Below are 227133 nucleotides of genomic sequence, written 5' to 3'. Positions count from 1 at the left end.
TCACCCGGGCAGAGAGTTCATGAGTGTCCGGTGCACTTCTCTGGAGGAAGGCACTGGTCCCACTGACCAGGGCAGGGATCTCCTGGAGGCAATCCTCCTTCCGTGGGATCCTGGTTTGGCTTTGGTGTGCGCTGGCAGAAGAGAGATTTGCTTTAAAGCTCAGCCATGTTTAGGTTTACAGAACTTGTATTGCTTCTAGATGCTAGCATTGTAAATCAGGGAAGACATTTTGCGCCCAAGAGAACACAATCAACCTCATACATACCGCTATTTATTAAAGGGACACGGTGTAAACGGTCAGGTTCATTAGGAGAAACAAAAAAACCAAAGTGAATTTGATAAGATTTTAGTGCATCGTTTTCATAGTGATGTTGATTTTAAGTACAATCCAGACATTTCATAATGAAAAATAAAACAGAGACCGATCTACAACATCCCTTTAGAACAGAAAGTGTTTGGTCCATAATACAGGACGACATCCCTTGCCTTCCACATACTGCCTGTTCAGGCAAATCACTGTGTGGCACCAAAACCTTCAAGATTCCCTTGTTTAAACCGCTGCCCCCACCCCCTCAAAGATTGAAGAGAACAAGCGAGCGGGCAGATGTGAAAGGCAGCTTCCTTTCGCTCTTGGCATTCGTTTGTCAGGAGGCAGGTTGGTGGCCAGCTGCTGGGGAGCAAAGGGAACCAGCACAGTTCGGCAGATAGAGGTAATTGCAGGCAAAAGACAGCTGGTTTATTTCCACAGGGCAGAGAGACAGTCATGGTTTAAGCAGAGTGACTGTACGCGCGTTCAATGAGATGAGAGGTTTGTAGGTGGCTAAACCCTGTCCAATGCCCTGAATATCACCGAGCAAGAAGAACTTTCATGCAACCACTCTCCAAGCCACACCCACACACACACACACATTACTACCCTAGGGTAGGCTGTGCAAATAGGCGACCATAGGCCAAGCCAACACACAGGGTAAAATGCACCCAAAGGTAACCACGGACAACCCATGCACACAGGTGACCAAAGGGTAAAATGACCACAGGGTAAAATGCACCCAGAGGTAACCACGGACAAACCATGCACACAGGTGACCACGGGGTAAAATGCACCCAGAGGTAACCACGTACAACCCATGCACACAGGTGACCACAGGGTAAAATGCACCAAGGGGTAACCACGGACAAACCATGCACATGACCACAGGGTAACACACACAACCCCGAGGAAAACCTAGACAACACATACACACAGGTGACCACAGGGTAAAATGTACCCAGAGGTAAACCCAGACGAACCATGCACACAGGCTACCCTCGGGCAGGCTGTGCAAATAGGTGACCATAGGCCAAGCCAAATACATTGGTACCCCAAGGGAAGAGCTCCTCTAATGTACACATCCCTACCCCCCCACCCCCCCCCACCCGGGCAGACAACCATGGGGAAAACATGAACACAGGAAATCGTGGGGAAAGCCCCACGGAAAGCCACAAACAGGGACGCACAGGGGACACAATACACACCTCTAAACACAAACAGCTATGGGCGCAGGGAAACACATGCACAAAGGTGACCAGAGTAAAATGCACCCAGAGGTAACCACGGACAAACCATACACACAGGTGACCACAGGGTAAAATGCACCCAGAGGTAACCACGGACAAACTATGCCCACAGGTGACCACAGGGTAAAATGCACCCAGAGGTACCCACATACAACCCATGCACACAGGTTACCACAGGGTAAAACACACCAAGGGGTAACCACGGACAAACCATGCACACATGACCACAGGGTAACACACACCCAGAGGTAAAACCCATGCACACAGGTGACCACAGGGTAAAACACCCAGAGGTAAAACCCATGCACACAGGTGACCACAGGGTAAAACACACCAAGGGGTAACCACGGACAAACCATGCACACATGACCACAGGGTAACACACACCCAGAGGTAAAACCCATGCACACAGGTGACCACAGGGTAAAACACCCAGAGGTAAAACCCATGCACACAGGTGACCACAGGGTAAAACACCCAGAGGTAACCACGGACAAACCATGCACTCTAGCATACAAAGGTGATCCCAGCTCTCACACATTCAAAAAACGTCCTTGGCTTCTAGCGCGTTGTGGTTCAACAGTTGTGGCAGTCCAGGAAGCAATAGATTGCAGTTGGTATTGCCCAGTGGGGCCATTTTGCGTCAGGCTGGGCATCATTTGCCTCAAAATAATTTGCCCACAGTACATGGCAAATATACTAACAAAAAAAAGCAATTGTCAGGTTATTGAGGTTAGAACAGAGTTGCACACGCCCTGATGGGGAAAGGAACTCTAAAGAACTGGTTGGACACTCCCATCATAGAGGATAAGCCTTGTGCAAATAAATGATAATGGCTCCAGTACATTTTTCCAGGTAATCTACCGTGCATAGGGGCAGGAGGGAACGTCACTGCAAGTAAATATTCATGCAGCGTTAACTTCGGTGGGTCCAGTTAAGTGTTCCAGTCCCAAATGTATAATCATGGCTGCATATGTCCTTCCATGTGGCAGCCAGAAAAAAGTGGGTGCACGTTAGGTTTTCCAGGCTTGGTCCACCAAAGGAAGGTTCTCTAGTGCCACCTACGCATCCCCCTGCACAAAGAGGAATACTTCAGGGCTGAACCCAGGATTCTCTACGCACGGGTCTACATCCTCCATTGTCCATCCGTTTGGTCCCCGAAGCAGCACCCAAATACAAATGTGTCAGATGCAGTAAGGAGGGCCGGTCCACCCTGCCGTAACCTGCTCCCACAGGGCTCAGTCTCTGGCTGCGCGGTGGCTGGCAGGCTCTTCCCGTCCCGTTGGTGCTCAGCAGCACTTCTTCACCGGTGGCTTTTTTTTGGGTTTGTTAATCTTCACCACTTCGTTGGGCTGGCTCAAGCGGGCCAGGTTGTCCTTCTTGGCCTTCAGCACCATGAAGGTGATGGCGTTGAACATCTGAAAGAGAGATCAGAGGGTATAAGCACAAGGGGCAGTCACAGATCTCTTAATGCTTGCAGTCATGTTTATCCCACACTGCCTCAAGCACCCGCAGTGTGGGCTTCTCCCTCACTGTGGGCATCTCCCAAGCAGGGCCTGGCACTGCCCACAGCATGAGCTTCCTCAAAGCCTTGACACCCATCATCTTAAATAAAGCTTCCGACATTGTTTTTCAATAACCAGCAGTGCGACCATCCTTCCCATTGACACAGTGGAAGCTTCTAACCCAACGCGCCCCGCAGTAATTCCACGTAGTGCCTTCTCGGGCTTGCAACGTAACGTTTTACCAGCGGTCTCAGCGAGACCTTAACTGAAAAGCAGCCCGGGTAGGCACGTGTGTGGGAGAAAGTTCTGATCTGGTTAGTAATCTTTCTAGTTCCACCAGAAAAACATGAAGGCTAAGGTTGGTAGTTCTGCCACCATTTTCAGATGCGAAAATCCTGGGGTTCTTCAGAATCATGAGGGTTTGAGATATAATTCTGTCTCTTGTATGCAAGGGACCTTTGGCGCAGCCTTGGGCTGCAGCAGGCCTCACTGTTGCCCTAGTTTTGCTGAGAAGATGGGCTGTTTGCTTCTGTGAATGGAGAGGGAGACGGAGGATGGCATTAGCAGGTATTGGTGTGGCTTCATGTGTGCACCCAAGTGAATGAATGCGCCCCAGACCCACTGGACACGGTAGCGCAGGGCCAGTTCATACGAATTCTTATTGGACCACTGAGCAGGCCCATCCACTACCCTCCCCCTGATGAGCAACAGGAGTGGCAGGAACACGCCAGCCATCTGAAGAGGCTGCAGGACCCATCCCTAATTTATAGGAACAAGAACCAGGCCATGATCTGCAGTGATCTCACTTTCGTAGAAGATATCACTTTAGAGAGTAGACCATCTAAGAAGGCCTGGAGGAGAGCACGGGGCTTCTGAATGTAGCAAGAATGTTGGGTGTTTGTGATACCCCCGCCCCCCACCCCAGCTCCTTTTGCAAGAAGGCAAGTGCACCATCAGAGTGAACCTTGACCCTCTAGGCTACAATAAGCCACAATGCTCCCTACAACGCGCTCAGCAGGGCCAGAGCAGCTTAACAAGTGCTGCCCTATTCCCCCCCCCCCCGCCCCTTCCCCCGCTTGAGCTCCCTGTTCAGACAAGCTCCAGGGCCCAATCAGGAGGGGTTGAAAAATGCAGTTTCAAATCAGACATTTGGACCAGCATCACACTAATATCTGAAAAACATTTATTGAAGCAATATTTCTGTAGTTTGTATCAGTTTAGTATTTACATCCTGCGCATAGCCGCCATGTAGCGGAGGACTTCACTTGGTTACTTGATGGTCGGACCAGGGCGTCTTCAGTAACAAGATCCCAGTATATGACAGATGTACAAACCCTCCTCAATCCCACCCCCCCGCCCCACCCCCGAACACCCCTCAAAGATTCAAGCAGAGTTCTAATGGTTTCGTTTTCCACCCTAATTTTAGTTTGACATTATGAATTGTGCAGTAGAGAAATACACCTACGAAAAAGTGTAATCTGTAAAATCAGTTCTGTAGCAATCACGTGAGGCATCAACGTTTGTACTTAATCACCTGTTTCAATACTGCAAGAATCTACCGGCTGGCTGGGTGGGGGAGGGGCGGCACAAGTGAAACTAAAACTCGTGCAACTCCCAATAATACTGTTCCAGTGGCAGAGTTTTGCCTTTGCAGCTTGTTATATGGGTTTGATTCACATGGGGAGGGCGGTGGGGTGTCACAGCCCAGCGAGCAGCATGTCCCCATGGAGGAGTTGCGGGCTTGTTTGGGGGGCGGGGGGAGAGGGGGTATTAACGTCTACTTGTGAATGGAGCGTCTAGGCAGTAATTTTTTTGTTAACATACGCCATACAGTAGCCAACAGCACCTTGGCCAAGAAAGCCATTTTAGCTCTAGTTGTTTTGAGTGACATTTATTTTACTTGCCAGATTGCAGCAGCCTGGGGTGCATTGTGTAACGCACCTGGAAACGTCTGCCTTATTTGCTATGCTGTTCCCTTGATGTGGGGTATTACTGACATTTGTAGTACATATTGTCTTGCAGGCGATGGTGTCAATTGGGTTTGCATATTGCGTACAGCACTCCATCATTGGGTGGGCGGGGCAGGGAGCCGAGATGAATTGTGATATTCATAAAGGGCCTACTAACCCAGGGCTGCAGTTCAAAGGTGCAACACGTGTTCTTACTGCTCGAGCGTAGACGTGCTCGTGTTATCCACAAAGGATGGGTGAGGGGTCAAGTGAACCCACAAGTGCCCGCACCCACTTGTACCCGGCCAAACAGTCTTGCTGCATGTCTACTATAGTACTACTGCTTTGGCTGTCACGTGTGAAATCTCGCGACCCCACCCATGCTGCCTTTGTGCTTGGATTGCATTCCCTTTGCCCTGTCTCCCAGGCTTCCTGTTCAGTGCAATACTTTGTCCGTTTGTTTTACAGGGTGGATGTGACACTCTGGCCCCTTGTGCCGGTCGGGCCTCACTGCCCATGAGGTCCCCTGCACCAATAGGAGCCTGTGCTGTGGTGGACACCCCAGCACCAGCAGCAGGTCATGGCTTGTGCGTCACGTGCACCACAACGAGGGCCTGTTGGAGAAGAGGGAGGCATGAGCTTGTTCTGTGCTGGGGGCTCCAGGACCACTTGTGCTGTCATATGCTAGTGTTGCACTGCGTCAATCACTCGTTAGGAGGAGGAGGAGGATGGAGTGAGGGCATGGAATGAGAGCCCCCCTCAGCTGCTTGGATAGCACTGGCGCTATTGTGATGTTGTGGGGAAAGCTTGCGATTGATTCTTAGCTTGGCAACATTCGTTTCTTCATCTCTTTCAAATGGACAGGGTCTTATTTCACCAGTAAGCCTGTAGAACTGGATAACCCATTGTCATCGCTGCAGTGGTGCATGCTGTCCTGCCCGCAACGTGCAATCCCTCCCTCTCTTTGTCTGGAGTCAGGGGGTATAGTAGCGACTCCTGGATTTAAAGAGGGTCTTCGGAGATAGGATATAAATTCGCTTCTGGAGGGCCCTCCACAAAACGAGGTACCCGAGGGGACTGCTCTTTTCAGTTTCTTTTCTAGGTACAGAATCCAGAAGTCGACGGCTCCCAAAACAACTCTTTCTTCAACACAGAAACCACCCTAGTATAGGTGGGGAATAATAAATTGATCAAATTGGATTAAATGTCTCCCAACAGAAAGCCTGCATTCACGGATAACGCCTCAGTTTGTATCTTGCCGCGGGCACGGCTCTATATATTCACACACTGCCACAGGCAAGCAGCTGGTTACTGGTGTAGGGTTCTTTCTTCAGAGGGAGGCTGTACACTGCGCATTCCCTTTATGGGGGTCCTCCCTCGGTAGTAAACATGTGTGCCCTTTTAACAGGCTACCTCTGACATGAAGCCGCCATTTCAAGAGTGCAGGATGGCTGACGGGTAGGTAAAGCTTCCCACTAAGGCCGCTTGCTTCTTTACCCTCATTCTAGGATCACTGCATCGACCGAGCAGCCCAAAACAAAAAAACTGGGGGGCCCCATTAAGCACCAAAACTGTATCTTTCCTCCGACTTCAAAGGCACTGCAATCTTGCGCTGCTTTGAGGCCAGCAACATGAACATTGCGCCTTTGCTTTTAGGCTTGCAGGATGTTTAAGCCTTAGAGGAAGTGTGTGCATTTAGGAATGTGTACCTTGGATGGGCCCCGCGTGTGGCAAGGTCTTAGGAATGGGGAAGTTACTCGCCTGGGCCATCTGTAAGATTGTCTCTGGAATGTTCCAGAACTTTTTGGGGTCCTAATAGAATGATGTTCTTAGTTTCAGACCCCTCACTTTAGTCTGTAGCCTTAACACGGCGCCACAGCAGGAGCCATCCCCATTTTCTTTGTTAGAGGAACTGGGCCATCTGGGGATGGACACAAGGGATGGCTTGACCCCCCCCCCCCCCAAGACTAGCAACCACTGCAGAATCCATGTTACTCAATGCCAATGCACAGTCGGCTCAACTTGGAACATAACCCGAGCAGGGTTCATCCACGGTTCATCCATAGCCGCTGGACTGTTGAAAATGCATACACACATGAAAATCCACAACATTTTAACAAATGGTCTTATTACCAGACAACCAATTAAATTCTCCTTCAATAAAACCTTCAAATCGGTGTGGTGTTGCTCAAGTGTCTGGACTAGCTTTTTTAGACTGATTCCAAAGGGAAAAAAACAACAAAAAATCTGAAGAGGGGCATCGTGGGTTTCCAGTTATAATTCAATCGCAAGCACGTCTCAATACAGATGCCTACATTGTGAAGGCTTACACATTTAAGGTTCCAAACAACCACTAGAGGGCAGGATAATGCAAAGAATGCGACGATCAGAAATAAGACTGCTAGACATGAGGTTGCGATTCACCTGCTGCAAGCTAGTGTTCGAGACTCCCAGTAGCCAGTCACCCTCGGTCATGATGGTGTCCTTAAGCGCTGGGTGCCCCCTCACCCTAGGACTTTAGAAGGCTAGCAGTTTTCTCTTTCCACTCTAATGTGGAAAAGTAGGTTCACCATGCGCACCTGCTACTAACATGTATTACAGAGCACCAACCCAGAGGTGGTGGGAGAACACCTGGGCTTTGAGAATACCAAAAGGGAGACCAGACCTCCTCCCAATGGGATTCTAAGACATAGGGTGCCCCCCACCTCATACAGGTTAACTTGCCTTCCTCAACGCGACAGTTCTAGATCAGTAAATAGCCTCAACACCTCCTTCCACGTTGAAGGACACAGAATGCTAGCTGCACGCCCTAAACTCCTCGTGCTAAGTGAGTAGACGCTTGTTTCAACCCTCCCGGGTCCTTATTAAAGCAATCATAAATAGCAAAGTATCATACTTGAGGAGTGGAGACTTCTCGATTTGGTCTTTTGGAACGGATGGTCGGTTATCTGGTAGGAAGGCTAATGAATGTAGCTACTGCAAGGTCCTTCCATGAGGACAATCACCAGGATTACAAAATGGCCTCCTGTTACAATATATTTTCCATGTATGGCAGGATGGCCCCCCCGAGTCTACAGCAGCCGAGTCAGGTCCGTCCCGGTATCCATGCAGTGTGCCATGGCATGACAGTGCACACCACACGTGTGTCTACTCACCCAGCGCATGCGAGATGGGGCCCTATTTTACAGAATTGTCGAAACTTTACTTGGGACAGAAGGGCACAACCCCACTTGAACCCCCAGACACGCAGCAGCGTACCTTCAAATACTTTTGATCCGTGCAGCCATCCCCCTCATTCTAGTGCTCTAATTTTATAGTTTTGTTCCTCATGTTAGATGTTGTAAAACTTAAATTCCCCCTCCTCTTACAATCAAAATGTGTACTAAAAACAAATGTCCCTCCCTCACAGTATCCACGTTTTGTGTTCTAGAATTCTAGGTCCCCCTCCCCTCCCCGCCCCCCCTACACCCTACTCCACATGTTTGTGATCCGGAAAGTTCTATGCCAACCCCTCCTCCCCCCTTTCAGCTATGGGTTGGCATTCCAGACTCTCACCTCTTCCACATTGGTGTTCTCCTTGGCACTGGTCTCGAACAGCCGCACCCCCATCTGGTCACTAAATCGTTTGGCATCTGAGCTTTCCACTTGCTTGCGAGAAGGGTCCTCGTTCTTGTTGCCCACTGCAGAGAGGAAAAGGAAGAACAAGGGGGGGCGTGAGAAACAGAGGCCTGTGACAAGGTGTTCTGCAAGTAGCAGTGGCCCGAGTAGGAAACGCCAATGATTAATGGGTTAGGGCATTATCTGGAATTAACGCATGAACTTTTGAGAGATGATTTTGCTTCATGCATTTTTGTGGGTGTACTTTAGGTTCGGTTATGCAGCATTTGTACTGCGCCCTTCACCACCACGGAGCAAAAGCCGTGCCCGAACATTGGCTGTATTCTGACCCCCGCCTGGGCGTCATCAGATCCTGAACTTTCAGAAGAGCGAAAACAGAGTTCCAGATGGAACAGATAATCCGATAGACTGGGAGAATGAGGGGACTAATAGGAAGAATGTACAGGGTTGAGGGTGGAGGTATATGTTTGTAGATTATATGGGTGCGTCTGGTAACTGAAGGTCACTATATATATAAAAGTTGCTATATGGTGCCCTGTTACTCTTAAACATTCAGAAGAGCTGGGGTCTAGCATAGCACCGCTCTACTTCACTGCACTACCACAGAAGGCAACAGCCCATTCCCAAAGTCCGCAATAGGTCTAAAGTGTCTGGAATGGAACAGATCAGTGACGAGATTGTGTGGCTTTGTGCTGTAGTGTGCCAAGTGCCCCTCGGAGTGCCCACATATGGACGATTGCATTGAAATACGTGCTACTGAAGAGATGTGAAGATCATTTAAGCATATGGAAAGTTAGGAAAAGTGTAAAAAGCAGGTTGTGCATGGGGTTACTCTAGATAACTTGTGTGCGCTGCTTTTTTCGTGGATGCCATGATGGGCACGGCCGAGAGTTCAGACTTAGTGCAGGTGTTTGAGGCCTTTGAGGGATCTGGGCAGGCCCACCCTGGGCTGGTGCAGGGGAGTAAGGGCTAGGTCGAAAGGAAGAAGCCAGAGGCAGCATGGAATGGAGAGTAGGAACGTAACTGAACTCTGGGAAACACGGGGTATCGGGAGAATCCCTCGGTCTCCGAGAACTGGACCTTAAAAAGAGCAGGAAGATAAGCAGACAAGGTCCCTTAGGAAAGCGTGGCATGTGTTAGGCAAATAGCAGTAACGGCTGGTCCTGATAAGGGATGGAAACGTAAAACTATCCGGCTTAACTTGAGGGAAGCAGACGTTGGCCAACTGTGCAGGTAGTAAATCCCACTAGGCTACAGAGCACCTGCAAGAAAGATTTATACTGGACAGCTCCAAGACTGGAAATGCAAGAAAGGATTTGGCTGCAGTAGCACTTATTGGCACAGACTGCGATCCCTTCTTCCTTCAAGGGGTTGTCCAGTTTATAACCAGAAGCCAAAACCGAATTCTGGGGGTAATAACATCAAACTATTCAGAACTCGAGAGGTATAATCCTCCTCTTCCACCCAAAATAAAAAAGGGGGCGGGGGAGGGGGGGGAGTAAGTGGCCTCGCCAAGTACAGCCAGTACTGGCAAATTAACTCTAAACCGTCATGTTCCAAAAGGAAAACATCTGGAACAAAATCACGAAGTAAAATGGCAGCCATGTTTTAATTTCACAGACAAAAAGGTCATACACAAAGAGACCAACATTGTAGCCATCTTGTAAGTGACAAAGAAGGGCCAGCATGCACAAAAACAGTATGTAGCCATATGGAAATAAACAAAAGACTTCCCAGAAGGCACATCGCGCTGCGGCGAATAGTGCTTGCGCATGAGCTTAATCAACAATGTGCCACAGTACACATTCCCAGCCCAGAGATGGAATTGTTACTACGTGCGTTACCTTACCAACAGCGGCGTCGCTAGGTGGGCTGGGGGTCCGGCCCCTCCCTGCGAAACCCTGTGCCCCACATTGTGCCCCCCCACCTAAAACGAGCAGTGACCATGTTCTCCCCCTACTTTTGTCTGTGCCCCCCCTTACTTTGGTCTTTGGCCCCCTCTGTGCCCCTCTTAATTTGATACCTGGCGACACCACTGCTTACCAAGCAATAACTGGACCCATTTGTAATCGGCCAAATGAACAAGGCACGCGATGTTTTGACTTTAAACCGGTATGCCGATATTAAGCCAAGTAACCATGCGTGAATTATCCAGAATGGAATCCCACCACCGGATTACGTTTGTTCAAAGCCACATGCTCCGATTGTCCACGGGGGTTGCATGGCTGCATCATGGTGTGCCCGCAGGAATTCAGACACTGGTTCCCTCTCAAGTAAAGGGCGTCCGACTAGGCCTCCTCAACCAGTGCCATACTGTGAGTGATGGCAGCGCAGCACCAACGTCAGTTTGCTCTCTACAGAATCTCCAAAGCACATGTTGCCCAATAGACTGTACCAGTGTCTGTTCCCACCATTTTTGGTTGTTGCTGTGACTGGAGACAGTGTTATCGGCCACGAAGACATCATCCAATGCCACGGGGAATAATAGTCATCAGTGCTGGACCAGCGTATCTCGGATAGCAACAGGGACTTGACAGTTCTATACTGTAACTGGGCCTAAAGGCAGATTCGTGGCACATGTCTGCTGAATCCTGAATGTTGCCTAGCAAACGTAGACACGGACCGGAAGTCATTTTAGAGGCGGGGGTAGGGGGGGTGACCGCCAGGGATGGCTCTTCTCAACCCATGTGGATCCCAGGGCACAAGGAGTAAAAGTATGGTAGGGCTCATGAACATATAACAACTGAAATATGCACATTTCGTTGGAATGACCTTGCCTAGTCAACAAGCGCACAAAACAGGGCACATTAGCATAACCTCCACATCTCTCCTCCTCGTTCCAGTACTTACTTCTGGCACAGTGGCCTTCAGCGGTGTTGCTAGGTCTGAAAAAGATCCGGGGCTACACTAATGTCGAAATTGTCGGATTCGGGGCTAGCTTGTCTTTTGGTTGTAGCTCCCGACTTTCTATCTGGGACTACAACCAACAGATCCAGGGCTATACCCCCCCCCCCCTGCCCCCAACCCCCGCACCCCAGCAACGCCTCAGCCGGCCTTCATGACAAATTCTTCTCTTAGCATTCTTTTTTCAACCACACCCTCTCCTTCCCCCTGGATTATAAACTCATCCTTTCCCCAGAATGCCTCACTTTTTCCTGCCTTCAAGCAGCTGCTCTTGGTGTGCTGCTGGGAAGTGTGTGCTGCTTACCTCCTCGCTCTGCTGCAAAGGCAATGGTTTCGGCTCCCCTAACACCAAGGAGGTGAGGTCTCCTGGGTTCCCCGTTTGGTGCGAGGTCCCAGCGGAGCACAAGAAAGTACAGTGGCCCTCCTCAGGGCGAGGAGAAGTATATGGTCCTGTTTCTTTTCTGTATACTCCAGTAATTGAATTGAATGAACGCCAGCAATTAAGTGGCATACAGAATCACACGCGGATTAAGAGGATGGTCGCTGAAGTAAAGCAGCACCATCCCGGCACAGATTGGCACAAACACTACAATTCTGAAATATAAATTGGACGATTACCTCCAGTGAAGCTTCTTAAATTATTGATTTCCCCAATGAGATGCAGCTGCAAAGAGGCGTGGTGGAGGAACACGCTTAGCACAGGGGAAAAAAACAGGGGAAGACGAATAAAAAGGCAAAATGAGCTACAACAATGTTGGCCATTTTCTCTTTGGAACACACCGAGCAAGAACATGCTTGCCAATGCCCATTTAAAAAAGCAAAAAAGGCTTCCTACAAGTCACAGCATTAGCACGGGTGGCATGCAAAAGAACAATGCAAAAGAACAATGAGGGGGGACATGGTCTCGTCATCCTCTCCCCCACCCCCCCCCCCCCCCCCCGATCACTATGTGAAAAAAAGGATACATTCTCTAACCCGTATAAAGACTGGAGAAGGTTTTTGAGGCAGGCGCGAAGAGCGGAATCCAGGAGAAAGAAAAGCAGCAGAAGAGCTTCCTCTCGCAAGTTTCATTCCCCCTCTACTTCTTCAGACATAGAAGAGGAGAGTGGCAACGAAGATACAAGGGAATCATCTGGAAAAGGTGTTCCCTCAGGTGGCAGACTTTTATGGATTTCTAGCAAGAGGCAACCCCATCTATGTCACAGTAGGAGAAGCGTCCCCCGCCAAAGCAGTTTAAGTGCTCATCAAAAGTAGGGCTTCCTCGATTAAATGAAATAAAGGAAGACATTTTGAATGAATGGGCAGAAGCTAATAGAATGAATGTCCTGAGGTTTATTTACACAACTGCATCCTTTGCAGGCAGGAAGAGGAGACCTCGCTTACGCAGACCCTCTGCATAGATGACATTCTTCCAAGCCTTGTGCGGGTGGTCATGAACGCCAGAAGATGCAAGGGTTAAAGGCACAGTGGACAAAAAGGCTGATTCTGCATGGGTGGCTAGCGGGGACCTGACCACGTCCACCTACCGCGGCATTGGCAAAAATGCACACATGCATTCTACATCTCTCATAACTTTCCCCTACCTGGACTTGTGTGCTCCCAACCTACAGCGTGTTGGGACCATGCCAATGGTGAAAGGCACTATAGCAATTACACAATGGAGGCATATGTGGGTGTCCATCTGTCCCATAGGCGTAAGAGGCAGATGCAGCATTAGGAGGCTTTTTTCAGTTGGAAAAAGCCATTTAAGAAGGGACAGAAACTGCCCCGCCTTGATGAGCCTACAGTCGCACGTGGAGCTTCTTTCAGATTTGGCCTACGATGGGATGAAATCATCGCCGTGACCATGGGGGCTGTGTCGGCAAGATGAAGACACCTATGCCTGCGTGACTGGCACAGGGGTAAGGAAGGGCGGAGGCTCGAAGATTCCATTTGAGGGGCTAGGATATATGGCAAGGCCTTGGAAAATGGAGTACACGGGGCCTTCAAAGCGGATTAACCTGCAGATAAGCCGAGAAGATGTGGAACATGAAATTAATCAGTAAGGACCCAGGGGAAAACTATATCCGTCGAGAGAAAGAACCGCTTCCCAGCATCAAAGATTCAGAAATTAGACGCTGCTCCATCAGGGGAAGGAAGGCCCACTGCTGACTAGTCAGAAACCTTGATGCCAAGCAGGCAGGGGCTCGGCTCCTGTGGTCCCCAAAAGAATGGAGAGATTTGGCATTAGACAAATGGGTGAACAGTAGAAATAATTTTGGATATAGAATCCAGTTATCAGCACCGCGGTGCTCGTCTAGAGCAGCCACTGAGAGACGAGGAGCTGCCTCCTACTGGCCAATGGGGTGCGCCTGCATAACGCAGCACCATGCCACGACAGTGTGGTGCTGCCAGCAGTAGTCTTATATTGTGGAGAAAGTAGCCAAAAACAAGTCAGCATATTAAACCCATGCCTTACTCAGGGCGCTATGCATGAAAGTAAGGAAACAAACGCTGCCTACTTGTCCAGAGGCCTATATGGAATGGGGGAAATGACATTGACGATTGGAGCATTGTAGACCACTGCAAAACATTAGAACGGTAATAATTTTACGGTATTGTACATCCTCAGACAAACCGGCCTGCCGCCTGCTCCAAAGGCAATACCAGCTCTCTGTCCTAACCAAGAAGAGAGCTTATATCCAAGCCCGCGTCTCTGTGGCATCTAACAACTTGGCTGAACGCATTAAAATCTGCAAGGAACTGGCCAATCCTGCCGCAGTCTCTACCTCTCCTTTCCCTTCCCAGGCCCACTGCACGGCACTGGCTTCTCACTTCATCTCTAAAACCCAGGAAATCCTGTCCTCACGCTCCTCTTATCCCCTCCGTCCCTCTACTCCTACTCCTTGCTCTTCCTACGCCCCTTCTGCAGCCACTTCTCCTCCCTCCTTCTCGGTCTTTCCCCTGTTCTCCACAGACAAGGTTTCTAGACAAGTCTGATCTATGAAAGTCTCGTCAAAACAGGTTCACCCCTGTTCCTTCAAAACCACCAAGGACCACATCGACTCACTGGCCCCTGCCCTGGCTGATTTCTGCAATCACTCCTTCTTCCCATCACCCCTGAAGCACCCCTGAAGTAGACCCTCTTCTTAAGAAACCCTCTGCCGATCCCTCCTGCCCAGCTAACCATTGCCCAATCTCCATCACTCCTTTCCTGAGCAAGCTCCTGGAGAAATTGGCCATCTCCCAGCTTAATCTCCATGCTGAATCTTTTGGTTGTCTTCATGACCATCATTCTGGCGTCAGAGCTGCCAGAAGCACAAACTGCTCTCCTGAACATCCGTGAAGACCTGCTCTCCAACCTTGATGCGAACACCCCTTGCGTCCTCATCCTGCTTGATCTCTCTTCTGCCTTTTACACTGTCAACCATGACATCCTGCTCAACCGTTTCCACGATAACCTGGTTATGACTGGTCAGGCTCTGGCGTGGCTGGCGTCTTTCCTCTCGGATCGACCCTCCCAGGTCCAACTTGGGTCCTTCCTCTCTGCCATTTGTTTCTCTACCTTTGGTGTCCCCCAGGGGTCTAACCTCGCTCCCTGGCTGTTCAACCAATTACTGGCACTCCTTGTCCACCGCATTGCCACTCTCTGCCCCAACTTTCAGTGCTATGCGGATGACACCCAGCTCATTTTCAGGTTACCCTCGCCCCCCTCCACTCCTTCCCTCATCTCTGACCGTCTGTCTGCTATCCAGGAGTGGTGTGCCACCAATGACCTCTGCCTTAATGCCAGTAAGACTGAGATTCTCATCGGCACACCCGCTCCCTCCTTTCCTGTAGCTCTCTGGCCGGCCTCACTTGGCCCTCTTCCTGCTCCCACCTGCAAAGCTAAAAACCTTGGGGTCATCTTCGACTCCACACTCTCCTTCTCCCCTCACATCTCTGACGTTTCTAAGAAGTCACACTACCAGCTGCACCTTCCTCAGAGGTATTCTTCCTTTCCTCTTCTTCCCCCAGAAGCTCACTGTCTCCAGAGCTCTGGTTCTCTCTAGGCTGGACTAAATCTCTTCCTAAATCTGCCTGCTTCTACTCTCCGCCCTCTGCAACTTATCCAGAACAGGACTGCGAGACTTTTCCTTGGCCTCAAGCCCTGGGATCGTATCTCTCCAGGACTTAAATCTCTGCACTGGCTCCCAGTGGCTGCAAGGATTAAGTTCAAAACCCTCTGCATCGTCCACAAGGCCTTCTGGGGCCTGGGGCGGCAATACCGTCAAATCTCTCTCCCGAAATATCTTCCTTCTCAAGCTCTCTACTCATCCGCCTCCAACTCCCTCAGGGTCAGGCGCTTCTCCAAGCAACGAGTTGGTGGTAGATCTCTTTCTTCGGCTGGTGCCTCCCTCTGGAACAGCCTCCCTTCCTCCCTTAAACTTGAGGAGAACCATCTCTACAGAAGCAGCTCAAACACTTTCTCTTTGCTTCTACTTTTTCCCCTCCTCTGCTGAACTCCTGGCTGCAACCGGAACTGCACTGGCTACTTGGACACCTTCTGATCTCGGGCCCAGGTCCCTCCCCCACCAGCGTCACACACCTGCACTGCCCACCTGGCAACCCCCACACTAGGGGACTGTTTCTGTATCTCTACAGTCCCCCTACCAGCCTGACACCTGATGTCTGCACTTACCCATGCACTTGCCACATGCTGGCCATTAATTTACTTATTGTTTATTTATTCCCATGTAATGCACTGTCCCTGCCCCTTCCCACACACTTGCGCGATCTGAATGACACCTGGCCTAGTAGGATCATTGTCTGTCCTCCCTTTGTTCCCTTCCCTTGCCTCGTCGCGCCTTGAAACACTTGTGTATAGGCGGGTTATAAATGCCATATCATAGCTAAAGCACACGTTTGCACATGGGCATCTGAGCAAAAACGTGATATTTATTATGCAAAGAATTAAAGCATTAGTGGGTTCAAAAATGTAAATTGTGAATGCAATGTGTACTATTGGACAGTTCGGAAAAATGCGAGTGCATTTTTCATAACTGTCCATTACTGAGTATTTTATTTATTAAGTATAGTCTAGCCTGTGAAGGCTTTTATATATACAGTAAGGAGAATTAGACACACAAGAATCCAGCAAGTATAAAAGATTAAAACTATAATATATATACAAGGAAGCAATCAATTCCAATATCTCTTCTATAAAACTCCACCTTTTAGTCAATTGAAAGATTAAAAAAAAAAAAAACATTTCCGCTGAAAGAAATGTTTCCACAAACAGTGAATAGTGGCATTCTCTCATCTGAAAACCCTTCAACTTGATGCCTTCTAGTTTCAGCTAGGCTGTCATATGCAAGTAAAATATGTTTAGCAGTTTCCAGTGTATTCCCCCCACATAGTCTGCACGTCCGCCCCTCCCCCCGCAATACCTCTAGTGAATTAACAGCGTCAAATGTAATCCTCATATTTATGGACAATCCATTTATGAAGACCCTCCAATAAGTAGAGTGGGGGCTTGCTGTAGCCTTGGCATTGTGCCATGTATTCATAGCTTAAGGACTTGCAGGCTAAGTTAGTCATGTTTTGTTCAATGTCCACAGGATTTTTTTTTTTTGTAATCGCCTTAAATGGGGTAAGAGAACCCAACAGGGTCAATGGAGAGCCACATGCACACCGGGTGGGATTAGCTTGCTGAAGTAAGCAAACCGGTACGGCTAAGATAGAAGGCCTTTTCAACTTGAATAAATCAGAAGCCGTAATGTATGCAGAGTAGAGTTCACTGATGTCCAACACAAGCTGAGCTTTCTTAATTTCATTGAGCTAGTGATAGACCAAACTCCAGGTACATACGCTGAATCAGTACGTGCTTGGGGGAGTTTGAAGAGTTTTGAGACGATTACTTTCCAATTTCATAATCTTAGTTTCAAGTCTACTACCCCAAACGTCAGCGCCATATAGGAATAGTAGCGGTATGTTTGCCTTGTAAACATTTTTAATAGAGTTAAGAGGATCTCCTCCACGATTCCTAGCAAAGCATTCAATGACCCCTAAATGCTGGCAAACGTTTGCTTCCAGTTCATCTAAATGAGGCTACAAAGATCATCAAAGGTGACCCACAAATAGTCCCACATGGCTGCACAATCTCCATAGGTTCCGAGCCAATATTCCATGCAAGCCCGTTTTTAGACTTTGATTTGTTTGGGCTAAATACCAGAACCCTAGTTTTGATCACATTGATGTTGAATCGGTTTTGAAGAGAATAGGAGCCCAGTTTAGCTGCAAGCTTTGCAACCTTTCTGGAGAACTAGGAGAACTATCCAAAATGGCTGCACCACCCGCGTAGCCAAGATATGAATCGCACCCACCAAGTGCCTCTGGGAGGTCTGCTAAGAAAAGATGAAATGGGGGCCAGACTGCACTCCTGCATAAGGCCAATAAAAGGTGTAGAAACAATGACGCTAGTGTTGGAGTATAATGGAATAATGATGTATGCCGACGATATACTGCTGGAAAAAACTCCACAAGGCCTACAAATCAGCATGGACCGATTGTCAACATATATGGCCAATAACAAGCTAAAAATAAACATCGAAAAAATTAAAATAATGGCGATTAGGAAGTCCAAAGCCAAGGAAAGGAGCCCAAAAATAAGAATGAACGGCCAACAACTAAAGGTAGTAGAATCCATTAAATACTTGGGAATTACGATCAACCAAACAAAAGAAGAAGCACCATGGGCCGAGATGCTCCAAAAGAAAACCCTCACGTTTGCAAGACAAGGAGCCATATTACACAAAGTATGGGAAATTTTCATTTGTGCCAATAACATTCTACAAAACCAAAGTTATCCCGACACTAGTATATGGAGCAGAATCCTTGTTAAAGCTGGACCCAGCGACCTGGGCCAAACTGGAGGCAACATTCTGGAGGCAAATATTAAACCTACCTCTGAGCTTTCCAATACCACAAATACGCTTCGAGCTGGAGCTATAATCTATAAACTCGATAGTGTGCTGGAAAAAACTATGCCTATATCGAAAGATAAGGATAGAAGACAAAATCCCTGCAATAGAAATAATGCTAACAACTCTGAACGCAACATCAGTTAATATCCTAAGAAAATGGATGGAAGAGCAGAAGCTATATCGTTCAAGAAGATATATCAGCAGAGATGTTGCTACAGCACCCACAAAACAGAAAAAACTGAGATGGAATGACTGGTGCAAAACAATTGCAGAGAAAAATACCTACAAAGAAAACCTAAACTGTGCTCTTGACACAAGGGCAATAACACAACTACCAGCCTACTTGATGATCTTTCCATATCCAAGAAGAAGATCCTCTTTATGAGGCTGCGTCTGAATCTATTGGCCACCAGAGCAAGATTGGCGATAATCAAGAAACAGGACAAAGGAGACACCCAATGTAGATTCTGTGATCAGAAAGGAATCTTAGAAACCATACACCACATCATCATTGTATGTCCGACTCTATGGGACCAAAGAACACTATGCAGAACCTACCTAACCACCAGTAAAAAAGCCCACTCTCCAGAAGAACGCTGGGCACAAATACTGCTGGGACATGACAAGAAACTGATATTTATCATAAGATCATGAAACAAGCTCCAGCGAGAGGAAGCTCAGATGATCTGTAATCAGAGGACCATGAGAGAACCAACAACTAAGACTTGAAACATAATAGAGTATTAACGAAAGAAAGATATATGAACTGAAGTTTATACGTAAACTATATCATTTTAAAATAAGAAATAAAATAATGGAATAATAATTTTAAGACCAGAAGGGATGCTCAGTTGTAAAACTTACACCAAACGATGCTCCCTTCGAATAGTATCGAGAAGCGAAACTATAATCGATAAAGACGACATTCGTAGTCTGCCCTCTTGACTTCAAAAGCATACGCTTGCACATGGGTATCCGCCAAAAACGTGTGGTATTCACTGTGCAAACAAAGCATTAGTGATTTTATGCATTTAAATTGGGAATACAATGCGTTCTATTGGACAGTTATGAAAAATGCACTTTGCAATTTTCCTTTGTATTACTTATGTGAAATTGCAATTGTGCAGTTCTCAATTTCAGTACCTTTAATCCGGTGCACTGAACACCATTGTTTTTTTCAATTGTAGTTTTTGCTCTGACCTCCTGCATTTTAATGCGAGAGGACCATAGAAACATCTTTTAGAGGCTTATTGCACCGCTGGTGCTAGTCTTTCCATGGGAATTTTCCCTTACAGGAAGGGCAACATTTAAATGGTGTCCTGTCCATAGCTCAGGAATTTAAAAGCACAACAAAACCAAAAGGGACAAAAAGAGGGGAGAAGGCAAGACATTCTTCAAAGAATAGCAACCCCCAGACCCTACTTTCCCAACTGTATAGACCGGCCAGAAGGCCCGGCCACGCGGACGACAGCATCGACCGCAGCCCCAACCGTCGAAGTGTGTTCTTTCATTGTCTTCGGCAGTGGTTCACGAAACAATCGGCGAGGAGGGGACGATAATATAAATATGACCAGAGGTCGGGAAATATAACAATATTGTAATTTGGTAAGCGCTCCACATAAGGCGACCAGCTAGCTGGGCGGAAAAAAAACTATCTGAGGGACCTCGACACGTGAGTGATTTTGGGTACACTACAAGTCACATTAGGGATACACGTAACGTTAGGGATAGAGTTACAGGCACGCCCATGGTGACGTCCCCTTTCCATCCTCGAAAGACAAGTTACAATACTCTGCGGTTACCACTAGATGTCGGCGTATATGCACAGCTAAGCAGATTAACAAGCATCAGAAGTGGAGCTTAGCTGCCAGGTACACTGGTGTGCTACTGGTGACTGCTTTGTAGAGGATACATGAAGTCTTGAACAGTAGACTGGTTTGGAGTGAAACCCAATGTAGTTTGCGTAGGATGGGGCAATTCTGTCACATTTCTGTGCTCTGTAATAAGTCCTGCTGCAGTGTGGGTGCTGCTTTTAGAGGAGCCAAGTGAGCAGCTGTAAGCCCTGTCAGGCGAGCATTTCCCTCATCGATGTGCGAGACCACAAGGGCCTGCACTACTGTCCAGATGTCCGGCAGTGGGATGAAGGGTTTGATTTTTTAATGGGTAAAGATTCTGAGGCATGCTATTTGGGCCTTCATGGCTATGTGTTTCTAGAAGGATAGACTGCGGTCAATGGTGAAGCCGAACAATTTTGCTGAGTCTGAGAGTTGTGAATCAAATCCTTCTAGGCACATATTGAGCCAGTAGTTTTATAGCGGGCAGACCAATGAGGACAAATTGAGTCTTGGGTGGGTTTAGCTTGAGGTAGGCAGTTGACATCCAGGACTGGGTGGTGGCTAGGTAATCGTGGAGACAAATGATGTCCTGCGTGCTGGTTACTCTCGTACAACTATTGTCTGTATTGGCGGATGGCTATATTGGGATGTTTGCGGAGAGTGCCCCAAGGATCCATGTAAAGGTTAAAAAGGATTGGTGAGAGGATGGAGCCTTAGAGGACTCTGCAGAGATCCTGGAGTTGGTTAGAACGCAACAAGTTCATTTGAACAGCCTGGTGTCTGCATGAGAGGTAGGAGGTAAATCAATGCAGGACAGTGCCAGAGAATCCCATCCTGTCAGCAAGGAGGGAAAGAAGGATGCAGTTGTAGACGGTGTTGAATACAGCCAAGATGTCGGGGGAAGCATGAGACACCCTTATCTATGATTTGGAGGACATCATCCACCACATAAATGGTGGCTGTCTCGATGCTACACTTGGGGTGGAACCCTGCTTGATAATCATTTTAGGTGGTGGAGTTCAATTCTGGCGAGTAGTTATGTAGCAACTACTTTTTCCAAGATTAGGCGGTTGAGATCAATTCTGGCGAGCAGTTATGTAGCAACTACTTTTTCCAAGATTTTGCCAATAAAAGGGTGTCTGTAAATTATGCTTCTTTGAGGGAGGCCTTGATGATGCTAAGGAGCACACCGGGCCTGTCAATTGGTTAATGATGGAGGCTGGAATAGGGCTGGGCGATATGGACCAAAAGTCATCTCAATATTTTTGGGATCAATGGTTATATAAGATATATATCTCTATTGTTTATGTGGGTTAAATGATCAGTTGTAAGCAGCCAACAACATGTATGATGTCACAAGCACCTTTATTTATAAGACATTGATCAAAATAACGTTCAAATACAGGGTTCCACTTCCTGTTTGAGAATACCCACAGCTGTGTAAACATCAAAATGTTAATAAAGAAATTCTATTTGATGTTAACGATATGGTCTCATCCTATATCGATTTTGAAAAAATATCGATATATCTCTAAAACTCAAAATATCCGCCAGCCCTAGGCCGGAACCATATTGTCAGAGTAAGAAGTAGGTTTGAGAGAGGCAATCATTTTTAGGAGATCAAGGGGAAAGAGGGGAGAATTTGGTCCAGGGGGGCAGTGTGTGTGCTGGGTTGCAGGGGATGCTAATGCTGTGAGAGGTTGAGTCGATGGTCTCTCAGATTTTGTCTATTTCTTTTCAATAAAACTGGGTTGATTCCATTGCATTCTGCCACCCCCTTCTCCGCTTCCTCCCCCCACAGAGTTGCTGGTACCTCGGGGTCAGGTGAGGGTTTGGTACAATGCTTTACTACTTCAAAAGAGGGCTTTGTCCTGTTAGAGGCTGCCACAATGGTGGGGAAGTTGTACGCAGCTTTAGCCTTGGTAATCAGAATCCTACAGTCTGGGCAGAGAGATTTCAGGTTGTGGGGTCTCCAGAGATCTGGTTTTTCCGCCATCGTTTCTGTAGTGCTCTGATTGAGCGTTTGTTGGAGGCTAGCTCGGGGGTGTACCATGGGGCAGAGGGTTTGGTCTTTGCCTGGCTGGATTTTAGGGGGGCATGTGGGTGTCTGCCAATTTCAAAGCAGAGTTGCTGAATAATTCAAGGAGGCTTGAGGCATTCCCAGTGGTGGGGAAGTCTGCAAAGTTTGCTTCCAGCACATTGACTGGGAAGGGTTTAAATAAGCGGCGTTGAGCGAGGGTCATTTAGTCTGACCTTTGTGAGCCATAGTCTAGTGGGTGACTGATAATGGGAGCACGCATGGTCAGACCTGTGAAGTGTGATAGGGCCTGCACAGCTGATGTAGTGGGATGATATGAAGACTAAGTGTAGGGTGTTGCCTTTGTTGTGCTTGTAGAGCACAATTTGCTTAAGATTCACGGAAGTGGTCTATGCGAAAAGCATGCTTTGAGTGTGGTTGTCAGCCTGTGACTTTAGAATCACCAAGAAAGACAATACGAGAATGTGCTAATTTGGAAGAGGAGAGTACGTTGGATATGTCTACAATGAAAGTCACTCCTGCGACGTGGTCTATGGATGAGGTGGAAGGTGATGATTCCTTGTGCGATAGAGGGAGGCGAGTGATTCAAATGAGCTTGTTCTGGGAGCGGGGACAAAACAGCATGGCCAATCGCTCCTGTGGATGATTGCCACTCTGCCTCCTGCCCTTCCTGGCCTGTCGGCATGTTGGATGCAATAGCATTGGGGTTGGAGCACGTTGAAAAACATGTGGGGAGGATGGGGTAAACCATATTTCAGAGATGAACAGGGCATCAAGGTTGTTGTATGAGAGGATGTAAGGGAGCTCTGCAGCGTGAGCAATGACTGCTCAGCGGGCATTGAACATCATAAGAGGGCATTGTGCATGTGATCCAGTGGGTGTTGGATGGGGGGGGGGGCAAGGGCAATATTGATGAGGTTAGCTAGGGTAACTTGCTGGGGCTGCCCAGGGCACTTGGCCATTCGAACCCTAGTGAGTAAGGATTGGATGTGGAGGGAGGAGACGCACTGCGAGGTCTTTTGGTGAGTAGCAGTAGTGGTGATTAGTTAGTACGTGAAATGCAGTTTAGCGGGCGAGGCCATTGGCCCCATAAGGCACAGATTCACATAGGGTGACCATAAAGCAGGTTGTTAAACCTGGTATGTACTTTCAAACGCTTTTCACACATATAGTACATGCAGAGTTAACTAGTGTGGTTCAAAACGGTGTCAGTTCATACCTTATTTAGCCCACCAACCATTACTAACTGTCCTCACTGTGATGTTCTTTCCCTAGGCCTCGGTGGTGTGCTGCCCGTCTATAGGAGAAATAACCTACTTTAAGCTGCGATACATCTTTGTTAAAAAATCTCTGGAGAATCAGACAATGAGTGCTAGGATTGGGAGTTCTAGCAGGAATGACAATGCATTACTTACCGTAAAAGCATTTCTGATGGTTGTATCTGCTTAGATTCACATGCTGTGCATAGTCCGACATCCAGTGGTCACTGCAGAGTATTGCATTTTGTTTTTCGTAGTCGAAAAGGGGACGCCGACAAGGCGTGTCTGTAACACTATCCCTATAGTGACGTGCGGTGTACCCACAATCCCTCACGCGTCGAGGTCCCTCTGTTTGTATTTTTTCTTCCCTGAGGGAGCCTTCTAGACGTGAGCGAGTACAGAAAAGAGAGATATAAAAAGATGTCTATGTTCCTTCCATCCGAGTGGGGAGGAAGGGTGGGCGCATGTGAATCTAAGCAGATACAACCATCAGAAATGCTTTTACGGTAAGTAATGCATTGTCTTCTGATGTTTGTTCATCTGCTTAGAATCACATGCTGTGCATAGACTAGCGAGCAGTACCCGGAGTTGGAGGTGGGTTGTGAGAAGGAACAGTAGAGAAAAGACGTCTTAATACTGCTTGTCCCACCTGGGAATCAGATCTAGAGAGGGCATCTAGACAGTGGTGTTTTGTAAAGGTGTGTACAGAACTCCAGGTTGCCGCTTTGCAAATGCACTCAAGGGGAACATTTGCAATGAACGCTATGGATGCCCCAGTGCCTCGAGTAGAGTGTGCTCTTGGCTTGAAGGGTAGTTCTCTCTTAGCAAGAGTGTAACAGAGAGTGATGCATTGAACAATCCATCTAGATATAGTGGACTTTGAGACTGCATCTCCTTCTCTTCCTGCTGCCACCGAGACAAAGAACTGATTAGTCTTTCTCAGTGGTCTAGTTCTTTCCATATAAAACATGACAGCTCTGCGCACATCAAGTGTATGCAGGCTTTTTTCTCCCAAATTTGTAGGGTTTTGCAAGAACGTTGGCAGTTCTATTGACTGGTTCACATGGAATTTCGAGATGAATTTCGGTGCAAACCTTGGGTGTGTGCGTAGAACCACCTTATCTTTGTGAACCGTTACAAAGGGGTCTAGAACGGAAAGAGCCTGTAGTTCACTTACTCTCCTAATGGAGGTGATAGCTATTAGGAAGGCGGTTTTAAGAGTGAGGTCTTTAAGAGTTGCCTTGTGCATGGGTTCGAATGGTGAGCCCATGAGCCTGGTAAGTACCACATTTACGTCCCAGCCGGGAGCTGGGTTAGCTATCGGAGGGTGTATTCTCTTTACCCCCTCCATAAAGGCTTTAATAACTGGGACTTTCCACCATGACACTTTATGTTGGGAAGTGGTGTATGCAGAAAGTGCCGCTAGGTGGACTTTAATAGAATTGAATACTAGACCTGAGTCCAGTAAATGGAAATTGTGTGGGAGAGCAGTCAACAGGGTTGATGTTTCTTCCTCTACACCAGATGACAAATCTCTTCCATTTGCTAGAATAACAGTGACGGGTGTTAGGCTTTCTAGCCTCCCTGAGGATGTCCATGCATCTCTGTGGGAGTTGTAAATGTCCAAATTCTATGATCTCAGGAGCCAGGCTGCTAAGTCCATGGTCTGAGGGCATGGATGCAGTGTCCTGCCCTTGTCCTGTGACAGCATGTTGTACGGGCAGGGAAGTTTCACTGGAGGAGATAGAGACATCTCCATCAGGTGAGCGAACCATGGCTGCCGGGCCCACACAGGGGCCACTAGTATCATGGTAACTTGTTCCTGGTGCATCTTGTGCACAATCTTGTTGAGAAGGGGAGTCGGGGGGGGGGGAGCCTAAATAAATTTCCCTGACCATGGAATCGATAGACCGTTCCCCTTGGATTGGTTCCAGGGGTACCTGGAGGCGTAATCTAGGCATTGTGAGTTCTCCAGGGTTGCGAACAGGTCTATTTCTGGGAATCCCCATTGTGTGAAAACGTCGAAGACGATGTCTTCATGTAAACGCCATTCGTACTCGGAGGGTAGAGGGAAGTCTCTGCTTAGTTCGTCTGCTAGCAGATTCAGTTCCCCTGGTACATGTTGTGACAGTAGGAACATGTGTTTGAGAGCCCACTTCCAGATGTTCTGGGACAGCTTGGACAGTCCCGGAGAGTGTGTGCCCCCTTGTTTGTTGAGGTAGTACATGGCTGTGGTGCTGTCTGTGAGGACCATCACTGTCTTCCCTTGTAGGTGTGTCTGGAAGGCTTTTAGTGCCTTGAACACAGCAAGTAGCTCCAGTAGGTTTATGTGCTTGGAAGCTACGCTCGGAGTCCAAACTCTGTGAGCAGTCTGATGGGATAGGTGAGCCCCCCCCAATCCTGTGAGGGATGCGTCTGTGGTTAGAGTGGCTTCCACTGCGGGGGTGGCGAATGGTTTCCATATTACCATGTTTTCCTTCGACCACCACTGTAGCGAGAGAACCAAGGCCTGCAAGACCACCACTAGATCGTCCCATTTTCCGCTGGCCTGACACCACTGGCTGTTGAGCCACTCTTGCATTGGGCGCATGCGCAGGCGCGCGTGGCGTACCAAATAAATACATGACGCCATCATTCCTAGTAATCGCATTGCTTTGCGTACCGTCACCTCTCGACCTGCTACATATTAAAGGATCTGAAACAGCATGTTTTGGACCCCCTCGGAGGGGAAGACGAGGCCGTCCTTTGTTCGAATTCGAGCCCCTAGGAATTGTTTGACTTGGCTGGGGTCTAGGCTGGACTTCTTCTCGTTGATGGAGAAGCCCAGTTGGAACAAAAGGTCTACAGTATTTTGGGTATTTAAGAAGCATGTTTCGTAAGAATCCCCTGTTATGAGCCAATCATCGAGGTAAGGGTATACTGGGATGGACAACCTGCGCAGGTGGGCCGCTGCCACTGCCAGTACCTTTGTGAATACTCTCTGCGCTGATGCTATGCCGAAGGGTAGCACTCTGAACTGCTACTGTTTGCCCTCTATCATGAACCTGAGGTATTTTCTGTGCGCTGGCAACATTAAAATATGAAAGTATGCATCATTCATGTCCAGTGTTGTCATGTAATCTCCTTGTGATAGCAGGGGGATCACTTCCTGTAAGGTCACCATGCAAAACTTTTGAGGTTTGACAAATTTGTTCGCTGGGCGCAGATCTAATACAGGGCGCATGGTTAAGTCCCTTTTCGGTACAAGGAAGTAAACTGAATAAATACCTTCCGTTACCTGAGATAGAGGCACGACCTCTATAGCTCCTTTTTCCAGTAGCTGGTCCACTTCTTGTAGAAGGATGGCGAGGTGTTCTGGTGTCATGCGTCGTCCCCTTGGGGGTCTGTATGTTGGGGAACTGTTGAATTCTATAGAGTAGCCACGGGCTATGGTTGATAGTACCCAGCGGTCTGAAGTTATTCCCTCCCATGCTGGAAGAAAGGATGTTAAACGGCCCCCGACCGGCGATGCATGGGAGGGGACCCGAATCTTCGAGTCATTTGGTGTTGGTGGCTTGGGAACCTCTAGGGGTAGAAGCCCGACCTCTCCCTTTGCCACGGCGTTGTCCTCTCTGGTTGTATGGTCCACTGGTGCCTCGGTTAGAGGACCAGTTGTTTGCAGAGTATTGTTGCTGCTGATTTTGCTGCTGACGATGGCCTCGAAAAAAGCGCCTATTGCCATAACCACGTTTGTTAGGAGGCCTAGAAATCTGGTCTAGGGTTTTGATGGTGTCAAACTCTTTCTTTGCCGTTTCTAGTGCCTCATCAACCGCCTTTCCAAAGAGGTTGGCATCTTCTATAGGCTTGTTGATTAGAGATGCTTGTGTTTCAGGTTTAAACCCCGAATTACGCAGCCAGACATGGCGTTTGAGGAGTATTCCTTGGACTAGGGAACGGCCAGCCGTTTCTGCAGCATCCAGAGTGTGTTTCACAATGCTTTGGTTGACTAGGGTCCCTTCAGTAATCGTGGCCAGAAGGCGTGTATGTAGGTGTTCCGGTACCTCCTCGGCGTCCTTACGTAGCTTGCTCCATTGTGCGTCTGCGTAACTTGCTAGCAAGGAATTGTTTACAATCCTTGCGGAAAAAGCAGCGGAGGCTGTGATCCTCTTCCCCAGGGCATACCATTTTTTGCCCTCCTTATCTGGTGGTGCTTCGCTGGTACAGTGGGCCCCCTGCTCTTTTCCTTGCATTTGTCACCACTAGGGAGTTTGGTACAGAGTGGCCCTTGACGTACAACGGGTCTGAAGGGGAGGGACTGAATAGTTTTTCTATCCTCGGGTTGACCCCTCTGACCAACGCGGGTGTAGATAGTGAAAGGATAATTCGTCTCCTTACTGAGGCGAGGAGGGGAATGGTTTGGCTGACAGGGCGTTTCTCCTTGATTACCTTCTCCACAAAGTCAATGTCAGGAGAAATCTCCCCAGTGTCTATTTCGAAATGTACTGCTGCATTAAATGTAGGTTGATCGTCTATAGGTGACGTGTTCCTATTAGGTGAGTCCTCGGGAGGGGACAGGTTTAGTACATCAGGGTCTGAAAACGCTGATGGGGACTGCCAGGGCTGTGAAGCACCTTCCTCTGGGTCTTCTCCAAAGCCCCTCCCACCTATATCTGGATTTTCTTCAAAACCCTCTTCCTCTAGGTTTTGTTCCTCGTCATTGCCTAAAAATTCATCCTCCTTCTGAAAGTGGGGGTCCTCTTCAGTGAGGTCATATAAATTTACATCCACTTGTGAGGGATTAAACAGCCTAGGGAATTTAGCCCTGGTGTCCATCTGAGGTCCCTCTCTTGCCCTCTTGGGTGGTGGTAGGTTTTGAGTCTCCATAAACCTCTCCATCTTCTCCATACAGAACTGGAGTCTATCCAGGGTCTCATGGGGTACATCTGAGCGGTCTGGGGGGAGGGTGTCTTTGGCCTGAAAACGCTTTGACCTCTCCCATAACGTCGAAGAAAGGTCTCTATCGCCGTATGAAAAGCCTTTTGGTAGGCAGGAGTCCCTTTAGATGAAGGGGGCAGTTCCTTCCTTCCTTCAGGCCTTTTCAGCGTTTCTCTAGCCTTCTGAGCGGTATTCAGCATATCTTTCGCCGTCCGCTTCTGGCTATCGGCGGAAACAATCCTCGCCAGGCTCTCGACGACTAATCTGTCTGGGGAGGGCTCTGGTATTGGCGTTACGGGCGTCACGCTTTCTACGGCGACGGGCACTCTCTGATGGAGCGCTTCGTCTGGCGGTTTGGGGGTACCGCCCTTATCTGGGGGAAGCCCAGTCGCTGGTCGCATCTGCGGTTGCAAGGGGGGCTTAAGACTCTTACGGTCTGAGGACGCCGGTGGAACCTGCGTCTCCGTTGGCGCTGATGGTTTCTTCGTCTTCGACGAAGAAGAGCCGTGGGTTATGTGTTTATGGGAGTGTTTTTTGTGTGCGTCAGTGTCGCTGGGGTGTTCACCCCCATAAGCATGGCATGAGCCGAACTTGTCGGGGGCCAGGGACAGACGAGGAGCGTGAGCGCTCCTTAGAAAGGTCTACGACTTCCGTAACAGATGTTGGGTTATCACATTCCTCGTCACTTTCTGCAATGGCAGCGGCGGGTGAGGAATCGGACCTCGACATGGCGTAGGCCGCCCACCTTTTGACCCTGCGGTCCTTTAAAGTCTTAGGCTTAAGAAGCTGACAAGCCGCGCAGCCGTCTTCCTTGTGGTCGAGGGGCAAGCATCGGTTACACCGTTAATGCTGGTCTTTCCAGGTAAACTTGCTCTTGCAACGCGGGCAAAACCTAAAGGGTGTCCTCTCCATAGCAGAGGAAATATTTCACTGTGATAACAACCCCAAGGGAAAGGGAGGGGAAAAGGAAAGGTATTCTCAGAGAGAAACAAGAAATGTCCCACGACCCCACTCTCCCTACTGTCTTATGGCCGGCAAGGCCAGGCCACGTGTTCGGCAGCACCGAAGGATCTCCTCCGTCTCGTCCCTGCCATCGAAGTTCTTACTCGGCGGAGAAAAGGCTTTGCAGCTACGTCGAGGGAGGGATTTTATGTAAATATATATTAATAAATAATGACCAAAGGTTGAGTAAATGAATTTGCAATGTCTCTCGAGGAGCTCTGCGTAAAGGCGACCAATATCTGGGCGGAAAAAAACAATCTGAGGGATCTCAACGCGTGAGGGATTGTGGGTACACCGCACATCACTATAGGGACAGTGTTACAGACACGCTTTGTCGACGTCCCCTTTTCGACTACGAAAAACAAAATGCAATAATCTGCAGTGACCACTGGATGTCGGACTATGCACAGCATGTGATTCTAAGCAGATTAACAAACATCAGAAAATATATTACTTCAATAATCCTGCTCTTTGAATTCAAATTCTGAATTTTTGTAAGCACAAACAATACACATAACATTAGAACAGGGTGTTTAGTTATTAGTTGGACATCACTTCTTTTACTCTGGTCGACCGGTTTCAGTGGCTATTATCGGTGTTGCACCTTTCTTCAGGACCTACAAATTCATGATTTATTAAGAATACCACGGTTGGTACATCTGACCGAATTCAGGTCATTCCATCATCCTCAGGGCATTTACTATCGAGGGTGGTTTGCTGACACTGCTCGTGTCTACTCAAGCCAGGAGCAGGGTGGCCGCAGCAATTTCGGGATCATTTGTTTCACCTCTGGAAAAGGGGTCTGTTTATAAGTACGGGTGTTGGTCTGTGCCGTGTGCCAGTGCCACAGCCTATGAGGCCTGAACAGGCACAAGCAGGTGAGGTCCTCGTCTTTGCCCGCCCTTTGTGGAGGACTCCGGCAATGAGGACGCTTTAGCCGGACTGATTAAGTGTTGGGCGGAGCAACTAAGTGGCAGGGCCTGGTCACGTGACCAGCAGCCTACTCAATGTGGTCTGCCTGGAGCTGGCTTAGAGTCCTTCGGTATCGCTAATAAGCAGGGTATCTGTCACTCTTTAGTGTACCCCAACACCGATTTCTCTAGGTTGTTCTTACAGCAGAATATCCTGTTTAGTCATGACAAGACCAACCATTGTCCTTCTATAATTTAATTCCATTAATCATACTGTACTAAAAAAAAAAAAAAAAAGTAAAAGCATTGAGCCTCATTTACGGGTGTTCTGTTGAACTTTCGAACATGTCCTCCACCCCACAAACTTATTTTTGAAATGTACCGCTGTGCACAGAGTAACCTGCATGGCTGTTGGGAATGAGGCTGCAGGTCTCGTGTGTACAGAGAGGAGACTGCAGCGGTGGTGGGCTCAGAGTGATGCATAGCAGGGGCATACTGGTACAGGGGGTTAAAAAGTCTGCGTTTGCATAAAGTGGAGCTGTGAGGGGAATCCCATCTGTCAAGTTGGATTAGCCTGCACCATTTTTATTTTTAATGTAAAATGATGCCGTCATTCCATCTCTGAAAACAAGATATGCTAATCTGACCTCACTTCTTGGTGCTCCCTGCTAAATAATTTAGAGCAAAAATGCAACTCTCTAGAGACAGTCAAATGACACCCAGCCGCCCAGCAGTTGGTAACATGCCAGTTACAGAGTGACATACGCATTCCCAGACAACCTACCACCTCCTAAACCCAAAGTTCCGACAGCCAAGGACTGCCCCTTTTTAACATCATTGTGTACTCCTCAGGACAGGTGGCAGTTGATTAATAACACATAGAAGCCATGTCTGGGTATGGCATTGTGGTCTCTGGAAATCCACAATTACACTGGCCAAAACCTCTTGGTGTAATTGTTTCAGCTTGGTTTCAGGGGCGTTTGTCAGGCTTCCTGTGTATTCACTATCTGGGGCAGAGTTTTACCCAAAACACACCATGTGGGTCCAGCCACAGCAAAAACCTAAGTCTTCCCTGTCACCTTCAAGCAACATAGGAATTGTCCCCAGGGGGCAGGGGGATGTGCATCAAACAACAGGCTCTGCCAGGGTGGTAATTAACAGACTCTGATGTAGACAGCCTGGAGAAGAGAGCACAGTTAGATTAGTCTGGAGAGAAGCACCAGTCCACAGAAGGGCCCCACCATCTTGGAAAATCCCAGGGCTCCTAACCCTTACCCACTCCCTCTCCTCACGCCCCCATCCCTACACCACCATCATGCAGACAAAGCACCCAGGATACAACACCAATAGGCAGAAGAAAAACAGCCGCCAGGATTAAACTTGCTGGCTGGACAAGGCCTACAGCAAATGGACCACAGATCCCAGGAACCTGCTCAATGGAAGTGGCAGCCCTTGGCAAAGGCTGTCTAGCAACCTTGTAGCACCAGGACTATTTTCCATGGAGACCCTGACCAGGGTACCCAGCAACCAAAGAACCAAAAAAGTGATTCTTTGTATCTCCAAACCACTTGACACCGGTTTGGGAACCTTCAACACCATCCAAACTGCTGAAGCGTAACTGCCGGAGTCCAAGTTTCAATCGACCCTGAAGCTCCCCTGTCTCCACATCAGAGACCTGCTGAGTGTTCAAGCATCCCCAACTTGACACTCCCTGTCTGGTGTGACAGAGCGTCCGCCACAAATAACCACATGGACACAGTCGGATAGTGCAAGGGTGTTTATTGACTTAACAGCAGACCAAGTGACTGTCGGTGCCAAAATAGGTTTTTAGGGCCCACTGGGTTCTTAAGGAAGTTGGTGTGGGGCCTCCATCACCGTTTCCCACCTGGTTAACCCCTCTCTAGCCCAGGAGTCCTTAGCAGGGATGTTCGTTCTCACCAACAATAACCCATCTGTCTTTGTGTTATGCGCGCAGGTTCTCGGAATGGTGTACGTACTTTTCATGCAACCAGAAAAAACACGGGTATCAGCCAAACTTTGTGTAGTGGTTCACGGGGAGGAATACCTCAAACCTCGGTCTTCCGAGGCGGCTGGAGGTTGCCATGGAAGCTTAGCAATGCGTTGCTAAGGAGACGCAACGTGCGTGCTGGTTCACGGCGGTGATCATGTGATATTGGGTATTTAACCCCACCCCCCTGCTTGCTCAGTGCTTCTGATCAAGCATTTTTTGGCGCTACTTGTTTACTGACCTTGCAGCTTGTTTATCTGGTATCTTGAGCCCTTGCTTCCCTAACCGACCTTGCTTTTGGATATTCCTAGTTTGTTTTGGTGCTTCAGTGATTTACTGGTTTTCGACCCTTGCCTTCTGCCCACGGATATTGTTATTGCCTAATCCTCAGTCTAAGTTTGCTTGTATGGATTTGACCCGGATTGTTTAAAGGATTTCTTTTGAAGTTGTTGACTTCAGTTACTCTTGCTATTTCTTGTTACTTCTTGTACTGTTAAACACAGTATCTGTTACTTCGTGGAACAGCCTCAGCTGCGCCGCGGGACAGCCTTCGCTACAACGTGGGACAGCATCAGCTGCGCCGCGGGACAGCCTGCGCTGCAACGTGGGACAGCCTCAGCTGCGCCGCGGGAGCAACGTGGGAAGGCCTCCGACGTCCAGCGACACAGCCTCCGCTGCTCCGTGGGACAGCGTCCGCTGCATCGCGGGAGTTGTTTCACCATTTGGTAAAACACTTTGACTTTTCATATTCCTTCTAACTCAGACGGAAATTTTCTCTCTCTTTCATCACGAACCTTTACCGTGTGCAATCAACACTGGAATCCCTCTGCTACGGTGGTCTCGGAGGGATATCCAAACATCTTTCAATTAATTGATCCCTTTGTATGTGTATTGTTACCATTCAGAGGGGTACATTGGTGGGAAGAATTCTTCTTCTACACTACGGGGTCAACCAGTGAAGAGGAATTCTGACACTTTGTGCTGGCTTCTCTATTGGTGCTTTCCTTCAGATGATGGCTAACTAACTCCCAAACGATCTTCTAGTCGATCCTTGACCTAACCCGTGTTCTAGGGAGTTAGGGGTGGTGCCTTCTTCCACCTGGTGTCACTCTCTTGTCTCTCATACACTGTTTTACCAAACCCTTTACTACACTGGCTTTAAGACGTTCTCCTAGCTCCGATTTACTGTACCTCCAATCTCTCACTCCAGCTTTCCGCCTCCACTCTTAGTTGTCAACTCCTTTTAGTGATTACTATCGATTCCTCCTGCTACCTCTGTCGTTTCATTTCCTCCTTCCTCCTATTCTTCATCTTTGCCTCGTGTGTGTCCTCTTGTTCTCATCTTTCTCCCTCCACGCCTACCACTAGTCCTGTCCCACTGCCTGTCACTCTTACTAATTTAACTCTACCTCCTCTGTGATGAACACACTCACTCTACCTGTCCTCCCCGTCTTATTCTTCACAGCCGTTGCTACTATCTGTCTCCCCTCTGTCTCCGCTCCAATAGCCTCTGCAGTCCTGTTGCTCTCACCTACTCTGGCCTCTCTGGCATCCTCCTCCACATCTGCTGTCCTCACCAAACCAACCCACACTGCACCGCATACGCAGCAGGCTTCCCTTTAAATACCCCATCCCCTCCCAGAATTGGCTGCTTACCTAGTCCAATAACTTAGCTCCCTTGCTCCGGTTTGCTTGCAGGCCATGCTTTGTCCCAAATCTCCCTATAGTGGTGTATACTGGCCTTTATAAGGCCTACATTTCTTATTTAAAAAAATCCCTGGTGCGTTAGTGGTGGTGTCTCCTCTGTGGTGGCTACTGGTGGTGTCCTGGTTGCCACATCCCGTAGTGGTGTTCTTTTACACTGCATCTTCCAGTGGCCGCTGTTTTGCCACATCATCGCACCCTGCAGTGTACGTTCTGTCCCGCTGCACTGCTCTCTCCTGGGTTCCAACGGTCATCTACGGCAGCCTCATCGCCTCCACACCAGCAGGTAAGGAAGAGTTGGGAGGCGGCCTGCACTCATTCAAGTCCTGCGAAAGGCGAGGGGGATTGGGCCCTCAGCCCTTCCCTGACAGGGGCTGCAGGAGGCCCTGTCACACTAGTTACCTGCTTCTTCAGGCTACAAGCTGTCACCACTGCAGTGCAATGCAATGCAATGTGCTGAACCGATTCACCACCAAAGGCAAATCTTCACATTGGCGCTGCAGAGTCTTGCAGCCCGCCAACTCAAGAATGCCCGTTTCCCAGCACCTTCGACATGCAAATGCCACTGCTGCTGAATCGCGTAGTTAATGCCAAGTCTATGCTACTCCACAACTTGACCTCACCAGCTCTGCACAAAGATCACCCAGATACCTGTTTCAACGCTGAACAGCAATAATTTAAATAAACAAATTTAAAAAAAGGTACAGATGGGGCTCTGTGCCCTCGCCCTGCATTATAAGGCTCAAATTACATTAAAGGCTCACTTCTTAACCTTAAGAAAATACCTTGCTCTTAACACTTGCTGCAGTAAGATAGTGCCCGTCTACACATGGATTCAAACCAAGAGTGTCCCTTCATTCTAAACTCTGCATTCTCTTGCAGGGTGGGCGATTAGTGTTTATTAGTCATGTGCATTATTAGTTTAAAGATATTTTGATAACTGACTGAGCATTCCTTTTATTTTGGTCCCACAATACCATTGCTGTTTGGTCTACTTCTGTGCTATCTCAGACCCCCTCCTGAACACTACAACCTACCCTCGGCCCACGCTACCACTAGAGGTGAAGGAAGTATACCATTCATGTTGTGCATGTTTCACCTTTAAGACAGATCACAGCTGGTTTAGTAGCAGTGTGGGGCCGAGTAGGAGTTTAGAAACAACTACTAATTTCAGAACAGTAGTCATTTTGTCACAGATGGTCAGATGGTTTGTGGGTGTACCAAAGAGTAGGTGATAGCGTGGGGTGGAGGTCTCAAATATTGCAGGTCCTCGCTGAGGGATGAGACTGTGGGTCACGTGTGCTTACTAAAGGTGAAAATCCCAGCGGGCAAGTGTACACATGGAAGAAACTGCAAATATACACGCAGAGACTCACCCAGGATTTTACAAACTGTGTCACAGTTTTGGCCAATCTCATGCAACCAGCGTTGGACGTTGACGAAGGAGCCCGGGTTAGTGACATCATAGACTATGATGACCCCGTGCGTGTTACGATAATACCTGCAGGAGTGAAGACAAAAAACGTGAGGGCGAATGGCAAGAGCCGAATTGAGAGAGCTCAGAGAGACAACACATTAAGCAGTCACAGGTTCATAAATACAATGCAAAGTTTCCAAAGAAGACGATGTTGAACAGAGCTGTAGGTAATTTTAGCTACAAATGTCTTGCTCAACTGGGCCTCATTACGGGTCTGGTGGTAACCCTGCCGGTAATACCGGAGCGTTGCTGCCAGACCCCAAAAGAATTACTGGCACCCGAGTTCCCGATAACACTGGGGTATTACAACCCCGGCAGCCGGGAAGTCTGACTCTATGGGAGTGGGGACCAAGGAAGCACCGGCACCGTTATGAACGGTGCCGGTGCTTCCGTGATGGTCTGCCTACCGTGGCCGCTGTGCCCGGCAGGGTTAGACCTGCCGGGCACAGCAACTCCGGCAAGCAGACCCGTAGTGTGCCTGTCCGGTAACAAGAGTGCTGGTAGGATTATGGGACTGGCCACTGCTGTTGGATCGGTTCCTTAGGCATCTCCGAGCCCTCATGCGATAGGTTACCTTCATAGGAAACCTACTCTCTTTGAAAGATCTAGAATCCCAACTTTTGGGGCTGTAATGCACACAAAAAACCATCCTGCTATACTGGCATCCAGTGTCATTAAAGCCAAACGGTGTCAAAGCTGGGTGGCAACTGCACTAGTAGATAATGCAGCTACTAACCCTGCGCCCCAAAGACTTCAATAAGAGACAGTCTGCAAATACTTGTGAGGGTTTTTTGCAAGTTCTGAATGTTGCTTTTGGGGGCTTCAATGCATTTGCAGGAGGGAAGGGTGGAGTGATGAGGGGGAGCGGGGGGGGGGTGATTAACTAAATAAATAAAAATAATACGATGGAATCAAGCGGTCTGCTTTTGGAATGGTAGTGGTTTAGCTGGTGCCCGGGCGAGGGGGGAGGAATATCAGGTCTCTTAGACATCCTTGCTTCTACACAGAAATGGAAGGGATTTCAGTTCCTGTGACAGGTGGCTTTAGGCTGCTTACTGATATGAAATTGACTTCTCTCTTCTTTCATCATCTGCGCTGCAGGTGGGAGTCACATGATCTGTCCATTGACCAATAAACTCTTTGATAAGCTCACTAAGCACGGCTACTTGCTACGCCTCAGAGCAGGAACCGGTATCTATGATGGACAGGCTAGAGCAGTGGGTGCTGCAGGTTAGGACGTGGTGGACTGGCAAAGATGAAATGTGTGGACCGCTCCTACCCTATCCAAGATTATCATGATGCCCCCATGCAGAGGCAATATTCCTGATCCTCTCCTGCCCGCCGCTTCTCTAGGTGTACACTGCATTACATATCCGTGGATGTGAAGGTGTCAACCTCTCGAGCTCCATGCATCCCTATCACACTGCATTCCCACGAGGAACCTCTTCTAGGCTTCCCAATATAACCCCACATACAGGTGGTTTGATAGCGCAGTGCATCGGGTCTGCACTGCACAGAGGCCTTGTAATCCTGAAGAGTACCACCAACTGGTCTACAAGAGCAGTTCTTTATTGCAAGACATGCAAACACAAACACTAAAGAGAAAAAAAAAGTTAGGATAGTACTCATTGTCGCTTATGCCTAGGCCTCGGTGTCCCATATTTTAATCACGCGGAGAGCTTCCTGCAACGCATATACTTCAGACCACACTCACCCATGCGTCACTCATGTAGCAGAGTGCCCTAAACCTTCCCTTCACCTGCATTCTCCTGCACTGCATCACAGAGGTCACACTGAACCTCTCCTGTCTTTTGACTTTGGACTCCTGTGGATGTGACAGATCTTACCAAAACACAGAAATACACTTGCACACCAGATTGTCAGTAAAATTTAACAAGAATTACCTTTTGACTCGTATTCGATGGAATACTTAAACAAAATTGTAAGGTGCAGGGGAGAAAGACTCAGCCTTGGTACCTAGGCTGAAATATACTAGAGAACAAAGAAATCCAAATTTTGGAAAGCTACGTCCCCTGCACACTTTCCATAAGGCAGTAAGCCTAAAAGATATAATGGCAGGTCTGTCTGGTTTAGGAAAGACTTTTTTTTTAAAACACATTCAGTGTTTCAACTTTAAAGTGACAGTGTTCTGTAATCCAATACATTCAAAAAATGACATTCAATAATTCAGTTCGTTTAGGGGAAAAGATGTCTTCTCCTTTTTATTATTTTCAGGTTGGCCCAACGCGTTTCGAGATTCATATTCTCTTCATCAGGGGCATGAAAAAATTCTCTCACATTGATCTACAAGAAATTAATCAGACATTTGAAAATATATGCCCCTGATGAAGAGAATATGAATCTCGAAACGCGTTGGGCCAACCTGAAAATAATAAAAAGGAGAAGACATCTTTTCCCCCTAAACGAACTGAATTATTGAATGTCATTTTCTGAATGTATTGGATTACAGAACACTGTCACTTTAAAGTTGAAACACTGAATGTGTTTAAAAAAAAAGTCTTTCCTAAACCAGACAGACCTGCCATTATATCTTTTAGGCTTACTGCCTTATGGAAAGTGTGCAGGGGACGTAGCTTTCCAAAATTTGGATTTCTTTGTTCCCGATGTGACAGATCTTACCACTCCCCCACCCGCCCTCCAAGGCCTCCATGTTGCACTTACGTGGAGGTGATGGTCCGGAACCTCTCCTGCCCCGCTGTGTCCCAGATTTGCAGCTTGACTCGTTCCCCGTTAATGACCAGCGTCCGGATTTTGAAGTCCACGCCGATGGTCGTGATGTAGCTCCCTATGGAGAGAGATGGAGTGTGAGTCACCATGGATACCAGAGGTACCTCAGACTTTCAGAATGAGGAGCTAGTCAGGGGGCGGCAGGGCCTTCCAATACATTACATTAAAAATGCCCTAATGCTGTCCTTCAGAAACAGATCCAAGTATTAGAAAACATTAAAATGGCATTTGCTGGGTTACGAATGTCCAGTTATCAATTTCATAATTGTCAATTTCTCCCTTGAAACTGCATTAACAGCAAACAAGTGCTCAAAATCAGTTTTACACTCCCTTTCTTACAAAACCGTGTTTTTTTTCCTGGCCTCATAACCACTGGATGCCAAAATCTTGGCCAATTGTTTAGCAATCGAGAACTGTTGTACAATTTATTATTTACAGGTGTGTTAAGCCCTTAAACTCAAGTTTGATGCGTGGACCCAGGCGCTGCAGATTATACAGCATCCACCTGGAATTTAATCAAAACTTACTCTGTTCATTGCTTAATCCACCTCTTCGATACACTAGAATGAACTTCAAGAAAAAAGGTACTAGTTGGCACAACAGGTCACCAGTTTAATCCACCATGGAAGGCATGTTGAGAGGGACATGGGTTGAATTGCTCCTACACCACAGCTATTTTTTGTTTTCACTCCTTCAATTCACTATATTCTCTTTCAGAAGAATTATGAACATCTATACTTTTCTTATTTTACTTCTGAAAACCTTTACTCCTGAAGACCTTCCTCTTGTTCTAGGTCAATCAGTTCCATATCAAAAAGAAAAGAAAGATGTAGCTTGCTGGGCACCCAGATGGAAACATCTTGTTTTGCCCAACCAGCTGTCGGAGGGGACAGAGCCCAGAGTGGACTGTGTGCAAGATGGATGCAGTGGACAGGTCATGCACGAATGGCCACCCGAGGGGCTTCAGATCTTATTGGGATGGAATGTTATGGTGGCTCAGTTAGGTTTATTTATAACATTTTATTTATTTATATTTATTTTTAGTTCATAAAGAACTTTAACGAAGTTTATATTAAATTCTACAATCAAAATTCAAATTCAATCTCCATAACATTTTTTTAACGCCAAAACCCACAGGTATCATAGCGTTTGTACCAGTGCAAGATAGAACGAAGGGGAAACAATATACGAGTGAGGACACAGTAGCGGAGAGTCATGAGCTAGAAATTCAGGCTGCTTCGGATGGTAGGGTAGCAGGCCCCGTCTGGTGCAGTTAGTCGTATTTATCAAACAGCCAAGTCTTTAATAGTTTCTTGAATGCTGCAAAAGAGGGTCCATTAGTGATGTTCGGCGGCAGGAAGTTCCGGAGAGTAGGGGCAGAGACAGTAAAGCTCACGCCTCCTGCTCTGGCAAGTTTGAATCAGGGAGTGACCAGAGAGATACTGATGGAAGTTCTAAGGAGCCGATTCTGTTGGCTTTTAGAGATGGTGGTGTTGAAGTAGAGAGGGGCTACATTACAGATGCACCGGCGGGCAATGGATAGGGTTTTAAAGTCGATAGAGGCTTTGATGAGCAACTCGCAGGACTCCCGGCGTGCTGCTGGTTGTTGGAATATTGTGCGTTGGACCGTTTTTCCGACCCACAACCATCTATCCCACAGCTATTTAATTGACGTACAGCACAGGGCGGTCACCGATGACTTTGCAGTGCTACTACACCTTTGCCAGAGCGTACAGTTGGTGAGCAGCTCATTGTTTATATGCCAGGGGCTCCGTGTGTTTCATGACGGTCCCCACATTACATTAAGAGCTTGTTGATTTTATAGCACTTTATGCCACAGTAAGGCCACCCGACAGGGCTGAGAGCGAGCAGCGGCTCTTTGAGGAGGCAGGCCAATGATGCAAACATCAACGGACCAAAAGATCTAGCACTCTAGGGACCCGAGTGAACACAAATGGTTGGTAGTGCAGTAGAGATCAGTGGGGGGACCCCAAGGACAATCCCATGTAAGGGTGGACTTCAGTACATGGGGTCCCGATGAGAAAATCTAGAATGGTATCCAGTCAGTCAGTGGAGCCTGATGGGGACCCATAGGGCATTGTAGGTACTGGGTCCTTCCCAGACTGTTGCTGAGCTCTTCTGGGAATATTCTGCATAGTGTACCACTGCTTCCCAACCACTTACCTAAGATGTAGCTGCCTATAACAGTTAGACACCTAACGGTGGGGGGGGGCGATGTTTACTGGGAAATCTTTTCTTAGTACAACACGGACTGGACCAACACAACCAAGGCAGAGAGAAAGATGTAAGGAAAAGTATGAGGAGCGCAAGGGACCAAAATCCCCGAGCCAAACTTCCTGGTGAGCGTCTGAACAACAGACAATAAGCCGTTACTTGGTTTAGGTCCATTCCCTTAAAATAACTGGAACAGAATGCCCTCTGCGTGGTGGGACCTGAAGAGGCCGAGAAGGGGCGACGGGTAAAATGGTCTAGGTCGAAAGTGGAGCAAGTGGGAGAGAAAGAAATTATTTCCTCCAAAAACGACTCCCAGTCAAGGCACCTTTCCTTCAGGTAAATGAAAAGGCCTTCATAGCAGCTGGTAAACATGAAATCTTTTAGCAAAGCCTTTACAAATCCAGTAGGGGTTGCATTAAAAAAATAATAACTTGTCAAAACACTAATTAATTTTCTCCAAAATGGACTCCGGGACTGGGCACTTTGCAAGCAGCGCGAACGACCGGTATATGGGCAGCAGATACAATTGGAAAACAGAAATTCATTAAGAGCTGCCGAAACACAAAAAGCACCAATTTCATGACTGAATTCCAAATGAACACCTCTCCTTCTGCGGAGTAAAGTGCCTATGTGAACGTGGCTTGCCAGTCTTGCCCAACATTGCAGAACCCAACCAAGCAGCACGCTGCAGAACGTGTGCAAGTGGTCGCAAATGAGCAGTGCCCCATTCAGTCAGTCAATCTAGCGATGCTGCGCTTAATAATGTCCGAGGGCATCTGTGGGCCTCTGCTAAACTGAGATTCCCAACTGGAGCCTGGGCGAAAGCACGCAGAGCTTTGCATTTGGTCTACGTATGCAATGCATTCACTGGACCATTGCTGCATGGCGTACAAAGGCTATGCAAAAAGGCATAACTCGTTTTTTGTGTCGTAACTTCTCCTCAGAGTGGCTGTTCTCCGAACATCGAAACTGCGTGCGCAGACTTCTTCCCGCATTGGACAGAGAATCCTTAAAGAAGGAGAAACCAGGATGGGTTTTAAAGATGGCTTTTGCTGTGGGAAATTGCAAAGGCGTCTCGAGCGATCGAGCCACAGAACGCAGGAGTCCCAGCGATCAGACAGACACCTTTCAGCAGCAAATAATGTACAGCACACTCGTCCATTGATTTGCATGGGGGCTGGGAAGCCTAGGGAGAAACAGGTTAACCATTCAACTGCAGAGTCTGAGGGCATTCACCGGTAGCCCCAGTCCTCAATTTGTGGGGGTGTTGGCCAGCGCTCAGCCCTGGCGCTCATTACTGAGTCCCCTGCACTTAAGTCTCAGGTTCGGTTTGATTATGATGAGGCGTTTTGGCAAATGTATTCTTGTAACTGCCAGTCACATAATAAACACCTATAGAATCAGAGCAAAATGCTAATGATCGTGTTTAATAAACATTTAACAAGTAAGAGCACAAGGAACATGGGGATACTGAGCAAAGATACGGTAAACTGCCAGATGTGAGATTCCCCTGGGGCAGTGCTCATGTGCCCCAAGGGAGGGAGCAAGGAATTCTTGTGGGAATCTTGATATATCGGTCCTCCGTATAAGGTTTACAAGAATTTCTTCAATTCGAGCAATACTGTGTCACAATCAATAACGAAAGAGCACTCTTGTTCTAGGATTTCGCCATTGGGTCTTCATTGTTGCTTGAAGGTGGCGACGCGTGTTTCGACCCACAAGGGTCTTTATAACGGCAAGTTACGTGTCAAGGGAGTTCGAAAATAGCCCCACATTTATTTTTTGATTGTAATTTTTTTTAATTTTGTTGAACTATTTATTTTTACAAATTAAGCACTGGCTAGCCCCATCAACTGCTCAGGACGTGGAGCCCACACATCACGGCACCAGTTATACTTAAGGGAGTCGCACATGGCAGCCATTTCAAGTCACGGTTAAACGTCCCTGTTGGGAGCAGTCCTTAGTATTTGTAGATTTGTTTGTTTTATTCCGTCAATGAACGCTTTAACAGTGGGGACTTTGCACATCTAAAGTTTAGGGTGGGAGGGGGTGCATGCTGTGAACACTGGGAATTCAAACTAAAATCAAGGAGAGATCACATCAGCGTAGCCAGACGCGACCTACATTGGTTAAAAATGGAAGACCGTGTACAATTCAAGTCCTTGTGCCTAACCCATAAATGCCTCTATGGAAAAGCACCTGCCTACCTTAAGACCAAACTTACACCCTACAACCCTACCAGAACATTAAGATCTGAAGCCAAGGGATTGATAACAACTCCTAAATTAAAAAAAGAACTAGGGAAGAGCTTTCCCCACTCTTGCGGCAGCACTCTGGAACAAACTTCCTACTAGCCTTAGACTGGAATCAAATCTATTCTCCTTCCGTAAAAAACTTAAAACCTTGCTTTTTAAGTAATTTGAGATATAGCTTTACGACCTCTGATGGACAACCCCTATATGTAATGAATCGTCCTGTATACTGTTTGTCCCCACTATTTGTCCACGTCTCCATGTAAGCGCCTCGATGCTTGCGAGCAGTTCGGCGCTCTACAAATAAACAAATAAATAAAATAATAAATAAAGAAAAATAAAATTCTACCATAAAAGAATTATAACAAAGCCATTTATTTGAAAGGTGTAGTATTTTCTTTGTATCATTGTGCTATGGTTTCAACATATAAACCTTTCACAAATCGGTTTTAAAATATTCAAATAATACAAAATAAAATAAGAAAAAAAATGTACCACGTGTTCATCATCAAAACAGTAAAAAAACAAAATGTCTACAGTTAAGATGCTAAGATTAGCGCACAAAGGAACAGAACAATAACCAACTAAAGCCATCACCAATTTCATTTCAATGACATTTAGAGAAAATCTTCTTATAGATATAACAACATTAACTCTAAACGTGTTCAAAGTTAAGATAAAATCTTTTTCGGTAGGACCACTTCAACTATGAATTAATCCAATCTCTTTTCAAAACCTTAAAACCATGATTATGGATTTAACTTGGTTACCCACAAAACAGCGTTGGAATTGATATCCAGCTCCCAGCCAGGAATTCCTGTATGGCACTCTTCCCCACTCCGTAGCGAGAGTGGGTAGCATAGAGGAATGGGCAACTGCACACTATATGCTTAAGTGTTTCGTTGGCCTCAATATTATTACAGAAGTGAAATTAAGGCTGGGATAGTCCTGCCTGTTGCTTGTGTTAAGCACTTCTCATGAGTAGCAGGTTGATCCTGAACCTCCTAAATTGTGCTCCATAGCTATGATAAGGACATTTCTCTAAATATGTAGGCAATATGCCTCGTTTTTTGCGTTTAGGCTTAGATCCCCGTTGAGATGGGACATACATATGAGGCCACAAGCAGGTACAACTAATGCTACGTTTAATGAGAGAAAGAACCCCTTGGAGCACCGGGGAGTCGCTACAGCACCGCGGACTTCACTTCTTCAAATGCTCTCCCTGTCATTCCCAAAACTTGAAGGGCTCCTGACCGTCACGGGAGAACGCAAACAAGAAACCTATCACAACAATCCTCAATCAGTTTGCATTCCTTAGCTCCATACAGGGGACTGCCCAGTCCATATCCCACAAAGTCTGTTTCACAGTGCCCATGTTCACCTCCAATTGATCAACAGTCCTGTTCACTTCCTCCAAAAGCAACTCACATTTGTGGGCCCAGGACCCCAGATATCTACACTTATTTTTTATGAGTAAAACCTTCAAGTCACAAAATAAGGAATCCGGAGGTGGACACCTTATTTTCATCAGCAGTAAAAGGGCACTGCAGCGCTCTCTGATCTTCAAGGAGGTAAGGTCTAGTTGAAACTTATGGTGGCTCCAGGAAAACCTTTCTGCCAGAGTCCTGCTTCAAGGATATCCAACATCCCCCAATCTAGGTCCAGCTTGGTTTTCATACCATAGATTATACTTGGTATTACCTTGGCTTTAGAATATTCCATGATTGGGACAAGTGAGAACCATATTTACATAGAATTGGCCTCCTTTTTGGTATAAAGCCATCTCTTGTACCACAGAGGGCTAGCATTGGGCACCCTTACTTTTTTTTCTCCAAAAAGCAGTACCCTTAGAAATGTAAAATGGTTGGTTACTTCCAGGGGCTCATTAACATAGCACCATTTAAATCGAGATTTCTTGTTCCCCATGGAGAACATCATCACCTCAGTTTTTCCCTTGTAGGCTTTCAAGTTGTTTAATTTTGCGTAGCCATAAAGTGCGTTAAGCATTCTTTGTAGGCTAATTTGGTTGAGATTGTTTGTAAGTCTGATTTATCAGAAAAGATGCATACCAAAGCATCATTTTAAAAACAATATTTAAGCTGCCTCCTGTGCACAGCCGTTGGGCAACACACGCGCAAACAAAATGTGCAAGGTTTTGTTTTGCAGCCACTCAAAACCATAATTGACGATGCCTAAAATGAACATTTCAAGTCACAGAAAATAATCTGCAACTTTTGTTAAACTGGGGAACTGCTTAATATGAGAAGAGCAATTTCCAGTATAGAAAGAAAAACGGATTTGCATTTTTGCTGCGGTGTGTTCATTTTCTTCTACAAAAAGAGAGTCGGGATTAGAAAACCTACAGATGTTGAGAATATAGACGTGTGGTAGGGGTTTGGTGAAATGTTGCATTTTATAAAATTAAGCACATTAAAAGCTGTAGGTTTGACTGAAACCAACTTTAAATGGAGCCAGCACAGAATTATGACATTTGGGAATCCTTTCAACTCACCAAGACTCCCTGTGCCCCCGCATACAGGATGGGAGGACAAGTTCCCTTCCCAAGATAATAAACTCTTTGAAACTTGCCCACTACAGACAATGATCCTCCTTCAAACAGGTGAAGCAAACCAGACTGTGCAATAAAGTTTAGAATTTAGTTGTATTACTTGCCCCCTGGGTATGTTAGGGGTGTACATTAAAAATATTTAAATTCAGATGAATCTGTGGTCCTGCTCATTTCAAATCTATTAACACCATCTCACAGGCCTTCCTGAATGAAAGAATTTAACACAACAGGACTACAGGTCTGAAAACTTCTCACGAGGAGACACAACACACCATAAAACCACAAATATTCAAACGACAAAGGCTCTTTTCATCAGTCAGGCCCAGAGCCAAAAATACCAAACGAGCCCGGCCGGAGTCAACAAGAGGAGATTTCCATCCCTGACTCCACAGAACATTACCATGTTCCTAGTCATATCTAGGCAGAAAAACTGATTGTAATGCCATATTTTCATGTGATGGAAAAGGCACTTTAATGCACATTGAATTGTTTGTATCGCCTGTATCTCTGGAAACAACTCTCCTAGAGAACTCATTTAGGCATTGAAACATTCAGCTGATCATCATCTATTGGATGGGCAAAAACAATTGTTTTAAAATGAAGTTTTAAAATGCAAATTAGGCAAACGTGCATTTCCTTGCACCTAAACGGGGGCAATTTAATGTTCCAGAATGTGATACATTTGAATGCAAGACACCTCTGAGATGACAGACACCACATTAAATGGGGAGGGAAATTGTATTTAGAAGTTAATTGCATCAGACTGCCTCCTTGAATAATATGCCCAATGACTGTAGGGGTATGTCTACTGTGATGTCACTTTTGGAACACCGTTCAATTCCACACATTGACCAATGTGATTGGGGGTGGGGGTGAGGAGTATACATACCTTAAAAAGATGCAGTTACTGTTCTACATAAGATTCAACACACACTCAGGAGAGAATGGCAGGCTCACTGGCTGATGGAGAGAAACAATTAATAACAGGAAGAAGAAGGAATAGATTGCTCTCCTTTTGGACCCATTGATAGATTATGAGTAGCGACTGCCAGCTCTAGCAGGAGTTAACGCCCCAGGCCTCCTTCAGTGGAAAAAGACAGCAAACAGGCATTTTATGGTCCATTTTTCTAACTGATGCCCAACTGTTCCTTTATGGGGGAAATTGGACCTGTATTTAAGATGGTGCCCACCTGTCTCGGATAAAGGCAAAAGAAATTCAGATGCAAGTATTATCAAAAAGGAAAGTGTACAGTTTGGAATATGCCATGTATTTTTCAATTGATCAAACCTGCTCTTCCTTCTGCTCTTAGGTTGCCTATCCACTGAATACCCCCCCCCCCCCGCAGAAACCATTCTGGCCAAAACAGCATTGTCTTTCCGTCTTTCACGGCCGAGTTTTTCCAGATTGAAGAGTCAATGCATTTCAGAGCATTCCCTCCTAGGGATGTAACGGTATTATGGTATACCGTTAAAGATACCGTGAACCACTTAATTGAACAATAATAACCGTCACATTGTTTATACCGGTATACCGTTAAGTGGGCTTTTCAATCTGATTTGGAAAGGCTGCAGTAAGCAAGTGCTGTACAGTCTTGGTCTTGCATTGTTGGATGTGCCGTCTGCTAAGTAGTTTCAGTTTGAGCAGTTTTTAATGCCATTCCATAAACCACACGTGCCTGACACAAAAGCAATATGTTAGCAATAGGAAGAATAAATACAGTGCCAAGAAGGAAGAGGGTTTTTTTTATGTACATTTTTTTTAAAGCGCTCATACAGCCTGCCGGCATCGAGGCGCTCTTAAAGAAATTGGTTTTGTTTATTTAGTTGCGTAATTGTTTTTGTCTTCGTTGCGTATTTATAACGCACTTAAGCACCCAGAGGTTTCTAAGCGCGGACCCAGGGATCGAACCTGTGTTGCTTCGTGTCGTCTTGCTTCCAAGGCACGCACGTTGCCGCTGAGCTATCCTCCCGGGACTTTGGGTTGGTGGCTTTGGGGTTTATATATTTATAATGGATAATGTCTTCTAAACATATGACAATGGGGGATTTGCCTGGTTCTTTCATTGAATTTACATATAATAAGTCACACTGCGAAATGTAATCATCTCTGTGGGTATTCCCTGCTGCCATACCAAAGGGTAACATGTCTGATTACTGAACACCTTTTGGCCCGGAAGTAAACTAAAGGCTGTAACATAAAGAGAGAGTGTGTATGTGCGTGTGTGTGTGTGTGTGTGTATGCGCACAAGCGTATACTACCATCAGACTCCATTGATCTGTGGCATGCAGATTATCAAGATGGCAACATGTTCATCTTCACCAGTAACCAGTGGGGGGAGCTAAAAGCCTAAAGGACCATGTAAGAAAAGCTATTCAGTTTGCTTTGCCAGTTGCAGCAGGCCCCCGCCCCCTTTCCACATGTGTTTGTGTTTGGTGGAAGCAAGGAGTGGCATTTCAGTGGAAAGTATGTTGAAAAGCCCAATTCTGGCCCTGGGTGCCTGGTTTTGTTTGTGATGATAAACCTGACAATTTATGACCTTTTAGAAAATATTTGTTAAGATTAGTTAACTCCACCTGCTATACCGCGATAACCATGATATACCGTCATTTGGCAAGAAGGTTATTGTACCATCATAAAACTAATACCGTGACACCCCTATTCCCTCCTAGAAGTGCCAGGTGTTTCTTCTGTGAAGTCCTTAAAAATTCAGTGGTTAGTGCTGAGTTCTCAGTCCGTATCGATTTTGTCGACAAAAATCACCTTCAGTGTCAATGGCCCATTCATGCTTGCCTTGCCTTTGTCCATTCATTTGGCTTTGATTTCAATAGCAGCGTCAGGTGTCTTGCTGTAAAATCCAGGTGGTAGGCCTGAAAATATGGGCCACCTAGGCCACCCATGTCCACTGGTAATTGAAGCTTCCATAGCTTCATGCGAGGAGGCTTACCATCCCACAAGAAGTTCTGCATCAAATTATCAATTTCCAACCACACTTTCCTACCAACCGGTAAAGGCAGCATGCTAAGAGCATAAGTAATTTTGGGTGTGGAATTCATCTTTAGCGCATTTACCTTCCTCCCCATGAGGAGGGATTCAGTAGTTTCCACCTTTCTTGGTTTATTTTTAGGTTTGATAGCAGTTCCTTCATGTTTTCTGCCATCACCTTGTCTAGCCTATTGGCCAGCCAGATTCCCAAGTATTTAATTTGCACAGGACACCATCTAAAATCCCAAATTCACAACCTTATCTTTGTCATAATGAATTGAAAGAGACATTGACTCTGACTTGATCAGTTAATTTTATAATCAGATCGTACATGAAATTAGACAATTTGTTCTATCAGAGTTTGCATCAAGCTCTCCAAGTCCCCAAGTAGCACAAGCATGTCATCTGTATACAAACAGAGTAAGTGCGTGACCCCCCGCCATAACTAACTCCTTTTATTCTCTCCTCCTTTCTGATCGCTGCAGCTAGGTAAAATATTCTGAGTGTAATCAAGTCAAATGTAAGGGAACCAGTGAAAGTTAATTGTTGATACAGCCAACCTCCTTCCTCAGCAGTCCCCGTTCAACTGACACGTAACGACAGGGGATGGAACATTCGAAGATACAAATGAAATGGCATGCACAACGGCACTAGACCAAAAGGTAAAGGGCAGGCGAAGGGGAGCAGACAAGCAGAGCGGAACAGGTCAAATTCATTGGATTACCAGATGGTTTGAGTTACTTACCTGTAACTATTGTTCTCCAGCATGGGGTCTAGCATGGATTCACATGCTCACGAATATTCCCCGTCGTCAGGCTGGGAATACTCAGTAAAAGAAAAAACAGTTTCACTTTCACACTGTATTTCTCCTCTAAACCAATCGCTCTCCTCTAGGTCATACGGCCCCGTCCAATGGAAGTCTTCTCCCTAAGTCCCACCTCTGGCAGCTATCTTCAGATTTGATAAGCACGTAAAGTGGCAGTATGACCAAGAAGAGCTGCAGATAGGCCAGCAGGAGGGTTCACATGTGAATCCATGCCAGATCCATGCTGGAGAACAATAGTTACAGGTAAGTAACTTAAACCTACTCCAGCATGGGGTCTGGCATAAATTCACATGCTCATGAATAACAAATACACAGCAGTACACGTTACAGAACCAATGGGAGGTGGCAAGGCTCAACAGAAGCAAGTAACACTTAGCCCTGTAACAGACTCACCTCAAGCAAACAGGCTACGTAGCACTGCCTGGCCGACTCTGGACTCCTCCCTGGAATCCCTATCGGCGCAGTAGAACTTCGTGAAGTTGTGTGGACCTCCACGTTGCAGCCCTGCAGATGTCAAGCAGGGGCACATCAGAAAGGAACGCTGTTGCAGTGATCGCTCTGGTGGAATGGGATTTCGGACGGCCCAGCAGAGGTCAGTTAGCCAGTCGTTGACATTGCATGATGCAGCTGGAGAGCCATCTTGAGATGGAAGCCTTAGGCAAGGCCTTCCCATGATTCACAGGTCCAAAGTTCAAACAATTGAGAAGTCTTCCGAAAACTCTTTGTACGTGCGCAACGACCAGCGAATGCAAGGTCCTCTCCGCCGGCGACAAAGGTTTCGGGAAGAAAAAAAAAGCAACACTAAAGGCTTGCAGAGCTGGAATTCCGACCAGACCTTCAGCATGAAAGTGCGGGTGCGTATGCAGCATCACCCTCGATTTTGGGGATTGCGTGCCCCCTTGCTTCCTGTTGTAGAACATGGTGGTGGTGTTGTTGTCCGTGAAGATCCTTTCGAGATGGTAGGAAAGACTTGAGGGCCCAGAACCCTGCCCATAGCTCCAGGATGTTGATGTGCAGATCCTTTTCCCCCGGAAGCCATAGACCTCTGGCATGTAGATGTCCGGTGTGAGCTCTCCAACCTTCCAGAGAGGCGTTCGTGGTGACCCGTCTCGTGGTATGAGGGGGGCTAGTGGGGGGGGGGTTTGAAATCCCATCCCCTGGCCGATGTGGGAGCGTACCCCCCACTACTCCATCACCTGTCAGAACTCTTCGTTGAGGGGGATCTTGTCCCAAAAGTCCCAGACACTTGTACCCAACGTGCATCCAAGAAATCCTGTAGGTGTTGCATCGGCAACCTGCAGAGACGGACGAGGTAGATGCAGGACGACATCATGCCCAGCAACGACTTGATGGCCCGAACCGTGCCCGGCTTCGCCGACGACAGTCGCTGCACTTTCCCTTGAATGGTTGCTAGCCTCTCTTCTGAGGGGGATGCCAAGCAAGCTCACTGGGTTGAGTCTGGCGCAGAGGAACAGCGCGTTCTGCGATGGCGTTAAGCAGGACTTAGCATAGTTTACAGAGAACCCTAGTTCTGTCAGTAGCCGGAAGGTTCTATATGTTCGTCGGCCAGTTCCCTGGAGTGGGCCTGGATCAGCCAATCATTCCGGTACGGGTATACATGTATGCCCTGCAGACATAGGGGAGCAGCCACTGTGTCCAGGTCTTTTGTTAACTCCTGATGTTTCACCGAACGGTAGGGCCTTGAACCACGAACGGTAGGAACCTCTGATGTTTTCTGTGGATGGGAACATGGAAGTATGCATCCTCTAGGTCCCCTTCCTCCAGTTGGCCTTAAACTTGCTGCAACGTGACCATCCTACATTTTTGGGACTTCAAGTACTTGTTCAGATGGTGTAGGTCCAGGATGGGTCTCCAAACCAAACCAATCCCCCCATCCCCCTGCGTCCTCTTTCTGACCATAAAGTATCGGAATAGACTCCGGAGCCCCAGAGCCGTTGGGGAATGAGCACTATTGCCCCTTTGCGTAAAATAGCGTGCACTTCTTCCAGGAGTTTAGGGATGTGCTGCTCCGGACGGGGAACCAGTGGAATACGAGGGCACCTACGTTGGAACTCCAAAGTGTGTCTCCCTGGGCGAGAGTGCCCAGCACCCATCCGTCAGTGGTGATCATCTTCCACTCGCTGATGAACTTCGTCAGCCGGTTTCCCACCAGGATGCACGAGTGGGGGCCCGACTCAGGCTTGCTTGTGCACCCTGCCCTGTGGGCGACAGTGATGTGGACCTCCGCTACCGTAGGCCTGGAAGCGACGCATGTAGACTTCCTGCATGAAGGATCGGGAGGTTGCCTGTACGACGTGGAGTATCCCATTGATGATCTGCTCGATTTTCGCCTGGAGGAGCGAAAAGACGAGTGATGCTGCTGTAGAGTGCCACAGGAAGATGCAGTCTCTGTGTCCGTTCTTATGGCTTGAAGAGATTCGTCAACCACCTTCCGGAACAGATTTTCGCCGATGAAAGGCATGTCCAGCACCTTTGCATGAGTGTCTTGGCAAAGGTTAGTGTCCTTCAACCATCCCTGCCGATTAAGGCAAACACAGGTTCCCATCTGTCGGAAACCTGTGTCGACAATGTCCACTGCCACCGTAATGGCATGGTCAGACGCCACCTCCCCTTCCTGGAAGAGGGCGATAGCTTCAGGTTTCTTGTCTGGAAGGAATTCCAGGATAGGGCCCAGCTTGTATCAAAGTTCCTGGTCGCATCAGGACAGGATCGCCAGTGCATTAGCTTCTTTGATCGTGGATGCTGCCGTATAGTTGACTCTTTTTACCATGGCATTCATCTTCTTTCCCTCATTGTCCCGGCGGACTGATAATGCGGAGGCCGGGTTGGCTGAACGCTTTCTTGCGGCGGCTGACACTACCGAGTTCAGCAACGGTTGTGACCTCAAGCACTTGGGTGCCGAGTCCGGCACCCTGCATTTCTTCTCCAACCGGCTTCATTTGGTTGGAGACTTGCATGGGTTTTTCATGAGGGCCAGGCCTTCCTCCCAAGTCGTCCAAAAAGTGTACAGGCATGATAATCTTCCTCTTGAACTCCCGTCACGGATATAGTTTCCTGGGGCACTAAATGGAACTGCTCGCCTGGATATCGGCTGGAATGATCCCACCCCGTCTGGTGGAGAGCATCTATGAGGGGCGTCCAGGTGCGGTGATTCGTCATCTTCCGAGCAAAGTCCTCATCTGGGTCGGTTCCCGTAGCCGTGTCCGTACCTGTGCCCATGTGTTTATCTGGGTCCCGACTTAGTGGAGGAGGCTGATGTGGCGGTGTCAGATGACTGCTTATGTGCAGGCTGGACAGGGACCTGTAGGATAACAGGTCCCGGTGTTGGAGGCAGCCTTTGTTGGAGCTCCGTCACCGGGGTGTGGAGAGTTGACAGGATGTCCATGGATATGTCCCCGGGCTGTTGAGGGAATGATGGAGCCCTGCGCTGTCGTTCTCCTCGTGGAGCGTATGGACGGATGCTTGGTCGTCGTCCGTGGTGGAGATGTGCATTGGCTGATCGTAATCCTTGGAGGGCTGCTTTGGGGCCTCATCACCTAGCCCCCCCCCCTTTTTCCCCTCTTGAGGGCCACTACCGGGACGTAAAGCAGTATCTCCCATCCCCCTCCCCTCAGGGGTGCTTGCCGCCTTCACCACTGCCTCGACAGCTGTGTCGCACCTGGAAGGCTGGGATACTCTCTGCACTATAGAGACCACCCTCGTCTGGTTGGTACCATCCGCCATAGCGGTCGCCCCAGAGGATGTCGAGAAATCGGTCGACAGTGTCTTCGGCTCCACCTGGTGAGCCTGCTGGGAGTCCTTCTATTCCTCTGGCCTTTGCTTCTCCGATTTGTCCCGTAACTTGGCTGGGGTGGAAGACTTCCTCTTCGAGTAGGAACCAGATGGCAGGCTGGCTGAGGAGGCAGACGGCGATGGTGTTCGCGGTCTTTCCGACTTGGGACCCGCATCAGCCGTGAACCCGGCGGAATCAGCCTTGCAGTGCTTCGCATTATCTAGAACCCCCACGATGTTGTGTCCTCGAAGGACTTCAACCTCCTCCCGGAAGGAGACTGCTCTTCGGACCGAGCAGTCCTGAATGAGGCTCGGAGCAAGCAAGTGTGGTCGAATAAATGCAGTAAAGCTGGGATGCACCTAGTTAAGCACAACTGCATGCACGATTCTGAGAGATGCTGTATTACACACTCATTGAGAGAGTTTCTCCTGTTTCAGACAATTTCCGGTCACACACTTCGTACTTAATAAAAACTCTCCTGGGTTAAGCCAAAGAGCTTAGGGAACTTCAGGCGTTGTGCAGCCTTCCCTGGCTGGCCCTTAAGTATCCGATGCCGATCCACGTCTGAAAAACACATGCAACACGAGTCAGCCACTGGTTTCGTTATGGATGCTCCTTTTCATTTGGTAGCTTTGGGATGGTAGCAATTCCCTTGCTGTATATTCTTGTGAATACAATTGAAGTTACCACATAGGTCTACATCTCGTACAGACACCGTGGACATGTTCGGCTCCTGGAGATGATATAATAGTAGTGGCTTCCCGCCCCTGGAGAAGGAGCTGTTCTACTATTAATGGGTAAAAATCTGTAAAATGTGATCGCCTTCTCCCCACTATTACACCACAATTTATTTACAGCACTTCCTGATCACCAATAATGGCTGTTTGGTGATCAGGGTTAATCCACCTCTTCCCCTTCCCACTTTCCCCTGTGTGTTCCCTGCATTCTCCTTCACACTGCCAACTCTGGGTTCTTGCACTGGTCAGTTGGCTTGGAGCCACCAGATTATCCAGTTTGTTTATAGGGAGTGCGAGGGTCTAGGAGTACGAGACGGAAACAAGGGTGGCATGTTGATTTTGGCAAAGACTTTTATTAAATCATAAAGTGAGGGGAAGTTGGAGGAAAACCTAGCTACCCTTAACTCTAAAAGGGGTTTCCCTGCCTCAACAAAACTAGCTAAAGAAACTGTGCGTTAGAGTGTCCAAAGTAACGTTCGCTGTCCTGTGTCCAAACCCTAATCTATCCCTCACAAGCTAAACTCAACGTAAAGTGAAAAGGGGAATGTCTCTTGGCTTTCCATCTGCAGCCCAGCTTTGTGGTTGAAACAAACGTTTTTTTTAAAAAAAATTGTACAAAAGAAACGAAAATTACCACAAGAGTCAAGGGCTTGATTCCCTTTTCCCCCCAGAGTTGTATCTTTGATGGTCAGGATAGGTCCTTGCCCTGGTTTGGCAGACCCGACTCTCACGCCCTCCTCCCCACACAAGGAAAAAAGGCCTGGACACGCAGTCTTGTGGGCCCCAGATCCTTTGAGGCATACCCGGCTCCTGGGGTACTTCGAAGAAAAATAATAGCCTGGTTCCCTTTTCCAGACTGTGCTGAGGGTCCCCATCCCTTTTCTGGGCAGACCCCTTTTTTGGTCTAGTCTCCTGCCATGTGGGGTACTCAATGATTTTGTTCTTGCGGTCTTCTTCTGATTTTACTTCTCTCCACAGCCTCGGTTTACAGCAACATTGGTAACTGCAACGTTTCCATGTGGGTCCCAGACCGTATATTCTTGGTATCTCAGTCTCTGGGGAAAGGGGTTTAAACAGGACTCTCCCCAGTCTTCCAACTTGCTGCGTCTCAGGGCCACTGGTGACTTTGGTGCTCTCTGGGATCCCCCAATCTCAGACTTGGCCACCCCAGTACCTGCAAGAGCTTGGCTTTCATCTTCCGGTTGTCGCAGGCTTCCCCTGGGCTTCCTAGGAGCACGCCGGCTCGGTGGAGCTCTCGCTGCTCCCTCCGGTGTCTGGTCACGGCCCTGTAGCTTCCGGCTGAACATGGCTGGTCCATCTTGGCTCAACCGCCTTCTTCTTCCGCATGGTGCTGCTGGTGTCAGCCAGCCGCCAGCCTTCCGCTCCGCTGGCATGTCATGCCGATACTGTCCTCCGCCAGCTGCGTCCTGCAGCAAGCGCTCGTTGTGCTCCTGGTTCCTCAAGGGAGAATCTCCTTCGCTTGCCGAACTCCCGGTCCTTGCCGAGAGATGGAAGATGCCAGTGCTCCGTTCCCTCTCCTACTTTGAATGACAGCTGGCCAATCAGCTGATGTGAAAGTCTAGACTGCATGTCATGGTTATTGGTATTGATCCATTTTGCTCTTTGCCTCTTCTTCGTCTCAGTACTACCACTGGGTACCTGATGGGGATTTCCTTCCCAGGCGTCTCCTCCAGAGTTATACTACAAAAGTACAAAGGGGCAAAGAGATTGGTTCAAATGAAGTTTGGAGGGTCAAAAGGATACTGTGTTTTCCCTAAGTGCTTACTTCTCTCGATTAGGTCCTCCCTCCCCACAAAATCCTCCCGCTGTTAACAGGGGCCTATCGGGTAGCGGCCTCACCACCATTGCCTCATGAGAAAGCGGTTCCCCCCCCCCCCCATCTAAAGCGGTGACGATACCATGGGATTCGTCACAGGAAGGATAATCAAAATCTAGCGACGCCTTCATGCCTCAAGAACCGCTTGAGCACATCCAGAGTTCATGACACAACCACGCGTCTGACAATTCTAGTACCACAGAATCAACATATTAGAAACTGCCCACAAAAAAAAAGGGAGGCTCAGCATCATGGGGCCTTAGTCCCCCTTTTCCTGATCAACTTGTTTCATCCACTACCATTCACTACGCAAATCAAAAAGATACTCCTCAACACTAAACCTATTTTAAATTGTGTTCTCTCAATTTTAGTTGCACTTTGATTATCTTCTCTCCCCCACAGTTCAGAGTTTGGCTTACCCTGGGCGGGAGTATAATGGGCAACTATCCTGACACGCCACAGCACTGCAAAATCAATTGAGTGCTGATGGGTGCAATATAAAAGCTTTGACACACACGCACCCACCCGAGACGGTCATCTCCAAAACACCAAATTAGACACCCTTCTACCCGTCCTTTTATTCAGAGCATCCCCTTGTTGGGATGATTATTCGAGCGTATGCAGCAAGCCGCAATAGCACGGAGGACTACACGCATGATTAGAAGGGTTTCTCTGGTTGTTAAGGCAGTCTGTTGGGAGGGAAGAGGCTACATGGGGTTATGGAAAAAGGCCTAGTCCGTTTTGAGGATTGGGTCTAGTCGGGCGGCCTTGTGCACCACTTTATGGGCAAATTAGGCCCAGGCAAGAGAAGCTGTCAACGCCTAAGGACCGCAACAGAGGAGAACGCTCTGCCTGTACAAATGAGCCAACACTTTCCTACGTGCAGTTCTGACTCAGCACTGTGATTGGCTGCTTGCTACATCATTCAAACCCACCTATGAATTTATGCTGCGAGTGGGAGGGGACTTGTTGTTCAATTGGCAGATGTGTCTGGTGGACCATATAGGGAATTTTGGAACATTGAAGGCCCGCGGGATACTGAAAAGACTTCATAAAAAGAAAATACTTCTTGCTCTTACGTGGCCTCACTGAAGTCTGCCAACAGACGTCTTAAGAGGGAGATCTTGTTGAATTCAAGTAGGGTGGGTGGAGGGTGGTGCAGATGGGAACTGGAGTGGGGCACAGCAATTTGCCTCCTCTAAACCATCCCCCACTTGATTGAGAGTTGAGGTGCCTGGTCTCACCTCAGGTACAGTGGGGGAAGGGTTAACTCGGGGACTGTGGTGTGAAAGACAGCAACATTCGCTTAAATGAATGAGGCACGAGTGGTTTCACAAGTGTGAACATAATAATGTATATTGTAGAATAATGTGGACAGGCAACGCTGTGCAACACCCCCTCATTTGGACTGGGATAGCACGTTTGTAATTGTGCCCTCCTCCCCACCCTCAAAGGCAACGTGTTGAAGTTACTAGCAAGTTCAAGGCATGAGACGACCCATTGAATGCTGTGTGGCTAGTTGCACGAGCCATTGGGGGTAGGGGGCGGGGGGCTCAGCTCCCCACCGTATAATTCCTGCAACATACAGCTAAAGGCTAACGGGCTAAGGAGTGAGAAAATAAACCTGCTGTCTTTTCATGGCCATGTGCCCACCTCATACAAACCCCCTCCCTTTTGGAACAGAGTGGGGGAGGTGTGCATTGTGCAAAGCTCTTGGCGCTGGGCAGGCCTCGAGCCGCACTGCTCCCACCGCAGCCTCTTTCAATGGCCCGCGGGCGCCCAGCCTGCTGGGGACAATCTGCAGCCCAGCAGCAGTCACGAGGGGCCCGCGCTGCGCACCCACCATCCTCAGACCGCATGCCATGCAACTGGCACAACGAGACCGTTGTTTCACATCCTCCGCAGACAAATATGTTTTGTCGCCACACGCCAATCACCCGCCGCCGGGGCTGGCATTCACGGGGCAGCCCACGCAGAGCACGCTCGGGCCTGCAGGGACGTCCTGCACGCAAGCTCCGAGGGAAATAACCCGATGCAACCCCTGCAAGGCGTCCCCCTCTCCCCCTCCCCCTGAACAGAATTTCAGCTGCACCATACACAGCCTGCTTTATAGTGGCCATCCCGTATATGGACTACTTACACACTCCCTACAGACACTGCATGCACATCACAGGTACAGTGCCGCCTGTGCGGCTGGGGAGGGCGCCCAGTGCACCCCAACCTCCCGCTGGTGCCTCCCCCCGCCGTTGCTGTGCACTACACCCCCAACCCTACAGAACACACCGTCTAGGGCACCCTGTGTAGCACACGCCCCACCCTGTGTTGTACTATCCAGGACCTGTAAATGCTGCTACGCAGTACAGAAACCACACGCACAATAAAACGCAACTACATAACCCATACAACCCCTTTGAAATGCAGCCTATATGGCCCCGATTTGCAACCCAACTCGTGCAGCCTCCCGCTGTAAATCACGACTCGTGTACCCCATTTTCAGCGCGCAGCAAGTCACTCGCATGTGAAACACGCAGCACTTTCAACCACCTCGGAGTTCCACACCCGGTGCCCCACAGATCCATCCCATGAAGAGTTCACACAGTTCTGGACTGTCTATACACCGAGACCGTGCACCAGCCAGCCCCTGGGTGCGGGTTACGTGCAGGGGCAGTCGCCAGTCTCTGGGGGCGGGTTAGGGGCAGGGGGAAGTCTGGCTACTACACATTGCAGCAGTTCTGCATTATAAAGGAGGGTTGAAATAGCCCAAAATCCCCCAGTTGACGGCAGACTTTTTTCCCTACGAGTGGTATGACCACTCCCTAGGTTAATCCCGTAGGAACGGTTCTGTGTGTTTTTACCGCAGACACTTTACCACATTTTTAAAACGAGATTTTTCGTGCAAAGTGCAGATGGAGCCCTCTTCCGCTACCCTCACATTTTGACTCGCCCAAACACACCCGCCCCCTGCATTTTTTTGTCAAAAATGTCCATTAAAAAAAGTGCAGTTAAAACATCTGCTGCTTAATTTATGTGGTAGAGAGACTGAGTACCACAGAAACAAGACTGCAGAAAAATGTAAGGCCAAAAACGTTACTCGCTACACTTCCTGCTAGATATTCCTCACACTTCCACTGTCTTGGTCCTGGTTTTCTGCCTCTCGATAGCTCAAGGATTTTGGTTTTCGCAGGTTTTAATGGGATTTATTGTAAATCCGTTTTCTTTGGCATATTTCGAGAAGGCACCCAAGAGCTTCCCAATTCCAACCCTCGAGCAATCGAATAGCAGGAAATCAAGTTTCCTTTATGGAGATCACCGAACCAGACCCTGGAAATGGAGCAGACTTGTTGCTTCAAATAGTTTGTTTGTGTTGCATCAAATAGACATTGAGGTTGACCGTTTATAATGAAGCCTCTTGTGACAGGATATCATCCGGGTTGGATTTTTCCATTTAAGGGGCCCAGCATTGATTCAAAGATTATTTTGCGCCAGGTCACACAGCACCCGATTTAATGGGATGAGAGCAATCAGAGCGGAGAACATTTAGGCATTAGACGTACACACAATTGGCATTGGAGTCATGCTGAGACTATGTAATACAGGTAGATTTTGGAGTTGGCAATTACAGGCACACCTAGATACGGATAGACTACAGTCCCACCTGGGTGCGTGTTCGAGATGGGCTGGTTCGATCTGGTCTGTGATACTGCGCACAGAAAGGGAGCGAACATTTTTCTGTTTACAAGGGGGGAGCAATGGACCAGAAACTGAGCTTCAATCTTCTGCAGAGAAGAGCAAGTCTAAAGCGTGGCCAAATGCATGCGTCGTACCAAATAATAATTGTGTTAATCTTAAAATGGCCACAGAGCCAAACAGGAATTGGACAGTGGGGCAAGTCGCTAGCTGGTTCCCGTGTTACAAACTCCCAGCAACCCCTTTGTATCTGCCCAACATGCAATGGATGCCAGTCAAACTCAAGCACTATGAATCCTTCTGAATCACTGACCACACCTTCAACAAACTACTCATACTTCTTTTCAAGATCCAGCACTACATTCCTGCTAGATGTTAGCCCAGGGGAACCATTCCCAGGACACAAAATGGCAAAAGCCGGGAAACATTACCACCGCGCGACCGCGTGTGGGGTCACAGAGGAAGAGCACAGGCATTTTCATGGCAGTTTAACATCCTTTAGTCTCAGCTTCCCTATAAACATGCACAGGCCCACCATCAGGGTTGAGGATGATTTGAAGGCCCATTCTGCATGGTCACGGGGCCCGGGGGGGGGCGGGGGGGGGGGGCAAGGGTTGTGGGATAGGTCTTCTGCAAGCTTTAGGATTTTAGTGAAATCCCGTCACTTACCCTCATTCACTATTCCTACAATTGTATGGGCTTGGGTTACGCTCTCTCCACATCTGCCTCAGCTATCTTTTCTGACAGATGTGAAACTGGACACTTGCACAACATGCTATTACGTATTAAGGAATAGAAGGAGAGGCAATGAGGTGATGCAGTGAAGTGCAAAGTTGCCAATTCTGGAATCCCATGATCTGGCTCCTAATCTGGGCTTCCCTCTGCAACCAAAACGGTTTGATCGAAGATAAAGCACTTGCTGTAGATAGTCTTTAGTTCCCTTAGCTACCATTTTGTTTTTTCACATACCTATTCAGACACGTGCACCCTCCCCCGGTTCTTGCCTGACATCCTTAAGATGAAAAAGCTATTTTGAAATCCTTAGAATTCAGTAAAACGAATTTCTCTTTTGCTGGTCCACCGAGATATGCCGAACGGACCACGCAGTCTTCGAACCTACGCGCGCGGTCACTAAACGGACAGACTGAATGGGCCATGCTCATTTGCAACCCATCCCACCAAAACACCACAGCTTGTGTCAAGGCTATGAACAGCCCATCCCAACTGGGTCCATAATACATGATTATAAACACTAAACATTTACTCTGCATAGTGCTCTCTGCTAGTATAATCGCGGCTATTACGCAATGTTTTGCTGGAGTTTGCCATGAAAGCTCAATCCAGGCTGCCAGAGTGGTTCAAGGCCATACCGACGGCAGTGACGCGCTTTAAAAAAATGCCACAAAGTTAACATCGTATGTTGTCAGTAAACATCAACAGGCAACTGTGGCCGTCTCCTTCTTGGGTTCCGATAGCCTGGCCGTCTCATCGCTGAAACTTCCAGGGGCAGGGGGCGGGCACACGCAGCGAGTTCACTCACTGGGAAGGGCGCCAGCTACACGGCTGACGTTTGTTGATTTGATTACAACCCATGAGAAGTGAGGCTTCTCTGCGGCCGGACCTGTGCCCGCGGGAACCCTATAAACCGAGGGTTCGCAGGCATGAAATATTCCCACAGTCACGTTTTTCACGAATCTAGTTGCCTGGTTCCAGCATATTGCAAGCACTCATGTAACTAACGGCGCCGTGATGACCAAGGGCGGTTGTGCGCTTTACAAATGCAAATAAATATTCTGAGCACCGACTAGAGGTCTTCACTTTCCACTTCCAAACCCTCACTTTCACAGGACATACCCTGGCAGTCACTCTTGCGTTTTCACTCTCATCCAGGCCATTAGCCCCACTCACATTTTGAATCCAGAACATTCCTGACCATGTGACAATTTTTTTAAGGCCCCCAAAACGCGCCTTTTTCAGCAATTGGAATCACGCCTGTAACACATTTGTATGGAGCCTAAATGCTATGGTCACCAGAGCCATTTTAAGCAATTTTGGGGAAAGGGGCATAGACAACTTTGCCCCCCCCCCCGCCCTTCACCCAAGTCAAAGAAATTCATGGACCCAGAATATCTGGTGCCGTCGCGGCCCCCTCGATGTGACCAGAACCCCTAGCTTGATATGCTGCCTTGCAGCGATCATAATAAGCCTGGGTGCTCCCTTTCAGTCCACTTACCATCTTCATTGTTGCTGTAATCATAATACAAGTCGCTTTTCAAGGTCAAAATTAGCAGTCCATGAGGAGTGCACTTGAGTCCTAGTATAGGGAAAGTGCACCAATTTATCAATAGCCGCTGCGAGGAAGGTATAGAGGCCGTTTTCTATAAATGCAGGAAACGGATTGTAATAAAAGTGGTGCACATATCCCAGAATAGAGCGAACGCTGATTACCATAACCCAGAATAGAGAGAACTGCAGTTGGCATAACCCAGAATAGAGAGAACGGCAGTTAGCATAACCCAGAATAGAGAGAAGGCCAATTAGCATAGCATAACCCAGAGTAGAGAGAAGGCCAATTAGCATAACCCAGAATAGAGAGAACGCCAATTAGCATAACCCAGAATAGAGAAAAGGCCAATTAGCATAACCCAGAATAGAGAAAAGGCCAATTAGCATAGCATAACCCAGAATAGAGAGGCCAATTAGCATAGCATAACCCAGAATAGAGAGAAGGCCAATTAGCATAGCATAACCCAGAGTAGAGAGAAGGCCAATTAGCATAACCCAGAATAGAGAGAAGGCCGATTAGCATAACCCAGAATAGAGAGAACGCCGATTAGCATAACCCAGAATAGAGAGAACGGCAGTTGGCATAACCCAGAATAGAGAGAACGGCAGTTGGCATAACCCAGAATAGAGAGAAGGCCAATTAGCATAACCCAGAATAGAGAGGCCAATTAGCATAACCCAGAATAGAGAGAAGGCCAATTAGCATAGCATAACCCAGAATAGAGAGAAGGCCAATTAGCATAACCCAGAATAGAGAGAACGCCGATTAGCATAACCCAGAATAGATTACGCCGATTAGCAGCCACACCGAATGCAAAAGCGCCTAGGCATGGATAGAGAAGACCATAGCATAGATGGGGTTGCAGATGAGAAGCTACCAGGAAGGTGTCTGTATCCAGGCAGACAGATTAGAAGGACATGGCTTTCAAGTGGTACTGCAATTCCAGAGCAAAGAAACAAGTGGTTATGCGCAATATATCAATGCCTACTTTTATGGGTGAAGCAACACTATAGCCATTGAAACCACAAGGGAGGCTTTTTTGAAGATCATACCCAGAGAATGAAATCAGTCTAAAAGGCTGTCAATTTTGAATTGTTTAGGGACTGGCATTTTGGACAGGTTAGGCAACACAACATTAAATGAGATGCCCAGGATCACACATCGGTTAAGAGGTGAAGCTGGGATTGCAATTTGTCCACTTTACCATGCTCTTTTCCAGTTCTTACCATAAGCAAAGTGCAATTGTTTGTTAAGGTTGGACTGGCATAAAGTAAAAGAATCCCATTTTATACAACGCACCTGGCAAGTACACAAATCACATAACCCAACATGGCAATTTTCAAAACAAAACGTTATGGAAGCATACGATTCTAGCTCCATTCTCTCCATCAAGGGGTGTGTGTACAAGTACCAGAATGCCAAATGAGGTGATCTTAAAAAGATTTCATTTGGAATTCTCTTTTCCATTTTAAAGCTGTAAATACAGCCAGAACACCGTCTTGTGGATTGTTATTTATGATCAGCAGAAGAATTGCTGAATTGTACAAAAAAGCGAACCGGTTTTTGTGTAAAATAAGCAGACCGTAAAATTACTCGCTAGAGGCCTGCGAGATCTGGTTCGCCATCTTCTGACTAGAAGCCCTTCCACTCAAATGAGCTACATAAAAAGAAAGGTCAGGCTAAGCAATGCCACCAGCATGGGGAGAAGGAAAACCTTTTCACAGAACACAGCGCAGTCTTGTACAGCGATATGAGGATTTGTCCAGGATCACTGTAGCATCCTCTGGCAAAGCCAGGATACACATATGAACCCCTTTGGTTCCACGGTCTTGAATTTGGGTACCTAATAACCTCTCTGGACCAAACCTATGCTCACCATTGGGGTGGCTACCTTGGTTTGATAATCCCCACCACACTGGTCTCCCCGCTCCATCAGCTGACGGAACCGATATCTAGACCTAGCCGCTATTTGGTGCAGATACGATGGTGGTACTGGCACCTACTGTTCCCCTAAAATGTGCCGGAACTCTCCATTTCACCACTGATTTGAGTCAATGTGTTGAGCGAAGATTGCTTCTCACCCGCTGGTCTGTGCCCTATTTAGACTCTATGGCCCTCACTTTGCCCCCATTGCGGATGGGTGGCAGATCGTGCTTTGGAAATATATAGGTATATTTTCAAAAATCGATATAGGATGAGACAATATCATTATCAGAGATATATACATTACATATACTATAATTTTTTATTTACATTTTGATATTTACACAGCTGTGCGCATTCTCAAACGGGAAGAGGAACCCTTATTTGCATCAATGTCTTATAAATAAAGACGTTTGTGACATCCCGAATGTAGTTGACAGTTTACAACTGAGCATATCATATGTCGCCATTAAACCCAAGAAATATTGCAATAGGACTTTTGGTCCATCCCTAGCCCCCATCTCCCGTGTTCATTCACGAGGGTCAATGATAAGGGATTTTGGACATTGGGGCCACAAATAAAACAAGGGAATTTACCACCCACGCATACCAAATCTATTTAAAACGAGGACCACACCTGCCTTAAGGGGTCATTGACAAAACCCTGGCTTGTAGAACAACTGCATTTTCCTTAAAAAAAAAATCAAAATGAAAGATACAAAAAAACGCAACACCAAAATTTACATTTACATTTTTTAAACCGTAATAGATCTGGAGTAGGAATGTTCAACATTAATTTGGGAAGCAAAGGGCGAGGACCATGCCCCTGCCTCCGAGTGCCTAACTGTCTCTTGAATTAATCATAACCACTAGTGTAGGTTTGGACAGGCTTCCATAACAATGATTTTAATGAAAGGGCAAACACCTACCAGCATGTAAAAATAAATGTAGAACTCCAAATATTATCAAGCCCTCAAAAACAGGGTCTAACCTCTGTCCCTCAGATGTTTTAGGCTACAACTTCCATTAGCCCTAGCAAGCCGTAAGGAGCTGTGGAGTTGCAGTGCAAAATATCGGGATTGCCTCAATTTGTAGACTCCTGCCTTAAACTGAGTGAGTAGCCGTGACATACCTTCAGCCAGGAGGTACAATCACCGAACACTGCTGTGGAGTGCGGTCAATACATCCCTCTGTGTGAAAGGCACGCTACCTGGCCTAATGGCACATTATACACTCCCAATCCTACTTGGGAAATGGGAGGAGTGTGCACACACTTTTTTTTATTTTAATTTTGTTCAGTTTGTTACAAACTTTTAAAATACAATCCATTTCATCTCACATGTCATACACGTCTTTTTAGCTCATCCTTTGGATGTCAAAGTATTCAATCTCACAAGGTAAATTACTTTTGTGTTTCTTTTTTGTCAAGTACTCTTGAGTTTTGATGACCATGCCATCCTTTACTAACAGCTTGTCCATTTGATCCAGGTAGAACGTTAGAGCAAGGGTTCGTTTTTTGTTGGTTCCATCGGAGCGTGCCGACCACTACTCTTCACCACACATAGATGGTCTTTCTGATATAAGAATTCCCAGATGTTTGGTTCTCAGGGCTCTGAGTTCTGGGCAAAACAGGGTTAGATGCTTCAGAGTTTCCTTGACACTGCTACAAAATCTACACTTGAGGACTTGAGAACCTCTTTAGTTCGAAATATGTTTAGCCAAAATTTCATTTCTAGCATCCTGTGGTGTTTACTTGGAAACTTCACCAGGTAACTGGGTAACATGTTCAGTACTTTAGCCTCACTGGCAGCATTTTGCATTAGTTTGTGTCGTCATCTCTGATCTACAATGTCTATCCAGTCTTGAATCCACAGTTTTTTGGACCAGGTTCAGAATCCCATGCGGTCGGCGTGCATCCAGAAAGCTGGTTTGTCCCCACAACCCCCACTTTCACTCTACTCACCAAATAAAATAGAAAAAGTGATAGCAATGCGATAGGTTAACTGGAAAAGTTTGTGCGAGTGACAAATATAGGTGTCATGCTAAGGGATGTTGTCTGAAGAATAAATGTTTTTTACGAAATTTGAAAGAATCTCTCCGTTTGCTTCCAATGTGTATTGAATGTATGAGAATATTCAGAAAAATCGATCAAATTGAGCAGAAATACAGGCGATTACTTACATAGGGTCCTTCCAGACGTCTGAGGTTTTTGTAACCCAGACAACATCCCTTAGCATACCGTTTACCCCACAATGAAAGTGGGTTCATTCTGCCCACAGGACTGAAGATAGGGTTCCTGGACTGCCCCTCTTGACCCCCATAAGCATGACAGCCCAAAGAGCCAGACATGCAAGATGCCAGCCCCTGTTTGGCGAGCCCCCAGGAGGGCCAATGGCATCCACACATGCAAATAGATATTCTCTCGGACAACCATTCATACCGTAGCCAGCTGACTTGGATACAGGTGCCTCATTGATCATGTATGCAGGTGCCTCACTGGACCTGACCGACTAATGACAAATATCTAGCTGTGCTGACGTCAATAGAGACACCACAACATAGTAACATTAGACAAAGAAAACTCACATCCCTGCACTTAGTTACATGGACACACGTGCACACACAAAGAACATGCTTACACAGTTCTGTAGATAGATGACGGATACATGCAAATACTGTCGAAAGCCTTTATTATTTTCTCTCATTAGCCAAATGCAGAAACGCAAGAAAAGCAAGAGATGCAGAGCAAGCTTGCAGCCGCTTATTGCAACTAACTATATGGAACTACAGGACCGTATAAGGAACCCGGAAGGACCAAGTACCACTAACCCATAAGGAAACTAATACAATATAGATATATAGAAATCATAGCATAACCATAGGAGAATTACATGCAGTCACAGGCCTCAGAATATGGTTCGAAGGAAAAACTGATTTTGCAGCACACTGTCCAGGACTGGTGCTCGCAGCCAAGGTCAGAGACGAGCAGAACATTCATAAGCTCCAGAGACAAGGAGCCACCTGCAAAAGCAGAATAAATCCTCACTAATTTCAGGCCAGAAAGCCCAATTTCACAGTCTTCACCCACGTGGTGCGGCCGAGCCGAACAATGGCCATTCACCCGCGGTGGGAAGGGGATCAGTTCCCAGCGAAGCAGGCGCAACACAATGCATTTTTTTTGCAACGTTGCAACCTGCAGACACTCTCTAAGGCAAAGTGGTTATACTGATGGCAACAATGGGGACACATCACAGAACGTCTTTCTCATCACCTTGAGAAGGTACACTGAGCGCTGGGAACGGAGCTGGGTCCCAGGCCTTGGGAGGCCAGCTCCAGCCAATCAGGGAACACAAATCCAGCGGTGGATGGCAAAGGCCAATGGTAATCCTGCAACAATGTAATGGATAGTTTCGGGGAAGGCTCAGGCAAAGCCACCTGACATGAGAGGACCAGTTAGCTAACGAGCTGTGATTGCTTGAGATCTTGCCATTTTCTGTCTGGTATAGAAAATAAAGCACAGTTCTAACTTGCCCTTGGCTGAGTCCTCTGTCTGTATACCGGGGGAGGGTTTGTTGGGCCGTGGGTGCTCTCAACAGCGAATGCGTAGTGTGAACCTCGGTCCTCTCTGGTATATCTAAACAAAAGGACTATAGAATTATTTAAGCATAGAAACATTATTTAGATGTTCCTTTAAGAAAAAACATATTCAGGATGTGCCCACTCAACTCAGAACCAACTATAGGAGTCATGACATTATGGCTCAAAACGGATAATCATGTAATTTCCTGAGAACAAGCCCCACAAACAGGCCCTTCTGCTCAAATCTATATGGCAAGTTCCAAAGACCAAGAGGCAGAACGAACGTAAACATACACGCATTCCAATGAACGCATTTAACTGATCGCCACTTTAATATTTTTTTTTTGTTGCATTCAAATTCTTTTATTTCGTATATTCAATCACCACAGGGAAAGTGACATGAATTTCGTCATAATTACAGCTCAGAAGTGTCATTGGTCACATTTGATAGTTAAGCAGCCATCAAAACAAAGGTAGGACTAGGCACTGCAACAACTTAGTAGATTCCAGAGGCATTACAGACATAATAGGAAATAGGTAATACAGCTGTGCTCACATATTGGAGAAACGTCGAACTGAGGGAGGTTTACACGTAGTAGTACCTAGCACTTGCTCCACATATTCCAGAAACGGAGCCCAGGGGGAGCTAAATGTACCCATTAACCCCAGGCCCTTGGGCGGGATATTTTCCGTAACCAATGTTTCCCAACGCTTTGACCACCACATAGCTATAATGGGATCGTCTGGATTGTTCCACATTCGGGCAAACCTAATTTTTGCAGCAGTTAAAAGGTGGGTTGTCAGTCTCGCTATCAGACCTGATATTGGGAAGGTTCCATCCCCGGTGTCACCTATCAGTACAACTCCCGGGTCCCATGGCAGAGCCACATTTTTCACCTGAGCAAGTACCTCTTTCCAGAACAATTGGGTCTTGTCACAAGACCATTATAAGTGAAGGAAAGAGCCCAAAATTGAACAAACTCTGCAACAGAGTCGAGAGTACTAAGGATTAAGTTTGTGTAGCTTCTCTGGAGTCGTGTACCACCTGTAACTTCAATCTTTTTATGTTATTTGCAGTTTATAAAACGTGAAATACTGAATTCTTGGATTTGCACCGTAAATTGATTTTTTAAATTTTAGGTTATGCTGGAGGCGATCGTATTTTAAGCCCTTCAAATATTGGCAAGCACAGGAACTGCGGCTTCTCGTCTGTCTGCCAAGTCTCTGCTCTCACCCGCTTAATGTTTCCAAATTGTTTTGTCGCCAAGGGCACATCTTGTTTAGCAGTTCCAAAAATAATTAGGCGCGGGTGTGCGCACTTACCAGAGAAAGTGTTATCCGCAAACCGCAGCAGCAGACTGCTCTTCCCGACACCTGCAGAGGGGGGGAACGAAACAAGGCATCGGTCACCAGGGGCACAAGCGAAGCACGGCAGGGGCGTTGGCAATGGACTAGGGCATAAGCAACACAGCGTGTGCGGGAGCCCGCACAGGCAAAACACACCGCTCTCAAGAGAGCGGAGCCTTGTAGCGAACTTCGTAACATGGCTGTCTAAATTGCATTTAATTTCTAGTACTTTATGTTAACATACCTGCCAACATTCTGTGACCAAAAAAAGTAGGATTTTTCAAGTTTCAAAAATAATACGTCACATAACAATTACATCACACGAAAATACAAAACATGTATTCTTGGCACAACTGAGCATTCTAAAATACACAACCAAACAGCACAACATGGAAAGCTATTCAAATGTTTAAAATGTATCATTCTGAATGGTAAGTTAACACCGAATTCAATGAGCTAACGTCATAGAAGTTCATCACACAGAGCTAGGAGGCAACGTTTGCCACTGCTCTGTAGCAGCAGCCTGGGCAATACATATTAATTCCGGCAGTGCAAGAGTAATAACTGGACAACATAGAGACTGATGCCCTCCTCAGTCTCATATGCAGATGCTGTGTGATGGTGGTACGCTCTGCCACTTGCCTTCACTGGTGGTTCGCCTAAGGGCTGTCCCGGCCAGAGTGCAGGACAGAATCACGTAGCTGTCAGGTCAGTGGATTGGTCTGAGCCCATTACTAATATTAATCACTTACCCGCCCACCGCACACACAGACTAATGTGTTGCATGCTATGTCCTGGAGCCTGCCTTGAAGTCATATAAATTACCTGCCCTTTTAAAAGCAGTAGGATCTGTCACCCAAATCTGTAGGCGTAGGACTGCTTAAAGAGCAGTAGCCTACTGCCTAAATCAGTAGGGTTGGCAACCGGGGAGCCGACTTATGAATTTCCCGGGGGGGGGGGGGGGGGGGTGGCGGGGGGGAGTTGGGGGGTGGTACCCAAATACAGGAAGTGACATCACTGGCAGTTATTTGACCGCAAATTTACATGTAGTCGCCAACTTGGTGCAATGACACGTGGGGGGGGCGGGTGTTGGCGCGCGCAGAACAGTAGAAACATTGGCTAGCATGCATTGCATATACTAAAGTCAAGAAAAAAGGAGATTTTAGCCTTCGAATTGCATTCCAGTAAGACATCACTGCCCCTACTCCACTGCTCTATAATCGTCCAGCAACACAACTAGGATGGGAGAATGAAATGCTTGCTGAACAGAAGGTACAGCTGCAAGGTGGAGTACCACCACCACCAAAAAAAAAAAAGTTCCCAATTCAAGGGAAAGGAGAAGTAAAGACGTTTCCCGATTAAAAACTACCAAGCAAGACGTGTGTGGTACCATAGTTCAGTAAAACATCAACAATTCAAACTTACAATAGTGCTGCTGTAGATTGGCCAGCCACAAGTGAAATTTGCTAAGATGTTACCTCTGGGTAACCAGATAGAGTTAGGGATGTAGCTTAATCTTAAACCTTTCAGTGGACACATCAGATGTGCTGCTGAAGTATAATGCAATCAAGTGTGGTTGGCAAGTATGTGGTAGGAAAGCAACACCCAAACACAGCAGGGGGTTTACTCTGCCGCTGAGACAACGCAGAGCGTAGTTGTGCAAGTTCCCATACGGTTTGTCAAACACAGGGTTTCCCGCCCTCGTATGGCAGGCCTCGCCATTTCAGAAAGACTCCCGCGGTCCTCACGTAGCCAGCCACAGGGGAATCAAACCTCCCCAACCCCCGCGGTGGAACACAAAATTAAACAGCACATGCATTGCACCAACATGTAAAACCTGCAACATAATCCCATCATCGCCGTCAGCTGCACCCATCGTCGGCATTCGTTTTTAGTCCAAAAGCCACAAGCTCCAGTGCATAACTTTCCACACTCCGTGTAATGCTTTCCAGTAGAAAGTTCAAATCGGAGCTCGGAGGACCCCCGTACAGCAACTTCAAAAGACTGCTGCGTTATTAGTCTCATGCTGCTTTTTACGGGATTTCAGCACACAGCGGCCCTACGCCCTCAAATTGTCTCTAAACTTATTTTTTTTAAAAACCTTTTCCATCTACCCCCGCTCCGCCCAAACAGGCACTAGGGGAGGAATGTCTTCTCTATGGCACAATCACCGACAGGACGACCACAATCGCCCCGCGAGGCACAAGAAGTTTAGAGTACACACGTTTTTCGCTGAAGAACCCCTTTTAGCTTCAATGATTCAAAGCACGTGGGAATGCAGCAGAGTCTGGTCCACGTGAAGATTGTTGGGTGCAGTGGGACACGACATCGGGTGGAAGCGGGCTCAGCAAAGGGGCGTGGCCTATTGTGTCGGGCGTGGACCAATGAAGAGTGGGGGGAGGGCGGGGTTAGGGGAGACCATCACGAGCCCCCATGCATCTTTGCTGAACCCATGAGAAAGCACCAATGCAAGCTACTTCTGATTTTCATATCATCAAAGAGCATTTTGAGAATAAAAACAATGTTTAAGTATGTTGATGTTAAAAAGGACATTTATACCGTGCACTATCACACCCGGAGTGGTCCCCTGGCGGATCTGAAAGATAAGAGGGTAGGGAGGGTTAGTAGGGTGTAGCGGGATAAAGTTAGAGCGAGACTGGTGGTGTCTTGTGGCAGCTTCAGTTTAGTTAACACCGTTCGCAGAGCATGGGTGTGGTTTACGGATCGGTAGACTCCCATGAGCTGTTGTGCGAGACTATGTGTGGTTTGTTTTGTTGTTGCGGTGTAGTGAAGTGCGTGCGGTTTGCTGTGCAAGAGAGTGGTTGTGTTTTAGGGTTTGAGAGGTGTAAGCTCAGAGTTGAGGTTTTTTAGCAGCTGGGTTAGTGGGGTTACCTCTGCTTCGGGCATCTGTGTTCGGGGTCTCAGCCCTATTCTGCAGGAGTGTTCCTTTGACTGTTCATTCATGTGGTTCTGCCCAAGGTGGTGGCATGTCTCTGACTGGTGATCTGTGGGTGGGAAGGTGGCGGGGGACTCCCCTTCCCAGGGTTGAGATGGCAAAGGTTGTGGGTTGCTCTTTGGTTGTCAGTGGGGTCTGCCTGCCCTTGCCTTCCTGAGCTTCTGGTGTGCGATTGCCTCCCTCCGAATCCTAAGGGTCCCCGGTTCTGTTGGGTTCTAGGTAATGATTAGTGCTCCTTCGTCTTCAGCTATGATCCCGGTCTCTTGGGCTTTGCCTAGCGGAGGGTGTTGGATCGGGAAAGGGTGAGTAATGAGTCTCCTTCACTCTATACTTATTGCCGCGTGTGCTTGTTTCTAGCATGTTCTATTTCCACTGGTATCTGTTAGTTGATTCTGTCCGGTTCTGAGGTGAAGAGCCAGGTTTTGAGTAGTGTCCTGAATTTTAGGTGGTCCTTTGTATTGCATATTTCTTTCGGAAGCGGGTTTCAAGTTTTTGCTGCCAGGTGGGAGAATGAGTATCCCCCATGTTTTTTTTCTTGTGTATGGTTTTGGTTCCAGGAGGATGTTATTGCTTCATCTGAGTGTTCTTGTCGGTTGGTAAATGGTAATTTCAATTTGACATTTTAGATTATGTGATTTGTGATATTGAATATAGAATAGAATGCCACAGGCTGAAGTTTATATGGCAAGTAATGGAGCGCCAATACTGGATTCAACAGAGTGAATTGCATATGCAATTACAGCCAGAAGAGAACAAATAGGTACTGTCTATAGAAGAACAAGTAACACCGGAAGTGATCAATGGTTATCCCAAAGTGTTTAGCAAAGAAGTGGGAGTGCGTGGGAGGTTTGTGCAGGAGATCACATTAAAGGATCGAGCAGTACCAGTGAGAAGCAATGTGCGCAAGCTACCAATTAAAGTTCAAGGGGAATTGGATCAACCGTTACAAGATATGGCGAAGAATGAGGTGCTTGAACCTATACAAAGTGCAGAATGGGTTCTTCAGTTGTATTAATGAAAATAATCACATGGTAAGATAAGGATGTGTGCTGGTTTAAGGAATCTAAATGAATTTGTGGTGGGCGATTGTCAACGTTTTCCAAATTTGCTAAAATGTTTACCGTCATTAGGTGAAGCTAAACTATTCAGCAGTTTGGATAAGACGAGAGCTTATCACCAAATAAGACATCATCAGGAATCAAAACGACCAACAGCTTTTATAACCGGTTTGATTTCAGTTTAGGCGGATGCCCTTTGGTCTGGCACTTGCAGCTGTGTTCCTGAGAATAATACAGAATTTATTTAGAGGAATAGCTGGAGCGGTTGCATTCCAAGATGATGGATTTATTTATGGCAAAAATAAGGAAGAACGTGAATTAAGTGTTAGCAATACTAGGAAATGGTGGGATGATTTTAAAGATGAAGAAATTTAAGTTTGGCGTAAAGGAGGTGGAGTATTTGGGAGACAGCATACCTGGGCATCAGACAAAACCGAATCACTTGGATGCTATACAGTGAGCCCCATCTCCTAAGCATGTAGAACAGTTGCGATCATTTCTTAGGCTGACAGAGTTCTATTCAAGATTTGTGGAATAATTTGCTCATAAAACTAAGCCTGTTGAAGAGATTACTAAAAAAAAGGCAATGCATTTGAATGGACAGAAATAATTTGAATGGACAGAAATAGAAAGGAAATAAAAGGAGATACAATTGGCATTTCCACGTATGTTTTGAGAGTTGAAAAGGATGTGCATTAGGAGTGGATGTAAGCAGTTATGGATTGTCTCAAAAAGACAAAGAGTTGTGAGTAGTGGCATATGCATCTAGAACTGACAGGAAGTGAATGGAAATATTGTGTGAAAGACAAAGGCTCTTGCCTGTACTTGGGAAGTGGATCATTTCAAAATGTTCTTGTGGGGGATGGAATTTAACAAAAACTATCCACAGGCCATTAATGCACGTTTTGGTGCCAGTTGGCGGTGTAATCAGCAAGACTGCAAAGGCTGGTAATTAAACTACAAGGGTACAAGTTTATGGTAGTCTATATAACCGGCAGAGACAACATAAAAGTGGATGGCTTGTCAAAGCTAGCGATAATAATAATCTCCGAGTCTGAGTGTGAAGTTGCTTGTATAGAAGTGAGGAGCAGATAAGTGCAGAATTGGATGGTTGTTTAAAAAAAGAGATTTCAAGAAATTAATGGCAAGAGAAAGGACGAGGTGTTAGCTAGACTAAAAGTAGTGTGTAAATGGATGGCTACCTGAAAGAGGATTAGGAGAACTGAGTTTCGTGTCAAAGATTTCAGATTAACTTTGTGTCCAAGGTGAATGTGTAGTAAGAGGTGAGGTGTAGATTCTGCCCCGGACACGATTGATTAGAGTAGTGCATGAGGGACATTTGGGTATAACGACCAATAAAAGGAAATAAGAGCATATTTCTGGTGACAAGAGTATGGATTTCAAAATGGAGAATGTAGTGAAATTGTGTATCCATTGAGAAAATAGTGACTAGACATTGGGAACAAGGATGAGTCCTATGATTCAAGTTGAATTACTCGTAGGTGCATGAAAGAAAATAAAAATTGCCATAGACATAGTAGGCCCATTCCAGGTGTTACCCAAGGATTGTAGATATTTGTTGAGTGTAATGGATTATTACTCAAAGTGAAACAAATGAGGTGATGGCTGGAAGGTTTAGATATAATCTTACCCTCTGGCAATACTCTGGGCAACCCTCCAGATCATCATTCTTCACCTGCCAAGCCATTACAACAGGGGAAAGCCCAGATGCAAATCAGGCTTGGTCCCACCCCCAAAAGGGGCAGTCCAGCCTTAACTGATTGGTCACATCCCTACTGCACGAGACCACAAGCATCCCCAGATATGTCTCAGCCTCATCAGTAAGGAGAAGCTTGGGTCTCTAGGCCCAGCAGGCACGGGGCCCACGTCTGGGTATACCCGTCCCACCCAGGGGGACTATAGCAAAAACAAACAAACAAAAAGGAGGCGGTGGCTGTGATGTTTAGAATTCGTCTTAACCTCTGGTATGGCTTCCTCTTTTGTGATGGTGTGGCAGGTGAAGACTGTTGGTCTAGAGGGTTGCCCAGAGCAATGCCAGCGGTAAAGATTAATTTTAAACTTCCAGTAATCACCTCTTGTTTCGTTATTACTCAAAGTGGCCAGTAGTACAACCCATGAGAGAGGTGGATACAATGAGCATAACTTTCCTACAAATAGTATTTGCCAATTAGGGAGAACCGGAGACAATTGTGTTGGAAAACAGAGTGCAATTTAAATAAAACAGAAATGGTTGAGTTTTTAAGGGAACATAACAGCATACATTTGTGTACTTCTCTGTATCATCCACAATGCAACAGAATGACTGAAAGAACTCGTTCAGGTGTGTGGAGAATAAGTTGAACTTCTGGAAGGAGGTCATGAAGGAGTTCATGATTTTTCTGTGCATCGTACTACTCCGCGTGACTGATGTGACCCCTTTCCGTTTAATGAGTGGGCGTTTGACATAACAGGTTGTGCCCAGGATGGGTGAGAGAAGAAGAAAGACAATACAAGTGTAATGAAGCTATGCAGAGAGATTTGCAAGTAAAAGATAAAGTCAGCAGAAAACGAATGCAGACAAGAGACTAGGAGCAAGGATGCTTTGCACACGAGAAGGTGATTGGGTAAGAGTTTGGTTGCCTGTAAAATTGGCCAAGGGAGTGTCGAGAAAATGAACCAGATTATGGTGTCAGAAGAGAAAGGTTATGGATGAGAGCAGGATGAGTGGACCGTAGCAGGATCTACTGAAAGAGCAGGAGGTGAATGTACAAAACAGCATTCAAGTTAGTGACGAGAGACAGATAGAGGAAGTGTGTGCAGCATAAAGACGAAATTTGGAGAGTTAAACCCATATGAAGCACAAGGTCTGTGTTGAGAGGTCCGCCGAGGAGGTACAAAGATTATGCACTATATTAAAGAAATGTTTTCTTTAAAGTTTGATCATATGGAGAAAAAAAAGTGAAATGTGTAGCATAAATCGTTTAAGGGGGTCCTCCTGCGTGGGAAACCCGCAAACGTTTAACATTCTGGGATGACGGCATTGATTTAGTACACAACATACCCCAAGAGTAAAATGTAAACCACGAGTCATAACCATTTGGAAACATTCAAATATTCATACTGGGAGGCAAGTGCTGGTTATGTTTTTTATCAATTGGTCCAAGTCAACCATACGCACTTTCGGTGTCAAGTGCATACTCGTTCAGGTCTGGATGAGCACAGCAGCTCCTCACACCCCCCGCCCCGCCCCGCAGGAGGGCTCACTGCTGGCATCCAAAAGGCGCCACGAACACAAGGCACCCTTCTATGCCGCCAAGCAGTGGTGCAAAGCGGTGTAAGGTGACCCGGGGCACGCACGTACGTGAGTAAATCAGAGGCAGCACCTGCTGCCTGTACTCTACTTAGCAATCGCGCACAGCCCAAGGCAATGGTGGCCGCCCCAAGGTAAATACACCCTGAGGGCAATTTGAGCCCTCACCAAGAAACTGGCATGAGCACATGAACATCTGATCAGGCTAAGTCTCTCGGCCTTCGTTCCGACCACACAGAGTTTGAACCCGCCCCTCTACAACAAAAGATCATACACGCTAAGCCCTTGAAAGGTGTAAATGGATTTCCTGGATGCAAAATCCAAACCCGGGGAGACATTTTGTGCTGGATCCCAGAAAAATACGGCTTAGTGACCAGTGCTGCATACAAGTGTGACTTTCCACAAGCAAGTCACCACCCCTTGGGATTCTGGTACTTCAGACTTCCACACGTTGCGCATCATGCCTGGGAATCATGCGCATGCGTTCATCTTGCACTTCGTGCCGTGCGACATGTCCCAGGGGCTCCTCAAGTTTGTGCGACAGCTCCACCCCTCCAGCTAGCTTCCGATAGGGAGGACTACTCCTGCTTCTATGAGAGTACACGAGGCCCCTCAGAAATAAATCAAAAGTAACAGGCTTACTGCTCACAGATTTATGAATAGAGTATAGGGCTTGCCTGCCCCACCTCATAAGAGCTGCAGGCAAACCTACTTGCTGGCCTGGAGGAAGCCACGCCCGCTCTCAAATTCCTGCGCACATTAAGTTTCAGTCCCTTTGTCCCATTGACCTGAATTTCTGGGTTGAGGGTGGGGTGGGATATGCAATACGGAACATAAAGCGTTGTGTTTGCACAGGCCCCTTGCTACAACTAGACGAGCACGCACCGCTTCTAGTGTGGCGAACCTACACTTGCTTAAGGCAAAATTATAGATCCCGATAGCAACTGCTGTCGAGACCCACCCACCCCGTCAGAGGAAACGTTCTTGGCCCCCCGTGCCGTCGTCGCATATGACAAACTGCCACCGTTTTAATATATGCCCCCAGCAGCGTAAACACGCAGAGAATTTTTTTTTTTTAAAAAAACATGTCAATCAAGATCCAGAACTCGGCGTCACCCAACATATGGCATGAATCGTTGCTTTGTGGCGCCATTACAGAACGGACGAGCGTGGCATGCATTTCCCATTAGCAGCCAGGCCTGCAAGCACTGCGTGCCAACTGCTCTGGGCGACAGGCCTCGCCCGAATGCAGGAAACCAGCATTCCCGCCAAAATAACGTTAACAAAAGCTTACCACACAAAAGATTTCCAATTTATAAAAAAAAAAAAATCCAGCATTCTGCTTACAGTCTAGAATATGAACAATGTACTAGGTTGGCTACACGACAAACGAATTGAAATGTATTTCTCGAATGATAAAACAATTTGCAGGCATTAAACTATTAGTTATTTTTACTCGAATTCAAATAAATTTGTGGTCCAATTCGCTCGGATTCAAAGTGACGATCTTGCAAGTTGCACAAAAAACGCTGCAATGGCCGCCCCACCTACTGAGCTACACTTCCGGGATCCCTATCACAGGCGCGTCCTTGCAGCCGCAGGAAACGGCCACCTTCCGATTCCGCTGAAACACGGCCTGTATCCGTAAACAAGTCATTACGCCGTCACCAAACCCTCGCTCCTGCTTGTGGGATATCTAATCTGCACCCCTGGTCAGCAGATTTGACATCCTCTTCCGGTTTGGACACTTGGACAAATGAGTTCCATGGGCATATCTATAATGTATTTGGGTCTTCAGTGTAATCAACGTAAGCCAGAGCATAGCTAAGGCTGGTCCTCGTTTATACAAGTCACAGTGTGGGATGGTAGGAAAAGAAAACTGAAAAAATAAAATTCAAAAAAAGAACTACCCGTTTTAGGATTCAAGCTAAAAAAATAAAATGAGGGAAATCATGCTGGTTATGGCAGCTACCCAAAACCGGTCCAAATACCCACATTTAAACTACCCCCTCGAGACCATCGCTGAAGTCCGCGCCGCTCCACAACAAGCGCAGGAAAAGCCAACCGTTTTGGCTGTTGCGAAGGCATGGGATAGGCATTTGCCAGGCCCTGGCATAATAGTGCTACCTGGTCATAACATGTCAACAGCTAGAAAATGGGGAAAGTACCTGTATACAGAGGGGTAACCACTTCCAGCTGGAAGCCACTAGCCAGCCTTAAAAAGTTGCTCGCCCGTATATTATCTGCATAAACGCAGCACGCCATTTCCTGCTCGCCAAGAGTTAATTATCATATTTTAAGGCCTGCCAGCGGCTGGGAATATGAGGCCAGTGCTGGAAAAAAAGCCAATTTAATGCATATGGACAAGCCAAAATGGTTGGTTATGTCAATGTTTCTTTTTAACAGGACTTGAAAGCAAGAAGCCGAGGCAAGGGCACGCATACTGCTTATAAATCAAGCGGCTGGAGGGCACACTTGGTTATAACATTTTTATTGCACCAGGAATATTAGTTGCAATTAAATCATAACTCCCAGAAGACTGCACAGGAAAACAAATTGGCAGGCCCTACACAGTACAAAGAGATCAATGTTATTTGTAATCGAGCATCCTCCAAGAGAGCCCAGCATGATGCGTGTTGGGCCCAGAGGGGCACATAGTGGGTGGGAATGGCCATAGGGATTAGCAGGGCCAGAGCAGTGAATAGGCTGGTAAAAAGCCACCACTCACACCAGTAGTGTGTCGAACCTCCCATCCCATCCCATCTGTACTGTATTTATTGGGGGGGGAGGGCGAGGGGGACAACGTGTCATTCTTCCATAAATAATTTACAAAGTAGGCAATAGTAGAGCACAGACGCAGTCCTAGATTAAGGCTCCCTTGCATAGGAGCATTTTTTACTCGAGTGCTGTACGGTAGGCGTCCAGGGGGTAAGAGTGGGAACAGGGAATGGTGGACATCATTTTTAACATTGAAGGCCGGCGGGCAGAATGCAGGCGAGTTGGGTCGGGCACTTCACTTGAATCAGCAGATGGAAGGGTTGGGGGGGGGGTTCCTTCCATTGGAAGCAGAAGTCTGAGCAGAACTTTGAAGAGTTCCACTGAAGAGATGGCTTTCATGGACAGAGCAGTGGAGGGTGTCTAGGGAAGCACTCCAGTGGAGTGAGAAAAGGAGAGATAAGGAGTAAAAGCCGGAGGGGGGGGAAACCGGCCACGAAGGTGGATGGACGAGACTATGGATGAATTTATAGACTAGTAGCAGGAATTTAAAGAGTGGTTTTGCATGAGGAGCCATTGAGAGGGGCGACAGTAGGTAGAGGAGGATGTGGGAAGGTAGAAAAGGGTGCATGCCTCCACGTGTTGAGAGAAGCATGAGAGTAGAGGGGTAGAACAAGTAGTAGGCCTGTGCAGTAGTCTGGCTTGCTTGTATGGCACAAATGTAGAGGTGTTTTAGTTGGCTGGTGGGTGGGGTGTTGGCACATTATTAACATTTTTGGGAGGCCGAGTCCGGCTTCCACTGCCGGTGGACGTGATCAACTGGAAGAGTTTAAGGTTGCTGATAAAGAGAATCCCATGATTGTGAGCCATGGGTGAGGAGATCAGCGGCAAAAGTGCGTGGAGAGAGGTTGGCATTTGAGTCAGGAAGCCAAAAAAAAGAAAGAAAAAAAAAGTACTTCATCTCAAGAGTTGAGCATGGGTCAGCAAAGAGCCATCCTGTGGTGGATGGCAGTTAGCTATGGGTTCAGAGATTGCAGGGTGGGGGGGCGTAGAGAAAGATAAGAATTGCGTCAGCAAAGAGGTGATAGTATGCTGAGGGAGGAAGTGCATTGGTTGACGAGAAGTGGACCTAGGGCTGATCATTGAGAATAACCCACAGGGGGCGGGGGGAGGTCATGGCCGGAGATGCTAGAGGCTCTGGACACTGATCAGTCAGAGAGGAACACCCAGTCAAGTGTCCTTGTAACGAAGGAGGGAAAGCATTTGAAGGAGGGAGTTATGAACGACAGTGTCAAAGGCGCTGTAAACGTCTAGAAGGATGAGAATGGAGGAGCGACGAGTGGTGGGCAGCCGTAAGAGCACGAGCAACATGGAGAAGAGCAGCCTCAGTGGAGTGTTTGGGCCGGACTTTAGGTTAGATATGAGTTGGGGTGGTGGGGCCTGTGCAGTGGAGGACAACCCTCTTGAGGATTGTAGAGTGGTAGGGAAGGCAAGAAACGGGTCTGTAGAATGAGGGGTTGTCAGGGTCAGTGCTTCGTTTCTTAGGGAAGTGGTGGTTTTGTAACAGCCTGGGAAGATGCCAGAGGTGGAGTAAGAGAAGTGAGAAGAGGTCATAAGTGCAATTCCATAATTTTTGGGGCATAGTTGTCATTTCGAGTTCAGGATGCGTTAGTCGAGTATAGAGGTTCAGTGAAAGTTGGAGAAGTAGTAAACAGGAGAGTTTGGGGAAGATGGGGAGAACGAGGAAGGGGTGGAGAGTGAGAAGGGTGGACAGGTGGAGATAAGTAGGAGCCAAAGTCATCAGCAGACAAAAGAGGAAACAGAGTGGTTCTTTGTTGGGGGTAAGGGTGGCATGGCCTCCAGGGTCCTTGATAGTTTGAAAGGGTGAGAGGAAAGAAGGTTTGTGTAATACGAGGCTTTGACTGCATCTAGAACCGTAGCCAAGGCCCCTGTTGGAAGAGAGGGGAAATCGGTTTTTGCACCCGTGGTGCAATTAGCCAAGCATGGCTGCCCGCCATAGCTGGATGGATGCCTGGGGAAATCTATGGTTGCAGGAGGGTGTAAAGGGGCGGAAGGGTACTGATCAATGAAGGGAAGCCAGTACAGAGTAATTAAAAAAAAAATCAATGGAGAAAGCAAATTGAGTAGAGATTGCTTGGAGCGAGGTGCTGACTTGGCCTTAGGCCTTAGTTCACTTCTGAGAGGTTGTTGTGAGTACCCCAGTGCAATAATTTCGGCCTAACGGTGGCACCAAAGCACTACACAATAGCCAAAATTAAAAAGCACTACTCACAGCAATCCTGCCACCATGGATTTATTTTAATGGTGTGTGAAGTACGATTTGTCGCCTTCCGGCAGAGGTGACCAGCACGCAGCCACCAGATGCTTTGCCATACAATGCCCATGGACCTTCACCATGGATTATGCAGAGGATGGTCGTCGTAGGCCAAAACATCTGGGTGGGCTGAATGTTGACCACCAATTCCTTAGGGCCTCTACAAAGTTTACCTGTCAGGCAGAGGATTAGAAGCACTCGTGACTGTCTAATCAGCTGATTATGTAAGGGCGGGCAGCCAAACGGAAGGTCTCCAACTGGAGATTCCCAGTCCCACAGGGGTCCAGGTCCGGACACCTAAGAATAAGGAGGTGATTTATTTCTCCCCCTCCCAGTTCCCCCCCCCCCCCCATCTCCTGCAAACACTGGGCACAAGCCACTATCAAGCATTGTGTTAAACCTGCACATTTAAATACTGCCACAGGCAGGGTGACAACATGTTGCGACATCCAGGACTGGCGCTACAGCATGGCAATTCTAAGCAGCCATTTAGGACAGCAAGGGGGGGGGGGTAGGAACCAGATGTGGCCTACGAATATCAAATTTGGCTCCATTAGAGGGGGAAATGGGAACCAATAGGGCACTTGACCGTAAGAGGCACAGGGTCTGACATAGGCTCCGCCTACTCAGATTACCACTTGTTCCTTCCCTCCAGGTATTCCCTCCGATCAGGCCCCAGTGATTAACCAACAGGTATCCATTATCTGGCCAGCATAGAATATCTTTTGCAATTCACACACAGTGGTCTAGTTTCTGAATCCTCCCGTTCGCTCTATGCACCAGGCTTCAAACCTTTCACTCACCAGTATCCATTGGCGAGTGGGAACGGAACCCTGGCAAGTAAGAAATGGGGTGCTGTATGAGAAGTACTGAAGGGGATGAATTTGCTTTTTATAGCTGGCTAGTGGTTTTCAACTTATCATTTTTAACTTCACGCATTAGGTTATGTTATGTTATTATGCTTTTATACTACGCCCAATAGTGATCGTCGCAGTTTCAGAGTCCCTGGGCTATTCCATGGAGTGGCATACTGTGCTCTCCCCTGGGGGAACACAGTGTAGTGGAAAGAAAAAACGAGCAAGAGGATGGGAAACTGGATGCTACAAAAGCCAAGAACGGAGGGATGCGGCAGAGGGAGAATGTTTTGTGATAGCATGGGTGCCCGTCACTCCCGTTATGTGAACCATAGTTCTGCAAAAGGCATGAGGCGGCCAAGTGCTGCGATAATGGGGGTTTGTTTCCAACACAGATTTGGAGAATTGTAAGTTAGTGTGCAGGGTAATGTTGGATGCACGAGGGGCTTGAGAGAGAACTCTGGCACTACAGGAAGTTTGATGGCTTACTTGGCTGAGGGTAGGCGGTATGCAGTGATTATATTGAATAGAAAATAACGAATGAAATTACAATGAATACAAAAACAACGGAAACGAAAATAAATAATTTGGGGGTAAAATAAAAATGGGAGTGGGGTTAGGGGTTTTGGGAGTGGGGAAGTATTAGTAAAAAAAAAAAAGTGGGGAGTTTGGGGGTGGGAATCCCCCCCTCTAAAAACAATAAAAAAGAAATGTGTTACTTTGGCATTAGTTGTTTTGTATTCGTTGACATTTCATCAGTTGTTTTTGGATTCGATTAGATCACATGTAACCAGGGTAGAATTCATTTTCATTTTCTGGTGTACTGTGTATAGGAGGTGCCTGGGAAAGAGTGGCGCAGTCAAGGATAAACTGTGTCAAAGGGGAATGTTGATGGTAAAAGAAGGTAAGGGAATGGGTTTGTCAAACTAAGATGTTCAAATTAAAAAGGCCTGTTACTTTGTCAAAAATGTTGAGTTTGTTCCGTGTCGTGTCATGCTAGACTTTCTTTTAGGAAGGCAGGTATTCAAGGTGCATCTTAAGTATGCAAACAAATGGATCAATTAGAGTGCTCACACTCAAACACAGAAAGAGAGAGGGCCACCCGGCTCGGCGTACCTTACCCTAAGGAAGAACACCCTAACCCTGGCGGGGGAGCCTATCCCTGGGTAGCGCGTGGTGTATCGCCTATCTAACAGATATGAAGGTTAGTGCTGTCCCTCAACCTTCTATACTAGGTGGTATTCTCCAGAAGGTTGAGCAGTGTTCAACAAAGCTGTGGATTAGATCTTGAGCCTGCTCGATCTTAAGCGTGGGTACAACCTGCGAAACAGGTCAACTGTTTATGTTCCATCCAAAGTGTACAACTGTAATAGTGCCGTAGGTCACCGTAGTTGGGGTGTGAAACAGTACAGCTGGAGAGACCACTGGTGGGTGAAGCAGTAAAACACAGCCAGAGGGCTGGAGGGCTAAAAAATGGCTCTTATAAAAATATTTAGCTCACTCGGTGGTAATGAGTGTGCTACAGCGAATGATTTTCAGAAAAGAGAGTCTCTTTTTTGGTGTAGAAGAGATCAAAGGTGGGTTATGAGAGCCCTCATGACCGAAAGGGGTCGACCGGTTTCAATGGCGTAGGAAATTCGAGCCATCTTCTTCAGGACCGTGATTAGAAATGCAAGCTGGGTTGCCGAGGTTCAGAGAGATGCTGAACAAGTAGAGAATTGCTGGTGTCTCCTGTGGGGAGACAAAGGGAGGGGGGGGGAATTGAGAAAAACAATCAAAGAGGGGGAAGGGCAATTGAGGAAGACTAGCAACAATCAATGCATGCAAACATTAGGGTGGAGGTCTTCATGCATTGGGGTGAGCATGTGGGAACAAGAACTAAATAGGTCAATAAATACAGGAGAGGTGAGGGTGCCTGAGCACCTGCGAGGAGTCTCACCGCCAAAGGGTAAGGGAAGTGGGAAAGTGAAGGAGAAACGTCTCTTAAGGTGACTGGTGGGCACCGCCGAAGGGGGAGGGTGGCGTGCAAACAGGTTGGTGGAAGGTTTGCAAACAGGGCAAATCCAGTGGGCCCCTGTGTGGTAAACAAAGAGGGGTTGCAGGGGCAGCAACCTCCCAAAAAAGGTGCAAGATGTGTTCCGGGGTGGAGAGTTGAAAAACCCTACCTCTGGGCAGGCGTCCTTAAAAGGAGGCGGGAGGCGATCGGTGATCAAAAGGTTGCTCAAAGCACCGAAAACAGATGGAAAAAGCAGCATCTAGACGCACAGGTCAGGTATACCTGTTGGAAAAGCAAACCAAATCAAGGTGGTAGGATGGGCAGCAAAATAACGGCAGAGGCTAAATAAGAAATGGTCCATGATGCCTGGGTGTGGGCCGTACCTGTTAGAGGGCTGCTGCTTGCCTCTGTGTTGTCCGTGTGCTGTATCTAGCTGTACAGCTCAGGACTGGCGATTCTGACGAAAAAAGCCCCATCGCCTACATAAAGAGCGGGAAAACGCGCTCGCGTCGCAATGACGCGGCAATGACGCGGCTGACTCCTTGGAAACGCCTCACGCGTTGGAGAAAAGGAAAAAGAAGCCCGAGCGCCTCTCAACACAGCAGAAGAGCGCGCTCGGACTGGCAGGGGTCAGGCACTGGAGCGTGGTCTCAGTCGGTGCTGCGAAGGACCTGGTCCCTTGTTATTGTTATTTTGCATTTATATAGCGCCTTATATACCATTGGTATGGTCTGAAGGCGCTGGTAGGTTGAACGCCCTTGGGAACCGAGGTTCGAGTCAGTAGAGAGGGTGGAGAGAGTCAAAAGGTGCGTGTGCGCACAAGGTATGTGTGCAGCTGGTGCGGGGTTAATGTGGTAGCTGCTTCTTAGCGGTAGGTGTGGTGGTTGAGAGGTCAGGAGAATGTGTACGCTCTGGCCGAATTTATCCAGTTCCAGAGTGGCTGCGTTAGGCCTGAGGAGAGACGCCAGGCTGGGGGTGTTAAACCAGCGGTGGTTACTTAGAGTGATGGGGAGTGAGCGGGAGATGTTGATATGAGAACAGTTATACCGAATGGTGTCATAGTATCCCTGTGTTCCATTTGAGTGGTGGTGTAAAGAGGAGAGTAGGCGTGGGGTGTGGTATGATATATGTTGATTCAAATTTACACACACCAATGCATATTATGTAGGTCATGCAATTTATGCGATCAGGAGCACACTCGCGCGTTCATAGTTCGTCTTGCGTGCTCTAGTTAATCCCTCATTTTCAGTGTGCTTCATGCATGCTCTCATGTATTCCAAATGCATGCATTCCCGTCGTCCCCGCGAATGCACTCCAGTCTGTCTATGCGTTCATCCGGTCTGCACGCTTATCCGGTCTGCTCTACACAGGCGTCGGCTCCACGCAGGCATACGCTCTACACAGGCATCTGCTCTACACAGGCATCCGCTCCATACGGCTATCTGCTCCACACAGGCATCCGCATCACATGTTCTCGTCCGCTCTACATACGATCGACTGCTACATACAGTCGTCTGATCTAGACACTCGATCGCATCCACACCCGTCAACACCCTTGGTCAATCCGCATGCTCATTGGATCTTCACACTCATCTGGTTTATCGACTTATCGGCACAACTCGTACGCTCTGCTCCCAACACTCAGCCCATTCCCCACACTCAGCCCATTCCCCACACTCAGCCCATTCCCCACACTCAGCCCATTCCCCACACTCAGCCCATTCCCCACACTCAGCCCATTCCCCACACTCAGCCCATTCCCCACACTCAGCCCATTCCCCACACTCAGCCCTTCCCCACACTCAGCCATTCCCCACACTCAGCCATTCCCCACACTCAGCCATTCCCCACATTCAGCCATTCTCTCCTCCGCCCTCTTATCATCCACATATTCCGCCCTCTTCATTCATCAGCACTCGACACTCATCCATTCTCGACACTCATCTGAATCCGCGTGCTCATGCGCTCTACAATCATTTGCTCTCCAGACTCATCCGCTCTCCACATATTCCGCCCTCTTCATTCATCAGCTCTCGACGCTCATCCATTCTCGACACTCATCTGAATCCACGTGCTCATGCGCTCTACAATCATTTGCTCTCCAGACTCATCCGCTCTCCAGACCCATCCGCTCTCCAGACCCATCCGCTCTCCAGACCCATCCGCTCTCCAGACCCATCCGCTCTCCAGACCCATCCGCTCTCCAGACCCATCCGCTCTCCAGACCCATCCGCTCTCCAGACCCATCCGCTACTCACACTCATATACTCCCCACACTCATATGTTCCGTACACTCATACGCTCCCCACACTCGGTCTGCACGATCATGCGCTCTGCACGTTCTCCAGGCTCATTTGCCGACAGAATTTTCCCTCACATTCGTCCATACTCATCTATACTCATCCATACTTAATCGCTCTTTCCAGTCATCCGGTCGCGTCCTCTATGCTCATCCGCTCTCCTTGTTCATCCGCTCTCCACGATCTCTTCTTTCCATTATTCAGTGGTTCTTTCTATTTAATCATTTCCCTGTTTAGATCTACTTTATTCGTTTCAGTACTTTTTTTTAATGTCCGTTACAATCTAGTTTGGTTATTTATTTATTTTTTTTTATTTTTTTTTTGGTATGTTAGGTTGGTGTTATTGTGATGATGCTGGTTTGGGGCTGGTTGGTTTTAGGGAAAGAGCCAGGTTTTCAGTAGTTTGCGGAAGGCCGTTAAGTCCTGAGTTAGGCGGATGTGGGGTGGGAGCGAGTTCCACAGGGTTGGGGTCAGGGCTGAGAATGATGCTCCGCCTAACCTGACTGAGTTTGTTTTAGGAATTACTAGGAGGCCGGCTGAGCTTGATCTAAGGGTGCGGGTAGGGTGATAAGGTATTAGCTTTTTTTGAAGATAATGGGGTCCAGTTTTATGTAGAGCTCGATGGGTGAGGCATAGGGTTTTGAAAGCCACCCTACGGGCTACCGGAAGCCAGTGCAGTGTCTTAAGGGCTGGGGATGCGTGGTCCCTTGGACCGAGCGCAAGAAGCACTTTGGCTGCTGCGTTTTGTGCTCTTTGTAGTTTATTCAGTTGGTAGGCATGAATTCCGAGGTACAGGGGTTACCATAGTCCAGTCGTGATAAGACGATTGATTGGACCGCGGAGACTCTGTTAGGGAATGAGAGATATGGAAAGATGCGCCTAAGGTTTTTGAGGTGGTAGTGGCAGGACTTTGAGACATTGTTGACTTGGCGCGAGAGTGTTAGGTCGGAGTCCAGGGTGCACCCAAGATTTTTTACTGTGTTAGAGGGGGTCGGTGAGTTGCCCATGGCGGGTGGCCAGGGTAGTGGGTGCGGAAGAAAATCTGAGTTGCCGCAGACCATGATTTCTGTTTTGGAGGGGTTTAACAGGAGGTGGCTTTGGGTCATCCAGCGTTCGATGTTAAGGAGGCAAGAGGTCAGGTCAGGTTGGGAGTTGGGTTTCGCGTTCAGGAACTTTAGAATTAGTTGGGTGTCGTCTGCGTAATTGTAGCACAGGATGTTGTGAGCACGAATTATTGGTGGGAGGGTGATCAGGTAGAGATTGAACAGGAGGGCGGATAGACATGCTCCTTGTGGGACTCCTGTGTCAGCTGGTCGGGCTTGTGATGTAAAGTTGGAGAGTGTCGTTATTTGGTGCCTGTCTTTGAGGAATGAGGCTATCCATTTAAGGGCGGTTCCACGGATTCCTAGGGAGTGGAGGCGGTCAAGGAGTATTGAGTGATTGATCGTGTCAAAGGCGGCTGATAGGTCGAGAAGGATTAGTGCGGCGCATCCTGCAGAGTCAGCAGTCATTTTTAGGTCATCCCAGATCGAGGTTAGGGTGGTTTCAGTTCCGTGGCAAGATCTGAATCCTGATTGGGCGGGGTCTAGGAGGTTGTTGGCTTCAACGAAGGCATTTAGTTGGGAGTAGGCTGTTCGGTCAATGAGTTTGGCGAGGAACCTGGTGTTAGAGATGGGGCGGTAGTTTTTTGGCTCGAGAGGGTCGAGTGAGGGTTTTTTAATCAGAGGTTTGACGTGCACCACTTTGAATGCATCTGGAAAGATACCGGAAGAAAGGGAGGCGTTTATGATAGATCTTGCGTGTTCTCCTGCGCAGGTGGAGGCAAAGATTTCTTTAAGGGTTGTGGCTGGGCAAAGGTCCAGTGGTGATCCAGATGGTTTGCGGTCGGATAGGAGTTTGAGAAATTGTTCTGGTGATATTGGACTGAAGGATTCGAAAATTGGTTGTGTAGTGGTCGCAGTTGGTGGGCTGGCCGGTACTGGCTGAGGATTGCCTGGTGGTTGTAAGAGAGCCTGTTTGGTGGTCAGAGTTTTTGTCCTTTCAATGGCCGTGGAGTAGAAATGGAGGGAGAGTGAGTCACATAGTGATTGTGACACGGTCGGGATGGTTGTGTTACATGCCGGTTTGGTGAATTCGGAGATAATTTTGTGAAGTTCTTTGCATGGGTTTTTGCAGTTTAGGATTCGTGAGTTGTAGTGTGCTTTTTTCGCTTTCCGGATTTCGGCTTTGTACCGGTACAGGTGTTGTGCTAAGGTGGTCCTGCTGTCATGGGTTTTCTCTTTATGCCATTTGCGTTCTAGGTATTTGTAATGTCGTTTAGTGTTCTTTAACTCAGGGGTGAACCATCTGGGGAAGGGGCCAAGTCGGGTTGATGGTTTGCACGAGGGGGTCAGGCGCATCAGGGGTGAGTTGAGCCACGAATCAAAGGCCTCGGGGGTTAATTGATTGTTGAGATGGCAGGTAGGATGTGGAGACTGGCGGAGTGCTTCGGCTAGGTCCGGGGTGATTATTAGATTCTTCCAGCTTTTGCGAATGTTCGGAGGTTCAGATACGAGTATTGGAAGGGGTTCAGGTGAGTGGATGGCGAACGAGAGAATGAAGTGGTCGGACCAGATGATAGGTGTGGGCGGCATTAGATGAATCAGGGTGTTGGAGCTGAAGATGGCATCAAGAGTGTGTCCTTTATAATGAGTCGGGCCGTTTATGTGGGGTTGGAGGTTAATTGCATCTAAACCGTCAATCAGGGAGTATGTCATGGGGTTGGTGGGGATGTCGAGCCATATGTTGAAGTCTCCAAGAAGGGTGAGGTTGGGATGGTTTAGTTGGAGGGTGGAGATGGAGTCGCAAAGGTTGTTTGCGAAGTGTCTATCGTAGCCAGGGGGCCTGTAGATTATTAGGAAGCTGTACGAGAGTGAAAGGGAGAGGGATAGTTTAACAAGAAGCGATTCGCAGGATGGAATGGAGGGTTGGTTGTCGATGATTGAGGCGCGGAAGAGGGATTTGAAGACGAATGCTACCCCTCCCCCCCTGGACGTGCGGTTCAGAGGGATGAGGGAGTAGTCCGGAGGAAAGGCTTCATGAGCGATTGGGCCGAAGTCTTCAGAGAGCCAGGTTTCGGTGATGAAAACTAGGTCTGGTGTGGCAGAGGTGAGGAGGTCAAAGATGGAATGTCTGTTTTTTGCTACTGATCAGGCGTTAAAGAGGATGCAGTTCATATCGGCAGTTAAGGATGGTCTCGGTGCTGGAGTGGGACGGGGCGGTGGTGGGGGGTGTGGACGGAAAGGGGTAGGGTGGGTGATGGTAGATGGGAATAGTGGGCGAGCGGTGAGATTGGCAGGGTTCGGGTGGGGTTGGGAGGCTGTGTGTGCAGTTTTTAGGGAGGGGAAAAGGTGTGGTCGGGGGGGGGAGGGTGGAAGGGGTATGAAGGGAGGGCGGGAGGTGGGTGATTGCAGGGTGGGGTGTGCTAGGTATGATAGTGAGGGGAGCGGGTATGGGAAATGCTGGAGGGTCGGGGGTGGGGTTCGGGGGAAGAGTGGTTTTAGGGTGGGTGGTTCGCCATCGTGCTCCCCTGGCTTGGTGTTTGGAGAGGGGAAAGGCAGGGAGTGAGGGAGAGGGTGGGTGGGTTTGTGAGGGGCGGGATGGGAAGGAAGACTGACCGGAGGAGGGGGGTGGTCCATGGGAGATGTTTCTGACTGATTCTGGTGGAGTGGGTGCACTCATGGTTGGTGTAAGCTTAAAAGGATGGTTTAGGAGGGCTTTCTGATTGTAGTTCTAAGAACGGTGATGATACGCTTTTAGGTACACTTCAAGGTTCGACAGCTCAAAGATGGTAATTTAGGTTTAATTGGTGCTTTTCTAGTTACAGTTGTAGATAGAGATTGTTTTAGTTTATTGGGTACACTTCTAAGTTTGTTTGTCCCCAGGAGGATATTTGGTCAGCCTCTGGATTCTATTTGCTTAGAGGGATGTTAGATTATTAGTCACGGTTTTAGGTTCTGTAAAATACAGTGGTACTGTTGGTTATACTGATAGGATTGAGTAGGTTACGGTAGTGGTGGACTTTCCAATCCGCCTTTATACAGGGACAGATGTTTTGTGTGGATCTAAATCAACTTTGTAGTCACCATTTAGATGGGTTGTTGGGTGCACTTCTAGGTTCACAATTTAGCTTGTTGGGTACACTTCTAGATGCAGCTTTTAAATGCGTTTCTAGATTCAACTTTTCTGAGGGGCTAAATCAACTTTGTAGTCACCATTTAGATAGGTTGTTGGGTGCACTTCTAGGTTCACAATTTAGCTTGTTGGGTACACTTCTAGATGCAGCTTTTAAATGTGTTTCTAGATTCAAACTTTTCTGAGGGGCTATTGGGCACACTTCTAAGCGCTTTCCTCAGAGAGGCTATTGGGCGCAACTTTAGAAAGCGATTGGGACACTACTTATGCAATTGGGAACACTTGTAAATGCGACTTTCCTCAGAGAGGCTATTGGACGCAGCACCTAAATGCAATTGGGAACACTACTAAAAGCAATTGGGAACATTTCAAAATGCAAATTGGGAACACTTCTAGATGCAGTTGGGAACACTTCTATATGCAGTTGGGAACACTACTACAAGCAATTGGTAACACTTCTAAATGCAGTTGAGAACACTATTAAATGTAATTGGGAATACTTCTAAATGTAATTTTCTTCAGAGAGGCAATAGGGCGCAACACCTAAATGCAATTGGGAAGGCTACTAAAAGCAATTGGGAACACTTCTAAATGCAGTTGTGAACACTTCTAAATGTAGTTGGGAACACTACTATAAGCAATTGGTAACACTTCTAAATGCAGTTGAGAACGCTTCTAAATGCAGCTTTCCTCAGAGAGGCTATTGGGCGCAGTTTAAGGATGCAATTGGGACACTACTAATGCAATTGGGAACACTTCCAAATGCAACTTTCCTCAGAGAGGCTATTGGGCGCAACACTATAAAAGCAATTGGGAACACTACTAAGTACACTTGGGAACACTTCTAAATGCAATTGGGAACACTTCTAAATGCAATTGGGAACACTTCTAAATGCAATTGGGAACACTTCTAAATGCAATTGGGAACACTTCTAAATGCAGTTGAGAACACTTCTAAATGCAACTTTCCTCAGAGAGGCTATTGGACGCAGCACTTAAATGCAATTGGGAACACTACTAAGTACACTTTGGAACACTTCAAATGCAATTGGGAACACTTCTAGATGCAGTTGTGAACACTTCTAGATGTGGCTTTCCTCAGAGAGGCTATTGGGAACACTTCTAAATGCAACTTTCCCCAGAGAGGCTATTGGGCGCAGTTTAAGAATGCAATTGGGACACTACTAATGCAATTGGGAACACTTCTAAATGCAGTTGAGAACACTTCTAAATGCAGTTGAGAACACTTCTAAATGCAGTCGAGAACATTTCTAAATGCAGTCGAGAACATTTCTAAATGCAGTCGAGAACATTTCTAAATGTAGTTGGGAACACTACTACAAGCAATTGGTAACACTTCTAAATGCAGTTGAGAACACTTCTAGATGCAGCTTTCCTCAGAGAGGCTATTGGGAACACTTCTAAATGCAACTTTCCCTAGAGAGGCTATTTGGCGCAGTTTAGAAATGCAATTGGGACACTACTAATGCAATTGGTGCTTTGTTAACACTACTACAAGCAATTGGTAGCACTTCTAAATGCAATTGGGGATACTTCTAGATGCAACTTTCCTCAGAGAGGCTATTGGACGCAGCACCTAAATGCAATTGGGAACACTACTAAGTACATTTGGGAACACTTCAAATGCAATTGGGAACATTTCTAGATGCAGTTGGGGACACTTCTAAATGCAGTTGGGGATAATGCAATGCTGGGATATCGCGTTTTACTATAGAGGGATTGATGCTGAGTTAGAGTTAGAGGGGTGGTAGGGTAGTATGGCCTGAAGTAGTTGCTTCTGGCCCACACTTACTTGTTGTTGGCTTCTCCTGCGGATACCTGCAGATACGATCTGGAGCCGTCTAGTTGGAGCCGTCCTTTGCCTTGGGGTCCTTAGCCGATGGGGCTGCCGGGCAGGGGCTGCCCTGGGGAGATTGGCTATGATTGGAAGTCCCCTTGATGCGACCAATGGGAGGGGGTGGGCGGGAGCGGGAGTGGGAGGCGGGGAGGGCCGGGGAATAGGGAAATGGATGCGGGAAGGGAAAGGGAGGCGGATGGGCAGCCGGGGGGGAGCAACGGGGACCACGGATACCTCCAGAAGGGTGGAATAGGTGCCTAAACACACGCGGCTGCACTCGCCAGGATACAGCGGATGTTGTGGCAAGGACTAGGATACGGCGAAAGGGGCAGAGGGACCAATCAGGGTGTAGAGGCGGGTCAGGAGGCGGGATTGGTGGGAACCAGGAAGCGGGAGGTGGTGAGGGCGGATTTCGGGGCCTGAGGCTGTTGGCTAGTGCTTTGGTGCAGGGGCACCTTATTTTAAGGAAAATGGAGCACAAGTGGGGGCACACTCACCGATGGAGATCCGCTGCTCAAAGGGGGACGCGGATGATGTGGCTAGGACTAGGATACGGCGAAAGGGGCAGAGGGACCAATCAGGGTGTAGAGGCGGGTCGGGAGGCGGGATTGGTGGGAACCAGGAAGCGGGAGGTGGTGAGGGCGGATTTCGGGGCCTGAGGCTGTCGGCTAGTGCTTTGGTGCAGGGGCACCTTATTTTAAGGAAAATGGAGCACAAGTGGGGGCACACTCACCGATGGAGATCCACTGCTCAAAGGGGAACGCGGATGATGTGGCTAGGACTAGGATACGGCGAAAGGGGCAGAGGGACCAATCAGGGTGTAGAGGCGGGTCGGGAGGCGGGATTGGTGGGAACCAGGAAGCGGGAGGTGGTGAGGGCGGATTTCGGGGCCTGAGGCTGTCGGCTAGTGCTTTGGTGCAGGGGCACCTTATTTTAAGGAAAATGGAGCACAAGTGGGGGCACACTCACCGATGGAGATCCGCTGCTCAAAGGGGAACACGGATGATGTGGCTAGGACTAGGATACGGCGAAAGGGGCAGAGGGACCAATCAGGGTGTAGAGGCGGGTCGGGAGGCGGGATTGGTGGGAACCAGGAAGCGGGAGGTGGTGAGGGCGGATTTCGGGGCCTGAGGCTGTCGGCTAGTGCATGGGCACCTTATTTTAAGGAAAAAGGAGCACAAGTGGGGGCACACTCATCGATGGAGATCCGCTGCAGCAGGACCGATGGAGATCCGCTGCTGCTGTCCTTGTGGACGAGACTAGGGAAAAGGGGGGGTTGGGAGGGGGGTGGTTCAAGGGCAACAATTGGCAACGAAAAAGATGTATAAGGATGAATGGTGAGCAGATGGGAATAAGGATGGATCAGAAAAAAATTTGTTGTGCTACCATACGTTTCCTTGTTAACGGTTAAAAGGATGATCACGGTTGTACCGTGTCCTTTAGCTTTTTAAGCTTTCCCTGTTGTTTTCAAGACTTTCTTTTTGTTCATCTGTGAGAAAGTGTGATTGATACTTTATGGGCGAGTAGGCTATTAAAGTAGAGGAACACGTAGCTCTCTATAGTGAGAAATTCACATGTTGCCATTTTCGTAAATTCGATACAAAGCAGCCATTACATGGTTTTTGTATTAAGAAAAGAAAGGAAAAAACAGAGGTCAAAAATTTAAATGCGCACTTCAACCTTTATTAACGTTTTACAGGTTGTGTAACTACGCTTGCCCTTAAGAGAGCCACAAGGCATCACCATCTAACAGACCAACAAGTTAAATAGCGTTACAGCAAACGAAAAGCAAGCAAATTCTTCAAAATCACCTGTAAAACACATGCAGATAATACTCGCTTCGCCTAACACCACCTCCCAGTGGGAAATGAAGTATCCTGCCTAGGCGTAAAGCAAGCAGGACTCTGCATATGTATTAAACATCTTTGCGGAGACAGCAGTCACAGGCAAGAAGCACAAGCAGGAGAACCCCAAAGTAGCAACCCAGCGGATCATCCCCCTCTCTCCAATCTACACCACCTGGTGTCTCGGAACCCTCACATTCATTCAGCAGCCGGGATACTGCAGGAAATCTTTTGAGAGGTCACATATCGCCATTTTGTTTTACAGGAGGATGGGTGAGTGGTCTGCAGCAGGAGGAGGTTGGGTGAGTGGACGATGGGTGAGTGGACTGCAGGAGGAGTGGCCAGCAGCAGGAGGAGGATGATGGGTAAGTGGACTGCAGGAGGAGGATGGGGGAGTGGCCTGCAGCAGGAGGATGGGGGAGTGGCCTGCAGCAGGAGGAGGATGGGGGAGTGGCCTGCAGCAGGAGGAGGATGATGGGTAAGTGGACTGCAGGAGGATGATGGGGGAGTGGCCTGCAGCAGGAGGAGGATGGGGGAGTGGCCTGCAGCAGGAGGAGGATGATGATGGGGGAGTGGCCTGCAGCAGGAGGAGGATGATGATGATGGGGGAGTGGCCTGCAGCAGGAGGAGGATGATGATGATGGGGGAGTGGACTGCAGGAGGAGGAGGATGGGGGAGTGGCCTGCAGCAGGAGGATGGGGGAGTGGCCTGCAGCAGGAGGATGGGGGAGTGGCCTGCAGCAGGAGGATGGGGGAGTGGCCTGCAGCAGGGGGAGGATGGGGGAGTGGCCTGCAGCAGGAGGAGGATGGGGGAGTGGCCTGCAGCAGGAGGAGGAGGAGGATGGGGAGTGGCCTGCAGCAGGAGGAGGATGGGGGAGTGGCCTGCAGCCGGAGGAGGATGGGGGAGTGGCCTGCAGCCGGAGGAGGATGGGGGAGTGGCCTGCAGCCGGAGGAGGATGGGGGAGTGGCCTGCAGCCGGAGGAGGATGGGGGAGTGGCCTGCAGCCGGAGGAGGATGGGGGAGTGGCCTGCAGCAGGAGGAGGATGGGGGAGTGGCCTGCAGCAGGAGGAGGATGGGGGAGTAGCCTGCAGGAGGAGGAGGATGGGGGAGTGGCCTGCAGCAGGAGGAGGAGGAGGATGGGGAGTGGCCTGCAGCAGGAGGAGGATGGGGAGTGGCCTGCAGCAGGAGGAGGAGGAGGATGGGGAGTGGCCTGCAGCAGGAGGAGGAGGATGGGGAGTGGCCTGCAGCAGGAGGAGGAGGATGGGGAGTGGCCTGCAGCAGGAGGAGGAGGAGGATGGGGGAGTGGCCTGCAGCAGGAGGAGGAGGAGGAGGATGGGGGAGTGGCCTGCAGCAGGAGGAGGAGGATGGGGGAGTGGCCTGCAGCAGGAGGAGGAGGATGGGGGAGTGGCCTGCAGCAGGAGGAGAGGATGGGGGAGTGGCCTGCAGCAGGAGGAGGATGGGTGAGTGGCCAGCAGCAGGAGGAGGATGGGTGAGTGGCCAGCAGCAGGAGGAGGATGGGTGAGTGGCCAGCAGCAGGAGGAGGAGGAGGATGGGGGAGTGGCCTGCAGCAGGAGGAGGAGGATGGGGGAGTGGCCTGCAGCAGGAGGAGGATGGGGGAGTGGCCTGCAGCAGGAGGAGGATGGGGGAGTGGCCTGCAGCAGGAGGAGGAGGATGGGGGAGTGGCCTGCAGGAGGAGGAGGATGGGGGAGTGGCCTGCAGCAGGTCTGCAGTATCAGAGCAGACAGCAGAATCTGGAGTTTCTGATAGCTCTAGAAAGCCATTGATCACTAATAATCTGCAGGGTCTGCAAGCAGTGCACCTTCCCTCCCCTCCGCTCCCCTCCGCTCCGCTCCCCTCCACCTGCCAAAAGGACATGTAGTCTTGGAACAAAAGAAAACCACTTTTAAGTTGAAAGCCGGCCAGAGGTGAAGCCCGAAACCAGCTTTCCACACATTTCTCCAAAATAATCTGAATCCATTATGAAAACAATGACCAGAACAAAATCTACATTAAACACAAATCATATCACCAGGTGGAAGGGAAGAAAAAAATAGAAAATAACTGTTAATCCCTAGTGAAAATTCGAACAAACATTGGCAAAGCCAATAGCTTTGAGTTTTGTGTAGCCATTTTACAGGCACTGCCATAATGGTACTACTTCGCCATAAGATGGCAACCACTAGTCAATGGTGCAAATTCCTGGGCATACAGCAGTTTCTGGCAAATGCTTATTGAAAAGCCAATAACTGTTGGTGTTACCAATACTGTCTTTGAATAGGAATTCAGTTCAGGGAGCAGATGCAAGGGTACACATATTGCTTATTAAACAAGCAGCTGTAGGCACACTTAACACATGTGTACTACACTAGGAGCTGATTTGCAGCTGCAATTAAGCAGTTCCCTTTCAAAAGGCTATAAAAGAATAACAATGGTATTCACTTAAAAGCACACGGTGGACTCTGGTCTCGGGTAGTGAGTTTTAGACTGGACAGTTAGTGGGCAGGAATGATCTATGATAAGGTATGGCATTTACAACGTGCATATACACAAGTGTTTCAAGGCGTGAATGGGCATAGGGCCTAGCATAGCCATGAGCGTTCAATAGTTGTGTACAAAAACATTCCCTGTCCACGCATGCCAGCTTGGTTTCCCATGCCAATCGTTTCTGCTATCACGAAGCACTTACAGCACTATCCAACAGCCAAAACTAAAAATGGCACGCTGTGGGGAGACCCCAAGCCCATACACTTCAAGATGGAGGGGCGCAGGTTCTAGAGCTGAAATGGCCACTGATCTAGACAGCAAATTCCACAGATGAGGATCTGGGACAAGCCATGATGAACTCGCACATGAGTTTCAACCCGGTGGTGATGACTAGAAGACTCACAGTGGTGCAAGCGGGGTCTTGTGAGTCACAAGAGGGAAAGGTAGTATAGTGGGTGAGTGCATGCAACAGAGGGAGTTGCAATGAAAAGGCAAGTGGATTGTAGAAGCCCGCTCCCGAAGGCCAAGGACTAGAAGAGAGAAGGAACCAAAGCCCTGCGTGACAGGAGACAAAACCAGGAAAGCTGGGCAATTCAGTCTCCTAAAATGCGCCAACATCGAAGGGCAACGTGGCCATTTTGAAAGGATGAAGTATTAATTTAAATAGCCGTTTCATAGTGTGCCTAAAAAATGCACTAGGCGCTTCGAAGTGCAAAGTTAAAATGGGGGGTGGGAGCAATGTGGGCGCTGGGCGGGATAGGTTAACGACAGAGGGCGAATGGGTTAGCACAAATGGAAGAAAGGCGGAATGTTTGCATAACTGTTCCATTATAGGGGACTACACATTAATATTCATGGCTAAGGCTTCATGAATCATGGTCAGATCTCCAGGGCGGCCTTGTTCAGCACAGGGACGCTTGGGGGCAGCGTGCAGAGCTTTCAGGTGCCCTTATGGGGCCCCAACTCAGCCGGGGCCAGTACACGACTTCGGATTCGTCCTCTGTTGCAAGTCGTCTTAAAAAGTTCACTCGCACAGAATTCCGGCCCCCGAGTTGGGAATCGTCCGTTTCTTCCCGGAATGTAGTTCTCGGGCAATTTGGATCGATGTTTTGGACCGAGGTAAAAAAGTAAGACGAGAATCAAATAAGCAAGAGAGAATAGAATACACCTAATAAGAAAAGGGAGGAAAATTCTCTCATATATATTCTCTCTCTCCTCCTCTCTCCTCTCGAAAAGGTAGACTGTAAAGATTCCAATTCTTGCAATTAATTGATACGAGGGGTTGGGGTGGGTGCATGCAAAGTGTCTTCACTGGATGCATGTTAAAACTAACGGATAAGTGATTTGAAAAAGATTAGATTGACAAAGTGGGCCAAACACCCCAATATGAAAGCGTTGACCAAGGGTTCTTCCTGATATTAGTGGGGTTCAACTTCACCTGCAGACAGGGCTTTAAGTGGGCCGGGGCATCTCCCCTGGCAGCCCCGGCTACTACATGAAAAACATTTTTTTCTAAAGCCTGAAGCTCTCGCTCGTGTGCGAGAGCTTCAGGCTTCAGAAAATAATGCCTTTCAGCCATAATTGTTGGCGCCGCACCTGCGAGGCATCCCTTTAAGCAAGTGATGCACGTGGGCCGGCGCCACCATTATGGAGAAAACCTGAGGCCGCTGGAAGCAGAGGCCTTGCTTTCTAAATACTGAAGCTCCCGCGGATTCGCGTGAGTTTCGGTCTTTAGGAAAAAGGCCTCCGTTTCCAGTGGCCTCACCCTTTCAGCCTTAATGGTGACGCTGCCCCTCCTCAGCTGGCGAGGGGCAGCATCACCATTAAAGCTGAATAGGCGAGGTGCTGTCCCCTGCCAGGCAAGCCTATACAAAATAAATGCAGAGATCAGCACTCTCTCCAACATTAACATCAAGAAGTGCTTAGCAGTGGGCAGGGAGGAGGGCTCAAGGTAAGATTTTTATGTGGGGGTGTTTTACTTTCCATTTTTGAAGGTAGGGGTACAACTTTCTGACGAAGTCGGGATGTGTTGGAATAAGCTGCAGGACCGATTCTACATCAAAATAGCGAAAATTAATTAACTAGGCTGAAAATAACGTCTAATTCCGAAGTGATTTTTTTTTTTTTTTTTTTTTTAAATTGCAGGGGAACCCCGCAGCTCCCCCACCACATCACGCCACCTTAAATGTATATCCTTACCCCACCTCGATCTATGTTTTTAAAAAGTGTACCAATATGCCACAAAAATGTTACTGTTAATACTCGTTCTTTTCGGCCCCGTTGTCTTGGTTTTCGTTTTTTGGGGAGGGGGGGAAATACCAGAGGACTTTGGTGTGTCCTATAAAGCAATACGGGTTCCACTTCTTACAAGATCAAAAGGCAGAAGGAAGCAGGGAAATTAATGGTGTCGGGAGGTTGAGGTTCTACTTCTACAGGGATTCAGCGTCCGGCCAGCCATGCATCTTTCTTCTTAGTACTCAGAGCCATAGAAACCAGCCCACATGACTTCCGGCTTTCCTAGTCCCAGGATTATAGCTCCAGTGCCCAGCACGCGTCTGGTTTCAATATTCATCAGTCTCGGGTTTGGCAAAGTCACCTTTCATACAACTAATGTAGGGCTTGGAGGAGCGCTCAGACCAGCGGTGCCAGCCTGTTGTGCAAAGTGCTACCTGGAGGAATGCCACAGGGCGCCTCTGCTTTCTGGACACCACAAGCAAATCACGTTAGAAGCCTCACACATCGTCAAGTTGCCTTTTTGGCTTACTGCACAAAAACCCAGACTCATTTAAAAGTGGAAAAGGTCGCTTTAATGCGACAGGCCAAAGCTTACAATCCAAACGCTTAACTGGCTCCATGGCCTAACAAACTAAAGAAATATTTTAACAACCAATTAAATAAATTAAACATTTTCATTTTCCCCCAACAATTAAATAATTAAATAACCCATTTCCTCCCTAATTATCCCTTGGACCCTACCGTCTCCTTGCCCCTTTTCCAGGCGTCCCGCTTTCTCCCAGGGGCCATGCCCCTCCAGGCTCAATACCTGTTCCCCCGGGGTGACCTGCTTGTGCAAACAGCGCCACCCCATCCTTTCCCGTGTCATTCCCCCATTGTGCTTCCCTCCCCCCACATCAAAAGGGGCCATGCCCCCGGCACCAGAAAAACCCTCCCCTGAGGAGTTCTTTCTGCCCCACCCCCCACAAATTTTTATTTTTTTTTTCAATTTTTTTTTTACCTACAACCTTTTACCCAGTCTCCCAGCCAAGAACCCAAGTCCGCCAGGTAGTGATTATTCCCATACACGGACAAGTGTACCCCATCCTCTCTAAAGATAAGGAGAACCTCATATGTTATTTCCTTATGGTCCATGACCTGCACTGCCACCGAGGCACAGAATTTTACCATTTCTCTGTTTATCCCCTTACTGGCCCGCTCTATTGCTCCCCCACTTCTCACTCCCCTCCACACTCATCGCGGCAACAACTTAGTCCATACCACCACTGCTTGAGGCCACATTTCCCGCACCCACACTAAGTCCCTCTTCATTTTCCTTAGCAGAGCCACCCCCGTATCTCTCACCAGGTCATTCTCCCCTGCATGCATAACCCCAAGCGTTCCCTCATCCCTGCCAATATAGGAAGCAGCTGATCCCACCGCAGGCCCCCCAGCCCGTGCCATCTCACCACCACTTCCTTGTAACTGCACCCCAGTTACCTTCCAAACACCCTTTTCTCCACCTCCTTCCCAGCCCACTTAACAATTGAATGGCCAACAAATCAAAACTTGCGCCAACTCCCCCTTCTTTCGCGCAGCATCTGAAAAAGAAATTACAAAATCACTGACAAGTCAAAAATATTTCAACAACAGTTGGCCCAAAAAGTCCTACTCCACCTTTTCAACATTCCCCTTTATCAAACTCCCTGCCGTACCCCTTGTATTTCCCAGACCTCCAACGCCCCAATCTTTTCACCTGGTCTTCTGAAAAACCCAGCCTGGTACCCCCAGATGCTGCGCCCATCCTAAAGGAATGAGTCCCAAAATCCTCTGCCTTTTCTCCCACTGCCACCAGCGCCTTCCGCAATACCCCTAGCACCTGGAACTGGGCATAAGACCTTGCTCCCTCGACCCAGCCGAACCCAAGAGCCCCTTCCCTTCTGATCCGTCTTAGACCTTTTAATCTTGATGTCTAAACCTTCTTCTGTAATTTGAACATCTTTCCATTGCAGTCCCCCTACTCCCCCTTTTCCCCCGACCAACTCAGAAACCCTGAAAGCCCCAAAGAATAACCACGTAAAACAAGTCGCAAACAGCTCCCCTACAAGCAATAAACCATTTGTTCCACTTGTTGTGCCCAGTTTATTGCTTTACAGTCCTGCGTTGTCCCCCCTGCACCGGGGCAGCCCCGGTGCAGGGGGGACAACGTGCACCCCCGTCCATGCAGGCCCTTCCATATAACTAATCTTCAAGCTCTTTGCATCCATTACCACCTGTTTCCCGCCTGCACCAGGGGCCCTAGTGCACCCCTGTCCATGCAGGCCCCTTTTTTTGCCTTACTCCTCTCCACCGCTGCACCAGGGGCCAAACCTGCGCCCCCGTCCATGCAGTCCATTCCACAAACCTTCCTTCGTTGGTCCACTTTTTTTTTTTTTTTTTTCTTTTTCAGCTGCACCAGGGGCCCTAGTGCACCCCCGTCCATGCAGACCCATCTCATCACTTCCCCTTGCTGCACCAGAGGCGCTCCCGTACCTCCGTCCATGCAGCCTGAAGCCTACTCACCTTGTCGTGCGGCAAGCGTGAGGGCTTCACCACCGTCGTCCATGCCCACAAAACGACAGCTACCGCCCCTTAACAATTTCCACCGTTACATCCCCCCTGCGGCCCTCCCCTACCTACGCCTCTTCCTCCTCACCCTTCTCCTGCCCCCTTTAAGTTGCCCCCAAAAACCTTTCATCAAACCTTGTGCCCCCCCGCTCCTTTTATGATAAACTGAGCCCGACCTACCAGCACACCCCAATTTACCTGGCAGGCGGTCCTTCCCCCCCCACCCTACTTGCCCCGCTCCTCACCCTGACCCACTGTCCCCTGCCTGAAAACAATCTGTAACCGGATGCCGACCCGCACACCTGCTGCACTCGTGTTTAAATTTGCACATCCACCTCGTGCAGCCTTCTTTATTGAACGCCCAACATGCTGTCGAGGGCTGTCCTCTGCCTCCTCCCCCCGCCCCCTCATGGGCGGGGCGACCAAGAAAGGGCCGGAAAGGCACGGGCAGCCCACTTGCTGTGTGCAATGTCGGGGCAGGCCTCGTTGGGTCCATCCATTGCAGCCCGAGATCCATGTCTATCTCCCCCCAGACCACCTGACTGTCCTCTGCCATCCTCGCTCTGAATTCCTCATCATACCTTACCCAGGCAAAACCCCCAAACTCGTGAAAGCCTTCCTTATTACATCCATATATTTAAGCAGGGCCACGCACGCTCCGGGAATTTTTCGCAATACACACTGGCATAACTGATAAACGCCGACGTCCAATTCTCAATAGTCACCGGGACCCTTGGGCGTGAAGCCAGTTCCCTCTTCCTCCTTAGACCCCTCCTTTGCTCTCACTTCACTATGGAGCAATTTAAAGACATCCACAAATTCCCCCGCCTGAATCTTCTCCCTGGTCGCTGCCATCAAGTGCGCCCCCAATGGTTTTGTTATCCCCATGTATGGCCATTTTTTCTCTGTTCCTTTCACTTCAACCTCCTTATCTTTTCCAGGTTGCACTTCGAGCACCAATGGCTCTCCCACTTTGTCCGTTTGGACCTTCACTGAGCAAATGCTCATTTCAACCCCTGCGGCTCCAATGGCCTGCACACCAACTTCTTTCCTTACACCTTGCAGTCCAGACCCTTCGTCCCCTGTCCCCCTTCTTGTGACCCCTCTCTGCCATGCAGATGACCATTCCCTTTCCCGCTCACCTCTTTCCACACCTGCTGCCTGTGGTCTGGCGTCCACACCGATGCTCCTCATCTCCTTTCTTAGAGGGCTCCTACATTGCGGATGCGAGCTCATGCCCGAGTTGAGTTGATCTTCTTGCGAGCCCGGGGCGTCCGCCCCACCACTCCTTTGATGTCTTCTCGGCGGGGTTGTGGAAACCCCTGCCTGGTCCTCTTCTCTCGGGCGAGGCATTCCGTCCTCCACCCTGGAATCCTCATTGCTAGGGGCTGTGCTGCACCCTCTAGGCTCTCCTTGCGCTGACCGAGGAGGGGCCGTACTGAAACACTCTACCTCCACCTGCCCCAGCGGGGGCTGCGCAGCGCCCTCACTCCTCCTACCCGGGGGGGCCGTTCCACGCCCCACTCTACCTTCCTCTATTGATGGGGACCTCTCCCTCCTTCTCCCACCTGCACTCTTCTGCAGGTATTTACCCCCTCTTCCCCTCTGCCCTGACACCCCCTTCTGTGCCCCATCCCTGCCCCCGCTGTTCCCTCGAGCCACCTCCTTTTGAGCATTCCCAGCTTCCCTAGGTCTATCATTCACTCCCTCCCTCACTGGCTCCCCACCCAAAATCCTTTCTCCCCCGGACGCCCTCCTGTCTATCTCCCTCCTCATCTTCCTGCCCCTGGATTCCCAAACCTCCCCTCTCCCTGCCGCGGGGGTGCAAGCCACCACTACCGCGAGATCCCCATCAGCCGTAGCTCTACGCTGCGGCCTGCCCCCACCTACCTCCCCTTCTCCCGTTACTTCCCCTACCGCCCCTTCCAATTGGGCCTTAGATGCTCTGCTAATAATTTCCAGGGCCTCCCTCAGAGCCCTAGCATCAACCAGACTCTTCATGCTAGCTACCTGGCCCACCTTTGTGCACCAATAATCTGGTTGTTCACTAAAAATATGCCCCCTGAAAATTAAGCTAGCTAAACAACGCCCCCTAGCCAAAACCTACCCGTGGACCTATACCCAAAATGCCAAAACTGCTATCTTTGAACAGCGTAAAATTAACACCTCATAAAAACCCACTGGTAATATGTAAACCAAAATAGTATATTTGTTTATTTATATTATTATTTTTAATTTTTTAATTTTTTATTTTTTATTAATTTTCCTATTTTACCCCCCTAAATACTGCCCCCTCTTAATGCCCTCGCCCTCAGAGACCCCCCAATCCTGCTCTACAGTGCCCAGCAAAAACCCTGCACCCACCAGACACAAGATCCACTTGACACAATACCTCCCACACTGCCCCCTGGTGTATCGCGAGATGCACCGCACTGTAACGCAATCAAGGAAAAATAGAGCTGCCCCTTTAATAGTAATAATAATAATAATTTGGCATTTATATAGTGCTACGAACCCTCAGGGATCTGAGCGCTGCTTATTATTACCCACGGTGTGTGGTGCTCATTTATTGAGCTCGGAAGGATGAGAAAGGCTGAGTTTGGCGCCGCTGGGATTCGAACCTGCGTTAGCAGGCTCTGCATTGATGTCAAAACGAGCGCTCTACTCGCTGTGCCACTTGACCAGGTATAATCCCACTGACACTAGACAGCCCCCCCACCTAAAATACCCCTCTCCCAAAGAGAAACCCCCCACTCCTAACTCCTCTTCCTCCCTCGATACATGCACCTCCCCAGGAGCCCCCACCACTGCTGATGCCAACCCCACTATTTAACCTTTCTATTTTTTTTTTATATACCCGGACCAACCGGTGAGAAAATGCACTTAGGACAGCCCAGCCTGCCCCCTGGTGGCACACGAGCTGCACCGCCCCCCAGCCTAACTAGAAAAAATAGCGCGGCCCCTTTAAGGTGCCTGCCCTGCCCCGCCCCCTCTGACAGGAGGCTGTCACCGCACTGGGACACAAGGGAGCCGCTTCGCCCCCCACCACCAACCCGCAAACCAGGAGGACCTGAAGGAAGAGGGCCGGCGCTGAGGGAAGCGGGCAAGGAAATGACCCAGATCCCGCACGGCACCTCCTGGTAACGCCGCCAGCCCAGGCCTGCTCCCTCCGACTCCCGAGCACCGGAGGCAACGCCGCAGATGGGCCCGGCGAAGAGAATCCCCGCGCCCCGGGTCACCAGACAAAGAAGGCAGGTACGGGCCACCGACCCCACAACCTCCACCGCCCTGCCGAGCACGGCAAACGCCGACGGCCGCCCAAGTAAGGAGGGGGGGGGTAGCTTATTTACGCTACCCCCGGCTAGCCGAGAATCGCCGACATGAAATTATTTATTTTTTTTATATACCCGCCCTCCAATTCCTAAATCCCCCACAAATACCCTACCTCACCTGCACTGCACTACACTACCACGCCCCGCTAGGCCCAGCACACTTAGGGAAGGCTCGGGAGCAGGCAACAGGACTTGACAATCACCAAGTCCTAACCGTCGCCTGCCTCCCGAACCTTCCCTGAGCCCTTAAATACCCCCGGGAGGTGCTCTGCCCCCCACGGCCACTCGCTGGCCGTATGCAGCGCCAAAAACTCCCGGGGGGAAACTCTTTGCGTTCCCCCCGGGGCCCCCCCTTCACCGAGCTCTGTACACAGCCTCCAGTACAGACTTCCACTTGTATTTGTGCGCTTTTGCCAAAGCATTTCACAAGGAGATCAAAATAAATAGGACGGCCGATATCGAAATGACAGATCAGGAATCACAAATTAAGAATTACTCAGGGAAGAGAGAAGACGAGTTCGCACACAAAGGTCCAAGACCTGAAGAGAAGAGGGGGAACGAATGGAGGCAAAGAGTGCCAATGTTTTGGGGCCAACAGGGGGAAAGACCAGAAACAAGAAACACAGAGGACAAAACGTGTTTGGGAGCAAGAAGAGGGATAGTAAGAGAGCAAAGATGACAAGTAGGAAGGGGTAAAACCATGCAGGCATTTGAAAAAACACAGTAGTGTAGTGTCCGGAGTTGTAGTCCGGAAGGAAGGGCAGGGGTGGGACCAGGGAGAGGGGAGGGTAGTGACGTAAGGGCAGGGGAAAGTTAGTCTGCATGCAGAAAGCGTTGATTAAAGACGTGTTGAGTTCAACTCCGTCTCCGCCTCTCTGTTCCCGAGCTGCGCGCGAGCCGTTATCATAGACAGGAGGTCCCGGTCAAGGTCCGAACCTTACAACTGGCGAGGAGGATGGCAGCCCATACATGCGCCCGTTGCCGCGACAGCTGGAGCTCACAAGTCAGTAGGAGCAGGAAGCTTCCGACTGATGCAGATGCATCGTTGGAGGAAACGCTCAGCCCGGAGGTGGTACTGCAGGGCCCAGGGCTGCAGCGGTGAGTGGAAAGTGCTCGAGGGAGCACTGAACACAGGGATTTCAACCAGAAGCAACCGTGCTCGTACCTCAAGGAAGCGGCCGTTTGCCTACCAGGGAAGCCCCAAGAAGAAAAGGGAAGAGCTGACCATTTCCAGTAGATGGCCTCAGTTCTTCTGTGTGTCCAAGTGTCTACCAGGGAAGGGAGTGCGGTGCTCGTGCCTAGGCTGGCGGCCGCACCCGGTGGGCACCACCCACGTTTGGACTGGTCATTACAAATATTCATCTCAGCAGCGCAATAATCCCAAAATGTCAGATCAGGACATACCAGGTGGGTCAGATTTCGACCCATATGTAGGGGCAATTGGGCCAGTGGAAGATTCACGCAAACAGTGCTAATTAAAACTAGCAGTGGGTCCAGCCACCAGAGACATAATTGATGAGCTCCTGACCGACTCCACTGACACGATCCAGGGTCTCAAAACAACACTGGCCCATCTACTTAACGGCCCACACTAACGTGGATTACGAGAGGCATCTCTTCCACACCATGAAACAAGCCAAAGGGGAGCCAATCGATGCCTTTGTGATGAGAGTACGCAGCAAAATTAAACATTGTGATTTTGCAAATTACTCAAACACTGACGCACTACACTTGCAGATCATTGCCGGAGGGGAGTCACAGTCGTTCAGGAGGAAGCTGCTACAGAAGGCAAGATCCCTGGAAAAAATACTCATGCTTGCCAGGGAGGAGATGGCCATCGACTCACAGGTTGAATCGTTTGGGAGCCAAAAAGGTCAGACGGTGCAGCCCAACAGCATACACAAGCTAGCAGGTACCTAGAGTGCCTGGCAAACCTTTCTGTTACAGGTGCGGGTAGGAATACCCACGCAAAGGTTTGTGCCCAGCAATTGGACAGTGCTCGGACTGTGGAGAAGAAAATCGCTTCAAATCAGTGTGCCATCTGGTGAGATGTCTATGTCGGGAGAACGACAAAGGCACGTCCAGCAGATCGCGCAGAATGCCCACCATCACAGCCACAGACACCTCCCATATGGTGGCGCAGTCAGTACCACAGGGAAAGGATAGCAAGAGGAGCGACCATGGATCAGGTGAGGAGAGCCATCGAAGAGAAAGAAAAGGAGGAAGAGAAGGAGATGATACTGGACTCCCTCAACAAGACCGGAACGCCGCTCGAGGCGCCACGTCCGCTACCTTGTGCAACAATTGCCAACCGACATGTTGGGCAGTTTTTAAAGAAGTCAGGAAACCCGGCCACATCATTCAAACCTCAAGGACCTACAATGGTTCCCCACCAAGCCCCCATCCACTTCATGACCGCTGTCATCACCTACAAAGGTTCTGACTGAAGAAGGTAGACATTGCCAGAGTGGAGACCAGGAAAAGCAATAAGAAATCCAGGAAACGAGCAGTTTCACGCTAGCTTCTAGAAGAGCATCTGGACAGATTGCCCGATCCGTCCATCACTTCCGGGAAGAACTAAAGAGCCAATGCTGCAGGAAACAGCCGAGCCCAAGCACCCTTGATCCTCTCCCAACTCTTTAGGCTCCTCCCCTTCCCCCAGCACAACCTGCGTCATCATATTCCTGTGCCATTTAACTACTACTGCCCAATTTAGTTTAATGATTGCAATCCTTCATGTGCAGCACTCCACTTTAATTTACGCCACCTAAATCCCCTATACACATAAATACAAAGGGACCAGAGTTAATACAAGGCAAGCATCAGTTCACTCACTGTTGGGAATCACAATTAGCAGCAGGAGAGGGAGCACACGGAAAACTCACATTACAGATCACACTAGAAAAAAATAAAATATCCTTACAATTGGAAACAGTAAAACATAATTCCATATGAGCACACCAACACTAGAGTCTTTAGTAAATCTAAATTGAATGGCGCAAATTCCCTTCAAAACAATACCAAACTAAAAAAGATGCAGTAACAGAAGATAGCAGTTTAAGTACTGTGTCAACATTTTGTTTAAATCTCTACAAAACACGTATATAACACAAAAGAGCAAAATACAGGAAAAAAAAAAAATACGCTGCGTCCAGTGGAAAGAGGAGGCAAACTGTCAGAAAATCATTCTGAGATGCCGGGGAACCACTAGCTCGAAGCTCTAAAAATAAAATGAAATGTAATCTACTACAATGCAGAGAGCTTCCGGGTGGTGCTGGTTGTGCTGCGCACTGGGGGCAGCCTCGGGGAATAATACAGCGGTTTTCGATTTGTGTTGCGCCGCTTCCTGTATGTTGCATAACCACTCCTCCAATATAGACATGCCAATAACCACACAAGCTCAGTATGAGAGAGCTTCACTAGATTATCCTTTGCTTAAAGCTCAGCTATGCTCCATTTTACTTCATTTAATAGCTTAGCTCCGGGGTCTGCAACCCTTGGCACTCCAGAGGCTTTGGACTACAACTTCCGTCAGCCCTAACCAGTGTAGTCGATGATGGGGGAACACGGTACCAATTGCAGCAGTTGGTGTGCATTCCCAGATTCTATTCTCGAAAAAATGCCCAATGGCAGTTCTGCCCCAATGAGCACTGTGAGAAACCTGAGGGCGTCCTCACATATTCCCTTGGGTCCTCGTCTCAAGTGGCCTTTTCCATTGTCTTGATGGCTTACGCTTTTCTATTGGAACTAGTTTGCTGAGTGCACTTCTGCACAAAGTCTGGGCCCCCTTCTTTGAAGGAGGCAGGACAGCTGAGCTCAAACCTCTTTCGGGGGATCCTTGTAGATGGCAATAATCTAGAACAGGGGGGAACGTTTCAAGCTGTAAGCTTCGAGCCACCTCAATTCTATACATACACACAGCACCCCATGTCTTATTCGTCAAGAGACAATCATCACTAGCCAATGGCTATTGCACATTTTGTGCCCGGTTCGAGATCATCCTGGACCGACCCTCATTTGAGCTGTGAATGAGTCACAAGTCCAGACCGCATCCCAGAGTTCTCCGTCCCTTCCAAATAGTCAGAACATGGGGATCAGTCAGGACACGGATCACAAATTCATTTGCATTTCAATGCAACATCTACATCTTTCCCTGTTCTCAGGGGTGATGGTCAAGGTGTAGAGAAACCATGGAAGAAACACACCCCTGCAGCAACCTCACTCAGCATATAAACTCCAGTTACCATTTTAATGAGAACACCCTCCATATATCCTGGGGACAAGACCCCTCCCCAAGGCCACATCCCTGCAAACCCTCATACCACTGCAGCAGCAGCACAGAGAGACATATCCCTGCAAACCCTCATACCACTGCAGCAGCTGCACAGAGCCACATCCCTGCAAACCCTCATACCACTGCAGCAGCCGCACAGAGGGCCACATCCCTGCAAACCCTCATATCACTGCAGCAGCTGCACAGTCACATCCCTGCAAACCCTCATACCACTGCAGCAGCTGCACAGAGGGCCACATTCCTGCAAACCCTCATCACAGCAGCAGCTGCAAAGTCACATCCCTGCAAACCCTCATACCACTGCAGCAGCTGCACAGAGAGACATATCCCTGCAAACCCTCATACCACTGCAGCAGCTGCACAGAGCCACATCCCTGCAAACCCTCATACCACTGCAGCAGCCGCACAGAGGGGCACATCCCTGCAAACCCTCATATCACTGCAGCAGCTGCACAGTCACATCCCTGCAAACCCTCATACCACTGCAGAAGCTGCACAGAGCTACATCCCTGCAAACCCTCATACCACTGCAGCAGCCGCACAGAGGGCCACATCCCTGCAAACCCTCATATCACTGCAGCAGCTGCACAGAGCCACATCCCTGCAAACCCTCATACCACTGCAGCAGCCGCACAGAGGGCCACATCCCTGCAAACCCTCATATCACTGCAGCAGCTGCACAGTCACATCCCTGCAAACCCTCATACCACTGCAGCAGCTGCACAGAGGGCCACATTCCTGCAAACCCTCATCACAGCAGCAGCTGCAAAGTCACATCCCTGCAAACCCTCATACCACTGCAGCAGCTGCACAGAGAGACATATCCCTGCAAACCCTCATACCACTGCAGCAGCTGCACAGAGCCACATCCCTGCAAACCCTCATACCACTGCAGCAGCCGCACAGAGGGCCACATCCCTGCAAACCCTCATATCACTGCAGCAGCTGCACAGTCACATCCCTGCAAACCCTCATACCACTGCAGCAGCTGCACAGTCACATCCCTGCAAACCCTCATACCACTGCCGCAGCTACACAGAGGGCCACATCCCTGCAAACCCTCATCACTGCAGCAGCAGCTGCAAAGTCACATCCCTGCAAACCCTCATACCACTGCAGCAGCTGCACAGAGCCACATCCCTGCAAACCCTCATACCACTGCAGCAGCCGCACAGAGGGCCACATCCCTGCAAACCCTCATATCACTGCAGCAGCTGCACAGTCACATCCCTGCAAACCCTCATACCACTGCAGCAGCTGCACAGAGGGCCACATTCCTGCAAACCCTCATCACAGCAGCAGCTGCAAAGTCACATCCCTGCAAACCCTCATACCACTGCAGCAGCTGCACAGAGAGACATATCCCTGCAAACCCTCATACCACTGCAGCAGCTGCACAGAGCCACATCCCTGCAAACCCTCATACCACTGCAGCAGCCGCACAGAGGGGCACATCCCTGCAAACCCTCATATCACTGCAGCAGCTGCACAGTCACATCCCTGCAAACCCTCATACCACTGCAGAAGCTGCACAGAGCTACATCCCTGCAAACCCTCATACCACTGCAGCAGCCGCACAGAGGGCCACATCCCTGCAAACCCTCATATCACTGCAGCAGCTGCACAGTCACATCCCTGCAAACCCTCATACCACTGCAGCAGCTGCACAGAGGGCCACATCCCTGCAAACCCTCATCACTGCAGCAGCTGCAAAGTCACATCCCTGCAAACCCTCATACCACTGCAGCAGCAGCACAGAGAGACATATCCCTGCAAACCCTCATACCACTGCAGCAGCTGCACAGAGCCACATCCCTGCAAACCCTCATACCACTGCAGCAGCCGCACAGAGGGCCACATCCCTGCAAACCCTCATATCACTGCAGCAGCTGCACAGTCACATCCCTGCAAACCCTCATACCACTGCAGCAGCTGCACAGTCACATCCCTGCAAACCCTCATACCACTGCCGCAGCTACACAGAGGGCCACATCCCTGCAAACCCTCATCACTGCAGCAGCAGCTGCAAAGTCACATCCCTGCAAACCCTCATACCACTGCAGCAGCTGCACAGAGCCACATCCCTGCAAACCCTCATACCACTGCAGCAGCCGCACAGAGGGCCACATCCCTGAACACCCTCATATCACTGCAGCAGCTGCAGTCACATCCCTGCAAACCCTCACACCACTGCAGCAGCCATACAGAGGGCCACATCCCTGCAAACCCTCATCACTGCAGCAGCTGCAAAGTCACATCCCTGCAAACCCTCATAGCACTGCCGCAGCCGTACAGAGGGCCACATCCCTGCAAACCCTCACACCACTGCAGCAGCCGTACAGAGGGCCACATCCCTGCAAACCCTCATCACTGCAGCAGCTGCAAAGTCACATCCCTGCAAACCCTCATACCACTGCCGCAGCCGTACAGAGGGCCACATCCCTGCAAACCCTCACACCACTGCAGCAGCCGTACAGAGGGCCACATCCCTGCAAACCCTCATACCACTGCAGCAGCCACACGGAGAAAGACATTTCCATCACTCAGCAGGGAAAGCAAATTTGAGAAATAACCCACCCACTATCAGCTGCAGCACTTGCACAGAAGAACAGTACCCAACAAAGCACTCCCAGTGAGAATATAAACGCACAAGATATCCACCCCCACCCACATAATTCTCTCCTAACCCTGCCCTTTATCAAAAGGCTAGCAGAGCAAACCATGGAAGGAGAAAATAAAGAGTGCTAGCCAAATAAAAACTCAGAACACACTGGGCCTTTTTAGGACTTACTCCTCCAGCAGGAGCTGCAAGGTTTCAGTACCAATGAAGCTATAGCAGAAACACCAGACTGCCCCAGCCAATCACAGCACCCATATCAAGCCCAGCCCTATGCAAGAGCTTGTCTCGACAGGAAATGTCAAGAGAAACTGCTTTGTAGCCCCCAGCTAAACAGTGGACTACACAGCAGCAGCGCCTTTTGTTTATTCTGCTCGCCAGCAGAGTTTCCTGTAGGTGGCAGCAGAGTTCCAGGGAGCTGAACTGATGCAATCAGCCCGTTCGACAAGACTGTGGGTTGCCGAATGCATGTCCTGTTATTTCCATTAACCATGAATACCTGAAACGCTTTCTTTCCGGGTGTCCATTGCAAGATTGCCATGCCCAGAGGCAGCGATGAGTGACTGTTTCAAGGGGAAGTTCTCCAAAGAAGTTCCTATGGAAAATAAACTGCAAATGTGCATCCAAGTCCGGCTTTTAAAGGACTTTCATCCATTTTGTATGCAGAAACCGTATCTGTTTCAATGCTCTTGCGGCAGTAATCCAGCAGGAGTCCCCTTACTTGCTGAAAGGTGTTTGTTTGCTGTATTCGGATCAGCATTGATGGGACTGCCTGTCCTGTGAACGTGTGTTTCAATTCTCTGCTCTCCAGCAGTAACAAGCTCAAACTCCCAGTAGGGGCCGCCTGCTGAATTAACATTGAGAGAACTTCGCCTTTAAGCTGGGCCCAAACCTTGGCATTGAGGTCATGTTACTGGGCTCTCTGGTTTGCGGTCTGCCCTTAGGTCGCCTCCGGACAACACTAGGAGAGTTGGGGGTGGGGGGGGGGGGAGGGGCAACAGGCTTCCACCAAAGCGACAAGCTCAAACACAGGCAATCCGACGCCCACCACCTCTGTCGGTGCTCCTGTGAATGGCAGGGCCTGAAGAGGAGAGAGGGCATTGTAGGATCTCCAGCCAACAGTTTTGGCGGATTTGAGAAGAAAAAGAAAAAAAAAGGTTTGGGACAGCCAATTTTAATGGGGCTGAACAGCAATAGCCAATCAGGCTTCTGGGAGCGGTTCTAAATAAGCCAATGAGTGGGTATGGAAACTAATCCCCCCGAGGAAGACATATGGGAATGGTAAAGGAGGAGGGCAGAACATGGCCTGGATATTTATCATTGTCAGCGGGGAGGGATAGGGGGCACTAAGAAACTCAAATTGTTTCTGATGATAGAATATGGAGGGAAAGCTAACTGGGAAAGGCATTTTCTCTGGATGTTTGGGCTTACCTTTTCAAGAACCAAGAAAAAAAAAGGTGGTTTCCCCTAATGAAAAACTTACCATAATACAGTGAAAAAGGACGGATGACCAACTTTCCTGACGTATGACCAAACTAACCCACCACCGACCTTTATGGGTAATTGTAAGACCTCGCCCCTCCTTCCCCCCCATTCAACCTTTAAAAGTACTGGGATGAAGAAGGAGACTTCGAGGAATGAACACTACACTTTAAATTGTACTACTCTGGTACTAAGACGAGGAAGATGCCTGCAGAGTATAGCGATAGTCAGGCATGCCCCTTTTTTGTAGTCCGGCAAACATAATTAAGGTGTCACACCTGCAACCTGTTTGGAGGTTGTAGGTGTATGAAGAGAAAGTCGGAACACTGTAGAGAGGAAAAACCGGGAGGCCTGTGGGGAGAAGACCAGCAGGGAACCCGTTCTTTTAGGAGGAAGCTGTGGTGGGACCTGTGGAGGAGCTAGGGCGCTGGCAAGCAGCCCAGCGACGGAGCCTATGTAACAAGGAAGCAGCAGCAGGAGCTGTGGTATCATAAAGGGAAGCCATCCATGTTCGTTCAGAGGCGGCAGAGCCATCAGTGTGTGCAAGACAAGCCCCGATATGCGAGTGGGACTTGCAGAAGCTGGCTCGCCTCCCGTCAAAGAACACAGAAGTAGCAGGAGCCGCTGACGTGCAACTCCGGAGACCAACGAGTGTCAAGGGAAGGCACTGGCTAACCGGGGCCTTCTTAGCGGGCTACGAGTGAGGTAACATTTACCGAACTGAGCGAAAAGCAGACTTTGCACCAACTGAATGCATATGAATGACTTAGTTGATCGGAAACCTAAAATAGAACCAAGTAAATGCATATTTAGTACCAAACTGAACGGAACCCTAAAGTTGAACATCAAGGATATATCTTGAATACTAAACTGAATAGAAAGTTGGAATTAAATAAACCAAGTGCATCTTGAATACCGAACAGAAGGAAAACCTGAAATCGAGCATAACAAATGCTCAGTGAATACTGAACTGAATGAAACCTTCGTCATTAAAACTTACGATAACGTGGAATGGAATACAATTTCTATGGGCAAAGCAAGGTACAGCCAAAGACATAAGGAAGAATGCAAGTGTGAAAGAGTGCCATAGAAAGGTGGAATATGGGCACAGCCACTACAAAGTGAAATTTAAGAGTAAATCCAGTACAGCATTTGTGAATGGGCAGTGTCAGTTTTGTTAAATCTGGTTTTATTTGTTGCTTTTGGAATTATTAGAATGCATCACTGGATGGTACAAAGAAAGAAAACTAAAAAAAAGAGACCATACAATATGCTATTTTCAAGTCCTGAGGAAGACGGACATAGGCTCTTGTGGAACTAGATGCATCTATTTATATAGCGCTTATATATAGGTGAAGTGCTTCAAGGCGGGAAGGTAACAAGGGAATACAGTAATCATTCTTAAGCCTTGAAGATTGTGAATGATCGAAACAGAAAAACTAACATACTAGGCCTGATGACATTTCTCCTAGTGCAAGGGAAAGTGGTACAGTTGAGACCAAGCTGGGGGGGGGGGGGGTTGTGACAGTACAGACAAACTAACTGGAACTAGTACATTTAGGTCATGCATGTGTACAGACAGGTGCAGAGATTGGGGGGGTAGGGATGATGGGGGAGGACAGAGCGATCGCAGCTACCACGGCGTTCCTGTCTGGTGTGCCCTTGCTGGACATCTGCAGGGCTGCTACGTGGAGGTCGACGCACAACTTCACGAAATTCTACTGCGTCGATCAGGATTCCAGGGAGGAGTCAAGGGTCAGCCAAGCAGTGCTGCGCAACCTGTTCGCCTAAAGTGAGCCTGGTGAGGAGGTAAGAATTGCTTAATGTTGAGTTTTGGGTGTAATGCTTAATGTTGAGCCTTTGCCACCTCCCGTGGTTGTGCATGTGTGTACTGCTATGTATTCTTTTATTCATGAGCATGTGAATCCATGCCAGACCCCATGCTGGAGAAGGAACAAGTTACTTACCTGTAACTGTTGTTCTCCAGCATGGGTCTGGCATGGATTAACATGCGAACCCTCCCGCCTACCCCTCTGCGGCTCTTCACTTGGTCATACTGCCACTTCTCGTGCTACCAAATCTTAAGATGGCTGCCAGAGGCGGGGCTTAGGGAGATGGCAGTCATTGGCTGTGGTCCGTATGACGCAGAGATCAGTGGTTGGTTACTACTACGAAAGACAGATCAGAAACAAAACTGATACTGATTTTTCTTTACCGAGGATTCCCAGCCTGACGACGGGGAATATTCATGAGCATGTGAATCCATGCCAGACCCCATGCTGGAGAAATTCAGGTTCTAGAATACTGGTGAGTATGAATTGAAAAACTGCTAGTCTATATATGCGATTTTGCATATGTAGGTTTTGCAATTTCTTTGCACAATACAGCAATGAGGCGCTTTTGTTTGCTGTTTAAATATTTAAGAATAATGAATTGTTTGTGAGATACTTAGAAGTACTTTTTTATAAAAACATTTTCTAAAATAAAGAATATTTATCATTATGAATTGATATTCAGCACTGACCCATTACATTATTTTATCACTGTCTGGGCCCTAATGTGAATGAATTATAGTTCTCTGAGGCATCACTCTGGTTTTCTGTGTGTATGAACATACGCTGATGGCTGGACGGCGGAAATAGGTAGAGCTTTTATGTTGGCCCACAGAGAACCTCATCCGGATGAAGCACCAATTCTGCCCTAAATCGTATGCAAGCATACATGTATGAATTTGGCATTAAACAACTCTTTATTATAGAGATATATAAATATACTTGTTTTATATTAATTCATGCATGTGTGCATTTGCAGATTTACACAGGCAGTTTCCATTTTAAAGAGCGGTCCGTGATTGTTAAACATTGTTAGTGACCTCCCCAGCATAAAGTTAGGGGACCACCTTTGATTTGATTCCGATTATTATTCCAATTTACATCGAACATCAATCCCAAAAACAGGCAGTTTCTTGACCCACAATTTTGGGGTGGTACTGTGTACTATTGATATTGATATTTTATTTCTATCGCGCTCATCCACAAGTGGTTCAGAGCGCGGCAAGGGAAGGAGAACAGGGGAGAACAAAAACAGGCAAGGGAGGCCCAGTGACATTGAGACCGCGCAAGTGCAGGGTAGAGGGGGAAGGGTGAGAAGTGCATGGAAGGAGGAACAAAAAGTGGGGGAACAAAAAGAGTGCAGAGCGAGAAGGAAAAAACAAAAACAATAAAATAACAAATAAAAAGGCAACAAACAATGGGAGTGCAGCCAGCAAGTGGCAAGTGCTGGGTTTATGGCAGGACGCTGGGTAGGTTTGAAAGTGCAGGAAGAAAAGGGGAGGGCTGTATGGGTACAGATACAGACCCCAGTGCAATGGGTGGCCCGGAGGCAGTGCGCGAGGGTGGCAAGATGAGCAGGTACCTGGGCCCGGAGGACAGAGGGTGGCTACTAGGGGTGTTACATGAGGGGATGCAATCTTCGAAGGTCTACGAAATTGTATTTGTAGAATATCCGACACTCCCAGTGGAAGCACAGACAAAACAAAACAATAAACACCCTAATTTAAGTGCTAGTGGTGCCTCCCAGGTTTTCTACCTGTGGAATCTGGATGTTAAGGATACAGGGAGGAAATAGGAGAACACGTTTGCCTGTTTCTTTAGGAATCCCCCCAACAAACCTAGGCAGTGAGGGGCAGCCTCAAAGATTGTGTTTATGTATATAGTTCTGATTATAGACACTTGCCCTCTGAGTTGTCTTTCCCACAGGTCTCGTTGGACCTTGCTAACCTGCCTTGCATTATTTTACAGATGTACCTCTAATTGAATTCACTCACAACCTCATTCCAGTGGCTTATTTTAACCAATCCACTTCATACAAAAGGTGGCTTTTAACTCCACACTAGAGGCTAGTTTTATGCGTTTTAGGGTGGGGGGTGGGATTCCTTGTGTCAAACTCTTGTTACCCAGCACCCACTCGGCAAACCACCAATTCCTGGTTCGCACACCTCCATAATCTCACTCCAATTAGTAGATAGTATAGTCGGTACTCCTGAGTTGTGCGATCCCCAGAAAAGAATTACAGTCAGTTTTTCATAGTAATTAGATTTATTTAATATTTTTTCTCAATTGCTCAATGTATTTGGTCCATACATTCAAATCTTTAGTTCCATCCTTATAACTTTAGTTTATCTCCCTCGAATGATGGGAAGACACATTCGTAATCCGCGGGGTACTCTTCCTACCTCCATATACATCTTCATTCCACTTCACTAGAACCTTCTCTGGCTTTCAGCAGCAGGGAATCCAATGTGATTATGTGGTTTGTAGCCTCAGCAGGCTTCAGCACATCAGTGCCATCACGCATCTGCGGCCTGACATGATATCACCAGCACACTGGTAGTTGCCTCCATGAAAGTTCTGCAGGCCAAGTAGGGAAGCGCGTAGCCATTCTGGTTTATCTTTCTTCTGGTCAATACCGAAAAAGATCCATTCATCCCAAAAATCACGATCACGCACCCTTGCATTTTCATTTCCCTACACATTGAGAATCATCGGTCCATTTTTGTCTCCTTGACTTTTCCCTATTCTTGCCCTTTACTGCTCTTCGGCCCAGTTTCCAGTCTGGCGGCAACCGCAGGCACGGTCACAACTGGTCTCTACATGGACAAGGCCCTGCGCTTTAGGACCATGGTGAAGTGGGCAGTATAAAAGACTGACCACATAACACATTGCCACAATTAGCAATGTATTTTATTTGTAGCATTTCACACTAATGTTCATAACAGGAAATTATCAATATTAGCAGTTCCCATATTGACCATTACCAGTTTTCATAATGTCCATTAATACCCCATGCCGTTTTCAATTGTGGCAAGTAATATACGGTCAATGGCGAAAATGGCACAATGGCAGTTCCTGTTCAGCCATCTATATACGTTGAATGCCCCAAGAGTAGTCGTTGGCAGAGGAAAAAGCATCACAGTGGCTGACAGTATAAATACGAAACTAAGCAAACCCCAGACAGTAAACTATGCTCAGTGAAAGGACTGTACCCAGTGCCAGATGTGGTCACAACACAGGCAAAAGGCATGGCAAGTGCAGGAGCACTCATAGGTATCCGGTCATTGCATCGACAACCAAAGCATTGACAGCCATACCATCTAAAAAAAAAAAAAAGCATCTAAAAAAAAGCATCCAATGCATTTTTGTTTTCAGGTGGTAAAGGGTTTAGTTTAATAACATAAAAATGGGTTTTAAAGGTAAAAAAAAAAAATAATTAAAAAGACTGCAGGGACCCCCCCCCATTAAAAAATTAAAATGTTTTTTTAAAGTATGCAGTGACCATAAACCGCGCTCATACGCTCAGTACAAATGTACAAATCTGGTCAACATGCTGCCAATGCAGGTAGCAGTGTGCGCCTCAAGTACAAGAGCCTACTGTGTGCCAGTCACAAACCGGTGCACGGAGCAGGAGAGCAAACACTGAATGTTCATTTGCATAGGCACCGGTGCAACCGGTGGAAGTTTTTTACTGGAAAACCGTGTGCGACAGATGCACATTGCCATCTGAAACACAACCACAATCCCCACAGATCAATGAGCGACTATGCAGGGTAATAGTAGCACTATTAAGAAACAACCTACTTTCTGGATTAGTGTTCTGGCGTCAGTTGCTTCATCATGGTTAAGCCTGTGGTTATGAGGAGGTAAGAATTCACCTCTTCACCAACATACGGGTTGACATTGTGGCGATGGCTCAAGACGACAGCGGGCGAGCACTGCCATACACGTGAATAATGGTAAGAGATAGAGTCTTTATTCAGAATTCACTGTAACTATGGATGGGAAGAAACCGCAACGTAACCTGTTTTACTGAGTTATAAACCCACTTTAAAACAGGGGATAAGTCTCCCTGTTAATACTCCTCTTCCTCAAAACAAGGTTCGAAATTGAGGGGCACTATTTAGCTCCTGCTTGTAGCATAGAAGAGCCTGGTGACCTTAACACCAACATCTACAAGGGGCTGTTCATGGCTCTCCAGTTCAACCGATGCAGAACCATTTGGGACAGTCTATAAATAAACACTAGGACACATCTATACAACATTTACAGCATAAGTGGTCATGAATAACGGAAACCATTCTGTGTTTGCACCTTATGTGGAAGTTCCGTTTGTGGAATGCTATGTACTAGCTCCTTGTTCCCTAGCGGTAGCTCCTGCTCACTGGTTAAGGCAGGATACCCAGGAGCTGCTTATATCTCCTGCTTATGCAATTTGACTTCGAGCCTTGCAATAGGGGTGTTACTTACTAAAAGTGGCATTGATGAATACAAAAGTATCTTACCAGGAGGGCGCATTATGAAAAAACTCTTTCTGGGTAATTAAGTTCTCATAAGGCTTCTGTGACGAATTGTGGGATTCAGTCACTTCTCCCCAAGGCGGAGCCTCTTCTTGCGAGACTACCGTGTTGAGCCCGCTACGCAACATTCTCCATGGGGTGACGGAAAGTGGGACCTCACAGGGAGAGACTCTCCACTTGGGGAATAAGGACTCCCGTTACGAGACAAACTTTGCATCTCACTCAAGAGACTGATAAAGAAAGATCTATACCACCAGACTCCTCCTACATTTGTTACTGCAGTACCTCTGCTGAAGATAAATGTTTATTTGGTACAGAGACAAGTAAACACTGAAGGGTAGAAAAAAGTAAAGAGATGCCCGACAAAGATGAGGAAACCCAACCCAATGGAGTTAGGAAGAAACATACCCAGACATAAAGAAAGAACCATTAGTGGAACTTAGGGAAGCCTTGGTATGGCATCATAAAAGTGGGAGGACCAAAGCCGACATGGAGAGAGACCCGGGAGTTTCAAACGGGTCATGGGGAGACAGACGCTGAACTCCCTACCATCTAGAAGAAAGGAAGAACAGGTGCCCAGGGGCACCTGTGTGGAGAGAGCCTACCAAGAGGCTCTAGAGCGAACGAGGTTCCCATGAGGGACTCTTGTGAGAGGTAGCAGCCGGAGGACGGCGAGAGAGGAAAACCCTCTCTGTGCCGAAGCCACCAATTTAGCACTATCCCGAGCAATAGCAGCGAGAGAAGAAACTCGAAAGGGTGAAGCTTACCCGACGTGTGGTAGCCAAGCAGTCAGATGAGAAGGATGTCCTCCCGGAGTGGAGACCACAGTCCAGGAAATACACCAAGACATACTTTGAAGTGAAAAGAAACACGGTACCCATCTTGCATCAATGAAGTGACGTATCGAGGAGAGACTCCAACCCTGGTGACGCAAACCTAGGAAGCTAACTACGAGAGAGGAAGCTGGAACAAGTGGCTTTACTCTAGTTAGCAAATTAATAATAAGAATGATGGGACCCTCATACTCAGCCCAGTAGTAATGAGAATCATAAGAAGAGCGAGAATAGCTACGGACTCTTCCTACTCATCCCAGTAGCACTGAAGACTCTTAGAAAGCTGAACCTAAACCCTGGGTACAGTACACAGATCTCAGGGGAGAAGTGAAGGCACAGAGATATGAGAATTAGTCTCGCAAAGGAAGAAGCAACCATCCAAGAAGGAGAAAAACTGTTCTCTGGCGGAAACGAGACACACAAGATAGGAGTCCATACCCCCGACAAGGAAAGCGTAAGGAAACCAAGAGGCACATGAAATAGGATGTGGAAAAGTTCTGTAAGCGAATTGAACAAACAGGTGAAAAGAATAGCAGAAAGCTATTTGAAGATTCCAAATTAAAAAGTAACATTACATTGGGAAGTCATCTTTCCACCACAGGAGAACGAAATCACTCTCCTAGCCTTTAGTTGTTTAGTATTAGTGGTAGGGTCAGGACAGGCTCGTTTTGGGACTGAGGACCGACACTTGTTTGGACTTTCCGGCTGCCGACGACCACTGTAGCTTTAGTTGTGATAGGTAAGGCGACCCTTAGGTTAGGGAAAGATGGGCTTGTTCTCAATTTGAATAAAATCTAGTTGAATAGTGTGAATCATGGTCGGTCTCATCCTTTTGACCCACTAGAATTCTTGCCAGCCTCCTTGATCCTTCCCTCCGACATGAGGGGTCCCTGGGTCTCCTCTGGGGATCATGTCATCAGCAAAGAGTGCATCCCAATGCGAGACAAGTTCACAAATCAGTTATTCTCCCAGCAAAGGAAAGCTAGATGCTTCCACTGCCCAAGTAAAGAAAAAAAACGATTTTAAAAAGAGTTCTCCAGCCAGGTCAACGCCTTCATGAAGCTCAGACGCATAGACAAATACAGGTATCATGATGAGGGAAAAATCAAGAGACAATAGACGAAGCTCCACTGGGAACTCATACACTTCCAAGTAAACTGCTACTACACTGCACTAGCAGATCTGCAATGCTTTCCCAAGAATTGTAAATCCCTGAGTCATGGCAATATAGCATTATTACACCCAGAGACCAGCGTCTGCCCAGGCATCCTGTCATCCACATCCTCCATCGCCTCAGTATGGACCAAGCGGTGTCGACATTAGCAGGTCCCTGTGCAGTACAAGGCATAGGTTTTCCGTTTTTTATTCAATGTGTAGTATACCAGTGCCAATATTACATTGTGTTACAGACGATGGACAGAGAAAACTGCAAATTCACCGGCGTATCCTCTTTACATAATAAATGCCTACATCAGTTGTTTAACTTCTCTAAAAGGAGTATTGCAACACCCAAGGCAACCGCCACCATCAGGTTAGGGGTAGACCACGAGGCGAAGGTAGGGAAAACCAGCCAAGCAATAGGAGGCTGTTCTGAGCAAAGAGGCCAAGATAGAGACTCCGACCGCCACAGGAGGGGGTTGTCATTTTTTGTTAATGTCTCGGGCGAGCACATTGAATCGTTCTATGACCTGCCAGCGTGCTCATTAACTAACAACCCTCTCCCACCGTATTTGCAAATGCGCTCATTATTCTTTGACCCATCCAAATCGCACCGTCGGCGTTCCCTCACAGCCCGTGACGCAGGTAGAGATGCGCGCCCTTCAGCCATTCTAAGCCTTATTTACGTTCATAACACATATGTAGCACTGCCTCTGGAAAAGCAAACAGAGGAAGCTCTCTCTCAAATATAAAATAGCAGGGCGTTACTGCTAAGGGGCGAGCTGGAAAGACGAAAACTAGCTTAGAAACGGGTGCGGGGCCAGTTGGAGAAAAACAGTTGCCCGATTTGCGGGGGCGCGGGCCGCAGGGGGTGGAGAGGTATCTAATCAAACGCCCACAGGAACATCCACTTTCCTGTTTGGTATACCTCTGTGGTGTATTTCACATTCAGAGGCTTGGAATAATAACGAATCCTTACACGTTTATTTATATATTTATTCGTATTTGTTAAGCGCACAAAACAGCCCAGAGGCATCGTGGTGCTAGTTACAGCAATAGAAAGAACTTAGTTACACAGAGTCATGTACATACAAGATTAATGAAAAAAACATTGTATTTGTGTACACAGTACATCTTTTTGTCGAAACTTTGGTCATAAATGTCATAATTATGGCACCGTTCGACTAAAGGGCACTCATTTTACAGTTCATGGGTGGACGAGTCAACCTTGATATGTGTTGAACCAGAGACCAGCTTCCAAAAATTATATCAGAAAAACGGATCGGGTCGTTCCAGTGCAATGCACACAATTGCCCCAGTAAGATGCCACGGGCCCACTCAGTGAAGGTTTAAACGTGCTTTGAATAGAGAAAAAAAGTGCTGGTACAAGATATATAGCCGGACGTTCCGGCGCAGCGCTTTTGCCGCCGTCCGTTTCTGCGTGGTGCCTTGGGCACACCCTGCTTGCAGGCAATCAGTGCAGGGAAAGGGCCGGAACAGGACGAAGCGGGGCTCCCGCAAATCATGTTTTACCCGAGCTATGCTCTGGCCGGACAAGTCTTGCCACCCTGTCCTTAGACCCGGGGGCTTGCCCACATACTCATGCCCGCGCTTCAACGAACAGGCCAGAAAACAATGCAGCACTGCTCTTTCTTCTGAAAGGGTCTGCTCGATGAAGCGCGGGTTTGTGCGTGACACACAACTCGGCTTCAGTATACTCGCATAAATACAAAAACAGCACGACATACTTGTTTTAGCGGTCTATCCTGGTTTATATGTCCTGCAAAGTAGTGACATTTTTTTCGTATGGGGAGTAGTATGATCAATGAAAACCGCAGAGCCCAATTTCAATTATTCGCTCAAAAGGTTTCTTTACTGAAGCAGAATAAGACACGTTTCAAATTTAAAATTCTAGACATACTTCTGTTCCCACGACGCGCTTTCATTTCATGCAAAACGCCAGGATTGGGTTCTATGAAGAGATATGTATTGAAAGGCCTGGGACCCCCATCCCTCCTAGGATAAGAGGGTTCCCCCAGTATATGTTTTTCCATTTCCAGCACTGCATGCAATACCCAGTGACATAAAATGATGTGCCACGGAGCACACTGGTAAAGCAGTGTATCGAACATCTTTTCACACAAACTTCTAGGGGAGTTTTATCACTGCCTAATAAGAAAATCGGTAGGTAACTTTAGCTGTGCGCAGGTTTTCTGTCGAAAATATTCCATCACAACTCCAATTACTTAAACAGTTACATATAAGAATAGGCACTGCTAATAGAAAAAAAGCTTTCCAGCGCAATCCCTGCTCCATCAAAAGGGGGGCACCGGGGGGGAACGCGTAGCGTTTCCCCCGGGGAGTTTTTGGCGCTGCACACGGCCAGCGAGTGGCCGTGGGTGGCAGAGCGCCTCCCGGGGTATTTAAGGGGCTCAGGGAAGGTTCGGGAGCCAGGCGACGGTTAGGACTTGAAGATTGCTGTCAGTCCAGGTCGCCTGCTCCCGAGCCTTCCCTGAGATAGCCAGGCCTATTTGTGTGGGCGAGCGTAGTCAGGTGAGGTAGGGTAGGGTAGGGTTTAGGGGGTTTAGTGGGTTAGGTTTATAAAAAAAATAAATAAATAAAAAGAGAAATTATTTATTTTCATTCAGGGGTGCCGTAAATAAGACACCCCTGTTTTCTTACCTGCGTGTTGGGGCGGGTCGCAGGCGGGGGCGTTTTCTGTGTGTTCGGGGGCTGGGCGGGCGTCTCTGCACGTCTTGGAGGGGGTGGAGGAATTAGGATTTTCTTTTTCTCTGTGTTGGGAGGGAGCGGGATTTACCGCGGTTTTATCTTTCTTCAGGACCCAGCGTTCTGCTGAGGTTTGGGACGTCGGCTTCTGTTCCTGGAGCGGCGCGCGTTGCGTTCTCCTGAGGAGAGGCACGGTCTTTTCTTAAAGGGACCGTGTCTTAATTTTAAGACGGTGCTTTAAGGTTGTGTATCAAGCAGGGGGCAGTGTAAAAAATCTTATACCTAAGTATATTTTATCTGGGTGTATTTTTGGTGCAAACTTTATACAGTGGTTCCTTTTGTGAAGTGGTGCTATTTAGGCAATTGTTAATAGGGGTTTATTAATAATAAAAATAAAATTAAAAAAAACTATTTTAATTTGTTTTTGGGGTAATAATTATTTATTATCCTTATATAGTATTATAAAAGGTATTTTTAATTCTTTATAGCAATTTATTTTATTGGTTGCTAGTTTACAAGGTCTTTCCAAGGGTAGGTTCTGGCTCGGGGGCTTAGCTAGTTAGCTTCATAGGGTGGAATATTAGTGTACTCTAAGAGGAGTAGTGCACCATGGTGGGACAGGGAGCTAGTGAGAGGGGTATGGTCGATGCTAGGGCCCTGAGGGAGGCCCTTGAAATTATTAGCCGGGCGTCTAAGGCCCAGCTGGAGGGGGCGGTGGGGGAGGTCACGGGTGTGAAGGAGGTAGGAGGGGGGCAGGCCGCAGTGCAGAGCCGCGGCTGATGGGGCTCTCGCGGCAGTGGTGGCTTGCACCCCCGCAGCGGGGAGAGGGGAGGTATGGGAATCCAGGGGAAGGAGGTTGAGAAGGGAGATAGACAGGAGGGCGTCTGAGGGAGAGATGATTTCGGGTGGGGAGCCACTGAGGGAGGGAGTGAGTAATAGCCTTAGGGAAGATAGGAGTACGGAGATGGAGAGGGCTCTTGGGAACCCGAGTGAGGGGGTACAGAGGGGGATGGCAGGGCAGAGGGGAGGAGGGGGAAAATACTTGCAGAAGAGAGCAGGAGGGAGAAGGCGGGAGAGGTCCCCAGCATTTGAGGAGGTTAGAGTGGGGCGCGGAACGGCCCCCATGGGTAGGAGGATGGAGGGCGCTGCGCAGCCCCCGCTGGTCAGAGTGAGGTTGAGGGTTTTAGTACGGCCCCGCCTCGATCAGCACAAGGAGAGCCTAGAGGGAGCAGCACGGCCCCTAGCAATGAGGATTACAGGGTGGAGGACGGAACGCCTCGCCTGAGAGAAGAGGACCAAGCAGGGGTCCCCCCGGCCCCGCCGAGAAGACGTCAAAGGAGTGACGGGGCGTACGCCCCGGGCTCGCAAGAAGATCCTCTCAACTCGAGCATGAGCTCGCATCAGCAGTGGAATATAAGGGATGATGAAGTTGGATTGGAGGAATATGTGGGGCAATGGGAGGTAGAAGGTTAAAGATCGGCAAGGGAAAGGGGGGAGGAGAAAAGAAGTTTGAGGTGGGATATGGAAAAGGCAGGTGAAGGGGGATAGAGGGGTAGGGGGTCGGGGAATTTATTGGCTGGGTGAGTCTGTTGACATGTTTTGTCCCCGCAGTAGGAGCCCTCTAAGAAAGGAGATGAGGAGCATCGGGGTGGACGCCAGACCACAGACGGCAGGCGTGGAAAGAGGTGAGCAGGAACGGGAATGGTCATCTGCATGGCAGAGAGGGGTCAAAAGAAGGGTGACGGGGAATGAAGGGACGAATTTGCATGGGGTAAGAAAAGAAGCTGGTGTGCAGGCCATTGGAGCCTTGGGGGTTGAAAGGAGCATTTGCTCAGTGGAGGTCCAAACGGACATGATGATGGAGCCATTGGTGCTTGAAGTGCAAGCTGGAAATAAAAAAGAGAATGAAGTGAAAGGAAAGGAGAAAAAATTGCCGTACATGGGGATAACAAAACCATTGGGGGCACACTTGATGGCAACGACAAGGGAGAAGATTCAGGTGGGGGAATTTGTAGATGTGTTCAAATTGCTGCATAGGGAAGTGAGAGCAAAAGAGGGGTCTAAAGAAGAAGAAAGGGAACTGGCGTCGCGCCCAAGGGTCCCGGTGACTATTGAGAATTGATGCCAGTGTTTATTGTGAAAGATTTCCAGAGCGTTGCGTGGCTCTGCTCAAATATATGGATGTTATCAGGAAGGCTTTCACGAGTTTTGGGGGTTTTGCATGGGTAAGGTATGATGAGGAATTCAGAGCGAGATTGGCGGAGGACAGTCAGGTGGTCTGGGGAGAGATAGACGTGGATCTCTGGTTGCAATGGATGGCTCCAACGAGGCCTGCCCCGACGCTGCACACGGCGAGCGGGCTGTCCGTACCTTTCCGGCCCTTTCTTGGTCGCCCCGCCCATGATGGGGCGGGGGGAGGAGGTAGGGGGCAGCGTGCTGGGGGTATAATAAGGACGGCTGTGCAAGGACCCTGTGTAGGTTCAGGCACAAGTGTAGCAAGTGTGGTGGAAAACACCCTCTCACGCCGTGTTTCCAACAGGGGGCAGGGGGGGGAGGGGGGCAGGTATAGGGGTTGTGGGGAAAAGCTTTTACTCCAATTAAAGTAGGGGTGCTCGAAAAATGGTTGCAATTTTATCCGGACAGGGAAGGGGCGAAGATCTTGAGTGAGGGTTTCTGTCAGGGGTTCAGATTAGGGTACCAGGGCCCAAGAGTGCGCAGGTGGGCTGAAAATTTGAAGTCAGCAAGAGAAAATGTTGACGTGGTGAGACATAAATTGACCAAAGAAATAGCGGCAGGAAGGATAGTGGGCCCATTTGATGACCTGCCAGGTGACTTAGTAATATCCCCATTGGGGGTGGTGCCGAAAAAAGCTCCGGGGGAGTTCAGACTGATACATCATTTGTCATGGCCGGAAGGTATGTCAGTTAATGATTTTATTGCCCCGGAAGAGTGTGGAGTTGTGTATGCCAGTGTTGACCAGGCGGTGGAGCTGATAAGGAAGGAAGGGCGAGGGGCCTTCATGGCCAAGTGTGATATCAAGGCGGCTTTCAGGTTATTGCCGGTGCACCCAGAGGATTTTTGGTTGTTGGGTTTGCAGTTTGAGGAAGGCATATACATAGACAAAGCCTTGCCAATGGGGTGCGCAATTTCCTGTGCTTTGTTTGAGCGGTTCAGCTCTTTCTTACAGTGGGTCTTCTCATTCAGTTCGGGTTGGGAGAGTGTGCTGCACTATTTGGATGATTTTCTTTTCATTAGCGGGGCAGAAAGAGTGGAGGATTGTAAAAAAATGCTACAGTCGTTTCAGGAGCTGATGGAGGAGCTGGGGGTGCCCTTAGCGGAAGACAAAACAGAGGGGCCGGCAGTGGTATTGACATTTCTAGGAATTGAGCTGGATTCAGTGGCCATGACCTCACGCTTGCCGCACGACAAGGTGAGCAAATTGGTGGTTTTGTTGGAAAAAGCAGTGGCGGCCAAGAAAATGATGCTGGTTGAAATGCAGAGTTTGGTGGGGCATCTGAATTTTGCATACAAGGTGGTGGCCCCAGGGCGAACATTTTGCAGGAACATGGCGAGGGCTATGGCGGGAGCGAAGTGCCCACATCATCGGATAAGAGTGTCAGGGACAGTGAGGGAGGATTGCAGAATTTGGCTGCGCTTTTTGGAGAGTTTCAACGGAGTGTCAATGTGGTTGCAGGGAGACCCGGTGACTTGGGAAGTACAGATATTTTCTGATGCAGCAGGAGCGGGAGGTTTCGGAGTTTTCTGGGGAGGAAAGTGGTGTGGGGAGAAATGGCCATTGCGGTGGTTGAAGAAAGGAAGGAGTATAGCATTTCTTTAATTTTTTCCACTACTAGTTGCATTGCAGTTGTGGGGGAAAGATTTTCAAAACAAGAAGGTGAATTTCAATGTTGACAATGAATGCGTGGTCCATGTGGTGAACAGGCAGTCAGCTAGGGATCAGAGGGTGGTGAGACTGATGAGAGAATTTGTTCTGCGCTGCATGGAATGGAATGTGGTGTTTAAGGCAACACATGTGCCGGGGAAGGATAATGGCATCGCTGATGCATTATCTCATTTTCAATGGCAGAAATTCCGTGGATTGGCTCCAGATGCAGAGCAGGAGGGGCAACAGATTCCGGAGGAGCTGTGGAAGATAGGAAGCTGAGAGCGCTTTCACTGGTGGAGGGTTCATTGGCCTCGGCATCTAAGGAGGCATATAGGAGGGCCTGGGAGGATTTTATTAGAGGGGGAGCTTGTAGTTGGAAGGGTAGATGGGACGCGGAAGAGAGGAGGAGAGATGATGTTATGAATTTTCTCCTGAGGTGTATGGACAGGGGGTGGTCAAAGGCAACGATTGCGGGGAAGTTAGCAGGGATTGCTTTCTATGGGAAATGGTTTTGGGGTTTTCAACCAAGTGGGGGGGGGGAAATGGCAAATAGGATGTTGGAAGGGTGGGCAAGGGAGAGTAAGAGGGACAAGGATAAGAGGAGGCCGATATCGGCGGAATTGTTGCAGAGGCTGATCGAGGTGGTGGGGGGAGTTTGCTGGTCGGTATGGGAAGGGGAATTGTTTGTGACTTGTTTTACTTGGTTATTTTTTGGGGCTTTCAGGGTTTCTGAGTTGGTAGGGGGAAAAGGGGGGTAGGAGGACTGCAATGGGAAGATGTTCGAATTACAGAAGAAGGTCTGGACATCAAGATCAGAAGATCCAAGACTGACCAGAAGGGGAGGGGTTCTTGGGTTCTACTGGGTAGGGGGAGTAAGGATTTATGTCCAGTACATGTAGGAAGGGGGTGGAAGGAGCGTTGTGGGGGTAGGACAGGCTTGGTGTTTCAGCATGAGGATGGATCGCCGGTGGCTGCGGCACATGTGCTGGGGGTATTGAGGAAGGCGTTGGAGGCAGTGGGTGAAAAGGCAGAGGATTATTTTAGGATGGGCGCAGCATCTGAAGGCAGTAGGTTGGGATTTTCCGAAGACAAAGTGAAAAGCTTGGGGCGTTGGAGGTCTGAGAAATACAAGGGGTACGTCAGGGATTTTGATAAGGGGAATGTTTGAAGAAAGGAGGGAAAGGATTTTGGGACGACTGCTTTTATTGTAATGTTTTTGACTTGTCAGTGATTTTTAATTTCTTTTTCAGATGCGGCGCGAAAGGAAGGGGAGTTGGTGCAAGTGTGGATTGTTGGCCATTCAATTGTTAAGTGGGCTAGGAAAGAGGCGGAGAAAAGGGTGTTTGGGAGGCAGCTGGGATGCAGCTATAAGGAGGTGGTGGTGAGATGGCACGGTTTGGGGGGTCTGCGCTGGGATCAGCTGCTTCCTATATTAGCAGGGATGAGGGAACGCTATGGGGTTCCAGAGGTGGTGATTATTCACGCGGGAGAGAATGACCTGGTGAAGGATACGGGGGTCTCTCTGCGAAGGAAAATGAAGAGGGATTTAGTTTGGATGAGGGAAATGTGGCCTCAAGCAAAGGTGGTTTGGACCAAGTTGTTGCCGCGGAGAGTTTGGAGGGGGGCGAGAAATGAGGGAGCAATAGAGAGGACTAGGAAAGGGATATATAGGGAAATGGTTAAGTTTTGTGCCTCAGTGGCGGTACAAGTGATGGACCACAAAGAAATAACATATGATGGGCTCCTTATTTTTAGAGAGGACGGAGTACACTTGTCCATGTATGGGAATAATCATTACCTGGCGGACTTGAGTTCCTGGCTGGGAGACTGGGTAAGAAGTTGGAGGTAGGAAAGAGGAGGGGGGGGGATTGGGGCAGAAAGAACTCCTCAGGGGAGGGTTTTTCTGGTGCCGGGGGCATGGCACCCTTTGATGTGAGGGGAGGGAAGCACAATGGGGAATGACACGGGAAAGGATGGGGGGGCGCTGTTTGCACAAGCAGGTCACCCTGGGGGAACAGGTATTGAGCCTGGAGGGGCATGGCCCCTGGGAGAAAGCGGGACGCCTGGGAAAAGGGCAAGGAGACGGTAGGCTCCAAGGGGTAAGTAGGGAGGAGATAGCTGAGTTATTTATTTAATTGTTGGGAAAATGAAAATGAAAAAAGGAGAATGTTTAATTATTTAATTGTTTGTTGAAATATTTATTTAGTTTGTTAGGCCATTGGAGCCAGTTAAGCATTTTGAATTGTAAGCTTTGGCCTGTCGCATTAAAGCGACCTTTTCCACTTTTAAATGAGTCTGGGTTTTTGTGCAGTAAGCCAAAAGGGGGGCCCTGGGGGGAACGCATAGCGTTTCCCCCCGGGGAGTTTTTGGCGCTGCACACGGCCAGCGAGTGGCCGTGGGTGGCAGAGCGCCTCCCGGGGTATTTAAGGGGCTCAGGGAAGGTTCGGGAGCCAGGCGACGGTTAGGACTTGAAGATTGTCCCGCCCTCCCACCCCTTCATTTTGGGTTTAGGCCATAGGTCTGTTTCAAGCATGGGAGAGGGTCCAGGGTACATTTTGTGGGGGTTTTTTGCTAGAGGTAGGGGTGGTAGTTTTTTGTGACAGGTCGGGGCATTGTGAAGATGTGATGTAAATTTCAGTTGCTGATGTGGCAGGTCAGGCTGGCTGCAGGTCAGAGGAAGGGGGGAGATTGGTGTAGAGGGGAGTATAATGGGGTTGAAGTGGTTCTGGGCGCCGGGGGCATGGCCCCTTTTGATGTGAGGGGAGGGAAGCACAATGGGGAATGACACGGGAAAGGATGGGGTGGCGCTGTTTGCACAAGCAGGTCACCCCGGGGGAACAGGTATTGAGCCTGGAGGGGCATGGCCCCTGGGAGAAAGCGGGACGCCTGGGAAAAGGGCAAGGAGACGGTAGGCTCCAAGGGGTAAGTAGGGAGGAGATAGCCGAGTTATTTATTTAATTGTTGGGAAAATGAAAATGGAGAATGTTTAATTATTTAATTGTTTGTTGAAATATTTATTTAGTTTGTTAGGCCATTGGAGCCAGTTAAGCATTTTGAATTGTAAGCTTTGGCCTGTTACATTAAAGCGACCTTTTCCACTTTTAAATGAGTCTGGGTTTTTGTGCAGTAAGCCAAAAAACACCATTGGTAACAAGTGAATCCCACTTAGCGAAGCAGTGTTCTGCGCCCAGGTAGACGTATGTTTGTCTCTCCTTAAGTTGTACAGGGTGGGCACCTGAAGTGGACATTATGGGCACTGCACGTGGTGGAGAGAGGAGGTATAGAGGGCGCTGCTTCCCACAGCAAAAGATGCAGAAGCTTAGTCCTTTAAATCGGGATAAAGTCAAATTAAAAGATTTCATTTTAACCTGGCAACATAGTGGAGTACCGGTACTCTCTTTCAGGCGTGGAGAAGAGCAGCTACTCAAATGTAAGCGCAGGCAGGACCGGCCCATTTAAATCACTGTGATAACTACGTACAGCAAAATACAATAGGACGCGATCATGCAGGGCCAAGGAAGGGGCGTAACTGCCACCCCTCATCCAATTCTCTCTGATTGGCTCAAGCCATTTGTGCGTGCCTGCACCTGGGTAAACCTGTGAGTGGTCTGCAGGTGTTCATAGAGCAGGCGGAGGGTGAGGTGGTGCTTTTCTATTACCTGCATATGCTGGATTCCAACATTGCTTATGCTGCTGTACCCTGGACCATGGGCCATGGGGCATAGGACATATCAAGAGGCAGGAGCAAAGCACTAGACAAAAACAGAAATCATTTAGTTTTTATTTCCGATTTTTGAAAGTTGGGAGGAAATTATTTGTTTAAAAAAAAATTTTTGGAAGTAAACTAATCCTTCCCCATTCCTAATTGGGGGTATTTTCCAAGTGAGTAAAAAATATATTCACAAAAAAATATCCTGTTTTGTAATCCATGGTTCTTTGCAGAAATACATTGTATTGTATTTGGTTATTTATATAGCGCCCTTTCCCCATTTGTATGGCCTCAATGTGCTTTTTCCTGGTTGGAACGCTGTCAGTGACTGTAGTCAATGTGTCAAGGAAAGTTCTAGAAGTTTAGTTTAGGAGATGCGTGTGTGCATCTTTGCCGGTCTAGGACTTGGGTGGCCGGCTAAGCTCGACTAAGCAGCCCAGTGGTCCAGGCACATGGGAGGGCGCTTTTGGAGGTTGAGATAGAGAGCTATTGTTGGCCGATTCGATGTGTGGCTGGTTATACCGAATTTCTTTTCGTTGGTAGTCACTACATGCTAGTGGCAGAGGTACGTCTGGTTTATCAGTGTGGACGGTTGTGTGTGCTGCTAGATCGGAAAGCATAGCCGTAGCTGCCTTCTATGGTGCATGGGTACTTGGTTGTGCCTGCGGCCTGTGTCTTCAGATGTGGTGTAGGTATAAGTACCGAGGTCTTCAGAGATTATACGTACTGTGGTTTTCTGAGTTGTATGGCTGGTGCGATCCCCGTTCAGGGCGGACGGCGTGGTCTCGCCATTCATAGTCTCTCTAGTGAAAAAAGGTCCTAGGATGTGCCCGGCGTGGGTGGGTATATTGCATTGTGCCTTAGTGATGGTGTGGGCTACACTGGGCTACTTATCTCATTGTTCGCAGTCTCTTGTGTGGACGGATCTGGTGTGCAGCAGGCGCTGAAAATGATGCGGGTGCACCACAGCGAAGGCTGCTGGCTTACCTGGAGTGCTTGTCGGGTGGGAGTGTTGTTGTGCATGGGGTGATGGTGTGTCAGGTGAAACCGCTGCAAGAGCTGCCTGCCCCTGTGGTGTAATTAGTGCAGGGGAGTTGCTTCAGTGTTGTAGTCTCGTGGTACCATGGATAAGGGGCGTATTGGGAAAAGCCAGGATTTAAGGGCCTTACTGAATTTCAGGTGGTTTTCAGTGTTGCAAATGTGTAACAGTAGGGAGTTCCAGATGATTGGTGCTTGGACGGAGGAGGAATCGCCAAGCCTTGTGGGGTGGGACCACAAGGCGAAATGCTGTGCGAGATCAGCGTTTCCTGGAGGGTTGGTAGGGGACAATAATGTCTGAGGTATTCCGGGCCGGGGTTGTGGACTGCATGGTGGGTGATACACATGGCTTTAAAAGGTGGTGCATCGAGCAATTGGGAGCCAGTGGAGGACTCTTAGGGTAGGGCTGATGCGTTCTTTGGCGGTCCTGTCAATTAAATAAATCAATTCCTGGTTTACATTGCCCTTCAGATCAGGAAAGGACCATTTTCTAGCTTCCTGCTCTGGCCCTGCAGGTACCATTTAAATATAATGCATTCAAAACAAAAATACATTTTTTAATAAAATATATTATCGCTGCACTATACTTAAATTGAGCATCAAGTTCCATAGGAAACACACAAAAATTGAATTGTTCGTAACTTTTTACTTGCATGACTGATTCGGCTGATATTTTGCAAACAAAACGTTTGTCTGGGCCCGGCACATCTGCCCCCTAAGCCCCCCACTCATCCTCTGCCACCCCACCCCCCACAGACTGGACATTTGGGGAAAGATACGTTAACAAATGAAAACCTGGGTTAGAAACTGAGGGGAGCTGGGAGCTATTTAGCTCCTGTTTGTAGCCTACAAGAGCCTGGTTAGCTTGACACCAACAGCTACCACGAGCTACGTTTGACTCCCCAGGCCAGCTGATGCTACACAAACACACCTATGTGAATTTAACTCTGTGCATTTGGGACAATATATAAAGATTAGGACACATCTGTATGACAGAAAGCATAAGGGATCATAAAGAACGGACACAATTATATTTTTGCATATTATGTGGAAGTTAGATTTGCGAATGCTATGTACTACCTCCTCGCCCAGTCGTCATAGCTCCTAGTTGCTGGTTAATGTTGAATACTGTAATAAACCAAAGGGTGTCTCACCTACTAGTCCCTGGGATCTCTGTCTCAGGTGGCCAGGGCACGGCCAACGCTTTTGGATCCAGACCCTGGGGGGGACCAGTGCAGGAGGATCACCTGGGTGAGGGGTCTTTATGGAATGGGGGTTCGACAGCCGATGGCGAGACACAGTTTTCTCCCCTTTGCCGTACCCATGGCCCATCCTATTTTATAGGATCCTCCAACGTTCCAATTCCCCCACCCCTTTTTCTGCACAAACACTGGGTTGAGGAAGAGGGCGACAGTAAAGCGGCTTACCCTTACATATCCCATTGGACATGTCCCACTAATCGGGTCAGGCAAAGTCAGGCACTTGACTTTGATTGCATACATCTGATACCCCTTAGCTATCCCCACACAGATAAGAGGCGGAACATAGAGATACACTCTGAGCAAGGTGGAACACGAGAAGGAGCATAACTTCCGGGGCATAGGCAAACCTACTGGAGCAGAGCGACCGACAGAGGGATGAGAGCAAAGGATCGAGAACCCAGGAGATCCCTCCTGCAGGAGGCCAAATCCCAAACAAGAAGTCTGCATTGTCTTTCAAGGGCGCCAGCGACCCTCCCTGGTGAATGACAGAGTTGAGGAGGTGAGGCCAAGCCTGTGGTATTAACCTTGACTCAGGAATTAAAACCGTAAAGACAAGAAAGGAATGCACACAGCCGGTAAATTGGTGAGCGACATGAAAGACTTGTGTGTGCTAAGGAAAGATTGAAGTGGCAACAGTAGATCTCACAACTGAAGGCTGCACGGTTGTGAATGAGACGCGACGGAAGGCACACTTATGGCGACCTTTACAATTACTGTTAACCATGAAGTCAGTGATATAAAGTAGCGAGTGATCGGGCGAAAAGGAATTAACCCATTTCAAAAGTCTCAGCAAAAGTTTTTGGTTATAAAGCGACAAAACTTTTGTGCTTACGATACTTAAACTACCCAGACAAAGAGACACTGGGGCAAATAACACAAGTGTGAGCTGAAGGGAAAGTAAAAGTGGTCCTGCGGAGATCTATAGTAAAAGCCCCGCTCATTTGAAAGTCTTTGACATCAGGAAAAGCTCCAAGTCCGACTGAGGGAGACCAGAAGTGTGATAAGTTAGGGGAAGGGAAACCCTAAGGAATGTGAATTAAGCTGGGGAATGGAACCCCTGCATGTGTGTTTGAAAGATCCGAGCCCGACTGAGGGAGACCTACGTGAACATTTTGCTTTGAAAAGGTCAGAGGGAGACCCGCGTGAACTTTCTTTTGCACTGCAAAAAAAACTTTTGAATGCTGGAATAAGTAACTTTAGCGGGGAAGCCAAGCGGGCCTCGATCCACGTTTTGAACTCCCTTTCGAGACGCTGAGCCAGAGTGTGTCATCCTGTCAACAGGGGCTGCCCTTCTCTGTGCTGTCCAACATGGGGAAGAGAGCTGACTCAGCCACATTGATTCTTTATATTCCAACATCGATTTTCCTTTGCACACTTTTGTACAAGAGATGGGGCAGGCACTAGGTTTTGATAGTATAGGCCATCTTTGATTTAATAGAGCCTGACCAGCGCTGTGTTTTCTTTATTTGATGTTGGTGACTACTCCCATCGTAGATATAAGGCAAAGTCGGAATTTTTCCAAACCCAGAAAATTGAATAAAGGTTTTACAAATGTACCTCTTGTGTCAGTGTCATACCTGTGATACCATGCCTTCCTTACAATACACAGGAGCTGCTTTTAGCTGCTGCTTATCCAATCTTAATTTCCATCCCTGAAAGTTATTAAGAAAGCAAAAAAACAGTTTTTGGTCTAATGCCATTTATTAACACACAGAGAAAATAATATGTCTGCACATTGTACAGCAAAAAACAATGGACAGAACCAGGTGCAAAACAACTTGGGCACAAAGCATTGACTCGATTTCTGGGGGGCTGGGTGGGTCTGGGGTTATTCTGTTTAGTAGTTAAAATATTTCACGGAGAAGGGGTGCCCCCTTCTCTCAAAATTATAGCTATGTATCCCACAATGCATCAGAAAGGCTTTTCAGAAGTCAAAAAGGCACCATTATTTTTTTTGGTCCAATGTAAGCGATTGCTGCAGTAATTACCGGAGTAATCCAAAACGGAAAGTAGCAAAAAAGCTACTTGGAGGAGGAAAAAGGATTAAATGGTATCTGGCTAGAGTGCTTGAAAGGGGGGGGGGGGGGGGGGAGGACACCATGCAAAGTTGGTCTGGGAGCCAGTTGCAGGTTGAACGTTTTCGCAATATCGGGGTAGTATAGCGGTAATCCAGTTTACTGCAATAATTACACCAGGAATGGTGGCGCAGTTCCCTCACAAGGGACATTAATCTGAGGTAATTTCGGATTTTATTGTGCATTTGTAAGGCACTTATACATCCAGTAAATTTTGTTTGAAAGCAGCAATAGGGAGGAAACATGGGAATGAGAGGGAAATATAACAACGAAAGAGAGGCTGCCCTACTATGCCTTGTGATCATTCATAACAAGAAGGGCATAGAGGGGGGAACTGGGTGGGTGCTAAGAGTTTAGGCTGGGGGTTAAGTGCTAGGAGTAACACGGAGGGAAGTGCTAGGGAGTATGTTGCAAGCAACTGTTAAGTGACTGGCAAAGACTACTGGCGAAGAGTGGTCAACTGCCAATAAATAAAGGCAGGCCTGTGATATCACAGGCCAGTGGGTGCTGAGGCAAATGCTGGGAGTCGGCAGAGGCTGAAGGCGATTGTGGGTGGGAGGCCAGGGCTCAGGTGGACTCATAAGGGCCCTGGTCACCAATCTCAACGACTGAGGTTTTAGCAAAGGGGAGGGGGGTGTTATAGGAGGAGGTGAAAAGTAAAGTCTTGAGGAGCTTCCGCAATTTGAGGAGATCCGGCTCAAGACAAAGGGCAGAGGGGGAGGCTGTACCATAGGAGGGAGCAAGCAGAAGATCGATCGGCAAACAGCTCGCTGTTTAGCGAAGTGCTTCAAATGCAGAGAGTTGGTGCCGGAGGAACGTAATTCGCGTAAAATTATTGAGGAAATTACTGTGATAAATATCGGGGTAATGGATCCTGGTGGAAAAAAGAAATGGGGGGGCGGGGGAGAACATCTATTGTGTTCACATCTACTATGCATAGCGAAATGTCTTTGTGCCAGTGGCCATGGCTAGTGGGCCCTAAAGAAATCCTATTGGTGCAAAAACCTTAGTTAAGGTGCAGATAAGTTACAAAGATTAAACGCAAGTAAACCCTTGAAATACAGTGCATGTGTGAAGTCATGACCAGATTAAGTCTGCGCGCATTTAGCATAAGAGAAGTGATTCACAATGACTTACAAAATGTCATTATGGGGGGCATGGCATTATGGGGGACAACAACGGGCACACAAAGTTAAGCTAGTCATGACTTCCCACGTGTGCTGAATTTCCAAGTGGTGATCCCATCTACTGGATTCGAGCGTAGTTTTAAGAACGACAAAGAACAAGATGGACAAACCCTTTTCCAACATGGTAACCATAAGGTCAGAGTGGGAAATTCCCAAGATTATTAAATATATCTTTGATTTTAAACCATGTCCTAGTGAAATGATATATCAAAGCAATGTCATTTCCCAGCACATAAGGTCTCCATAAACAGTCTTCAACCATCTAAGAGGGACCACTATCCCTGTGGGCAATATAGCTTCAACTCTTAGCAATGTTAAAACCCTACAGGGACAGAGTAAATGTTTGGCCGTCCCCGGGGCCTCAGTCTTGCACAATCTATCTATAAGTACGTTGGTTCGTTCCTTCGTTGCGGTTAATGGAAGTTCTAGCACTCATCACATCAAAAGTATTTACAAGGTTAAACGTGATACTCCTATATTCCGTTCTAAAATATGAGCAAGGAAATTTCTTTGCAATGAACTTAGAAAGCAGGAACTACTCTGGACTTCCAAGGAGCGCTTGTGGAAGCGATTGTTCATCCCCAGGAGATGAGAAGGAATCCTTGCTACGCAAGACGAGATGTAATGCTAGAGGTGGGAGCAGGAGCCCATGCAAGGACAGCAGGTATAGCGCAGCCCGGCCTACCTAGACCACATGCCAATCAGTCTCCTTCCAGAGAGGGCAAGGGCTTGCAAAGAGACCTTTAGAGAGCAGTGGGAGACAGGCCGATGCGTTAAATCTGCCTCGACCCAGCATGAGGGAGCACACTGGCCAATAGGATCAGAGCAATCAGGCAGCAGCAAGCAACTTAAGCAGATTTGTGGACATTGGGAAGGGGCGGACTGGCCCCTTAATCAGATCAGGCTTCTGCCCGATGGGCTAGCAGCATAAAAGGCACAGCGGCTGCTGTCACCATAGTTTGGGTCTGCCTTCCCTTGGGGTGTCACAACGCTCCCCCTTGCCTCTAAAGTAATTTAAAAAACAAAAATAAACTCCTACATCTTAACTAAAGGGCTTGTGAGACTTGGGCCTCCTTCCGACAGTCATCAGGGTAAATGAAGCGTCTACATCTACAAGGCGTGTGTTCCCCTCACAGGGCAGACCGCTCACTGCATGAAGGTGCAGGTTGTTCACATCCGTGCTTACACTACAGACAATTGGTTTGAGTCCGGGAAGGGGCGAAACACTTCTGACACTGTGCCCCCTCAAAACTGCTAACATTATCAAAAGTGCAGTGCAGCAGCGCAAGCAGCATACGTTATGAACTTTTTCACGACTACCCCTGCACTCTGCAGTCACACAGTTCACGTAATGGCGACACTGCCATGATAGCAATGGGTGTTGCAGTCACAATGAGGTTATTTATATACAGAGGAATTCAACCAGGCTGGCGTCCCTTAGTGACCGGGCTCCTGGTGGCCTATGAATAGGGGTGTTCTTGCTCGGGGTTCGAAATTGCTGGGAGCCCTTTAGCACTTGCATCTTTTTGGCTCTCAAGTTCAACTAGTGCTTTACAAACAAGGATAAGTGACATTAACTTTCAGTGTTTGAGAATGCAAATAATGAATTGGGACACATTCAATATAATGGAACATACCTAATGGGCAAAAAGGGCAATTGAGCATCTCATGCGGAGGTTTGCAATGCACTGTGTACTCACTCCTGGTTCCCAAGCTGTAGCTCCTGCCGGTATTACCCAATTTGGTGGTTTTTTTTATGCTATACAATTTGACCTTATTCGTTTTCGACCTACTTACAACATGAGGAGCGGGGGTTGCCCTCGTTTTCAATGAACGGTCAAAACGGGGGCCCAAGCAGTTTTACTGCGGGAAGATCACACAGAACCGCTCCTGCCTACTAGGTGATGCCCGGCACCCAGGGGCTGGTTTCAAACTCTACATCTCCCCACAGTTTGATTGTCGCCCTACTTCTACTTCAGTGTTCGTCTAGCAGGTAAAGCAAAATACACATTAAATGTAGGCATATCCTCACCGCTAACTGCCACTCAAATGGGATAAAAACACTTTGCACCCAGTCCTCAAAGAAATCAAGTTGCAAAGTACTCGCCGGGCATACAAATTCACTCACCTGCTCAGTTCCAGACAAGAACACAAGCACACAATTTCTTACACGCCAGTGTGAATTATCGCACGTCAATGGCTAGTGGTGAGCGAGGCCTCTTAATTCTGTATGGATGGCCACCTGCGTGAGATTTCAGTTAACGAAATAAAAAAAAAAAAAAAAAAAAAAGTAGCGTCACGAACTAAGCAGCTGAAAAAAATTAAATCCAGAGTACAGTGACCTTTAGCTCGGAACAGACGTTGAAAAACGGCCCACCCGTGACTCATCAGTGCGTAAGCAAACATCTCCCAAGGTCTCGGCACACAACGCGAGGACGAATAAATAACTCCTGGGACGGTGCCACTGTGAGGAGGGTGCGCGAGCGCATACCATCGAGGGCTATTCGCTCAAGACGCAAACAAAACAAATCTGGTAATTACGGCTTTGGTCTAAAGCCCACAACGGAGCGGTACAAATCATGCAATATGACAAAGTGATTTATCAGGAAGCCGCTAAGAGCTTTCAATAGGTTGATAGGACGCAGTGAACTGCATCTGCGTCAGTATTCCAAGTTTCACGGCAGGAGGAAACTGCAAGGATGCCAAATCCAGTAGGGGCCCGCCAGAAGTAGGACAAGCACTGCAGAATTAGGAAGCCTTGTAGAAAAGCAATACTTTTCAGAGGGGGTGGGGGGCACAACGTGCTCGCCTTGGAAGCAAGATATTGCGGAGCAACACAGGTTCGATTCCTGGGTCCGCGCTTAGAAACCTCTGGGCATTAAGCACTTTATAAATAACTTAGCTTATCATATCACTGTCCACCATTCTCAGTAGTGCCAGGCACACCTCAGTTGCATGTAAACAAAAAGAAAACTAGAAGAAAGGACACAATTGTTCAACACAAAGCCGGCAGGGGTCAACATTCCCTCCACTTTCCTCTTCCTCATCCCAGTACTCACCAATGAGGTTCTGTCTGCCCCTCTTTTTTCCTTTCCCCTGAAATATAACCTACTTACCCAACACACACCAGTTCTTTTTCTCCTGTCCTCTGGCGGGAACTGAATGCTTCCGGAGCTGGACCCTGGTGGGTGACCTTGAGGAATCCTCTGTGCCACGGTCTCCTGCAGGGCGCTGGCTGAGGATGTGGGGCTACCGGGCCTCCTGCTTTTGGTGTTGGAGCCAGGATCCACTGCAGGGATTGGGGTCCTGGATTCTCATTTTTAAACAGGCTTGCCGCAGATTTCTTGGTTTCTGAGCTCCGACGCTGTGGTACAGAGATGGGAAAGCATTCTGCAAAATGTAGACATATAGGGCTCTCTGGCTTCTTCCCAGAGTCCGGGGTAGCGTCAGGCCAAAAGGAAGTACAGGAAACCTGTGGAACAGAAATACTCCCTGTCCCAAAGGGAGATCAAGACACAGATGACACAGGCCATTGCAGAAAATGAGGGAGCAAGGGACAAGCGCAAACGGATCCTAGCCTTTCCTGCGCCTCTTCTTCATCCTCCTCTCCATTGCGTTCTCCTTCTCGGGGTTCAGAATCCGAAGAGGAGGCCGAGGAGAAATATTTGTCCAGAGAGGAGGTGGACATGGTTATTTCACAATTATGGGAGGCCATGGAATTTTCAGACCCCGTCTCTGGGAAAGGGTCCTCGGATCCCAAGACAAGACCATACAAACATACACCGTAACTGGGCCTTCCCCGGATTTCGGATATCAAGGCGAAAGTCTTAAGAGAATGGAAAGACTGAACATGCCTGGATTTATGGGTCGTCTCTCCATTGAAGGGGCAGACGAATTTCTGCCAGACTCCATTGGCATAGACGATATCTTGGCTAATCTGGTGGGACGCTCTTCCATTTCAGCTGAAGAGGCTGCTCTTCGCGACCCAGTGGACCAGAGGGCCAAATCCACCTTGAAGAAGGCTCACATGTTGGCCCCCCGGCGCTGCGCTCTAGGGTCTATAGTTCCTATGCTGCAGAGACGGTACTAGGCGGCTTTCGGCTTCTGCGCAAGGCGATGGAGGAAGGTTCAGACTGTGGTCGGATATTGTCAGAAGCCATCAGATGGTCATTTGAAGCCCTGACAATTACAGTGGTCCGGTGGGAGGTCAGCTCCAGCAGTTTTTTCTGGTATGGGAAAGATGGTCTCTGATGCATGGACTCCCCAGACGGTTCAGGAAGGTTATCAGATAGACTGTGTCCCCCTCCTCATCAATTATCCAGGATCAGGACTACTCTGCCCAGGGATCCGGCCAAGAGCACATCAGATATTACCGAGCTCATCTCCAAAAGGGCCAGTGTGAACGTACCAGCAGATTAGAGGCGTCCAGGCTTCTACTCTCGAGTTTTCTTAGCCCCAAAGCCTGTGGGGGAAGTTTTGGCTCACTTTGGATTTAAAACAGTTCAACACAAGTGTACGCAGTGTCCACTTTCAGATTGAGACATTGCAGAAAATCATTCCCCTGGACGCTTACCATCCTACCCCCATTCATCCATCTCATCTCAGTTCCTATGGTTCTCGGTGGGGGGAATCCCACTATCACTTCTGAGTTTTTCCCTTTGGATTGGAGTCAGCTCAGAGTTTTTATGAAGATAGTCACTAAATTGGTAGCCCATCAAAAAGGGAACCAGCTATTCCCTTTTCTGGACGATTGGCTAATCAATGCAGATCTCCGCCCCATGGTTCGATCCCATCTTCTCCAGGTCTCAGGTTCATCACGGATGGGGATTCCCGATAAACTGGAACAAGTCTCAACTGTCTCCATCCCAGGACTTGGTCTTGGTCTTCATAGGGGCCTGGTTCTGCACCAAAAGTGGGACGGCCCTTCTTCCGCAGGCCAGGGATCTCTGTCTTCTGTCTCTCTTGTCCTCTTTGATGTCTTGTGTGTTTCTGGTCCCCTGAGGCAGTCTCCATCTTCAGCCTCTGGTGGTGCATCTTCTTTGGCATTGGTACCCTTCCTGCCAGTCCCTCAGTCATCCAGTTCCCATCTCCTGCAGTTTACGGTTGGGGATGGGTTGGTGTGTACGGAAGTCTTCGCTGCTGAAGGGGGTGGGATTGGATCTTCTTCCGAGGGTGGTTCAGACAATGGATTCCAGCAGTCAGGGCTGAGGTGCCTTCTTGGGGTCCCAAGCGGCACAAGGAAGGTAGGATCAGGAGGGACTCGATCACTCCTCGAATTGGAAGGAACTGGCAGCCATTTATCGTGCACTCGTGCACTTTGCTACTCTCCTGCAGGGGAAATCAGTGTTGTTCGGACCGACAATTCTTCTGCCATGGCCTATATCAACAATCAAGGGGCTTCGGGGGTCGAGGGCCTTACATTCCCTGGCGGGGGACATCGGCTCTTGGGCGGAGAGGTGTTTGTTGTTCCTGGAGAGGGTTCGCATTTGGGGGTGGAGAATCACTTGGCGGATCACCTCAGCAGGGTGTTCCCGGACTCCCCGGAATTGGTTCTGTCGGACCTGGTTTTTGGACAGATTTGCTGCCAGTTTTGGACACTGGTGGTGGATCGGTTTGCATCCCCCTCCTTGGCCAAGGTTCCCAGGTTTTGCTCCCGGTTTCCGGTGGAAGGGACATGGGGGGGTGGACGCTTTAAATATGGAAGGGCCTCTGGGTCTCCTTTATGCCCTTCCCCCTCGGGCTCTCATTCCCAGGGTGGATCAGAAGATCTGCAGGGGCTGGTTTCTGGTGATACTGGTGGTTCCCTTTTGGCCTTGCAGAGATTTTGTTTCCCGCCTCTCCTAGACCTCAGGGACCAGTATGCGTGGAGGATTCCCAACTGGCCTTGTCCGATTCATGGGGGTCAGCGGCAGGGGTGGTCTACGATCCATTGATCTGCCTGGCCCCTGAAAGGGCAAGGTTGTTGACCCTGGGCTTTCCTGCTCCAGTGGTGGAAACCATTCTTAATTTCAGAAGACCTAGCACGCTTAAGGCTTATGATCGACATTGGGCCCATTTTCTTTGTTGGTGTGAAGGTGCTGGAGTTTCTCGCCTGGGTTGTGGTGTCCCAAGGGTGTTACGGTTCTTACAGGGTGGTTTTGATAAAGGTTTAGCGGTTGCCACTTTACGGGCTCATTGGGCTGCTTTGAAGACCCTTGACTGTTCAGGGGTTCAATTATTGGATCTGGGTCTGATGGGTCAATTCCTTAAGCATCTGCTATCTCCTCGGCCCCTGTTGGGTTCAGGTTCTCCTTGGGACCTTCCACTGGTGTTCATTTCCTACAATCAGATGTTTTTGAACCCCTCAGCACTGTGGATGTTAAGCATCTTACGCTTAAGACAGGGTTTTTGGTTGCCATCACTTCGGCGCATCGTCTGGGGGAAATTAGGGCTCTCCATTGTTGCACCCTTTTTTGCGTATCCTTCCTGACCGTCTTGTCCTGAGGTGTGATCCTCGGTTTTTGCCTAAAGTGGCATCAAAGTTTAACTTGTCACAAGAGGTGGTCCTCCTGGCCTTTTCCCCTAACCCCCTATTCCCAGAGAAAGTGGCTTGGCACTCCTTGGATGTGAGGAGGGTTGTACTGGACTATTTGGACAAGACGGCTGCTGTCAGACGGTCCAATAGCTTTGTGGTTACGTTTGGGGTTGCTGGGGCTGGGAGGAAAGCTTCTGTGGTGTCCATTAGTCGGTGGATTAGGACAGTGATTGACATGGCTTACCTGGCAGCTGGTCCTGATGTTCCCTGGGTGTACCGGGTAAGTCTACGAGGGGTATAGCTGCCTCCTGGGCGGATGCAAAGGGAGTTCCTTTGCAGGCGATTTGCAGGGCCACTACTTGGGAGGACCCTAATACCTTTATTACCCATTATAGCCGAGTGTGGGTCACCCTACGGATGGTTCCTTTGTGGTTGGTGTACGGTCTGTGGCACAGCTGTAAGTTGTATGATTGAATTGCTGAAATAAACTTGGAGCTTTTGCATTATGGCTGGCATGTCTTCCTGTTTCTTGGGCCCTTCAATTTGTTGGCTTGGGTATTCCTCATTGGTGAGTACTGGGACGAGGAGGTACTGCTACGATTACTTACTGGTAATCTTCATTGCTCCTAGTCCTACTCTTCCTTGTCACAGTACTGCCGACCCTCCGCACCATGCCGTGGTATGGACGGGCCCCAAGTTGATCCAGGCTTGTTGTGTACTGGTGTATTCTGGGTAGATAGGAGGTTATAGCTTCAGGGATGGAAAAAAAAGTTCCTGAGGGGGAGGCAGAGCTTCACTGGCGAGTACTGTGACAAGGAAGAGTAGGACTAAGAGTGAGGATTACCAGTACGTAATTTTAGCATTATATGTATATATGGATTTCCACCTGCATTGTATATCAATATTCTAGACCGATTACTGCTGTAGTGCAGTAGGGGATGATTTTTCACAAGATATTCATTTCTAATGTTATTTTATTAAGATTTTTTATTCAAGTAGAACATGTATAATAAAAGTTAAAGTAACAATGAAATCAATTTATCCTAAAAATGGATTGGTAATATTTACAAGTAAGGGACAGACAACAGACCACAGCAAGAAAGAGAAGAAGCAAAGAGGGAAGAGAGAAAAGAAAAGAAAGAAAAGGAAAAAAAATAAGGGGGTGGGGGAATCCTCAAGTATAATTCATTAAACACATTCCAAATTGCAGAGTATTTGCCATTTTTTCCCCAATCTGTGACAACAAATTCCCTACTTGAAAGAGTAGAAAGGTCATGTAACCAGGCATCAACAGAAGGCTTAGTTACATTTTTCCAACATTTTTATATTCGTTTCTTAGCCACCATCAATGCTCTATATGCCCAAAAGAGGGAGTCGACCGAAAAATCAAGGTTAACCGGAAACAGACACACAACAATGGAGTTTGCGGGAGCCGAAAATCCAACACAAGATACATGCGCTGCAATATAGTCCCAGAAATCACACATTTTTTGACAAGACCAAAACATATGTAAACCAGTACCAATCTCCGCCTTACAATTCCAACATGTATCATCATCTGTCAGGAATCGGCCCGGGATCACCAGGACGCAAACAAAGCAAGCCACACCCCCATCAGGTCCGACCTTACAGGGTCACTATCAGGCATCAGCGGGTACTACCCTTCAGGATTCCTAAAAAAGGGGCATTTGTTCAACACCACAATAGACACCATCCCTCCATTTCGTTGCAGTGGCGGTTGCCATGGAAATTAGGGCAGGGATCTCGATTCGCGTCACGTCAGACGCACGTTATGATCAGGTGACCGCTACTAGATACTCTAGCCGCGGTAAAACTTGTTGCTTCCGATTTTGTTTCGAAGTGTGCTACGTATCCTGTTTCTAGCCTTGTTACCTACTCTTGAACGCTTGACCTGCTATCCCTGCCTCGCTTCCTTATCTCTCGTCTCAACCTTGCTCTCCGAGTTCGAAGTTGGGCTTCCTTTGTTGGACTACTCGAATTTTGTCCCCTCCTTCCTTTTTTCTGTCCAGTCTTACCTGTTGCCTGCCTAATCCTTCGTCCTCCATCCTTACCCGCGGAACTTCCCCCATTCCGCTCTGCTACTCGTTGCCGAACTGGACCGCCTCCAGGAACTGTCATTTGCCTCACGTCTTTTCTTTGGCTCAACCTAGAACTTCTCGTTGCTGAAATCTGACCTCCTCCCGGGTTGCCTCGTCTCACGTTCTGTCTTGTGAAGTCCTTTCATCATCCGACCCGGACTGTTTTATGGATTGTTTGCCTCACCCCTGATCAACGTCATTGCTTCTCGTCACCGACTTGGATTGTACAGGACCGTCTCCAGTTCCTTGGGATCCCCGAGCTCCGACCTAGACTGCCGGTACATAGACTGCCTTGGTACCATCACGGTCAGAGGGTGGAGCGTCCTCGTTTCGTCGGGTATTGGACTTCCGATCCCTAGGCCTACGCGGGAATAGTCTTCTCATAGTAAAGCCCGAGCGTGTTAAGGGCGAGCGTTTTTCTGGCTGTTTGGCTGTGTGTCTGTACCTGCTGGACGAGGTACGAGCAACAAAGCGGTTTCCAAGCCCCACCCCCATCAGGAAGTGCGGGTGAAAAGGAGCCACCAGCCGCCCTCGCGGCGTAAAGCCCGAGCGTGTTATGGGCGAGCGTTTTTCTGGCTGTTTGGCTGTTTGCTGCTTTGTGGATTTGGGTCCCGCAGCCTAAAAGTAGAAATATTCAACGTGGAGGAACTTTCCTGTTGTGGGATCCAACTACACTTACAAACAGAGGAGCTGCACGACCCGATCAAAATGGGACGTTTGAACAGTGATCCCACGGAATTGAGGGTGGAGCCGGCGGTGAAAACACGACTACAGGTAAGACGGAGATTAGCCTCCCACCCTGCTCTCCAAATGTCGGACTCACCCCCCCAATCCATGAAAAACAAACATTTGCCCAATCTTAAGCAGCTGAGAGACTCCTTTTTGAAAGAGTGCCCCTTTGTGCAGTTAGAGTCAGAGCCGCTCACTCTCACCCCCCAGGATAATTTGAACTGATTGACGCCATCCTGTCCATTAGAGGGGGGAAACAATCACAAAAGAGGCTCTTGTTTTGGGAAACCCGGCGAGACAAACAAACAATCTGGGAGCGGCACCCCGGGGGGAGGGGTTGAGGCCGTGGAAGTTCCTCCCTTTCTGGCGCCGTCTTCGGGGGGTCTGCAGGGGTCTCTTGATAAAAGCGTGGTACCTATAATACCAGGAGGTGATCCCGCTTATTCAACAGGGATCCCGGAATTAACAGATGTTACCTCCACTTTGCCCCAGACATTGTCTCTAAACCTGGAGCAGGAGAACACACAGAACACGGAGGAAAAGAAAATCCCACATGTAGCTATGCCAGACCAACTCCAGCTAGCTCACGTGGCACCACTCTCTGCAAACCAAACGGGTGTGGAACCTGAAGGAATAGAGACTAATTCACCAAAAACTAGCGAACCACTGGTCGAATCTCCTGCTACTTCCTCTCCAAGGAAAGGGGTACTGTTTCCAGAAATGCGGGAAGGAGAAAACCACAAGGATGGCACGATGGAAGACTTGGAGTTAATCTCGACAGAACTTGGCACTGATAAAGTTAACAGATCCTCCAAAAGTACTGGTAAATGAGGAAAACATCATAAATCCAATAGAAAAAGCTGGAGTAAGGGGAATCGTGAATATCGCCAGCTCTATGCAGGAACCACTGATTGGTCTCCGGACCGGATCGGCCTGCCCAAGCCTGATATATAGCCCATTGCGGCTGTCTTTGAAACACATTGAGCAGCAGACGATCCCGAGCCAAACAGGTGCCTTTTATGAAACTGGCATAGGAGAGATTAGTGAAAACGATCTAGCAATCTGGCAGGACGAATCTCTGTGGGCCGACTCGGAAAGGTCCGCAGAGACTCAAAATCCACTGAATCTAAAAAAATCAAAGATCAACTTAACAACGGAGCTAGACCGCCCCTTGAGGGCGGGAAATAGCTTGATGACATTACCGGGGGCCCCAAATTGGAACAATAGAGTTGAAGGAAAGGCCTCGGAAAAACTACAACAAAGTAATCTCAGCCTGGCAGAGAAACTCATATTGGATATCTCAAATCTAACCGGAAAAATCTACTCTGCAAAAAGGAAGAGTTTATCTTTTATCAAAGAAAAAATTGACGCCCTTGATGTAGACTACCCTTTCGAGGAGACAGATCAAAGACTCGGAAGAAGAAAAGAAAAAGATATCTACACCCCAGCAAAAAAACATGCAAATGGGAAAAGCGAGGACACAACGCAGGGGCCAGTAGAGAAGCCGGAAATGACAATCGATGAGAACTCCCTGGACAAAATAAGAGCTATGTAATAAAGGGAGAATGGACGACCACGTGCACACCCAAAATGTGGTGATGGCGGCCCTAAACATCGCAATCTCTCCATTTCTTTAGCTCTATGAATCCATCAACGATTCTCTGCAGGTCGTTCTGGCAGTAAATTCCAAAACTAGGGATCAAATATATGAAATCGACGGTTTCCTGAAAAGATTAGAGCAGAGAACGGAAATGGAAGCGGAAAAGACTAATAAATGGCAAGAAAGGCTAAGTGATATGGCACGTCGCGATTCCAACGACAAGCAACTACTTATGGAAGCAATACTAGAGGAGCACAAGTGGCAACGAACGAAGGCACAACTCTCTGCGGAAGGTTTCAAGACAGGTGAACGTAGAGACGAAATGGAGGGCATGGGAGATCCAGAGGTCCCAAAACTAGCACTGCCTGGGGCACCAAAACAGATCTACGAAAGGAGGCCCTCTAGTCCTTGGCAAGGGCCTAAGCAAACCCAAATTAAATCAAGACGGTAATCCAACTTATTCCTCCGACTACCCTCAAGAATCGGCAGAAAAGGAGGCAAATGGAGAAAACCTCAAATCAAGCTACGAAATATTTCATGAAGCCCCAAAAGAAAGAAAGACAGCTTCAGTTGTAGGCCTTAAAAACAGCCACAAAAGAATTACAAAATAAGTCACAAAAGAAATCAAAGAATCAAGCAACTAAGAGGAAGGAATGTGGCTCAAGAGCCTTCCTAGGAAATATCAAAATACCAGAAGGAGGGGAGCAAAGACACCCAGCAAAGAAGCCAAGACTGGAAATGAAAATAGCTACCCCTCTAAATGAAAATGACACCAAATTAAACCGGGTGCCTATTGAAATAGAGAGTGAGTCTGAGTCAGATGGGCACCTAAGTGACTTAATTGAAATGATAGAAGAAAATCAGGAGGATGAACGTTGGTTAAACATAAGTCCATCAGACTGGCAGAATATCGACAATCAGTCTCGCCATTATGAGCAAGAAAAAAAGGCAAAAGGCGAGGAAACTCACAAAAGATCAGAAAAGATCATTAAAAAAACAGGAAAGGCAGTCTGATAAATGGACGAAACGTTCTCGGAGCAAGGAAAATAGAGAAAAATCCAGACACTCAAGACCGAACTTCTGGAAAAGATTAGAAGACCGCACGGCGGTACCCATCAAGATCAACCAGAGGCAGTGAACCTAGAGAAAAACTGAAGCGACAAATAAATACAAAAAAATATGATCGGAGTGAAGAACGAAAACCCGAACTTGACTGGAGAAAAAAGGTTACTCAACAAATGTGTAAATTGAAACTGGAAAGGAATTCAAAAAATTCCAAAAAAATCCTTCTGAACAGGAAAAATGTGATGACCATTTTCAGCCAACTGACAATACTTAGAAAAATCTCTTCAGATGACATCCTGATAGTCAAATTCCTGGAGGAAAAAAAGCCAGATGTGATTATACTCCATTTAAGATCTCAAAGGATAAAAGAAATAATGTTGAAAGCTAAAGAAAGGCTATCTGATGCTGGCTTCAGATTATCGGAAATCGAACAAGTGGAAAGACGGACAAGCAAGGCGCTTATTGATCAAGCGACATCCAGGCTGAGAGAATATGAAGAAGATTTTAAGAGATACCATTACAAAATCTCAGACAGAGAACACCTGGAAAGCAGGCCTGGAGAAAGGAAGAGAGAAAAAGATTCTGCCCATGGAACAACTGAAAAAATGGCAGTACCGCCTGGATCGGCCATGAAAACTAAACAAATAAAATATCCTGCCCAAAGTGATCGAAAATACCTTGAGCAAAGTCAGAAGGACGTTCAGTGTGAGGGTAAAAAAACTAGAGACGAGTTCAGACCACGGGCTAATAGTCCGATGGCAACTCTGAGATTTACGGTGGATAACTCCCATTCAAAAGAAATAACACAAAGAAGCAACAACTTATGGCAAAAAAAAGGAGGAGCCCGTGATCTAAAATCAGAGAAAAAGAAACAATAGGTTATAAATGAGGCAGAAAGGGGAATTTCCCTACTGGCCTCTTGGAATACTAGGGGCTTCAGCCACCTTTTCTCAGGGGAAAAGTGCTTTCTTAGGAAAATATGAAATAATATGTCTGCCGGAACCTTGGATACGAAAGCTTCCAATATGCGAAGGATATAAGGCTTTCATGAACCCAGCGAAGAAAGGTCTACTGGGTAGACCACGTGCTGGTCTCTTGACACTAATAAAAGACGAGAGTGAATTTCATGTCCTGAGCCATTATACCCCTAATCCTTACATCCAGATTCTAAAGATTCAGAAAAAGACAAAAACACAGGCAATTGGTATCCTTATAATAAATACCTATTGGAGCCAAACAGACTGATTCGGAAACATACTTGTCCGACATTATGGATGAAATAGACGAATCGATGACAAAAGATAAAAATCAACTAAGTCTTCTCTGTGGAGATTTGAACTTAAAGCTACTGGACCAGGAAGGGAAACCAATACTTGACTTTCATTTAGAGGGAAACGCCAAACGATGGATGAAAGAGATGGAAATAAGGGAAATGAAAATCTTAAATGGCCAGACAAAAAGAGATCTTGAAGGAACCTCTACCTGGTCTAATAATACTAGTAGAGCGGTGCTAGACTACTGTTTTATAGCTGGGAACACCCTCCGATGGATCAACTACTTGAGAGTCAAGAAGCAAACAGCTAGTGGCCACGCACTCCTAGAGATCGAATTCAACTGGATGTCTGGGGGTATAACAAGCTCTACTGCACCCCCGCTCGAAGTGACATGGGGCAGAAACCGCCTCAGATCAAAAGCCGCTGGCCATTGCTAAAATAGTGAAATGCTACGACACCCCCGTCAAAATAAATCTGGACGAGGTAGAGTACAAATGGCTCTTAAAACAATATGAACTCCATGATAACGGAACAAAAAAACTCTACAATATCAAGGAAGCACGCATATAATGCGGAAGTGGTGGAAAAGAGAAGGAAACATTATGCCACATTAAGAGGCTTAAAACAAAGCTTGCTACCGAACAAAGAGGAACTAATACAGAAATGTAAGCAATCCTATAAAAACTGGCTGATTGCATCAACGGTCTGGCAATCACAATGTGATGCGGAAAAGATGCTGGCAGCAATTCAAACAGCTAATGCACGTAGTTTATGGGAAATCATCAACAAAGGCGATGACTTCCAACCAGCCTTGACCACTTCACAGGTCTCCAAAGAATTATGGGTGAAGCACTACTCTAGCCTCTTTAAGCAGAGTCCAGTACCAGAAACAAACTCAGCTCCAAGGAAAAAAAAAAAACTGAGAATAACCTGCCCTGGAAAATTGACTGTGACCTCGACGACATCGTAGGAATCATCAAAAAAACTCAGCTCCTCGAGGGCTGCCGGGCCAGATGGGATATCAAACTTCATGCTCAAAGAAAACGGGGATACCTGGGCGAGTTTCATTCTGCAGCTCTTTAATCAAATAAAGAAAACCCGAACTATCCCATCATCATGGAAGGAGGCGCTAGTAGTCCCAATTTTCAAAAAAGGTGACCGACAAGACCCAAAGAATTATAGGCCTATTGCCCTTTTGGATTCAATAGGGAAAATCTTTGCCTCAATTCTCCTAAGGGATCTCAAGACATGGGCGCAAATGGAAGGTCTTTTGGACAAACGCCAAACAGCCTTTGTAAGCGGTGTTGGCACCACCCTGAATTTATTCATCCTGAACATACTAAAGCTCCGGGCCCTTGAAACAAAAACAAATGTATACTTGGGCTTTATAGATCTGGAACAAGCTTGTGACGGAGTCAGCAGAGATCTTCTCTGGGCAAAATTGGAAAACTGGAATTGCCCGCAAGATCTTTTGGAAGCAATTCAGGAACTGTATGTAGGAACATCAATTCAAATTATAACGACAAAGGGCGGTACCACTACGGAAAAGATCCCGACATACAAAGGAATTAAGCAAGGTTGTACCTTGGCACCCTTTCTATTCATCTTGTACCTGGCAGATATGGCTGAGTCTCAGAAGATGATCAGAGCTTTCCCACCAAAAATCAATGACGAGGAGCTGTCTTGGATACTATATGCAGATGACGTGGTCTTCATAGATCAAACCGCTATAGGTCTCCAGCGACGTATAACAGAATTTAAACACTACCTGGATAGAAATCAAATGAAGGTAAACAAAGAAATCCGTGATCCTAATAATGAAATCAGCTAGGGGATCAAAATTGAAAAGAAAGAACTTCATATGGTCACTTGACAATCAAAAACTGGAAACGGTTGACACTATGATCTACCTGGGACTAAGAATAAATAAAAATGTGAACGAGCTTGGTCACTACAGCTTAATTAGAGAAAAGCTGATAAAGTTGACAAATCAAGGCAGAGCACTCCATAAAAAGGTACGGAAAATACTCAATGATGCCAATACTGACTTTTTGTAAACAAAAAGTCGTGGCGGTTGGGACCTATGGGGCGGAATCCCTGCTTAACCTCAAGTGGGAAACCTGGGATGTAGTTGAAGCTTTCTTCTGGCGGAAGATACTAAGACTTCCCCAACTGTTTGGGTATATCAACCATAAAGCAGGAACTAAGACTGCAATCCCTAAGATCAACGGTGCTCTGGAAAACTCTCTCTTTCGACAGGAAATGTATCCTGGAATCACCACCACCACCTTTTGAAATCCTGGTAAAAAAAGCGGCAAACAAAAAGGACAAAATTCTTCAATTGTGGAAAGAGAATTGCCAGTCAATCTTAAAACACTAACATAAAAGAGGAGATTTTGAGATAAAACCCCAATAAAGCAAAGAAAATCTTGCAGGAAAACGACTGGGATGAAACAAGCACCCTAAAGCAAACTAATAAACTGTGTCATAATATAATTTGGGAACGTAAAGCACTAAACGATCCACCGCCCTATTTGAGGAAGTTGCCATCATCCTACTATAGGTATATGCTGATGCGTTGTAGATTGAACCTCTTTGGTCTGTAAGATGTTTAATTTCAAAGAAAACAGATTCCACTTACAGATGCAAGATGTCGTTATTGTGGTGAAACGAACACTATTGAAACTAGGCACCTCGCACTATCTTGCCCGAAATTAGCGGTTCTAAGAAAACAGAGCTTCGGCGAATACACCTTATTAATTAACCCAAGCACTGAAGAGGAATATTGGGAAAGGCTGATAACAGTGGAGAAGCTCGGTAAAACTCTTGACCTACTCAAGTTCCTAGAACAAATTCTGGTAATAAAGACGGCAGATCCAGACCTAAGAACAACTTTGGGCAAAGAGGATCAAATTGAAAGGATCAATCAGGACTACCCTGTAGAACCTGAGCCCTAGGTTCCCCTAATCCAAAGAAACAAATTGATGAACTGATTTAACTTGGACTGTTTGAAATTGGAACTATGTCTGGGCTCATATCTAAGAAGACCTATATCATGCTTAAGAGGAACCATATCATTTGTTAAAGAGGTTTTACATCATGTTACGTTATGTTAAAGGTTAAATATTTTAAACAATAAAACATTATAAAAAATTAAAAAATAAAAATAGTCTTCTCATACCTGTACCTGGCGGTTTTATAGGAGTATTGGTTTCCTATGGAAGGCTTGCTATCGATCCCACGGTAAGAGTGTCTGTCCTTATGTTGTTGGTTGTTTATCCAGTTCTATGAATGAGAGTATTAAGAGTTCTTGTGTTCTTGTGTATTGTAACAGATGTCCTTCTGCTCCTCATTTGATGTCAGTATAAAGAAAAAACGTAAATACGTGGTATCAACTGGGCTACGATCACAGACGAAGGGAGTCTACTGCCACGCGTTTTGGGTCCATTCTTCCACGCAATTGATCCCTGGTGCTGGTTTACATGTTTCAGACACAGGGTTACATTGTAGGGTAGAATTCATCGTCTACACTACGGGGGCAACTTGAGCAGGCATTCCTGACATCATCTAAGAGGTCACAACGCTTCATCTTAGAGGGAGTCAAATAGATACAATGTACGATTTGTTGTCGAGTTAACAGTAGATCTAAATCTATTTTATCTCTCGTTGGTCCTGCGCAAATTTGGTTCCATTCCCTGTCTGAAAAAATAAAGTTCAAATCCGAACACCATGTCTCTCTACCTACAACTCTGGAAATTAAGGACACCAAAAAGGATGGGGCAATCGGCACACATGAACTATAATAATTACTCAACTTGTTCCATGCTGGTGCTAACGTGTGGTGCCGCCGTGCTTTCGGCTGCATTAACTGAAGTGTGATCACAGGATGTTAAAAACGCAGCTGGGGTGGCGTTGCTGTCTTGAAAAAATGTCAAAGTGAAGAGCCAAGTTTCAGGTTTATGATGAGACAGCAACGCTTTGTTGCTGAGGGATACAATGTGCTTGGTACGCATGCTCAGACTATCCCGACTCCGGACACCGACCATCCATGAATGCGGACTTGGGCAAAGCAGCGCTCTAAAGCAGTTAAGCTACTCCTTTCCGCCGCTTGCAGAGATACATTGCCGACTGTGGTCAACAATGTCTCCTCTTTAGCAGTTCTGGCCATTGAGCCGCATTTCCCAAAGGCATTTCCGGATCCAGGCAATTTACACCTTCAAGTGTTTGAGTTTATCATGGGCTTTAAACGTTGGCTAAGCCGGAATTCAAATTTGCGTTGTTCGGACCAGTGCCGGAGCACTGACCCACAAGGCCACTCGAACGTCTGGTCAAGATGCCTGCGACACTGCTGGTTAGGATTGTACTCTGCAGAACATATTTAAGTTCATCTTTTTAGATATAAAAGGTGCGCACATGTTATACTTTGCTGGCAACGCTATAGGAAACGTGCCTCCTCTTGGTTTCCTTTGGTTCTAGGTCATTATTTCCATTTTTGTAGGTCGGTTAACCAACAGACCGACTTTTCAGCTGCTTTTAGGCATCCTACAAAAATGGAAATAATGACATCTCCCCCCCCCTTCACCCTCACCCGGTTTTTGGTACAAATCGGGAGGTTCCCTCTCAAGCCCCCCCCCCGACCCACCCAAAACGCTCACAAACACACACACACACACACACACACACACACACACACACACGTACCCGATCTCCCTAGTGGTTGCTTCCGGGTATGCCCGTCAGCTCCTGCGCGCACGTGTATGCGTCGCAGGGGATGACAGTTCCATTTCGATTGACCGCCCTGTGTGGTCACAGTCAGAGCGGTCTTTCGAAATCTTTTTTTTTTTTTTAAAGTTCTATTGAACTAATAAAACGTTCTTTTCCAGTTAGGAGGTTGAGAAAAATCTAACACACCGCCCAAACCTGCCAATACTCACCCCCATCGCTGGTGGATCCCACAATAAAAGATTTCCATTTCCAGCACTGCTCTTTAGTTACATTTTGGTTGAAGCTTGCCAGAGTAGAGGTTCGAGCAGCATATTTGCCACGAGTTTCCTTAAAGGTACAGCCGGGGCAGTGGGTGGAGAGTGGTCCTTTGTTGGCTTGCAGGTGCCAGTCAATTGGATGGAACTCTGCACTAGATAGCTTTCAGAGCCGTTAAGGACTACAGTTACTCTTTTTTGCTTCTTCGACTGGTGCATCAAGAAGATTCTCAGATGAGAACACAATCAGCCTTTTCTTTAAGAGAACATAGTTTAGAGGCTCCAGCTAGTGGTTAGAAAACTTGTCCAGCAGTCTTTGGGCACATCAAATTATGCCTGTTGGATCAGGGGCATAGAGAAGTAGACATAGCGAGTCCTTCGTGAGTACCAACGGGCAGCACAAATAATACTCAAATCCCCCCCCCCCCTCCCACCTCAACTAAACCTGGTCGGGTCGGGATAGTAAAGCATTCAATTTTCTTGTAAAACATGCTATCCTGATGTAGCCAATAAATAAATAAAACAAAATGATTCACGATAGTAATCGAGAAGTGAGACAGGCAGGCAAAGACGACATTCACACTTCACAAACAGGAATATAGGCCTAAACACAGAAGTGGAGGCACAATATAGTGGGAACTGGCAGCTTCTACCACATGGTACGGGGTGCCAGACAGCATTCAAGAGTTAGTAAAAAAATACTTTGGGGAGTGGGAGGGGGAGATAACTGGTAATGGGAGAGGGCACTGACAAGTCCCACCAGAGAACCAAGGCTGCATTAAGAATGTCAAGAGAAACAGCAACAAAATGGATACCATGCAGCTGCTTTCTTGGGAGGCAATGAGTGGAGGACGAGAGCAAGCAAGGCCAAATAGAAGAAAAAGAAACTGTGTCCATCAGTGGAGGCTGTGAAAAAGAGTAAGCCAACAGGAGAGAAGGCAAGAATACATGTGGAGGAAAAGGTGACTTTCGAGGGGAGAGAGTTTAAAAAGTGAGAATAAAGTGCTGTACAATTGTACAAATTAAATAAAATGGTCATGGAAAAACAAAAAACAAAAACGGTTAAAAAATAAAATGTTTAATTACAAATATGTAAAAGCTTTCATCAGTTGATTTTTGAAAGCCAGACTGCTGGATACAATTTGTCAATACATTTTCCAGTTGCACAAAACTGCTTTTTTGGTGAAAGCTTTGCTGCAAATATTAAGTTAAATTAGAAAGCTCCTCAACTTAGCAGAGAATTCAATCTTGCTGGATGTTCTCTGTTAACCCGTTGAATGCATTTAGGAGGTTTATTCATACACCCTTAAATAAGTGGTCTTGCATTTCCACACCATATTTATGTGCACTAAGTGTGGGACCTTCTCCAGTTATTCCCCTGCCCACCCCAAAGGTAGCACACTGGGTCCTCAGGAGGAGGGGGTGGCCGGAGGGAGGAGGCGGACTGACATCTTCAATTCAAGGGTTGCAATTTTGTGTACACAACTTTACATAGTAGTGTCAAAGCATATCCTTCTCTCAGAAGAACGACAAATGTCGGGGAAAGCTTATAAGTTCAGGTAAAATGACAAACGAAATAGCAAGGGAGAAACTGGGCCGGAACAAGATGATGCTGCGCTCCAGCAAAAACCATCTTGCCAGAGCGCCGTTCCGTGAAGACAAGGTCTAAACCCCCATCACCCTAAGTGGAGGAAACTCTCTGCCCCAGACTGCTGGGAGTCTACAGAACATTGTGTTTGAGAGACTGCATTGAGCAAACTGCTGCAAGTCTCGCTGCGTCATTGAGCTGCAGTTAGGGGCGGGTACAGCGGTCACTGCATATGCTGCACGCACAGAGACACAGTGCCAGACACAGTGTTGCTATGCGTGCAGCGGAGCAGTGATCTGCAGCGACTTCACAGACTGCACCTGAGTCGTCCTCCACAGCCCAAGCTCAAACAAAGAAACGGTCCAAAGCTATCATGCTTTGCACACATTTTACTGTAAGGATGGCTATATTCTGACAGAGGAAATGAGCATTATAACAAGTGTGCATTGCATGCTCAGAAGGAATGAAAGTTAGAATTACTAGCACAGACATATTTGCGGTCAATCTTATGTTCCCAAATGCTATTTGTTCTGAAGCAAAGCAGCCAGCATCCCGGGGTTCCCCAGTAAATTGTGCCAATTTCCAGCACTGCAAAGGGACAGTAGGAGTGGTCCCTAGAATGCCAGCATCCTCCATGTACACAAGAGACCAGCATCGACGCTGCACGACGACGACGAAGGTGGTGATGGGCGCAGCTGAGCGACATAACCTGCACAGCAGCGTCACCTCACCAATGCCTTCCACGCCAGCCACCATGCTCGGAGCGCTAGTGTGCGCGGCAGGAAGGCTCAGCGACAGCTTCACGTACAACGTAACAACCTCGTTCTATTTACAGCACACTCATTTTGCCAGAAAACAGAGCCGGAATTCAGCCAGACAGCAGCCTTTCTGGAGGACAAAGTCAGCTGTCTCGGAGGAGCGCGTCAAGTGTGTGGCGAATTTGCTGCGCTTTAAATAAAAAGTCGAAAGCGGCTCCTACTTTGTGCTCCTGTTTGAAGAGAAGGATTAGAAGGCTTGGATTCTGCTGTTTGAGGGCTAGTAAACTGCGACTTGCAGATTTAGGCTACGGAAGAACGTGACTAGGCTGGGAGTGGCAAGGGCTGGAGGGATGTGGTGGGGAGAGCTGGAGCTCAGATTGGAGGTGAAATGAGGTCAGGCTGGACAAGCTATTTCAAAGCTGGAACACCAGGTAGCAAAGGATCTTCAAGACTATTTCGGCAATGGCGGTGGGATACAGCTTTGAAGTCCGGTCTGCTGATCGGGTTGGGGTGGGGGGGGGGGGGGGGGATGCCCTGAAGTAGGTATGGATTTAGACTACGTGTCTGTCTTCATGTATCCTGGAGAGGATAGGGCCGGCGGAGGCCATGGAGCGGAGCCCCCTGACCAGAACTGCTTTGTCTCCCGCAACATAGCCTGGGTATGCGTAAAGTTGCACCCATCATTTCACTGGAAGATGGCTTCCTTCACAACACAGACCTCAATTTATATTTCCCTCAAGTGCAAATAAGAAGGTACTTTTATTCCATATAGAAGCTGTAAAGCTGTGAACGGTTTTCAAATGGACCCTCTTGCCCATTGGTTTCTTTTTCTCTCTTGTAGTCTAGGCAGCCCTGGTTTCCCCATCTGCCAGATACTGCCTCTCTCTGTTGTATGCCAGAGCCTTTTTGTAGGTATTTCTCTCTTGTGTCCCAGACTCCTTTGTAAGGATCTCTTCCTCTCGAGTCCCAGACCCCTTTGTATGGATTTCCTTCTCCCATGGTTTAGGCAGCCCTGGTTTACCAGTCTGCCAGGAACTGCCACGAAGAAGACAACTCTGCATGTCACCTCTTACTGTGTGCGGGTCCCAGACCTGTGTGTCAGTGTGGTATGGGAATGTTCCTCAGGGTTCCCAGAAAGCCTCCCAGTTTCCCAACTCTTCTCTAGCTGCTCACTAGTCTTTGTTGCGGCTTCTGGTTCCCTTGCCCCTGCTCCGGCACCTCCTCTCCCTCGGCTCTGCGGCGGTTCCACAGCGGCTTCCATGCAGTGTGCGCTGCGTGGATGAGACACTCCAGCTCCTTCGTCCAGCTGGTTGCCAGAGCTCTGGCGTCCTACTCAACTGCAGTAGATCCATCAGGGATGCCTCTGCCGGTTGGAAACCGTCCTGTTCGTTGCACTTTTGACGTCCCAGTCCCTCTAGCAGCTCAGAAATCTCCAGCTTCCTCGAGGGAGGAGCTCTCTCTCGGTTCGGATTTCCCTCTTCTATTTCAGGTATATTCTGACTAATGGAAAGTCTGTGTAGACTGGACGGCTCACACTGGTTTCTGAAGTTGAGCTTCATTCTACCGCACTTCTTCCTCGTCCCAGTGCAGATCTGGCAACTCCCATTGGGTCCGTTGGTCTCTCCCTCGTCTCAGTACATAGGGGATACAAGTCCCTTTTGGAGTCTATACTCCTCCTCATCCCATTGCCTTCTACATTACTGATATGGCAAAGATGCACGACTACAATCAGGAAGGTGTTACAGGTAAGGGGGTAGGAAGGTTTGTTAGGGTTCGCTGGGCTATGGGGACCCCATATTTTCCCCAGGTCATCACTAATACCATAGAGGGATTCCCTTCCCTTGGGATCCACCCGCTGAGTACTACGCCCAGGGGGACAATCAGGTAGCAGCCTCAGATCCCTGGCCTCATGGGAATGGGCTTCCCCTAGGGGAGAAGTGACTACCTCCGGGGATTTATCACATATGGTATGCTTAGAAAAATCTGTACTAGCCCTTCAAAATCAAAATGAGGATCAAGAAAAAAGAATCCGCAGAAAAAACCTATGCATTTTTGGTCTTCTTGACGGAGTGAAAGGAGAAAATGGGATGTTTGTTAAAAAAATTCTGCCCAATTCCCTCAAACTTCAATCTTCTACAGCTTTGAATATACAAAGACCGCGTAGGATTCACTAAAACAACAAAACCCTGATGCACAAAAGGATTCTGGCTCGTGGACTATGATTTTTTTTTTACTTCTCGAATACACACCGCTTCAGTTGATCATAAAAGAAAGTAAAGGAAATTAATCATAACGTGGAACGCCCACAGACTCTTTATATCACAGGATGTATCGAAGGTGAGTGCGCATAGAAGGAAAGAACTGCTATCCTTTCGACGAGCACTCAAGCCGATAAATGCCAGATTTGGTGTGGTTCATTCCTGCACATTCAAAGTTACAATTAAAAGACAAAACATTGGCTTTTGATGATCCTGCAGATCTCAAAAACGTTATAAACTCATACAAAATACAATAAATTGATGCTTCAAACCAAACCCAGGCTCAACAACCATCTAATATAGGAGTGGACTGAAGCCCTGAGATTACATGTTTCAGAGGTTTTCTCCATTAACAAATTTACTCAAAGAATAAGGAGGCGGCATAGGAAACATGGGTGCCTACTTTTCCATCCCTCGCTGTGGGTGCGTCAATCCTCCACATACACATTTGTGTGGCATACTTGTTTATTTGCATTTTTCAGATGTTATATTCTTGAATAACCATTTGCTTTGGGTGGTATTCATTAAACGTTTATGCGGTAAAATGTACAAGATTACACATTCCCCGGAATCAGTTTTTCAACTCTTCTCTCTTTTCCCCCGATCTTTACTCTTGCGTTGCTTTTGTCTTGTCTTAGGGAATATAAAAACTGTTAAAATGTGATTGCTGTTTGGTGTATCGGGAATGGACTGCTAGGATGAAATCTATGGTTCAGATATGTATGATGGTACTTTGCTCTAATGATCAGACTAATCTTCACAAGTTGTGTGGACAATGACACTTAAACGCATCTTTGGGAAATGTTAAAGCTCCATGGGTTGAGAGAGCAATGCTTTTAGCCCAAAAATCCACAAAGATTAGGAAAAACCAACAGTTTTGGCTTTCATATAGTCATGGGAAAGATTTGCCAGGCGCTACCGTAATGGTAATAACTGGCCATTAATGGTAGCAGCTGGAAAATGGTAGCACTACATGGGCATATAATAGCAGTGTCTGGCAAATGCCCATCTAATACTTATACACAAGCCTAAACGGTTGGCTTTTCCAATGACCGTTTTTAACAGGACTTCAGTGAGTGACACACACAGTGCTCATCAATGAGAGGCTGAAGGCAGCCCTTGTTAAAACGTCATTACACCTCCAATTAAGCCATTATCCCTTAGAAGATTGCTTTAAAAAAAACACTAGCAGGAACTTAGAGTGCAAAGTTTGATGTTAAGTCTTACTAAAAGGGAACTCGGAGATCCCAGGAGGGTGTGTTTTGTGCAGGGAAGGGCAGGAATGGCTAAAGGGATTAGCATGACCATGGGAAGGCAAAGGGTGGGTAAATAAGAAACCTACAAGCATGCAATCCCTCCTTATAGGTCATCTCTCCCTAGCTTTACTCTAATATGATCGTTTAGGCTTCTAGGTGGAGCTAAAGAACCACTTTTTAGCAAATCTAAAAAAGGGACCGACCCAGCTAGTCTATCACACAGATAAAAAAATGCAAAGGCTGGTAAAGCATTGAATAATCATGCATTTATAAAGTGCTGGCCCTACTAAGAGAATTTTGCAGCGATTCATAAAGTTCAAAGGGTGGAGGTGAAAAAAGGTTCACATTCTTCAAAACAGGATAGAAAGAATTGGATAAAGGATGGCAGAGGAGGCAGAATAGCTGGATTAGTTGGAGTGAAAGATAAGTTCTGAGGATTTTGCGGAAGGGGTGGGTGGTAGGATCGGTCCGGATGGAGGTGCAGGGGGGACATTCCGGGCTCTGAAGTGCTGTTTCTGTGTGCTGGTTCGCTTATAGTGCAGAAGGTGCAGGAGATTTCGGCTGAATGGTCTGGTGTTTGAGCGGGTGATGGGTTTAAGTCTGTTGTGGCAGCCAAATGGGGGATTTGAGGTGTGTGGCCTTGCTTAAGATGGAGTCTCTTGAAAGCAATTCTCGGTGGTGGGGGAGCCAGTTGAGCTGCGTGATGCGGGAATGTTTGGGAAAGTGCAGACTGGGCCCTGCTCTATGTGAGTTACAGGAGGAGGTCTGGGTGGGGAGGGGTTGGGGGGCGAGAGTATTGTTGGGGAGTCCAGTGAGAATTGCGTTACTGTAGTTCAGCTTAGAGTGTACGAGGGATTGGACAGCATCGTGGATGTAATAACGGAGAAGGATGGGTCGGGTCTGGAGGAGGAGGAGCTGTAAGTGGCAGACTTGGGTGACCGCAGATAAGAGGTGGGGAAGGATAGACAGGAGTCGGTGCTGAGACCTAGGGACTTCGTTGCTTGGAGAGGGGTTTGTGTAGGTCGTCTGTGGCAAGTGTATTGCTCCAGGGGGTGAGGTGCACATGAGAATGCATTTTAACGGGTTGCGTTTTCGGAACTGGGTTGCCATTCCAGTGGTGATAGTGGAGAGACAACTCTTGGAGGGTGTGGGGCGAGATCTTGAGCTACATGTGCGTGTGTGGTCAACATATTAGTGAAAATGGATGTCATGGCTGCTCAGAGTTTGTCCGAGGGTTTCAAAATATAGATTCAGTAGGTGGGGATATCGGAACGAAATTTAAAATAAGTAACATTTTAAGGAAATCATAGGGACAAGGCCCAAGTATATGCTATAGGCAGGCCATAAATATAGGTGATTGACATTAAAAAATGTAAACTTTTTAAAAAAAAACATTTTTCCTCCGGGTGCTTTAATTTGAATTCTTCGTTCCCAATTTCGATTGTTACCAAATACCATCTTTTGTTTTTAAGGAACGTTATTTTTGTTTGTTTGTTTTAAAAAAAAATGTGTGCATTCATGCCTCTCCACATAAGACTTTTGGAAAATCCTCTTGCGCAGTTTGTTTGTTTTTATTACTTATATTGCGCACCAGACCCGGGGGGTAACCGGGCGCATTTTATAAGACAACTTAAAGCTTAGTTACAGGAGCACATGGCAAAAAAATAGAGAAACAGAAACAAGAAATATACAATATACAACAGAAATGTACAAAAATATAGAATGGGCGAAAATGAGGATGCATGTATTTACAGTCCTGATCAGAAATTACTGGGGATTAAATGAGTGCAGGCAATGGGTGAACTATTGTTTGTCTGCATTTTTGATCCACGTTATGAGGTTATGTCGGAAAGTGAGGTAGGGTTGGTCAGTCTTCAAGGTGGATGGTAGGGGAGTTCCAGAGGTGAGCTACTTTCACCTGAAAGCTGCAGCTACCGACTCTAGTCAATTTAACTCTAGGTATGGAAATGTTGTTGGAGTTGGCGGATCTGGCGAGTCTTGTAGGTTTTATTCTCGTGAATCTCGTAGAGAGGTAATGTGGTGCGGCGTCATTGAGGCATTTGTAGACCAACGAGGCAACTTTTAGTTGGATTTTCTCCTGAGTAGAGAGCCAGTTATTGGCTCGTCTAAATTCGGTAATGTGGGCTCTTCTGGGGATACCTAGCGCTGCTCTGAGTGCATTGTTCTGCAAGATTTGAATTCTTTTGACAACTTCCTTATTAGCCCCGATATAGAGTGAATTGCAGTAGTCCAGCTTTGATAACACGAGCGCTCTCGCAAATGTGATGCAGCTGTTGTTCGATAGAAAGGGTTTGCCTGCTCTTATCAATTTACAGGTGTAGGCAGTTGCAGAAGCCATCGCGTTGACCTGCTTATTGAAAGAGGGTGGAGTCGCGGTAGAAACCCAGAGTTTTAACCTTGTGGGCTGTTGTAATTTGGTTGTGGTCAATATTAAAGGAGTAGTTAGGGCCCAGTTTTTTGAGGGTAGAGGGTGTGCCTAGGATGAGGATGATTTCGGTTTTGTCATCATTCAGGCATAGTCCGTGAGTGGCCATCCATGCCTGGATGATGATACACTCTGTTCACCAAGGCCATATCCTTGTCGTAATCACTGGTAAGAGGTAGGAGAATCTGAGTATCATCTGCATAATTAGTGTAGGCGATACCAAGATGGTCCAGATCATCGAAAAGGGGCTTAATGAAGATGTTGTAGAGTGTGGGAGAAACACAAGATCCCTGGGGCACACCACATGTGATGGGGATGGAGTCTGCTGCCGCAGTGGTGGAGAAGACTCTCATAGTACTATTACTGAGGAAGAATTGGATCCAATTTGTGGCTTCTTCTGAGAAGTGTGCAGCCATATCCAAGTGCTTACAAAGGACCTTGTGGTCAACAAGGTTGAATGCAGCTGATAAGTCCAGGAGGAGGAGTAGGGCTGATTTGCCTTGATCCCTTAGCTCATCAATTTGCGCCTTTAGGTCTAAGAGGGCAGTTTCAGTCCCCTGCTGGGGACGGAAGCCAGACTGCCGTACTCGTAGTAAATTGTTGGTTTCCAGGTGTTTCTGTATTTGAGAGTACGCCACTTTGTCTATAATTTTTAAGAGGAATGGCACAGTGGTGATTGGGCGGTAGTTCGTAGGTATGGCTGGGTCTAGCGTCTGTTTTATAAGCAATGGGAGTACCCAAGATTCTTTTAGGTTACTGGGTATGGACCCTGTTGCGAATGAGGCGTTAATGAGTTTTGAAATAAAGGGAGCCAGGTCTCTAGCTGCGTCCTTTATCAGTTGGGCTGGACATTGATCCCCTTGGCAGTTAGATGGTTTGAGTGACAGTATGATTTTTTCAGTCTCAATAATAGATACTTTAGAGAACGTGAAGCGAAGAATGTTATTTTTGGGAGGGGTGATAGTTGTTTTGGGTTTAGTATCCAGACTGAGCGAGGATTTTTTCATGGCGATTTTAGATTGGAGAGTTGTCACTTTGTTAGCTAGGGCTTGCTGGATGTTGGTGCACCATGTTTTATCTTTGACACAGTTGTCTGGCACTGGGATGGGAGATTCTATTTCCTTTAGGATAATGAAGAGTTCCTTCATGCTAGAGTTTGCTTGGGCTATTCTAGTGTTGTAGGTTTCCCGTTTAGCCGACATTTCCTTTTTGTAGAGGATTGTAGAGGGTGGAAATGTCTCTCAGAGTGCTCTCATTTTCTTCAGATGGTTGTAGTTTCCATGCGACCTCACATTGTCTTTTTGTGGTCCGAAGAGTTTTTAGGTGGGGGGTGTACCATGAGTTGAGGTGGGCTTTAGGTTTGCTTCGTCTCACTTTAAGAGGAGCAATTACGTCCAGAGCAGATGACAATTTTGTTGTACTCATTCACTAGAGTTTCAGGGTCCAGGTTATCTGGTAATGAATTAAGTGTAGGGAGGATAAGCGGGAGTAGGTTATTTGGGGTGATGTTTTTCTTGTTCCTGGGCGGAATGGCTGGTGCTGGCTGGGCTAAGGTAGGAGTAGGTTGGTCCGTTTCTAGAAGAAATGTTATAAGGTGGTGGTCTGTCCAAATTAGTCGGGAGATCGATAGGACGGAGGCATTGCAATTGTGGTCTGCCACCCAGTCAAGTATTCTGCCCTTGTTATGGGGTAGGGTGAAGTACTTTTTGTGAGAAGCCTAGTTCAGAGAGTAAATTAGCCACTCTGCTTGCCTGTGGGTCGTTTTGATCGTTGAAGCCCAAGTTGAGATCCCCTAGTAGGATGACTTGTGATGATTGTTTTAGGTTATGCGATAAAATGGTGGAGATGTCCTCCTCGAATGTTTCAATAGGGCCTGGAGGTCTATAACTAAGGTGGATAGTGAGGGTTTGGGAGTTGTTAATAGCAAATTTAGCTGTTAGGCTTTCGCAAGATTTAGAGTCATTAGAGGGAGTTAGCCTGGTGGATAGGTTGGTTTTAGCAATAAGGGCTATGCCTCCACCACAGGCTTCGCTTCTGTCTGCTCTTAGTATGGTGTAGCCGTTGGGGATTGCTAACATAATAGCTGGTCCTGCGGTGGCATGTAACCAAGATTCTGTGATGGCCAGGAAGTCAAGGTTTTCAGTCTAGATAAGATCAGCAATCTCAATGGCATGAGCAATCTCAATGGCATGAGCAATCATGGACCTAGCGTTGATTAGTGCACCTTTTAGGTGGGGAAGAGTGGATGGAGATGTGCATATCTTTACTTGGGTCGAGGTAGAGGGATGCATACGATCAGTATCAGATCAGCAGTGATCATGTAGATCAATTTCTGCCATCCTGCATCCCCCTCTACCCCCCACTTAACTTTTTCGGCGGCGCACACAGAAGTGTGCCGCCAACACTCCTTTACCCCTGCAGCGTCAGTTCCCTCCTACTAACATGGGTCGGAGCCGACGCCGCTGGGTACCTTTCTTTTTTCTCCCCAGCTTCCAATAGCATGCAACCCCTGAAGCCCATAATGCCGAACAAGGGGAGCAGGGGACACCCCCTGAAACCCTGTTCCCCCACCCCTAGGTTTGGCAATTTGGGCCTAGATTTTTTTTCATAAGCCAAATGCGCAGTAATTGCTCATTGGGCTTTTCTCTTACAGTATTTTGGAGGAATACCATTGGAGACTACGTACAAGGGTGTAGCACCAGGGATGGAAAGCGAGGCTGGGGCAGGTGGAAAGGGGGCGAGGTTGGGAAATGGGTTACTTGCAGGGTGGTCTCATCAGCTATTGAAGAAATTCTGCAGAATGTCATGGAACAGTTGCTTGGAGAGGACATTGACATCGCAGGCAGGTAGTGGGTAGCAAGAAAGCAGATCTCCCACTTGAGGGAAGGGGGAAATCAAACAAAAATGGCGACCTGGGAATTCCGATGCCGACTTTTTTTTTAACCCCCCCCTTACACCACATATATATGTGGGGGTGTTTAGAGTATAACATTAATATGGGGAGTCTGCGGGCAGTCTCCCGCCGCATAGATTTGTGGTGTAAAGGGAAGAGTCGGCATTTTCGGCCGTCGCAATAATCACATAGATCCATGGATGGTAAAAGAAGAGATCGTATACAGCCTTCTTCTGCCAATAATGTTGGCTTCACTCTGTAGGAAAGGCACATCGGGTGCAGTGGCCCGATAGCGGGAAGGCATATGCTGCAACCGGTGGTTTTATTGGGTGCAAGTTGAAATGCCAGATACCCTATGCAAATTTTAAAATCAGCGTTCTTTACGAAAGACTTGCGTAGTTTAGCTGTACCAGCAGCCCCCAGGTTGTGAAGTGTTAATAAAAGATATTGTCTTTGATAAAAGATGGGTAGAGTAAGAGTCCATTAATTACAGTAGACCCATTTGGTCATCTGAAGGCAGTTAGGGAAGTGTAAGCTTGCTAGATGTTAGTAGGGAGAAGTTACTTGAGGAATTATGGGGGTGGGTTGGTAGGGAGCAGTTAGGGTACCGTTACCCTCCTGGCTCTGGATTGTAGAATTCACAGAGAAATTCAGGTGCGGTCCAGTGTCAGGAGGCAGGGGATCCATAAATCAATGGGGCATCCCAGGGATGGTAGTGTGAACAAGTTTGCTTTGCTTGACAGAGTAGACAGGTTTCTAGTGCATAGCTCTTAGTCAGTTGCTGTTCTCTTTCATATCTTTAAAAGTGGTTGGTTGAAAAGCAAAGTCTTGAGTGGTTTCCTAAATGTCCGTTCGTTCCAGACCGTTAAGGAGATACTTGGGTAGGGTGTTCCAGCGCTTCATGGCCAGAACAGAGATTGCATCCTCAATTACTGGACCGAAGCGTGCTGGAAGTCCCTTCTGAAGGAGAGGGGACACCTTCCATAGTATGAGCGATGCACAAGGTTTTGAAACTAGTCATCACTGGGGCTGGAGGAAAGCGGCTCTGGAGAGGTTAGGAATGTGACTGGCTGGTGAGAAGGTTTAAGCCAGGAGCTTGTAGCAGAAAGTATGGTTGGTGAGGGGGTTGTGAGCAGGGGGAGGATGTACAACTAGTGGACAGGCACCAATAGTCACTGTGGATGGGGAAAGAGGATGGGAGCTCGGATGTCTATTCAGTGAGGGGTGTCCAAGACAGGCAAAGCAGCAGGAAAGTATTGCCCAGAGAGACAAGGAGAGGCGGCCATTGGACACTCCCGCCAGGCGGAAGCTATGTGGAGGGGGGAGGCTACAGTGCGTCACTGTAGGCAAGGCAACAAAGGACGCTAGCGTTGCAAGCAGAGTACCAGAGATGACTTTTTGGCTAACGAGCCTGGTCTTAAAACGCATTGTTTCTCAATTGCAATTCTTGAGGCCCACTAGGTGTGCCTGAAGCCCAACCAAGTACCAACAACGAATAAGTACTTGTTGCACTATTGTCACAAAAATGAATGTTGTTGGAAAGGCCCTCAAATGCTCCGCTTTATAAACTGTAGCAATACACAAATAGGAGCCACTTGCTCTGGGGAATCAGTCATTTTGCACCAACAGAACCAATTCTTGGCAATTCAAAAATACCAAGGAAACGAACCTGCATAGGTGGGTACAGATGAAATCCTTCAAAACCAGAATTTAATATTGTCACAACGTACCCGCCACAGAAACACCATTATTCCAGCTTTGTAGTACCCGGACGTCCTCCCCCCACCGCCCCTCATTCCCCCCCACCCCCCAGCCTATAAAAACTTGGTTGGACCCACAGCTCGCAGAAACCATATCCCATTAAATTGGGTCATGGGCTTCAAACTACACTGCATTCTTAATTAGCAATGGACAATCATTTAAAGCATTTATTTATTTTTAAAAAGGGCCCGATTTCCAAACCATGCGAGAAAAAATAAATGTGCGCCTTTATTAATAGTTGTAGCTTATCCACCTCGAACAGAAGGTGAAGATCACTCTCACCCCCACATTCAGAATGCAAGGCCAGACTAAACCTGCAACAATTCCACCACCATGTCCCAGGCATGCAATGCCTTCAGCATTGACAATGTGGAAGCTTCGAGGTAAGAAATGTAACAGTAAGCATACCTCAATTGACAAAGTAGATTTGTACACACACTGATCGATTCAAGATCCTTTCCTAAAGATCTTCCTCCATTTTATCCAAGAAATCACAGATGCTTTTACCACACAGCCAAGTGCTATACAACGAAAACCGGCACCTTCTTGCGCTTCTGGTGGCTGGCCAGAAAATTCCATTGACACGTTCAAAGCAGACAAACCCCAAGGCAACTCTGCTGGCTGTTAATGTTTGGGGAGGTTCGCTCCATTCTAAAGTAAAAGATAAATTCAAATTAAAAAAATAAAATAAATAAACAATAAAAACACAGGGAAAAAAATTAAAGGGTCATTCCCAGGAAGGAGAACTCATTGACAAGTTCCCCAGATGCTGGTCGACGCGACACTTCGAGCTCCGGCATTTTCCGTGGGTATGCGCGAGAACGCCTTTGTCTTTTCTCCCCTCTGAATTATCGGACTTCGAGCCCCCTCTGCCATCTAGTGAGTTAATAAGGGTTCAAGGCTTAGGCTTTACTGGTGAGGTTTGGGGGAGCCAGCCCTGTGGGACCGAGCACGTCAGGTAAGCTCCGGAACGTGTGTTCTCCGCTGGGGGCCTGCACGTCAAAGAACAGCTTGCAACTAGTACCTGGGTGATGACACAACATGTTACACGTGGCTATCAGGTTACTTGTGGCTAAAAGACGCATAGAGGTTAGAGGGTGCGAGTTTGAGCAGAGGGAAATCAAGAGCGGTCATTGAAAAACTTGAGGAATGGTTCCGGCAGGGGGAGCTCCCCTCACCACACTGGGGGGCAGGTGCAGAGGAGAAAACCGTGCATCCCTGCAGCAGGACGTGGGCAAAGTGTGAAGCCCACCATTCCATGCACGAGACACTGGTGGGTTTTCTTCCCAGTCCGGTAGAGTTCAGGTGGATTATGCTAAAACCAAGCAGCGCTGTTTAAGGAGCAGACGCTGCACATGCGCCTGGAGTGTGGCCTTTTTCGGGAGGAGATTCCCAAACATGGGCTCTCCTTCCCTGCCCATTAGCAGACCATCTGGTCCACTGCTCACTGCCCTAGTTTAGTCACGTGGTTCTAAGCCCTGGGAAAGGTAATCCACGAGTATGGAGACTGGCTGTTGCAAGGCTATTAGAATGCTGGGGGATGACTATTCCTCACCCATCATCTAGTTGGAGGGGGTGGGCTGGTGTAGAACGGATGCTCAAGGACAGGAGGATGGTATCGCTTAACCAATGTTTCGGAACGAAAGATGAACAGAGGGTGGTGTGACGATTCGCAGGGTTTTGTCATTTCTCTCCACAGGGGAGCCTTTCCTCGAGAGGCTAGGCAGGGGAGCCCGGTACACAACATTCCCCCTAGAGGTGGCACGTTTGTGGGACCTCACAGAGAGAGAAAACCCTTTTGGGGACAAGGACTCAGTTCCCTTGAGAAACTCCTTGAAACCCTTTATTGTGGGCAGACAATAGCATCCACACTTCAGAGAAGTCCATCAGAACAAGTCACTGTTTGCTATTTAAAGACCAAACATTCAACTTGAAGAAACAACTGATATAAATACTGAGAAGGAGGAGAGGGGAGCGAGGAACTCTGATCGCTCAATGGGTGGAAGCCAACCAAACTGTGACAAAGAACAAATGAGCAAGGGAGAATGATCAACAAAGAGAAAGGACTTTAATACTCTGCTGGGGAGGACCCAGAAGTCTAATATAAACATGGAAGGACTACGGAAGTGTTGCAAGACCCTCGCTGATTCGAACTTCCCAGAGGTGGAAGCTGCCGAGAACCGGGAGATCCTGTGTCGGATGATATGATATGATATGATATGATATGGCATTTGTAACGCGCCTATACACAAGTGTTTCAAGGCGCGTCGAGGCAGGGAGGGGGGAAACAAGGGGAAGACAGACAACGATCCTACTAGGCCAGGTGTCATTCAGATCGCGCAAGTGCAGGGGAAGGGAAAAGTGCAAGGGGAAGGGCAGGGGGGGGAAGTGCAGTACAAGTAAGTAGAATACAATAAATAAATAAATAGGGCCAGCTGGTGGCAAGTGCAAAGTAAGTGCAGACCAGTTGCAGATTCAGTGCAGTTTCAGTGAAGGATTTAGCAGGGGAGAGGGAGAGAGAAAGCAGAGGCAAATAGGAAGGTTTTGAGGTGCTCCCGGAACCGGAGATGGTGCTCCTCAAGTTTCAGGGAGGCAGGAAGGCTGTTCCAGAGGGAGGCCCCTGCCGCAGAAAGAGATCTACCCACAGCTCATTGCTTCGAGAAGCGGCTAACCCTGAGGGAATTGGAGACGGTTGAGCGAAGGGCTCGGGAAGGAAGATATTTAGGAAGAGAGAGTTGAAGGTATTTAGGCCCCAGGCCCCAGAAGGCCTTGTGGACAATGCAGAGGGTTTTGAACTCAATCCTCACAGCCACTGGGAGCCAGTGTAGAGATTTCAGTCCTGGAGAGATACGATCCCTGGGCTTGAGGCCAAGGACAACTCTCGCAGTTCTGTTCTGGAAGAGTTGCAGAGGGCGGAGAGTGGAAGCAGGCAGATTAAGATAGAGGCTGTTACAGTAGTCCAGCTTCAAGAGAACCAGGGCTCGGGAGACAGTGAGCTTCTGGGGGAAGGAGAGGAAGGGAAGAATACCTTTGAGGAGGTGCAGCTGGTAGTGTGACTTCTTAGAGACTTCAGATATATGAGGAGAGAAGGAGAGTGTGGAGTCGAAGATGACCCCGAGGTTTTTTGCCTTGCAGGTAGGAGCGGGAAGAGGGCCAAGAGAGGCTGGCCAGAGAGCTGCAGGGAAGGAGGGAGTGGGTGTGCTGATGAGTAGAATCTCAGTCTTACTGGCATTAAGGCAGAGGTCATTGGCAGCACACCATTCCTGGATAGCAGACAGACAGTCATAGATGAGGGAAGGAGAGGAGGAGGCCGAGGGTAGCCTGAAAATGAGCTGGGTATCGTCCGCAAAGCACTGAAAGTTGGGGCAGAGAGCGGCGATGCGGTGGGCAAGGAGTGCCAGATACTGGTTGAACAGCCAGGGGGAGGGATTAGATCCCTGGGGGACACCACAGGTGGAGAAAAAGATGTCAGAGAGGAAGGACCCCAGTTGGACCTGGAAGGGTCGATTGGAAAGGAAAGAGGTCAGCCACACCAGAGCCTGACCAGTGATACCCAGGTTATCACGGAGACGGTTGAGCAGGATGGCATGGTTGACAGTGTCAAAGGCAGAAGAGAGATCGAGCAGAATGAGAACACACAGAGTGTTTGAGTCGAGGTTCAAGAGCAGGTCCTCACGGATGTTCAGGAGAGCAGTTTCCGTGCTTCTGGCAGCTCTGAAGCCAGATTGATGGTCATGAAGACTACCAACAGATTCAGCATAGAGGTTAAGCTGGGAGATGGCCAGTTTCTCCAGGAGCTTGCCCTGGAAGGGAGTGATGGAGATTGGGCGATAGTTAGCCGGACAGGAGGGGTCGGAAGAGGGTTTCTTAAGAAGAGGGTGCACAAGGGAGTGCTTGAGGGGGGATGGGAAGACTCCAGAGGCGAAGGACTGGTTGCAAAAGTCAGCCAGGGCAGGAGCCAGGGAGTCGATGTGGTCCTTGATTGTTTGAGGAACATGGGTGAACCTGTTTAGACAAGACTTTCATAGATCGGACTTATCTGGAAACCTCGTCAGCAGAAAAAAGGAGAAAAGCAGAGAAGGAGGGAGGAGGGGTGGCTGCAGAATCTATTGAATGTTTACCTTGGGGTGAGGTAAGCACAGTTTTGAATAGGCGATAGTAGGAAATGTCAGGGGTTTTTTTTATTTTCAAATGTAGGCTTGTCAGGTTACGATTGGCTCATAGCCTTTTAGGCATTAACTCGGTTATACTTTGGTGAATCGCAACCAGGTCAACGGAATGTAATAAGAACACATACGAGTACAGCACTTAGAAGAGGGAGGACTCAACATGGGGCGCTAGGGAACAATGATTGCATCACAATCAGTTCAATCATAACCTAAATGCTTCAGTGAAGCTTTTAAAAGCCCATATGAAGTTAGGGCTTGCTTTTCTTTTTACCGGTTCAGGAGGGAAATGGCAGTGCTGGGCCCAGAGCCATAGAGGAAATGTACAGGGATGTAACAGCACAGATTGTTCATGGAAGACACTGGGCTACACCCAAGTCATTGCCCAAAGCCTCTCCTTGCAAGCAAGAGCTCTGCTCATCTACCCTTGATGGAGGGAAGTTTAGATGTGCCCACTCATGCCAGGAAAAAGGACCAATTTCACAACATAACAATGGGAATTACCCGGTACCGGGATCTGCGATGCTAGACTCCTTTACAGCAGCGGCAGTGGGTGGGAGGGGCTCAATGCGGTGTTAAACACGCCTATCTGAACTTGGTATAAATCGACAGGACAATACCAGCCTACAGCAAAACTCAGATAATACATTTAGCAGAAAGTGCCCTTTACCCTTTCAGAGGGAACTAGGAAGGTTGGCAAGAAAGCAAACGCCCTTGGCATAAGCACACAGCCATTTTAAAGCCAAGTTTTATCCTAATCGTGACTCAAGAGCCCATTTAGTATTCACCATCCATCCACATGCCCAGGCACAATGCCAGTACCAATAGGGGGCAAACCTTTTTGGTAATACCTATGGTAATACTATGGTCTGGTTCCTCCCCTTCCTTTGCCCGTGAGACTACGTCATCCTCTGACGCCTGCTGCGACTCTTTCCTGTTATTTACGGCGGCAGATCTGACCTTAGCAGTTGCAGGTATGAAGTCAGCCTCTCCTTCTGATGCTATCCCTCGGTCTTTGGTGAAAGACATTCTTCCGCTGCTCTTGCCGCAGATTACTGCCGCAGTTAACCTTTCATTTTCATCTGGGATTATTCCTGTTGCTCTGAAGTGTGCTACAGAGATTCCCCTTCTGAAGAAGCAGACTTTGCATCCACTCCTTCCCGCTAATTTTCGTCCTATTTCTCTTTTGCCATTTTTCATGAAGTTGCTTGAATCCCTGGGTGTCTCCTTTACTGGTGAAGCTCTGCAAGTCCATGGCGGTGCTCGACAATTTCCAGTCCGGCTTTAGACCGGGCCGGGGCACTGAGACTGTTTTGGTACTTGATGATCTGACACAGATCGCTGATCAGGGTGGTGTGGCGGTATTGATCCTTTAGGATCTGTCCCCGCATTTGATACCATCGATCACGCCATCCTGATCAGTCGTTTGTCAGCTACTGGTATGTTGTGCCCTGTTCTTGCATGGTTTCACTCTTTATCTGACCGGTCTCAGCAGCTGCTACTTCGACCTTTTCGCTCTGCAGTTGTGGCGTTGATGTGTGGGTTCCTCGAGGCTCGGCCTCGTCTCCCACATTGTTCAACATCTATATTCAGCCTCTGATCCACTCCCACGGCTTCAGATGCTACTCATACGCTGACGATACGCAGATCTTGGTTCGGCTTCATATACTTTATCCTGCCAATGCCACTTAGCTGTGAGACTGCTCATATGCCGTGGGATGCTGGATGAGCAAATATTGGCTGAAACTTAATGGAGATAAGACCTAGGTCATGGTGGTGGGTGCTGACACTGTTCCTTCTCTTTGGACGCCGTCCTTCTGGCCATCTTCACTGGGTTTCTTCCCTGTAGCGGTCCCGACCGATATCTGGGTGTCAAATTGTCTGCCTCCCTTTCCATGGCTTCTCAGATTGGGTCGGTCTGTCAGTCTGCCCATTTTCAATTGAGGATTCTCAGGAAGGTTTTGCCTTTCATTCTGTTCCATCTATGTGCTCCAGGGGTCTCTGCTTTGGTTCTCAGCAGAATCGACTACTGCAACTCTTTGTATCTTGCACAACCAGATTACGTATAACATCGTTTGCAGGTCCTTCAAAATACTGCTGCCCACCTTGCCACTGGTACTCGGTATCGGGAGCATGTTTCACCTGTTCTCAGGTCTCTCCATTGGCTTCCAGTGGCTAAACGTTTGTTTTTCAAATCGCTCTGCCTAGTGCATAAGGCTTTATATGCGGTTGGTCTGGAGTATCTGCAGTTGTAATTTCAACCCTATGTCCGTCCCTGCCCGTGCACTGCGCTGTGAGGACCGTTCATTGATGGCTGTCCCCAGAGTTTGCCGCACAAGGATGGGAGGCCTCTCCTTTTCAGTCAGAGCTGCTATTCTGTGGAATGCCCTTCCTGCTGCCCTTCGTGCCTGCTATATCCATATTTACTTTAGGAAAGCCTTGAAAACTCTACTCTTCTAGTTTTCTTGCTCCTTCGATACCCTTGTTTTCAGTCATAGCGCCAGGTTGCCTTTTGGTGTTGGTTGCGCTGTACTTCGGTAAGAAAAACTTTTACATAACATATGTAGCCTCTCATACAGGGGAGTTGCTAGGTCTTGAAAAGACCCGGGGCTACGCTGATGTCGGAACTGGGGGCTAACTAGTCTTTTGGCTGTAGCTCCTGAGATTCTATCCGGGGCTACAACCAAAAGATCAGGGGCTATAGCCCCCTTAGCCCCCCCCCCTAGCAACGCCCCAGCTCTCATATAAGCCCCGATTATCTCTGAAACAATAAAATGGATGTAGTCCAATCTGCCTCAAGAATCACACCAAATCAATAAAACAATACAGGCAATTGATCCATTGATTAATCAAGATTCGAAATTGCCAGGAGCTGGAAGTTTTTCAGCTCCGGGTTACAGCCAAATGGAGCCGCGTTAGCTTGAAACCGACGGCTACCAGGAGCTACTTATGACACTCTAGGCCACTGGTGCTTTAAAAACGTAGCAGCGATACGAACGACGTAGGTTTGGGAAGATGAATAAAAAGAGAATAAAGGGTACACCTAAGGGACATTTAAGGCAGATTAGAGAATATAGAATAGACACAAAGTTAGAGTTCACATCTTGCGCACAAGTTAGATTTGCCACAGGTTGTGGACCGGCTCCTGGTCCAGAGGTAGCTCCTGCCCAACGGGTGATGGATACCCAGGAGCCGATTTTTGCTTCTGGTCAACAAATCCCAATTTTGATCCCTGGATTAGAACCCTTCACATACCCACCTGGAGAGTTGGACACTTTTACCCCAAAATGCCCACTTCTCTGACCGCTACAGTGCCACAAAAAAAAAAAGTAACCTCCATCAAGCAGGCTCAGCTTAGTTGATTTTCACAATCCCGCTGGAGATGCCCATTTCTGGCCTGCACGTGTATAACCAATCTAGCTTCTTGCTAGTCTTGATGACAATTACTCTGCAAAAGTATCTTTCACCCCAATATCCTAGTTTTCAATGTACTACACTGTACCATATATATGCATACAGGGACCGAATAACGTTTAAAAAGTATGAGTTACAGAAGCTCATCAGCATCAGGCACCACCTAGTAAGCAGGACCACCCACGGAAGACGGAAGCTGTACACTGCGTGCCACAAATCTAACTTCCACAAGGGATGCAAAGTGGAACTTCGGTCCATTTTATTGGATTATTATGCTTTAAATGTTTCCTAGATCAGACCAAATGCTCCCTTAAATTGGCCTGGGAGTTAAAAGTAGCAGCTGGTAACTGTTAACTTCAAGCCCACCAGGCTCTAGACTAAAAGAAAGGCGCTAAAGCACCCCCAGGAATTACGCAAGTGAAGTAAACTAGATTGGACCCTGCAAGTCCCACAAATATCAGCCCATACAGAGCACTCCATTCCTGGTCAAATTAAAGGTGGGGTTAAAACAGTCAATTAACGGTTCATACCAAGGAACCCCCACTGAAGTCCCAGAGCTGAGACAGCCGTTCTGGACACGCCCAAGTGCTTCAGCTGAAGTCCCGAGGCAGACCACAGCCTTGAATGTACTAATCGAGTCGTCGAACAAGGACATGCTAGATAACAAGCACATTGGCCAGCAGCCTAGAGTGCTCCGCTCCATGGGCCTTGCCGAGCACATCCATTGTGCAACAGAAGAGCAGATGTACATACATAACCGACGGGCACAGAATTTCTAAATGATTGGAACATCTTCCTAAATGACCACCTACATAGGATAGGGATTCAAGAAATGCCACTGTTCTCCCTTTAACATCTAGGAGGTGTGACGAATACAGGGAATTCGCCCCCTCTCCCCAAGTCACCCCCTTTGGGAATAGGGAGGTCAGCCCATTCCACCAAACAACCGCTTTGGGAAAGGGCAAGTGGGATCTCACTGGGGGAGATTCCCCCCCCCCCCCGACCCCATAAAAGGACAAGTGATCAAGAAAGGGATATTGGTTATCCTCCCGTTTCCAAAAACAGGACCTTTATTGGTTATATGGGAATTGAATAGTGTACAAACTAACTATTGCATACACGAATGGTTGACCATTTTCGGACCCCTCTCAAGACACCAAGGCATGAATTTGTTTTGCAAAATTGATTATTGAAGATTGCTAAATAAAAATGTTTTGATTAGCAATCCAACATATATGATTAGCAATTTTGTTAGGTCATTATTTTCAATTGAATGGGAAGTTATCGGAATGTCTTCACTTTTAGCTCATTTCCTTTTAATTCTTTTTTTTACACTTATGTTGGCTTTCCTTTTTAAATATGGGACTACCAATACCAGAATGCAAAGTGAGATCTAAAAAGCAAGCACTTGCTGTACAAATTATAACTGACAATAGACAACTTAGATCTCCAAACTCTCCTCGTCTAGAGACAAAAGACCCTTTCAAAAACCTGTCAAAGTCAAATACTTTTAGTCGTCCTACACTGGGAGTCACCTTGCGGTTATAATGATAAATGATGTGTTATTTATATAGCGCCTTAATCCAAAGCGCTTTACAGAGCACATATTTACATACAATATCACCCAACCGAAATTGGTACTCATTTATCGACCTCGGAAGAATGAAAGGCTGAGTTGGCCTTGCCGTGATTCGAACCTGCGACCTGCAGATCACAATCAGATCGCAGCAGCGAGCGCGCAACACGCTGATCTATCTTACCGGCTTAATGCATTAAAAGGTGCATTTCAACAAAAACATTTTTTTACGTGAGCCGCAAGCAGGGCACAAATCGAGGGAACACGCAGGTGGGCGGTGTCCTCCCCTGTATGTTTTGAAAGAATTTGCAAAGAAACTTTGCTGCCACCATTTGAAATAAACAGTGTCACATCCAGGACTCAACCCCGGACGCATGGCTATGAGGTCACCTAGCCACAAAAACACATGTTTTATGCCGATTTCTGCCCCTAAAAGGTGTGCACCTTTTACACTCGAGCAACAATCTTATAAGAAAACAGTTTTTCGTGGCAAATGCACGTGTCCTGTGCACTTTGCTCATTTGGGAAAGACCATTTTAATAAAATGTGTAGGTTTCACTTTAGAATGTGTTCCCCCTCCTGTGAAGGCACGTCCCTTTGCATACGTCAGACTCTTCAAGCTTTATTTTATTTTTGGACTTGAGCCTCGTCTGCATGGACATGGAATAGACGGCTTAATATTGCATTCAGTGTTGAGTTTTTTAATGCAGGTAAAACATTACTCAGCCAACTAAGCGGTGTGAGCTTTTCCCTTTGGAATCTTAAACAGCTAAACATGGTATACATACCTCACAGACTGAAGGCCCATCATGTTAACCAAACACGTTTGCCCCCTATCCCACGTACCTATTCAGTTGCCGTGTGTCCTGTCCTTAAAACCAATATAGAAACGGATCAGGTGCCCCCTCCCCCACCCCCTTCAGCAACGAGGCCAGTAGCACAAACCCAGCCAGTACGCTATGCGATTCCATTAACCCAATATTTTGCCTTTAAAAAAAAAACTATCAAAATGCATGTTGTATTCAGTGCCTTTGTTTTTTCACATATTTTTAAGAAGAAATGTTAAAGGTCACTTTTATATCACTCACTTAAAGCATGTATAGTGTGGTCTTTGAAAAAAGAAACCAAACAAGCAGTCTAATGAAAAAAAACGAAGGATCGCCTTTATTTTACTCTTGAGCTGAGCTCGCAGGTCAATTGGTGCAGAAGATTAAGACCTCGCCCCAGCACTCATCACCAGGGCCATTGCAACACACGCATACAAACCTCGAATATAAACCGCCACCGCCCATCCAAAAAACCAATAACTTTACGATTATGCCTGTGTTCATGAAGCTCTGTTAAAATGTCAGTGCTGCCTTCCCCATGCTTTGCAAACCCACACAAACATTGTAAACCCGCCTCTCCGCCTTTCGGGTGCTCAAATGTAACAGCCTAACATACCAGTAACAAAAAACAGAGCTGACCCCCTGCCCCCACCACACACACACACGCACGCCCAACATCGGGGTGGTTAGAGCCAAAAAGTCTAAACAGCAGTTGGAATTGTTTTACAGAGCCTGCCCCGAGTGACCCACCTTGCCCGCAGGCCCAGTTTCAATGTGAACCTCTTTGAGCACACATCTGCTAAGCGCTCATTAGCAGCGCCTTGCTAGCTTGGCATTCATGTCACAGTTACAGCAACGCATGCAATACAATGAAAAGCAATTTAATGACTTTCCATCACAAATTGCGATGCAATACCGCTTAGCCGAAACTAGGCCCCTTGTCCCTGTACGAGTGTTACTTCGTTCTGCGTCCTTGCTGGCCTCTACCTCGTCTTCTGGCCTCGCATGCACCATGCCCCTTGTGATAGCGGCACCCAGACTCAGAGTGTGGGTGGAAAAGGGTGCTTTATTAGGCAGGAGGTAACTTACAGGTGTTCAGTTTTGGCAGTGCGGCATCATGATTATGCTCCGAGCTCGTGCCCTTACACAATTTGTACTTTCCTCAGATAATTCCCTCCTGCAACCAGCAGGTTACAAACCATTCTTACACATTTACTACTTGCCCAGGTGCTTCATTCTCTTCCACAGTACCTCATTTCCCAGGTCTCCTGTCCACCAAGTCAATTCCCCATTGCCCCGGTGTCTTGAACTCTTACCCATCATAATCCTCTCCACCTACGCCTTTTTACCCAATTCCCCGTTCCCAGGTGCCTTGAGCTCTTTCCCCTTACTCCCATCCCCATGCACTTTGACCAGTTACTCATTTCCCCAATCTCTGGACCTAGGCACCTTGGCCTCTTACCCAGTGCCCATTACCCCAGGATTCTTGTCATTTTACCCGGTTGCTCCTGCCCTGAAGTTCCCGTGCCCTGCCCTTGCCCCCTTCACGCTTCCCAGGTGGCTTGTAATCTTCCTGCTTGCTCCCCCCCCGTGGAGTTGCCTTCTTCCCCATCATTCCCCCGGACCGTTGTCCTCATTGCGTCACCGGGTATCTGGACCGCTCACCTGATCCTTGGGTTTTATCGTTTCTTGACCTCTTCCCGCCTGTCTGGGTTTCCCCTGCTCTGCCCCTCTCTTACCCCTTTCCCAGTTTCCTTTTTTTCTGACCTCTCCGTCCTCTACTACCTCCCCCAGCTGACATACTCTTTTGCCGTGCCTTTGGACCCCCTGCCCCAACTTACCTCGTTTCTCTGCACATTTCTACCTTTATGCTTGCTAGCCCCTTACGCCCATCCCACCTTGCTTCCCTTTCTTCCTTCTCCTTTCATTCGCTTTACTTAGCATTCGTTCACTTTCCTTTACTGCCAATTTGCCCTCACGTTTTTCATCCGCTTCCTTCACTTCGCACTTAATCTCTACTTGCTTCCACTTTACATACTTTGACTTTACTTTTGGTTTTTTTCGCAACCCTCCTCCCACCACCAACCACTTGCCCTGTGGCACCTCAGAGATTAGGCCCCCGCTGCCGTCATATTTCAGTGACTGCACAGTCCCTTGCGGTTTCTGACAGACCTTCCAGCCTGGACGCACCATGTACCGCTATAAATGAAAGAGAAAATGTACACAGTGGTCCTTCAACATTCTTCCTGGTGCGGGCGGGCAGCCGGTGTCCTCTGCGGCGATTCCTGAAATAAAGGGTGCCTCCCTGCGAGTGCTCCTTTTGTACCCTTTATATGGGTTGAGCCGGCCCCCATTCCCTACCCATTTCTTGTCTTTTCCTCCAACGGGTTCTCTCCCCCCCGCCTTCCTGTTTGCCTGGCGCCCCTATGTCTATGCCTGCCGACCCTAGCTGCTTGGAGGCAGGGTCCTTCGGGAGCCAGTTGTGCGTCACGGCTAAGGCAGCGACCACCCAGGCCTTCCGTTGCTCGGCACGCTCCCTGGCAATTTCATGCCTTGGAGACAGTTAGTGCATGAAGGGAAAGCACAAGACCTTTTTTTGGGCTTGAACAAAAAGGTGCCGACTAAATGGTAGAAGGGAGATCGAGTCACCTGTGGAGCAGCAGAGGTGGGAGATCCTCCCTCCTAGGAGGTGTGTGCCGAAGAGACGGATCAACACCTGGCATGGCATTCAAGCCAGCGCAACAGCCAGCAGAAAACCCACAGAAGAAGAAGCCAGGAACACCCAGAGGGTCTCGAACAAAGAGACAGACGGTGGGCTGAAACACAAACCAACGTACACAGAGGGGACAGGAATAGAAAGGTCCAGAGGCGGGCATTGGTCTAGGGGCGAAAAGCCGCAGATTAACTGAAAATGGCAACCCTGAAACTCAGTCTGCCCACAGAGGACCACAATGGCAAACAAGGTGCACGGTGGCTCCCGGAGACATGGAAGCAGAAGGCCAGCAATACCACAAGACAAGGGAACCAGAAAACATACCACTGGGCGGTGTGAGCCAGAGTATACCCCAAAGCGGGGAGAGATCAACCACAGCACAATGCAGGCTACCAGAAACCGTACCCCAAGGCGGGGGTGCCAGAGAACATACCCCATGGCGTGGTAGCTAAGAGTATACCCCAAAATGGGGCGAGAGAAGATATAGCCTCAGGTGTGCTACCAAAGGCCTAAGGCGGGATACCCGACACAGGACCTCAAGGAGGGACGTGAAGGACGAAACCCCATGGCGGGGAAAGGAGCAAGCAAACCCCAGAGTGGGGGACTACAGCCCAAGGTGCAAGAGAGGGTGAGAACAACCCAAATCCCAAGACGGAATACCAGCAATCAACAGCCAAGCTGGCCTGAAAACCATGACATTTCTGATAAGGATAACCAATACTGGAGAGAGCTGAATAATACTCCTGCGTGGGGAACCCAGGAAAAGTACCTGGCACTGAATGGGACATCAGCACAGACTGGTTCATAACCAGAGACTGACAATCCTTTTGACAAAGTGGACCATGGAAGAGAGACGAATCGGACAATATGATAATTTGATCTCACCCAAAGAGGGAGAGAAGGAAAAGAGACTTATATTAGTGACTGGAATTCTCAACAAGGCCTAAAGCCAGCACTGCCTGCGACTAGGAGAGATCACGAGGGGGGTCAGAAGTTAGTCACCATTCCTTGGTTAAGGAGAATATTTTCTTGTGTTTATGTTATGTTTTCCTTGTGTTCAAAGAGGTAGGGACAGAATCCACACTAGAGTAGGTTTTCTGGACGACAGATTTAGTTTACTTTGGAGGTCATCTTGACAACCCCTTTAGACTTTGTTCTTTCTAGGATATGGCTCTGCACATCTGGAAGGGTTTGAAACTGTTCAAAAATAATTCTAAGGTTCCGTAAAGCTTGAGCTGGGAGCCGTTCCTTTTCAGTCCTTGCTCCGAAGCTTTGGAATTCTCTCCCCTCTCATCTACGAGAGATGCCCAACCCTTTCTGCGTAAGCAGTGTCGGCTGGGACGGGTTCTTCTGCAGTCCATTCTCTAGCGCCCAGATGCTTTCAGGCAGTGGTTCGTGCTTTATAGATATAGTTACAATACAATACAGTAAATAACCCTCCAAAAAATGTCGAGTGTCAGTCTCTTGATTCTGACTTACCACAGAGGGCTGTTGGGTGTCCTGACCCACGTTTGGACTATTATGCTGCAACATTTGGTGCTGTGGGCTTAGGAAATCCAAGAGGGCGGAAAAGCCCACATTTTGCGCCAGAATCCTAGAGAACCGTGCAGTTTTGCACACAACAAAGTGGTCCACTGACCTGCCACCCACCAGTGCAAGCATGATGGGCAAGGGGTGCCATGAGTGGAATGTGTGCCAAAGGAAAAACAGCAGTGCCCGTTAGCTTAAAAGCACTTTAAAATCACCTTTGTTTCCCTGAATGCAAGCTAAAAATGCCTATTTTAAACATCACAAGATATTCAAAAATCTCAATGAACACCAGTAGACATTTGGCAGAATGTATTCTTGCGTGCATACTAAATCTGCCAAGAGAAAGAGCCCAAAACCATGTTCATAACAAAACTGGCTGAGCTGTGGATGTCAGCAGCTTAACTGAAATTGGATTTAAAACCACTAAAATCGAAATGTTTAAAATAAATGAGTGACCTACTTTTGAGTGTAACATAGGTTGCAACTGTTAAATGTCATAGTTTTGAACTTAGAATCAGCATTCTAGCTGCATGTGCAAAAATTGTCAGTTTGATTTGAATGTAGAAAACTGGGAACTAAAGTGACATTTAGCTGAAGCCTGGCTTGACGAGAGTGAATTCTGCCGGGCAACTACCCCCGACAGGAGTGAAACCTGCTCAGCCACTCTTCCCAGGCCTGGCTGCATTCTGCTGCCCCTGCCAAAAGGAGATGACACCTCTCTGATTTAATTAGGGGATTGGCACCGGGGGACTACAGGAAACTAAACAAAGCACTGTCCCTGGCTCAGGCAAATGTCATATTGGGGGGGTCGTAAAATGGCTTCCTCTTGGGAGAAACTGGGAGGGGCAGTGCCTGTGAGAGCAAGCCGAGCTTGGGGGAAGTGGATAAACCAGAAATTCCACCATGTGCTTTGGAAAACCACACCCCTTTGGGGCCAGAGCATGATTTTAAAAAGATCGATAATTCATAGTGCGGACTTGTCAAAATTATATAAACAACATCATTCTTGTGATTTTTCTGCGCACATTTTAAGAGGTGTTAGGACCCTGTGGTATGTTCTTGGGGATAGTAGCGTAAAAAAAAGAAGGTCGTTACTCCAAATGTATGTATGTTAAAAATCTGACACTTTATCATCTGAAACCCATATCCCTGGTGCACATTTGTGTAAAATCTGGAAAGGTTTAGAGGTTGTTATCTGGATGAAAAGGGAAAAATTCTGTCATAAGTGGACACGACATCGTACAAAGACAGGGATCGGATGGTTTGGTGCTACAGAAAATATGTTAACTGGACCTATATTAGAAAAATGGTACATAGATAAATATGTATTTGGGTCAGAAATAGATTTGTGTGCAATTTGACAAGGGGAGGATCCTCTGACTATAAACCTACCTCATCACTCTGACTCACAACCCAGTTCCCCCAATCAAGGAAGAAGGGAGGAACTGGCCAATGATAAGTTGAGAGGGTTGGCCATGCAGAATGAGCCGACCCACACACTTTCTAAACACATAAAAAGAGCCACTGGAACCCAGGTAGGGACATTCACTTTCCACTTTCTTGCGGGACGCTTTGCCGGGAGACTCCAGACTTCAAATCCATCAATCTCCAGAGACCAGAGATCCAGAGAGACCAGAGATCCAGAGAGACCAGAGATCCAGAGAGACCAGAGATCCAGAGAGACCAGAGATCCAGAGAGACCAGAGATCCAGAGAGACCAGAGATCCAGAGAGACCAGAGATCCAGAGAGACCAGAGATCCAGAGAGACCAGAGATCCAGAGAGACCAGAGATCCAGAGAGACCAGAGATCCAGAGAGACCAGAGATCCAGAGAGACCAGAGATCCAGAGAGACCAGAGATCCAGAGAGACAGGACTGTGCAGTGCTGAGAGCAGAAACAGACCAGATCGCTGTGAAGAACCGCTAGCAGAAGTCCAGCCAATCCTGACCTGATCGGTGACGAAGTTGCATTCCTGTCCAAAATCTAGTGCGAGTACCCAGCTAGCACTGTGCCAAAACCAATCTCTTAGTTTAAAACAATCTAATCCAAACCATTTTAGCTTATTAGAACTGCCTCCTAGAATCGTGTCATTCTGTCATCTTTAAAACTGAAAACTGTCATCTGTCATTCTGAGCTTTAAAATTTCAAATCCGAAAAACTACCTTTACTAAATCGGCCGTATCTCCGGAACCGTTTGTGCTAGGAGCGAGTTTTGTCATCTTAAAGCTAATATTCTAAGCTTTCCAACTAACCTAACGCTGACTTGCTAACCCCGATAGTGCATCCGTAATTGCGCTCGATGCACGCGACTAAATTTTCCGCTATTTGACATTTTGCTTAATTTCAGCCACGTGTAAAAATATTTGTCCTTGGTTTCCTTGCTGAAATTCATGTGCAACCTGACAATCATTCATAGAGCATTGCTAAAGTGATCCTGAACTGATTCAAAGTATCTATCAACTACCCTGAACCCCCTATAGGGAATTGAAAGCCTTTTTAGCATATTTTTCACTTAATTGCAACCACATCAAAGTATATTGCCTGTGTTTAAAACTCCTACCTGTTTTCCTCCAAGCTTGCTAGGAGGGAACTGAATTATATTTGATTGCATTCCTGAGAACTGTGTGCTTTCCTTCCATCTCTTTACAATGCATAAAGGGGGGGGTGAATTGTCAAAGAAAGTGATTACATTGTCTTTTGTTGAAGCCACATCAAGTTTATTTTCTGTACTGCATTTTCATTCATCATTGCATTGTCCTTGAAGCCATAAAAGCATTCTCAGCTACTTTATCCTCCCTATATCACTTCTAAGCCATCAAAAAGAGTGTACCACTGTAACATTATCCATTGTTGATCACTATCATCTTCACAAGTGTGCTATCAAATATTAATTTACTATAAAAGTGTGATAGATATATATTGTTTAATTTTCAAATAAACCTTTTAATTTGCAAAACAAACCTACTTCTTGGCTCAGTGGGGTCAGGGGGATTCTAAGAGAGGGGTGTTATATAAGGGTTGTCATCCAGAGTAAACGAACTGGACATAAGAAATATATCAATAAGGGTTTCCCTCAGCATCCCAGACTAGGCATTAACTTAGCTGTAGTGTTGAATTGAATCCGCTTACAGGGCACTAGGTGCCATTTCCAGCTCCATCTACATCATATGCAACTTTCCACTGGGCTGTCGGACAGAGGGCTTCTCACATCATAACTCTGCAACAATCACCAGCTGCCACACCAAGTGCTTGGATGCAAGCCAATCACAGGGTTCACCTGTTCTGGCACCCACCAGTCCTTGGTATTCGCCTAGCCAATCCCCCTCAGCGCACAACCATCAGAAGCAGCGCAAAACCCATGTCATACCAAACTCTCAATGAACACAGGCATTGAGGAGGCAAATTCAGAAAGGTCACACATGCTAGCCCCAATTGAATACATATTTGCGTATGTGTATCGGTGGTGTTATGTTACGGGCTGTTAATTCTTAAGAGTTGGGGCCCCATCATCTACCTACTGAAGCCTGAAGTATCCAATCTAACCTGCTTTTGACTCACCAGCGCCTAGTTTTCGAAAGAGTGACTTCGCGGCAGAAAGGCTTGAAAATTAAGTTTCAGGAAATATGCTTTAGACTAGGGAACTAGCTGAGTTGAGGGTGCTTTCCCATGGGAGCCTGAATTATGGAAACAATGACTTGTAGCCAAACAATTGCGTGCTACTATCAACACTTGTGTACTGACGCGCTATAAATGCCATATCATATCAAGTGCGCTCCGTAGAAACCTCAAGGATTGTTCTATATGCTCATTGCTTTGCTCTTCTCGCGTGCAAAGATATGATGGTCTCTTTTTTCCAAGTTTGATTACAATTACAAGTCAAATTTAAAATAAATATATTTAAAAATCTCAGCAGTTCCACACTCCGTCAGAATCCCTCCTCTCTTCTGCCACATGGCCTTGAACCAGCGGTCACTTCAATAAGACATTTTTGGTAGCTGGACCTTTAGCACTCAAGGCCCAATCTTCTGGAATACAATCCCACATTCAATTTCATGAAGGGGGCCAGAAGAGTTTAGAAGAAGCTTGAAGACCTGGTCTGCCAGCCCATCCCGAATGATCAGTTCCCCCAATACCCTCTGGGAACACTTCTATGGCTTCAACTGTGCACATTTGAGGACACTGATGCCTGAAGCGTGGTGAATGTGGCACTTTGTAAGCAGGTAAAGCCTTTCTGTATTTTAACATGCTTTTAACACGTGTATTTTAGAAGGACTACCGTCTGTCCCTCTATGTTGAATATCATACCCCTCATCAACAATCAGTTCCCCTGCCTATTAAAAGAGATCAATGCACTAACGCAACTAAATTATAATGAGCATTTAATGCACAAGTATTAGGGCAACATTAAAAAATAGAGTGAAATTATAATCAAACAAATAAAACAATGAAGTAAATCATAAGTTAGAGAACATAATCAAGACGAATTATACTCAGACTGTAGTGGGTACGTATCATAAGAGTGCTCAACCCATTTACAAATAGACTCAAATTAAAGCAGGAAGTACTTTCATAGATCACGCTGTCCATGTAGAGAATCAAAATCCAGCAAAGTTCATCCTTGTTCAAGGGACATGAATCCCTCGTTTCCAGATAGTTTTGTGGACATCCACAGTACGACTCCCAGGATTGTGTTTATCAGGTCAACGTCTGTAGACGTTTCGGCGACTTATTATTGATTTGACTTCCACAGGGCCCAAAAACTAAGTTGACGTCCTCCCAAAAATAAAATCACAGGATAGAGGGATTAGCTGTGGGTGAATGAATCCTGTACTGTCAAGTGCCCAAAATGAAATGGATTTGCCCACTCTTAAGTCTGTTTTGAGATTTATAAACCAATACGTAGGGACAAAGAATGGGCACTGCCGTTACTAGCTCTGAGCATATGCGTTCGATGGCCTGAAACGAAGGAGTATACCAATTAAAATGTGTTCAAAAGACAACAAAAAAACTAGTGGAAGGTTTACAAATCAGTTACATTGAAGGGTGTGGCTAGTTTAGTGGTGGATGCAATGGTCAATGGATAACTCGGGAGTAAATTAATAAAGCAGATCGAGTAGCTCACTCCACGATATCAATACTGGCAGGAGAAGGAACGCTTAGTGAAAGAACAATGGGGTGGCCAGAACTACTCAGAGCATGAATATAAAAGCCCAAAAGATGAGAGAGGCACGTATGTAACAGCACGTAAGGGCACCATCTTGGGTGTGAGCAAATACAAACAGACAAACTGTGCGATGACGTCACCGTGATTCAAAGAGCACATATATACGCCCAGTGGGGAATCAGGAGACACCCGTCCTATGTGCAATACATGGCTAAAACAGCAAAGTTATAAAGGGATCTGCTCTTAGTGAATGAGTCCAGAGATTTAACTGTAAATCATACGGTTATGTACAACAGGGTGCTAATCTAGAGTGCAACCCGCTTGCTCCGCTAATTAAAATGTAACCAAGCTCGAAATTATATTGAATTGTAAGCTGGTAATTTAACCCTTCTCTGTTAGGTTTCATTCTGAAGATCCAACGTGCTTCTTTTTTAAGAAGACTGAACTATCAGAGAATCCAAAATCCACCAAAACAGGTCATCAGCAGGATTGCATGAGAGCTGCACCAGTAGGTTGTGCAATACCATGGATTACACGGCATGAGATCTGCACCAGTAGGTAGTGCAATACCATGGATTACACGGCAGGAGATCTGCACCAGTAGGTAGTGCAATACCATGGATTACACGGCAGGAGATCTGCACCAGTAGGTAGTGCAATACCATGGATTACACGGCAGGAGACCTGCACCAGTAGGTAGTGCAATACCATGGATTACACTGCAGGAGACCTGCACCAGTAGGTAGTGCAATACCATGGATTACACTGCAGGAGACCTGCACCAGTAGGTAGTGCAATACCATGGATTACACGGCATGAGACCTGCACCAGTAGGTAGTGCAATACCATGGATTACACTGCATGAGACCTGCACCAGTAGGTATGCAACACCATGGATTACACTGCACGAGACCGCACCAGTAGGTAGTGCAATACCATGGATTACACGGCAGGAGATCTGCACCAGTAGGTAGTGCAATACCATGGATTACACTGCAGGAGATCTGCACCAGTAGGTAGTGCAATACCATGGATTACACGGCAGGAGATCTGCACCAGTAGGTAGTGCAATACCATGGATTACACGGCAGGAGACCTGCACCAGTAGGTAGTGCAATACCATGGATTACACGGCAGGAGACCTGCACCAGTAGGTAGTGCAATACCATGGATTACACTGCAGGAGACCTGCACCAGTAGGTAGTGCAATACCATGGATTACACTGCAGGAGACCTGCACCAGTAGGTAGTGCAATACCATGGATTACACTGCAGGAGACCTGCACCAGTAGGTAGTGCAATACCATGGATTACACTGCAGGAGACCTGCACCAGTAGGTAGTGCAATGCCATGGATTACACGGCATGAGACCTGCACCAGTAGGTAGTGCAATGCCATGGATTACACTGCATGAGACCTGCACCAGTAGGTAGTGCAATGCCATGGATTACACGGCATGAGATCTGCACCAGTAGGTAGTGCAATACCATGGATTACACGGCAGGATATCTGCACCAGTAGGTAGTGCAATACCATGGATTCCACTGCACGAGACCTGCACCAGTAGGTAGTGCAATACCATGGATTACACTGCAGGAGACCTGCACCAGTAGGTAGTGCAATACCATGGATTACACTGCAGGAGACCTGCACCAGTAGGTAGTGCAATACCATGGATTACACTGCAGGAGACCTGCACCAGTAGGTAGTGCAATACCATGGATTACACTGCAGGAGACCTGCACCAGTAGGGAGTGCAATACCATGGATTACACGGCATGAGAGCTGCACCAGTAGGTAGTGCAATACCATGGATTACACTGCAGGAGACCTGCACCAGTAGGTAGTGCAATACCATGGATTACACTGCAGGAGACCTGCACCAGTAGGTAGTGCAATACCATGGATTACACTGCAGGAGACCTGCACCAGTAGGGAGTGCAATACCATGGATTACACGGCATGAGAGCTGCACCAGTAGGCAATTTGTGGCTGTGCAAGGGGCTAAGGGAAGAAAATGGTGAGAGCAATAATGCAAGATACGCCCATGAGGTTAAAACGCCTTATGCCATCCTGCTGACCTGGTTATAATCGCACCGTTTCTTCTTGCTTTGTAAATATTAACACTGGTTTATCCTCAGCACACGAGGCACAGGGGGCAGCCAACTAATAGCCAAAACGACTATTTTGATGCAAAGGGTCGTTCACAGTGGGACATCTGGGAGGTGGTCACCCCTGCCGCATTGCTGTCTGTCGAAGGCAAAGTCACAAGGAAGGATCTGTACGGAGAGCTCCAGCACAACACAGACAGGTTTTTAGTACAGATAACGCGTTCCTCATGCTCACAACATGTTTGTGTATGTGGGGGAGGAACAGTTTGGAAATGCATGAACTAGACTGACCTACACGGCATAACCATAATTGCACCAGTAGGGAGTGCAATACCATGGATTACACTGCACGAGACCGGCACCAGTAGGTAGTGCAATACCATGGATTACACTGCACGAGACCGGCACCAGTAGGTAGTGCAATCCCATGGATTACACTGCACGAGACCGGCACCAGTAGGTAGTGCAATACCATGGATTTCACCGCACGATACCTGCACCAGTAGGTAGTGCAATACCATGGATTTCACTGCACGAGACCTGCACCAGTAGGTAGTGCAATACCATGGATTTCACTGCACGAGACCTGCACCAGTAGGTAGTGCAATACCATGGATTTCACTGCACGAGACCTGCACCAGTAGGTAGTGCAATACCATGGATTCCACTGCACGAGACCTGCACCAGTAGGTAGTGCAATATCATGCATTTCACTGCACGAGACCTGCACCAGTAGGTAGTGCAATACCATGGATTACAGTGCACGAGACCTGCACCAGTAGGTAGTGCAATACCATGGATTACAGTGCACGAGACCTGCACCAGTAGGTAGTGCAATACCATGGATTACACTGCATGAGACCTGCACCAGTAGGTAGTGCAATACCATGGATTTCACCGCACGATACCTGCACCAGGAGGTAGTGCAATACCATGGATTTCACTGCACGAGACCTGCACCAGTAGGGAGTGGAATACCATGGATTTCACTGCACGAGACCTGCACCAGTAGGTATGGAACACATTGGATTTCACTGCACGAGACCTGCACCAGTAGGTAGTGCAATACCATGGATTTCACTGCACGAGACCTGCACCAGTAGGTAGTGCAATACCATGGATTCCACTGCACGAGACCTGCACCAGTAGGTAGTGCAATATCATGCATTTCACTGCACGAGACCTGCACCAGTAGGTAGTGCAATATCATGGATTTCACTGCAATAGACCTGCACCAGTAGGTAGTGCAATACCATGGATTACAGTGCATGAGACCTGCACCAGTAGGTAGTGCAATACCATGGATTACACTGCACGAGACCGGCACCAGTAGGTAGTGCAATACCATGGATTACACTGCATGAGACCTGCACCAGTAGGTAGTGCAATACCATGGATTTCACTGCACGATACCTGCACCAGTAGGTAGTTCAATACCATGGATTTCACTGCACGAGACCTGCACCAGTAGGGAGTGCAATACCATGGATTTCACTGCACGAGACCTGCACCAGTAGGTATGGAACACATTGGATTTCACTGCACGAGACCTGCACCAGTAGGTAGTGCAATACCATGGATTTCACTGCACGAGACCTGCACCAGTAGGTAGTGCAATACCATGGATTCCACTGCACGAGACCTGCACCAGTAGGTAGTGCAATATCATGCATTTCACTGCACGAGACCTGCACCAGTAGGTAGTGCAATATCATGGATTTCACTGCAATAGACCTGCACCAGTAGGTAGTGCAATACCATGGATTACACGGCATGAGATCTGCACCATTAGGTAGTGAAATACCATGCATTTCACTGCACGAGACCTGCACCACTAGGTAGTGCAATACCATGGATTTCACTGCACGAGACCTGCACCAGTAGGTAGTGCAATACCATGGATTTCACTGCACGAGACCTGCACCAGTAGGTAGTGCAATACCATGGATTTCACTGCACGAGACCTGCACCAGTAGGTATGCAACACCATGGATTTCACTGCACGAGACCTGCACCAGTAGGTAGTGCAATACAATGGATTCCACTGCACGAGACCTGCACCAGTAGGTAGTGCAATACCATGGATTTCACTGCACGAGACCTGCACCAGTAGGTAGTGCAATATCATGGATTACACTGCATGAGACCGGCACCAGTAGGTAGTGCAATACCATGGATTTCACCGCACGAGACCTGCACCAGTAGGGAGTGCAATACCATGGATTACACTGCATGAGACCGGCACCAGTAGGTAGTGCAATACCATGGATTTCACCGCACGAGACCTGCACCAGTAGGGAGTGCAATACCATGGATTACACTGCAGGAGACCAGCACCAGTAGGCAATTTGTGGCTTTGCAAGGAGCGAAGGGAAGAAAATGGCAATGCAAGATACGCCATGAGGTTCAAACGCCTTATGCCATCCTGCTGACCTGATTAAAATCGCACCGTTTCCTCTTGCTTTGTAAATAGTAACACTGGTTTCTCCTCAGCACACGAGGCACAGGGGGCAGTAGGTCTTCCGCCCCAACCAATGGGTCTTCTTGCAACCTCTGTAGGCAGGGGAGTGGAGACATTTCTGCATGCACAGTCAGCAATCCTGCATAGGCTCAACTCGGACTCCCTGGTCTGTCACAGCCGACAAGCAAAGCAACAGGCCACTCAGTTGTACACTGTTGGGATACTTGCGATACCACACGGGTGTACTTTAATAGAAAGACAGAAACGGGGACATTTTCTAACATACTGTCCGGGCCGAGGAGAAGGGCTCCATGCGCTTTCCATGCAAACCATTTTTCGCCAAAGCTTTGTCTTCCAGTACCGGCTTTGGCGTTTGAGGGCAGTCACTTTGCCTCGGCCTTCTCCGCCTACTCCTCCATGCAACTCCCTTGACTTATGCAGGGGATACTGGTGCAACCTCACCCAGTGTCTCCTGCTGGGCACCTCACACTCCACACGTGCCTTACCCCCAACCCCTGCCCTGCCCTGCTTAACCCCGACCTCTGACCTCACCCCCGCCTACTACCTACCTCCTCAGCCCACCGCTTCTGGGTCCTAAAAGTAAATTTGCACATGCACTATACAGACAGGCCACCATTTATATGTTTGACTTCAAGATGGGCGGAACGGGGAGGGAATCCGATATCTGTCTGGGTACATGTGACTAGCACGCCCCAGTTACGGCAACTTTTCAGCGGGACAGATATGAAGGGGCTGTACTTTGCTTAAAGACCTGTCCCCTGTGAATGCAGATAACAGTTGCCAAATCACAGCACTTATTACCTATGCCTATCTGTTACTCGTTGTTTCGGTCTTGTTGCGCCCTTAAGCCTAAGGGTCAATGCCGCACAATATAAATAAAATAAAGTATTGTGACAAAATCATCAGCTCAGATTAACTTCCATGGTCAGTAAATATTAGAACTTTGAGGTATAATGCCACAGCCACGTATGATTTTTAAATCAAAATTGAAAGTTTATGAGACCAACCACAGAAAACATTTAACTCAGACTCTGCAACCCTTGTTGCCCTTCATGACCCGGCCTCCACCTTCACCTACTCTCCCCACCCCAACATGTAGGGGTGGTGGTGAAGGACTGCTTGCATCTTCCAAACCTCCACTCTCTCCCCCCCAACTCCCCCATCTCCCGCTATTTCTCCCACTTTTGAATACATCATCTCCACAATCACTGCTTCCTATAGCATTCAAATTATATCCCTCTATTGGCCACCTGGTCCCACTGATCAATGTATTGACCACATCTTCCAACTGATTGACTCCCTTCCTCCCGATCATCACCTCATTGTTAATGGTGACTTTAAACTCCACCATCTCTACACTTCTCTATCCACCAACTTTAGCTCTCCTTAACTACTCGCTCTCCTCTGTCCACTCTCCCCACCCATTCAAATGGTAACTCCCTTGACCTTATTCTCACCTCAACTCTCTGCCTCAAATTTCTCCACTGCTCCTATCGCTGATTATTTCATCATCTTGGCCTCAACCTCCACTGCTGCCCTCTTTCTCTTTATCTACCACTTCCATTATCAAGCGCAGGTTTACCCTCCTCCAAATTTCCCCATCTATCTCTCCGACCTACACTACCCTCTCCTCTAATGCAAAATTCACTGGTCCAGGCATCCACTGATAAAGCCGTCACTAACTTGAATGCTGCTCTAAACGCTCCCTGCTCCTCTCACTTCCCTCCTACTACATTCACTCCTAAACCCTCCCCTCCACGGCCTTGGTTAACACCCATCAGCCGCACCCTGAAAACAAGGAGGAAAAACGTGCACTTGGAAAAGATCTAGACAATCCTCGACTCTAACTATGCCCGACTGATCTTCAAAACTACTACTCTGCTCTTGATACTGCCAAATGTGACATAGCTCTCCCTCTCAATCTTTGCAACACAGGTGCCTCCAAAAATCTTTTAACTCAATTCCTTCACCTCGTAAACCCTCCTCCATTCTTTCTGCTAACCACCTAGATCTCCATTTTGCTTCCACATTCAAAATACCCATGCAAACCTATCCCCCACATGCTCCATTTTCTCCACCATCCCCACCCTCCTCTCCTGCGACAAGTCTTCCTTTGCCCCCACCAACCCATGAGATTCTTGGCCTTCTCCTCAGGGCTAACACTTCATGGGCCCCCATAGACCCTCTATTCCCATACATAGTGAAACTCATAGCTCCCAGTGTTGCTCCATATCGTACTTCCCTCTTTAACTCCTCTCTTGACAATGCCACTTTTCCCATCATCCTAAAAGTCAGCCCTTAAGAAACCTAGCCTAGATCCCAACTGTCCTACCAACTTTCGTCCAGTCTCTCTTCCACAATCTGAGAGCGTGTAGTTGTCAACCGACTCACTGAGTTCCTCGACACACACAAACTCTGGGATCCTCTTCAATCGGTCTTCTGACTTTTGCAGTCTACAGAGTCGGCTCTCCTCAATGTCAGCAACTACATCTCTTCCACTCATCATGCTAATCATTAATCTATTCTTCTCAAACTCTCTGCTCCCTTCGATACCATCACCCATTACAACCTTCTCTCAACACTATCTCTCCCAAGTATCAGAGATCAGGCCCTCACTTGGTTTGCTTTTTATCTCGCCTCCAGACACGTCCAGGTGTCCTCGATCAGCCTTACCACCCTACGTCGCCCATTACTGTTCCCCCAATGGTCAGTCCTGGGTCTACTTCTCTTCACTCTCTACACCTCTGCTCTTGGCACTGTGGTCTCCTCCTATTAACTCTTTGCTGATAATGCTCAGATGATCTCCTTTCCCTCCTTATCGGACGAGCTACAGTCAAACATTTCTAACTGTCCCTCTGCCACGAAATGCTGAATTGCATTTCACTCGCTCATGCTCAACTCCACTAAGACTGAAGTACTTGACTTACCATCCAAACATGCTAGCTCTTCCTCTCCCCCCCCTCTTCTATTCTTCTCTCTGAACTACCTTCTATACTCTGTTTCTGCTCACAACCTTGGGGTCGTCTTCGACCAATCTCAACTTCTCACTGATCATCTCTGAATCTGCCACTCTGGCCAGACCCAAGTTTCTCAACATCAAAAATTTAGACTTCTTCCCTTCAACACTGCTAAGCAGCCAATCTCCTCTTCAGTACTCTATCGATCCGACTACTGTGCCAGTCTACTCTATGGCCTTGCCAACTAAGCTTTTTCACCTCTCGACAAAAGTCCTCAATGTTGTCAACCCTAATTTCCTCCGGAAATAATTCTGTGACGGAATGTAGCATTGGTAAAGCGTGTGAGGAATGGTACAAAGATGTTGGCATTGGTTCAAAATAATTTTAACCGCCAGGGTACCTCCGTTACATGACGTGGGGCGTACGTTCCCAAGAATTCTTTCCATAGTCTATTGAAATGGTAGAGAAGTTAAAAAAATGGTTTTCCTCGCTCTCCTTAATGCTTTTAACTGGCAAAACTGAGGCCGGATCTGCCACAATTTTAGCATGTGCCTCTATAATTTTATCTTTGAAAGCTTATAGCATTTTAGAAAAATCATCCATTGTAGGTGAGGCTAGATTCAATCACAAGTGGAGTTTTTCCAATGTTTCCAAAATGTCAAATAATTTCTTAGTACTATTAGAAGATCTTTTTTCAATGCTGAAATTGAAGGATTAGAGCTTGAAGGATATTATCCCTGTACAATTTTTCTATATCAACGCTGCTGCACGTATCCCTCACCCCGTCATCCTAAAACTCAGCACTTCCTACACTATTCCCCTCCTATATCCTGCTCTACTGTTGTTGTCCCTGGTTCATGCTTCTACCTCCCCTGCATCATCTGGTCTAATACCCTCATCCTCTCAGCTTTCGTTAAGGACACTGGTTCTCCACTCTGTAAATCAATGTAAAGTTTTGTAATCATTTATGTGGCAAAAATGCTTTTTTTCCCTGTCATTTTCATATCAAAATATATCAATAGAAACTGCAAACAGATGCAGCAGCCTGTGGTTGCCGACTCCCCACACGAACAAGGATTTTACTTTTGCTGGAGGAGCCACAGGTGGTCACAAGGGCATGTCCCATCCATCGCTAAGAGGCTCTCGAGGAGCCCTGGTCTGCTTGATTTCAGTCCCAACTGGACCTGGGAATAGACAATGTGCGGCATGTGCACATCAGACATGTGTGCAGGTGCAACAGAGTTTAGAACTGTATTCGGGGCAATAGAGGCCAGGTCCAGAAAACCCCACTTTTGGGCACAGGGAACAGAGGCCAGCCGCGAGAGGGCACAGGAACCACACAGAGACAGTGATTAGACCATCAATGCATAATGGCCAGAGAAGCCGGGCCTTGCCAACCCACTGGAGCTTCTCCGATCTGTGGCTACAAGAAGGCAATCCAGCTAGGGTAGGGTGCTAGCGGAGCATGGGCTGTCCACTGCCGCGGCGCATGCAGAGGTGGGTTGGTTCTCATCCCACTGTGTGCTGTAACTTCCTGTGACGTCACCTGGGTCAAAGGGCGGATAGGATGTTCCTTCCAGTGAGGTCATCAGGAAGTGTGTTATCTTGGTGAATGAATGCCACTTCTTGACAACCTGGTGACATACAGTTAACTCCGAACTGCATTCAAGGCCACAGCGGCAGTGAAACGGAAAAGGTGAAACTCTGAACCTTGGCACGCACAATGCTTGGATAATCAAGGCTGCATGGGAGCCCCTACTGTCCATTGGTGGAGGGGAGGGGGAGGAAGAGAAGCAACAGTTACCGCGACTTTATACACATGATTTATGATTGAAAGCCTCATTGCCAAAAGGATCCATTCTTTTCGAGGGACCGCCTGATCAGTTTTCACTTCAATAGGCTTCTTTTATTAATGCTTTTTACTATCCCTGCACCTCACTCACTTCACCCCACTCGCCCAGAGACCCCACCCTCAGTGGCATGTTAAGGGGACAGGGACGCCCACCCACCATTGTGCCACCTTGCGAGGCTAGGCTCGCCTGCGTCAGTCAGATAACGTGCGGCAAACCCGCGTTATTCACCCGCCATTCGGATGAACAGACCCTTCCATTTTGGAGTCATAGCCTAAACACCTTGGGCGGGACGTATGTCATATATGGGACTGGAGAACAGGATAACTGAAATTGTTTCACTGGATATAGGTTTACCACATTGTTGATGGCTGCTACCACGTGACACCACACTGCAAGACACATTGACTCGAACTGGTCACATGCCGATTAACAAGGGCGCTCTATAAACTGGATTACACACGCGTTAACGCGTAATCCTACGGATTCCTGGCCAGCATCACATTGTAAATATTAAACTCCTTTTTGTGAATAAATCACAACAACGACACACGGTAAACACTCCCAATATTGGCAACCACATATTCCACAAAACCTTAAAAACAACCAAAACGACTTTACTGACGGTGCCACTGGTTACATGGGACTCAGGAAAAACAAAAATAAAAGATGGCTCAGCTGGCACAAGCATGGATGGTAGGAGATCAGGCGGTGGCTAGGGCGCCAAAATGTAAGCTTGCTACTCTGTCGTCACAGCAGGGCAATTCCAGAGCCACGTCACTGATCGGAAGGTCCCGCTACTGCCACAGCCTCTCATGCCTCCTTGGTGTCTCTTGGGCATTTAGGTTAGGGATGTATGCCATGCACAATTTGTGTGAGGTGTGGAGGACTGCTAGCGCTTTAATGGCAATCTATATAAAGAAAATGTCGGGGTGTTATGGGGTGTAAAAATGAAGCAACTGTCGATGTTGGACTGGAGCGCAAGTTGGACCTGGTTGTGGGGCTTTATTTGGGAGAAAACCACACATGACAACACTCAATTTGGGGATAATGAAGACTTCCACGTCGACCCCCTAATCCTAGAGCCATGTGACCCTTACCCAGCACAAGTTGACATATTTTAACTATGGATTGTAGAGCTGGTCAAGTAACGCTCCATCTCGTGACAGTCCTACGTACAGCGTCTTAAGCCGAAGGTAAAGCAGATTTGGTCCGAGAGCGACAAGGGGGCTCCCAGGGGAACGCAAAGCGTTTCCCCCTGGGGTGTATTTTGGTGCTGCACACGGCCAGCGAGTGGCCGTGGGGGGGTGGGTAGAGTGCCTCCAGGGGGGTATATAAACTGTCAGGGAAGGTTCGGGAGGCAGGCAACAGTTTGTCTGTGAGATTGACCCGCCCTCCCACCCCTTTCTTTTGGGTTAGGTCTGGTATCTGGTTTTATTTCTAAGGGGGGCGGGGGCGGGAGGGAGGCATGTACTTGGGTTCTGCAGGGTTTTTTTACTTTCCATGTCAAGTTTTTACAGGGTTTTTGGTGTCTGTTAAGGAGCTATTGGCTGGTAGTTTTGTGCGACAGGTCTGGGCACTAGTGAAGTTGTAATGTAAAATCTCTGTTGCTGATGGACAGGTCAGACTGGCTGCAGGTCATAGGAAGGGGGAGATTGGTGTAGAGGGGAGTCTGAGGGGTCTTGAAGTGGTTCTGGTTGCCGGGGGCATGGCCCCTTTAGAGGAGGGGGGAGGGAAGCACAATGGAGGAATGGCGCGGGAAAGGATGGGGGTGGTGCTGTTTGCACAAGCGGGCCACCCCAGGGGAAACAGGTATTGAGCCTGGAGGGGCATGGCTCCCGGGGAGAAAGCGGGACGCCTGGAGAAGCGGTAAGGAGACGGTAGGGTCCAAGGGATAGTTAGGGAGGAAGTGGTTGTATTTAATTAATTAATTATTGGGGGAAAATGAAAATGTTTTAATTATTTAATTGGTTGTTTAAAATAGTTCTTTAGTCTGTAAGGCCATGGAGCCAGGTAAGCGTTTAATTGTAAGCTTTGGCCTGTCACATTAAAGCGACCTTTTCCACTTTTAAATGAGTCTGGGTTTTTGTGCAGTAAGCCAAAAAGGCGTTCTTCGTCTCTTGTAGATGTTGCCTTTATCAGGCTATGCTGCCCGTTTTGGGCATAATTATCAAGTAGCGCTTGGTCATGGGCAAGTGCATGCTTGTCTGCTTCATGTGCTCTGCTGGGGACTCGGGCGGAGGCAGGCCCACACTATCAGGCCTCAAGCGTTTAGAGGCAGAGCCCATAAGCACGAGTTCTGGGGGGCTGATGGCGTCTTAGATGTTGGTTGCTATGGTAGAAAGAAATCATTAGGGGTCGGGAGGGTCTGGGGCTGCAGGCCCTCACTGGGAGGTGTTGCTAGGAACAGCAGGTTTTGGGGGCACACATAATGAGGGTAAACTAGTACTGGAGGTACTTGTGCAATGGGGGCGAGAGTGACAGCAAGTTGAAGGAATCTCACCCACGTGGATTTGGGAAGACGGCGTGCTTCCACATGTGGCATGTTGAGACTGGCAGGCTTGGGCTGCTGCTTCGCTACTAGGTAGTTCTTTTGGAAACTACCGAGATTGCCCTAAACCCCCACATCCGTATTGTGGTTAGGTTATAGGGTCCCTTTGGTCTATAGAATAATTTCCAGGGACATGTGAGTTTGGCTAGCCCGATGGGACTGATGCCTGGCAGAGGGACGCCCAGGAACCCCTTAGTTAATTTGGATGCCTATGGAGTTTGTCAGACTCCAGAATCAGAGAAACTGAGTCCAAGGGCCTGATTCATGGAACGTTTCCCTATGGGATTGCGCCATTATAAAACACTTCCATGAATCAGGCCCCAAATCGGAGCAAAAATACATGAGTGAGAAAGTCTCGGTAGCATGCACTCAAAATGACGGCGTCGCATGTTTTTCGCTCTATTCGTGGACTGCTTGCCTGCTCAGGAAATGCCATGCAAGTTAAGCCCATTCCCAGGCAAAGTGGAAGTGTCTGGGCAAGAGGGCCGCCCATGATTCAACAGCCTTTGCCAGTTTGAATGGCGCAGATCCTTAACATTGTTGGGCAATCCTGACTTGAATTTGGGATAAAAGGAATCCTGCAGCTGCTCTTCATATTGTCTACGTAGCCAAGACTATTTGAAAAGTTGTAGGCATCAAGACTCCAGGACGGTTTAAGATCTTCTGATGAAGCTGTGTTTGGACCGATCGCCTGGAGACCTTCGACTCTTGGGCTGGTGGGACCAACCATTCTGGATTCTTGCACTGAGATCCTGCCTTGAGAACCCTTCCAGAAACATCCTGTGCGCTAATCTGCTTCATCCAGGGCATGTCTGGTGCATCTGTCCCTTTTCAAGTTTTGGTTGGAACATGGCAAGGGCCATCTAGTGGGCCAAGACGGTCTTGCAGCTGCTCTCCATCACATAATTTCTGTAGCAGTCTTTGTTGCCGCCACAAAAGCCACCTGCTGCCCCTGATCGGGGTATTCTCTGTTGCTTGTGGCCCTCTTGAAGTGAGATCTGTGGTGGTCATTGTCTCAAGGGGCCTCAGTCGTCCAGCTGCAAATCTCGGAGCATGGGACTGCTGCCTAGCCAAACTTAATTCCAAATGCTATTGCTGCACCTGCGGCCCCTGAACCCTGCATTGGAACCAATGTCTTAAGTGGGCCCTGCAAATCTAGTTGAATTGGAGTGAAGGAGGGGAGGTGGTGGTGGGGGGGGGGCTGCAGCTCCCACCACAAGGTTGTACGTGGGCAAAGCCTGCACCCTACCTCTCCCTTTCCTGGCTGTGATTGGTGGAGTTTTGGCCAAGCATACCCTCCCCCTGGCTTTCAATAGTGTCGGGATTGGTAGACGAAACCAGTCCTGTGTGGCGAGCTGGCTGTCCGGGGAGCACAGCCACCCTGCTGGGTTATTGACAGCCTAGGGCTGTGAATGAATGAGAGAGCTTAAAAGGCGGGGTTCTTGGGACTACAGGCAGTCGACCACTGGAAGAAACATCCGAGGAAGAAATCGTGAAGAGCAGCCTGCTGCAACCTTCTTGACTTCGAAGTGCCTGTTGAAGCCCTGCTGCTGTGCTGACCTTTTTTCGCATCGACAGAGAAGCTCCGGACAGAACAACTTCTCCCTTTGGTCTGGTGGGACCAACTAGCTATGAGACGAACAATCCACTGGCACAACCCCCCCCTCCACCCCCCCCCACTTGCTGTGCCTTTCCAGTGCTGCAGAAGCCCAATGCCGGGGGTTGAGGGTCCATTATTGAGTGCAACGTCTTCCGCTGAGTGAATCTGGCCAAAAGCTCCAGGAGCCTCCTAAGCACACTCCAGAAGCAGGAAATCCTGATCCAGAATCCCCGCACAAGAGTCCAGGACAGAGGGAGCAAGGAAAGTCCAACCGGGGATATTCATTCTGCGTCAGTGCTGTTTGAGATCACTGAAACTAAGAGGAACTGCTGAATCTAAGAAAATCAGTAGCTGACAGAAGTCCACTCCCGAGTACTGCTGCAGGAGCTCGCCAGACGTCCTCCCTCTTGTCCCCACGACTGAGGTCCAGAAACAAGGTTCTGCTTGGCTGTAACAAGGCAGAATCCAGCTGGACCATTTTCTTCATACCAGAGGTACTGTGGGGGCTTGGTTTATTACCTTATTGCCATATGTTGTGCTTTCTCACTTGAGAAGTGCACCAGGTTATCTTTTCAAGTTGATTTCAACTCCCCTTACACAAGCTAACAGCTTGTTACGAGTCATTTTCTTGCACTATCTGACTTTGTGAAAGATAGTGCACCAATTCCTCACAATTTATTCCTACAGCTTGGGTGAGAGGGTGGTTGCTGCTGCCTGGGCTGGAATAGAGACTGAGCGCTCTCAGCCCAGGCTCTTTATGCACCCCCAAGGAACCATTTGTTTCCAGCCAGACCGCCCGGGGAAACGTGCACTACACCACCCTCAGAGGAGGAGAGTCCATGGACGGGCAGCCCACTATGTGAGCTGCTTTTCTAGCACCCCCTGCATGGGTTGGTGCACCTTCTTAGCAGGGCTAACCCCTTCCATTTCCCCCTACATAGCAACGGTAATGCATAATCTCATACTTTGTTCACCCAATGATATGAGACCGAGACCTTCTGAAAGTTGGAAACATTTTACACTTTATTGGAAACCTATGATCCGCATTATTAGTCATCCTATCCGGCGGCCCCATGGCAGCCCTGCTCAGGTCTTACGTATGCCTGGGCCAAAACAGTCCTTTCTGTGTGGCTCCGGCCAATCCCGCTTTACAAAGTACCCTGTCAAAAAACCTGTGAGCCATCTCACTTCTGCTCTTGCGAGAACGGCCGCCCTGGTATCCGACTGCCAGTTCAGTCACTCACATTTGGACAATGGATCGAACTCAAGGCCACTGCATCAGTCGTTGTGTCCCAACCGTCCCTAGTGGTATCAGTGCCTGGGTGACCACATCCTGGCTGAAGCAGACAGTTTAGCTTGCAGGAAACCCCTGCAGTGTGCCTCCTTCTCTGGGACTGTCCTTGTAACTCCACCATGCTTTGGGGTGGACCCCACAGCCCCAATGCTCCCTCCCAAGTAGGAACCTATCACCCTGCTCCCTTGGGCATCTCTGACCCATCCAAAGATTCAACTGACCAGTGTGTCTCTAGACACAGACCCAGATCTGGACAGAGCCACATCAGGAGAGACCACGCAAACCGAGCGCCTCAACTCTGGATAGAGAGGCAAACTAACCAACCGTACTAACAATTTCCCTTTCTGCATACACATCTCAAACTTCAAACCAAACACAACCAAACCTACAGCACAACAAACTTCACTACACTGCAACAACAAAACAAAAACACACATAGCCTTGCATAACAGTACACGACGTCTACCGGCCGCAAACACCCCAGGCCCAGCCAACGAACCCACCGGGCTGAGGCCGCTAACAGCACATCACTGCTCTCTTGCACTTTTCCTGCTTCGTCCCACTAACTCATCCTCCCCTCCTTTTTCAGAACCGCCAGAGCACCAGGGGACCACTCCGGTGGTGTTAGTGCGGTACAAATGTCCTTTAACATTAACATATTACAGGGTCCATGTAGATTTGGCAGGACAGATATTACGCTTCGAGTCATTGTAAACACGGTTGCTTGATTGACAGGTCAGCTTGGTAGAAGGTTGGGGCATGTGAGAGGGAGCACCCTCCGGAGGCATGAAGGGAGGTTCTCGGCTTAGAGGAGGTACATATCTAAAACATGTTTTTAATTAAATATGTCAATTTCAGCAATCATTGGTTGTTGTAGCTTTGATATGAAAACGCAAAAAGATAAAGAGGGGGTTGGTTAGGCGGGTGGTCAGACAGACTAGTTCAGGAGCGAAGGTGGGGCGTAACTGAAGTGAGAAAGAGGGGCAAGAACTCAAAATAGCTGGTTACGCTCAAGGGGTTGGGTTTAAACAATAATATCCCATTCCATAGCTGTGCTCTGGCACATTGCTGTGGACTGTGGTATTATTGGCATCGGCACCCTGGGTTGGTGGACCGGAATGCTGGGAGCAATTTGGTTTAAATAATAGGCCAGGAAGCCATGTGCCCTGTTTCAGCGAAGAGAAAAAAAAACTAAAATAATAAAAATATAAAAGCTCCTAGGTTGGCAACCTGGGAAATTGAAGAAGGGCTCTGTGTTTTCCATTTCGATGGCTGGCCAGGGTCTGTGGAAATCCACTGCCAGGAGACGCAGCCTCGCAAAGGAGAGCCGTCCCCAGCTGAGACAAGGTGTTACTGGAAAGGGGAGCATCAGGGCGTCATGGAAAACCGAGAAAATGGAAGGTGGGTGCAAGAAGCATGCAAGTGTTCTGAGCAATCCAAATGGCTGAACGCACCCTTTGGGGTGCCAATAAGGGATAGCAGGAATTTGGGGTGAAAGTTGGCATTACGGATTTGAATCCGTTACAGTGTTGCAAGCAGGGTGGAACCAGTCACATTAAAGCAATCGTTTCCACACGGCGGCGTCTGTGGTTGAACGCATCATACTGCCCAATGACTGAAGAGCACCTCAGGCAGCAGTGGAACTGTGGTGCCGCCTGTCAAGCGAGCACTAGTTCGGGATGGCTAGCACCTTTTTTAGCTTGCATTGCCAGGAGGTACTCTCGACACCCCCAGCCCCGCAGCTTAACGGGTGCCACAGGAACATACATCTGCAATATTGAGTGATTATTTGGGAAGGCGTATGAAGGCACATTTAGAAAACAGTTAAAGCACAGTGGGCCACATATAAAAAAGGCAGTTATAGTTGGATTCAGCCCTACTGATAAGGGATGTATTGACCACTTTTGTTCCCTAAAAATAGGTAAATACTTCCCAAAAATAAAAAAAGGGAGTAAAATAGGAAAGTGACACTTGAGACCTTGCGCCCCCGCTTTCACCCTCACAGCTCCATGGCTATGTTTGGACCAGTGGTGCACATGGCACCACCGGAAGAAAGCTGATCCGAAGCAGTAAAGAAGCATCTTTGGATGTGCATGAATAGCTAGGTGCAAAGGAATATTTACCACGAAAAAACATTGCCGCTTTCCATTTAAAACATAGGTTTACTCGCTTAATAAACACTCCCATTGGAAAAATTGGGCTTACATTTTTACTCCCTAAAAACATCATTTCACTCCCACCTTGAAAAAAATAGGTGTTACTCCCACTCCAAAATGTTATCCGGAGCACTGGAGGAAGGTGGATTTGCAGCAAGTGGGATATGAAATCGAGGCGTGGGGGCTCTGGAAGGGTGGCATGGCCAAATTGTGCTGGGCGCGACACAGGAGTGGCAGGAGGTGTGTCTATATGTGCTATGGGTGGCAGGTGGGCGCATACTAGCATGCATAATGTGTACACACCGCCTTCTAAACATGTGAGTAACCGGTGCTTGCCGCAGCGCGACTTGCCATAGCTGGTGCCGAACATGAGATATAGTAATATTCCCCAAATTAGCAATACATAAAACACAACGCCATAGTAGGGTTCACAAGCACAAGCAAATACACACATACATCAATGCAGACAGTATAGACACGCAAAGAACCAGATTTAATAAAAACACACAAACTTAATAATATAACGTTCTTTAAATTGCTTAGTAGCCGGGTTCTGCCTCCACAAACTGTTACAATAGGGGTTTTAATTCTCTAGTTTATGGATACGTCCCCCCTCTCCTCGAAGACCCGCGGTCTTTTGTGCAGGCCCTCAGCCTGCACTCAAGGTGCAGACAATACGAGGAGGGCCAGCGAGGCAAGCAATTGCCCCCAATAGAAGGGCGCAACGACTCTTTGGTCATTAAACACACCACCACCTTCTTAAAGACACACCAGCGATGCCCAGGTCGTCAAAGACTGAAGGCGTCACTTTTTGCATCCAATTAAAACCGTTAGAGTAGGTGCACACGCCGGAGGACTAAGCCACACTACAACTCTTTCCCAGCACGCGTTAGCACTCCCCAATCCGTGCCTTGGCTCTCGGGGTGATAACCTCCACCCCTCTCACACATTTCCTGTTTTAACATGCACACTGACAGTGCGTCTAGGTCCTGCACACATTTCTAGGACTAAAGGAGCAGAGCCCCGGCTCAATTAAAGCCCTGTTAGCAGCACACCCTGTACTAACAACTCCTTCCCCAGAAGTAGCTTCTGCTTACTGGGCAGTGTCCGATACCCAGGAGCTGCGTTAGTGCCTTCTCACTAACAGTGCTGGAAATGGAAAACATTCACTGGGGGGTGGAGGGGTGGGGGAGAACTGTCACTTCTTTGGAGAGAGTGGGAGAGTTGTGGGAAGGAGGAGGAGGCGGCGGCGGTGGTGGTCGAAGGGGCGTGCACCCTGGCCAGGTTGCGCAACACGTTATCTCTTCATATAACCCAATCCTGCCGATTTGCATAAAAGCAGAGAGCATTATGGGATCATCATAATGTACACAATATTAAATGATAAACATGTCTTATAGTTATTCAGTAAGCGAATAATTGACTCTCTTGATTGGTCACAATATTAAAGAGATGACTGTAAATTGCAGGACATGTATATCAGTTTGGACAGCTGCACCACTGTATGGGAGTTTTGGGCAGTTTCTGTATGCAGTGCCAAGTGCTGCGTCTTCTGAAAGCTCATTGAAGAGCGGGTTGTGCGTGGGGGTTTCGAATGCATTCAATAAGTGTGATAATGCAGCTTCAGAGCTGGTTGGTAGATTCCTGTACCTATGCGAGCCCCTACGCTCCGTGACACGCCTGAACAACCTCGAGGAGCCGACAGCTTTCAGAAGACTCGTCAGAAAGTGGTCTGCTCGTCGAGGTGCAGGATCTGGGACAGTCATGTGCTAGCCCCTGGGTCTGCGGGGACGGAGCTCTGCTCCGGCAAGACATTTTTCGCCAAACTGCCACTCCGTCTTCTTCCAGCCCCTTACCTGTGCTGCACACCTGTGCCGAATCAACTTCCAGGGCACAAGCGGTCCAGGGATGAATATCGGTTTCTAAAACATCAGGCCCACACTCCTAGAACACCAGAAGTGATCCGAAGAGATTGGATACACAAGCAAATTATAAACCTCCTTGTCCGATTTTGGTAAGGGAACGTCAGGATCTCTGCAAGGTCGCCGATCGTTGGTTAGTTGAAACACAGCGAAAATATAATTATTACCCAATGATAAAAGGGACTGCTCGGTCAAGGTTATATAACATTATCTACTTTATTTGTATCACAACAAACAGTTCTAGCAACACTACAAAATACAACCCACCCTGTAAAGGAATGCAGAGGACAGACAGCTTCAAGAAGGAAAAGGGTTGTACTCTGGATACTGATAGGAGGGTAGTCGGAAAAGTAATTAAATCGCAATATTTAAAAAGATACTTGGTTTCAGCACAAAGGGAGAAATGGCTCGTAAAATGTCACTACGGGCCTTCGGAGAAGGACCAGTGGGACAGAACCACAAGGTACCCTGTGCTTGTAAAAGTTATTGTTGCTCAAGTCGGTTTAAGAGCGCTTTGTAGCTTCTGCAACAGAGTTCAAGAAGGGAAACAGCTGTGGGTATCAGGCGGCAGGCAGTGTGGCAAGCAAGGATGGACGATGGCTGCAAAGTGGCCTACACGGCGGCTCAGGATCAGGAATCATTGCCTCAGTGCTGGTTGGCAGGTCTGAAACACTGGGTCTAGGCGTCTCGGATGACATTGAGACTGCCGCGTGGCAACAGTCAGTGGTGCAGTCGGTTGCAGCTTGAGGGGCTTAGGCGGACGCTGGTTAATGCTCGTTGATGCACTCCCTCTAGTTTGTTCACTTGGCTCATGTTGTCCTTTAAGGCGGACGGCCCAAAGCAGAGGAGAGTGTTGCAGGTAACAGCTTTGCCACCTTGTCGTTGGTTTGGTTAAGAAACTTTCTGGCACTTCCCCCAACTAGGAAGTTTGCTTTCAGAGCCTAGCAGGGCATGCTGTGTTCTGGCTGGGTTCCAGTTTTGAAGCAGCTGGAGGGTCCTCTGGTTTCATAATCTCCCTGTGTTACCTGTGAGATGTTTAGGGGAGAGATCTTGCTTCCCTCTTTGGAAATCCTGGCCTTCCTTCGCTGGCGGAAACTATAAGGCAGACTGTACCTTCAGCCAGGGTCCAAATGATTTCTTCTTGTTACTCCTTTCTAGATGATAGGCACAAAAGAGGGGCTCGACTCGTAAAGCAAAATGGGCCCTAGGGATTGGTGTAGGCTAAGCCTACCTTAATGAACCAATCTTGGGTCCCCGCCAAAAATCTCCTGTATGCATGAAGTCATGAGTGCTTTGCAACAGAAAAGATAAAGAGGTGAAAACATGTAATACTAAGTCCCACTCATCTTCCTTTCTGTTGTGGATCAAAGGGGCTCTCTAAATAATTGAGCTGTCTGTGGCTCCTGATTAAAGCGGCAGGTCTCCCTTGAAGCTGCAGCGGGACCAGACTTTTGGTCTCCTCCAAACCACATATCCGTAACTTCTGAATATGAATGCCCCCCCCTCCCCCCGCGGGGACGACTACTGTAAATACATAGTTCACAACATGAAAGGTCATTGCCCTCGATACTGAGAGGCGAGAGATGACTTCAGGTTGACACAGTGCATATCAAAAGTTGTTGGGGTTTTTCCTTTCCTTTGTTAGTACTGCGACCAGGCCTCCCGTGGGACTGTTTGAATTAATTCTCATTAGTATGCGAGGGTGATACCAGCTGCTAACAAAGGAAAGGGCAGATCCATGGAGCCTTTGTTCGTTAATTAAGATGGCCATGGCAAGATGAAGGTTTTGCCTTCCCCCTTCTGGTATGCTATATGATATGGCATTTATAACACGCATATACACAAGTGTTTCAAGGTGTGGCAAGGGAGGGGGAAACAGAGGGAGGACAAAAAACAACAATCTTGCTAGGCCTAGTCACATTGAGAATGCGCAAGTGCAGGGGAGGGGGAGAAGTGCCAGGAGATGGGCCGTCCGAGGATGGACAAGTGCAGGACAAGGAGTCAACACAAGTGCAGCCAACAGGTGGCAAGTGCGAGTATTAGAAGTGCAGACAAAAGGTGTCTAATAATTACAGGAAAGGAAACTGAAGGGTTACATATACAGACCACAAGTGCATGGGGTGCCAGGAGGCAGTGCGGGTATGCAGCTGGACAGGCAGGGACCGAATTCAAAGGTTAGCCAGTTGACCAGTGCATGCATCGGATAGGAGATCAGCAGGGGGAGGAAGAGAGAAGGCAGAAGCAAAGAGGAAGGTCTTGAGGAGCTTCCGAAACCAGAGATGGTGCTGCTCAAGTTTCAGAGAGGCAGGGAGGCTGTTCCACAGGGAGGCACCAGCTGAAGAAAGAGATCTGCCCCCAACTCGTTGCTTGGAGAAGCGAATGACCCTCAAGGAGTTGGACATGGGGGATTAAAGAGCTTGAGTAGGAAGATATTTCCGTAGAAAGATATGCCTTGATGTTCTCTTGACTGTCATATTCCAACTATATATAATGGGGTGTGGCGCATATAGGCTGTGTTCACCCAGAGTACACAGGTCTGTGTTTCTGTCAAGTAATAGCATAGGAAAATGTGTGCAGATTAGCCCCACACAGATCTACGATCATTCAATTTCTTTTAAAATTTCAAAAAAGCCCACACGAGTGCACACCCACCGGTCGGATGGTCGAATTCCTCACAACACCAGAGCATAATTTCAATCCCCACAGCATTAGAACGTAAACATCGGCTGTGTGTGAACAGAAGTTTGTCCAACTATTTATAAACACTCGCGTCACTATTCCCGAAAATGCTTGGAGGCAGATGTCAGGCAGCGTTTGTGTGCCTTACAATACACAACAAAAACAGAGCGAATGGCACAGCCAAAACAGAAAAGAAGCATGCCATACCTTCTTTTTCTCCTCCTCCATGGGAAGCACTACAGAGTGGACAAAGGCAAGGGGAAAAAAAAGCCTCTCGCTATCTTCCACACTGTATGCTTTTTTGCTACGATTTGGTCTGGGTGTTTGTTTATGCGAAGAAAGGAATAAAATAAATAAATCAGTTACTCAGTAGGTGCAGATGGGCAAAGCGTGTATTAAAACCAGCCACAGTCCTAAAGGGATTGGGAATGTGAGTGGGGGGGGGGGGCGGGGGAGGGAGGAGACGGCGAATTCCATAAGGGGATAGAAGGCGAGTCAGGAGTAAATTGGATTTACAGTTCAGGCCCAAGCCTAATGCGGCTTTGGAGAAGCATCCCGCGGGCACGAGGCTACAGGAGGAAGGTGGTGTCCTCTCTGGCATCTTTAACGAGGCTGGCATCTAAGACCTCTTTAGCCTGAGAGAATGAACTAGTTTCAGATGGAAAGGAGTGCTGGGCAGACGGCACAATGCATACAGGAAAGGAACTATATATACAAATCAATGTTTAAACAAACAACACCTGTGATGGCAACCGGGAAAGCAAAGTGTGGGGAGAGGATATTTTAAGAAGACCCATTTGTTACGATGTAGTGGGAGCCCACAAACAACACAACCTGCTTAAGTAAAGGGTTGCAACTTGCACGGCCGCACCAGGCAGTGTGCTGCAGAAATTCAGTAAAACGTCTTGTTTGCCACATATGCAATGTAAAATAATTACCATTACCAATTATTTTTTTAAAAAAATAGCCTGGAGTAGGTTTGCATGCTTTAATCAGGGTGACCCAGAAACATCATTCACAATGAAGCTAAAGATCAGAGACCATTGATACATGAAAGTGGAGCTGTGGTGCTCTGCAAACTCGAGATGCCGGCGGGCAGTGGGCACCCATGGAGGGTAAGCACCTGGAACGTGACCTACTGACCTTAGGTCCTGCTGCTCCAGACGCGAAAAAGGCCACAGACAAACGCAGCATGGAAGGAGTTAAAACCGGAAGAAACACTTCCAGGATGCGTCCATTTCCATATCAGGCGTGTGCGATGGGGGCCATCGTGAATGGGCTGCCTCTCTGGACTAAAAACAGCTGCAGTCCAATCCAAGATTTTATTGTTGAACTGTGGTTGCGTGCCACTCTGGCTATGAAGCCACGCACCACTTAGGCGTTTACGCCCCACAGTTTGCATACCACTGTTATACAGTTTACAGTGTGATACTTTGGTGGGAGGTTGAGGTTATTTTCAGGGCCCGGAGGTCCCTTGCCTGCTCAATTTAGGGCCGGACGGTCATTGTGATTACAGACACCACTACAGGTACTGGCATAGATCAATCAACAAGGGGGCACAAGGTTCAGTCTCCTGGAGTGGATAGCCTTTGCACTGGTGTGTGGGATTATGTGGGGTGTTGGGGCTGCAGGGGGGGCTTTTGGGGGACGGGTCTCATGTCTCTCAGGGCCACAGATATGAGGCGTAATTATAATTGGTTATATATAATGTGCTTAATACCCAGAGGTTTAAGCATGGGCCCGGGGGTCGAACTTGTGTTGCTCTTCATCGTCTTGCTTCCAAGGTGCGCTTGTTGCCCCCAAGCTATCCTCCCGAGAAGGAACTCTAATGGATGCCATCAGGGGTCTTACTGGACTTCCCTGGGCTGGTGACTGCCCCAGGGTGCATTATTGGTCACAAAGCCGGGGGAGCCGGAAGGTGGGCCCCACGATTGACAACTTCACCTCGTCTGAGAAGGCTCTACTACCCCTCTCTGCTTCAGATTTCAAGAACCAAAGGATTGTGGGTTGGATGCTTGTGTCTTTCTCCCAGTCCCTCAGATAACCTGAATCCTTCGGGAAAAAAGAAATGAGGTCGATAGCGCAAACACTGACCACCCATTGAACTATTCGACTCTAAGGTTCCACGCCGATCACTGAAGGTCCTTCATCACCTGTTGCTACCAGAATGGAGGTGTTCCCACTGGAGGGTGCGGCTCCAGTCTTTACCCAGTTCCTGTAGAAGGGGCTTTCTTCGCTGGGCTTTTCTCACTCGCCTCTAAAAGGACAACGGGCCACCATCAGGAGGAACTGCTGACCATTAGACTGCTTAAGAGCTTTGTAATATCTTGCTTCCAAATCAAATCTCATACTTCTGCCTCGGATCTCCTGGAGGTGTTTGGAGCCCTGCAGGGTGCACACGTTGAAGCACTCATCTCTGCTGGACCAACTTTCTCACGATGAAATACGTTTTTGAAGTCACTAGAAAGTCAGAAAATAGAATATGGGAATTGGGGACGGTGGGAGCCTTTTACCTCCTGCTTCTAGCCTAAGAGAGCATGGTTAGCTTGAAACCAGTAGCTATCAAGAGCTACTCTTGGCTCCCCAGGCCAACTAGTACCTTTCAAATATACATATGTGACATTAACTTGGAGTATTTAAGAATCTTAATAAAAAGGAGAATTCGGACACATCAAGGACAGATTTGAATACAATGGATCATACATAATGGGGAAAGATTAAAGTACCAACTCCTAGAAGCTCCTGGTTCCTCCACTGTAGTTCTTACCTGGATTTAGCGCCGGTTCCTAAAATCGAAACCTGCTATGTAATTCCCTCTACCTGGTGGTCTCCCCATTGTACCGCCTTTGGGAGGGACCCATGGTGGTGTCAACATTCCACCTCTCCCAAGAAATTATCTTTCGTTCCCAGCCAAAGGTCACTCAGTGGAAGAGGTGGATTCCATCACACACTTCGATGTGTGGCAAGTCCTTCTCACACACCTACAGAGAATTAACAGCCCGTTAGTGACATTTAGTGCCTCCAGCAACAACAACAACAAAAGCAAAAGCTCCCACACTGTCCGTCTGCTGGAGTCCTAAAGACACCATTGCCTGGGCATATTCGAGGAGGGCTGTGCGGTGCCTACCAGGAGTGCAATGTCACTCCATCAGGGGTGTAGTTACTACATGGACAGAGGTGAGGGACACCTCCACTTAGGACCCTGGCAGAGGCGCTATGTGGGCTGCGCCCCTGGCGGGGCAGGCTGATGCAAGGTTTGGCTCACACAGTCCTGAATGCTGCAGTAAACCTTCCTTCAGTCATCAGGAATACAGGTTTCTCCACTTCTCAATCCCGAGCGGTTCATTGGTTGCATCTACACTGTATTGGGTACACTTCAAGAGAGCAAGGACTTGGACGAGGAGGCAGTTGCCCCATGACTAACTGGTGATCTTCATTACTCCTGAAACCTACCCTCACCCACGCCCGTACTTACACCCCCCTCGTGCGGCAGATGTTGGAGATCTTTGGCCACATGGATAGAAAATAGGAGTCTAGGGAGATTGCTCCCTCTTATAGTGGCAGACCCGCCCAATAAGGTTAACAAAGACATTTATGTTAAAGTGTAATGTTGGCAATCGCCTTCAAAACGTGTGTACAGTGAAGGACAGGGCTAGGAGCACTCTACATTACTAAACAATTGAGGGGGCGGGGGGGGGGGGTTGGTTGCTTGTGTGGGTACCGTGGCTCGCAGCACATTAAAGCCGCTGCCTTCCAGGGTGGTGTGGCGGGAATAGCAGTGCATGCACAAGTGCGGGCCACTACCTCCTGAGTGGTGTACACATGTGCTTTCGAGCTTAAGTAGTGCTGCTCCCGGAAGTGAGCATGCGTGTTCCTGTTTGGGTATAGGTGTGGCTGTGGGAGAAGGTTTACCCATGTATGCACACAATGGCGTACATGGGCTATCAGCCTTTTGATGACACATCTGTGACAACGAAGCTGCTAGAATAGGGTCATACATAGGATAGCATGATAAATGTGCAATTTGCTGCAGCGGTGTGGACATTTCCCCAGTAAAGAACATATTGGCAAAATAAGCATTTCCATCACGGGTGGTATGTTGTGCAGCAGACAAGGCAGACTGCCAAAATGATTAATACACTGGGCAGCAACCTGGTGAACTGGCATCACTATGCAAAATTTGAACAACACTCGCACATACAAAATGGGTAAAAATGCTGCTTCCTTGTGAATCCCCCCAGTGCCTTTTGCTGAAGCCAGTTTCTTGGTCTGGCTTTAGCCTGCAGTGAATACGTTTTGCTACCCCACTTCACCCCCCACCTTCCTCGTGTGCAGGGGGTATCCCCGTAGCCACCGATAGGCTCCACTCCTTCCCATCCAGTCAGCCCACCTCCTCCCCGTCCCCCAAATCAAACACCACCTAGTTCCCATCCTTGTTGCTTGGGGGTCCAACACCCACTCTACTACCTCTCCCCAGTAATTACAGGATAAGCAAAGCAGACTGCCTGGAAGTAGCCCTTATGTAAAATTGGCATTTCCAAAATTCCAGACTACTAGACAGGCATTTACTTGCCAGTTCACTTCTCCACATGCACGTAGCACACCATTTCCTACGCACCAAGAGTCAATTATCAGTAGCCAATGGCTAGTGACATATGCAAATTGTGGAGGTCTTCATTACAGAGATAAGAGTGGCCCTCATGTTCCCTATGCGAATGTCAGCCCGAAGAATGGGAAACGAATGATGCAACTCACTGTTCGGCCAATCACAAGGCGTGCCAGTGTATCCCACATATGCAAAGAGATATTCTCTCAGCCGACCCTTTAAACCTTATCCAGTTGATTGTTTCGAAGAGACAGGTGCCTCATCAATGGATCAGGTTGACTGATGACAAGGTCCAGCTGTGATGACAACACTAGTGACAACACGAAATAGCAGCTTTAGTCACAAAGCAAATTTGCATTCCCCCATTAACATGAAAAGGTAAACTGAGCGCTGCGAACGAAACAGGGTTCCAGGCATGGGGGGGGGGTTGGGGGGGGGACCCAACACAGCTGCTCAGATTATGGGGTGGTGTAGAATGTTGCACGGGCCAATGGTCTTCGTGTTACCCTGCCACAAAATAATAGATCGTTTTGGAGGAAGCCTCAGGCGAAGACACCAGACCGTGTTAGAATCGATATGGGTACTATAGGTAGTATGCCCGAGTTAACCAATAGGGGGTTCACATCACCACAACCCAAAACCGGGTGACAGGCTCAGACGCTGAGATTGCCGAAATGTGCGATTTCCTGTATGATCCCAGTCTATTGGAGAATAAAATACAACATATTTGCCACATGGCAGAGTCCTCCATTATTGCCGGGGCGAAGGTTTCGGATGGGCCCTAGATACTCTGCTAACTTGTGATATTGTTGATCGGAACAGCCCCGTCTTCTGGCATGCTATTACAAGAGTCTGAAGGAACTAAATGTGATGCTAGGTTCAGTGAGAGGGTAAAGGCAACAGAGTGGCTACCACTATAGTTGTAGCACCAAAATCCTTTGGGCAACATGAAACTATGCATGGATCTCAGAGGCTTAGACCTCCAAGAGCCATGCATAATGCATACTTGCCTGGAGGTTTCTGAGAGGCAACTGTAGTTCGTGCCACTGACAACTGTTTTGAGTTATTCTTTTGGAGGAGACTTCCTCCTGACTTGGACGGGATCATAGTCGACTTGGACGGGATCATAGTCTTCGTTAACAACGAGGCCAAATTTCAGGGTCCCAAGATGCAGCTTGCCCTTGTGTTGGCTGCAGCTGAGTGTTGCAAGTGTAGGACGATGCGTAGGGCGTGCTTCGGACAGTAAGTTTAGTGCGTGAAGCCAAAAGGAGCAACTGGTGAAACCATAAAATAATGATTTACGTCTCAGAACAAAGTTCAGTTTATAAAACTAGGTGCACGAAATGTAGTGGCCAACAAGAGGGCACACGTTTGTCAAAGTATCCATTTTCATTGTATCATTACTGCCTGGTCTGAAGAGATGGCAATATATATTTTAATGTGCATGTATAACTAGGTGCAAATAAATAATTATTACAAAAACATTTACGTTTTACAGGTAAAACAACATTTTTACTCATTTATAAAATACTATTTCGGGATTGCTATTTTACTCACTAAACAATTATTTTAATTGCAACATTTAAAAAACAAAAGTTAAAGAACAACATTCTCCCTCTTTCAAATCTTATCTGGAGCACTGGTCAGACTTCAGTGACCAGTTCTGACCAATCATTGCGGCACTTCCTAGAGTGCGAGTGGGGAGCTGCATCGCTTCTACCCGCTAGCCAGAGACACACTGGCAGCTGGCCAGCAAGGAAGGAAGAACAAAAATGGTATGGGTGTGCAAAGAGTGTATAGTTATTTGGCATTAAAGAGCATGCCAAGCGACAACAGTTTATAATATGTAGCGGGCATGTCATGAAGGGTGACCGGGCTCAGGGCCTATTTCCACCTCTCATATAATAACCCGATGCAGGCACACACAAATCCAGGCACCAGAATAAACATATCCCGACACAAAATATGCACACGCCACTAGCCATATGCTAGTCATAATTGACTCTTGGCGAGTAACACATTGTGCTCTCCCTCTTTGTATAGGATTGAGGGGGCCAGTGACATATTATGGCTGGCTAGTAGCTTGCAACTAGAAATGTTGCTGCACGAACATATATTTTCAAAAAACCTGCAATAATCACCTGCCGGGTTGAGCTTTGATCAGCCAAAATGTGTCCCCAGCATGGAAGTGTCATGAATCCGACAGAAGCAACCATAGCAGGTCTCAAGGACGGAATATTGTCCTCGGCTCAAGGTCATGTTGAAAAAAGACAAAGAATCCAGGAACAAGAAACTGTTACTCATCAAGTTTGTTTGGAAAATGTCTACAAGGATATATTTGCATTTGCAAATGTATTGCCTCAAGACACTCTTTCCCCATTTAGAGCTTTTTGGGTGTAGTTCTTGGCTTCTTGCTGGAAATATACGGTCAGTTGTTGCAGGAGACATGTCTGCTGTCCACACTTGGCTTCCCTTTCTCCGAATTCCTCTCTGTAGAATAATCCCTCATCCACAGCACAAGGGGGGCGGGCACAACGCTTAACAATGGGGCACACACATGGTGGGACACAATCATCCACTGCTTTCACACCAGGCTTTCCAGGATCCCACTGAAGAAAGAAGCAGGGGAGCACGTAGCCTCAATCAAGTTTGACAATGGTACCGGGAAAGAATGTGTAGGTCACTGTGCACAGGAGACTGAACAAGACGGTGTGATAAGTGTGTGGACCCCAACTACCCAAGACATCTAGTTGTCCCCACCCGCAAGGGGGCTTGTTCAGGATCTCCAGGCCAGAAAGGAAGCATGTGCAGGGCTGCCACTGGGAATCCTAACCGCAAGCACAGCAGTTGAATTATTTTTGTGGACTAAAACTCCCAAGCAGGCAAATCAAAGAGTGTCATGATGAGAGTCACCATGAAAATGGAGATTAAATCATGAGAATCTATTGGAGAGAGGGATATCCTACTGTGACTCTTACAAACAATAGGAGGCAAATAGCATCTTAGACAATGAAGAGATACGACAAAAGAAGCCATTTGTTTATCCTCGTTTCCTCCAGAGACAATAAGGTTACTAGAACAGCTGGACAACAGTAGATGCCATTGAAACGACCGCAGGTGTGAGGTGAGAAGGGGGTTGAGGTGGGAACAGCTATGGTAAAGAAGCCTCAAATAAATATCACATTATGCCCTTACATGCAGGGACTGAAATAAAGAGTTAATAAGCAAAGTGAATGGTCAGAAATTCGAGACACACACAAAAGTAAAGTTATCAATGTTTTCCATTTATTCAATGAAAAGGGGTGAGAAAAAACACCAATCTTTCCCTATCCTAACGAGGAGGTTCCCACCTAGCAAACTAAACTAAAGAAACATAGCCTAGTGTCCAAAAGTCTCCGACCCTCACACAAAAGCATACAACAAAATAACACAAGGAATATTTGGCTGTCTTCAATTCAACACAGTAGTATAAAAGTTCAAACTTATCAGGTTTTGAAGTACTCCTTCGAATTAGGGTTGGATTCCCTTCCCCTGGATCAGTGTAGTAATGCCCAAGTAGAAGTTCCAATTTAACAAAGTTCAGTTCAACACAAAAGATCTTTTCTGTCAAATGCGAAAATCCGCTTGTTAAAGTAAATGTCTCTTTCATAAACACCTGTTCCTTCCACAAGTCAAAGCAATTGGTGTTTTTCCCCAATACCCTTCTTAGTAAGGCACATATATATTTCTCTCTCTCAAAACACAATTTCATAAATCAAGGCAATTGATTTTAATAAGATATGAAGCAATTGTCAGCATATCACATTTCTTCTTCAAATGGAATAATTCTGTCAGGATAGAACAGCAACTACTTCTGATAATGCCACACTTCTTGCCACAATCATACACCTCAAAACATCGTCTTTCCTGGTCCACTCGCCTGCCAGCACTAACTATTGTTGATCCCTATCCTGCTTTACTCACCTGCCTGTAAAACTCATACAACTATAATTGTGCTTAGTGGCAATAGTTATTCCAAGATTCTCCACACCAGTATCCTATATGAGGAGGGTTGAACAATGTGTCTCTTTTCATAGTCTCTTGGCTATGTGGGTTATGGGTCCCCCCCAGTTGTTACCCCATATAAGGGGAGTTGTGCCCCTTCCGCCTCTGTATTGCTTCTTTACAGACTCTTGGCTGTTGGCAATGCGGGTTACAGGTTTCCCCTAGTTGGTGTCCCATGTGAGGGGGAATACGCCCTTGCCGCCTTCGTACTGCATTATTTGTTCGGTATTCAAAATTATTAGTTTCTGTTAAACATCCTTTTCGGACAGTCCCGGGGTCACCTTTCATGTCAGGCGCACTCACCGGTTTTCCTTGGCGTTTCCCTTCCCCTCGCTGATGCTGGGGTGGACCTTCTGTCTGTTCGGTTACCAGCACCCGGGTATCTTCAGCAGTCTGCACGGCTGCTTTCCAGGGCTCCGACAGCTCTATTGATACTCTGCACTGGCCTGCACACCAAAACGCCACACATCGGCTTGGGAGCATATCTCCCTCTTGGCTAGACTTCTAGTCCCCGACACCGCTTCCAGCTGCGCTTACTCTGCAATGTTGCAGGTCTCCATGTCAGAATCATCTGGTGTTTGCCTTTCTGCTTCTGAACGTACACTCTGGTCTGTCTTTGCCTCTGCTACTCCTTCAGCTGCAAATCATTCTGGAGTAAATATCCCACTCAGGCGTTTTGGCCTATAACAACTAAACTGCTAATTTTGGTCAATGGCATTGTTGATCCTTACCAACTCCGAGCTCCTCTTCTCAGTACCACAGGCATTATATTTGGATCGTTTTGATTGCTTTGTGAAATGATAGTTGTTTGAATTAGGAGATGTTGTGTAAAAGGTTTTTGTTTTAACATTGGACTAGGATCTCTATTTAAGACATGATCGGGACTATTAAAGAATATTATATTTAATTCCTCCACCCCCAAAGTACATATCATTTTGGTTAGATTATTTTTCATAGCATGTTCTTTGAGTAGTTTTATGGGAGGGACTTGTACAATGACAGCATGTCATTGTGTATTTGGGGATTATGGGAATCTCATCTTCAGAGCAAGATGAATTCTGCACCAACGGAGGCACCAAACCCCCCACCACCACCAAACTCCCCCCCACCCCTGACAGCCATCTCCTACAATGTGAACCTCACTCATGCTGCTCCCGGGGCTAGGGTCAGATAGCGGCTGCCTTCCCACGGCCACATGTGCGGAGATCTTAGGCTAGGGCTCAGTGAGGATTCTGCAGGAGTCATCACAGCAGACACAAAACTCTCCCGACTTCAGGGGTGTGCAGCAAATTAACTTCTACGCGAGACTGATGCGATTTCACATACTCCATTAAGAAGTGACTGTTCACGGCAGGCCTCAAAATTGGAACTTGCCACTATCTGGTGATTGACTCTTTACAAGTAGCAAACGTGCATGTGGGCGGGAGCGACTTTCTGCGTCCATGGTGCATTGTAACTTTGTCCCCACTTACGATCTGGAGGGCATCAGGGTTCGAAATTGAGGGGAGCTGGGAGTTTAGTTACTGCTTCTAGCATAGTAGAGCCTGGTTAGATTGAATCCAATCACTACTTTGGCTCCTGGTGCCGACTGGTGCTTTCCAAGCATGTGCATGTGACATTAAAGGAGTATATGAGAATGTTAATAAAGAGGAAATAGAACACATCTAACACACATTTAAACAAAATGGTTCATACAAAAAAGGGACAAAACGTTAAAAGGAGCATCTCTGGTAGCTCCTGCCCTACAGGGTGATGCCGGACACCCAAGAGCTGGTTTTAGCCCCTGCACACCAAACCTCAATTTCGAATCTTGGAATATTGTAGAGGTCTTCAAATGTAATTAGGTAAAAATAGAACATAATTATTTCATATCCATTTTTTTTCTTAATTCTGCACATTGAAATGAAATGGCCTCGACACGACTCTGGTGGTAGCCCTTTGAAAACATAGCAATAAGGGAATTACAGCAATTTTAATGAGGTAAATCTGAGGAACTACCCTCAGCACATGGGAGACAAATACATCATTTCAACGGAATTACCCCAAGCAGCAATTCCACCAATCCTGGAACGGGGGTGGGGAGTCAGGGGGCTACGCAACAAACATGTAACAGTAAACGAGCATGCCATGTGGCAGAATAAGCCTGGATGATTCTGAAAAACTTGTAAGAAGGCTCAAAGTGAACGAATGAGCATATTCCCTGTGTTGGGCCTATGATCAACGAGTGAAGCCGGGTTATTGTGAATTCCAAAATGCAAACAAGACTACTTCATCACAAGGCACATGACAGGAAAAAGTACACTTTTTTTTTTTAAAGTGAAACTCACCAGATCACATTGTTATGGGATTCAGTTGCATTCATATAGGAATCCCAAAGGACCAACACACTTATAGTATCACATGCATTAATTTGTATGGCATCAGTTATCTTAGAAGTAAAAAAATAGCTCGAGGTAATAGTCCGCATTAAGGTAACCAAAAACTTCTAAGCTACAAGCTAGAATCAAATCGCTCCCAATAGCTATTTTATCCTCCCCCCCACCCCCCCGACAGGTCTTGAACCCTCCACGGTGAAATGTTCATCAACCCTACAGCGAGCTTACATCAGCCACGTTTACTCCCTAAAAAGGAGGCACATTGGCCCAATAAATAAATAATGTTTGGGAGTTCAAATATACCCAGCAAAAAAAGATACGAAAGAACTTGTAGGCAAGAACCAGCCCCCCACACCCTCCTCCACCCACCCCAGCACACACTGGTCCACTGACACTTTTGCCACACCGGTACCAGCAGCACTGTGCAAGAGGAAGGATCTCTAATATTATTACTGCCCGATCCGAAAAGGAGCTTCAGTAATTGTTAAGAAATATACATTTAAAAAATAATAATAATAAAAAAAAATAAAAAACACACAACATCTGTTGTGGATTGCAATGTATTTATTTCTGATAGAAAAATACAAGTAAACCCCACGCCAATGGGAATTACTTTTTTCCTCTCCTTGCAAATCAATTAAGTACCCAATTTACAGTAAAATAATCCCAACTTTAAAATCTTATTTGGAGGCCTGGGTCTCATGTACTGCTTGTGACAGGTTCCTCTCTGGTCTAAGCACCTTGATGACGTGTTGCCCAAAGAGCCGAGTCAGCCCTGTCAGGACTCAAACTTGTGACTGGAGGTTGGGCACATATCCTTATCTTAACAGTGTAAGCAGGCCAAACATTCGTCGAGCGGGAGGAGGAAAGACTGCAAGGCGTGTGAGAGAACAGGTCTGACGAGGAAAAAAAAAAAAAGCTACGAGGAAGTAAAGGTCGAGACGGGCGAAAGGATGAAAGTCACATTGCCCTGGGGTGTGTGAAAAGGTGCGCCTCTATTCCTCAAACACATTGAAGTATTCAGCATTGGGACAAGGACGCAAAGACCAGGCGGAGGTGGTAAGTACAAAAGGAAAGTATCTTATTTACAGTGGCAGGTTACCCTCAATACAACACCGGCGCTAAACCATGGCGCTATTCTGTGATGTCCAGCCTTAAGGAGTCCAGAGTTGCTGCTTTACAGGGTAACGTCCCATGGTACTCCACGTGTGATGATCTGAAGGGCCATGTTAGGTGGCCATGGGTGAGGCGGCAGTACACATTTTTTTCAGACCCTTGGCCAAGCACACACTGCGTCTTGTAAAAAGATTGGTCTACTTCATTCTTTGCTTCAGAAGGGCTGGGCAATAGTGAGGGAGATGTGACCTCAGATGTTGAGGCACAGAGACAGTCTTACCCCACTCTTCTGGACCCGATTCAACTGGCTCAAAGTCTTGGTTGCCATCACGATGTTCAGACCAATACAATAGTTCAGGCATCAAAGATCAAGGGAACTCTTCTGCCCGATTTAGCGAACTTACATTCAAAATTATTCACTTTTTTTGCTTTAAATCACTGTTGGAGCGTTGCTCAAAAATGGGTCAACTAAAGGATACAACAACGGAGCGGGAAAGACAAAAAAGGCAAGGATTTTAGTTGGTCTTGTAAGGCAGGGTCGGTCTGTAAGCCATCATTCGATCATGGAAACTTCATAATTAATCAGAGATAATTTCTAATCGTGAAGGGCCATTGCTAAGTCCAACCACAAGTTAACCGTCATCGGCATGGAACGGTTACATACTGTGACAATATCAATTAGGGTTCCTACGGTTCGCGTATAGGCTCTGATCAAATAGAGGGTTAGGAAAATCGAAATGACTACTGCCCTGCAGGAGTAGAGAGGGACGAGAAGTAGTACTCAGCCCCACACTGCCACTAAACCAGCAGTGATCCCAATAACAAAGTTGAAACAGTAATAGCGGACAGGTAAACCCCTCTTCATCGCTTTTGTCAAAAAGGACAGGCTATATGCTTCGTGAGGGACACAAGCTACACAAAACAGTATTGTGGCACTAAATTCTATATATACACACACACAGCACAGCACAGCACACCTTTTCGTACTCGTCAAGAGTCAAATATCAGTAGCCAAAGGATAGCGAGGAGTGCAAATTTTGGATCCTGCATTTTTAGACATGGCTGCACAGGAAAAGGTCATCAGCAAAATGTCAACGTTCTTGAATAGGTCTTTCAAAAAGTAGGGAAGGGGGCTTAAAGTCATTAGAGTATTGTAATGCAGACCAGAGGGGCAGGGACACTTCAAATACCATTAGATTCTTGTCTTTGGGGCTCAAGCCACTCCTCTAGGTGCTTCATTGCAGTTAAACTGCTGTACTATTCAAATGGTAAGCCGGCGTCGAGGAAGGCGAGTTGATGGCTTGCACGGAGTCAGGTCAGTGGTAGAGGCACAACAAAATCGAGCCAGGTTGTCGACAGCTCAAAGAGCAAGTAAGCAGTTTCAACTAAGTGCTAAAAAGGTCCAGTGGCAACTCAAAGCGAGTAGAGTATGGCCCAGCCGGCTCAGGTGGGAAACAGGTTTTGGGCTGCTTTCTGGGAATTGCAGTTGCTGGAAGACCCCCAGCTCCTGGTCCCAGGCTGAAGGCAAGAGCTTTCTTCTACCGTTCTCAACCAGGAAGGTGTGTAGAGATCACTTGTGGGGTTTGGTCACCTGCAGGGACTAGGGCCCGGGTACCAGTGTCTCAGTTGCTGTGGGCCTTGTCCAGCCAGATGGTCATCCCAAGTAGGCCACTGGAATGGTTAGAGAGAAGAGCTTTCCACTTTCTTGGAGCTCTCCGTCATCACCTCGGTTTGAGGTCTTTGGAGAAGAATGTACCTCCAACAGAGTTCGAGGTGAATCCTTCTACAAAAGTGTTCCAAAGATGAAGGGGAGAGGTCTCCCCCTTTTTATAGTCAAAATGCCACAGCCGATAAGCCTGTTGTCAAGGGTTCCATCCAGGATGCCGTGACAAGTGCCCTTTGCCTGCTCATGTCATAACCAGAGAGCCTTGTCTGCAGGAAGTGGGCATTGGTCAAGATGTTTGGGAGCCCTAGCAAGATCCAAGATGGATGGACCCCTCTTTAGACTAAACCTCTCCTCTGGCTACTACACCCCCTTATCTCTCCTCTGGCTACTACGCCCCCTTCCTCGGTCTGACTACATCAAAACGTCTCCAGTAACCAGTACCCTTGGGTGAATAAGCCACTGTAGCAATAGACCTGCCTTTGAAGCACCAGTTCCCAGAGGACCTCGCAGGGAGGTCTTCCGGTCCCTGGAGGAAGGAGTCGACCCTCCTTAGGGGGAATCCAGACAGGCTTCCTGGACTGGACCCAACAGCTAATGCACACCAGGCCCTGCCATGAATGAGGCACTGCTCACCAAACAGACAATAATAGAATACCCAATGCTTGTGGCTGTTTAGTTATGTAATTTCAGAAGCCACCATATCACAACTAGACATGGATTGCATTTAGATACTTGCCACTGGGCAGTTGCCATATACAATTATGATGTTTTGAACCAGGAGGTGCAGACCATTAAAAACCTCCACTTCCTGTTGAAACGTATGGTTCATAAATGCAAGTTGACCGTTGAAGCTGCCTGGCTGCCACTGCAGGGCAGCTGCTGGGGAAAACGCAAGATACATGTGTGCATGATGCACGTGGGGTCTGAACATCAGATCCCATCTTCAGAAACAGAATTACCTTCATCATTTAATTATTAAAAAAAGCTGCGGCTATCCTACCTTCTCAAGATGTCATTCTGTCACAGGGGTACACTGCAGGAGTAAGTCTAGGGAGGGACATGCAAATTACCTCCAGGAAAGAGGCCAACCCTTTGAGGGTAGCCACTCTTAGATCCATTGTGTTCTGCAGAAGGCCTGGGAGAAGTGAGTGATCTACAGGCTCATGTGCAGCAGACAGCTCTGGCATAACCCAAAGGGATTTTTGTTTGGCCTCTACAGACTACAGGTCCTTCCCTATTATACATGAACATGGTACCTGTGCATCTGGTTGATATGAAAGGGTCAGTGGTGGAATAAGCCTTACTTTTCACTGTTAGTTTGAAATTGGTGGGGTACCACTCTAACTAGATCTGTTTCTGAGAATTTCACACTGTGACAGCGCCACACATATTCAGAAATGTTAGGGAAGTTGATCCACTGAAATGATAAGTGCAAACAAGTTGTATGTCACAAATCTCCCGTGGCAGAGCCCTTTTTATTGACACGTGTTTCGGCTCATGCTGAGCCTTTCTCAAAACAGGGCATATCTCATAGTCATACCGTCACATCACTATAGTGATTCAGGTATGGGGCAAAAATAGTGGTCTCTTGTTCAAGTCCCTAGGTTTGAATCCCACCTGCAAAGTGCAGCGACCGCTTCACACACATCGGCTGATCTATCTGATGGAATGACTATGAGATATGCCCCGTTTTGAAAAAAGGCACAGCATGGATTTCATAGCATGAACAATACTTTTTTAAAGCGATACACTACTTTCCAATGTGTACATTATTGTAAACAGTGCTGAAAGCCTGTATAAACCTCCCTTGGGTTTTGAAACTGAAGCCATTATTTCACACAGCATGCACCCTCAGGCCCCCCTCCACTGAATGCATCACCCCCACTATTCGAGTCTCTTAGGAGTCTATTGTTACCACGAGAGGGGACTGCCATGGCATTTGCAAAACTGAAGGTTGAAAGGAGATGACCGAATCCCAACCACGGGCACTGCCCTTGGCAACTCTCCAGGCTCTTTTTTTTCTTTTTTTGTTTAATCAGCCATCCATGCCATCATAGAAGGGGAAAAAACATGCAAATCAGGCTTGATCCCATTACAAACTGCGAGGTCACGTATCCTTTATGCATCAGACCACAAGCCACCTTAAACATGACTCAGCCGGGGGGGAGGGGGGGCGTTGATTGGTTCTCTGCCATGGTCGTCATCGTGCCGACGACATTGGATGACACCCCCTCCATCCTTGACACTGAAGTCTCTGCGCTGTGGCAGAAAGGCGAAATATGTCATAACGTACGTATAAAAAGACATAGGTTTTCTGTAAGTATGCCTAACATATTGTGTGATCGCATACTTTCAAATAACTTATTCCTTTTTGTTTTGAGTACTTTATGACACAGTTGCTTTCTCAGTAAACTGCCTCCCTCTCCCCCCCCCGGCCGGTCCACACTTGGCACGTCTGTCTGTTCATTACACAGATGTCCTGGACAGACTCCACCGTTAGCCTTCTTTTCCCAGTATTACAGTTTCTCCAGTGGTTAATCCCAAGGCCACCATCCCAAGCTCCGTCTAGGTGGCCTCCAGTTTTCCCCTTACACAGTACTGGTACCCCACGCCAGTGTATGCCCCTTCACACAACTTCAGTCCGCGGCCTCCAATATTACTTCTACAGTGTATGCGAGAGCCGCCCCATGCCAGTTGCATGTGGCCAAGCAAATAGGGAACCAATAACACAAACACAGTACATGGAAAACACCCTCTTGGAACTTGACAAAAAAAATTTTTTTAAAAAAAAATTGCGAAACAAAAGGGAAAGTTAAAGCACCTCCAAAGAAAAGTGCGAGGAATTAAATATAAAGATAAAGTTGGCGTACCTGAGTCCCCGATGATAAGCAGCTTGAAGAGGTGGTCGTAATCCTTCCCGGCCGCCATCCCCATCCTCTTGGGAAAGAGATCCCAAAACGCGTGCAATTCCGGGAAAAGAAACACTGCCGACAAACCACGATCCACTGCCAACAAAATCCGCAAAAACACACAAAGCCAATTCTTGGGATGGCGAGACGCCTCCGGCCACAGAGGGCACTAACGGGTGCTCAAAGGACCACCACGAGATGCTGATGGCGGGGGTTGACCCCCACTTTCCTACGAGGCGGGCCCTTCACTCAATCACAAGTGGAAAAAAAAAAGTGCGCCACCTTTCGGTTGGGTGATTTCCCTGCTGTTTCGACGTCTTGGCTGGCGAACAAAGCACGCGGCACCGCTGTCTCCCCAACTTCTAAACTCCGCCCCGCTCTGTCCCGGCGAGAAGCGAGGAGGGGAAGGTCGGTGGCGGGCGCAGCCTGCATCCGGTGGCGCAGAGCCTTACTTGTGGGGGGTTATAATCCCTGTGCCCAGCAGCAGAGAGACGGATAATCTGCAGGGAGCTGCTCCTCTCCCTCCGGACAGGAAGCCAGGGCTGCAGCAGCGGCTCTGTTTCTCTCACACACCCACACCCCAGCCTTCAGTCCACTGTTCGCCTCCTTCCTTCCCTCCCTCCACCCACCCACTGCCTTAAAGCAGCAATGCGTCCAGGGGCAGTGAAGGGCGGGGCCCCTGTACAAGGAAACCGCCCTTCACCGTGCGACATGCCACTCACATTCTTGAAGTTGTGCCCAGCTTTCATAGATGCAAGGAACTCTCTGTTTATTCTGTGTTTACACGTCATTTTTACAGCGTTGTGCGAATCGGCATTGCTGTACATCCCGTTTTGTGGTAATACTTGAATCCAGGTGCCTGGTATAATTATTATTAGAACTGCTATTATGAGTAAAAGTCACTTTTGTATTATTACAAATATCTTTATTTTATGCAATTCTAAAATCCATACACCGCTTCTCTGCACGCCCTTTAAAATCCAGTTATAAAATATATTATAAATATCGTATTCATTTTTAATCTTTATAATCTTATTATAATGGAAGCTTGCAAAATCTTTATAAAAACCTGTACACAGTGGCGTCGCCAGGAATCAAATTTAGGAGGGGCACAGAGGGG

At 47.7% G+C, this 227133-nt stretch overlaps 1 protein-coding gene across 2 annotated transcripts; it reads right to left on the bottom strand.

Annotated features, from left to right (window-relative positions):
- Positions 1-330: 330 nt before the first annotated feature.
- On the bottom strand, positions 331-226711 carry LOC138580843 (ras-related protein Rab-35-like). Of its 2 annotated transcripts, XM_069651706.1 has the most exons (6): positions 225975-226626; positions 68405-68455; positions 38308-38431; positions 35525-35649; positions 8567-8691; positions 331-2975 (listed from the first exon to the last, which is right to left on the bottom strand). In XM_069651706.1, the coding sequence occupies exons 1-6, from the start codon at positions 226036-226038 to the stop codon at positions 2847-2849; spliced, it is 618 nt and encodes a 205-aa protein (XP_069507807.1). In that variant the 5' UTR covers positions 226039-226626; the 3' UTR covers positions 331-2846. The 2 variants fall into 2 exon arrangements, with proteins under 2 accessions (XP_069507807.1, XP_069507808.1); XM_069651707.1 differs by lacking the exon at positions 68405-68455 and having other exon boundaries at positions 225975-226711.
- Positions 226712-227133: the final 422 nt, after the last annotated feature.

Source organism: Ambystoma mexicanum, chromosome 3p (assembly GCF_040938575.1).
Source record: "Ambystoma mexicanum isolate Mex_15411 chromosome 3p, UKY_AmexF1_1, whole genome shotgun sequence".
Lineage (NCBI taxonomy): Eukaryota > Metazoa > Chordata > Amphibia > Caudata > Ambystomatidae > Ambystoma > Ambystoma mexicanum.
The sequence above is the reverse complement of the archived record's forward strand: the minus strand, read 5'-3'. Positions and strand labels throughout refer to the sequence as shown.

What these genes read in the sequence shown, in the direction of transcription:
- LOC138580843 (XM_069651706.1), bottom strand. Translation starts at nt 226,038, where the DNA reads ATGGGGATGGCGGCCGGGAAGGATTACGACCACCTCTTCAAGCTGCTT. An exon ending in TTCCGGACCATCACCTCCAC is followed by an intron (nt 35,650 to 38,307) that starts GTAAGTGCAACA and finishes TCACTCCTGCAG; the next exon opens with GTATTATCGTAACACGCACG. An exon ending in AGAACACCAATGTGGAAGAG is followed by an intron (nt 2,976 to 8,566) that starts GTGAGAGTCTGG and finishes TCTCTCTTTCAG; the next exon opens with ATGTTCAACGCCATCACCTT.